At 42.8% G+C, this 284906-nt stretch overlaps 19 protein-coding genes across 32 annotated transcripts in view; 12 read left to right on the top strand and 7 right to left on the bottom strand.

Moving 5' to 3' along the window:
- LOC311128054 (uncharacterized protein) overlaps positions 1–8833 on the top strand; it is a 9380-nt gene extending 547 nt beyond the window's left edge. The window contains exons 1-14 of one of the 2 annotated variants that reach the window (XM_084160004.1): positions 122–152; positions 528–631; positions 796–925; positions 1838–1994; positions 2490–2583; positions 2703–2842; positions 5307–5373; positions 5473–5624; positions 5855–7012; positions 7225–7566; positions 7638–7737; positions 7848–8015; positions 8255–8359; positions 8469–8833. In XM_084160004.1, coding sequence (XP_084016130.1) covers positions 543–631; positions 796–925; positions 1838–1994; positions 2490–2583; positions 2703–2842; positions 5307–5373; positions 5473–5624; positions 5855–7012; positions 7225–7566; positions 7638–7737; positions 7848–8015; positions 8255–8359; positions 8469–8601 — 2835 coding nt within the window. In that variant the 5' untranslated portion in view covers positions 122–152; positions 528–542 and the 3' untranslated portion in view covers positions 8602–8833. Of the gene's footprint in view, positions 1–121; positions 153–527; positions 632–795; positions 926–1837; positions 1995–2489; positions 2584–2702; positions 2843–5306; positions 5374–5472; positions 5625–5854; positions 7013–7224; positions 7567–7637; positions 7738–7847; positions 8016–8254; positions 8360–8468 lie in introns of those variants that run through there. The other variant, XM_084160005.1, reaches the window with a different exon arrangement.
- A 3774-nt stretch (positions 8834–12607) lies between these two features.
- On the top strand, positions 12608–18806 carry LOC311128614 (glucose-fructose oxidoreductase domain-containing protein 2-like). Of its 2 annotated transcripts, none has more exons than XM_084160793.1 (3): positions 12608–12932; positions 15453–15825; positions 16694–18806. In XM_084160793.1, exons 2-3 carry the CDS (start codon positions 15573–15575, stop codon positions 17614–17616), a joined length of 1176 nt encoding a protein of 391 aa, XP_084016919.1. In that variant the 5' UTR covers positions 12608–12932; positions 15453–15572; the 3' UTR covers positions 17617–18806. The 2 variants fall into 2 exon arrangements, with proteins under 2 accessions (XP_084016919.1, XP_084016920.1); XM_084160794.1 differs by having other exon boundaries at positions 12626–12874.
- Positions 18807–22630: 3824 nt separating this feature from the next.
- LOC311128613 (uncharacterized protein) lies at positions 22631–29976 on the top strand. Its single transcript, XM_084160792.1, has 3 exons — positions 22631–22898; positions 28550–29014; positions 29194–29976. Exons 1-3 carry the CDS (start codon positions 22655–22657, stop codon positions 29625–29627), a joined length of 1143 nt encoding a protein of 380 aa, XP_084016918.1. The 5' UTR covers positions 22631–22654; the 3' UTR covers positions 29628–29976.
- A 19330-nt stretch (positions 29977–49306) lies between these two features.
- Positions 49307–54202, top strand: LOC311128619 (serine/threonine-protein kinase VRK3-like). 2 transcript variants are annotated; one of them, XM_084160801.1, is made up of 15 exons: positions 49307–49471; positions 50053–50282; positions 50466–50609; positions 50763–50897; positions 51026–51166; positions 51445–51500; positions 51607–51673; positions 52090–52174; positions 52284–52386; positions 52484–52576; positions 52668–52800; positions 52910–53030; positions 53150–53208; positions 53309–53445; positions 53774–54202. In XM_084160801.1, the coding sequence occupies exons 2-15, from the start codon at positions 50054–50056 to the stop codon at positions 53795–53797; spliced, it is 1527 nt and encodes a 508-aa protein (XP_084016927.1). In that variant the 5' UTR covers positions 49307–49471; position 50053; the 3' UTR covers positions 53798–54202. The 2 variants fall into 2 exon arrangements, with proteins under 2 accessions (XP_084016927.1, XP_084016928.1); XM_084160802.1 differs by having other exon boundaries at positions 49330–49454.
- A 1415-nt stretch (positions 54203–55617) lies between these two features.
- Positions 55618–65217, top strand: LOC311128411 (rho family-interacting cell polarization regulator 1-like). 3 transcript variants are annotated; one of them, XM_084160535.1, is made up of 17 exons: positions 55618–55839; positions 58668–58752; positions 59102–59223; positions 59356–59434; positions 59617–59640; positions 59770–59823; positions 60063–60212; positions 60475–60538; positions 60708–60751; positions 60853–60978; positions 61259–61407; positions 61702–61810; positions 62831–63523; positions 63598–63797; positions 64150–64249; positions 64346–64484; positions 64624–65217. In XM_084160535.1, exons 3-17 carry the CDS (start codon positions 59132–59134, stop codon positions 64692–64694), a joined length of 2094 nt encoding a protein of 697 aa, XP_084016661.1. In that variant the 5' UTR covers positions 55618–55839; positions 58668–58752; positions 59102–59131; the 3' UTR covers positions 64695–65217. The 3 variants fall into 3 exon arrangements, with proteins under 3 accessions (XP_084016661.1, XP_084016659.1, XP_084016660.1); XM_084160533.1 differs by having other exon boundaries at positions 55647–55859; positions 64147–64249; XM_084160534.1 differs by having other exon boundaries at positions 55656–55839; positions 64147–64249.
- An 885-nt stretch (positions 65218–66102) lies between these two features.
- Positions 66103–80486, top strand: LOC311127147 (transcriptional repressor CTCF-like). Its single transcript, XM_084158923.1, has 13 exons — positions 66103–66267; positions 68035–68316; positions 68435–68626; positions 68785–69136; positions 69507–69677; positions 69793–69926; positions 70047–70167; positions 71336–71485; positions 71602–71762; positions 71982–72164; positions 78767–78902; positions 79022–79189; positions 79396–80486. The coding sequence occupies exons 2-13, from the start codon at positions 68044–68046 to the stop codon at positions 79674–79676; spliced, it is 2322 nt and encodes a 773-aa protein (XP_084015049.1). The 5' UTR covers positions 66103–66267; positions 68035–68043; the 3' UTR covers positions 79677–80486.
- A 7027-nt stretch (positions 80487–87513) lies between these two features.
- Positions 87514–93985, top strand: LOC311127728 (uncharacterized protein). The gene is made up of 14 exons (XM_084159597.1): positions 87514–87617; positions 88325–88452; positions 88641–88765; positions 88976–89066; positions 89186–89265; positions 89850–89894; positions 90012–90058; positions 90152–90327; positions 90418–90496; positions 90590–90751; positions 90897–91010; positions 91141–91685; positions 91804–91880; positions 93552–93985. Exons 2-14 carry the CDS (start codon positions 88336–88338, stop codon positions 93655–93657), a joined length of 1764 nt encoding a protein of 587 aa, XP_084015723.1. The 5' UTR covers positions 87514–87617; positions 88325–88335; the 3' UTR covers positions 93658–93985.
- Positions 93986–95876: 1891 nt separating this feature from the next.
- On the top strand, positions 95877–101042 carry LOC311127639 (cleavage and polyadenylation specificity factor subunit 5-like). Its single transcript, XM_084159465.1, has 7 exons — positions 95877–96161; positions 98709–98909; positions 99033–99096; positions 100024–100113; positions 100227–100302; positions 100388–100502; positions 100639–101042. The coding sequence occupies exons 1-7, from the start codon at positions 96037–96039 to the stop codon at positions 100658–100660; spliced, it is 693 nt and encodes a 230-aa protein (XP_084015591.1). The 5' UTR covers positions 95877–96036; the 3' UTR covers positions 100661–101042.
- Positions 101043–103632: 2590 nt separating this feature from the next.
- Positions 103633–113142, top strand: LOC311127638 (prolyl 3-hydroxylase OGFOD1-like). Its single transcript, XM_084159464.1, has 13 exons — positions 103633–103915; positions 109417–109562; positions 109692–109738; positions 110071–110171; positions 110581–110697; positions 110780–110871; positions 110974–111102; positions 111230–111343; positions 111424–111503; positions 111620–111852; positions 112029–112157; positions 112317–112375; positions 112469–113142. Exons 1-13 carry the CDS (start codon positions 103756–103758, stop codon positions 112628–112630), a joined length of 1569 nt encoding a protein of 522 aa, XP_084015590.1. The 5' UTR covers positions 103633–103755; the 3' UTR covers positions 112631–113142.
- A 1984-nt stretch (positions 113143–115126) lies between these two features.
- Positions 115127–125483, top strand: LOC311128682 (tumor necrosis factor receptor type 1-associated DEATH domain protein-like). Of its 5 annotated transcripts, XM_084160892.1 has the most exons (8): positions 115127–115194; positions 117990–118080; positions 120322–120396; positions 122683–122778; positions 123111–123261; positions 123650–123927; positions 124095–124242; positions 124711–125483. In XM_084160892.1, exons 4-8 carry the CDS (start codon positions 122758–122760, stop codon positions 125007–125009), a joined length of 897 nt encoding a protein of 298 aa, XP_084017018.1. In that variant the 5' UTR covers positions 115127–115194; positions 117990–118080; positions 120322–120396; positions 122683–122757; the 3' UTR covers positions 125010–125483. The 5 variants fall into 5 exon arrangements, with proteins under 5 accessions (XP_084017018.1, XP_084017016.1, XP_084017019.1 ...); XM_084160890.1 differs by lacking the exon at positions 117990–118080; XM_084160893.1 differs by lacking the exon at positions 120322–120396.
- Positions 125484–130387: 4904 nt separating this feature from the next.
- LOC311127951 (guanine nucleotide-binding protein G(o) subunit alpha-like) lies at positions 130388–141580 on the top strand (the record flags this gene model as incomplete). Its single annotated transcript, XM_084159853.1, has 8 exons — positions 130388–130505; positions 130667–130709; positions 136577–136718; positions 137047–137207; positions 137810–137938; positions 140848–140977; positions 141072–141225; positions 141393–141580. The coding sequence occupies 8 exons, from the start codon at positions 130388–130390 to the stop codon at positions 141578–141580; spliced, it is 1065 nt and encodes a 354-aa protein (XP_084015979.1).
- A 4418-nt stretch (positions 141581–145998) lies between these two features.
- On the bottom strand, positions 145999–159633 carry LOC311127882 (conserved oligomeric Golgi complex subunit 4-like). Its single transcript, XM_084159780.1, has 19 exons — positions 159486–159633; positions 158922–159004; positions 158511–158625; positions 153999–154173; positions 151596–151789; positions 151399–151504; positions 151143–151300; positions 150993–151051; positions 150735–150868; positions 150520–150638; positions 150155–150321; positions 149846–150011; positions 149520–149582; positions 149287–149400; positions 148937–149029; positions 148683–148766; positions 148469–148570; positions 147986–148114; positions 145999–146559 (listed from the first exon to the last, which is right to left on the bottom strand). The coding sequence occupies exons 1-19, from the start codon at positions 159618–159620 to the stop codon at positions 146425–146427; spliced, it is 2331 nt and encodes a 776-aa protein (XP_084015906.1). The 5' UTR covers positions 159621–159633; the 3' UTR covers positions 145999–146424.
- A 340-nt stretch (positions 159634–159973) lies between these two features.
- LOC311127299 (putative ribosome biogenesis protein RLP24) lies at positions 159974–162336 on the bottom strand. Its single transcript, XM_084159109.1, has 6 exons — positions 162174–162336; positions 161640–161753; positions 161447–161519; positions 160826–160889; positions 160464–160549; positions 159974–160281 (listed from the first exon to the last, which is right to left on the bottom strand). The coding sequence occupies exons 1-6, from the start codon at positions 162252–162254 to the stop codon at positions 160211–160213; spliced, it is 489 nt and encodes a 162-aa protein (XP_084015235.1). The 5' UTR covers positions 162255–162336; the 3' UTR covers positions 159974–160210.
- Positions 162337–162710: 374 nt separating this feature from the next.
- LOC311127240 (ras-related protein Rab-27A) lies at positions 162711–178158 on the bottom strand. The gene is made up of 6 exons (XM_084159039.1): positions 178009–178158; positions 169114–169286; positions 168380–168465; positions 168129–168232; positions 167865–167988; positions 162711–163596 (listed from the first exon to the last, which is right to left on the bottom strand). Exons 2-6 carry the CDS (start codon positions 169264–169266, stop codon positions 163392–163394), a joined length of 672 nt encoding a protein of 223 aa, XP_084015165.1. The 5' UTR covers positions 169267–169286; positions 178009–178158; the 3' UTR covers positions 162711–163391.
- A 1794-nt stretch (positions 178159–179952) lies between these two features.
- Positions 179953–183429, top strand: LOC311128681 (GPI mannosyltransferase 3-like). 2 transcript variants are annotated; one of them, XM_084160888.1, is made up of 12 exons: positions 179953–180170; positions 180498–180621; positions 180726–180843; positions 180957–181061; positions 181184–181314; positions 181483–181623; positions 181733–181784; positions 181895–181977; positions 182250–182314; positions 182418–182637; positions 182767–182947; positions 183048–183429. In XM_084160888.1, exons 1-12 carry the CDS (start codon positions 180059–180061, stop codon positions 183159–183161), a joined length of 1446 nt encoding a protein of 481 aa, XP_084017014.1. In that variant the 5' UTR covers positions 179953–180058; the 3' UTR covers positions 183162–183429. The 2 variants fall into 2 exon arrangements, with proteins under 2 accessions (XP_084017014.1, XP_084017013.1); XM_084160887.1 differs by having other exon boundaries at positions 181895–182106.
- Positions 183430–183435: 6 nt separating this feature from the next.
- On the bottom strand, positions 183436–198684 carry LOC311128679 (cell cycle progression protein 1-like). 4 transcript variants are annotated; one of them, XM_084160881.1, is made up of 10 exons: positions 198578–198682; positions 196432–196524; positions 195942–196056; positions 195591–195676; positions 195281–195488; positions 192497–192823; positions 189502–189620; positions 186856–186981; positions 184699–186068; positions 183436–184587 (listed from the first exon to the last, which is right to left on the bottom strand). In XM_084160881.1, exons 2-10 carry the CDS (start codon positions 196489–196491, stop codon positions 184398–184400), a joined length of 2601 nt encoding a protein of 866 aa, XP_084017007.1. In that variant the 5' UTR covers positions 196492–196524; positions 198578–198682; the 3' UTR covers positions 183436–184397. The 4 variants fall into 4 exon arrangements, with proteins under 4 accessions (XP_084017007.1, XP_084017008.1, XP_084017010.1 ...); XM_084160882.1 differs by having other exon boundaries at positions 196432–196502; positions 198578–198673; XM_084160884.1 differs by lacking the exon at positions 186856–186981 and having other exon boundaries at positions 196432–196502; positions 198578–198684.
- A 4367-nt stretch (positions 198685–203051) lies between these two features.
- Positions 203052–208978, bottom strand: LOC311127881 (dynein axonemal assembly factor 4-like; the record flags this gene model as incomplete). The annotated part of the gene is made up of 9 exons (XM_084159779.1): positions 203052–203882; positions 204366–204471; positions 204591–204744; positions 204831–204940; positions 207208–207353; positions 207455–207671; positions 207752–207885; positions 208574–208721; positions 208856–208978. 9 exons carry the CDS (start codon positions 208976–208978, stop codon positions 203758–203760), a joined length of 1263 nt encoding a protein of 420 aa, XP_084015905.1. The 3' UTR covers positions 203052–203757.
- Positions 208979–209303: 325 nt separating this feature from the next.
- Positions 209304–216876, bottom strand: LOC311127802 (pygopus homolog 1-like). The gene is made up of 3 exons (XM_084159683.1): positions 216733–216876; positions 213972–214057; positions 209304–213741 (listed from the first exon to the last, which is right to left on the bottom strand). Exons 1-3 carry the CDS (start codon positions 216779–216781, stop codon positions 212539–212541), a joined length of 1338 nt encoding a protein of 445 aa, XP_084015809.1. The 5' UTR covers positions 216782–216876; the 3' UTR covers positions 209304–212538.
- A 28360-nt stretch (positions 216877–245236) lies between these two features.
- Positions 245237–283644, bottom strand: LOC311127907 (protogenin A-like; the record flags this gene model as incomplete). The annotated part of the gene is made up of 19 exons (XM_084159806.1): positions 245237–245778; positions 245917–246030; positions 246161–246302; positions 246430–246553; positions 246856–247032; positions 248269–248439; positions 249265–249392; positions 249610–249796; positions 249975–250070; positions 257340–257528; positions 260158–260463; positions 261394–261558; positions 263184–263431; positions 263897–264056; positions 264159–264455; positions 264610–264743; positions 264941–265085; positions 281531–281833; positions 283578–283644. 19 exons carry the CDS (start codon positions 283642–283644, stop codon positions 245362–245364), a joined length of 3570 nt encoding a protein of 1189 aa, XP_084015932.1. The 3' UTR covers positions 245237–245361.
- Positions 283645–284906: the final 1262 nt, after the last annotated feature.

The raw sequence follows: 284906 nt of genomic DNA, 5'->3' as shown, positions 1-284906 counted from the left end.
TTACTTATTTCCAAGCAAGCGTGAATCAGAACTAAGAACTTAAATAAACTACAAGTCCCAAAATGCATACCCGAATACATTTTCCGCTTCGCAAAAATATCATCTCGCGAGTTTTCACTTCAATTTTAAACGCGGGAGCCAACCGCTAAAAGGTAAACACTAGCTAGCAAGCTTAGGATACTATCATAAAATAGCACATTAAAACATTGTTTTTCCACATAAAAAGGCGACACTAATCTAACGTATCATGACTACCACTCGGTAAAATTGCTTGATTGTGTCAGTCAGTGTATGATATAGCTAACTTTAGCTTAGCTTGGATAGCTTGCTAGGCTAACTCGTTAGCGAAGTTAACTTTACGCGTTAGTCGCCTCGCTTACTTACTTTCAGAAGTAGTAAGCTATGTGTTTATTTGCATTAACGTTAGCTAGTACGTACTAAGCCAGTAGTTAGTTAGCTAGTTAATTGACATGCTGACAGTTTTATTTCCAGAATATCGATGACGTTGACTTCTTCTGTTTCGACAGACTGAACGTTATGCCATGGATTCTGTAGATGATGACGTGTCTGCTCGGATTCTCCTGCAAAATGTAATTCATACGGAGTCCTCCAGGTCCCCAATTACCCGCAGGTAAATCAACACTGTCGAAAAGTGTCACCCACGGTACCTACTACTATATCAACTAAACTTGCTTTGGCTAGCGGTTGTCTACTGTTAGGTTGACAGGCTCTCGCTTGTCGACTGTGATATGTCAATTTTAGTGGTATAAGCCATGTGTGTTCTGTCCTCTCTAGTGCCTCCCAGGCTCAGTTCCAGTCCCCGGGGTCCAGAGTCAGACGTAGTATCAGACTAAGGAGGAGTGATGTTGGGGCCCTTACCCCACAGGAGGCCCTCAAACAGAGCATCAAAAAGAAGCTTCGTGAGGTCAGGTTAAGCCGGGTGTATACTACGTGATTTTGGCCCCAATTTGAGCTGTTCCAGACACGTTTTTGAGATCGGAGACTAAATCCCCATGTCCTTGCCTACTCTGGGCGCGCAGACATTACCTAGGATCGTTTTATGTGAGCGGGTCAGAGACGCAATCTGAGGGCTACCGATCCTGTCTTTGAACAGTCCCAGACGTCCCGATATTTTCAAACATGTTTGATTTTATCTGCACAAAATCTGTGTGTAGTGTGACATATGCAACGACAATATTTGAGAACTGTGATCAGCAATGCGCCAATGAGAGCTCTCCAGAGAAGGAGGCAGCGAGATGATGACGTTGTATTTCATCACCCAGAATGTGTACTCTCGAGCAGGAGCGATGACTACTACTAGTATGCGTTTGTACTTGCTAAAGTGTCAATTTGTTACAGCTCTGACAAGCTCTTTACACACAATGTTATTCAATTAAAAATGTATTGGCTAGATATTTCAACTCTGTATGGCAAGTGTGAATGTCTGACTGAAAATGTTTGAGGCTGCTTTGAGCCACAGCTTGTTCTAGCTATCTAATCACATCACATCCTTGTCAAGACAGTGTGGTATAGAGAATCCTCACATCCAAGTGAAGAATCTTGTGGTGTGTGACCCCCCCCCCCCCCCCTCCTCGTCTGTTCCACATCGTTTAGTTTGTGCACCACTATGTTGGCAAGACAAACAACTACAGGAAAGACGGTAGTTTAATGTGTGAGGCTCAGTGATGTTAGGATTTTAAAAGTAATGTAGTGTCCGCCCGGCATTACTTTGGATGTCAGTCTTTCTGTCCGTTTGTCTGTGTAGGGCAGAGGGACTGTTTTAACCAAGGCTTGTGTTGTGTTGAGTTCATCAGCATTTTTGTATTTTTTCTTACAGAGCACTTCCAGGTCTTCCCTGCCAGTGCCACCCAGTAAGAGGCGGACTATATCAGAGGGAGTCAGGAAGATAAACACGCCTGCACCAGCCACAGCCTCACTTCTCTATGACGATGACATCACACCTAGATACCTACTCAGGGGGATCCTGCAGACAGGTGAGTGTTGTCATGTCACAGTGAGAGAGTGTGGGCAGCGTTTTTATTATTGACTAGGGGTAATATGTATGTTTATTATATGCTCATCACTCCTGAGTGGCGCAGTGGTCTAAGGCACTGCATCGCAGTGCTAACTGTGCCACTAGAGATCCTGGTTCGAATCCAGGCTCTGTCGCAGTCGGCCGCGACCGGGAGACTCATGGGCGGCGCACAATTGGCCCAGCGTCGTCCAGGGTAGGGGAGGGAATGGCCGGCAGGGATGTAGCTCAGTTGATAGAGCATGGCGTTTGCAACGCCAGGGTTGTGGGTTTGATTCCCACGGGGGGCCAGTATAAAAAAATATATATATGTATTCACTAACTGTAAGTCGCTCTGGATAAGAGCGTCTGCTAAATGACTAAAATGTAAATGTAAAATGTCATCATGGGCACATTATGGCCTGTTGTTCAGTGATCTTTGTCTTGTTGCTTTTCTGTCACCTCTCTGATTGGTCAGAGCTGGAGACATCCCTGCTGGTTCAGGACTGGCCAGTCAGGAAGGAGCCAGAGCTGCCCTCCACAAACTCCGGTCTTCACAGCAACCGCCCAAGGTATGCTGACAGAGATGGACGATATCCTCAGAGGTGCACTCAGGACACACAGCCCTCTGCATTATTGGTGTGGTGATGTGTTTGTGCGTTCACACCTTGTTTTTGTGTGTGTCTCCTAGTACAGGGCTGTCTGAGTTGGATCTCCCTGACATGACCACCACAGTAAACCTGTCAAATACGGTGAAGGGACTAAGCAGGAAGCGACCACGTCGGAGTCTCAACATAACAGCATTCAACAGGCAGCTTGAACATGGTGAAGGTAAGGTCAAGGTCGGCACTGTACAGTTTGTGCGCATGGTTAAGTTTGTGTGATATCTGTAACTGGAGCATGTTCTGAACGTGTTAGAGAGGGCGTGATTAAGCATACTGGTTAACTGCTCTATATGAGAAGATATTTTCTGTTCGGCTCATTTTGCCCCACTGACAATCCCACTTTTCATGGTTTCAGGTTTAAATCAAATACAATTTTATTTGTCACATGCGGCAAATACAACGGGTGTAGACTTTACTGTGAAATGTTTGGTTACGAGCCCTTCCCAACGATGCAGAGTTAAAAAATAATAATGCAAATAGTAACACAAGAGGAATAATATACACAACAATGGAATAAAATACACAACAATGGAACTACAGTTGAAGTCTGAAGTTTACATACACTTAGGTTGGAGTCATTAAAACTTGCTTTTCAACCACTCCACAAATTGCTTGTTAACAAACTATAGTTTTGGCAAGTTGGTTAGGACATCTACTTTGTGCATGACACAAGTCATTTTTCCAACAATTGTTTACAGACAGATTATTTCACTTATAATTCACTGTATCACAATTCCAGTTGGTCAGAAGTTTACATACACTAAGTTGACTGTGCCTTTAAACAGCTTAGAAAATTCCAGAAAAGGATGCCATGGCTTTAGAAGCTTCTGATAGGCTAATTGACATCATTTGAGTCAATTGGAGGTGTACCTGTGGATGTATTTCAAGGCCTACCTTCAAACTCAGTGCCTCTTTGCTTGACATCATGGGAAAATCAAAAGAAATCAGCCAAGACCTCAGAATTTTTTTTTTAGACCTCCACAAGTCTGGTCATCCTTGGGAGCAATTTCCAAACGCCTGAAGGTACCACGTTCATCTGTACAAACAATAGTACGCAAGTATAAACACCATGGGACCACGCAGCCGTCATACCTCTCAGGAAGGAGACGCGTTCTGTCTCCTAGAGATGAACGTACTTGGTGCGAAAAATGCAAATCAATCCCAGAACAACAGCAAAGGACCTTGTGAAGATGCTGGAGGAAACAGGTACAAAAGTATCTATATCCACAGTAAAACGAGTCCTATATCGACATAACCTGAAAGGCCGCTCAGCAAGGAAGAAGCCACTGCTCCAAAACCGCCTTAAAAAAGCCAGACTACGGTTTGCAACTGCACATGGGGACAAAGATCGTACTTTTTGGAGAAATGTCCTCTGGTCTGATGAAACAAAAATAGAACTGTTTGGCCACAGTGACCATTGTTATGTTTGGAGGAAAAGGGGGGTAACTTGCAAGCCGAAGAACACCATCCCAACCGTGAAGCACAGGGGTGGCAGCATCATGCTGTGGGGGTGCTTTGCTGCAGGAGGGACTGGTACACTTCACAAAATAGATGGCATCATGAGGAAGGAAAATTATGTGGATATATTGAAGCAACATCTCAAGACATCAGTCAGGAAATTAAAGCTTGGTCGCAAATGGGTCTTCCAAATGGACAATGACCCCAAGCATACTTCCAAAGTTGTGGCAAAATGGCATAAGGACAACAAAGTCAAGGTATTGGAGTGGCCATCACAAAGCCCTGACCTCAATCCTATAGAAAATCTGTGGGCAGAACTGAAAAAGCGTGTGCGAGCAAGGAGGCCTACAAACCTGACTCAGTTACACAAGCTCTGTCAGGAGGAATGGGCCAAAATTCACCCAACTTATTGTGGGAAGCTTGTGGAAGGCTACCCAAAACGTCTGACCCAAGTTAAACAATTTAAAGGCAATGCTACCAAATACTAATTGAGTGTATGTAAACTTCTGACCCACTGGGAATGTGATGAAATAAATAAAAGCTGAAATAAATCACTCTCTACTCTTATTCTGACATTTCACATTCTTAAAATAGTAGTGATCCTAACTGACCTAAGACAGGGAATTTTTACTAGGATTAAATGTCAGGAATTGTGAAAAACTGAGTTTAAATGTATTTGGCTAAGGTGTATGTAAACTTCTCACTTCAACTGTATATACAGGGAGTACCAGTACCAGATCAATGTGCAGGGGTATGAGGTATTTTAGGTATACTGTATGTACATGAAGGCAGGGTAAAGTGACTAGGCATCATAATAGATAATAATAAGAGTAAAATAAAGAACAGAGTAGCAGCAGCATATGATTGTGTGTGTGTGTGTAGTATTGTGAGTGCATATAGTCACTGCAAGAAAGGATCAATGCAGATAATTAATGGTTACACAGACTATCTGCATTGATCCTTTCTTGCAGTGACTATATGCACTCACAATACTACACACACACACACACACAATCATATGCTGCTGCTACTCTGTTCTTTATTCTAATGGCTATTTAGCAGTATTATGGCTTGGGGGTAGAAGCTGTCTTGGAGCATGTTGGTTAAGAGTCTGATTATGGATGTATTCGCTTTCTGATATAATTTTATGTTTGTGGATTCCTTATTTGCAGACGGAGAGGGTGAAGGTGGCAGTGCAACAGAAAAATACCTCTCATCCCAGTCTTCTTCCTCTCCAAGGTAAAGAGCTGCAAATGGGAAACATTTCTGCTCTCTCATTGAATTTCAGTAGTGAATGTCAGAAATGTAACTGAGGGTGTTTTCTCACACATTTTGTAGCTCTATCACCCTCTCTCTGAAAACACCCTTTGTGGACGTTCGGACTGAGAAAAGGGGATTTCAAAGGAAGGTAGCAAATCGTAAAAAAATTAGCATTGAGGAGTTTGACAAGGCCCTACAGAATCGACAGGTGGCGATGGGTGGAAACACTGGTAAGCCCCTTCCTCTGCATCCTCTCATCCTATCCCATTTCTTCCCCCTTATATCTCTGCTTGTCTTTTGTTCTGTGTATTATATTGTTTGATATGTACTTAAATTATCTGGAACAATATGAGATTGAGACTCTTATTTAAGACCACATTTTGTGTGAATAGTAGAACTTAAACCTAGTTTTTCCACCTATTTCTCTTCCCACGCCCACCTCTCTCTCCCTGTTTTTCAGAGCTGAGTGTTAGGGAGGATCAGCAGGGTCTCAGTGAGACTGTTCGGTCCGAGGGGTTCACCTTGGGACTCAGTGACCTCACCGCCCCTGACATCACCCATGACATAATCACCAGCAACACGGCACTCTACGCCCTGCCTGTTGACACAGCGACAACCTTCACTATCGCCACGCAGGACAAAGACACCATCACAGGAACACAGATCCAGCGAGAAATGGGAGGAATGAAGGATGAGGAGGAGAATGATATGGAGGAGGTTGGGGAACAAAAGGAGTATGAGATGGAAGGAGACAACAAAGATGGAGAGGATTTGGCTGGAGATGCTGGGCAGAGAGAGGAGTCCAAATCACAGACAGAAGAAGTAGACGAGGTAGCTGACTCCCGGACAGAAGAAGTAGAAAAGGTAGCTGACTCCTGGACAGAAGAGGAAGCGGTAGCTGAATCTCGGACAGAAGAAGAAGAGGTAGCTGAATCTCAGACAGAAGAGGAGGAGATGGCTGAATCTCAGACAGAAGAGGAGGAGATGGCTGAATCTCAGACAGAAGAAGAAGAGGTAGCTGAATCTCGGACAGAAGAAGAAGAGGTAGCTGAATCTCAGACAGAAGAAGAGGTAGCTGAATCTCAGACAGAAGAGGAGGAGATGGCTGAATCTCAGACAGAAGAAGAGGTAGCTGAATCTCAGACAGAAGAAGAAGAAGAAGAAGAAGAAGAAGAGATGGTTAAATCTCAGACAGAAGAAGAGGTAGTTGAATCTCAGACAGAAGAGGAGGAGATGGCTGAATCTCAGACAGAAGATGTAGCTGAATCTCAGACAGAAGAAGAAGAAATGATTAAATCTCAGACAGAAGAAGAGGTAGCTGCATCTCAGACAGAAGAAGAGATGGCTGAATCTCAGGCCGAAGAAGAGGTATCTGAATCTCAGACAGAAGAAGAAGAAGAGATGGCTGAACCTCAGACAGAAGATGTAGCAGATGATGGGGAGCAGGTATTTGAAGAAGGGCAGGAAAAAGGTTTGACATCACAGAGTTTAGCACACGATGCGATGCACATCAGTCGGAGAGCTTATTGCTCAGAGGGTGGAGTCAAGGTTGCTGGAGTGATGGAAGGAGGGAGGGGCTACAAGAGCATGGGAGCAGAGCTCCATCCTACAGAGACTGGTGAGTCAGGATGGTGATGAGAGCGTGATGTGATAATGAAATATGTGACATTGGCCGACGTGGACAGTATTCCACTTGGCTCAAATACTGCTTGTCAACAAGACTGTTCAGTCTTTTTGAAGTTTGAAAAATAATCTTAGTGGGTCTATTCTATTATTTAATATAGTATTTGTGAGACTGTTTTATTGATGTCTTTGTGTGTGTGTTTGTAGGGTGGGCAGGCAGAAGGTCAGAGGGGGACACTGCTGGTGAGTGGCACAGCGGGCCGGAGGTGGGAGCTAGTGAGAGCGCCAATCCCCGCACAGTAACCCTTAGCAGTGCCCCTCCCTCCCCGTTGCCCCAGGAAGATGAGCTGGAAGGTTTCAGTAGAACAGGCACCAGCCCTGGCAATGAGGAGATGGAGAACTCCATGCCTCCCTTAGAGATTACCTATGAACCTGAGAACAACGCCCCTCACAGCAGCACTTCATCCCTGCACCCCATCACTGCCCAGAGCCCAGCTGACCATGAGGATTGGGATGATGTGGAAGAGGAGGATGGTATCCAGTGTGAAGGTTAGATCCACAAAATCTGTGTTCAGGTGTGTGTGCATATGTTGTGATGACTAACCCTTTCTTTCCTACAGAGCTGTCTATGAAGACACCTGCGTTTGTCAGAGAGAAGAGGAATGCTCTGCCCATTGACCCCCTGGCCACACCCACTGTTCTCAAAAACCTTCAACCAAGGCAAGTCACACACAAAGACATGCAATCATTTTAGTAGTAGTACTGTGTGTTTATACGTGTGCTAGCTTGTGCAAGCTTGTGACCTAATCTGTTGTGTTTTGGGGCCTCAGTGTTTCAGCTGGTGCTGCAGCTGCGTTGAAGCCCAAAGCGGTGAGGGGAAAGCGGGCTGGATCAGCCAAGAAGGACCCTGGTCTCCCTAAGAGCTACATCATGAGCGTGTTCAAACACTTCGCCAAGACCAAGGTGTCTACAGATGTCTACCCTGTCCTAAAGGAGATGTAAGAAACTAGACCCATCTTAGGAAAATGTGCTTATGTTCATTCACTTGCACATTAAGTGATATATACATTTAGTGATGTAACTGTCTGTTTTCAGACAGGAAAACATCAGAATGCAACTGTTATTTTATAATTGATGTTAAATTAATTGACGTACGTATTAGTGACAGAATAGAGGACTTACTTAAAGATAATGTATTGATTGATGAATGCATGTATGTATAAAATGGATTTGCCAGAATGGAGCGCTACTTTGACCGACTAGCTGATGACTTGGAGACGTTTGCTGCTCACGCCAAGAGGAAGACCATTGAGGTGGAGGACGTAGAGCTGCTGATGCGGAGGTTTGTGTATAGCTCTGGTTTCATCAGCTGTTTAAGTGTACAGTATGTACTATAATCTCCTTGTCGTGTGTGTGCATTCGTCTTTCTCTAACTCTGTTTTTCTCTCCAGACAGGGGTTTGTGACTGATAGCATGCCGGTGAATGTGTTGATAGAGAAATATCTCCCAATGGAATCCCGAAAGCTCCTCATTCCTGTGGCAACAAGTGGTAACTACGTCATTCCCAAACCGAGGAGAAAATGATCGGCCTATATTGAGAATGATCAGCCCAAATCATACTGTTGTGGGCTGATGTTGTATATTTGATTGAATATCTATTAACAGCTGTTCATTTATTATTTGTAGACGCTCATTCAAACACATCCAGGACAAGACCATGTAACCTGGTGTAAATGTGTTGTATTTGTTTGAAGATGGCATTGTGTCTTTTGTTTGTCAAATATCACTGCAATAAAATTGATTTGATTTAATCAGTAGTCTGGTCTAGCGTTGCGTTGGCATTTGTAAGGGCCTTTGGATGAGAAAGGAGACTGGAGTTGAAGCCCTGAGGTTAGAAGTGCCTTTGCTTCCATCAGAGAAACCTGAAAGACACAACCAATACAAGCACTATAGTTTGTAGACACTAATCTAATGCCCTCTGTCCTCATGCTGCCCCCAGTTTTCACAATCGACCCAGCTAATCACATTACAGACTGAATAAAAAAAACAATCATTCAAACGGTCGCATTCGATACTCTGTGGTGTAATCATTACGCCGATTCTGTTGCAAAACGTTTTGCAACAAACCCTTTACTCCAAACGGAAAATGCAAACGGTCGTTTCTATTGGAAAAATGCAGGTAGGCCCGTTTCGTTCGTTTTGTTTGGTTCTTGGTAAACGGTCAGCTTTCGGGCAGTAGCTCAGTAATCCGTTTGTAGCCCCCCTCCGCAGTAAACATAAATATTATTTCGGGGAAGCTCCCAAGCCATCAAGACTCACGCCGTTCGATAGGCAATGGGCTCTCAGCAACACTTCCACCGCCGCGTCTGATGAGAAGCAGTCTGCCTTGTCCAAAGCGGGAAAGTAGCTAGCTAGCTACCGTCGGAGTCTTACAGTGAGCTAAATACCATGCTATATGTAAATTGAGCAAATTTGCTAACGAATCAGATAGGATTACGAGTAGAATCAGGTTTTTAGATACAGAAACTACAGTTATGCTGATAGACTGCCTCTTCTCATTTTGTCTGTATAACGTTAGTTGCATTGTGTCCTGCTACCATGTACCCTAAGGCAAGGAGTCGATAACAATGATGTACATATGTCTATGTTTAATAAAGCTGAATTGCTGATTGTCAGTTGATAAAAATAAAAATAAACTTGAGTTGTCTCTTACCACTAAACTTCCTGGTTTTGAATATATGAAAACATTATCAGCCAATCAGTTGTCCCCTTTGTCTTCCTCTCAGAAGGGCACTTGTTAGACTTGTGTGAGAAACTTATTGGAGAGGGGAGGTGAAGGCTCAGTGATTTATGAAAATATTTAGAAAATGATTGTCTAGGATTTATGACTCATCATTACAATTGACTTGTATATAATGTAAAATATTACAATAGCTTTTGGTTGATAGACAAGTCTGAGAGCACTCACTTGTACATCACCTCAGAGGTACAGTGGGGGAAAAAAGTATTTAGTCAGCCACCAATTGTGCAAGTTCTCCCACTTAAAAAGATGAGAGAGGCCTGTCATTTTCATCATAGGTACACGTCAACTATGACAGACAAATTGAGAAAAAAAATTCCAGAAAATCACATTGTAGGATTTTTAATGACTTTATTTGCAAATTATGGTGGAAAATAAGTATTTGGTCACCTACAAACAAGCAAGATTTCTGGCTCTCACAGACCTGTAACTTCTTCTTTAAGAGTCTCCTCTGTCCTCCACTCGTTACCTGTATTAATGGCACCTGTTTGAACTTGTTATCAGTATAAAAGACACCTGTCCACAACCTCAAACAGTCACACTCCAAACTCCACTATGGTCAAGACCAAAGAGCTGTCAAAGGACACCAGAAACAAAATTGTAGACCTGCACCAGGCTGGGAAGACTGAATCTGCAATAGGTAAGCAGCTTGGTTTGAAGAAATCAACTGTGGGAGCAATTATTAGGAAATGGAAGACATACAAGACCACTGATAATCTCCCTCGATCTGGGGCTCCACGCAAGATCTCACCCTGTGGGGTCAAAATGATCACAAGAACGGTGAGCAAAAATCCCAGAACCACACGGGGGGACCTAGTGAATGACCTGCAGAGAGCTGGGACCAAAGTAACAAAGCCTACCATCAGTAACACACTACTCCGCCAGGGACTCAAATCCTGCATTGCCAGACGTGTCCCCCTGCTTAAGCCAGTACATGTCCAGGCCCGTCTGAAGTTTGGGAGAATGTCATATGGTCAGATGAAACCAAAATAGAACTTTTTGGTAAAAACTCAACTCATCGTGTTTGGAGGACAAAGAATGCTGAGTTGCATCCAAAGAACACCATACCTACTGTGAAGCATGGGGGTGGAAACTTCATGCTTTGGGGCTGTTTTTCTGCAAAGGGACCAGGAAGACTGATCCGTGTAAAGGAAAGAATTAATGGGGCCATGTATCGTGAGATTTTGAGTGAAAACCTCCTTCCATCAGCAAGTGCATTGAAGATGAAACGTGGCTGGATCTTTTAGCAACAATGATCCCAAACACACCTCCCGGGCAACAAAGGAGTGGCTTCGTAAGAAGCATTTCAAGGTCCTGGAGTGGCCTAGCCAGTCTCCAGATCTCAACCCCATAGAAAATCTTTGGAGGGAGTTGAAAGTCCGTGTTGCCCAGCGACAGCCCCAAAACATCACTGCTCTAGAGGAGATCTGCATGGAGGAATGGGCCAAAATACTAGCAACAGTGTGTGAAAACATTGTGAAGACTTACAGAAAACGTTTGACATGTGTCATTGCCAACAAGGGGTATATAACAAAGTATTGAGAAACTTTTGTTATTGACCAAATACTTATTTTCCACCATAATTTGCAAATAAATTCATAAAAAATCCTACAATGTGATTTTCTGGATTTTTTTTCCTCATTTTGTCTGTCATAGTTGACATGTACCTATGATGAAAATTACAGGCCTCTCTCATCTTTTTAAGTGGGAGAACTTGCACAATTGGTGGCTGACTAAATACTTTTTTTCCCCACTGTAATTCACCTCCGAGAGAGTGCTCTCAATAGGCCTACTTGCAGGGGACTTAGCGAATTGGGGGCCCGTTTAAAAAATGCTGTTGAGGGGCCCCACTAACCCCAAATTGGAGAAGAAAAAAAATGATTGTGGGGGGTAGAGGCAGTTTATAAGGTAAAGGTAGAGGAGTGAAAGTATTTGCTGTATTTGTTATTTTCTTCCAGAATGGCAATTTAGCTAGCTAGCTTACTGTTCCTAACTAATTTGTCCTGGGATATAAACATTGGGTTGTTGTTTTACCTGAAATGCACAAGGTCCTCTACTCCGACAATTAATCCACAGATAAAAGTGTAAATTGATCTCGTTTCTAGTAATCGCTCCTCCTTCAGGCTTCTTCTTCTTCTTTGGATTTTATATTTCGGTTGGCAACCAACTTTAAGGTGCATTACCACCACCAACTGGACTGGAGTGTGGACCTCAGTTCAACTTTCAATCACCCACGTGGGTACATGCTCCTAAAAACCAATGAGGAGATGGGAGAGGCGGGACCTGCAAAGCGTTAAGCGTCACAAATTGAACCAAGTTCTATTTTAGCGCCTGGCTACAATGATTGAATAACATGAATGTGTACATTTACTTTGCAACGCGGGCGGTGTGGTCAGCATGAAGGTTACTGCTCAGTCTGTCAAAGTCGACAGTTTTTTCTTGATTTCATGAAGTGCAATGCGGCATACCAATGAGGCAACTTTAGCTCTATTTTTGTATCTGAAAACAAGCAATTCTACTCGTAAACCATATCTAATTCGTTAGCTACCTTGCTTAATTTACATGTAGCGTGGCATTTAACTCGCTGCCAGTCAATCGTGCTAGCTGGTTGGACGCGGCACTGCTGTAGGCAGACTGCTTCTCCTCAAACGCGGCGGTGAACGCATTGCTGAGAGCCCATTGGCTATCGAACGGCCAATGGCGTGGGTCTTGATGGCTTGGGAGTTTCGGCTCCTCCTCGAAACCAGTCCGGGCGTTGCTCAGATGGGCGTGACTGGAATTTTGTCTCTCGGACAACACTGCGCAGACGCATCAGGAAACTTCGTGTAGAAAGACGGATGCTGGGCGAACGCGAATACCTAATTTGAAACCTCGAAAAGTATACTGAAGACAGAATACAGAAGTATGAATAAATTGAGAATACAGAAGTGTGAAAAATTGAGAGTCTTGCTCTGATACCATGAAGTTTTGACCTGAATGTGAATGGTGAGTCTCGCTGCCACGGATTAAACGGCACCGGCAGTCCGACGGAGGCGGGGGACGTCATCACATCAGCAGGTACACGGACATCTCCTCCTAGCACTCGGCGGATCAAAAGTCATCGAGCTAAGCGAAGGTACTGTAGCTGACCACCAAAATATATCCTAGTCACAATAGTGGTTATAAAGAGCTCATCGATTTTCAAAATCCTTATCCAGGACCCCTGGGCTTCTGCCTCCCCAGCCACTGGTTAGTTCATGTTAGCTAACTCTCCAGCTAACGTTAGCTAACAAGCTAACATATCTATACTGAACAAAAATAAACGCTACGATTTCACCGAGTTACAGTTAATATAAGGAAATCAGTCAATTAAAATAAATGAGGACCTAATCTATGAATTTCACATGACTGGGAATACAGATATGCATCTGTTGGTCACAGATACTTCAAAGAAAAAGGTAACGGTGTGGATCAGAAAACCAGTCAGTATCTGGTGTGACCACCATTTCCCTCATGCAGCACGACACATCTCCTTCACATAGAGTTGATAAGGCTGGTGATTGTGGCCTGTGGAATGTTGTCCCACTCCTCTTCAATGGCTGTGCGAAGTTGCTGGATATTGGCGGGAACTGGAATACGCTGTCTTACACATCGTTCCAGAGCATCCCAAACATGCTCAATGGGTGACATGTCTGGTGAGTATGTAGGCCATAGAAGAACTGGGACATTTTCAGCTTCCAGGAATTGTGTACAGTTCCTTGCCATTATCATGCTGAAACATGAGGTGATGTCGGCGGATGAATGGCACGACAATGGGCCTCAGGATCTCGTCACGATATCTCTGTGCATTCAAATTGCCATAGATAAAATGCTATTGCGTTTGTTGTCCGTAGTCTATGCCTGCCCATACCATAACCCCATCGCCACCATGGGGCACTCTGTTCACAACGTTGATATCACCAACCCGCTTGCCCACACAACGCCTTACACGTACGGCCAAATTCTCTAAAATGACTTTGGAGGCGGCTTATGGTAGAGAAATAAACATTACATTTTCTGGCAACAGCTCTGGTGGACATTCCTGCAGTCACCATGCCAATTGCATGCTCCCTCAACTTGAGACAACTGTGGCATTGTTGTGACAAAACAGAACATTTTTAAGTGGCCTTTTATTGTCCCCAGCACAAGGTGCACCTGTGTAATGATCGTGCTGTTTGATCAGCTTCTTGATATGCCACACCTGTCAGGTGGATGGATTATCTTGGAAAATGATAAATCCTCACTAACAGGAATTTAAACAAATTTGTTCCCAGAATTTGAGAGAAATATGCTTTTTGTGCGTATGAAAGATTTCTGGGATCTTCTATTTCAGCTCATGAAACATGGGACCAATACTTACAAGTTGCGTTTATATTTTTGTTCAGTGTATATATTGTTCTGCCTAGCCCTTGATCATGACTCTCAGTTCCATTACACATAATAAGAGTCATTGGACGAAGGCGTCTTCTGTAGGGGGGAGTTTTGTTAAGATCCCCGTCGCTCGGTCTGAACATTAACATGCATCGCTTGCGGTAAGGTTTTGGAAGCATATGAACCTTATCTTTCATATCAGCGAGAAATAATTTTCAGAAAACAAAAGGCTACATTTATACACACCTTGATAGGGTTAGTGTTCCCACACTGCCATATCTCCATGTTACAGCGCTTGTTTACGGAAAACAAACTGAAGACAAAATGCGACCACCTGTGCTAATTAACAATCTAGCATGCTCCGGACACCTGTGTGTAAGCATAACTTGAATTGTAGTGGAAGTGTAGGATGGAAGCACCCATAGCTGTATGGAACTGTGCAAAACTGCTACAGTAAGTGTATCTTCTTTATTTGAAGGATTGTTTCTCGCTGATGAGAGATAAGGGCCATATCGCAAGTGATGATTTGACGTTTCTAAATGGTAAAACACAGCGTCGGGGTTGTAGTTCATACGAAGCAGTCATGGGGGAAGCTAATTGCTGAGAACTGTAGGGAGTTTGAGAGCTATGGTTCTGCTTATCTCACACATGTCTTTGCTGTTCTGTTGTGTAAACTACTCGGCTATCAGCCATAAAACCATAGGTATGAATATCGTATTGTTTTCGAGAATACGTTTAAACTAACCTGATATTGGCGACACTATCTTCGTTCTGGATTCGGCCAAACGTATCTTTTAAAATGTCCAGTTGCAGGTGGTGCGTTTTGAAGTAATCCAACAATGTGTATGCCGCCATCTTGTCTATTTCAAATCTTCTCTCATTGATCGAAACATGAGTGTCATTATGACATGCGACACTTTGGGGTGGACCCATCTGTCTCAATCATAACCAGGTTCGTTGAAAAATCTCTGGCAACGTTTTGTATAGGCAAACCTGTAACTCCCAGTAATGGATACCAAAAATCTTTGGTTAAATCACATCTGGTGTAACAACCTGTAGCTAATGTGTAGATAGTTGGACAGAGGAGCAGCTAGTTGTGGACGTTACTGGTTATATAACAAGTTCATAATCGTGCAATACATGTAAAATTAAAACAACGCTTAGTCTCTTCAATGTATATAATAATAATAATAATAATAATAATAATAATAATAATAATTCTAAAACATTTTCTCTGTGTTGCCAGGCAACAGCATACAGCAGACGCTCCCACTGTGAGAGAAGAGTGGTGGGAGTAGGACGACGTTGGGATGCTTGCGTGTCTGTGTGGTGCAGACCAGACATACAGTGGAGAGGAGTGGCAGCAATGTTGCCTGGTGTTGGTGTGTTTGGCACAGGGAGTACGGCACGGGTGCTAGTTCCATTGCTGCGGGGGGAAGGGTTTGAGGTACGCGCGCTCTGGGGGAGGAGCGAGGAGGAGGCATGCGCCCTGGCGCAGGAGCTGGGCATTCCGTTTCACACCAGCCAATCGGACGATGTCTTATTGCACCCTGATGTTGACCTTGTCTGCATCTACATCTCACCCCCACTCACACGGCAGATTGCAGTCAAAGCCCTGGGTAAGACAACACAAATACATGCATGCACGCTTGTACACACACACAGTTGGGTTTTCCTGCCCTGTGGGAGAGCGTGGGTAATCAATCCCAGTGTTTACACCACAAACGTTGGCACAATGCCTACACAACACTCAGGCAACATACAGAATACTCATAGCACACAAACACTTGACGAGGCCATAGGGAAGCAATGCTTCCACAAACTTACATAAACAGTACAGTCTCTGATGAACACTGATAATCGGTGCATTCCTCTTCTAATCTGTCTGGACTCATACCTCCCATACATCCCTCCCCCCATCTCTCTCTCTCCATGGCTGAGGCTCTCTCTTTTCCTCTTTCTCACTACCTCCCTTCTCTTAGTCTCTATTGAGCCCTCTCTGTCTTTCACTGTATTCTGATTGATTTACAATAGTTGGCTATACGCTTTAACTGAATCGTGAGTTTTGAGGTACTGGTAGGTTATGATGTCAGAGGAGGTGAATTGACCGTCTTATCTGGGTGAATTCCTGAGCGTTGACCTCATCTTCCTGCTTTAGTTCCTGCTTCCTGAGAGTGTCTCCACCAACCGGCAGGTCCCTCCCTGCTCTGGGAGAGGGACGTGCTGTTTGCGTGTGTGTGTGCGTGCGGCAGAGGGGTCTGGACATTATGTACTTCCTCCTGTGTCGGTCGAATAGTGGACTCCCTGTGTTGAGTGGGGCTTTAAGGTCAGGGCTGAGGTTATATTTGCATAGAGACACACACACACACACACACAGTTAATAGATAGTGCCACAACCTACATACACACATGGTGGTTGTTGAAGCATAGAGGCATTTTCAGGAACACCTCTTTCTCTCTCTCTCTCTCTCTCTCTCTCTCTCGTAGGGATAGGTAAGAATGTGGTATGTGAGAAGGCTGCTACCGCTGTGGACGCGTTCAAGATGGTGACTGCGGCGCGGTACTACCCCCAGTTGCTGAGCATTGTGGGTAATGCTCTGCGCTTCCTCCCAGCGTTCGTAGCAATGCGGCAGCTGCTGGCGGAGGGATATGTGGGTGAGCTGCAGGTGTGTGACGCCCGTGTCTATGGCCCCAGTCTGCTCGACCAATCATACGGCTGGACCTGCGAGGAGCTAATGGGGGGTGGCGGGCTCCACACGGTTGGCTCTACCCTCGTGGACCTGCTGAGTCACCTGACGGGAGCACGGGCGATGCGGGTGCACGGCCTTCTCCGGACGTTCGTGCGGCAGAATGGAGCGATCCGCGGGATCCGCCGCGTCACCAGCGATGACTTCTGTTTCTTCCAGATGCTGATGGGAGGGTCTCATTCTGGTAGCGGGGCGGGGACTGGAACTGGGTCAGGAGTGTGCTGCACTGTGACTCTGAACTTCAACATGCCGGGGGCCTTCGTCCACGAGGTGATGGTCGTTGGTTCAGCAGGGAGGCTGATTGCCAGGGGGACAGAGCTGTACGGGCAGCGCAATGGAGGGAACGGGGAGGAGCTGCTGCTAGGGGACAGCGGAGGGATGGGACAAGAGGTCAAGGATGTCCCCCTGCCACACCTGCGGGGGCTAGGCTCCATGGTTACAGCTCTAAAATATGCTTTCCAGGCACAGGAGGAGCGTCGGTCATGGGCGCGGGGGCCGGTTGCCATGGCGTCAACGTTTGAGGATGGGCTGTACGTGCAGACGGTGGTGGAGGCGGTGAAACGGTCAAGCCGCAGCGGAGAGTGGGAAAGTGTGGAGGTCATGACTCAGGAACCAGATCCCAACCAAAACCTGTGTGAGGCGCTGCAGAGAAACAAGAACTGAGTACTCATATTTATATACACACACACCTACACATACTAATATAAATGACCTACAGACAGCCTCTATGGCCTGTCCTGAGGAGACTGTCCCCTATCAACCACTACCCTGCCCTGCAAGAACCCACAGCCAGGCAGACTGGTGGGCACACCTTCTACTGGAACAGAACTACTTGATGTGAACTCTTCTCAGCAGAGTTGTTGTGTGTGTGCATGCCTGCGTGCGTTTTGAAATCTTCCCAGCCAATCCGGCCCTAGTTCACCACATTCCTGTCAAATCAGTGATCACCTTGAAGGAGGACGTGTTAAGTATTCACACTATAGTTTCTCACTGTGCCTCACTACTTCTGCTGATGTAAGAAATGTTTGTTGGAGTTTACATACATGTCATAGATTAAATGTAGGATTATCTCTTACACAAATGTGTATTATACACATAAACATATATAGTTATTTTTAAAGAGTAACTTACTAACTCAAGAATTTCATTTAAAAAACTAACTTTTTACGAGAAGATGCGTATCATCATCAGACTGCCCTCACAGCAGAGTTACTCATGCTAACCCCCTTGACTTTCAGTTAATTATTATTTGATGTATGTCTTCTTTTTTTTATCAGTAAGATATTGATTGTTGATCCCATTTTCCATATCAGCATTTCCTGCACTGATAAAATGCTACTACACCCGCTGTGTCTGTGGTAACCGGACAGCTTGTGTGCAAGCCTGTGAATAGAATGTGTCTGACTATATGGTGGAAAGACTGTACTGTATTTATTTCATTTTTACTTTTGTGTTTACTAAGAAAAGGCTGTATGTTTTATTTAAGTAGTATGTGTTCAGCAAGTGGAAATGTGTCTGATAAGCTATAAGAGGTTTGTAGATGGATATTTATATTTTGTGTTTTAAGTTATCATTTCAGTTTTACTTGGCGTTATCACTGTTACCCGTGTAGCTCAGTTGGTAGAGCATGGCGCTTGCAATGCCAGGGTTGTGGGTTCGATTCCCACAGGGGACCAGTATGAAAATGTATACACTCACTAACAGTAAGTCGCTCTGGATAAGAGCGTCTGCTAAATGAGTAAAATGTCAAATGTACACACTACCTATGATTTTGTTTTCAGTGGAGGGGACAGAGGCTGTGAAAACGTACCGCACTCATGTTACTTCCCAAGTTAATAAATATCTCACTGTCATATTGCTGCCTCTCCTTGAGTGTGTTTAAATTGACTCAGAATTTAGGCTTTTCAAAAATTACAGGTAAAATGTAAATGTCTTCCAGTTGTGTAAAGTCATCCATACAACATAATGTTAATTGAATGATAGCTCCAATCTTCCCCTAGGAATTGGGGTCTCATTCAAATGTTGGATGTACAATTAAAGATAGCCCAAAAGTGCACTGCATCACTATGTAGCTAATTTAGACGGGATAGGGGTTTCAATCCTCTGCTTCAGCCTTTCGATGAAGACCGCCAATACAATAGGTGGCAGCAAAACGCATGTTAGTGTGTCCTTTTCCAGCAGTCAAGCAACTCGCAACCACTGAGGTATAATGCCAGGCATACGCTACACGATTTTGTCACGAATTCGCCATGTTTTCGCCGTCCCAGACACATTTTCATGATTGGGGTCAAATCGTCTGAACTTCGGCTAGGATTAGTACATCTGGGACTCGCGTAGTTTGAGCGGGTCAAGGACGCACCGATGATAGCTGTTCTGTTCTGTTCTCCAGACCCCTGTCAGATGTCCCGAAAATGTTCTGACATGTCAGAAATGTTGGTTGTGCATCTTGTAGCATAAGCAGTGCTATGACGCGATTGGGCAAGGATTGCTGCCAATACGCATTCAGCATGTGACACCAAAATCAAAGACAAGAGTATGAAGATAGGCTAAAACTGCGTATCCAATAGAAATCCCTGATCACACTTGTAGACGATGTCATGGCGAGGTCGGCTAGCTAAGCGCATGTGCAGAAATACGTCATCGGGTCTATCCGTCGTCTCGCGCCGAACTGCGCATGTCAAATCAAAGGCACTCCTTCGATATAAAGTGTTTTTGACGAAAATGAAAACGTGTCATTTAGTTACTTTCACGAGTTTGGAGTAATAACATGTTCAACTACTTAAGACATTGGCTCGAATCTAGTTTGTGCCTATAGATTTCGAGAAAATTAACAACTAAGGAATAATTTTTCACTTATTTCTTGACTTCTCAAACCCCATACCCGGCCTGGTCTACCTAGTCTGCTTCGCAAGAGTTCCCGGAAGTCTCACGTTGCGTCTCTGGGTTTAGAAACTGTGCCAAAATGATGGCAAAGATGACAGCAACAACAACATGGACCGAGATAAATCGTAGACAAATTGCTGGAGCAGTGGCGTGAATGCAGCTGTCTTTTCAATGGGCGAGTTCGTTTTACATTGCCCTGGTTGTGCGGGTTTTGAATATGTTAGACCTGCCCAACCCTGTTGCTGGAGAGCTACCGTCCTGTAGGTTTTTGCGCCAACCCTAATCTAGCACACCTGATTCTAATAATTAGCAGGTTGATGAGATTAATCAGGTTAGTAACACCTGGGGTTGGAGCGAAAACCTGCAGGAGGGTATCTCTCCAGGAACACGGTTGGGCAACCCTGTGTTAGACCATACCATTGGTCCTTAAGTGAAATCTCCACTCACCCTGGGCACCGGGCCATGCAAAATGAACTCCACCAATATTACATCTGCGTCCTACCATGACACAAACCCAAAATATAATTTCATATTGTCATTATTATTTAATATCAAGTCCATATTCTGCACTTCCGTCTCTTTTTTGATGTTTCTGCACATAATAATGTGCACACTAATAAAGCAGCTGTTTGTGTGTCAGCACAAGCAGGGCAGGATCAACAAGGAAATCATGAAATGTGAGCACATCCAAGTTGTTAAGATTTTAGAAGTGGTGTAGTGTCATAGCCAGGAAGATGTTTGGGGGTGGGAGGTGCTGTGATTTTCTTTGCATTTATACAGTATCAGTCAAAAGTTTGGACACACCTACTAATTCCAGGGTTATTCTTTATTTTTTACTATTTTCTACATTGTAGAATAATAGTGAAGACATCAACTATGAAATAACACATATGGAATCATGTAGTAACCAAAAAAGTTTTAAACAAATCAACATTTATTTTATATTTGAGATTCTTCAAATAGTCACCCTATGCCTTGGCAAGAACAGCTCAAATAAGCAAAGAGAAAGAGAGTCCATCAGTACTTTAAGACATGAAGGTCAGTCAATACGGAAAATGTCAAGAACTTTGAACGTTTCTTCAAGTGCAGTCGCAAAAACCATCAAGCACTATGATGAAACTGGCTTTCATGAGGACCACCACAGGAATGGAAAACCCACAGTTACCTCTGCTGCAGAGGATAAGTTCACTAGAGTTACCAGCCTCAGATATTGCAGCCCAAATAAATGCTTCACAGAGTTCAAGTAACAGACACATCTCAACATCAACTGTTCAGAGGGGACTGTGAATCAGGCCTTCATGGTCGAATTGCTGCAAAGAAACCACTACTAAAGGACACCAATAAGAAGAAGAGACCTGCTTGGGCCAAGAAACACGAGCAATGGACATTAGACCGGTGGAAATGTGTCCTTTGGTCTGGTGCCCAAATTTGAGATTTGAGACTGCCGTGTCTTTGTGAGACGCGGTGTTGGTGAACGGATGATCTCCACATGTGTATTTCCCACCGTAAAGCATGGAGGAGGAGGTGTTATGGTGTGGGGGTGCTTTGCTGATGACACTGTATGTGATTTATTTAGAATTCAAGGCACACTTAACCAGTATGGCTACCATAGCATTCTACAGCGATACGCCATCCCATCTGTTTTGGGCTTAGTGGGACTATCATTTGTTTTTCAACAGGACAATGACCCAACACACCTCCAGGCTGTGTAAGGGCTATTTTACCAAGAAGGAGCGTGATGGAGTGCTGCATCAGATGACCTGGCCTCCACAAAATAAAAAGAAAACCTTGAATGAGTAGGTGTGTCCAAACTTTTGACTGGTAGTGTATATAAATGCCAAGAGTGTGCAAAGCTGTCATCAAGGCAAAGGGTGGCTCCTTTGAAGAATCTCAAATATGAAATATATTTTGATTTGTTTAACACTTTTTTGGTTACTACATGATTCCATATGTGTTATTTCATAGTGTTATTCTACAATGTAGAAAATAGTGAAAATAAAGAAAAACCCTGGAATTAGTAGGTGTGTCCAAACTTTTGACTGGTACTGTATATAGTAGGTGTGAGTAGGTGTGCTGTAGGTGTGCTGTATACAGTACCAGTCAAAAGTTTGGACACACCTATTCATTCTAGGGTTTTTCTTTATTTTCTACTTTGTAGTGAAGACATCAAAACTATGAAACAACACATATGGAATCAGTAGGTGTGTCCAAACTTTTGAGGTGTTGTGTCCAAACTTTTGACTGGTAGTGTATATATACATATATATACAGACATTACTGAATACATTCTACAAACCCTACTGAATATTCCCTACAATAATTTTACTGCGGCACCTAGAATAGTTTTTGCTCTATAAGCCAACATTTATTCAATTCGCATTGGGGGCATTTATTTGACCATAGAACATGTTTTAAAACCCACATTGAATGGAAATGTCACTTAAATATGAACATATGAATCACTTAATGTTTAGACAATTATTTTTCATATATCAATAATAAATACGGGTTATTTAAATGTTTCTACTATAACGTGGGGGACTTTATTTAGAAGAGTTCAGAAATTCCGTGACCCGGAAGTACTTTTTTGGTGTTGCTGACGAGACGTCTATTAGTTACCACAACCACAAAGTCAAAATGGGCTATATCGTAAAAAAAATTGGTCTTCATTTAAGGTTAGGCACAAGGTTAGCAGTGTGCTTACAGTTATGGTTAGGTTTAAAATCACATTTTAATAAGATACATTCTAGAAATAGGCGGCCTTTATTACTTTGTGGCTGTGGTAACTAGTGACGACCGACGAGACGCTTATGGGAAGATGGCTCCTAGAAAGCGAAGTGTCGTTTGGTCTTTTTTCAGAGCCGTAGACGAGAAGAAAGTGACTTGTCTGCTGTGTTTGGAGACCGTCCTTCATTGCGGCCACACCACGAACATGCTAAGGCATTTGCGTAGTAAACACCTGAATGAGTATAGTAGCGCAGCAGCATCAAAAGATAGGCGGTCTGGGGCGGCGGACGACAACAGTCAACCAATGATGATTAGCAATGAAGACTATTGTGATGGTATGATTTGATATTATGGAGACGTTATCATACTCGAATATCAGGTTATGCGAAAGTAACTTGTATCAGACTTTCATTCGTCAACCCACGCTTGATGCACAGACGGTGTTTCGCTATTACGTCAAATGTTTCCATTGTGTTAGGCCAGATGCTAATTTAACTAGCTAGCACACATTTGTACCACATAGCATAGACCGGGCTAGCTATGATAATGTCCCCCATATCCGAGTGTTATGAGTCTCGTGTCACGGCGGAAAGACTGGTTGCAAAGTTTGGTTGACTGCCTAATGTGTAGGTCTTATTGACCCCAGATGCTATTTTTGATCATAGCCTAAAGGCAGTGTTTCCCCTATATTAATTTAGCAGTGGTGGGAAATTGTTGCCACCGCTGCAGAAAATGATGTAATTATTTTATATAAATATATTTCTGCCGAGACGCACTTTTAAATGGATAGTCGTTAGCTCAATGACTGGACGTCTATGAGAAGAGCTAGCATTATAGCTGAATCAGTCACACTTCATATAAATCGCATTGAATGCTGCTTACCAACCAGTTATCTTATGCTGCACACAATGCTGAATGCTTCCACCAAAAACTAGCTAACTTGTAACGTTAGTAACTAACATTATGAGTTTTCTGTTTTCATGAAGCAGCAATGCTGCCTGTTATGCCGCAAGTCTGTGTCCCGAATCAGCTGTTGCTGACCCACCGTTACAATGTAGTGATCGTGGAGAAACATGCTGATCTACGAACTGATTTGTGATAACATTCCCTCTCACTTTTCGGGCAGCATGTCTACAACTTTAGGGTAATTATACAAGCCAAGCAGTGTTGCCAGGTCGAGCTAAAATTTCTAACCTAATGACCTCTGAAAACCTGCCCACAAAATTTTGTTTTGCAGCAACAGAGGAGTTGCCACATTTTCCCATGAAAACCTTTTTCATAACTTTATCGAGCGAATTAAGAAGGAATATCTACGTAATTTTGTAAGAAGTAGGTTAAGAAGCAAAATTCGGTTTTCCATCAAAACAATTATTATTGCAAGTTTAAGAATGTTGCAAGAGAAAAGATAAATCGCCCTTATTAAACTCTCCAGATCATTTTCCATCAATGGATGTCGATTTAAATTGTTTTGACTGCTATGATTAAAACAATAGGGCCTTTATAGCAATTATAGCTGTGAGTCTTTCTGGGTAAGTCTCTACGAGCTTTCCACACCTGGATTGTGCTATGGCCAATATACCACGGCTAAGGGCTGTTCTTTGGACATGGCCCTTAGCAGTGGTATATTGGCCGTATACCACAAACCCCTGAGGAGCCTGATTTGCTATTATAAACTGGTTAACAATGTAAAAAGTAATTTTTTTGTCATTCCCATGGTGCACAGTCTAATATACCATGGCTTTCAACCAATCAGCATTCAGGGCTCAAACCACACAGTTTATAATTGGAAATAAATCCTGTTTGCGCATGTGCATAACTATAGATACATCTGACAGGAGAGTTTGAGTGATGAAGTTGGATAGAGGATCTCAATATTTGTGCAAGAAACACTTGGACAAACGTAAAAAAACGAATGTTAGGCTTTCTGGCAATTGTGCCTTCATTATGTGCCAGATGGTAAGGCTACAAACTGGTATAAATGGCCTATTTGCGAGATTGACTTGTTATTTCAATAGGCATAGGCTACTGACTAAAATCTGGATTTATAATTGCACTTCAACTTTGCCATGGTTTGCTGATCTAGATGCAGGTAGCCTATAGCCCCTGAAAGGCCAACATCTAATTTCAGGGAATAGTCCACAATGAAACTGACTTTATTATAATATAATAATAATATAATATGCCATTTAGCAGACGCTTTTATCCAAAGCGACTTACAGTCGTGCGTGCATACATTTTTGTGTATGGGTGGTCCCGGGGATCGAACCCACTACCTTGGCGTTACAAGCGCCGTGCTCTACCAGCTGAGCTACAGAGGACCACCAATAGTCTGTACTTTACATGTGGAGAATGATACATTTGCTATAGAGCTGTGACCATGATCACAACTGATAACTTCCAATTTAATTAACTAACATGGCCATTAACAATTGCATAATACACAAGGCTACAACAAAAAACGGAGTTATAGGCTATTTATTAAATCTGTTTGCCAACTCCAGGGAGGCTACACAAGTGGCACAAATGTATTTGCCATGACTCCAGTGATATTGTAATTTCAACATATTTATTATATAAAATGCTTGTGGCTTGAATAATAGTGACTTGGTCCCATCTCTGGAGCTAGGTAGCTACAGTCCCTTCAGAAAGTATTCATACACCTTGACTTATTCCACATTTTGTTGCAGCCTGAATTCAAAATGGATTAAATAAAACAAATTCTCACCCATCTACACACAATACCCCATAATGACAATGTGATAACATGTTTCTAGAAATTTTAGCACAGTTATACAAAATGTAATAATGCAATATCTCATTTACATAAGTATTCACACCCCTGATTCACGACTTTGCAGAAGCACTTTTGGCAGCAATTATAGCTGTGAGTCTTTCTGGGTAAATCTCTTAAGAGCTTTCCACACCTGGATTGTGCTATATTTGCCCATTTTATTATTTTCAAAATTCTTCAAGCTCTGTCAAATCGGTTGTTGATCATTGCTAGACAACCAGGTCTTGCCATACAGATTCAAGTAAATTTAAGTCGACTGTAACTCGGCCACTCGAGAACATTCACTGTCTTCTTGGTAAAAAACTCAAGTGTAGATTTAGCCTTGGGTTTTAGGTTATTGTTCTGTTGAAATGTGAATTCATCTCCCAGTGTCTTGTGGAAAGCAGACTGAACCAGGTTTTCCTTTAGGATTTTGCCTGTACCGTTTTCTTTTTTATCCTGAAAAACTCCCCTGTCCTTAACAATTACAAGCATACCCATAACATGATGCAGCCACCACTATACTTGAAAATATTGAGTGGTACTCAGTAATGTATTGGATTTGCCCCAAACATAACACTTTGTATTCAGGACAAAAACATAATAGCTATGCCACATTTTTTGCAGTATTACATTAGTGCCTTGTTGCAAACAGGATGCATGTTTTGTAATAGTTTTATTCTGTACATGCTTCCTTTTTCCCGCTGTCAATTAGGTTAGTATTGTGGAGTAACTACAATGAAAGTTGATCTATCCTCAGTTTTCTCCTATCACAGCCATTAAACTCTGTAACTGTTTTAAAGTCACCATTGGCCTCATGGTGAAATCCCTGAGTAGTTACCTTCCTCCCTGGCAAATGAGTTAGGAAGGACGCCTGTATCTATGTAGTGACTGGGTGTATTGGTACACCACCCAAAGTGAAAGTAATAACCTCACCATGGTCTGCTTTTTATTTTATTTTTACCCATCTACCAATAGGCGCCCTTCTTTGCGAGGCATTGGAAAACCTCCCTGGTCTTTTGTGGTTGAATCTGTTTGAAATTCACTGCTCGACTGATGGACCTATACAATAGTCTGTATGTGTGCGGTACAGAGATGATGTAGTCATTCAAAAATCATGTTAAACACTATTATTGCAACTTTATTATGTGACTTGTTAAGCACATTTTAATTCCTCAACTTATTTAGGCTTGCCATAACAGAGGGTTTGAATACTTATTGACTTAAGACATTTGTAAAAACATAATTTCACTTTGACATTATGGGGTGTTGTGTGTAGGCCAGTGACAAAAAAATCTAAATGTAATATATTTTAAATTCAGGCTGTAACTCAACAACATTTTGAAAAAGTCAATTGGTGTGAATACTTTCTGAAGGCACTGCATGTAAAATACTCTACATGACCAAAAGTATGTGGACACCTACTTGTCGAACATCTCATTCCAAAATCGTGTCCATTAATATGTAGTTGGTCCTCCCTTTGCTGCTATAACAGCCTCCACTCTTCTGGGAAGGCTTTCCACTAGATGTTGGAACATTGCTGCGGGGACTTGCTTCCATTCAGCCATGAGCATTAGTGAGGTCGGGCACTGATGTTGGGCGATTAGGCTTTGCTCGCAGTTGGCGTTCCAATTCATCCCAAAGGTGTTCAATGGGGTTGAGGTCAGGGCTCTGTGCAGGCCAGTCAAGTTCTTCCACACCGATCTCAACAAACCATTTCTGTATGGACCTCGTTTTGTGCATAGGGACATGCTGAAACAAGAAAGGGCCTTCCCCAAACTGTTGCCACAAAGTTGGAAGCACAGAATTGTCTGGAATGTCATTGTATGCTGTTGCGTTAAGATTTCCCTTCACTGGAAGTAAGGGGCCTAGCCCGAACCATGAAAATCAGCCCCAGACCATTATTGCTCCTTTACAGTTGGCACTATGCATTGGGGCAGGTAACATTCTCTTGGCATACACCAAACCCAGATTTGTCCAGACTGCCAGATGGTGAAGTGTGGTTCATCACTCCAGAGAATGCGTTTCCACTGCTCCAGAGTCCGATGGCGGTGAGCTTACACCACTCCAGCTGACGCTTGTGTTGTGGAAATTAATCACTATACTTTAGTTCTTCCAGAGTTTTTGTAGAATCAAGATTTGACTTTAATTCAATTCAAGAAAGCCCGTGCTGGTCTGCAGAGTAGCCCCCTCTTCTCTCTCTCTCTTCCCCAGCTATATAGTCCCATTCACATCTCTTCTAGCTCAAAATCCCTCCCTCTTCAGTTTCCAGCTCTCTATCGCTCCGCCCACTTCCTTTGTCTATGATGGCGGCTAAATTCGACTTTCATTCAGTTCAGAATCAATATTAATACAATCAATCAATCCCTTATCTTGCAAAAACACTCATGTTTAGTTTAAACTCTGTTCAACCCCGGCTCTCCCGGGCTTGACCTGAAGACTGATTGTTGGACATGACAGGTCCATACTTAATCTTTCAAACATACACAAACCCCACCCCATCATGCTGTAATCAATCAAGAAGATAGCCAAGGAGAGACAAAGGTTTAGCCTGAACTCTGTCCAACCCTGGCCGCTATTTCACTTTGTTTGAGGAGAGAGGCAAAAGGCCACAGTCTGGTTTCAGTCTATGATAAAGTAGGACGGCCATGGATTTAAGTAGGAGCGAGCAATTCGACCCTAGGTCAGATTCCCACTTCACCCACACATACACACAGTGAAATTACCCAATTAAGTTATTGTCTAGCAGCAGAGAATTCTAACTATATGTTCGTGATTAACTCAGTTTTATCTCATAGTCCACTAAAACATCTCCCTCACTTGGCATTGCGCATGATGAACTTAGGCCATGGAAACTCATTTCATGAAGCTCCCGATGAACAATTCTTGTGCTGACGTTGCTTCCAGAGGCAGTTTGGAACTCGGTAGTGAGTGTTGCAACCAAGGACAGACAATTTTTATGAGCTACGAGCTTCAGCACTTGGCAGTCCCATTCTGTGAGCTTGTGTTGCCTACCACTTCGTGGCTGAGCCGTTGTTGCACCTAAACGGGTGTGGCTGAAATAGCAGAATCCAATAATTTGAAGGGATGTCCACATACTCTTAGCCATGTAGATAGCTGTAAGATAAGGTAGCTAGCAATACGTTTTAGGTGAATGGTTAAGTCAGACAGTCCTCAGTGGAGTAACTTTTTTTTGCTGGTCTGTTTGTGTTTCAGTGGAGGTAGCACTAGAGGAGCAGCCCCCAGAGCAGGCAGCCTCGGTGAGTGACGCAGACATCGCAAGCGCCATCAACGGCATCCTGAAGGCAGCAGAGGATCATGCTGTGGTCAGAGACAGCGGGGCTGGGATTGTGGGCCAGGGCGGTGCAGGGGCCGCACCATCCGGCCGGAAGTGGAGCTCCGTGTGGACGCACTACGAGCGGTTGGAGGAGCAGAACCGTGCGCTGTGTCTGATCTGCAATGAGAAGATCCAGCACCAGAGCAGCACCAGCAACCTGCTGCGCCACTTGTCCAAGAGACATCCAGAGGCCTTTGCTCGCCTGGAGGGCCACATCAAGAAACAGAAGACCAGCGGCATCCAGAAAACATTGCGCAAAGACGGTGACTCAGGCCCCAAACACACCAACCTGACAAGGAGAATTGGAGGGGTTGCACTGAAACAAAGCCCAAGGAAATTTCCAGGTAAGTCTGATGACTGTATGTATGTGTGCATGTCAGTGTTGCTCAAGTTGATCCCAAAATACTGTATTCTGTATTCGAAGAACTGATCCTCATACATCTGTTCATTTAGGAAAATACATAAGTTAGAGAACCTGAGCTCTTGATTTCATGCGGTCTTTCCTGTCTCTCTCTCTCTGTAGATGCATTTGATGTGATGGGAGCATGTGAGGGGGAGGTGCGTGTGTTGGAGCGTGAGCGTGAGCTGACGGAGGCCTTGAGGAGGGCTCAGCAGCAGGAGGCGCGGGCGCTGGAGCAGCAGAGGGAGCTCCTGGAGACACTACGTCGGGCCAACACCAGAGAGGCATCTGCAGAGAAGGAGGCCCTAGAGACCCTGAGGAGAAGCCAGGAGCAGGAGGCCCGCTCCCTACAGAGGCAGAGGGAAGACCTGCAGAGAGAGAGAGTGGAGCTGCAGATGGAGAAGGAAAGAATGCAAAGGGAGAGGGAGGAGCTGGAGTGCTTACGAAGGGAGTCTGGGCAAGAGAGGAGTCCGGTGCAGACAGTGGACCGAACCACTGGGTTGTTCCAGGGGGACGTGGAACAGGAGGTGACTATGAGGGAAGAGGTTCTTGGTTAGGGGATGTTTCAGTAAGCCAACAGGACGATACTGTGATGTTCAGAAGTTGACCACCTATCCCATCACCATGCATTCAGACTAACTCAAACACCTCTCTCTTAAAGGTGGGAGATGGTGGGTGAATGCACTCAGGAGGGGGTTTAGTGATATAAATACTTTTGTAACTTTTTAAAAATGAAAATAAACCTGTACCATGTCATTAAGTTGTGGAGTTTTTAGTTCAGGAGTATAGTAAGTCCTTGTGCAGAAGACCACCAACCATTAAACCATTGTAATATAGAACAAAGTGACACATTTGAGTAGGAGTGTAACATATTTAGCCTTTAAAAAAAAAAAAAAAAAGTATATTGATTACAGAATTCAAGTGTACAATCATTACAATTCATACTTTATTTTCATCTCTGGGAACAGTCCCAACCCCCGACCCCAATCCAACCCCCCTTTCCATCCCAGGGAAATAATAATAGAAGGCTTTAGGTGAAAGGTGCATACATCATGGCATAGAAAACCGCATCTCATTTTAACAGGAAGAAATTAAACGATAGGAGTACAACGCGTTCTTTCTTAGTGATTATCTGCTTTAAAATTAATTGAACTATTATGTGATGTACTGTATAGGACTGAAGCAAAACATTTCCTTCACAGTACTTCATTTCCAGTAGTAGACTTCCATTCATCTCAGTGAGCTAAAGCGTCGCAAACTAAAGTGAGCTTTTGGTCAGAACTTCGATGTATTTGCAGCAATTGCTCCCTCTGGAGGCACTGACTGCCTCATTCATCCAGACCTCGCTTCCATCGGAGAGAATGTGGGTGCTTAAGCTCTGTCCAGTTGTCATGGCACTCGGCTCTGCCCCCCGCATTCTCTTAACACAGATCCACAGGAACAGGAAGAACCCTGTGGAAAACGGGAAGCAGTGTCATATTAACGAGCAGAGGTGTATCCGGAGAGCTTACTGAATGTTCAGAAAGAAATACTCTGTGTAGAACAGCCATACTTGTCTGTGGAGCTTAAAACCATGTCAGCAGTTCTCAGCAGTACATTATTGCTATCTGCAGTGTTAGAAATGTAAAATTGCAATGTTCCTGAATAAGCATTATTTAGATTGTTCATCTGTATGTACAGGATATCTTTCACCCCTATGTTACTTGCTTGTTTTCTCACTCTTATGAAAATAAAGTATGCCATTGGCTCCCTCCGATAAGGATGATAGGTTACCCTGCAGTGAGTTGAGGATGGTAAAGATGTATAGGATGACGTGGTTGGTGTAGCCCATGGAGAAGAAGCCCAGCCCCCAGGTGAGGCCCAGGGCACAGGTCAGCCCCAGAACGCTGCAGGTGATGTTGCGGCTCCGCCTCTTCTCCTGCGGCAACATCACAGAGCGCAGCTGGAGCGTCGTTGTGATGACGATGATAAAGATGGTGCCGTTGAAGAGCAAGCCCACTATCAGGTAAGCCACAACAGAGCCGTACTGCATATCAGAGTCTTTGATCCAGCACCTGTGTATCAGAGGGAGAAAGTCATTCTGAGGGCTGGTATGCAAAGCACCAATATGATGTGTTTTGTTAATAAACTCACATTCCGTTATTCAGCCCATAGAAATCTGTACTGACAGCGGCGACTATGGATACAACCAAAGCAGGAACACCTGAGAGGAGACCGATTGTTGAGGCTTTTGATTTTCAGTTTACTGCTGGTCTGTACATATGAACTGTTGTTGACTGTTTAACTGTGGCGTTATCTGTTCTGACAGTGCTGTTCTTACCCCAGCCCAGCAGGCTCAGCTTCAGCAGGTAGTGTCTCATGTAGGTGTTGTAGACCAGGACCAGCAGCCTGTACAGATGCAGGGCCTCCAGGCCCATCCAGGTGAAGCAGCAGAGCAGTGAGTAGTGCAGCAGGGCGGCCACGGCAGGACACAGGCCAGGGGCCATAGAGGCAGGGCCCACAAAGGCCAAACCCATACTGCTCATCAGAAGCAGGTTGAGCAACAGCAGAGATGCCACCAACTGGAGATGGATCAGCATGGCATGGTCAGTAGATTTCCGTCTGAAAGAGAGAAAGATTGTGTGCGTCTGTATGTGTGTACGTTTGCTTTAGAGGTGTTACGCATGCTGCAGGCAGTGACTCAGTAAGGTGATGGTGCAGAAGAACACAGAGATGGCTCCACCTATACAGGTGAGCACACTCAGCGTCCTGACATGGTCCTCACTCAGGTTCACAGCAGGGATCTGTGGGAGCAGGGACATCATGTTGCACATAAAATGTATGATGATTTTAGTATCCTAAGACTATCTGCATACCATTTGCATATTACACTGTAAGTGTTTTTTTTTTTTTTTTTTTTTTTTTTTTAGGGGGGATGGATCAGCTTAATATTGCAGATAGATTGTATCTTCTATCAATGTAATTGTCTGCATCACTTCCAATCCCCCATGTTTTTTATATTTTTTTATATATATATTCCCCTTTATTACTTTTCAACCCCACCATCCTTTCCCTACTTGGAGTAAATTAGTGAACAACAACGCCCAGGCCTCTACTTCCGGTCTATACTTACTATCTACACCTTATGGACAGAGTTCATTTTACAATAATTCTATATCTATATATATATATTTATTTATTTTTTTGCTCCTGAACTTCTTCTACTCTCAACCTCTCCGATCATTTTCATGATGTCCATCCGGTTTGCTTCTAAATGCCATATCTTTCTAACTGTGCTCTTTCCCAAAAGCTCCCAACATACAACCTATATACTTATTATGGACACAGTATGCTTACATTATTAGCTATCTTTGTTATTATTTATTGTTATTTGTTATTAGTCCCATCCTTCAACTCTATTCAATACCTCCCATCTATCTCTTAACACCATCCATATAGGATTTCTATTTGCCATATATATTTCAACCGTACTGTGATGTTTTACAAAAGTTCTGAACCTTTCTATTCTCATTGCTTCTACAGATTGTGAATTAAAAATAAACATTTTTGCTAAAAGTATTATTATATTATTGATTGATTGACTATGACTTTTCAGATCACCCAGTAATGCTATCTGCAAGGTTAGTTCCAGGTAAATATTGCAATCCTTTAGCCATTCCTGGACCTGTGTCCAAAAACAAGCTACAAATGGACAGAACCAAAACAAATGATCTAATGATTCTATCTCTTCACAGCAAAATCTGCAGAGCTGGGAAGATTGTATCCCCCATATAAATAACATTCTATTGGTAGCAAGAATTTTATATAATAATTTAAATTGAAAGATTCTAATTTTTGAATCCGGTGTCGTTTTGCGTGTCAGTTCATAAACACTATGCCATGGGATCGGTACGTCAAAGATCTCTTCCCAACTATTTTGCAATCTATATGGGACGGCTGTCAATCCTTTGGTCCTTAAGTGAAACTGATATACTTTTTTATTTATCACAGTTTTCCTTAACCAATTATGTTCTTTAATGCAAGGCCGACAGACAAGTTCCTTACTTTCTCCCCCTTCAACTTTCCTCTTCCACTTTTGCGGTAAGGCTGCAATTATTTGGTTGTAATTCTGGGTAGAGCAGACATTTCCATATGTTTTTGTTAGCTGCATGTGCAACATAACTCCACCAGTCCTACCGATGATATCATTTACGAAGATTATACCTTTTTTAAACATTCTGTCAAAAAATAAAGGTTTTTTGTCAATTAGTATATTTGAATTTAACCACAATATTTGTTGCATTATTTGTTCTGTCGTTTCTGGAGGATTAAATTGAAATTGCAACCAACTTTCTATGGCTTGTTTTAGAAATAGTGACATTTGGGAGATTATTTCCTTTTCAAATAACTGAAAGTGAGAGGTTGTAATCTGAATAAAGGGAAAAAGGCCTTTCTTGAACAGTGGGTGAGACAATCTTACTAATTTGCTTGAGAACCAGTTCGGATTTAAGTATAACTTTTGGATGACTGAAGATTTTAGTGATAGGTCTAATGCTTTAATATTTAATAATTTCTGTCCTCCGAATTCATATTCATTATATAAATATGCTCTTTTAATTTTGTCTGGCTTGCCGTTCCAAATAAAATTGAATATTTTTTTCTCATATAATTTAAAAAACTGTTTGCTAGGCGTAGGCAAGACCATAAGCAAATAGGTAAACTGGGATAATACTAAAGAGTTAATCAGGGTGATTTTTCCACAAATTGACAGGTATTTTCCTTTCCATGGTAGTAAGATCTTATCTATTTTTGCTAACTTTCTATTAAAATGTATTGAAGTGAGATCATTTATTTCCTTTGGGATATGTATTCCGAGTATATCTACATCACCATCAGACCATTTTATTGGTAAACTACATGGTAATGTAAAAATTGTATTTTTTAGTGATCCAATACGTAATATAGTACATTTGTCATAATTTGGTTTTAATCCAGAGAGGTTAGAAAATGTATCTAGATCCTCTATGAGGCTGTGGAGGGATTCTAGTTGTGGATCTAAAAGAAAACATGAATCATCTGCGTACAATGACACCTTTGTTTTTAAGCCCTGTATTTCTAATCCTCTGATATTATTATTGGATCTGATTTTAATAGCTAACATCTCGATGGCCACAATAAATAGATATGCCGATAGTGGACAACCTTGTTTCACTCCTCTTGACAGTTTAAAACTTTCTGAGAAATAGCCATTATTTACTATTTTACACCTAGGGTTACTATACATGATTTTGACCCATTTTATAAGAGATTCTCCAAAATTGAAATGCTCCAGGCATTTATATATAAATTCCAGTCGAACTTTATCAAATGCCTTTTCGAAGTCTGCTATGAATAGCAGGCCTGGTTTCCCATATTTTTCATAGTGTTCTATTGTTTCCAATACTTGCCTTATATTATCTCCAATGTATCTTCCATGTAAAAAACCTGTCTGATTAGAATGAATAATATCCGACAATACCTTTTTAATTCTATGCGCTATACATTTTGCTAGGATCTTTGCATCACAACACTGAAGTGTAAGTGGCCTCCAATTTTGTAAATGGACTGGATCTTTATATTTTCCACTTGTATCCTGTTTCAGTAATAATGAGATCAGACCTTCTTCTTGAGTGTCAGATAATCTACCATTTACATAGGAGTGGTTAAAACATGCTAATAACGGTCCTCTTAGTATATCAAAAAAGGTTTGGTATACCTCGATTGGTATGCCATCCAACCCTGGAGTTTTCCCGGACTTAAAGTCTTTAATTGCATCCAGAAGTTCCTCCTCTGTAATTTCACCTTCACATGAGTCTTTCTGTGTGGCTGTTAATTTGACATTATCAATAGAAAAAAAATCTCTACAATTAGCTTCAGTTAGAGGAGATGGAGGCGACTGAAAAGAAAACATATGCTTAAAATACTTTGTTTCTTCCTTCAAAATATCATTAGGTGAATTATGGGTGACTCCGTCAATTGTAACCAGTTTCATTAAGTTCTTTTTGGTAGCATTCCTATGTTGAAGATTAAAAAAGAATTTTGTGCATTTTTCCCCATATTCCATCCAGTTTGCTTTATTTTTATAATATATTACACTTGATCTTTCTTGAATAAGTTTTTCCATTTCTTTTTGTTTTTCCTCTAATTTATTCTGAGCCTCTATGTTACAGTTTTTATTGCCATCTATCTGTTCTGTTAGACTTTCTATTTCCTTTCTTAGTATAAACTCTTTTGACCTAAATTGCTTTTGTTTTCGAGATGAGTACTGAATTGCATGGCCTCTAAAGGCACATTTAAAGGTGTCCCATACAATAAGGGGATTCGCTGTACCTATGTTATGTTGGAAAAAGTCAGTTATAAATTCCTTTGTTCTAATTATAAATAAATTATCATCTAATAGGCTTTGATTAAATTTCCAATATCCTCGCCCACGTGGAAATTCAGTCAGAGTAATGTATATGCCTATTATATGATGGTCCGACCGCATTCTGTCCCCTATCAACACTTTTTTTACTTTTGGTGCCAACGAGAATGAGATAAGAAAGAAGTCAAGACGACTAGCTTGATTCAGTCTCCGCCATGTATATCTCACTAGATCAGCATATTTAAGCCTCCATATATCTACTAGTTCTAATGTATCCATGACATTCACAATTTCCTTAAGAGCATGTGGGTGATTGTTTGTGGTGTGATTTCCTTTTCGGTCCATTGAGCTATTTAAAACAGTATTATAATCCCCCACCATAATAATATTGTCTTGAGTTGCTTGCAGGCTTGATAATTTATTATATATATTGTCAAAGAATTGTGGATCATCATTATTTGGTCCGTAAAGGTTAATGAGCCATATCTGTTTATGGTCCAATACCATATTTAAAATAATCCATCTACCTTGCGTATCTATTTGGACAATTTGCACATTCGGATCGAAATTACTATTAATTAATATCATCACCCCTTTTGAATTTCTTTGCCCATGGGAGAAGTATATTTCCCCCCCCCATTCTTTTTTCCACGCTACTTCATCTCGAATTGTTGAATGAGTTTCCTGTATACAATAGATATTATATTCCTTCTCTTTGAGCCATGTAAATATTGTTCTTCTTTTGTTATTATCAGCTAAGCCATTACAATTATAACTGGCTATACTTATTTCACCATACACCATAATGAGATACAAGTTTCAAGTCTATTTATCATTATATATGTTTATAAATTTACCAATAAAAAATAGCGTAATGATTGAGTGTCCATATAGCTGTACCGTGATATTTGCATTGCTACGGAGTAACCCTTCAATTGTTCTCCACTAATTCCCCCGCTAAAGCCCCTCCCCATCCCAAGTTGAGCCGTCATCCCAGTGATCAGCATCCCACCCACGTCCCTCCGTATCCCTAAGGCCCCGAGAGGCCAGGACCCATCCATCGAAAACAGCACACAGTGCCACCCACAAAACAGAAGCAGGTTAACCGCCAAAAGCATTTCCAATGCTTTCACCTCTATATATATATATCTATATAATTTTTTTTTTTTTTTTTATTATGCATATCCTATTTTCCATCATTATCAATTAATATGCGTAATAATGTCGGCAGTTCACGCATAGGATTCTAACATATAACCAGGATTGCCATTGTATTACATTTAATTCATTGACAAGCAATTATTATCCTAGCAAATAATTCCCGCGGTCCATCCCATACCCCCCGCCCAACATCCCCCCCCCCCCCCCCCCACAACAGATGCCAGACAAGCACACACGCACATACTCACATACTCCAACACACTCAACCCCCCTCCTCCACAATCCACCATAAAATCCGATACTCAACGGCTGTTATATCCCAGAGCCCAACTCGAGAAATAACTTGATCTACGAGTGCACATACAGTTAAAGCTGATTGAGAAAGCATGCAGATTGAGCAGAAATTGATAACAATGTGAGATTTGATTAATCTACTTAATCTATGTCAAGTCCTAGGTGATGGAGATCAGATCCACCCTCTTCACCTGAGACACAAACACTCTGATCCCCTGTTGTAACCATTTTCCCAAGCATCTCCATGCGGTCAGACCTTTGATTATTTTGTGCCACCTGGGCCACAATGATAAACCCCCTCTCTGATTGTCCGAGTGTGACCCCCTCCCCATGGGTTACTGCAGCCAGTGTTGCCAGCACTGCCACTACCTGGGTGGGCGTACCCCACCGGAATCCCCACCGGCTAGGTAAAAGGTCGTCAAGGTTCTCATTAGCAGCTTTGAGAATTTCCTTGTATATTATGCTCTCCCATCAGGGGGCTCTGGCTTTGTAGGACCAACCCTGCCAGGCAGGCTCAGAATCTTGAGGGGGCGGTGCTGCTCAAGTAGGTCTCTGACCGCATTTATTTCTCTGTTTAGGCTGCATATTCACAGCAGGTCCATAAAATAGATGGGAACTTCTCTTTGGTGTATGGGTCGCTCAGGTGGGTGTCCAGGTTATAGGGTTAGGGATCTTTCCATCATGATAGGACAATGAATAATTAGATTAGATGTATACTATATTTAAAAATGTATATCCCTCATCTACACAAAATTGAAAGCTCTCTCTCTCACTACCCCTGTTCATAGACCCCCGGTCGGCTCTGGGATATGCAACCATTTCCCCTCTCACTCACTTAACGCCGCACCTTTTCAAACACAAAAATGCACACCACATGGTTGACTGCGGAAGAAATGGGCCGAGCGTGCAAACGCACCCGCATCCACATCTGCTGCAAGGGGGAAAGGACGCCAGAGAGAACACAGGACCAACCACAACAACCATCCGCCAAAACAACAACCTCCCGCCAAAAAATCCATGTTCTAATTATTTGTATATAAAGATGTATTATTCTGCTTGTTATATCGTTTTATCCATTTATAAAATACTATACTTACTATAAAATGTTATTTAATATTACAATCCCTATCATTGCTAGTATCAGGTGCTCCAATATTTGACTCCTCTATTACAACTTTTAGAATAGCCATGGAGTAGTCTTTGTGTCTCTGAACATTTGGTTGTCAATATATAATTTATCCACCACTAGTGCAACACGTTTCCCTTTTAATCTGTTTTCCTTGAAGATTGGATACAGAACTTTGCGCCTTTCTACAATCTCCTTCGGGAACTGATCATTCATGCCTATTTTCGTGCCAGCAAGTCTTTGTAAGTGTTGGTCCTATGTTTCATGAGCTGAAATAAAAGGTCCCAGAAATTTTCCATATTCACAAAAAGTGCAGTGGCAATTTTAGCATGTGAATCTTGGTGGGGATTTTGGGGATGCATGCCAGCAAAGCCACTACATAACACAACACTAAGCAATACATTCATTGGACTATAACAGTGACAAACGGTGCTCAGAAACTGTTAGGGCCAGCATGGCTACCACAGCATTCTGCAGCGATACGCCATCCCATCTGGTTTGGGCTTAGTGGGACTATCATTTGTTTTTCAACAGGACAATGACCCAACACACCTCCAGGCTGTGTAAGGGCCATTTGACCAAGAAGGAGAGTGATTGGGTGCTGCATCAGATAACCTGGCCTCCACAATCACCTGACCTCAATCCAATTGAGATGGTTTGGGATGAGTTGGACCGCAGAGTGAAGGAAAAGCAGCCAACAAGTGCTCAGCATATGTGGGAACTGTTGGAAAAGCATTCCAGGTGAAGCTTGTTGAGTGCCAAGAGTGTGCAAAGCTGTCATCAAGGCAAACAGTGGCTACTTTGAAGAATCTCAAATATACAATATATTTGGATTTGTTTAACACCTTTTTGGTTGCTACATGATTCCAAATGTGTTATTTCATAGTTTTGACGTCTTCACTATTATTCTACAATGTAGAAAATAGTACAAATAAAGAAGAACCCTTGAATGAGTAGGTGTGTCCAAACCTTTGACTGGTACTGTATATATTTTTTATTTTTTAATCCCAGCCCCTGTCCCCGCAGGAGGCCTTTTGCCTTTTGGTAGGCCGTCATTGTAAATAAGAATTTGTTCTTAAATGTCTTGCCTAGTTAAATAAAGGTTAAATAAATAAATAAACTTTGGCATCAAAGTCTGGCATTCTCTTGATTTATGGTGCTTTCAAGACAACTGGGAACTTGGAAAAAAAACAAGGTTGAATCATGACGTTAGTGATCTTCAGGTCGGAGCTCTAGAAAGAGGACGGAGTTCCCGACTTGAAATTCCGAGTTGGATGACCGCTCAAAACGTATTTTCCCAGTCGGAGCTCGTTCCCAGTTGTCTTGAACTCACTGAAGTCTGAGATTTCCCAGTTCCGAGTTTCCAGTTGTTTTGAAAGCGGCAGAAGTCATGCTAGATTGACAGCATGGCCAATGTTAAATGTTTATCCTTTTAAGCTTGGAAAATAGACCCTTAAACCCAGACTTGGACGACACATCCACTCCGTGGTGAACACTTGTGACTGTGGACGGCTTGGACGACCTACACAAACAAGTGGCCACTGAAAAAAAGGTAAGCAAAGTTCTTACTTAATAGTATAAAGTTTGTGGTTCGCTCCGGGGCCCGGCCTCAGCTGCAGTACACCAAGTAGGTCTCTCCAAATTTTAAGAATTAGAAAACCAGAAACTATGGAATATGGAATATCCGGCGAGAATTTATCCCAAGTCACTAAAAGGGGGAACACTGGGGGAAACGGAGAATCCAGCTGCCTATCTACACGAACAGATGAAACGATGGAGACTGGAAACAGAACGAGACCCAGAAGGGGATCCACTGATGACAACTTTGTTCCGAAACTCAGTGATAGAGGCCATGCCCCAGCCGGTGAAAAGCAGGCTGGAGGATGTGGTAGGACCAACCTCAAAATCACACAAAGGATTCTGTGACTATGTGATACATGCAGGACGAACAAAGACTCATGGAACAGGGGAGAGACATTCAAAGAAAGCTGACTCAACTCCAGCTGGAAGAACTGACAAACAGAGCAAAATGGTATAATGTTTCTGGTGCTGCCCCACACATTACTTTACTAGTAAACAAGGGAATGGAGGCCAAGGATTTGGGCCCCATGATGAAGCGAGCAAAAACAAGTCAATGGAACCCTCAAGGCTAAATTGAATAAAATCTGTACCAGTGCAAAGCTCAATTGGGTGGATGCACTACCACACATGAGTGTATGAACATGACCCCAATGTATATTTGGATTCAATAGGTCAGCCTAGAGGAATTCCAAATGAATATAAGGCAAGAGATGAAATTAAAGCAGGATTTGAATCAATATTCGTCTGGATATCACCCAACAAAAACCTAGAATGGATCAATTATATTTACTATAAAAACAGAGGTTTATTAATTACACAGACTCTGCTTTAACAGCTCTGGGAGAACAAGTACAGGCTACAAGTAGAATGACATGGCAGAATAGGCAGGCTTTAAACTGGCTGTTGGCAGAAAAAGGTGGAGTTTGTGTTATGTTTGGGGATGAATGTTGTACCTTCATTCCCAATAATACTGCCCCGGATGGTTCATTCACTGAAGCAATGACTAAGCTCAAAGGACTACGAAAGGAAGTGAAGGACAATGCTGGGCATGAGGCTCACACTTGGGATTGGATGGACTTAACTTTGGGAAAGTGGGGAGCAATGTTTACAAAAATAGCAATCATGATAGGCATAGCACTTGTAGTAATGGGAATATTTTTTGCTGTATACTGCCCCTGTTGAAGTCACTTTTGATCCAAACTACAGTAAATGAAATTACTGTACAGACAATTGTTAATAATTCAACCAAAGAAATACACCCTGTTCAGGGAGCTCCAGGACAGTATGTTAATTAGTATGGAAAGCCATGTAATATTAAAGGAGGACCAATGGACTGCCCATTTGGGAATCCTGAATGTCTGTATGGTGTTGTCCCTGGGGGTGGATGGGCCTGTCATGGTTACAAAGCTCAACAGCAACAATTGGAGGTTAGCTTAGAGGGAAACCTTCCGGACTTGTACCCAGTACCTGACTGGGCTCCTCGTCCTCATCGTGATGGGTCAGACAATGAGGAAGATACATTGGTCTGAATATTTTCTTATAAAATGTAACCACAGATGGCAAGGCTAAGAATAAGTATATGCACATGCTTACATTCATTTTATGTTAACTTTTGTTTTATTGGGATTTTGAAAGTCCCAAAGGGGGGTATATAGAGATAATTTTCTAATACAAATGTTGTGAAATGATAAAGGTAAAACATAGTAAACATGATTGATACTTTGTAATCCAGATGCATTCCTGAATAGTGAATATAGTCAATGCAGTGTGTAACTGTTCTTTAATGTGTGTATGTATATTCTTTTTTAAGAAAGTGTCTGAGTCACGCCACCAGTATAATAGGATAAGAGACAGAGGCCCAACCTAGAGAAGCGCACATAGCCCTTGTAAGGAAACATGTGTGGCACTTGGATTTTGGAAGATTGTGGTGGCCTGGCACTGAAATATGTTAATAATGTACATATAAGGTAGTAACTGTGTAGGTTGTATAAACATGACTATGCATTGATTCTGTGTAAAAGGAGAGCTCAGAGTCAGGGCAGGCAGTTGCTCCATGGATCAGCTCGGCTTTGTTGCGCTTTATTAAAGTCTATTCTGAATTCACAAGCTCCGTTTTTTTTTTGAGATACTTTTGAGTTAAATATCTATACCACAATAGGAGGCTGGTGATTGCTTTGCAATGCTTGCAGTTAGCCACTGATTCCTTCCAAACCACTCATTGTTGAATTTGCAATTTCCAACTTGTTGTGTAATGTTTATGTCCAATGGCCGATGAGCACTGATACATTTTATCTATAATTTCTCTTCATATGACAAGGATTGAAAAGGATTTCCCAGTAGATTGTCGACTTGATTCATGATGATGACTGCTAGCTTGCTAGCTAAGATTTTGAAAGTATGATGTTGACATGATCATTCCAATCAAAGCTACTGTAGATATAACGTGATTTGACGTCGTTTTATCTGTGGCCAATGACCTTGAGCCTTCTTGGATGGGCACTTCTAATGTAACTCTGGCAGCACCCAAGAGGCTTGAATTTTCGAGCTCTCCCCATAGATTTTGCGGCGACGTAGTGTCCCCATGAGTGACAGAACACTGAGCAAATCACGGCGCAACTAGAGAACTTTACCAACACCTACGCTCCGTATTTTCCGCTGGCTGCCCCACCACCACAGAAAGCACTGAGCTAGGCTGAAACACCTGCATTTTGGAGCTGCCTTACTCAAGAAAGCAAAAAAAGAGACTGTGTATGGGCGAATGGTTTGCTGATGTCAACGTTGTGAACAGAGTGCCCAATGGTGGCGGTGGGGCTATGGTATGGGCAGGCATAATCTACGGACAACAAACTAATTGCATTTTATCTATGGCAATTTGAATGCACAGAGTTACTGTGACAAGATCCTGAGGCCCATTGTCGTGCCATTGATCCGCCGCCATCACCTCATGTTTCAGCATGATAATTCACGGCCCCATGTCGCAAGGATCTGTACACAATTCCTGGAAGCTGAAATTGTCCCAGTTCTTCCATGGCCTACATACTCACCAGACATGTCACCCTTTGAGCATGTTTGGGATGCTCTGGATCGACATGTACGACAGCGTGTTCCAGTTCCCGCCAATATTCAGCAACTTCACACAGCCATTGAAGAGGGGTGGGACAACATTCCACAGACCACAATCAACAGCTTGATCAACTCTATGCAAAGGGAATGTCACGCTGCATGATGCAAATGGAGGTCACACCAGATAATAACTGGTTTTCTGATAAACTCCCCTACCTTTTTTTTTTAAGGTATCTTTGACCAACAGATGCATATCTGTATTCCCAGTCATGTGAAATCCATAGATTAGGGTCTAATGAATTTATTTCAATTGACTGATTTCCTTAAATGAACTGTAACTCAGTAAAATTGTTGAAATTGTTTCATGTTGTGTTTTATATTCTTGTTCAGTATAATATGGAGAGGAGGAAATTGAGGATAATCTCACCATGAGGGCAAAAAAGGAGAAGTGGTCACAGCTACAGATGGTCTCGTTAATGAACCTCCGGGTGTGGCAGCCATCAGTGACCCATTTACCTCCTTCAACAGTAAGAAACAGACGTTCATATAAAACAGATCAACCTAGCCATTCTTGAAAAGTAGTTCTGCTTTTTATCATGCTATAACAATTGTAAGCTTTAGCCCATATACAGTACTGTATATTGATTTTATGCTAACTATTGTCCATTAGTTGAAAGATATGCAGTCCATATTTACGATTCTGGTTGAGGTAGACACACGTTTACTCCTTCTCCTGAAGAATAGAAAACAGTGATGTAAAAATACTTGAAAATACTACTTAAGTCATTTTTTGGGGGTATCTGTACTTTATTTACTTCACTATTTATATTTTTGACTACTTTTACTTTTACTTCACTACATTCCTAAAGAAAAAATGTACTTTGTACTCCATACATTTTCCCTGACACCCAAAAGTACTCGTTACATTTTGAATGCTTAGCAGGACAGGAAAATGGTCCAATCCACGCACTTATCAAGAGAACATCCCTTGTCATCCCTACTGCCTCTGATCTGGTGGACTCACTAAACACACATGCTTCGTTTGTAAATTGAGTCTGAGTGTTGGAGTGTGCCCCTGGCTATCCGAAAATAAATAAAAAACAAGAAAATAGTGCTGTCTGGTTTGCTTAATGTAAGGAATTTATATTTACTTTTGATACTTAAGTATCTTTAAAACCAAATACTTTTAGACTTTTACTCAAGTAGTATTTTACTGGATGACTTTCACTTTTAATTGAGTCATTTTCTATTAAGATATCTTTACTTTTACTCAAGTATGACAATTGGGGACTTTTTCCACCACTGATGGAAATTGACAATGTAAGCAGCTTGTTTAAATCTTACCACATTGTGCTGGTAAGTTGTTGTTGACGGTAGTTACCTGTAGTTCCAATTTGTGTTTGAAAGTCATGGTGAAAGGTGTTGACAGGTTAGAGATGGTTATGTTCTCAACTTGGATACCAAAGAGAATCTCACCAAGTTGTCCCTCTACAGTCTACACACAGACACACACACAGCCATACATAAACAGGCCAGTATTATTCCTGACAAAAGTTTCAGACTGCTGTATTAGGCATGTGATGTGTGGCATGCAAGTGCATATTAACTCACCCGATTAGTTGGTGGGGTTTTAGACACAGAGAAGATTAACTTCACCCTGTCAGGGGTATATCTAAACTTTAGCCCTGAGAGAAGGTCAGAGGGCAGGTTCACCTGGAGTTCAGGGTTCAACACCTCTGCAATATTGATTGAGATCTAGGGAGTGATGCAAATATATACACATACACTCATTCAAACACACTCATACTAATACATTACATATATACTAATGCACGTACACCGTACCATTGACAACTCCTACTCAGATACATAGGACTGTATACAGTACATTACTCACACCCAGATATGTTGAAATTCTTCATGAACATTTACTATATGTGTTTTGTTTGAGCTGTATAGAACAATGCTGTGTTGAGATGTTATGTTGTTGATTTAGTATACAGTGGGGAAAAAAAGTATTTAGTCAGTCACCAATTGTGCAAGTTCTCCCACTTAAAAAGATGAGAGAGGCTTGTTATTTTCATCATAGGTACACGTCGACTATGACAGACAAAATGAGAATTTTTTTTCCAGAAAATCACATTGTAGGATTTTTAATGAATTTATTTGCAAATTATGGTGGAAAATAAGTATTTGGTCAATAACAAAAGTTTCTCAATACTTTGTTATATACCCTTTGTTGGCAATGACACAGGTCAAACGTTTTCTGTAAGTCTTCACAAGGTTTTCACACACTGTTGCTGGTATTTTGGCCCATTCCTCCATGCAGATCTCCTCTAGAGCAGTGATGTTTTGGGGCTGTCGCTGGGCAACACGGACTTTCAACTCCCTCCAAAGATTTTCTATGGGGTTGAGATCTGGAGACTGGCTAAGCCACTCCAGGACCTTGAAATGCTTCTTACGAAGCCACTCCTTCGTTGCCCGGGCGGTGTGTTTGGGATCATTGTCATGCTGAAAGACCCAGCCACGTTTCATCTTCAATGCCCTTGCTGATGGAAGGAGGTTTTCACTCAAAATCTCACGATACATGGCCCCATTCATTCTTTCCTTTACACGGATCAGTCGTCCTGGTCCCTTTGCAGAAAAACAGCCCCAAAGCATGATGTTTCCACCCCCATGCTTCACAGTAGGTATGGTGTTCTTTGGATGCAACTCAGCATTCTTTGTCCTCCAAACACGACGAGTTGAGTTTTTACCAAAAAGTTCTATTTTGGTTTCATCTGACGTATGACATTCTCCCAATCCTCTTCTGGATCATCCAAATGCACTCTAGCAAACTTCAGACGGGCCTGGACATGTACTGGCTTAAGCAGGGGGACACGTCTGGCACTGCAGGATTTGAGTCCCTGGCGGCGTAGTGTGTTACTGATGGTAGGCTTTGTTACTTTGGTCCCAGCTCTCTGCAGGTCATTCACTAGGTCCCCCCGTGTGGTTCTGGGATTTTTGCTCACCGTTCTTGTGATCATTTTGACCCCACGGGGTCAGATCTTGCATGGAGCCCCAGATCGAGGGAGATTATCAGTGGTCTTGTATGTCTTCCATTTCCTAATAATTGCTCCCACAGTTGATTTCTTCAAACCAAGCTGCTTACCTATTGCAGATTCAGTCTTCCCAGCCTGGTGCAGGTCTACAATTTTGTTTCTGGTGTCCTTTGACAGCTCTTTGGTCTTGGCCATAGTGGAGTTTGGAGTGTGACTGTTTGAGGTTGTGGACAGGTGTCTTTTATACTGATAACTAGTTCAAACAGGTGCCATTAATACAGGTAACGAGTGGAGGACAGAGGAGCCTCTTAAAGAAGAAGTTACAGGTCTGTGAGAGCCAGAAACCTTGCTTGTTTGTAGGTGACCAAATACTTATTTTCCACCATAATTTGCAAATAAATTCATAAAAAATCGTACAATGTGATTTTCAGGATTTTTTTCTCCTCCATTTGTCTGTCATAGTTGATGTGTACCTATGATGAAAATTACAGGCCTCTCTCGTCTTTTTAAGTGGGAGAACTTGCACAATTGGTGGCTGACTAAATACTTTTTCCCCCACTGTATAATCAGGAGGTAGTTTGTATGGTTTATCAGTGAGTCGTTGGATTTGGTTTGAGGTGACGGTCGTTTGGTGCTGATAAGTATTAGAAGGTAGAGGTTGTGTATGTCTATGTGAAGGGCAGAACTGATTATACTCACCTTGGTTGCAGAAATATAGAGTTTAATCTCAGTGTAGTCTGTCAGATTAATCTCCACAACAAGACTAACTCCCTGATCAGGAGAGGTAGCTGAAGGAGGGGCTGAAGTAGTGAGAGTTGTGGTACTGGTGCTAGTGGTAGAAGAGGTTGGGGTAGAGCTGGTTGGGTTATTTGGAGGAGAGATGGTAGTGGTCGAGGGTAGTTGGTGTGTGGTAGTTGAAGAAAAAGTAGTTTGAGGTGGGGTAGTCTTATGGGTAGTTTGAATGGATGTAGGGGTTGTTCTCGTAGTTGTTGCTGTTGTAGTAATGGTAGTGTCACGGGATCTCTCTAGAAATTAACATAAAAATATGTGATGTCGGGATCAGAGCCCCCCTAGTCCTTAACATGTATTTACTGTAACCCAAGACCTCACATAGCAATTTTGTCTCGACAATAGAAGGGTGTGCAGATATTGTTCTACCCCAGCACTAATACATCTGATTTAAGTCATCTATTATATTTGCACCACATTTAGCCTAGTTAATTATTACATTTTAGTCATTTAGCAGACGCTCTTATCCAGAGCGACTTACAGTTAGTGAGTACATTACATTTTTATTTTATTCATACTGGCCCCCCGTGGGAATCGAACCCACAACCCTGGCGTTGCAAACGCCATGCTCTACCAACTGAGCTACATCCCTGCCGGCCATTCCCTCCCCTACCCTGGGCCAATTGTGCGCCACCCCATGGGTCTCCCGGTCGCGGCCGGATACGACAGAGCCTGGATTCGAACCAGGATCTCTAGTGGCACAGCTAGCACTGCGATGCAGTGCCTTAGACCACTGTGCCACTCGGGAGACAATTATGTGTGTTAGAACTGGGCTGGAACAAAAGCCTTCACAACCTGCAACTGAGTTCTCCACCCCAGGTCTCAAAAGCAAGACACCAGAAAATACAAAACCCTCCTACCTTGAATTCACTGGAGGTCATTTGCTCTACTAGGAGCTAAATAATAATAAATTAAGTAAAAGTGTTTTGTGTAGGTGTAATGGTGTGGGTGTAGTTCTCTTCCTACCTACCTGAGGCAGCGCTAAAGCCTCCAATTGTCAGCACAACCCAAGTGAGGGGGAAAACCAGTTTGCAATACAGCCACATTGTCCTTCACGCAACTGCCGTACTACTCCGGTGTTAATCCTCAGGTCTTTCTGTCAATGTTTGTCTCAGCTGCTCCCATATGTCTCTTTTCTGGATATTTCACCACTACCAGCAAGATGGTTCCAGAGAACTAAAATGCAAATTCATGGACACTGTAAATAAAAGAGGTCTGTTTTCCATTGGTGCATCATGCAAATGTATGACACTCATAGCTAGTGTGTGTGTTTAGTTTAAGAGCCTTGCTCAAGGGCACAATGGGATCAGGCACCATCAGTCCCTGGCATATAGGCTATGTATTATGTTTCTCCGGGTAACCGGCAACATCTTGTGGACCATTTGCTATGTTGTGGACTGGTCATCATAAATTCCTAATGTGGGGACACATTTAAATCAGTTGTAATGTTATTGTTTACAAATTATACGGTACCACCACAGATTATACAACTTGATTTGTGATTAACATAATATGTGGATGGTGTGTCTATTTTTTAATTTTTTTAAATTAATATTACAGAGTTTGAAGTGAGGCTATGAGTAACTGGGGATTTAGTCTGAATTTTTAAACGTATTTGTCGTAGGACAAGGTTTGGCACATATCACTCCCTATAGAAAAAATAACAGTTTTACCACGTGATCTTCAGTCCTTGCTGTTCAGAATCCTTGGGACGTCCAACTCTGACGTAATCCCATTGAAGTTGAACTTTAAAATGGTTAAACAAGGTTAGGAAGAATTAGGGATCCCATCTGATTTCTTTAAGAGACGTCTGGAAACTGTGTGTCAGGATTTTGTGGCCATTTACACAGATGGTTCAAAAGATCCAAGGACGGGACGTACTGGGTCAGCATTTGTAGTGCAGGAATGTGGGGTGGAAGTCAGGAAAAGTATTACAGATCATCTGGCTGTATATACGGCGGAGCTGATGGACATACTGTTGGCCGTGCAGTGGGTGGAGGAAGTCAAACAAGACAGAGTAGTTATTTGCTCTGATTCATGTGCAGTGTTAATGAGTCTCCAGTCCTTTAGCTCACGTAGCAGACAATTCCTGCTTTATGAGGTGCTACAAACACATGGCAGGATTAAACAGATGGGTATTCAGATAAGATTTACTTGGGTCCCAGCCCATGTGGGGGTGGAGGGGAACGAGGCAGTAGATGAACAGGCTAAACAAGCACTTAGTAGTGGGGATGTTGATCTTGAAGTTTCAATGAGCAAGGCAGAGGCAAAAAGACTGATATATACAGTGATGGTGCAGAGATGGTAGGAGCAGTGGAATAGAGATAATAAAGGAAGGCATTTATTTCAAGTACAGAGGAAAGTCGGGGAGGGGAGGACGGCAGGAAGGGACAGAAGAGAGGAGGCTATTTTTACAAGATTAAGGGTGGGACACAGCCAGTTGAATAAGACATTAAATGTGATAGGAAAGCATCCAACAGGAAAGTGTGATTATTGTCAGGAAACAGGAGCATGTATTGCTACAGTGTGGGCAGTATCAGAGGGAAAGAGAGAGGATGAGATCTAGTATGAGGGAGAAGGGGATACAGGAAATTAGTTTAAAGAGTATATTGAGTAGAACGTCATTAGATATAGTCTCAAATATTTTGTTATCTTTTTTAAGAGAAACGGGGCTGACGGGTAGGATTTAGTTTCTCCCGGTCTCTGGCTCACACTCCAGTACAGTAGGTGGCGGTAATGCACCATAACGTTGGATGCCAACCGCCGATAAACCCCACTGAAGAAGAAGAAGAAGAAGAAGAATTTCGGTTAGAGTTTAGGGTAGTGACTTCCCGAGCATTCCGGCTAGCACTAACCCTTTGACATTTTCACTTATCACTCGTCTACTAGCTAACAGGAACCTGATCCAGTAACCTCGCATAAGTATTCTTTCTCACTTCACCTCCAGGTCTGCTATATTCTAACGTAAGAGCTAAGAAATGGATTTGTCTTTCTAAAATTAAAAAGTATCTTCCTGGGATAACGAATCAAGTTAGAACCAGAGCAGAACCAGCTAGCTAACTAATAATGGAGCGGGACCGCCAATTTAACTAGATAGCTAACTAGCCATAAAAAAGACGGCAGATTAACTGCTTTTGCTAATAACACAGTTGAGAACTTGTTTTAGCTAGATAATGTTAAGCCTTTGTGATGTAGATTTGAATGGTGGTAATATCAGACAGCTTATGTTCTTCAGCACGATCAGACCGAAGGGGAGAGAAAAGATATCAGACTTTGCAAATGAAAAGGGATTGTTCAGGATGTATATCGTTCTGTAATGTTAGCTATTAACCTTGTGATCATCTTGAAGTTGGAGTTTACCCAGAACAGTCCAATTAAAACAAAATATTGCAATTGTAATGTGAGCTTTTGAAAGTTCACCAGTCATGAACAAGTACACGTTTTGTAGATAGAGGTTCTGGGTTGTATTGTAAGCAGTGTAAATTCCATCTAGTCTGGACGTGATCTAGGACCACCAGGCTAAATTGTGTCCTTTGTGTTTCCAGGATGCTCCTCCACTTCTGCCCCCAGTGTGGCACCAAGCTGCAGCCTGGCTTCCGGTTCTGCCCCTCTTGTGGGGACAAGCTGCCATGTGCTGTGGACACCACTGGACCCCTGGAGGCTGCGTCCTCTGGAGTCCTTCAGCTTAACGTCACTGATGGCATAACCAACATTACAGCCAACACTAGCACTCCAGCTACTGGCACGGCACAGCTGACTAGCGGGGACGCAGGAGGTATGTGGTCAAGTTGTGGGGGGATTTATTGCAGTTGACACAGGGTTAAGGGGTTAATCAAAGTGAGTATTGTGCATTTGTTGTTTGTTCCTCAGTGTGTAAGCATTGCCTGTGAATATTTGATTTTGGTTTGTTTTTCTGGAGATGAAGAGTCCACCTGTTTCATGTCTTGTTTTCCTGCAGGCCTCATCTGCGCCACCACCAGCCCTGTGTCGACCCGCCCCCCACTGCGTAGGACCCGTAACTCTGCCCCCACGGCCCGGAGCGAGGAAACTCCTAGTAGTGTAGCCAGTCCCCCTGTCACTGCCTCCCCAAAACATGCTGCAGGTACGGGGATGGAGGGACAATATGATTATCATCAGTGGTTATGGGGGGTCAAAGGGATTATCGTAGCCATTGACTGGCATTGGAAATGTAGTTGTGGCACATTGATGCTTGGTTTTCTTTAGCAAATGGGAAACGCATCCTCCCTATCGGCAGATCAAAGCCCCAAAACAGTGATGTCTCCACGGAAACGACGTGCTGTCACCCCAAAAGTGGAACAGATTAAAGAGGAACCGTCTGTGAAGCTGGCCTCACCTGTCTCTTCACCTCTCCCCAGGTCCCCCTCCACAGGTGAGTCTTAACTACAGCCACTTACAATTAACAAAACACATGACTCCCAACAGCCTGTCCTCATGAGTATGTCCTTTTTTCCTTCCTTGTATGTGTGTGCGTATATATGTATGTTCCTGTGTGTGTAGTCAAGGGGAAAGCGAAGAAGGCTAAGCGGGCATGTGCTGTGGAGCCACTGCAGGAAGGGGAGGAGCTTTGTGACACAACAGGCAGGAAGTGGAGGCTGGTGAAACTGTTGAGTCAGAGCGAAGCTGAGCTGTTCTATGGAGGTGAGAGGTCACACTGCACTCTTCTTCAATTCTGGTCCATGGGACCCTCGGGGTGTACAGGCTCTTGTTCCAGGCTAGCACAAAGAAACCTTGATGATTAGTTGACTATTCTCTGATTCAGGTGATTTAGTACTGGGCTGGAACAAAAACCTGCAAAAACCTGTGGGCCCCTGAGGGCCAGGATTGAAGAATACTGTCAGACAGGATGGAGTGTCAAATATGGACCATGGTGATTTGATCAGACACTGATTGTTTTCTTGTCTTCAATCTCTCCCCAGTCCAGCAGAACGGGCCAGTTGCCAATTCCAGTGACTACAAACACATGCTCAAACTAGTGAGTGTAACTGCACATACTGTGTTCTCTCATATAGAACGATTATGTTGGCTACAGTGGTGCTTTGCGTATTATGTGGTGAATTCTGATGTGTGTTCTTCTGCAGGGAGCTAAAGATGGGAAGATCTTTAATGAGCAGAACTTCCTACAGAGAGCTGCCAAGCCCTCATCAGGTGAGAGTCAAGCTTTGCCTTCATACACCTGGCCAGCCCTCAGCTTGACTACACCTCTAAACTGACTCTCACCTGACTGGACTACCCATCCACTTGCCTTAGCTATCTACGCATTTTAGTAGATCTGGCTGTACAATAACACATTTGACAGAACTTCTAAAGAATACAAGGCCAAGATTGTTACAAGATCTGCTTGGCAGGAACATCCTTATCTTAATGCAAAGCTGCAAACTGGCATGTGAATGGGCAACTCAGATGGGTCCCTATAGGTGGCATTGTAAGCTGAGAGGGATAGAGTAGGAGGAATTGTTTGGTTTGTGTATGACTGACTTGACTACTAGTGGTAGAGCCCATTGTAGAGGCTCTGTTAGTTACTAATTAACCTTTCTAACTGCTGTGATGCTGTCTCCTCCTAGTTGACAAGTGGATAAAGCACGCCAAGATGGACTTCCTTGGGATTCCTTCTTGTGTAGGATTTGGTCTCCATGCAGACTCCTACAGGTGTGTGTACATTGAGATGTGTGTTTGCTGTGTGCTTGTGCTTATGGGGGATGTGTGTGTTTTCCTTTTGTATGTTTTGAATGTGTACAGTGTTGCGTTTTTGTTTCAGGTTTTTGATTTTCCCCAGCATGGGCCAAACTCTTCAGTCTTTCATGGATGAGGGGGAGGGGATCCTGTCTGAGAAAGTGGTGCTTCAGCTGGCCTGCAGAGTAGTGAGTGCTCTTATAGAGGCCCTGATATGACTTCAAAATAGGATTCCCTATTGGATGTGCTTGCTGTTTAACTCTGCCTTTCTCCCTCTTCTTCCAGTTGGATGTGTTGGTGTTCATCCATGAAAATGAGTATGTTCACGCAGACATCCACGCTGAAAACATCTACATCAGCCCAGCACAACAAACACCGGTCAGAGTGTGTCTGTATAGTTGTGTGTTTGTGTACTTCTGTGTGCTGCCAGACCCCTCTACTATGCTCTTACTCCTGTATACGTGTGTAGGTATACCTTGCAGGGTACTGCCATGCTTTCCGCTACTGTCCTGGTGGCCGGCATGTGGAGTACCGCGAGGGCAGCCGAACACCACATGAAGGAGCCATAGAATTTATAAGCCTAGAGTCTCACAAGGGAGCAGGTGAGTCATCATGCGGCCTGTCAATCACCCGCAGTCCTTCAGATACTGTGGAGGAGGGACAAGTTGCCCCTAACCAACCATAAGTACTTGTGTGTGATCGCACCTCAAGGTCCATCTCGGCGTAGTGACCTGCAGGCTTTGGGCTATTGCATGCTGCGCTGGTACACAGGGGCGCTGCCCTGGACCTCCCTCACACACACACCAGCCAGCGTTGCCACGGAGAAGGAGAGGTGAGAGCCTAGGTCCTCACTATGGCAAGAAAGCCATTATGATAATGTTATTCTGTATTTATAAAATGGTAAAGCCTTGCGTGAGTGTCCAATCTTGACCCTTCACTGTAATGATTCAGGTACATGGAGGACGTTCCAGGTCTCCTAAATCACTGCTTCGGACAAAAGAAAGTCTTGAGTAAGTCCAGTTTTCTAGTTATTTGTTTTTTTATGCAGCGTAATATGTTTTGTGTGTGCGTGAGATATAATGTATCTGTGTGTACTAAATGATGTATCAGGTGCGCTGCAGGTGTACCTGTCTCAGGTGATGGCTCTGCAGTACTCTGACCAGCCGGACTACAAGGCTCTGAGGGCAGGCCTTAGTGCAGCTCTGCAGAAGCTGGGAGGGTCACTGGAGCAACCCCTAGACCTACAGGTCAGAACACCCACACACATACTGTACACACACACACACACACACACACACACACAACCTCCACTCTATCCCCAAGCTGCAGTTGAGAAAACAGTCAGATGACCACAGAAACCTGGAACCTCCCTCACCGCACAAGTGTGGTGTCCAACATCTTTTAGTTGACATTACGCTGATTACTTTCTCTTACTCCCCCTGCCCCCTTAGCAGGGTCTGGTTAGACCACTCATCCTTACACCACTACCTGTCAGGCTATCTACTGAACTAATTTACACCTCTACACCAGTCTATCTCCCGGTCTGAACGTGTGTTTATCTCTATCTCTCTTCAGATTAAAGCGATTGGAGGAAGATGATCCTTTGGGATGAAAATATACTAATGGGATTTTTAGCCAACTGTTTTTAAAATGCTGACTTCATGACTGTATGTGGCGTGAGTCCTGCTGTGTTTTTTATTCTGCTGGAAGTCACTCAAGGAGGAGCTTGTGAAGGTGTGTTTCATTATGTTCAGTGCACACCCCCTCATGGTTATTCCAGGTTATTGTCAGCACTGGTTGGCGATGTGGCAGTGAGTGGGTAGTTAATGTTTAGCCTATACATTTTATAACAAAGACCCTTTGATCAGGGTGGTAATGATTGTAAGTACAAACATTTGCATTGTTCCAGTTACGTTTTATAGATGTTCATGATATGCGTTTTACTTTTTGTATTGTTTTGATCACAGGATAATACTTTGTTATTAAAGCGCTTTTATTAATTCACCTGTTTATCTGTATGTACCTAATTTCTTTGGAGTTTCTGGTGTTGATTATGAAACTCTGTTCTCATGTACCCCTGAGTGCACGGGGTCAGTACACTGATGAGTAGATATCATGTCCCAATTCCAAACCAGTTCCCTGCCCATATCCCTAGATCCTTGTTGACCCCCTTCTCAGATCTGGCAGGACTTGATGTGATCAACATGGTGGAAGACCATAGAGGTCATGTATAGAGGCTAAATGGAGCTATACAACACAGACTAGCCAACATGCTCTTGTCACCTCTAGACTTGTGCGTCACTTACGACCCTCCTCTCTGTGTAACAGAGGGTCCCTCCCTAAGGGAACAGTTTCTAGGTCAGGACACTTCCACAGTGGGGACTCCCTGTGAGGCTGCTCGCTATGAAAGAAAGTTTGGCTGCAGATTCATTATAAGAGGGAGATAACCTTTAAGTCCCAAGAAAGGGGAGAGCAGAGAAATCCTGTTCATTTTCAAAGTTCTGTGGTTATCTTCCTCCTTTTGTAGCCCTGCATATATTCCACCCTCCTACCATAAGTTCTTCTGAGAAAATAAACATTTAGGGATGATGTCGGAAATGGTAGGTGTTACATAAAGATGTTAGGCTACCTCTTTAGCCTCTGTGCTGTTATAGGTTAATTGTTTACATGCCTTTTATTTACCTGCATAAGTAAACTCATGATTATACCTCTACTGCCATTCTTTCCAGTTAGACTGGTTTGGATTTCTCCTTGACCAATATGGCTGCCATGTTAACGCCTTTCTGGAACTTTGAGGGTTTATGATATAGCCCTTCTAGTAATTTAATAGGATCTATGTGTGAACCACCATATTGGTGTAAGAAAAAAAATCTGTGAAACAGTTCTATATTCAGCACCACATAAGAGGCCACATACTGTGTTGTCATGGAAACAGTACAGCACAGAAACTTTGGCGTCCTAGTTTATGCTGTGGCGGGTATATTAATCAGACCTGTTGAATAATTCAGTATAGGAAGAACTATGCCCACGCTCAGAGACTGGCAGACCTCTCACAACCCCTCCCTGCACAAAATGCTTACATAACTCAGGTGGTCGCTGCACTTGAGAAGGAAAGGAGGTAGTGCCTTAACGCGCAGACACACACATTACTATAGCCTACTCACACAACCTTGTAATAAACGTTGTGTGTGAGGGGAAGAAATATGTGCTAAAAGTGGTTTCTATTGCCCCCTAGTGCATATGGGTATGTGCGACGCTTGATGGCTCCAGAACACTGCAAGCAAATTTTGAAACGTCATCGATGTTTATGAAAAACTTATGTTCCCCTCCCCTTCCTATTCCCGGGATATAACGGGATACTTGCAGTCAGAAACAGACGAGCTTTTTCCGTTTAACCCGACCGCCACACCCCTTACTAGGGGAGGGATTTTAGCCCCGTGGCGTCGCCAGGAGAAGAGAGAGGAGATGGGAGAGAGTGACAGTGACAAAGTGAAAAATGAGTTGGGAGTCCGAGTAAGGATAGCAGGACAGCGCCCATGCTGAAATAGGATAGGCCTACCTTTTTATTCTCACATCGAAACATTGGACTCGTGTGCTCCGGTCGGAATAACGGCGAATGAAACATCGGATCATATGGACATGTACGTAACAACAGCAACTTGTAAGAATCGTTTCCCTTTTCTGTTCTATTGAGGGGGGTTGCATCCATAGCTTAATTTACAGTTTACAGTATTATTTACGGCTTTCTCAAACTCTTCCGCTATGTGGCAAAGTGACAGTGTGAGCCAGATTGCGCATAAGAAGATATTCTGGTAGGCTATTAAACGTATTTAACTATGCTTGGTTTAGTTCAAATTGAGAGCGTCAAGTCACTTTCTTTTTTTTCATTCTACCGGACAGTGGGGGGTTGGACATTTTTGCCCGGTTGGGAGTTACGGGGTGTACGGGGATTTGGGGTTGGGGAGAATATGTCATGCTGTGGTTATCATCCATATCGTGACCAACAATGAACCACTGGCGCTAGAGCAGGATCTCTAGTTTACCGGGTGGCAAACTTTGAGGCAATGTTCCAACTCAGTGGAGCATCCTAAACGCTGCGTAAATGCGCTGTTTTGGCGTTGTTCGCCATGGCCTATACCGTCCATGTATGTCTGTGTCTTCGACGATAATCCCGTAATCTCTAATCCGAAGTACTTCAACTACTTTTTTTCACACCACTGGGTGTCTGTCAATCTGTCTATGGGTTTCTCTCCATCTCTCCACATGGTCCTTCCTTTAGAATCTGTGTTAAATAGTTTATTCATGAAGGGGATCAGTCCCCATCACCCCTACCCTGAATTTAACTTTTACCACCATTGTCAAAACAGACAGCATGGCCCTGCTGGTGTAGTGGAAAATAGTTTGAATGAATTTATGACAGAGCTCCACATGCATAACAGTGCAAGGCCACTGTCTCACAATGATGACCTCATGGTATCATTGAATTAATTAATCCCTAACCCTTTTTAGGGAGATTGTTCACAAAAAGGCTAATAGTGTCTTGTAAATCTGTAGTAAGTCTTACAAAGTTATAGTGGAGTAAGTCATGCAGTAGGTTACAGCAGGATGGTCAAGAAATATTGGATGGTTGGCATAAGAACCATAGAGTATGGCTTCGTGTGTGTGTGTGTGTGTATTTGTGTGTGAGAGTGGCCTGCTGCTCATGCGCTAGCCTGCTGAGTGTGTGGGAACAGCTCTATGGAAACTCAGCCTTGTGGGGTAATTCTTACAATCTGTCCTTTGTGTGTGAGTCGCCTGTGGAGAGGATTAATAATAGCTAATGATCCCATCAGCTGCTCACGAACACTGGTGAAGAAAGGGGTACACACACAGAAAAACATAAACATCACAAATATAGATATACTGCAGTCTACACCTGGAGCAAGAGGTGGCACTGGCAGGGATTGAGTTTCGGGGTGTGTGTGTTTGGAGGTTAATGTGTCTGAGATGAGAGGTGTATGTGGGGGGCTGCTATGTTTTGTGTACGTGTGTTTGTGTATGTCTATGTTAGTGAATGTGTTGGCTGGTAAAAAATAAAATCCATAAAATGTAATAAAGACAACCTTCATTTATCAGATTTGTTACTCAAACCACACCTCTATCCAAAACTAAACCTAACCTTGACTAACCCAAGCTAATCCTCTCAGCGTCCGGCTTGGATTAAGGATTCAACTGTACGCTTGGAGTTCATCATGGTCTAAGGATTTCACAATCTTAGACCAGAAAACACTTGGGCAGTTCCATGGTGATGGTAGAGGTTGCATGTGTACATTATATTGTTGTACATTAAATAGGCTTCAAATTAATATTATTTTAGTTTATCTGTCCGTCCTTCACTCCCTCGCTCTCTCTGCCAGCCACTTACTCTCTCACAGAAACACCCAACCGTAAAGATGCAGGGTATAGTAAGGGTAACTAACACTGTTTGGGATAGCAAATGGTAATAAGTGGTTTGAGTGTTCTGTGTAAAAGGTAGACTACTGCTGAGCCGTCATGTCAGTTTCATCTACAGGCGTGTGGAGTTTTAGCCTCGCCTCAGCTCATTTACTGAACCTTTGTGTTAATTTAGGTTTGGCCTTCGCTGGCCTAAGTAAGATCAGGTTTAGCCTTTAATCCTTTTGTGTTACTGTCTTATCATAGCTAAGACACCTACCCTGTGAGGTGGCTGTAATGTATATTACGCTCTGTTCTTGGAGAGGCGCTGTTTATGGTGACTGCATGTGGCTGGTGTCTTGCTTCTTTAGACTGATATTGGATCCTCTTTTCCAGAGTACTTCAACCAGAACATTTTGGAGTGTGTGTAATGCGTATGACACAGTGGACATACATGCAATCTATCAAATGCCTGGAATATATGAGCAGGAGGAAGAGTGGCAGTTTTACACTCTTTTACACACACATACTCATGTGTACACTTGCACACTCAGATGGTTTTATATTCCTGGCCCAAGCTCCTCTGTAGAATTTCCTGTGTAGAGTCGGCCATCAGACTTCCTGTATTCAGGATTGGATGCAGAGGGGGAGGAACCGGGGTAATGGGAAACAGGGAAGGAAAGGAGAGAGAGAGGAAGCCAAAGCACAGAGTGTTTGCTGGAGTCAGTGTTGGTTGTTGTGGTTGTTGAGCTATGTACAATGCAGCCACACAGCATTGGACACGACACATGAGACAAGCTCTGAGGGAAGGAGGGGAGGTAAGTGAGTGGGAGCTAGGCAATGGTCTGTTAAATGGCTCTCCTTCCCCATACGCATTTTGCCTTCTACAATATCACTTATCTAGTCCTTTCTCATCAACGGTCATGAAGGAAAGGTGATTAGGAAAGGATGTTTTTGAAAATAGGCCATGGAGTGAGATGGAGTGTGGTAGAGAGTAAGGGGAGAGAGAGAGTGTGTGTGTGCAACCTGTAATGTCTTCCCTCCTGTTCCTTTACAGGATGTGTCCTCGGATCTGTGTAAGCCACACCGCCGTACTAAGTCCTCCCAGCATGCAGTAGGGGCGGTCCACCTTAACTCCACAGGTAAGACACACAAACACTCAATCACACGCACACACACAGACTCTCCAGACCTGACTGCTGGAACACACTGACGGCTGGCGCGCAGACAAAAGCAAGTCCATCCTGCAGTGTCTGTGAACTGTGACCTTATCTTCCTCATTGAGCCAAATCTACTCATTGGCAGTAGTGAGTCTGTGTATGTCTGGCTGCCTGTGTGTGTATGTACTAGCCACTTATCGTCTTCACCCCGTGTGGAGTATGAAGCCACTACGTGCAAACACCATTGCATGTGTGTGTGTTATTGTCTCTCTCTTAATCTTCAGTACTCCACTATGTCTATTACAAAGTATCTTTCCCTCTCTGTGATTAGTTCACGGTATTGCCCTCTAAAGGAACCAGGATGTTTACAGGTTCTACCAAGAACCCAACCCCTAAAATACCTCAGCCTGAGCGGCTGGATGAGGTGTACTCCGCACTGAGGAGAGGTCTACAGTGAGTACACACACACACAGACACACACACACACACACGACTGGCCTGGCTGTTGTAGTAGACAGGTCAACAGCGAGACAGGAAAGGGTTCAAAGTCAAACAGGAAATGACATCACAATGCTGTGTTCTCAGGTCATACCTGCAGGTCCACCAGCTGGAGCTGGACAGCCTGGGGCAGCAGATCAGAGAGTGCAAGAGAAATGGCCGTCTGGTGAGAACACACACCACCAATCACACCAGTCTGACCAGTACTAACCCATCATCACCACACTGGCCACTGCCACTCGCACCATCCCACTTAGGGGACATTTCATTTCTCAGGACATTCTGTTAGAGTGATACTGTGTGCATGGTGATGTTAACTGTTATATGCCTCCCTTCCTCTCTCTGCAGGGGTCTCTGTATGAGTTGGATAAGGTGGGTTTCAATCACACCAGGGGAGATGACTGTATTAATTCACGACTCTATTAATAAACGAATGAATATGTACATTTTGGGGTGATTTAATTACTGAATAACTTGTCTTTGATCTTTGTGCTTTATCAGCAAGTGAAGGCCATAGAGAGATTTATGCGCCGCTTGGAGTTCCACCTCAGCAAGGTATGACTTTGTGTGTGTGTGTGTGTGTGTGCATCTGCAGTGCAGTAAGATGCCTGTTAGCCATACATTTGTCATAGTGTTGTCATAATGTTGTAACTACAGAGTAAACTCTGTTTTGTTATAGTGTAACCATCTCTAATACTGTATTTGATGGCAGATTAAGGAGCTTTACAGGTCTGCATCACCATAGTGTTTCTGCACAGCTTTAACGTTGCTGTAACATTTGTGTAACGTTCCAGGTAGAGGAGCTGTACGATGCGTACTGTATGCAGCGGCGGCTGCGGGATGGGGCCAGTAAGATGGTGGCAGCCTTTAACTCTGCCTCGGGGAGCAAGGAGGCACGGGAGAGCCTGAATGAGGCCAACAGGGGCTACAGGGAGTACACTGAGGTAAGGGGCAGGGGCTTATGGGTACAATGCGGAGACGTGTTCGAGAACAAGGCTATTCGCTCTTTCATAGAGCCTTTTAACGTTTAAAATAGCCGTTTACAGAATGGAAAATAAAGTCAAATAACTCTTGACATAAGTAATTTATCAGAAATAAGAGTTTGACTGCAATGTCATGTTGCTCTGACCACAAACATCACAGATTATCATTGATATGAATGACTCATTCTCTCTCTCTCGATCTCTCTCGCCTCTCTCTCTGCAGCACATGTGTTCGCTGGAGAGTGAACTGGAGAACCAGATGGGAGAGTTTCACATCAAGATGAAAGGTGAGTCATTTTCTCACCCCCCTCTTCCCCCCCTTTGTTCTGGCCCTCACTCCCATCTGTTCTTACCCCCCCCCCCTCTCTCTCTCTCTCTCTCTTTCTCGCTCTCATTCTGGTGTTCTCCCTGTATGCATATGTTATGTACTGTAACTGTATGTGTCCTGTATTGCAGGTCTGGTTGGCTATGCGCGGTTGTGTGCAGGAGACCAATATGAGGTGAGAATGACTAATGGATACACACTCACCTACACCGACACATACACACATACAGTATGCACACACACACACGAGGCACTGATGGTACCCTTGACCCCCAGGTCCTGATGCGTTATGGGCGTCAGCGCTGGCGGATGAAAGGTCGTGTGGAGGTCAGCAGTAAACAGGTGTGGGACAGTGACGACAACGTCTTCCTGCCTCTCATCACAGAGCTCCTGTCAATCAAGGTGAGAAAGCCCTTTGGATGGAGCATGATAGTGTTTATTATCAGTATTTACTGTAAGTAACTCTGGATAAATGTGTTTGTGTTTATAATAACATATATAATAACATATAGTTATTATAAACATGTTTATAATAACTATGTTATTACTGTATTACCATGTTATTATCATATTATTGTACACAAACAGCAAAAATAGCCAGAACTTAACAATAGTCCTAAAAAACATCACTTACCACCACCATTCACCTGACTGTGGTTGTTTGTCCGGTGTGGTTGCCAAGGTGACTGAGCTGAAGAGCCTGGCCAATCACGTGGTGGTTGGCAGCGTGTCCTGTGAGACACTCGACCTGTTCTGTCCGCTGCCTCAGACGGTTGCCGTGGATATCAACAACTCGGGGACAGTCAAACTGAACCTAGAGGTCACCTGGAGGTCAGTCTCACCTCAATCATCCCTCTTTACCAGTTCATCCCTGTCTCAGCTCCCTCCCCCTCAACCCCTGTTCTACCTTCATCTACCTCCCCATTCTATTGGTGATAGCCAAACCAGGCCATTTGTGAAGAGAAAGAGTACTGTTTGTGTCAAGACTGACTCATACGTTTGTCAGTAGTAATAACACACGATACGGCTGTTTCTATAATGTAGATCTCTAATGTAAATATCTTGCCCACTCTCACTTTCTCTCTCGCTCGCTCGCTCTCTCACTCACTATCCTCTCTCTCTCAGTCCGTTTGATAAAGATGACCAGACCTCGTCCTCCAGTACGGTTTCCAAGCGTTTTCTGTCCAATCAGAGCCCTCCAGACACACCTTCCATGCGCGAGCAGGTGTTTTATGTGAGTCACACCTTGTCCTCCCTGCCTCTCTCCCCAGCTTTAACCTACGCTTAAGTCAGCTGTTCATAATTGGCTGGAAAACCTAAATATTGTTTTATTGTTGTTATTATAACCATTGATTACTACTCGCTATTATTAGTTTAATTTTGTTCTGTTTCAGCTGCTCCCTGGCTGCTGTGTTTGTAGAGCTAGCAGTGGTGTGTGTGATTGTAGTAGAGGAGTGTGTGAGTGTATCAGTGAGCTGTGTAGGGGTAGGAGAGGAGTGTGTGAGGGTACAAGAGCAAGTTGTGTATTGGTGAGCTATGTAAATGTAGGAGAGGAGTTTGTGAGGATAGGAGTGAGTTGTGTGAGGAGTGGAGATCTGGTTGTGGAGCGAATGAGGGTACCAGTGATATGTGTGAGACCAGAAGTGAGTACGAATGTAGGTGTGGTCCTCTTAGCTGTTTAATAGTGGTTGAGTAGCAGTCCAATTTCTCCCTCCTCTTCCTCGCCGAAGAGCGTTTCTCCTCGGAGCAGGGCCAGACTGGGCCAACGCTGGTCAACGTTGGAAGTGTTCCGTGACACCTTGGCGGACAGGCTCTCTCCACCCAGCCGCATCCACTCACAGTTGGTGTGTGGCTGCATACAGTTGAAGAAGTGTGGTTGTCTGTAGTTGAAATATGGTGGTTTGGTTAGTGTGTGGTGGTTTGTAGTCATGTTGTGATTTTCAGTGTTCTGTACTTGGTAAATGTGAACTAGCTATTGAGTGAGTCTTGGTCCATGTAGTTTGATCATTGCAATTTTTGTGTAATGCAGTGCCATCTAGGGAATTTGATTATTTTGTCCTGACATTCAGATATATTGAAAATCATGTTTGTATTTAAAGCTTATATTCAGTGCGCAGTTCTGGTGTAATTGTTCTGTCATTAATGGTATTTTTGTTTTCCATGTTTTGTCAGATGGACTTGCCTATTATTGATGACATCTTTCTCTCTTCCTCTGCCCCCACCCCTTCCCTCTCTCATTTCTTGCTCTCTGTAGTCTCTATTGAGGAGACCAGGGGAGCTGGAGAATGGTACAGTCTGGTCAAACTCCTCTGAATCATCAGACGACTCTTCCAGTCCTGCCATGGGACACACACACAGGATGATGGCCACTCACAGCCTGCAAACCACACCCACTATCCAGATCTCCTTCAACCCCCGCCAAGCAAGCGTCTCTACCCCATCCCTCTCGTCCAATCAGGAGGAAGGGGAGCCAGACGCCACCAAGGGATTTGGCGGAACAGACTCTGTGAAGTGTGCACTGCCAAATGGCCATTTGAAGTGTTCTCGATCTCTCAGCCATATCAGCGAGAGAGCCATAGACTGTGCTTCGACTAACAGGTTGTCTGCTCAATCAGTTGAGTCCTCTGAAACGCCAGAACCCCTTCCCCACTTAGACCTTGAAGTCTCCTGTGTGGCTTCTCAATGCTCTAACCAGGACATGCCTGAAGCCTTGGACTTGCCTGAATCTGGGGGCCAAGAGTCATGTGTTTCAACCCCAGTGGATCAGGGTGATGCTCCTCCAGCCTCAACACTGCAGGCCGAGAAGCCTAGGGCTGGGGTAGAGCCTCTTCCCACAGACCGTGTACTGGGAGAGGGACTGAGGGAGGAAAAGTCCTCCACGGAACACAATCACAGACTCCAATCTACCCAGCCACAAGAGCTAACACTACCAGAAGAGACAGTGACTGTGAGTGTATGTGACAGGTGTGTGGGTAGACATGTAATTGTGTGATGTGTGTACTAAGTCTCTTTCCTCCATAGGGTCGATCTCACAGTCGGTCCTCCAGCTTCACTCAGGAAGTTGAGACTGCCCTGGAGAGCTTTGATTTTCTCAACTTCTCTGACCTTGACGATGAAGAAGAGGAAGAGAAAGAACAAGAAGTGGAAGAAGATGAACAGAAGAGGGATGAGGAGGAGAAGGATCAAGAGAAGGAAGATGAGACAAGGGACTCTGCTGAGAGGTCAGCATTCCCTTCTCTTATGTATCAGGCTCTAACTGAACTCATCCTGCCAACTAGTGTTTGGAAAGCTGAATGGCACGTGAATTTAGTTGAGTCTGGATGGTGGATTTTAAATTAATTTAATTTTAGTTTGTATAATACTGGGTGAAGTTGCATAGTGTTATTTTTGAATGTTCTACTCTCACACTTCTTTGAATGTGCCCAAATCCTTCATATTCATTTCATAAGACAGAACTGTTTGCTCAATATTTTGTATTACACAGTGAGTCAGAGTCTGTGTGTGAGTGTGTATGTCAGATTAAGTTTGTCAGACTGTGGTCTGTAATATTCTCCTTTTTGCTTTCCTAAGCAGTGAAGAGTGTGAGGACGATGTTATAGAAATCATTGTCGAGGCCCCTGAAGGCTTCCGGAATGAGGACTGTCCTCCTCTAGATGCAGACTGCAGCTCTGAGGTAATGATAATGATCATGGGTTTATGCATGTATAAATAGTGCCTTATGTTTGAGTGTTCTAAACTGTAGGCAACTTTGCATGTAACATTTACATAGGAGGAGGAGAGTAGCGAGCAGCTGCAGGCCTCCAGTGAGACAAAGGACGAGCAGAAGGAAGAACAGGAGAAGGAGGAAGTGGAAGAGGAGGAGGAGGAGCAGGTTACAGAGACGGATATCCCTGCCACACAGGAGCATGGTGAGAGGGGAGGGTCAACTGCTAACTTGAGAGTGATTTGAAGTGTGAGTGGTGTTGATCGAGATGTGTGTGTGATTTGTATATATTGATTGTGGAGGTGTCATTGGTGGAGAGTAAGTTGTATTTATGCTTCATGCAGGTGATGAGGCATCCTGTGATGATGAACCCAGCTCCTCCACCCCCAGCAGAATGGCCACCACTCTCCTTTAACATAATTGAGATGCCACTTCCCCAGACCATTATCAGATCCCATCCTAATCCCACCACTCTCCTAAGAGATCCATTCCATTTCACGACTAACAGATCAAAGAGCTCCGCTCCTCTTCTAGATCAGACAAGTGATTTCTGCCATGGAGGTGGAGATTGCGCAAATGAACATACATATATTTGCCTCCCTCTCTCCACTCTTGATTGACAACATTAATGACTATTGTTGTCTTGAAAATCCACTCATCCAAAGGCCACACGTACGCACACAGCCACCTTACAGTGAAGATAGGCATCTTTAGTCTAATGGAGCCTCTTCATTCAGAAAGTGCCTCAAGTTACAGAACGGGGGATTGTCAATTAACGAATACATGAAGAAAATGAACTTTTATTACGAACCAGAGAAGAAAATGAATGGGTATAAAGAAGAGTTTTGATACATTGTTTATTTTCAGGATGACTTACAGATTGTGCACTATAAAAGATACAATTATTTACTGCTTCATATAAATAAATAATGTTGAGCAAATATGTTGCCTGCTTTCAAATGTTTAAACTTTATTATAAAAAATATGTTGGTAAATCTACTGCATTGGATAGTATTTTTATGAGAGTACTTTCAGTGTGCTTCAAAATCAATATTTGAGAATAACAATAATGAAACAAAACCCCTCAAGTGTTCTGGGCTGGCATCCACTACCCAAAAAGCAGCACTTTTACATCCATGACTTACAGACTTCAACATCTTTCTAAATTGTACTGCCCTCTCCTGGGTCATGATGGAGAGGAGGCCATACAATTTTCCACAATATTATTTTCACCATTAATTAACTTATTGATCATTGGAAGGCGGCATATGGGATATACACAGTGCTTGACTTGGACTAAAATAACTGTCAGCACATTGTTGGTGCTGGTACTGTATATTTTTAGGTGCAGGAGCTCCACAATACTTTTGAGCTAATATATTATAAGAGGAATAGGAGCTAAAGCAGTAGAATGCTTGAGGTGCCGGTACTCGGCTCCAGTGAGCTCCTGCCCAAGTCAAGCACTGGATATACACTCTCATAGCCAGCTTCAATTCTTCCCAGCTCCACAATAACATCTGTTATATAATGAAAGTTACAACATCTTGCACAAACTATTCTTACAAGCTTGCATTTGTGCTGTGGTTGCATGGTAGTCTTTAGTCTTTAAATATTTTGATTTTCATAGTGAAATAGCCCTATTAACGCAAACTAAGTATAGAAAAAATACAACTTCTTTGTCATGTGGAAACAACTGTTCACTCAGACACCACGCCCACGAACGCTGGTATTCGAAACTGGCGCCCAGACGTCACTGCCACACAACTGCTGCGGTACCCCCCTCCCACTTCTCCCGTCGGGCCTCTGCCTGCGCATGCACACTCGCCCGCTCCAGGCCACCATTTTGTGAAGAAACAACTCTGCCAAAGCGTGAGAGGATTAATAGCGCTGGGACGTAAGGGCACGCTTCCCTACCGTCGCCAGAGTAAGACCAAACAAGCACTGAGCGCTCAAGCAAATTTACCGGGAAAAGGAAGACGGAGGAGCAGGTAAAACGTTACTTTCTCCGATGAAGGGGGGCATTTTTGTAGGAGCTGTCGTCGGCCTCTAGGTGTCACGATGGGGCTCGCGGTCCAGGCGACTGGCGGGGGGTGTTTGTCTCCCTCTATCGTTATCGAAAATTTACTAAAAACATTTATAACCCAGAAGTTAGAGCTTCTGTTAAACTTATTCGTGTATTTGGACTGCTATTAGTTCGTATTAAGGCACGGATGGCTTTATAAATGCCTTAATGTTTAGGGGATTGTATAGGCCAGGCGTCCATCTTCTCGTGCCCTTTGTTTCCTCTTTTGAGAAGAGAACCCGCGTCTCCGGGTTGTAGAACGAAAGCGCAACATTTCGAGTTTAAACTTTGTATCAATGTCAATGTATACGTATCAATGTAAACTAAATGTTTCCAATCACTCATGGTGCTACACTTTGAAAAAAATAATGAATCAATAAATCTCTCCTGTAGTCTTTCAGATTTACTACCTAGTCCCTGATCTGGGTAGTTATTTTAGTCGATGTTCTAGAACAATCCGTTGGTTCTAATATATCAACACTAATTGTGTATTACTTTGGATTCAAGCTATTTTACGGCTTCTCAAAATGGGGCTCTAGTTAAGTAGGTCGGTAACAAGGTAACGTTTCCACAAAGGTTCCCGAGAGTAAACACGGAAGGAGGGAATGTAGAGTAATCTCTTAAATGTAGCCCAAATAAGTGTGCGAGCACGGAGAGTAGATTTCTTCCTCATCAGAAGCTTGATAAGAGTTGGTTTTCTATCATCAGCACCACGTCCCGTCGCGCTAGCCTAGTCCGCCTACAGCCGCCTTTCGATTTAAAACTTGTCATGAGAGAGAGAGCTCCATCTATAACCTGCACGGTAATGTTACAAAAACATCCGCTATACCGGGGCAAGACACATGAGGGTGAATAGGGTAGGTTCCTTTTACAAGTGAGTTTTTTTATATATAAAAATGATCTGCTTATTTTGTGAGTGTTCTTTTTTTATTGGGACATTGTCAAATGGTCGGTAGATCAGAGAAGTAGGATTAAAGATCAAATAATCATATTATTGCAATTGTCTTGCATACTTTAAAGTCAGCAGAAACTCTACACCTTTGTTTTCTAAACTGGACTCATTTCATGTAACATGACACCACTCAAGCAGCAATAAACAGAGAGAAGTTAGTAATAACAAAGTTGCCAGTCCCACACCAGTCAATGGCTATGGTTCCCAGGAAAATACACTACATGACCAAAAGTATGTGGACACCTCATTCCAAAATCATGGACATTAATATGGAGTTGGTCCCCCTTTGCTGCTTTAACAGCCTCCACTCTTCAGGGAAGGCTTTCCACTAGATGTTGGAATATTGCTGCGGGGACTTAGTGAGGTCGGACACAGATGTTGGGCGATTAGGCCTGGCTCGCAGTTGGTGTTCCAATTCATCCCAAAGGTGTTTGATGGGGTTGAGGTCAGGACTCTGTGCAGGCCAGTCAAGTTCTTCCACACCGATCTCGACAAACCATTTCTGTATCGCTGAAACAGGAAAGGGCCTTCCCCAAACTGTTGCCACAAAGTTGGAAGCACAGAATCGTCTGCTGCCAGTGTTTGTCTATGGAGATTGCATGGCTGTATGCTCGAATTTATACACTTGTCAGGAACGGGTGTGGCTGAAATAGCCGAATCCACTCATTTTAAGGGGTGTCTACATACTTTTGTGTATATATAGTGTATCAAGTTATTTTTTAATTCTTCTGGTCTTATCAGGTCACTTTTATGGAGGATGAAGTCGTTTCCATTGAGACCGCTCAGGTCGAGGGTCTCCAGGACAGTGGAGAAGGAGCAGAGCTGCTCCAGACTGCAGAGGCTGCCCTGATGGAGGGGGGTGTGGCACCCCAAGAGGTGACAGGGAATGTTGAAATGATGGTGATGGACACCCTGGACTCGACCCTTGACCCTGCCCTGCTACAGATGAAGACTGAGGTCCTCGAAGGGGGCGGTGCGGTGACAGTCACCGGGGGAGACGAGGGACAGATCATCACCCTGCAGGTTAGTGTGATTTGTGAGTTTACATTGAGAAAGGTTTGGAAAATGTCCCTTGTAAGCCAAACTTGTAGGCATAAATTATTCAGAGAACTGACTGACCCTGACTGTGTCTTGAATTTAGGTAGTGAACATGGAGGGGAACATGGAACAGACGAGTGCAGCGCTGGGGCTTGGACAGCTGCAGCTGGTGCAGGTCCCTGTCACTACAGCCACCGTGGAAGAGCTCCAGGCCAGCTTCGTTGACGCCTCGGCAGGCAATACTGAGGCAGAGCCAGTGATCTGCCACACCCTCCCTCTGCCCGAGGGCTTCCAGGTCAGACGCTACTCATCTACAAACACACACTTTAAACAAGCACTTTAATATCCTGATTAATGTTTCTATACACACTTTGGCCTGAAGGCTCAGGTGAGATGCACTGACTATAATACAACTCTAACCCCTTCCTGGCAAATTGTTTTTGTCTGGTGAAGGTGGTGAAGGTGGGGGCGAATGGAGAGGTGGAGACAGTTGAACAGGAAGAACTGCAGGCAGCCCAGGATGAGCTCCAGATGACTCATGGGGAGGAGGAGGAGGAGGAAGTTGAGCCCCAGGTAGAGGACCAGACCTGGTCCAAAGACCCAGATTACCAGCCAACTGCTGGCATCCGCAAGGGGAAGAAGGGCAAGAAGAGCCGCCTGCGTTACGGGGAGGGGGAGCGGGACATGGACGTGTCTGTGTATGACTTTGAGGAAGAGCAGCAGGAGGGGATGCTCTCTGAGGTCAACGCCGAGAAGGTTGTGGGCAACATGAAACCGCCCAAACCAACCAAGATAAAAAAGAAAGGTCAGAGTTGTGTGAAAGGTTATGTTTTGTGTGTATGTGGGGGTATGGCAACCTCTCTCTTTTGGGGGTGTTAATGGTAGACTCTGCGATGACGTAGATGCAGAAAGTAGAACGCATAGTGGGTCAATTTCTGCAACAACTACGAGCGTTGAAGCGCAAGGCTCAACTTCTCTGCTGTTTTGGTCCCGTGGCTACCACACTCTTACCAGCGTGAAGCGACCCTGTGCACATGTGCAGATACTGTGTGTGACAGTGAGCGCGACGTCTTGCATTTCGCTCATCTCAATATCTGCGGTGCTGCCCGTGGCAACGTCATTTCGCTGAGTCTACCTTTAATGTGTTTAATAACCCCTTGTGTCTCTCTCCTTAGGTGTGAAGAAGACGTTCCAGTGTGAGCTGTGTAGCTACACCTGCCCCCGGCGCTCTAACCTGGACCGCCACATGAAGAGCCACACAGATGAGAGGCCGCACAAATGCCACCTGTGTGGGAGGGCCTTCAGAACGGTCACACTGCTGAGGAACCACCTCAACACACACACAGGTATCTACAGACTCACATGCTCAGTCACAGGCTGTAAAAAAAAAATTAATCCTTATTGAATGGATAGGGTGAGGGTTACTTATGTTTACTATTGCCCCTTCCCGCTCTCTCTTAGGCACTCGTCCTCATAAATGCCAAGATTGTGACATGGCATTTGTGACTAGTGGAGAGCTGGTGCGTCATCGTCGCTACAAACACACATTCGAGAAACCCTTCAAGTGCTCCATGTGTGACTACGCTAGTGTGGAGGTAAGTACACACGTCTGATCTATGTTTACATGTTATCTAGTAAGAACTCATTTGCAATGTATAACTGAAATGTTTCTGGAATGTCGTTTAACTGTTTGTCTCTCTCTCTCTTTGCCCCAGGTGAGTAAACTGAAGAGACACATCCGCTCCCATACAGGCGAGAGGCCCTTCCAGTGCAGTCTGTGCAGCTATGCCAGCCGAGACACCTACAAACTGAAGAGACACATGAGGACACACTCAGGTAACACATACCCCAATCTCTCAGCCTTACACCTAAATATTCCTGATTTTAGTTTTGTTGATCGATGCTACACTACTTGACCAAAAGTATATGGACACCTGCTCGTCGTACATCTCACTCCATTAATATGGAGTTGGTCCCCCCTTTGTTACTATTACAGCCTCCACTCTTCTAGGAAGGCTTTCCACAAGAGCATTAGTGAGGTCGGGCACTGATGTTGGGCGATTGGGCTTGGCTCGCAGTCGGCGTTACAATTCATCCCAAAGGTGTTCAATGGGGTTGAGGTCAAGGCTCTGTGCTGGCCAGTCAAGTTCTTAACATTTAAGTAATTTAGCAGACACTCTTATCCAGAGTGACTTACAAATTGGTGCGTTCAACTTATGATAGCCAGTGGGACAACCACCCTATATTTATTTTTCTTCTTTTTTTTAGTGGGGGGGGGGGGTAGAAGGATTTGCGTTCTCCTGGCATCCGCCAAACCTATATTCGTCCTTCGGACTGCCAGATGGTGAAGCGTGATTTTTCACTCCAGAGAACGCGTTTCCACTGCTCCAGAGTCCAATGGCGGCGAGCTTTACACCACTCCAGCCGACGCTAGGCATTGCGCATGGTGATCTTAGGCTTGTGTGTGGCTGCTTGGCCATGGAAACTCATTTCATGAAGCTCCCGATGAACAGTTATTGTGCTGACGTTGCTTCCAGAGGCAGTTTGGAACTCGGTAGTGAGTGTTGCAACTGAGGACAGATTATTTTTACACGCTATGCGCTTCAGCACTTGGCGGTCCAGTTCTGTGAGCTTGTGTGGCCTACCACTTGGCGGCTGAGCCGATGCTGCTCCTAGACATTTCCACTTCACAATAACAACACTTACAGTTGACCGGGGCAGCTCTAGCAGGGCAGAAATTTGACGAACTGACTTGTTGGAATGGTGGCGTCCTATGACGGTGCCACGTTGAAAGTCACTGAGCTCTTCAGTAAGGCCATTCTACTGCCAATGTTTGTCTATGGAGATTGCATGGCTGTGTGGTCACTTTTATACACCTGTCAGCAACAGGTGTGGCTTAAATTGCTGAATCCACTAATTTGAAGGGGTGTCCACCTACTTTTGTGTGTATATATAGTGTATCTGCCTCACATACAACCTAATAACCCGTCCCTCTCTCTGGCAGGTGAAAAGCCGTATGAGTGCTACATCTGCCATGCTCGTTTCACACAGAGCGGCACCATGAAGATGCACATCCTGCAGAAGCACACAGAGAATGTGGCCAAATTCCACTGCCCCCACTGTGACACTGTCATCGCCCGCAAGAGCGACCTGGGTAAGCGACTCGCTTGTGCACAGTCATATCTTCTCTGCTGAAATACGGTCTTGTAACTTGAGTGGATCCATCTGTGTTCCTTAAATTTGGATTGGCCCTTCCTTTCTCACTCTCAGGTGTGCACTTGCGGAAGCAGCACTCGTTCATGGAGATGGGCAGGAAGTGTCGTTACTGTGATGCTGTGTTCCACGAGCGTTACGCACTCATCCAGCACCAGAAGTCCCACAAGAATGAGAAGCGCTTCAAGTGCGACCAGTGTGACTATTGCTGCAGACAGGTAAGTGAACGAGACATTCTCTCCTTGTTTCCTGTCTTCACTAATTTGAAACGTTGGATGTCCATCATATATTTGCCATCATCAATCTCAGAGATGAGGAGAAGAGGCCACTAAACTATTGAGATGCATCCCATGGATCTGTTTGGAATTCAGCCGGAGACTGTTCTAGACCTCCGGGTGTGTTCACTGACTGTCCTATGTTTAACCTCTCACCCCTAGGAGCGTCACATGATCATGCACAGACGCACACACACGGGGGAGAAGCCGTACGCCTGCAGCCAATGTGAGAAAACTTTCCGGCAGAAGCAGCTGCTGGACATGCACTTCAAACGCTACCATGACCCCAACTTCATCCCCACTGCCTTCGTCTGCAGCAAGTGTGCCAAGACCTTCACTCGCAGGGTAAGGGGACAACACACATCCAAAGTGCAGGCTAAAGGACTCATTCACATCCAAACACATATCCTCCCGAGCAGGATACGGGACACTCAAAAACACACACCCTCTCACCAGGTTGGGGAGGATTGAAGCCTAGTTTGCTCCACAGTATGAGTATGTTGTGGTCTTACAGTGCCTTCAGAAAGTATTCATACCCCTTGACTTATTCCACATTTTGTTTTACAGCCTGAATTCAAAATGTAAAAAAAATCCAGTGACAATGACAGTGAAAACATGTTTTCAGAAATTTTTCCAAATGTATTGAAAATTAAATACTGATATCTAATTTACGTAAGTATTTACACCCCTGAGTCAATACTTTGTAGAATCAAAACAAATGTTATTTCTCACATGCGCCGAATACAACAGTGAAATGCTTACTTACAGGCCCTTAACCAACAATGCAGTTTTAAGAAAAATAAGTGAGTAAAAAATATATAGATACGTTTTTTTTTTTTTACTATATAACAAACAAATTAAAGAGCAGCAGTAAAATAACAGTAGTGAGGCTATATACAGGGGGTACCGGTACAGTCAATGTGCGGGGGCACAGGTTAGTCAAGGTAATTGAGGTAAAATGTATACTACCGGTCAAAAGGTTTAGAACACCTACTAATTCAAGGGTTTTTCTTTATTTTTACTGTTTTCTACATTGTAGAATAATAGTGAAGACATCAAAACTATGAAATAACACATATGGAATCATGTAGTAACCAAAAAAGTGTTAAACAAATCAAAATATATTTTATATTTGAGATTCTTCAAATAGCCACCCTTTGCCTTGATGACAGCTTAGCACACTCTTGGCATTCTCTCAACCAGCTTCACCTGGAATGCTTTTCCAACAGTCTTGAAGGAGTTCCCACATAAGCTGAGTACTTGTTGGCTGCTTTTCCTTCACTCTGTGGTCCGACTCATCCCAAACCATCTGAATTTGGTTGAGGTCGGGGATTGTGGAGGCCAGGTCATCTGATGCAGCACTCCATCACTCTCCTTCTTGGTAAAATAGCCGTTACACAGCCTGGAGGTGTGTTGGGTCATTGTCCTGTTGAAAAACAAATGATAGTCCCACTAAGCCCAAACCAGATGGGATGGTAGCTGCCGAATTCTGTGGTAGCCATGCTGGTTAAGTGTGCCTTGAATTCTAAATAAATCACAGACAATGTCACCAGCAAAGCACCCCCGCACCTCCACACCATAACACCTCCTCCATGCATTACGTTGGGAAATACACATGCAGAGATCACCCATTCACTCACACAGCGTCTCACAAAGACACAGCGGTTGGAACCAAAAATGTCCACTTTGGACTCTAGACCAAAAGACAAATTTCCACCGGTCTAATGTCTATTGCTCGTGTTTCCTCTTCTTATTGGTGTCCTTTAGTAGTGGTTTCTTTGCAGCAATTCGACCATGAAGGCCTGATTCACGCAGTCTCCTCTGAACAGTTGTAGTTGAGATGTGTCTGTTACTTGAACTCTGAAGCATTTATTTGGGCTGCAATTTCTGGGGCTGGTAACTGCAGCAGAGGTACCTTCTGTGGCGGTCCTCATGAGAGCCAGTTTCATCATAGCGCTTGATGGTTTTGGCGACTGCACTTGAAGAAACTTTCAAAGCTCTCGATGGTGCAGCTGTAGAACCTTTTAGGGATCTGAGGACCCATGCCAAATCTTTTCAGTCTCCTGAGGGGGAATAGGCTTTGTCGTGCCCTCTTCACGACTGTCTTGGTGTGTTTGGACCATGATAGGTTTTTGGTGATGTGGACGCCAAGGAACTTGAAGCTCTCAACCTGCCGTACTACAGCCCCGTCGATGAGAATGGGGGCGTGTTTGGTTCTCCTTTTCCTGTAGTCCACAATCATCTCCTTTGTCTTGGTCACGTTGAGGGAGAGGTTGTTATCCTGGCACCACACGGCCAGGTCTCTGACCTCCCTATAGGCTGTCTCATCGTTGTCGGTGATCAGGCCTACCACTGTTGTGTCGTTGGCAAACTTAATGATGGTGTTGGAGTCGTGCTTTGCCATGCAGTCGTGGGTGAACAGGGAGTACAGGTGGGGACTGAGCACGCACCCCTGAGGGGCCCCCGTGTTGAGGATTAGCGTGGCAGATGTGTTACCTACCCTTACCACCTGGGGGCGGCCTGTCAGGAAGTCCAGGATCCAGTTGCAGAGGGATGTGTTTAGTCCCAGGGTCCTTGGCTTAGTGATGAGCTTTGAGGGCACTATGGTACTCCTGAGTGGCGCAGTGGTCTAAGGCACTGCATCGCAGTGCTAACTGTGCCACTAGAGATCCTGGTCCGAATCCAGGCTCTGTCGCAGCCGGCCGCGACCGGGAGACTCATGGGCGGCGCACAATTGGCCCAGCGTCGTCCAGGGTAGGGGAGGGAATGGCCGGCAGGGATGTAGCTCAGTTGATAGAGCATGGCGTTTGCAACGCCAGGGTTGTGGGTTCGTTTCCCGGGGGGGCCAGTATAAAAAAATATATATGTATTCACTAACTGTAATTCGCTCTGGATAAGAGCGTCTGCTAAAATGACTAAAATGTAAAAATGTGTTGAACGCTGAGCTGTAGTCAATGAATAGCATTCTCCCGTAGGTGTTCCTTTTGTCCAGGTGGGAAAGGGCAGTGTGGAGTGCAATAGAGATTGCATCATCTGTTGGGGCGGTATGCAAATTGGAGTGGGTCTAGGGTTTCTGGGATAATGGTGTTGATGTGAGCCATAACCAGCCTTTCAAAGCACTTCATGGCTACAGACGTGTGCTACGGGTCAGTAGTCTACGGGTCAGTAGTCATTTAGGCAGGTTACCTTAGTGTTCTTGTGCGCAGGGACTATGGTGGTCTGCTTGAAACATGTTGGTATTACACACTCAGTCAGGGACAGGTTGAAAAAGTCAGTGAAGACACTTGCCAGTTGGTCAGCGCATGCTCGGAGTACACGTCCTGGTAATCTGTCTGGCCCTGCGGCCTTGTGAATGCTGACCTGTTTAAAGGTCTTACTCACATCGGCTACGGAGAGCGTGATCACAGTCGTCCGGAACAGCTGATGCTCTCATGCATGCTTCAGTGTTGCTTGCCTCGAAGCGAGCATAGAAGTAATTTAGCTCGTCTGGTAGGCTCGTGTCACTGGGTAGCTCGCGGCTGGGCTTCCCTTTTGTAGTCCGTAATAGTTTGCAAGCCCTGCCACATCCGACGAGCGTCGGAGCCGGTGTAGTACGATTCAATCTTAGTCCTGTATTGATGCTTTGCCTGTTTGATGGTTCGTCGGAGGGCACAGCGGGATTTCTTATAAGCGTCCGGGTTAGAGTCCCGCTCCTTGAAAGCGGCAGGTCTACCCTTTAGCTCAGTGCGATGTTGCCTGTAATCCATGACTTCTGGTTTGGGTATGTACGTATAGTCACTGTGGGGACAACGTCATCAATGCACTTATTGATGAAGCCAGTGACTGATGTGGTGTACTCCTCAATGCCATCGGAAGAATCCTGGAACATATTCCAGTCTGTGCTAGCAAAACAGTCCTGTAGCTTAGCATCTGCTTCATCTGACCACTTCTGTATTGAGCGAGTCACTGGTACTTCCTGCTTTAGTTTTTGCGGATAGAATTATGGTCAGATTTGCCAAATGGAGGGCGAGGGAGAGCTTTGTACGCTTCTCTGTGTGTGGAGTAAAGGTGGTCTAGAGATTTTTTCAAAAAAAAATGTGTTTCTTTCTTTTCTCTGGTTGCACATTTAACATGCTGGTAGCAATTAGGTAAAACAGATGTAAATTTCCCTGCATTAAAGTCCCCAGCCACTAGGAGCGCCGCCTCTGGATGAGCATTTTCTTGTGTGCTTATGGCCTTATACAGCTTGTTGAGTGCAGTCTTAGTGCCAGCATGGGTTTGTGGTGGTAAATAGACAGCTACGAAAAATATAGACTCTCTTGGTAAATAATGTGGTCTACAGCTTATCATGAGATACTCTACCTCAGGTGAGCAAAACCTCGCGATTTCGTGCACCAGCTGTTATTTACAAATATACACAGACTGCCACCCTTTGTCTTACCGGAGGCAGCTGTTCTATCTTGCTGATGCACTGAAAACCCCGCCAGCTGTATTTTATCCATGTCGTCGTTCAGCCACGACTCTGTGAAACATAAGATATTACAGTTTTTAATGCCCGCTGGTAGGATGTTCTTGATCGAAGCTCATCCATTTTATTATCCAATGATTGTACGTTCGTTAATAGGACTGATGGTAGAGGCAGATTACCCACTCGCCGTCGGATCCTTACAAGGCACCCCGACCTATGTCCCCGATATTCACGTCTCTTCTTCATGCGAATGACGGGGATTTGGGCGTTGTTGGTTGTTTGAAGTAAATCCTTCGCGTCCAACTCGTTAAAGAAAAAATCTTCGTCCAGTACGAGTTGAGTAATCGCTGTCCTGATGTCCAGAAGCTCTTTCCGGTCATAAGAGACGGTGGCAGAAACATTATGCAGCGATTACAGCTTCATGAGTCGTCTTGGGTATGTCTGTATCAGCTTCTGGATTTGGGGATTTTCTCCCATTTCTTTAACCTCTGTTAAAGAGCCACTGAACACGCCGATTGGCATGCGTCTTTCTGTTGCTCATTAAAAATGAGATTTCAGTCTTGGAGATGTTTCCTGACCGATTCCGCATTTGGTTAATGATGTTTGTCCCCCATGAGTCACTGAATGAATCTAAGAACTCAATAAATCTGTAAAAAAAATTGTTACGTTTTTGCCGAGGATGTTTTAGCTGCGCAATTTTGGTGCAGTATTTCTCAAGTTAAAAAAAAATGTGCGACGTGTTGTCTTATGTGAACAGTCGGAGCTGCTGAGCAGGTCTGTCGCACTGTCTATGCTATTGGATAGAGAGCAATCACCGCAGCTGTTCATCCCATGTTAGTGGGCAAATGGACATTGTCAAATCAAACCCCAATTTTAATTTATCTGTGTGGTGCATGGATGTTTCAAACTCTGTTTTAGACTGACTTTATATCCCAAATTGTTATATTTACACTTAGTTGATAATTTTGACACTAGTTTCTGACTCATCGATGCCACATAGGTCGTTTTCAAAGGGATTAGTTGATTTTTAAAGGCAGTCGCTCTACAAGTTAGATGGGGAGCGGCGGTGAACAGCAATCTTCAAGTCTTTCCACCGATCTTCAATGTGATTCAAGTCTAGGTTTTTGCTGGGCCACTCAAGGACTCTCACATTCTTGTTCTGAAGCCATTCCAGGGTTCCTTTGGCTGTATGCTTGGGGTCATTTTTCGGTTGGAGCGTAAATCTTCACCCCTGTCTAAGGTCATTTTCACTCTGAAGCAGGTTCTCATCAAGAATTTGCCTGTATTTGCCTCCATTCATTGTTCCCTCTTATCCTTACCAGTCTTACAGGCCCTGCCACTGAAAAACATCCCCATAGCATGATGCTGCCACCACCATGCTTCACGGTAAGGATGGTGTTGGACGGGTGATGAGCTGTGCCTGGTTTTCTTCAAACATAGCGCTTTGCATTCAGGCCAAATAGTTCCATTTTTCTCATCAGACCACATCATATTTTGCCTTATCTGTCTTTCACATGCCTTTTTGCAAACTCCAAGCGTGCTGGCTTCTGTCTGCCCACTCTCCCAAAAAAAACAGATTGGTGAAGTGCTGTACATACTGTTGTCAATCTGGCAGGTTCTCCCATCTCAGCCAAGGAACTCTGTAATTCTGTCAGAGTGGTCATTGGGTTCTTGGTCATCCCCCCCTGACCAAGGTCCTTCTTGCATGGTTGTTCAGTTTGGTCGGACGGCCAGCTCTAGGCGGAGTCTGGGTAGTTCCATATTTTTTCCATTTCACAATGATGGAGACCACTGTGCTCTTTTGAAACTTTGAACACTCTAGAAATTGTTTTATACCCTTCCCCAGATGTCTCATCACAATTCTATCTCGGAGAGCTACGGACAGTTCCTTGGACTGTTTCTTTCTAAATCATGTCCAAACAATTTAATTTGTCACAGGTGGGCTCCAAGTTGGTGTGACATCTCAAGTGTGATCAAAATAAAATTGGATGCACCTGAGCTCAATTTGGAATGTCATAGCAAAGGGGTGTGAATACTTATGTAAATGATATTTCTGTATTTTATCTTCAGTAAATGTGCAAACATTTCTAAACATGTTTTCACATTGTCATTATGGGGTATTGTGTGTAGATGGGTGAGAGAGAATCAATTTAATCCATTTTGAATTCAGGCTGTCACACAACAAAATGTGGAATACGTCAACGGGTATGAATACTTTTAAATGTTTTAGTTTTCTTCCATTTTTCATTATTATTTTGAAACCAGTTAAACATACACATACGAACAACAACTTAGACGCACACAAAATACTACATCTCATCTGCCCAGACCCACATGCTCACACCCCCATCCCTAGTACCTGCGTTTTCCGTTATGTTAATGACTGATTTCTATGTTTTTAGTATACATTTTCTCAAGATGAGTGATGAAGAGAATCGTCCAGCCCATTGGGTATCTCACTATTTTCTGAAGGCACTGTATATGACTGTTTGCTCCTCAGAACACCATGCTGCGTCACGCGGAGAACTGTAACGGAGAGAACACCGGCGACGAGAACGGAACCCCGCCCAAGAAAGGCCGCCGCGGCAGGAAGAGGAAGATGCGCTCCAGACGGGATGACGATGACGACGACACCGGTACGACCAAGTCACATTTCACTTTCTTGTTCTTATACAATGCAATAATAATATTGTGTACTGTGTATCTTAAGGGTACAGCGCTAAAATCAGGACTTTCTTCTTCTTCTCTTCCACAGAGCCTGAGCTGGATGACATTGAGGAGGAGGAGGAGGATGAGGATGAGGAGGAGCTGCTAGCTGAGATTGAGGTGGAGCAGGCACCACCTGTTGTCCCTGTCCCTGCCCCTGTGGGCCCGCCAGCCAAGAGGAAACGTGGAAGACCTCCCAAGCCCAAACCTGCCCCAAGTGAGTCACACTCACTGGTACCCTGTTGGAATACTTAAAAAATACCACCCTCCCTACTTAATTTCTTGAAGGAATCACTTTTCATGCAGACATGCAATAGAGTGAATACTTTGGCATATTTAATCAGGTACAGATCACTGATCAGTACCCCAAAGGACTCAAAAGTCCCAAAACAGCTGAACAGATGTGTTTTCTTCTTCCCTCAGCGGCGGCAATCATCCGTGTGGAGGATGAGACCACAGGCGAGGTGGATGACATCATTGTGAAGAAAGAGATGAAAGCTGAGCAGGCGAGCCAGGAGGAAGAAGCTGTCGCGGATGAGGAGCCGGCAGTAGAGGTGGAGCATGCTGAAGGAGAGCCTGCCAATCAGGTAGAAGAGTCATTCCAGGGGGAGGAGGTGGTGCAGGAAGTGGCACTGTCGGTCACAGAGGCTCCGCCCAACGGTGACCTCACTCCTGAGATGATTCTCAGCATGATGGACCGGTGATGAAGACGGAGCCTCTGTTTGCATCCAGCAATACAAATTGTCCCGTTTGTACACTCACATACACCCCATTGTACCCACTCTCAAACACAACACACATACCTTCCCTCGCATACACCATACACGTATACCACACATATACACCCCAGTTACGTAACCTTAGATCTTTCTCTCTCTGATGTTGATGATAATGCCTGGGACATGTCTAAAGATACCTTTAGCCCATTCTATTTTTTTAAGAGCTTATTTTCCTCTCTCGTGATCTCTATCTACATCCCACTGCGAAACACCTTACACCCTCATGTTGAATTATGTGTGTATACAGAATCTAGATAACATTATGCAGACTGTTGTCACTGGAAAAGATGTAAGGAGAGGGGGTGTGGTTTAGATCATGATAATGTATTATGTCATAAATCATGTGCTCATTCTGCTGTCAATGATGTTCTATAGGCCCTCAGAGCATGCTTTCTCTGTAGCATATTTTGGCCCACATTTGATCTCATGTTGGCCCTCTCCTCGTGCTCTGTTGTCTGTCTAAAAACAATTATGTGCTTTCACCCTGTTAGGGGATCAAAGTTTAGGGATGACCTGAAATATTCTGCTTTTACAAAATGTTATGCTGTTTTCAAATGAAACACAATACCTTGCTCATGTTAAAGCTTTTAGAATTGATTTGTTTTTTGGTTTGATGCTTTTTTCTTTTGTACCATGGAAATGAAATGCTAGGGGGCTTGAATGGCAATGAAATGATTGGAGGGGTGAGAGAATGTTTGACTGTACAGCCAATTAAAAATAAAAATATCAACCTACTGGGGTGTCTTGAGTCAAATTGTTTCAGTTTCAGCCTTGATTAGGCTTATTTAGCATGGCATGTAGTACTGATATGTATAGACACTTTAGGATGTTTCATCATGTTTAGACTAGAGTATTATCTGCTACATTCTTCTGACACCTGAAAGGCTTATGCCCACAAGTCTCTTTTTAGAAACCTGTTCAGAGTAGTAGAGGAACTAGACTATAATGGTTGTTCCTTGAAGTTTCCTCTGATATTGAGTGCTTCATTAAAACACAATTTTAGTCCCCTCCCTGGTTTTCCCTTGCTTGATGTTGTAATCACTTCATGGAGAGACACACCAGAAACCAATTGCCTAGATCACCAGTCATCCCCTGCATTTTCTAACCCATCCATGTAAAATCAATTATTTATTTGTAATTTTAGCACATTTTGTTCCCTTCCTGCATTCTGGTCAGTTCCATGATGAACCTTAATTTATATTATAAATGAATATATACTAGACTGCATTGTGCACCTGCACTGCTCTCCCTCTAACACAAGCTCTATATTCTCCATTCTCTCTGTCTTTCTCACGCTCGCTTTCTCTTAGAGGGAGGGGGGGAGGAGAAAGGCGAGGCCCCTTGTTGTCAGATCTGTCAGTCTAGCCAGCTTGGCCCCTCCTACCTTGTTGGAGGCAGTGGATACTGCTGCTGGTGCTCTTAGCAACGGTGCCTCAGCAACAGAGCCACGGCAACGGAGCACCACGGCAACAGAGTGCCGTGTCTCCCCTTATGGAGCTTCCATTGGGCGGGCCGGCGCTGAGGCACTACACCCGCAGCAGACCTAGACCACACCGACAAAACCAACACCTCCGCCCCAGCAGACCACAGGTACAGAGAGATGGAGAAAAAGGGGTGCTGTGTAGAGGCATAATGGAAAGGAGGGGGAGATAGGGTACAGTGGGGAGAGGCAGGGGGAATGGAGGGAGGGAAGATGCCTGGTGCCTATTTGATTCAAGGTACTTGGATCGCAACAGCAACCAACTGCTTGCGTATTCAAAACCAATAGTGTGTTTGGGGGGATTGCATTTGTGTATAGGATTGTGACTGTATGTGGCTAATTTCTAGGGCTATATAATGCTTCCTCTGAAAGCTGGCGGGCTTTTTCTTGGTAGGTGTGTGTGAATTTTCTCTACCTTAGCCATCATCACCTTATCTATTGTATGCCTCCTGCCATTGGCGCTGTATCAGTCACGATCAGAGTTAGAACATGTGATGCTGGTTTTATTGGATGAACTAAACCAAACCTAATCAATCACATGGGCAGCCTTAGTGCCACAGGACATGACATCATAAGGTCTTACTTGTTTTCTGAGTCAGTCATTGGTAATTGTACATACCAATGGTAGTGTGATAATGTAGATCTAGGGGATACATGTCTGAGGTGTTGTTGATGTGTCTGTGTATATTCTGTGTGTCAGGGAAGTCTGAGCCCATGAAGTAACAATGTTATGTAATAATTACTATGTGCTATATGAAAGAAACTGCTCTCAGTAACCTCCTGATATCCAACATAGCACTCTTTCCACCAATTGGAAACTCTTTCGCTTTCTATTTCTCTGGTAGTCTAACTGCACTCACACACATTCTCACACACAAACACCTAATAATCACAGATACCGTAACACTTATCATCTCTTTCTCTGTGCGTGTGTGCATGGGTTTGACACAGGAATCGGTGGTTGACAATGAAAATGAAGTCCCTGATCACATGGGGCGAGTTGATGAGGGAGTTGAGGAGTTCTTTACTAAGCGAGTCCTTCCTGTCGACGCTCTGTGAGTATCTGACCAAACTCATCCTAGACAATCTCACTCTTCACTATCTCATCCCCAACACATCTTAACCAGCTCCCAGTAAACCTCTTTAAATTTGAGTCATTTATGAGATGCTCATATTCATAAAAACCTACAATAAGTACATTCAAGAAATATAATACGCAACATTTTCCTGACTACGTTACCTGCGTGCAGGCCCTAGCTTGTCCAGGTCAGGCCACATGGCCAGGAAAGACTCAGGGCCCTATGATTGACAAACACACACATGCTGGTCCTGTGCTACTCTGACTCTTCCTCCAGGAAAACACAGAATGAGGCTGAGGAACCTCCCATTACTGAACAGGAAGTGGAAGTAGCACCTGCTAGCGCCGCCCCTTGCCCCGCCCCTTCCAGGACCCTAAGGAGGAAGCTGGGCGAGTTCTTCACCCTTAAAAAGCGGAGAGCTGTGAAGTCAGAGGGAAGCCAAGAGGGGAAGGCCAAGAAGACCTCCATCGCCGACCTGATCCGGCCTCTCAGGGAGGCCGCCAGAGCTGAAAAAGATAAAGTGAAGGAGAATGAAAAAGAGAAGGAGAAAGAGAGTGTGGATGACAGCGTTGTGACAGGAGATTCAGTGGAAGCAGAAACCCCTCCTTCTGATGGTCCCACTCCACTGAGGGGTGAGGCTCCACCCCGTCGTGCGCTAAGAGAGGGGAAGTCACAGTCTCTCATTCTGCTCTCTGGATCCGCAACCCACGCTGGGAACACCAAGAACACTGCACAAGGGAAGGTACGTATTCTAATGTATTCAAAACCGACCCTTGAAAAAATTTGATGAGTTAAAGCAATTTGGTAAAAAAATCCTCATAGCCTATGAGAGGATCGCTCTTATTTTTTTGTTTTATTTTGATTATTCTTTAGTTCGGATTGGTTCTTATCGGTACTGACTGCTTCTCCTTGGTCCTGGTTGGTTTCAGAAACCCTCATCTGACGGCCATCATGGCTTTGAGCAGCGCCTCCAACTCGTGCTACAACGTATTGGTGTGTCCAAAGCTCAGCCAGGAGAGACACAGGTGTGTATGTGCATTTATCTGAGTGTGTATGTGCGAGTCTATATGTATGTGGTTGTGTGTCTATAAGGAAAACATAAACATTCTTATTCCATTCTACAGAGTCAGGAGGGAGAGATGAAAAAAGCTGAATCAGAGGGTAAGTCCCTTTACTCATATAACACTTGCTACAGTATATGTGCGAGTCTGTGTGTGGTGTTGGATGTGTGTGTTCGTTCATTTTCTGTCTTGGTTTCAGGTACTATCATCGATAATAAACCTGAGCCCCCACCCACATTTATGAAGCCCCGGACCATGTCCACCTCATCAGGTAACACACACACACACACACAAACACACACACACAGACAAACACACACACACTATTGCATACAATTTTGTGTATGTTATACTCATCTTCTTTGTCTTTAGATACGAGACGTCCGGTCCGACAGAGTGTGTCCGCACATGAGTCAGCTGGGAAACCTGCTCTGCCTCCTAAGCCAATAATTAAGCGAGGCCCAACCCCACCTCCCACTATCTCCAGTCATCTCACCCCTGAGAATGACCTAGCCAAAATACAGGAAGGAGAAGCATGTTCCCCCACAGACCCCACCCCTAGTATCACTGATACCCCTACCAGTTCTAAACCTATCCCCACTGACGCCACTATTCCCATCACTGTCCCAGATCCCACTAACTCTTCTATTCCCACTGACACCATCATTCCCTCCCCTGTCCCAGACCCCACTAACTCTTCTATTCCCACTGACACCATCATTCCCTACCCTGTTCCAGATCACACTAACTCTTCTGTTCCTACTGACACCATCATTCCCTCCCCTGTCCCAGATCCCACTAACTCTTCTATTCCGACTGACACCATCATTCCCTCCCCTGTGCCAGATCCCACTAACTCTTCTATTCCCACTGACACCATCATTCCCTCCCCTGTCCCAGATCCCACTAACTCTTCTATTATCACTGACACCATCATTCCCTCCCCTGTCCCAGACCCCACTAACTCTTCTATTCCCACTGACACCATCATCCCCTCCCCTGTCCCAGATCACACTAACTCTTCTGTTCCTACTGACACCATCATCCCCTCCCCTGTCCCAGATCACACTAACTCTTCTGTTCCTACTGACACCATCATCCCCTCCACCTCCCCTGTCCCTGAACCCACTAACTCTTCCATCCCAGTTTCTATTACCGCTACTTCCTCTAATACAACCCCCAATGACATTATCACCTCTACGATGTCTGCACCTACCCCTATCAATACTACAGCCCCCACCCCCAACACCACCACCTTTATCCCCAGTACTAACCCTACCACAACCACTACCACTACCTCCATCACAACTACATCGGCCCCTATGAATATTACAACTTCCACCCCCCCTACTGACATTAACACTGTTTTTATCCCCACTATTAACCCCACCCCAACTTCCCCTACCTCCACTGACTCCACCACCCCAACCACCTCTACGTCTGCCATCCCTAATCTAGCCACCATCACCATTACAAGCATTACTGCCCCAACACCTGTTAACACTAATACTGATACCCCTACATCAACAACCCCCACCACTAATGCTTCTACCCCTACCCTTACTGATACTGCTGCCTCAACTTCTACTGACTCGACAACTCCAACACTAAATACTTCTAACTCCATAATTGCTTCTGCTGCCAACAACACTTCTACTCCCACCTCCACTAACTCTCTGTGTCCCACCCCAACTACCCTAACTACTAACTCAGTTACCCCACCTCTATCTCCTGCTACTACTATAACAACCTCTACCCTTAATTCTATGAATGGTGCTTCCACCCCTACCCATATCCCCATAAACTCTACTGACTCCAACGCTACCCAAACCGCAACTAACAATACCAGCGCAACTAACTCTGTCAACTTCACTTCTACCTCAAGCCCCACTAACTCTACTAGTCCTATCCCTACTTGCTCTACCAGCTCAACTTCCACTAACTGTGCTACTCACACTGCTACTATCCCTACCAGTCCGATCCCCATTCTCTCTACTACTCACTCCCCCACTGCCACTTCTATCCCCACTGCCACTCACTCAACTAAATCCACCAATATTTCCTCCCCCACATTCTCTTCTACTCACACCTCTACTAACACTACTAGTCCCATCCCAACTAATTCTACTAGCCTGGCCACTACCCCCACCCCCATTAACTCTATCCCCGTCACCACTATCTCTACAAGCCCTTCTAATATCACCACTGCCACTAACTCTTCTGTCCCCATCAGTACCCTCAACCCCACTACCTCTACTACCAGCACCCCCACTAACTCTTATGTCCCCATCAGTACCCTCAACCCCACTACCTCTACTACCAGCACCCCCACTAACTCTTATGTCCCCATCAGTACCCTCAACCCCACTAACTCTACTACCAGCACCCCCACTAACTCTTATGTCCCCATCAGTACCCTCAACCCCACTAACTCTACTACCAGCACCCCCACTAACTCTTATGTCCCCATCAGTACCCTCAACCCCACTAACTCTACTACCAGCACCTCCACTAACTCTTATGTCCCCATCAGTACCCTCAACCCCACTAACTCTACTACCAGCACCCCCACTAACTCTTCAAATCCCACCAACACCAATAAACCTACTAACTCTACTACACACACCACTATCCCAATCCCCACTAATTCTGCTACTCATTGTCCCACTAACTCTTCTACTCATAGCCCCACTAACTCTTCCAGTCCAACCCCCGCTAACTCTACTAGCCCCACACCAACTAATACTATTCAACCATCACCTGAGGAGAGAATTAGCTCTAATCCTGCAATGGGACTGCTGTCCATGACTAAGGGTACAAGTAAGTGTGTGTGTTCAATAATAATAATAATAATAATATTGCTTGAAATGTGGAAGTAACCTGTTGAAAATAACATAATTTCCCCCTCCCTTTCCTCTCCTACAGACGACCTGAATGCTGAAAGGGTAGAGCGGAACAAGGAGAAAGAGAAGGAGCCAAGTAGCAAGGAAGAAGATGACAGGAGGGCCACAAAGAAAGAAAAAGAACAGAAATCATTGGCGCACTACATAGGAGAAACCATAAAAGAGGAGAGGGAAGAGGGTCTGCAGAAGGTGGATGAGATCATGAGGCAGGGAGTAGAAGGGACCAAATCAAATGAGGGAAGAGAGCTGTGTAAAAAGGATGGGGATAAAAAGAGGGAAGGAGGGACCAATGTGTCAGATGAAAAAGAGTTCAAAACTAAGGAGGCGGTAGAGAGCAAGACAAACAAGGGACCAACTACTGTGATAGAGGCAGGGGAGACCACAGTAAAAGAAACGGGGGGAGAGTCCATGGGACTGAGTACAGGGACCACATCACAGCAGCAAACTGCAGAGGGTGGAACATCGGACCAAAGAACTGAGACCCCCTCTGTGTGACACAAATGGACTGACCCAGCACAGTGTCCTTTTTTTCGACCATGTTTACATTTGCATTGCATGTATTGTATAATTGTGTAATACAACAACTGTGGTGAAATATGTTTACAATAGATGGATATGAGACGTATACTTACTTATGATTATTAAAAGGAATATTCAATATGTCATGATGTCTTTATCATGCTTCAGTCCATCTGTTAGTTCCTGGCTCCCAATCTCTTTGGAATGTCTATAACTAAGCCTAAACCAGAAATGTATGACAAAAGGTGGTGGAAGGAGAGAAGGTCTGAGATAGAAGAGTTTCTTCATAGTAGTACCAGAGTGAATCCTTGCCCTATTCCCATATGACCTTGACGACGCACCTTGAGGGCCAGAAATTATTGGATTGATGAAGGCAATATGTGGTAGAAGAACCATATCTGGCCATCACTTGTCTCCAAGGACAAATTGTCCAGGGCAGAGGGAGGGGAGCAATTACACTAGGGGATGTTGCTCCCAATACTCCTATAGGCATAATTCCCTCATCTCCTTTCCTTATTTGTTAAGGGTAGATGAAGGGACTGGACAGGTGTTCTCATTTACATTACATTTACATTTACGTCCACAAGTGCTTTAATACAGACACTTTAGATAAGGGGTGGACAAGGAAAGGAATATAACGTGTGTGACGGGACGGGACTTGGGTATCGAAGTGGCGTGAACAGTGTTTCCCATGATAGGGGACTGCAGTGGGAACCGATTGCTGTGGAAACGTTCATCAACGGAACGTAAATAAAGTAACATCACTCAGTGGAACCGCTACATTCAACCAGGCTCAAAAGTGGTTGTCGTTGTTTTACTATCAGGTGAGTTGCAATATCTAATAGCCTCTGTAACTAAATGTAATAGTGTAAATCTGAGCGACATGACGACCTAGGGCAGTGGTTCCCAACCAGGGGGGGTACTTGGCCTATCCACAGGGGGTACTTGAGAAGACTCATGAGACCATAGGCCTACTGGTCAAATGCACATAAGGGGGTACTTCAGGGGTACTCCGGGCAAAGCAACATTTAGTTGGTGGTACAGTAACGGAAAAAGGTTATAAACCGCTGACATAGGGGATCTACAGTAGCTAGCTAAGGTTAGGTGTAGGCAGCTAAATTTGCACGAGTAGGAGGAAGACTTCGCCGTACAGTTCACACGAGTAGGAGGAAGACTTTGCCGTACAGTTCACAACAAAGCTAGCTAGCTAAGTAACGTTATAGCTAATATTGATGTTTTCTTGATCTGATCTATTCTATGAGCTAGGCCTAGTTGTAATTTGTCTTAGTTTAGTTTGTAAACTAGTTATGTGTGGAAAAGTTAGTACCATGAGAGCCTTTTTTCACTGCAATGTTTAGCTAGCTAATAAATCCACAATTGTGTATGGATATTATAGTCACCACACCAGTTAATGTAATAACAGATAACTAGTAACTAGCTAGTATACTGAAAATAGTATAATATAAGGGACTAGTGCCATCAACTCTCAACTGTCACATTATTCTGTACATGCCTGTCTGATGTGTTTTAGGGTGTGTGGCCATGCCTCGGTGTAGGAGGACTAAGTTGGAGCCCTGGATAGAGCAGATCATCCTGAGTTACGGCACAGAGCCAAAGGAGGAGAAGAAGAACACTCTGATGAAAGCGCATGTTGTGGGGGTAATGAGGCATCTATTACATACACTTCATGCTAGGCCTGTGTTCCAAGTTTAGAAGCTATCTGACTGTACAGTGGTGTGTGTGTGTGTGTGTGTGTGTGTGTGTGTGTGTGTGTGTGTGTGTGTGTGTGCGTGTGCGCACACAAGAGAGAGCTTATTTTGCTCACACCTTTCTGTCTCTCTCTATAGGTCGGGCGGATGTCAGAGTCCCAGGCCCGGCAGACTGAGGGTTTGACAACGTTACTGTACCTCTCTGATGGAGTGGTGCACATCCCCGCCATACTGACCCAGGACGCCTGGGAGACTCTTCAGGAGTGAGTAAACATTTAGGACAAGCCAAGAGGCCTATGAGATCATATTAAATGACATGTATATCTAAAACCCATCTATAAACCATATCTTGTTAAGACCAGTACAAATCTAACAGCCAACAAAGGAGAAACAAGACGAGACAAAACCTATTAAGAAAATGAAGCCATACAGTAAATGGTGATGCATTTCAATCTATCTGTATCCTCTGGCAGGCAGGAGGACCGTGAGTGCTTCTCCAGTCTCATCAATTGCACAATGTGTGTGTATTCATACACCCTACAGTTCAACATGGCCCCTGAACAGGTGTGTGTGAATGATCCTATGATACTGGTACTAGTAGTCCTTTGGTCTTGGAGAGACAGCTCCTGTTCTTTATTCTTTACCATTCATATTTTACTATAAATGTGGCCTCATCTCCTCAGACAAAGAGCCAGTTTTACTTATCGGTTGGTGAGCTGACCACCACATCAGCTGGGGCTGCTAAAGACAACACCCCTTGCTGGTGAGAGACGCACCTCCTGGCCTCTAGATCCAGACACCAACACATACACACCACAGGAGGTTGGTTGCACCTTAATTGGGGAGAACAGGCTCGTTCTAATGACTGGAGCGGATTGAGTGAAATGGTAACTCCCGAGTGGCGCAGTGGTCTAAGGCACTGCATCGCAGTGCTAGCTGTGCCACTAGAGATCCTGGTTCGAATCCAGGCTCTGTCGTAGCCGGCCGCGACCGGGAGACCCATGGGGCGGCGCGCACAATTGGCCCAGCGTCGTCCAGGGTAGGGGAGGGAATGGCCGGCAGGGGATGTAGCTCAGTTGGTAGAGCATGGCGTTTGCAACACCAGGGTTGTGGGTTCGATAAAAAAATTATGTATGCACTAACTGTAAGTCGCTCTGGATAAGAGCGTCTGCTAAATGACTAAAATGTAACAAATACGTAACAAATACATCAAACACATGGTTTCCAGGTGTTTGATGCCATTCCATTTGCTCCGTTCCGGCCATTATTATGAGCCGTTCTCCCCTCAGCAGCCTCCTGTGATACACACATTAAATCTAGTGACTCTCCAACTGGCTTTTGTTTCAGCACATCGCTCAACTCAGTCAGACAACAGATCTGTACAACATGGAGGTGAGCATGGGGTGTGTGTAAGTGTCTGTGTTTGCAAAAAAAAAATGTGCATATAATGCATGCGTACATTACTTTATAAATTGTATTTGTTGATCATGTGTTTTCTTTTATCCCCAGATCCCTGCTTGCACAGGATTCTGTCCATACTCAGAACACCCAGTCTGGTACAGCACTCTTTACACTCTGCACACCATTGCTGATTTGTATCCTTATTGTTTGCCACACCTGTGTATATGACTGTGTTTCCTGTCTCCTAGAGTTCAGTCTGTCAGAGCTGCTGGGGGAGTGGCAGCATGACTGGCGCCAGTCTCTGTTGGAGGATGTGATGGAACTCCTGAGGACGCCCACAAATCCCCCCTCCCCACAGCCCTCCACCTCCAATGGCCTCACACACACTGGCACCAGATGGGCTATTGAAAGGGTCAGATATAAGGTGTGTGTGTGTGTGTGTGACCAACCTATTAAATGTAAGAAAACAGTAGGAAATCTGCAACTTTATAAGAATGTTGTTGTTTTTTCCTAGAGGGAGGATACTTTCAATGTCCCTGTGTCTCACCTACACATCCCAGACAATCTGAGTCAGAAACTACACACACCCTCAGGTAACACTTGAGGGTGTCTCACCCTCTCTCTCACACCTGAAAATCGCCTACACCTGTTCTGTCTTTCTGAGCTGACCGTTGTGTTTTATTTAGAAGACAACAGTGAAACACAGAGTGGACTGGTCCCTCCATCTGAAGACAGACCGACAGACCCACCAGAGACATATCAACCAATTGTTGCTGCTGACAGCAGTCAGACTGACAGGCCAGTGCCTCTGGAGAGAAGACATCCTGCCCATGAGCCCACACATTCTCGTGAGTTATGTTTGTTAACTGGTCCATGCTGTAAATTAAGTATTTGCTATCAGTTACTGCTACCTGAAGTATGCTGCTAGCATAATAGAGCCCAAGTGTGACAGTGTGTGTACAAATATCTATATTTTTCTCTCCCTCTCTCTAGAGGAGAGTATGGATGGAGAGGTGGTGTCAGGGGTGACTGGAGGAGCAGTGGCGAGCCCATGGGACATGTTTGCTCCAGCAGCTGAGCTGCTCAGGACCTCCTCTGCATCTGACGGTGTGCTCCTTTCATTTTAACTTTTCATCAATCATCTATCAACCTCTACGCACACACCACACCATGCACATTTGTCTTTGCGCCGTAGTACAGATATTCTGACTTCTGTCTCTCATTGGTTCCCTGACAGAATCCATCACCTCAGAGCCCCTCCCACTCCAGAAGAGCCAGTCTCTGCTCGACCCCACTCCACAACCAGTCACCCCTGCACCGTTTCCCCTGGCAACCAGCACCCAGGTGCCATCCTTGACCCCTGGGGCCACCCAAAGGTCAGGTGAACGCTCCCTTCCTCCTTATCAAAAACCAGGCCCCTCCCACAGCCTGCTCCCCTCCAGTGGCTCCTCCTCCACTGTGAGTCTATCTACAAAGCACCAACACTCTGGCATGAAACTCCACCACAGTGGCTCAACCACAATACATCAACTTCCAATCATGGAGCAGCAGGATCAGGTGGAGGAAGAGGAGGCTGTTGTGAAGAGTTGTAGGAAGGCTAAAAGGAAGAGTTCTGTGCGGACCCCCGAGGATAATGATATCACCTGGGAGGAAGAAGATATGCAGAAGAACCGCAGCCCGCCCTCCTGGATGTTTGAAACTCAGGAGATTCCCAGGATTGGGGAGGGAAGCAGCTGCAAACAGAAGGCAGTTGCTGCAATAGCCCCCCAGAGGCCCTCCAATGTAAGGGCGACCAATTTTCAACCAAGAAATAGGATATATATTGACCATTTAGTGGAATTTGGAACCTGTCCATTTTGTTAGATTGGTGTGAAGTAAATTATCTGTCTTGCTCTTTCAGGTTCACAGTGATGGCACTTCGTTCTCATATTCTTATCAGCTGTGTGGCCGCATTTCGAAGGATCTAAGCTATTTAAAGTGAGTAAGCCGTGTGTGTGTGTGTCTGTGTGTGTGTGTGTGCGTATGTACAGTGGGGAAAAAAAGTATTTAGTCAGCCCCCAATTGTGCAAGTTCTCCCACTTAAAAAGATGAGAGAGGCCTGTAATTTTGATCATAGGTACACGTCAACTATGACAGACAAAATGAGAAAAAAAAATCCAGAAAATCACATTGTAGGATTTTTTATGAATTTATTTGCAAATTATGGTGGAAAATAAGTATTTGGTCAATAACAAAAGTTTCTCAATACTTTGTTATATACCCTTAGTTGGCAATGACACAGGTCAAACGTTTTCTGTAAGTCTTCACAAGGTTTTCACACACTGTTGCTGGTATTTTGGCCCATTCCTCCATGCAGATCTCCTCTAGAGCAGTGATGTTTTGGGGCTGTCGCTGGGCAACACAGACTTTCAACAACCAAAGATTTTCTATGGGGTTGAGATCTGGAGACTGGCTAGGCCACTCCAGGACCTTGAAATGCTTCTTACGAAGCCACTCCTTCGTTGCCTGGGCGGTGTGTTTGGGATCATTGTCATGCAGAAAGACCCAGCCACGTTTGATCTTCAATGCCCTTGCTGATGGAAGGAGGTTTTCACTCAAAATCTCACGATACATGGCCCCATTCATTCTTTCCTTTACACGGATCAGTCGTCCTGGTCCCTTTGCAGAAAAACTGCCCCAAAGCATGATGTTTCCACCCCCATGCTTCACAGTAGGTATGGTGTTCTTTGGATGCAACTCAGCATTCTTTGTCCTCCAAACACGACGAGTTGAGTTTTTACCAAAAAGTTATATTTTGGTTTCATCTGACCATATGACATTCTCCCAATCCTCTTCTGGATCATCCAAATGCACTCTAGCAAACTTCAGACGGGCCTGGACATGTACTGTCTTAAGCAGGGGGACACGTCTGGCACTGCAGGATTTGAGTAGTGTGTTACTGATGGTAGGCTTTGTTACTTTGGTCCCAGCTCTCTGCAGGTCATTCACTAGTTCCCCCCGTGTGGTTCTGGGATTTTTGCTCACCGTTCTTGTGATCATTTTGACCCCACGGGGTGAGATCTTGCGTGGAGCCCCAGATCGAGGGAGATTATCAGTGGTCTTCCATTTCCTAATAATTGCTCCCACAGTTGATTTCTTCAAACCAAGCTGCTTACCTATTGCAGATTCAGTCTTCCCAGCCTGGTGCATGTCTACAATTTTGTTTCTGGTGTCCTTTGACAGCTCTTTGGTCTTGGCCATAGTGGAGTTTGGAGTGTGACTGTTTGAGGTTGTGGACAGGTGTCTTTTATACTGATAACAAGTTCAAACAGGTGCCATTAATACAGGTAACGAGTGGAGGACAGAGGAGCCTCTTAAAGAAGAAGTTACAGGTCTGTGAGAGCCAGAGATCTTGCTTGTTTGTAGGTGACCAAATACTTATTTTCCACCATAATTTGCAAATAAATTCATAAAAAATCCTACAATGTGATTTTCTGGAGAAAAAAAATCTCAATTTGTCTGTCATAGTTGACGTGTACCTATGATGAAAATTACAGGCCTCTCTCATCTTTTTAAGTGGGAGAACTTGCACAATTGGTGGCTGACTAAATACTTTTTTTCCCCACTGTATGTGTGTACAATGCTTAACTGTGTGTGTGTATCCTGCAGGATTCCTGATGGCATGTTGCACTGGGCTGTACGGTACCTGGTCCCTTCCATGCAGACGGATGTTGTCAAGGATACACAGCTGCGACCCCAGGCTCACCCCAGCTGACAACCTGAGGTCATCGTCCCCATCTTCCCATTGTGTTGAATTCATAGTGTACAGAGTGTACGTTGTTTTTTATGAATCTCTATTGTTATGTTTATATAACATCCTGAATATTGATAAATAAATATCAATTAGTAATTGAATTGTGTCAACTACTGAGAAGCAGGCAAATGTGAACTTATCAACTTTTCATTTGTCAACAACAAGATCATTTTATTCTGTCAGTTACTCACAGATGTTCTTTCCTTAATTTGACTTTTGAATAACACACATGCACTTATTTCCTTATGCAAACATTCACTGGCTGCTATAATAAAATACAAATCATATCAGATGTCCTCTAGAATAATTTTTACTAAATATAAGCACAACAAAAATAGTCACAGGTACATAATGCTTGTACATTGTGCTTTAAACAATTAATGATATTTACTCAATGGAAGCCAGTGTCACGTGCTGGTGGTGTGGGGGCTTGCCCTGGGGAAACCTGAAGAGGCAAAGGCATAGAGGAAAGGGTTGAGGCAGCTGTTGATGATGGTGAAACTCATGAGGACATTCCAAGCTGAGTCACACACATACTCCACATCCTCGTTCTGCACGGCCAAGTTCACCAGGGCCAGCAGGTTGAACAGGTGCAGCGGAGTCCAGAAGCAGAAGAAGGACACCACTATGCTGGTGACCAGCTTGGTCAGCCTCCGCTGCCTGAACAGGGCTGGTCACCCTCTTGTGGAGGTAGAAGTAGGACGTCACCAGGATGCAGCAGGGAGCTACAAACCCCAGCAGTGTTTGGACAAGTAGGATGGCCATTTCTTGTCCGGGGCTCTGGTAGTGCGTTCTGCAGGATTGGTGGCTTTCGTATGTCTTGACATCACAGAGAAGGTGGGAGAGGCAATTAACCCTGCCAGCCCCCACAGGGACAGGAGGAGTGCCTCTTCCCCCATACGCCCCAGCCGCGCCCAGCTGTGGGGGTACAGCACCTGGACGTAGCGCTGCACACTCAGCAGGGTGATGGTCAGCACACTACCGTTCAGGCTGCAATAGATCAGGAAGAAGAGCAGCTTGCAGGTGGCGCGTCCCAGATCCCAGGCCCTCAGTATGTTATTGATAGCTAGAGGCAGGCACAGCAAGACCATCAGGTCACACAGTGCCAGGTTCAGCATCAGACGCATGTTGAAGTTCCTACTCTCAAATTTACGTCCCACGACAATCAGAACCACCACATTTCCAGGGATTCCCACCATGCAACAGAAGCCCATGATCACGCTGGGCATCACGCGGGTCATGTGCCAGTAAGGAAAGGACTCTGGGTGCTGCATGGGGCCGAACTGTCCAGACTGTTAAAATCCACAGGGAATGCTGGTTAGAAACTCAACAGGGATGTCTCATTACCTCCGTCTGGCTGGGCTGACTGAGACACACTAAGCTCTGAGTCGTTCCCCAGGTTGTCTTAACTACTGGTGGTAGTGATGATATGCTGTGAACAAAGAGTACCTGTGTGTGACTCTGGGCCGGGCCTGTTTTGAATATACAACCTGTGTACAGCTCTGTGTTATTTGCAGGTAACACTCTACCAACATGACACACTCTCTTGTATAGCCTCCTGACCCCTGAGAGTTACAGGAAAACCTCAACAGAGGTTAATGGAGGAAAGTGCTTTTATTGATGAACAATCATGACCTTATCATTTTACATTACATTTACATTTTAGTCATTTAGCAGAAGCTCTTATCCAGAGCGACTTACAGTTAGTCACATTATTATTATACTTTTATTTTATAAATATTTTTTTTCATACCCCCTGTGGGAATCGAACCCACAACCCTGGCGTTGCAAACGCCATGCTCTATCAACTGAGCTACATCCCTGCCGGCCATTCCCTCCCCTACCCTGGACGACGCTGGGCCAATTGCGCGCCGCCCCATGGGTCTCCCGGTCGCGGCCGGCTACGACAGAGCCTGGATTCGAACCAGGATCTCTAGTGGCACAGCTAGCACTGCGATGCAGTGCCTTAGACCACTGCGCCACTCGGGAGCTATGCAGGATTAGAGTTTTTACATTTAACAGAACCTTTGGGGTGTGTTGCAATTGGAGAGTTTAACCACTTCAAAATTCAGTCTCTTAAGTAAGATTTTAATCTACAGGAGCTACTTTAGTATTTACTGGTTATTACACCCCAGCACGATAGGTGGCTGTAATGCCCCAATGGTCGAAGTATACCTACTGCATCAAACACGGAACAGGAAAAGGAGAACGAGAAGAAGAAGACGGTTTGCGCATGGTTACGTCCTTCCATTTTTCTTTGTTATTGTTCTGATATATGTTTTGCATTGCATTTCTACCTGAGGATTTTGGAGCTAGATTTTGTATAGTGGTATTGGAGCAATGTCGAATGTGCCTGCTCCCAATCGCTCATCCGCCGGCTGGCCGCGCGGGGTCAGTCAGTTCGGCGGGAACAAATACATGAGCGCGCCTGCAAAGCCGCTCAGCCTGGAGAGAACCATCAATTTGTGAGTAACAGTATTAATTGGGGGGGGGGGGGGGGACTACGTGGTTTTGCAAAGACTACTAAAATACCCGTCTTTCATTCAATTGTATGGAAAAGTTCCTGGCCTGCAAGCTTCGCAGTAGCCAGAATCCGACTTTATTTACATTAGTCGGAACGCTGCAATGACACGATCAGGACAGCGCAGAGTCGGCGAGAACTATGGCTCGGAAAATGTACCTCAATCCCATTATTCCAACTGACAAATCGAGAAGATTGAAATACTGCTAGTTTTTAATGACTACTAGTTTTTTCGTCAGCATGCTAGGCTAATGCTATAGTAGCCCGTTGGATTCAAAAGATGGTGGATAAATAACATCGTTTACTCAGGCCGTTTACCATTGAAAATGGTTAAGGTTCCTGTCTGTGTAAATGGGCGTTTCATCTCTCGCGTGAGCATGCTTTCCCCGCGTGAACTCATGGTTCCTCCATAATATATATATATTTTTACCTTTATGTAACTAGGCAAGTCAGTTAAGAACAAATTGTTATTTACAATGACGGCCTACAACGGCCAAACCCGGACGACGCTTGGCCAATTGTGCGCCGCCCTACGGGACTCCCAATCACGGTCGGTTGTGATACAGCCTGGAATCAAACCAGGGGGTCTATAGTGACGCCTCAAGCTCTGATACTATATTTATAACTAACCCATGATAGTTAATCTGTGTCGTTTACAGTGGGAGCTAATTAAACATAGTGGGCAGAAGAAACAAGGAGGTGGGATTTTAGTTCTAGTTTTTAACAAATCAAAACGGAATTAAAAAGAAGAAAGCTGGACTCCAAAAAACAAGTTGACCTACAAAAACCTCCATTGACACTATTACATATGTAAATTATGTTAAGTAGCCTCATAATAAACCCATGCATTAATGTGAAAACAGATTTGTATTTATATAAATTAATCTATTGTGTTTGTAAAATGTGAAGGAAAAAAAAGATTATTTTAAACAAAAAAAGCACAAGAATGAGCTAGAGAGATCTTTCTTCTTCTTTAGGATTTGGGTTGTCAGATCGCATCCAACTTTTAGGTGCATACCCCCGCCACCTACTGCACTGGTGTGAGACCATTCATGGCCTACCTTCATTAAATTCTTGATACGGTAGTACAAAATTGGGGAAAAGGAAAATTGCCCCTCCAATTATTAGCCCTCTCAACAACAAAAACACCACCCCATTCCACAATTTAACCCTATCTAATCCTACTCCAGACCACCGGTCTGAGAGGACAGAACACTACCACTCAACACCCCCTAGTGAGATCCTATTGGCGCGTTGTAGCATGTATTTGCATATTTCCGTTAGGGAACGCCTACTCTGAAGTGTGCGTGTGCAATAACTCAATTCGCCCTTGCACTCCTAAACAACAGCATTTTTTGAAACTTTGGTAAAGGCTAAAGTCTACAAAACGCAGTCCACTCTGTTACAGATTATAGTTTTGGAAACAGAAAAATGATTTGATCACCATACAGTTAATCGATGAGAAAATTAGCAGAATGTCTGCCAAAATCCATCTCGCTCCATCTTCTCCCACTGCCAGCCACTGGGCTTCCTCTCATCACCATATTTGGTAGTGAGTGGAAACGCCAACTGGATGTTTCACATTTATACATCAGGTGAAATATCTGGCTCATTCTTCTGGCACATTCTTCTATCTTTGAGCTGGCTCTGGTCTACTTATTGTCTCCTTCCTTTTGCCCCACCCATCCCGCCCATAAAACATTTGCCAGTGAGATGTCTCACCCTGGGGCACCCTTGGGGCGGGGGCAATAAGTAGGCCAGAGTGGCCCCGCCCAATCAGAAACAATTAGGGAGTGGGGTGTCTTGCTTTCTCTACTGTCTCTGGCTTAGCGTTGGGGTGAGTAGCTACCGGAAGTGTTGTCGAATCTAGTGAGCTGCTATAGCATTAGCTAGCCTAGCATGCTAACGAAAAACTAGCAGTCATTAAAGATTAGCAGTATTTCAATCTTCTCGATTTGTCATTTGGGATGATGAGATAATTAGTAGTACACTGCCATCTCCCATCCCTGGATTGAGGTACGTTTTCCAAGCAATATCTCGAGCCAGTTCCGCGCTCTCCTGATCGTTGCATAGCCACGTTCCGACTAGAGAGAGAACGATGTCTAATTGGATTCTGGCTAGCTTTGCAGCTGGCTCTATGTCCAATTTGACAGCCCAGTTTGTGACAAAAAATGTCCTGTAGATGCATCCTCATTCAAAAGCTATACAGTGTGTGTGTTTGTGGGTGGGTGACTGGGTAGCAGTGGAGTCTGCTGAGGGGAGGACGGCTCATAATAATGGCTGGAACAGAGCGATTGGTATGGCATTGAACACATGGAAACCATGTGTTTTGATGTATTTGATACCATTCCGCTCCAGCCATTACCACGAGATCTTCCTCCCCAATTAAGGAGCCACCAACCGCCTGTGCTGGATAGTGTGTGCATGTTAGTAGAGGCATGCTATGGGATGTGCACATTTAAAAAATGGTATTCATGACATTGTGTTACAGATACCCTCTCACCAACTACACATTCGGGACCAAGGAGCCTCTGTATGAGAAGGACAGTTCAGTGGCAGCGCGGTTCCAGAGGATGCGGGAGGAGTTTGACAAGCTGGGCATGCGGAGGGCGGTGGAGGGAGTGCTTATTGTCCATGAGCACAGGTTGCCCCATGTACTGCTGTTGCAGCTGGGAACCACCTTCTTCAAACTGTAAGCACTACCACCAGCCAAGCACAGCCTGCAGGAGTTACACCAACAGTCTGTTTGTTTTTAATGTATGTGCATGCGTGTTTGTATGGTTCTCTTATAGGGTTGTCTATTTCTCTCTTGCAGGCCAGGTGGAGAGCTGAGCCCGGGGGAGGATGAGGTGGATGGGCTGAAACGCCTGATGACAGAGGTACGATACACATGCACTCACATCACACACACAGTCAAAGGAGGCCGGCCAAACAGAGTTGGAATCATAACTTGAGATTACATCCATCCTAGCATTCTCTTAGCTCTCGAAAACCCTTCTTCTCCGTATGTAGTGTTTTCAGCCATTACATTTGCCTACATTTGGCTCTGTGTAAACTACAATTCGGATGCTGTGTTTTAACGTTTAGAAATGTCAATCATCGCTTTCGAGAAAATCTTTCAAATAAAAAAAAACGTACTGGAGCATTTACATTTACATTTTTTTTACATTTTTAGTCATTTAGCAGACGCTCTTATCCAGAGCGACTTACAGGAGCAATTAGGGTTAAGTGCCTTGCTTAAGGGCACATCGACAGATTTTTCACCTAGTCGGCTCGGGGATTAGAACCAGCGACCTTTCGGTTACTGGCACAACGCTCTTACCCACTAAGCTACCTGCCGCCCTAGTTTTGCACAGTTTTGCACAGATCCATACACTGTGTGCCTCCAGTTGATGAACTACACTTCCTCCCCAGTTAGCTTACACAGAGGTGTTCGGAGCACACTAGATAGCTAATTAGCACAGGTGGCGGCCTATGTCTTCCGTCTGTCTTCAGTAAACAAGCGCTGTAACATGGAGATATGGCCGCGTGGGAACACAAACCTAACCCTATAATGGTGTGTAGTAATTTACCTTTTTTTATATATATGAAAGATCCATTCCTTATGTTTCCAAAACAGTACCGCAAGCGATGCGTATTAATGTTTAGAGCAAGCGTCAGGGGCTCTTAACAAAACTCCCCCGATCAAAAGATACTATCGTCAATAGGCGCTAAAGTAGTTAATGTCTATGAATGGGGTAGCATTCTCTAAGATCTTGCAGGATGCGGTGATGCCATAGTGATTGTCTTTACTGTGTCTTTGTCAGATCCTGGGCCGGCAGGACGGGGTGAAGCAGGATTGGGTGATCGATGACTCCATCGGAAACTGGTGGCGCCCCAACTTTGAACCCCCACAGGTGAGCACAAACCAACACACAGCACACCTTACACTGACATTTATCAAGGAGGAGATATTGAGCCTGCAGTAAAAACGTGTGTTAGATATGTGTTTGTGTCTGTTCTGCTGCAGTATCCCTACATTCCAGCCCACATCACTAAACCCAAGGAGCATAAAAAGCTCTTCCTGGTTCAACTGCAGGAAAAAGGTAAGTGCCCCTTAGCTAGTCAAAATCTTCTCTACATACTCTACACACAAATATATTGTGTGATATTTGCTTCTGTGTCTCTCAGCTCTGTTTGCAGTCCCAAAGAACTACAAACTGGTGGCAGCCCCTCTGTTTGAGCTTTATGACAACGCCCCTGGCTATGGGCCAATTATATCCAGCCTACCGCAGCTACTAAGCAGGTAGTGTGTGTGTGTTTTATATTGTGTCTAAAGCATGTTTGTGTTAGAATGAGTGTATAAAGGGGGTGTGTGCGTGTGTGAGAGCTCAGGTATGCTGTAAATTCATACAGTGCTGAAAAATATTTATTTCCTGTAGGTTCAACTTTATCTACAACTAAATGGTGTGAGAATGGGCACAGTGGCTGGCTGTCTCTGTGAGTGCAGCCATATATGGGTGAAATGAAGACATGGAGGGGTAGTAAAACAATGGGGCAATCCAAATAAAGCGACACAAAGCTACTCACCTCTGGCTTCCCGGTAAGGCTGAACAAAAAACCCACCACCTCAGGAGAAGGGACTGTAAATGTGCTGTTTACAATGATGGAAGAAAAAAATACTGTCTGACTTTTTGTTTGGATCTGGAAAATGTGAGTCGTTTAGTACATGATTAAACTGCAACCCAGTGTCTCAAGAATCAGATTGTATGCTCTTGCAGCCGAATACATTTGTTTTGATTAAAGAAACAACAGCATTGCGTTTCCTGTTGTGTTTTAACCTGTATTACGTCATGATTTATTTATTTTTTTCAAAAATAAATTAGGCTTTTCATGAAGACTGTCTTTTATAACAAGTGTGTTGATGACATCTTGGTTTTGGTGTATTGTTTTCACTATATATACTACCTGTTGGTGATGTCATTCAGAAACACAATGTCAACTTTCATTGCTATGCAGACGACACACAGCTGTACATTTCGATGAAACATGGTGAAGCCCCAAAATGGCCTAACCTGGAAGCCTCTGTTTTATACATAAGTGGATGGTGGCAAAAATCCGACGCAATTTACTTTTTAACTCTGACAAAGCAGAGATGCTTGTTCTAGGTCCCAAGAAACAAAGAGATCTGCTGTCGGATCTGAAAATGAATATCGATGGTTGCGCAGTCTCAAATAAAACTAATGGACCTCTGGGTTACTCTGGACCCTGATCTCTTTCGATGAACATATCAACAATATTTCAAGAGCAGCCTTTTTCCATATAAGTAACATTGCGAAAATCTGAAACTTTAGACTACTGCAATGCTCAACTCTCCGGCTATTTTTTATTTTATTTTTTTATTTCACCTTTATTTAACCAGGTAAACCAGTTGAGAACAAGTTCTCATTTACAACTGCGACCTGGCCAAGATAAAGCATAGCAGTGCAATAAAAACAAACACAGAGTTACATATGGGGTAAAACAAAACAAAGTCAAAAATACAACAGAAATACATATAATATACAGTGTGCAAATTTAGCAAGTTATGGAGGTAGGCAATAAAATAGGCTATAGTGCAAAATAATTACAATTAGTATTAACACTGGAATGATAGATGTGCAAGAGATGATGTGCAAATAGATACTGGGGTACAAATGAGCAAAATAGATAACAATATAGGGATGAGGTAGTTGGGCGGGCTAATTTCAGATGGGCTGTGTACAGGTGCAGTGATCGGTAAGGTGCTCTGACAACTGATGCTTAAAGTTAGTGAGGGAGATAAGTGTCTCCAGCTTCAGAGATTTTTGCAATTTGTTCCAGTCATTGGCAGCAGAGAACTGGAAGGAATTGCGGCCAAAGGAGGTGTTGGCTTTGGGGATGACCAGTGAGATATACCCGCTGGAGCGCAGACTACGGGTGGGTGTTGCTATGGTGACCAATGAGCTAAGATAAGGCGGGGATTTGCCTAGCAGTGATTTATAGATGGCCTGGAGCCAGTGGGTTTGGCGACGAATATGTAGTGAGGACCAGCCAACAAGAGCGTACAGGTCACAGTGGTGGGTATTATATGGGGCTTTGGAGACAAAACGGATGGCACTGTGATAGACTACATCCAATTTGCTGAGTAGAGTGTTGGAGGCTATTTTGTAAATGACATCGCCGAAGTCAAGGATCGGTAGGATAGTCAGTTTTACGAGGGCATGTTTGGCAGCATGAGTGAAGGAGGCTTTGTTGCGAAATAGGAAACCGATTCTAGATTTAACTTTGGATTGGAGATTCTTAATGTGAGTCTGGAAGGAGAGTTTACAGTCTAACCAGACACCTAGATATTTGTAGTTGTCCACATACTCTAGGTCAGACCCGTCGAGAGTAGTGATTCTAGTCGGGTGGGCGGGTGCAAGCAGCGTTCGGTTGAAGAGCATGCATTTAGTTTTACTAGTGTTTAAGAGCAGTTGGAGGCTACTGAAGGAGTGTTGTATGGAATTGAAGCTCGTTTGGAGGTTTGTTAACACAGTGTCCAATGAAGGGCCAGATGTATACAAAATGGTGTCGTCTGCGTAGAGGTGGATCTGAGAGTCACCAGCAGCAAGAGCGACGTCATTGATATACACAGAGAAAAGAGTTGGCCCAAGAATTGAACCCTGTGGCACCCCCATAGAGACTGCTACCCGGATAGCACTAAATAAACCAGCTAGTGCTAAATACGGCTGCTAGAATATTGACTAGAACCCAAAAATGTGATCATATTACTCTAGTGCTAGCCTCTCTACACTGGATTCCTGTAAGAGCTGATTTCAAGGTTTTACTGCTAACCTACAAAGCATTACATGGACTTGCTCCTACCTATCTCGCCGATTTGGTCCTGCCTTACATACATACACGTACGCTACGGTCACAAGACGCAGGCCTCCTTTTTGTCCCTTGAATTTCTAAGCAAACCGCTGGAGGCAGGGCTTTCACCTATAGAGCTAAATTGCCGATCTATGTAAGAGACGCAAACTCATCTCTTCAGTAGATCCTATGATTGAGTTTAGTCTGGTCCAGGGGTGCGAAGGTGAACGTCAAGGCACTGGAGAAACGAACCACCCTTGCTGTCTCTGCCTAGCCGGCTCCCCTTTCTCCACTGGGATTCTTTGACTCTATTACGGGGGCTGAGTCACTGGCTTGCTCGCGCTCTCCCATCCTTCCTGACCTCTGGCTCTTGTGGTGGGGAAGATTTTCGTGGGCTATACTCCGCCTTGTCTTAGGTTAGTAAATTAGTGGCCTGTTGGAATCTCTTTAGTGGTGTGGGGGCTGTGCTCTGGCAAAGTGGGTGGGGTTATATCGTGCCTTGTTTGCCCTGTCCGGGTAACTTTGGATGGGGCCACAGTGTCCCCTCGATTTTTAAGCATTTTGAACGAAGTGCCGTTTGGGAGCTTAGTGGGCCTGTTCTTTTAAGTGAAAGGAGCCAAATGAACCACCAACGTCCTGCTGCGTTTTTATGACGCAATTTAACCGCGACTCTTATTTCTACAAAAATGAATTGTAAACGACAGCGAGACGATAGCGACAATACAGAGAAAAGAAAGAAGAGAAAGAAACGTGAAGAGATAGCAGCACTTTCTCCGCTACTCGAGGACGAAGATGTGAAGAGGGGGGTGAAGGAAGCATGGTCGCAGCGAGCACAGTACTCTCATGGTCAGCTACTTGCTAGCTATCTTAGCTACATGTGTACACCAAGCACATGCTTTGGCTAGTCTTGTTTCTCTCTCGTTACATAGATGGTTATTTTATTGATAAGCTATTAGTCTCCCTACATATCAATATTGTCAGTCAAGTGCAAAGCTTTAGTCACAACTTTGCTTTCATGACCACTGATCTGAAAACACTAGAAGATGTGGGTCAAACTATCTACCTCCACAATTATCACTTTTCATGAAGTTTAACGTTTTTATTAGTCGTATCTACGGAATACGCATGGTATACATCATCCAACGAAATGCTTACTTGCAGGTTCCTTCTCGACAATGCAACAACAATAAGGAAACAACATGAAGTAAATGGCTCCGTAGAATAGAAAAACATGTTTTAGCATAAGTATAATTAATGAAGGCACAATTTATAGCCAATATGTACACTTGTATGGGGGGGGGGGGGGGGGGGGGGGGGGTCTGGTAGCAGCAGTTGTGATGTGTGTGTAGCATTCGGAAATTATTCAGACCCCTTGACTTTTTCCACATTTTGTTAGACTTCTTCTAAAATGGATGAAATAGTTATTTTCCCCTTATCAATCTACACACAATACCCCATAATGACGAAGAAAAAATAGGTTCTTATACATTTTTGCAAATCTATAAAAATACAAAAATTAAATATTACATTTACATAAGTATTCAGACCTTTGGCAGCGATTACAGCCTCAAGTCTTCTTGGGTATGACACTACAAGCTTGGCACACCTGTATTTGTGGAGTTTCTCCCATTCTTCTCTGCAGATTCTCTCAAGCTCTGTCAGATTGGATGGAGACTGTCGCTACACAGCTATTTTCAGGTCGCTCCATAGATGTTAGATCGGGTTCAAGTCCGGACTCTGCCTAGGCCACTCAAGGACATTGAGACTTGTCCCGAAGCCACTGCTGCGTTGTCTTGCCTGTGTGCTTTGGGCCGTTGTCCTGTTGGAAGGTGAACCTTCGTCCCAGTCTGAGGTCCTGAGCGCTCTGGAGCAGGTTTTCATCAAGGATCTCTCTGTACTTTGCTCCGTTCATGTTTCCCTCGATCCTGACTTGTCTCCCAGTCCCTGCTGCATAAAAACACCCCCACAGCATGATGCTGCCACCATCATGCTTCATCGTAGGGATGGTGCCAGGTTTCCTCCAGACGTGACGCTTGGCATTCATGGTGGTCCTCTGTAGCTCAGCTGGTAGAGCACGGCGCTTGTAACGCCAAGGTAGTGGGTTCGAACCCCGGGACCACCCATACACAAAAAAAAATGTATGCACGCATGACTGTAAGTCGCTTTGGATAAAAGCGTCTGCTAAATGGCATATTATATTATTATTATATTATTATGCCAAATAGTTCAATCATGGTTTCATCAAACCATGGTCTGAGAGTCCTTTAGGTGCCTTTTGGCAAACTCCAAGTGTGCTGTCATGTGCCTTTTACTGAGGAGTGGCTTCCATCTGGCCACTCTACCATAAAGTAGTGATTGGTGGAGTGCTGCAGAGACGGTTGGCCTTCTGGAAGGTTCTCTCATCTCCACAGAGGAACTCTGGAGCTTTGTCAGAGTGACCATCGGGTTCTTGCTCCCTGACCAAGGCCCTTCTCCCCCGATTGCTCAGGCTCTAGGAAGAGTCTAGGTGGTTCCAAACTGCTTCTATTTAAGAATGATGGAGGCCACTGTTTTCTTGGGGACCTTCAATGCTGCTGAATTTTTTTTGGTACCCATCCTCAGATCTGTGCCTTGACACAATCCTGTCTCGGAGCTCTATGGACAATTCCTTCGACCTCATGGCTTGGTTTTTGCTCTGACATGCACTGTCAACTGTGGGACCTTATATAGACAGGTGTGTGCCTTTCCAAATCATGTCCAATCAATTGAATTTACCACAGGTGGACTCCAATCAAGTTGTAGAAACATCTCAAGGATTCACATTGAGGGTATGTATCACTACTGTTACTCCTATCTATGACTGTAAGTCGCTTTGGATAAAAGCATCTCCTAAATGGCATATTATTATTATATTATGATCAATGGAAACAGGATGCACCTGAGCTCAATTTCAAGTTTCATAGCAAAGGGTCTGAATACTTATGTAAATAAGGCATTTCTGTTTTTTATTTGTAATACATTTGTAAACATTTCTAAAAACCTGTTTTTGCTTTGTCATTATGAGGTATTGTGTGTAGATTGAAGAGGACTGTAACGTAACATAATGTGGAAAAAGTCAAGGGGTCTGAAAACTTTCCGAATGCACTGTATATGTGTGTGGGTGTGTGCATGAGTGAGCGCATGTGTGCTAAGATGCGGAGAATCAGAACAGGTGGTCAGTCCAGTTCAAGTGTTCAGCAGTCAGATGGCTTGTAGATAGAAACTGTCACTGAGCCTGTTGGTATCTGACCTCAAGCTCCGTTACCGTCTCCTCGTGGCTGGGGTGTGTAGGGTCCTTTATGATGCTGCGTGCCTTCCTCAGACACCATTTCGAATAGATGTCCTGGATGGGTGGGAGCACGGTCCCAGTGATGTACTGGGCCATCTTCACCACCTGCTGGAGGGCCTTGCGTTTGTAGATGGAGCAATTCTCATACTAGGCTGTGATGCAACTGGTCAGGACGCTCTTGATGGTGCAGCGGTAGTATTTGAAGAGGACCTGGGGCAGCATGCCGGGTATCTTCAGCTGCCTTAGAAAGTAGAGACGCTGTTGCGCCCTCTTGACAAGAGTGGTGGTGTTATTGGTCCATGACAAGTCCTCGGTGATGTGGACGCCAAGGAACTTAAAACTTGTGACTCTCTTTCTGCTGCAGTCCTATTGATGTGGATCGGGGCGTGTTCCCTCCTCTGCTTCCTGAAGTCAACAATCAACTCCTTTGTTTTGCTGACATTGAGGGAGAGGTTGTTGTCATGAAACCACAATGCCAATTCTCGTACCTCCTCCCTGTAGGCTGACTCGTCATTGTTTGTTATCAGGCCTACAACCGTGGTGTCGTCAGCAAACTTAATGATGGAGTTGGTGTCGCACAAAGCCACGCAGTCGTGGGTGAACAGGGAGTACAGCAGAGGACTGAGGGCACACCCCTGGGGGGCCCCTGTGTTACAAGTCAGTGTGGAAGAAGTGTTGCCAATCGTCACAGCCTATGGTCTGCCCGTCAGGAAGTCCAGGATCCAGTTGCAGAGGGTGGTGTCCAGACCCAGGGCTCTGAGGTTGGTGTCGAGCTTGGAGGGAACAACAGTGTTGAATGCTGAACTGTAATCAATGAACAGCATTCTCACATAGGTGTTCCTCTTGTCCAGATGTGTTACGGCTATGTGCATAGCGATGGAAATGGATCTGGATCTGTTGTAGTGGTAGGCAAATTGGAGTGGGTCCAGTGTGCCTGTCATGCTGGCCTTGATATGGGCCATGACCAGCTTCTCGAAGCACTTCATGATGACCGTGGTGAGTGCGAAGGGGCGATAGTCATTTGGGCATGTCACCTTGTTTTTCTTGGCCACTGGGACGATGGTGGTCTCCTTAAAAGACGTGTGTACTACAGCTTGGGACAGTGACAGGTTGAAGTTGTCCGAGAAGATGCCCGCCAGCTGGTCAGCACACATTCTGAGGACGCGGCCAGGTATGCCATCTGGGCCGGCGGCTTTGTGAGTATTAACTTTTTTGAGAGTTTTCCTCAAGTCAGCCTCGGAGAGCGAAAGCACCTGGTCGTCCAGAGCAGCGAGAGTCTTCCTGGTTGGCTCGGTATTGTCTGCCTCGAAGAAAGCATATCATGTGTTAAGGTCGTCTGGGAAGGAGGCTTCGTGGGCACCGCACAGCTGGATTTGCCTTTGTAGTCTGTGATAGTCAGTAGTCCTTGCCACATGCGACGCGAGTCTGAGTTGTCGAACATCAATTCAAGTTTGAGTCTGTATTGTCTTTTTGCATCCCTAATCGATTTGCGGAGCTCGTAGCTGCTTGACTTGTACGCATTTCGCACCACTGAGTCATCGGGGGTTCGTTCTGCTGACATTGAATGCTTCAGTACGGGCTCTCAGCATTATTATTCTCTCAACCGGCTCACATGAGGACCGCCACAGGAATGGAAGACCCAGAGTTACCTCAGAGGATAAGTCCATTAGAGTTACCAGCCTCAGAAATTGCAGCCCAAATATATGCTTCACAGAGTTCAAGTCACAGACACATCTCAACATCAACTGTTCAGAGGGGACTGTGTGAGTCAGGCCTTCATGGTCGAATTGCTGCAAAGAAACCACTACTAAAGGACACCAATAAGAAGAAGAGACCTGCTTGGGCCAAGAAACACGAGCAATGGACATTAGACCGGTGGAAATGTGTCCTTTGGTCTGGAGTCCAAATTTGAGATTTTTGGTTCCAACCGCCGTGGCTTTGTGAGATGTAGGTGAATGGATGATCTCTGCATGTGTAGTTCTCACCGTAAAGCATGGAGGAGGAGGTGTTATGGTGTGGGGGTGCTTTGCTGGTGACACTGTCTGAGATTTATTTAGAATTCAAAGCACACTTAACCAGCATAGCTACCACAGCATTCTCCAGTGATATGCCATCCCATCTGGTTTGGGCTTAGTGGGACTATCATTTGTTTTTCAACAGGACAATGACCCAACACACCTCGAGGCTGTGTAACGGCTATTTTACCAAGAATGAGAGTGATGGAGTGCTGCATCAAATGACCTGGCCTCCATAATCCCCCGACCTCAACCCAATTGAGATGGTTTGGGATGAGTCGGACGGCATAGTGAAGGAAAAGCAGCCAACAAGTGCTCAGCATATGTGGGAACTCCTTCAAGACTGTTGGAAAAGCATTCCAGGTGAAGCTGGTTGAGAGAATGCCAAGAGTGTGCAAAGCTGTCATCAAGGCAAAGGGTGGCTATTTGAAGAATCTCAAATATATTTTGATTTGTTTAACACTTTTTTGGTTACTACATGATTCCATATGTATTATTTCATAGTTTTGATGTCTTTACTATTATTCTACAATGTAGAAAATAGTAAAAATAAAGAAAAACCCTTGAATGAGTAGGTGTGTCCAAACTTTTGACTGGTACTGTATATCAAATCAAATTTTATTTGTCACATGCGCCGAATACAACATGTGTAGACCTTACCGTGAAATGCTTACTTACAAGCCCTTAACCAACAATGCAGTTCAAGAAATAGTTAAGAAAATATTTACTAAATAAACTAAAGTAAAAAATCAAATGTAAAGTAAAATTAAAAATTAAAAGTAATATATATGGCACCCAAAGGGAAGTCACAAAAGGGTGTCACAAAAAAGTATGTTTTTGGAATATTGAGAAGATTTACCAGCTTCCTATGTGCTGTTAGAACTGGTTATAACCTCAAACGAAAATGAGCCAGAGGCAACAACTAGCTCTATAGTTAATGTTACATTTGTACACATAATTAGTGTTAAAACATTGTTTATATTGCTAGACCACTCGTTGAGTGTTCCTCTGGTGTTCCTCTTAAGGGGGCCTGGAGCTGGACTGCCACCCTTTCCCTCACTGCATCATCAGGAACTTCATCCAGAGTGACAGCTTTACAGAGAACCTACAGAGGGAGCTTCTAGACCTCAACTTCCATGAGAAGTCCAACGACCTGTACAAATTTAATCAGGTGAAAAAGGAAAACAGATAGGAATACAGTTTGGAAACGGGTTACTTCTTGTTCATAATGTTTCTTTACTCTGCCTCTTGGAGTTATGACATTGGGAGTTATGACACTCATTGACAATTTATCTTACAGTCAGATGACCTGAAAAAGAGAAAAGAGCCTCACATCACAGGCTTGAGGTAATTTGTATGTGTGTGTGTGAGAGTGATTTAGGGAGGTAGAGAGAACATGTTTGCTTTGTGTGTGTGTGTAGCAGATGGGGATTTGTGAAACTCATTCCTCAGCCTGAAGTGTCTCCACTTGCGCGTGCCTCCACAAGTGTCTCCATTTGCACGACTGGGTAAGACGCTTCAGGAGGGCGGTCACGTGTTTGCGAGGCAGAGGTCCTGAGTTCGAGCCTCGTTATGCGCTGAATCAGGGGAAAGCGGTACTCACTAAGCAAGCAGCGTGATGTCCTTTACATGTGCATGCTCTCAGTTTGGCTGTTTTTGAGCTTTGTGTGTGTTTTCAGGGCAGCACTATTTGGGCGGTTTCGATCCTGGCTGGGGGAAGTGTTGGGGGTAGAACTGGAGCCCACAGTGGACATTTCCTGTGCCAAGTACCAATACACTGGTGAGCCACATGTTTTTACCTCTACTCTTCAAAAAAGAAATGAGCAAGCCTTAATATTAGCATGTTCCTCCTCCATCTCTAATAAAGCTATAGAAGAAAAGAGCAGAAGCACTTAGCTATCCCCCAAGATATCCTGTTCTGCCCACTGCATATTTAGTCTATATGGACATGCATATTTCTGGAATTAATGATGAAATATGCATGATCTGTCTGTTACAAATCACTCTCTTTATCTATTGTGGTCCTCTGTAGCTCAGCTGGTAGAGCACGGCGCTTGTAACGCCAAGGTAGTGGGTTCGATCCCCGGGACCACCCATACACAAAAAAAAAATGTATGCACGCATGACTGTAAGTCGCTTTGGATAAAAGCGTCTGCTAAATGGCATATTATATATCTCTCTGTCGGTAGATGTTCTGTTGTGTCATGATGATGAGTTGGAGGGGAGGCGTGTTGCCTTCATCCTCTACCTTGTCCCTCCATGGGAGTGCAGCGACGGAGGAACCCTGGATCTCTTCAGCACAGATGGTAAGTATTGGTGTGTGGCTGTGTGTGTGTTGGCGTGAGTGAAATAATTAGTGTTTTAACTTATAATCTAATTTGTGCATAGGTCACTTCCAGCCCCATAGTGTGGTGAAGTCTCTGGTGCCCAGCTGGAACACTCTGGTTCTCTTCGAGGTTTCACCCGTCTCCTTCCACCAGGTAGTTCTTCCTATACCACCAGGTAACAACCACACGCTTCTCACCTGTCCAGGTAGCAGTAGTGCAATCTACGGATGGCTGTCTCTCTGTGTGTTTGTCCAGGTTGCAGAGGTGTTGTCAGAGGATAAGTGTCGTCTCTCTCTGAGTGGCTGGTTTCACGGGCCGTCTTTGGAGCGACCACGTCGTCACATCGAGCCCCCCTTCCCAAGGAGCCCCCACCTTCCCAGAGATGTAAGTGTGTGTTTGTTCTGAAAGAGTGAACTCACAGCCGTAGAGCAAGGATGTAGTCACATGAAATAAATAAATGTGCGTGTGTGTGTGCATTTTACCTGAGTGTGTATTTTGTGTCTGTTCACAGGAGACACTGCTGCTAGAGTGGCTGAATCCACTGTATCTGGACGTTGACTACCAGTCACAGGTTCAGCAAGAGTTCGAGGACAGCTCTGAGATCCAGCTCAAGAATTTCCTCAAAGTAACCCATTACTCTACCTCTTCATTTCTCCATCTCTCTCCTGCTGCCTCTCTCCTGGTTGACAGTGTCTCTCTCTACAGGAGGAGAAGTTTAAGGAGGTGAGTGAAGCACTGCGATCGACTGAGGTCCAGTGGACCAAGCGAGGTCCTCCCAACAGGAGGTGAGCCTGTCCAGTCATTTGTTTGTGTGAGTGAGAGAGATATCCCTAAGGTGTTATGATGCGTGTAAATGTATATGATGTGTGTAAATATTTTTGTGTGTATGTGCATTGTGCAGATGTTATGAAGTGGCTTCGTTAGAGTCCTTCCCCCAGTGTGTGAATGCATGCTGGGAGCTGCTGTGCTCGGAGGCGTTCTTCCTGCTTCTGTCCAACTTCACTGGCCTGAGACTGCACTACCTCAGCCCCAGTGACGAAGACGAGGAGGAAGAGAAGGACCAAGAAGATGAGGAAGAGAGAGAAGCCACAGGGTCATCTGGGGACACACCATCAGCTAATAAGAATAACAAAGGTGTGTTGCTTGTTTGTGTCTGTATGTGTTTTTTTGTGTGTGGGTTTGTGTATGTGTGTTGACCCCTGTGTGTATCCTCAGATCTGTGTGTTTGTGAGCCTTGACCTTTCTGTACCTCCTCAGGACTGAATATGCCTTTGTAAATATGTGTTGACCCCTCTGTGTGTATCCTCAAGAGCCGAGCACGCCGGTGTGTGTTGGAGAGCTGCGGCGCTGGGCTCACGGGGGCTACACACTACTGCACGATGGAGACGCATCAAGAGCGGAGTACGCCCTTGACCTACTGCTGCCCCTGAGCTGTCCTGGTCAGTCACACAAGCTTAATCAGACACTCATGCTTAAGCACAGACACACAATGTAGGTTAGAATCATAGTTTTAGGAACTATTTGCAAAGTTGTAAGTGCAAATGTTTTCATACACAATATCAACTCCAAAGTGTGATAACTGTCTTTTTATTTCTCAGACTGGCAGACTGAGTTTGGGGGCTTCACCTCTTACGTTGCTAATGAAGAGGATGAGGAGGTGAGTGATGTCACTGTTCAAATGGCAACTGATGAACTAGATTCCTATGATTGTCATGGTTGTCATTTCTCATCGGTGTCCTCCTGTCCGCAGCTCCTGACGGTGTATCCAGAGGAGAACTCCCTGGCTCTTGTATACAGGGACAAAGAGACTCTCAAATTTGTCAAACATATCAATCACAGAAGCTCCACCCTACCTATTGGTGATCCTTGTAGGAGAGCAGTTTATGACTTCTCCTTTGTGTATTATGAATGAGTTGTTGTGTGGGTGTTGAGGTGTGTGTGTTTGTAATATAACATCACTGTGATGGGTGGTTGGTCTACTCTAAAGCTCCATGATGTCATGTGTTCTTCATTAAAGAGAACAGGCAGGGATACCCTGTTACCATGGTTACCTGGTTTTAGTCGGTAGCCACAGAGTAACGCAGATAAACAATTGTCTACAGTGACAGCATTTTGTGTTCATTATCGTGTGTCATTATTGTGGCCCTGTATGGCTGAGTTGGTAGAGCATGGCGTTAGCAACGCCAGGGTTGTGGGTTTGTTTCCCGGGGCTACCCAGACATAAATGAATGCACGCATGACTGTAAAACGCGTTGGATAAAAGCATCTGCGAAATGGAATATAATATTATTATTATATATTGCTAGCTTATTTGTATGTGTCTGTAGTATGTATTCAAACTATCTTACAGTATTCATGCTGTCACTGTAAAAATGAATCTGTCTGCAAGGAAAGTAAACTACAGACCAATGATTGAACACCGTCCACTCCCATGTTAAATTCTTCACTTGGATACCAAACTGAATAACAAATTAGTAATAACAGCTAGATGTTTGGCAGATATCTGATTTCACTAATCTTTTTTATTTATTTTTTATTGGCCCGTCCCCTCTTCTTACAGCTTTTGTTGTTGTTACATTTATATATGACTCATATTTTACATACATGGCACTTTTTTTACACAGTAGTTACATAGCAAAATATAGTTATTTGATATACATTGCATAGTACTTAAACACATCGGTATACATTATATAGTTTTCAGTCACCTTAGTGAAAATATTGAAATAATGGTCGCAATCTGACTGTTAAATTTCGACAAAGGATGGAGCTACAGATTGTTATACCAGATAATGTGAGTTAACCAGAGTTTTTTGGTATCCATTAGTGGGAGATACAGGTTAGGTACTGTTTGGTGTAGCACAGATCATTTTTGACCAACCTTAACTTTGCGACACTATCTTTGTTCTCGATTCGGACAAACGTATCTTCTAAAATGTCTGTGTCCAATTGCAAGTGGTACGAAAATGCTCCATTATAAATACATGTTTTGCTCCATTAAGTAATCTAACGATGTGTAAACCGCAATCTTATCTATTTCAAATCTTCTCCCATCGATCGAGATAGGTGTGTCATCATGACAACTAGGAAACTGGGAAATTTTTGACGAATTAGCAAATTGGAAATGTATGAGTTTCCTAGTTCCAACTAGCATGTGAAAGCGGCATAATCTCTCGTGGACAGATGAAATGGCGAGAAACTGTCAAGGTTCACAGAATGTTGTTATTACTAGCAGCAGTAGTTCCTGGTTTTGGGTTTTCATCATTGATTACTTGGACGAATCAAGATTGGGCGAAGGCGGTGCTTAAACTGGTGCTGTTATTTTCAAGCCCGTGTGCGGTTGATAAACGATTTCCACTAGATTCCACAGCCACAAAGTCAAAATTGGCTATATCTGTAGCTAGGATCAACAGTGAAATATAGAGAATGTGTTTGTGATTATTACAATTTTGCAGCTGTGATCAAGGAGGATACTTGAGGATGAACAGTAGTCTAACCCGTTTAATGTGTGTGGGTGTTTGACAATAACACAGCACCACAGCTATATTTCAGCACTAGGGTTTATTCATCGATCCTGATATTTTAGCTTTGCACACTGTGAAGCACTGGCATATCAGATTCTGAGAGAGGAAGAGGAGAGGGCTAAAGTCTGTCTTTTGAGTTCACCTGTCGGAATTTTTCTGGAAGTGGCTCTCTGATTAATAGTGAGGCCATTTCCTGTCAAACCTAGATAAGACCTACAGTTTACTGTCAGACCTTATGTGGGCCTTGCTCACTTCATTTTTTGTTATTGCTCCTTTCTATTCTGTTATAGCCTCCATCTGGCCTGTTTTTGTCCCCAAGCAGTTGCCATAGTTTCAGTCTGTAACAGAGGTTTTCATTTGAAAGAGAACATTTATTTCCTTGTTAAATGTATCCTACCTTCTCTGAAATAATCACTTGTCTGACAATGAATGTGCATGTAAGGCACCCCCCTTAAATTCAAAATGGCGCAGTGATTACTTTGAGGAAGGATTATACATGTCAACAGCATTTAAACCGGGCAAATTAATAACATCACCCATGGACCTGGTTCCAAAAACCCCAAATAACAGTACATATATCTATATAGGCCTAAATAAAATAACCTCTTTCTTATTTTGTATTTTCCTTCTCACTCGATTCCTTTTGCCTTTAGTGATGATATCATTTCAACATTGTAATTAGCTACACAGTTGCAAGCAAATGGCTTCAGCAGTAAAGCATCAGTTCGACAAATATTTCCATCCAATCAACCAACGAAAACAGTAAACGACTTCCTTCCCGTAGAGATACGTGATTCTAACCAATAGGGAAGCGGCATGTTCTTTCTCACCAATCACAGTGCCTCGAGGTTTCCCTGTAGCCAATCGCCTGTCAGGAAATTATTACTGTATCTGTACTTGTTCCTCTGGTCAGGACGCGTTGCCGTCCTTACAAAGTTTTTTTTCTTGTAAGGTAAGTTAACAATACAATTATGATTTTACTTTAAACCCAAAATGAAATTACAGCCTATACAACAGTTAATGCCACAAATGACAGTAAACAAATACATAACAGTACAAGTCAATCATGAAAGAAAATGTTCTCAAGTTGCTATGATTCCTTTCTATTGTTGATTAGGCTACTGTTTTGTAACAACTTTAATGTATGATGATTAAAACTTCACCAGTAGACTTTTGCATTATTGAAGTTCAATAGGCGGTGTTTGGTGGAGCTTAATCTACTATAAAGTAGGCCTACTTTTCTAGTTTCCTAAAAGTCTGAACCGCACTGTGTCCAACGTGGTCTCAGAGCATTTCGTATTATTCTGTACGTAAATACGAGAAGTGCCAACCATTTAGAATGACATGTTACATTTCGTATGGTATTTATTAATTTGTGGAGGCCATCATCAATTTTGTATGATATGTTACTAATGACTATTAATATGATATGTTACGAATTGCAATTTGTAGGATATGTTACGAATTGCAATTCATACAATATGGTCTGAATTTCCAAAATGTATGATATGCTACAAATTTCAATTTGTTGTGACTAAAGTTAGCTAGGTGGCTAATGCTAACATTAGCTAGCATAGGGGTTAGGGTTAGGGGTTAAGGTTGGGAGGTAGGTTAAAGGGTTAGGGAAGAGTTAGGTTAGGGGAAGGTTTCGCTAAAACAGTTATAGTTAGGGGAAGTTACTAATTAGCTAAAATGCTAAAGTTGTCAGTGAGATTCGAACACACTCGCATTATACGCCCACCCATCCACCCCGACCAACCACCCTCCTTTAGTTTTTGCCTTAAGTAACCTATCTTATGTAACCATACCAAATGTAAAACTGAGGCTTGAATGCTAAATATAGATGTTTATTAGAACATTATGATGCCCAAAAAATCTACAAAACACCAAAGTTTCGGCCTTAGGCCATTCTCAGTGTAAATATACCTTTCATTTATTTGGGCACCATGATGTTCTAACATCTTTATTTTGTATTCAAGCCTCAGTTTTGGATTTATTAATTTTTTCGACAGTGTGCGGGTCTCCATCTCTTTCACAATACCAAACGTAACATATCAGAAAATTTTGAGAGCAGTGTGCGGGTCTCCATCTCTTTCACAATACCAAACGTAACATATCAGAAAACTTTGAGAGCTCCTGAGTGGTGCAGTGGTCTAAGGCACTGCATCGCAGTGCTAACTGTGCCACTAGAGATCCTGGTTCGAATCCAGGCTCTGTCGCAGCCGGCCGCGACCGGGAGACTCATGGGCGGCGCACAATTGGCCCAGCGTCGTCCAGGGTAGGGGAGGGAATGGCCGGCAGGGATGTAGCTCAGTTGATAGAGCATGGCGTTTGCAACGCCAGGGTTGTGGGTTCGATTCCCATGGGGGGCCAGTATAAAGAAAAAAAAAGGTATTCACTGGCTGTGAGTCGCTCTGGATAAGAGCGTCTGCTAAATGACTAAAATGTAAATGTAAATATCATACTAATTTGAGTGATACGGATTTACATTTACTATGTTACGTCTAGTCTGAGACCAGTCTGCTGTGTCATACTCTTGTCTCATAGCAATAGAGAATGTAATTAAATTCCTGTCATCATGTACATGTGACTCACGGGACTCGCGTTTTCACAGAACTGCATATCCCATAGTGCTACCTGTCTTGTAGGCCCAGTAGTCTAACCCAATGATGTATATAAACCCGAGATTGCTGATGCAATGTATTGGCCAATTAGAGGTTTTGAAGCCACCGGTTGGCCTTATTGGCACTCTGCAGAAAAGCAGTATTTACATAGGAATTAATGGAATTCTTCAGTATTTCATTTAAATGTTTCAAGGGCAAAATTACATGTATTCAAGTATTTTGTTGTAGTTCTTTCTAAAAATGATACTTTAAGGAAAATGTTTTGATATATTTTCATTTTTTATTGGTATGCTTAGCTCACATAATATGATTCAAAAGTATGCATTAAGGTGTCTGTAATAGAATAAACGTGTCAAAAACAAATAAATGCATTCTAAAATGTTTGTAGATTTAAAACAGCGCCCCCTGTCAGTCATCTAGTGTATAGTCTAGCTCGCTAGTTTGTAGTCTTAAAAAACGGAAATGAGTTAACTCTGTTTCATTCAGCCATTCCTATGGGGAAAATTAATGGGAAAATAATTGGATTTTGGGATAAACACTAAAAATAAAGTCTGAGGTAACACAGGCTTAGGAGAGTTTATACATTTTGTTCTATGAGATAATATTAGTTAGTTAACATGGCTTTTATGAATTATGAAGCATTTATGTGTGTTATGTGTTTATTATACCGTAAATGCTTCAAAATTCACAAAAAGGGACGTTAGCTGATAAATAAAAAATTATCTCATAGAACAAAACATATAAGATCTCCTAAGTCTGTGTTTACCACAGGTCTTATTTTCGGCGTTTATTGAAAAACCCTACAAAAACTCCATTCATTTTCCTGTAAGCTTTGCCCAACTAACCATTAATATTGCTCTCTATAGACTGTACAATATAAATATTCACTATAAAAAAAGAAACCAACCAATTCAACTTGTTTGGCAGTCTGTACCTTGTAGACTGATTCTCGTTTTCATCCAAATCAAAGGAATGGCATTCACTGAATTGACCCAATGTCCAGGCAATCCTTTGGTTGACATATGGCAGGATAATTTTAGTATTTGACGCTGCAGTGGTGGATGTAAAATGTTGTATTATTAAACTCTTGATGATGACATAATCCTCATACACTCTATGGCAGGGTTCTTCAATTCCGGTCCTGGAGGGCCAAAACACCTCTGTTTTTCACCCTCTCCTTCTAATCAGGGGCTAATTCAGACCTGGGACACCAGGTGAGTGCAATTAACTACCAGGTAGAAATAAAAAACAGAAGTGTTTCGGCCCTCCAGGACCGGAATTGAAGAACCCTGCTCTATGGTATGCTAGGCTTTAAATAATGTATGACACTACCGGTGTATGAATGTAATGATGGCTTATGATTACATGTAGGCCAGGGGTCCCCAATTACATTCAGCCATGGGCCGATTTTTCCTTGAGCGGATGGTCGGGGGGCCGGAACATAGTTATAAATAATTTGTACACTGCAAATTGACAGCATGAATCCCAAACATATATAGTATTTGACAAAAAACAGAATAATTTCAAACCTTGATTACATTGGGAAACGATCACATACAGTGCCTTCAGAAAGTATTCACACCCCTTGACTTATTCCACATTTTGTTGTGTTACAGCATTCATTAAAAATTGATTCATTTGGATTTTGTGTCACTGGCCAACACAGTGTACCCCATAATGTCAAAGTGGAATTATGTTTTTAGAATTGTTTACAAATTAATAAAAAATGAAAAGCTGAAATGTCTTGAGTAAATAAGTATTCAACCCCTTTGTTATGGCAAACCTTAATACGTTTAGGAATAAAAATATGCTTAACAAGTCACATAATAAGTTGCATGTGCAATAATAATTCAACATGATTTTTGAATGACTACCTCATCTCTGTACCCCACACATACAGTGCCTTCGGAAAGTATTCAGACTCCTTGACTTTTTCCACATTTTGTTACGTTACAGCCTTATTATAAAATGGATAAAATATTATTTTTCCAGCAATTTACACACAATACCTCATAATGACAAAGTGAAAACAGAAATACCTTATTTACATAAGTTTCAAACCCTTTGTTATGAGACTGGAAATTGGGCTCAGGTGCATCCTGTTTCCATTGATAATCCTTGAGATGTTTCTACAACTTCATTGGAGTCCACCTGTGGTAAATTCAATTGATTGGACATGATTTAGAAAGGCACACATCTGAGTATATAAGGTCCCAAAAACCAAGCCATGAGGTCGAAGGAATTGTCCGTAGAGCTCCGAGACAGGATTGTGTCGAGGCACAGATCTGAGGAAGGGTACCAAAAAATGTCTGCAGCATTGAAGGCCCTCAAGAACACAGTGGCCTCCATTCTTAAATGGAAGAAGTTTGGAACCACCAAGATTCTTCCTAGAGCTGGCCACCCGTCCAAACTGAGCAATTGGGGGAGAAGGGCCTTGGTCAGGGAGGTGACCAAGAACCCGATTGTCTCTCTGACAGAGCTCCAGAGTTCCTCTGTGGAGATGGGAGAACCTTCCAGAAGGACAACCATCTCTGCAGCATTACACCAATCAGACCTTTATGGTAGAGTGGCCAGACGGGAGCCACTCCTCAGTAAAAGGCACATGACAGCCCGCTTGGAGTTTGCCAAAAGGCACCTAAAGACTCTCAGACCATAAGAAACAAGATATTTCACAGTGGGTATGAGGTGCCTCTCCTTGTATGCATCTCTGTTTCGATGCCAAACATGCCGATGCTGTATCTGACCAAAACATTCAATTCTGGTCTCATCTGACCAGAGCACCTTCTTCCAGTCATAATTTAAATGACGTTTGGCAAACTGCAAGTGCTTGCGTCTGTGTCTTGGGGTCAGAAAGGGCTTTCTTCTGGCAACCCTTCCAAAGAGCCTGTGGTTGTGGAGGTGGCGTCTGATGGTGCTTTGTGAAACCTGGTGACCCCAAGACGCCACCAAGGCCTGCAATTCTTTCACAGTGATTCATGGGAATTTTGTTGCTTCTCTCACCATCCTCCTCCCTATCTTGGGGGGCAAAATGCATTTGCCTCCTCTACCCGTTCCTCTACAGGTTTTCAACTGTTCCATAACTTTTTAATTTTTTAATAATTTATTGAGAAAACTAAAAGGTGTGCAACATGAAAATATTGTCTCATTTACGTTGTGTAATTTATTTACTGTCCCTAACTAGCCCCGGAGATAGGCTATCCAAAGTCAAAGTCAGGTCGCGCACCAGCTGGCTGAAGCTAATTGGCAATATAATTTGGCTACCTCTTCCCACCTGTGAACATGCACATGAGACACCCACATCAAACCACACCCCAAAACCAACTCACGTTTCAATTCAGTCATGGCCGCTAGCATTTCTTAATGAACCAAATCTAAAACGAGGCCAAATCAGGAAGTGCAGTCGCCCTTCAAAACTAACTAATGACATGCTGCACCTCTACCTTGCTACCTTTCAGATGAGCCAAGGAGGAGGACAGATGAGAACAGCAGGCCAGTGGAGCAATTAGAACAGCAGCAGCCAGGGGCAAATGGTAGGGAAGAGGATGATTTAGGTAACCCAGACACAGGCCCAAAACAAGTTAAGCTACCCCAGTATCCCCTTGACCGTTTTGGATTGCAAAACTAAAGAAACACACCAAACAAGACACAGAGACAGCAACAGAAAAGTAGATGGTGCAGAGAGAATCAATCATGTACACTCCTACTGACAGTTGTGGCTGCTTTGTGTGATGTATTGTTGTCTCTACCTTCTTGCCCTTTGTGCTGTTGTCTGTGTCCAATAATGTTTGTACCATGTTTTGTGCAGCTACCATGTTGTGCTGCTGCCATGTTGTGTTGCTACCATGTTGTTGTCATGTTGTGTTGCTGCCATGATGTGTTGTTGTCTTAGGTCTCTCTTTATGTAGTGTTGTGGTGTTTCTCTTATCGTGATGTGTTTTGTCCTATATTTTTATTTCATTTGTAATTTTTAATCCCAGCCCCCGTCCCCGCAGGAGACCTTTTGCCTTTTGGTAGGCCGTCATTGTAAATAAGAATTTGTTCTTAACTGACTTGCCTAGTTAAATAAAGGTTTAAAAATATATATATACAAGACACAGAGACAGCAACAGAAGAATAGGATATAATGAAGAGAGACACTAGAAGAACAGAACAGGCCATAACAGAAGAGGATAGACAAAGGAGACGGTAACAGACAAGACATAGACAGCAACAGACAAGACACAGACAGCAACAGACAAGACACAGACAGCAACAGACAAGACACAGACAGCAACAGACAAGACACAGACAGCAACAGACAAGACACAGACAGCAACAGACAAGACACAGCGAAAGTGACAGAAGAGGGCAGGTGGATTGAGCACACATTAGACTGCATCTCTTCAAGCTGCTCTATAGATTCTAATTCGTTTTATTTATTTGCACAAATTATAAGAAGTGAAATACAGACAGTGAAAAATAAAACATGGCTTACAAATAATTTGCAGGTGAGGTGAAAAATCCTATGAAATTACTATTAAAACAATTGTTTACTTTTACACTTTTTACAACCATGACAGGATGAGAGAGGAGAGTAGACAAGAGACAGCAACATAGAATACTAAGAGACAGCAACATAGAATACTAAGAGACAGCAACATAGAATACTAAGAGACAGCAACATAGAATACTAAGAGACAGCAACATAGAATACTAAGAGACAGCAACATAGAATACTAAGAGACAGCAACATAGAATACTAAGAGACAGCAACATAGAATACTAAGAGACAGCAACATAGAATACTAAGAGACAGCAACATAGAATACTAAGAGACAGCAACATAGAATACTAAGAGACAGCAACAGACGACACAGAGAAAGTGATGGAGAGAGTTAGACAAGGGGTGAGCACACAGTAGCCGACTAGGTGAAAAACTGTCGATGTGCCCTTGAGCAAGGCACTTAACCCTAATTGCTCCTGTAAGTCGCTCTGGATAAGAGCGTCTGCTAAATGACTAAAATGTAAAATGTAAATGTAGACTATCACTTAAAGCTTCCCTATGGATTCTAATTACTTCACAGTGTGTGTGTGTGTGAGTGTAATAATATAATATGCCATTTAGCAGACGCTTTTATCCAAAGCGACTTACAGTCATGTGTGCATACATTTTTACGTATGGGTGGTCCCGGGGATCGAACCCACTACCCTGGCGTTACAAGCGCCATGCTCTACCAATTGGGCTACAGAGAGAGAGAGAGGGTGTTTGGGTACTGTGGGACTTTAATCAGTTTTGTCTCAGTGGTTTTTGGCAATACACTGTAGATGTGTGTGTTCCAGAGTAGAGAGACCCACAGTATCAACTGTAATAGAGTACTGGCGGTGTCTGCTGTGGCAGGTGGGAAGGTGCGAGTTACCTGAAAAATATATATTCTCTCAATGTTCTAATCTCTCAATATTAATCTCAAAGTGCACCAAATTAATGTATTTATCTGTTGAAATTCCTTACATTTTTGCTAGGGGAGAATGGCCCTGGACCCCCCTACTGGCTTTGGGCTAAGCCCCTAATGTCTTCAAATCTTAGAAACGCCCCTGGGTACTAAAGGGACATTAAATAGTGAATTAATGTAATGACATATAGGGAAGGTAAGATAGGGTATGGTAAGGATAGTGGAGTGAGATAATATAAAGTGAGGGGTTGTATTGGGTTGCATTGTATTGTGACTGCATCTGGATCCTGACTCTTTTTAATACCAGGATGGATTTGATTGATGTGTATTAGCCTTTGAACTCAGACTGTTGATCGTCTGAGTAATATATCTGTTATATCTCTGCAGGAAGGAAGAGGCTTGAAGAGAACACATAGAAGACGCTTGTGACAGCTGAGGTCAGATGACGGGAATGACCAAACAATGGACATAATGGATGAAACGGTACTGTATGTTTATTTGAGAGGACACGGGAGGAGAGAGGCAGGAGAGAGGAGGTGTGGTATGTATGAGAGGGAAAGAGGAAACGTGGCAGGGACAGAGACAGTTCACATTAACTATTTATAGGAGAACATGCATGTCTGTTTCTGTTATTGCGCATGCGTGTGATAATGTCAAGTGGGGAGTGTGTGTGTACTGTGCATGTAAGAATATAGCTATAAGTACAAGCACCTGTGCTGTACAAAATTCAGCATAATGTCTGAATGGTAGTATACAGAGCAGAGGCATTATGAACTTTAATCTTGTATGGGATGTTGTTCCATGTGATATTTTAGAAAATGGTGGCACTGAGTGTGGAGGATGGCCCGTGGACAGGATGTGCGGTTCTCTTCCTGCACTCCTGTCCCGCAGTGAACCTGCTCTCTCTCTACAAAGACCAGCAGGGCAAGTTCAGCGTCTTCAAAGTCCTCAAGCTGACACTCACAGGTGAGCCACATCAGGCCATCCGGTCTCCAGCTCGCGTGGGGAGCATGCTGAGCATTGGTTGAGGCAGATGTATTATTGATAGAAAGAAAGGCTTAGCTTGGTGGTCATGGGGAGTGAAAAAGGGCTTGTGTTGCAGGGTGACCTGCTTATCGACTGAGGGGATGAATATAGTTAAAAGCTTATGAAAAACTGCTGTCACATAAACGCAGGGAGATCTTTTAGGAAGTCATAACACGGTTGAGCTCAGAGCTCTGCCTGGACCAGAGTAGTGGAGGGAGACACAGTCAGGTTATATTTGTTTTATGGTCACTGTGGAAAACATGACTATTGTGCCAGTGAATTGCTATGGTTACCTCTAACCTTTGACCTTACCTGACCTGTGTCCCAGACTCGGTGGGGGGGCTGGAGGGGTACGAGATCCTGAAGCTGCACGATGCAGATCCTCTGCTGGGTGTGGAGTTGAAGTTTGTGGATGCGGCTGCGTGCCGCAGGTTCCTGCAGAGCTATGGCTCCGGTGCCGTACAACAGTCCCTCACCCAGCACACCTGCCGCCTCCTCGGCCCACAGGAGCTTGCCGTGGAAACCCAGCTCAAAGCCGGGACGCACACTTTGGACTTTTGTCTGGACGATCTGGAGCTTTGTCTGCAGCACATCCACCAGTCACAGGTAATATACTATATACAGGTTATAATCCATATATAATGGTGTTGTTACTGGTAATATATGATAAACAGATCACAATATATAGTGTATACCTGTCAGGTGCTCTGCTGTGCCTTATGTCTTATGACTCACTATGAGGTGTTCTAAATGTTGATGTCACTTCCTGTCAGCCGGGGCGCCTACGGCATGATGAGATTGCTGAGCTGGAGCAGCAGCTGCAGAGCCAGGCCTTGGGTCACGTACCCCAGCCACCCACCCTTACACAGGGAGAGCCCCCCGTGCCCAGCAACTGTTTCCTGTTCCAGAAGAGGGTGTTTGGTGAGTTGGCTCTGACTGCCATGGCTGCTTCTTATCATCAGTGGGGGTTCAGCGGGGAGCTGGGACTCTATGTCCCCTGGGTCCTCTACATTCATACACTGGCATAGAACAGTGTTTCTCACCTCTCGGTCAGTAGACCACCACTGGTCTATGGAAGGTTATTGACCTGTGCCTCAAATAGTTTGATGACACTTTTAGTCAGCTCAAGTGCTGGTTTTAATCTAAGTGGTCCTTTGAGGAAGAGGACCATTATAGCTTGCCCAATCTCTGGTATAGAGGACACTCATTATGGGTAATCTAGTACACCCGGGACAGCAGGGTAGCCTAGAGGTAAGAGAGGAGGGCCAGTATCTGGAAGGTTGCTGTTGTTTTTTACTTACTTACACCACGTCTTACATGCAGGGCCATATATAGACTCTGGATACATGTCTCTAACAGCCCCTCCCACTCTGTCTCCTGACCTATCAGAGGACCGCATGCTGGCGGCAGGGGACCTGCAGCGGTTCTCCAACGGCGTTGGGCGGGACTGGAGGAAAGTGGGGCGGGCCTTGGGCAAGAACTGCCGTGCGCTGAAGGGGCCGGCCATAGACAACCTGGCCTACGAGTACGAGAGGGAGGGGCTGTACGAGCAGGCCTATCAGCTGCTGAGCCGCTTCATCCAGGCGGAGGGGAGGGCAGCACGGCTGGGCCGGCTGGTCAGAGCACTGGAAGAAAGCAAACTCACCAGCCTGGCTGAGAACATTTTGGACATCCAGCCCAGGGAGTGACACTGTCTGTCACACTGTCTGGGGGTGTGTGTTGGCCTATGTGTGTATGTGTGAAAGAGTGGTAACGTGTGGGTGGCATTGCTTGTGTGAGCAGAAACGTGTGTGCACCAACTTACCTAGGTGCTACCATGTGTCTGTTCTGTGTGAGCTTTGGGTCTGTGAGCTTGATTGTATGTTTTTTTTATTTGAGTAAAAATGTTTTACTTCTTACAAAACCAATAGTTCTCATAATTGCTATATCAAGTCATTGTTGTCTCTGGTTGGAGAGCAAACTGAAATCACTGTGGCCTTTTCTTCTTCCGCTTTAAACCCAACCCCCTTTCTCCACCACAGACTGGACCATTCATGGATTTGGTCATTCTACCAATAACCATTAGTTATTACAAAAACTAGATTGATATTGAACAATTTGTAATGGTATTGGGGAATATTTGTTCCGAAATCCAAATAAAGTGTTGGGTTTATAAAAACGAATTGCCCATTGCTTTCATTCACGTCGAGAGTTGTATTTCACTTAGCACAATCCAAGATCCTGATAAAACCTTTTACTATGGATTACGTAGAATCTTTAGGAAACCTGTTGATCCTGCTTTCTGAAATAGCCTACAGTACCCCCCATGTAAAAAAGTTGTCAACTTTGGGAAATGGGCAGGATCTAATCCATGTACACACACACACACACAAGCACCAAATGTTGTACTATCCCTGTGGGGACCTAAAATGTATTTCAACTCAAAATCCTATTTTCCCTAACCCCTAAACCTAACCCCACGAGGGAGAATTTTCCTTGTTTTACTATCCTTGTGGGCATATTTGGGGATTTTCGGTACCCACAAGCATAGTAATACAAAAAAGTGTTAAACAAATCAAAATATATTTTAGATTTTAGATTCTTCAAAGTAGCCACCATTTGCCTTGATGACAGCTTTGCACACTCTTGGCATTCTCTCAACCAGCTTCATGAGGAATGCTTTTCCAACATATGCTGAGCACTTGTTGGCTGCTTTTCCTTCACTCTGCGGTCCAACTCATCCCAAACCATCTCATTTGGGTTGAGGTCGAGTGATTGTGGAGGCCAGGTCATCAGATGCAGCACTCCATCACTCTCCTTCTTGGTCAAATAGCCCTTACACAGCCTTCAATCAATCAATCAATTTTATTTTATATAGCCCTTCTTACATCAGCTAATATCTCGAAGTGCTGTACAGAAACCCAGCCTAAAACCCCAAACAGCTAGTAATGCAGGTGTAGAAGCACGGTGGCTAGGAAAAACTCCCTAGAAAGGCCAAAACCTAGGAAGAAACCTAGAGAGGAACCAGGCTATGAGGGGTGGCCAGTCCTCTTCTGGCTGTGCCGGGTGGAGATTATAACAGAACCATGCCAAGATGTTCAAAAATGTTCATAAGTGACAAGCATGGTCAAATAATAATCAGGAATAAATCTCAGTTGGCTTTTCATAGCCGATCATTAAGAGTTGAAAACAGCAGGTCTGGGACAGGTAGGGGTTCCATAACCGCAGGCAGAACAGTTGAAACTGGAATAGCAGCAAGGCCAGGCGGACTGGGGACAGCAAGGAGTCACCACGGCCGGTAGTCCCGACGTATGGTCCTAGGGCTCAGGTCTCTCAGTTGGCTTTTCATAGCCGATCATTAAGAGTTGAAAACAGCAGGTCTGGGACAGGTAGGGGTTTCGTAACCGCAGGCAGAACAGTTGAAACTGGAATAGCAGCAAGGCCAGGCGGACTGGGGACAGCAAGGTGTCAGCATGCCCGGTAGTCCTGACGTATGGTCCTAGGGCTCAGGTTCTCAGAGAGAAAGAGAGAACGAGAGAATTAGAGAGAGCATACTTAAATTCACACAGGACACTGGATAAGACAGGAGAAGTACTCCAGGTATAACCAACTAACCCCAGCCCCCCGACACATAAACTACTGCAGCATAAATACTGGAGGCTGAGACAGGAGCGGTCCGGAGACACTGTGGCCCCATCCGAAGAAACCCCCGGACAGGGCCAAACAGGAAGGATATAACCCCACCCACTCTGCCAAAGCACAGCCCCCGCACCACCAGAGGGATATCCTCAACCACCAACTTACAATCCTGAGACAAGGCCGAGTATAGCCCACAGAGGTCTCCACCACAGCACAAACCAAGGGGGGGCGCCAACCCAGACAGGAAGATCACGTCAGTAACTCAACCCACTCAAGTGACGCACCCCTCCTAGGGACGGCATGAAAGAGCACCAGCAAGCCATGTGTGTGTATGTGTGTGTGTAACCTTGAGGTGTGTTGGGTCATTGTCCTGTTGAAAAACAAATGATAGTCCCACTAAGCCCAAACCAGATGGGATGCCATATCACTGGAGAATGCTGTGGTAGCTATGCTGGTTAAGAGTGCTTTGAATTCTAAATAAATCACTGACAGTGTCACCAGCAAAGCCCCATCACACCTCCTCCTCCATGCTACACGGTGGGAACCACACATGCGGAGATCACCCGTTCACCTACTCTGCATCTCACATAGACATGGCAGTTGGAACCAAAAATCTCAAATTTGGACTCATCAGACCAAAGGACAGATTTCCACCGGTCTAATGTCCATTGCTCGTGCTTCTTGGCCCAAGCAAGTCTCTTCTTCTTATTGGTGTCTTTTAGTAGTGGATTCTTTGCAGCAATTCGACCATGAAGGCCTGATTCATGCAGTCTCCTCTGAACAGTTGATGTTGAGGTGTGTCTGTTACTTGAAATCTGTGAAGCATTTATTTGGGTAGCAAACTGAGATGCAGTTAACTCTAATGAACTTATCCTCTACAGCAGAGGTAACTCTGGGTCTTCCTTTCCTGTTGTGGTCCTCATGAGGGCCAGTTTCATCATAGCGCTTGATGGTTTTTGCGACTGCACTTGAAGAAACTTTCAAAGTTCTTTAAATGTTCCGTATTGACTGACCTTCATGTCTTAAAGTAATGATGGATTGTCGTTTCTCTTTGCATATTTGAGCTGTTCTTCCATAATATGGACTTGGTCTTTTACCAAATAGGGCTATCTTCTGTATACCACCCCTACCTTGTCATAACACAACTGATTGGCTCAAACACATTAAGAAGGAAATAAATCACAAATTAACTTTTAACAAGGCACACCTGTTAATTGAAATGCATTCCAGGTGACTACCTCATGAAGCTGGTTGAGAGAATGCCAAGAGTGTGCAAAGCTGTCATCAAGGCAAAGGGTGGCTTCTTTGAAGAATCTAAAATATAAAATATATTATGATTTGTTAAACCCTTTTTTGGTTTCTACATGATTCCATATGTTATTTCATATTTTTGATGTCTTCACTATTATTCTATAATGTAGAAAATAGTAAAAATTGAGAAAAACCCTTGAATGAGTAGGTGTGTCCAAACTTTTGACTGGTACTGTATGCATTGGTGAGTGTGTGTGTGTGTGTTTATGTCTGCAGTGCAGTATATGTAAAAGTGAATGTGTGTCTGTGTGTCTCTCTGCGTGTGTGTGTAACTATGTGTGTATGTGTGTGTGTAACTCTGTTTGTATGTGTGCATACACACATAGAGTGAGTAAGGAATATGTTTCTAAACACTTCTACATTAATGTGGATGCTACCATGATTACGGATAGGCCTGAATAAATCGTGAATAATGATAACTGAGAAAGTTACAGACGCACAAATATCATACCCCAAGACATGCCAACCTCTCACCATTTCAATAACAGGGGAGGTTAGCATTTTAGGGGGGGGTATGATATTTGTGTGTCTGTAACTTTCTCAGTCATCATTATTCCCGATTTATTCAGGACTATCCGTAATCGTGGTAGCATCCACATTAATGTAGAAGTGTTTAGAAACATATTCTATTCTTATTTACAATGAAAGTGACTCCAAAATGACACAATACATTATTTACCATTCATTTCTATTGGGCACAAAATAATCTGAAACACAACCAAAACAAACAGCAAATGCATCCAACAAATGTGTAGAGTCACAAGCTTGATGTAATCATTACGTGCTAGGAATATGGGATTATTTCTCAACATAACGGTTCACCCGATATGGATAAAAATACCCTCAAATTAAAGCTGACAGTCTGCACTTTAACCTCATAGTCATTGTATCATTCCAAAGTGCTTGAGTACAGAGCCAAAACAACAAAACGTGTCACTGTCCCAATACTTTTGGAGCTCACTGTATGTCCTGTTGCATTAGGGTAAGAGCAGGAGAGTTGAGTTGAATTGTTGGGGCTTAGTTTATGAAGGCTATAGGTTCAACCGAGGAAGGTTGTTGCGGAATTTACTTGTAAGGCTGTAGGTTTAACTGATAATTCAGGCTTTTGGTGTCAGTATAGTCCATTGTAAAAACCCTCCCACCTTACCACTCCACTCTTTGCACATGTGGATTAGAAGCTTTTAATGTGTACACACATACACACATAGAGTTACACACACATGCACAGAGAGACACCGACACAGAGACACACACAGATACACACACATTCACTTTTACACATACTGCACTGCAGACATAAACACACGCACATACACTCACCAATGCATACATGCAAGCAACATAACACACACACACACACACACACACACAGGATAAAAGCAATTGCTAGATTCATAATTAATACAATTGAAATGTAATGATATTGTGCTGGACTACCTTGTGTAGCCTATTGCTTCTGTTGACATTACATGAGCAAGGCCCTTAACCCCAATTGCTCCTGTAAATCGCTCTGGATAAGAGTGTCTTCTAAGTGACTAAAATGTCAAATGTAATAAAGTCTAATGTTTACCCACTCCTCGTTGATCATACACAGCCTATTTATAAGGACACGGAAGACAAGAATAGCCCGCTTCCAGTATCGTGCGAGACCACGCCTTTTATGTAATAAAAAGGCCTATTATACATTGTAGATTTAGCGAAATTATTCCACGAAAGCAAAATGTGTCTATAAAATCCCCCTTTGAATGTGGTCGCATCGGACGATTAGCGCCTGCCTTGGCTCTGACGTCAACGAGATTGTCTGCACTAGGTGAGTCTCGCGCTCACTGCCTTCCCTTCGCCTCCTCTCTCGGTCGGTTATTGTGAATAGATTGAACGATGAGATCGCTCGCGTTCGCTTTCATCAGTGCCGCCCTATAGAGACCCCCCAGCCCCGAGGCTCGAACACAACGACCCCACCCCCAGCTCCAAGAGGGACGGAGAAAAAACCCTGCTCGGACCCGGCTTCATTTGCCCTCAATCCGGGCCTCATGCTGTAGCAGACTGAACGAGCGAGAGAGAGAGACAAACACACAGATTGAGTCGGCGAGGGACAGGGCGGAATAGAGGAGAAGGGATTGTTCATTCGGCTCTAGACATGGGATGTACACTCAGCGCCGAGGAGCGCGCTGCTCTGGACAGGAGCAAAGCCATCGAGAAAAACCTGAAGGATGATGGAGTCACTGCCGCAAAGGAGGTGAAACTGCTACTGCTTGGTAAGACACCGTTTATAACGGGGCTTCCCGTTCTGCACGGTTCGGTTGATGTTGATGTAGATTGCATAGAGCCGGGCCGGGGCGGCAGGCGCTCTCCGTGGTCCTGATGTCATGTCACCCTAAAGACAACCGACTCTCACTCTGCTCTCTATTCCCTTTAGGGGGAGGAGAATCGGGCAAAAGCACCATCGTCAAACAGATGAAGTAAGTGCTTTTTTTTTCTGATATAGGCGTCTTTGACGAGGCCTGAGATTGCGCCTCCCCTGCCCATAGTGAGGCTGAGCTGCTAGCTCCGCCATGTTTCCTCAGAGGCCGTACCTCTGCTGGTGATTCGAACACCTCTTGTAGACGGTAATCGGAGGCGGTGCTCACGGTCAGTTGCAGGCCACCGGGGTGCTGTCCACTGATATGGTGCTGAAATTTACCCAGAGGTTTTTCATGTGTCTATCGAAAAAGAGGGAGGGCGAATACATGGGTGTTTGTGACTGTGTGTGTGTGTCTGTGTTTGTGTGCAGCCTGTATGTGTGTATTAGTGATGTCACTACAGCACCATTAGCAAATATCTCTGGTTTAATCTTAATGGCTTTAAGTGCCTGATATCGCCCAGTGTACTTTGCCTATAAAGCGGATTTACTCAGAAAATATGGCATCTAAAACCTCATCTAAACCTTTCCCTTTCTCATCTAAACCACTCTCTTATCTAAATCACTGTTCTTTTTCTAAACCCTGTTGCTAGATTTCTTCTTTAAAGAAGAACTCTGTATCCAGGGCCCAACCAGAAAAGCATATTATATAATATTTTCATGCACATAATAAAACATGGCTGTTGCTATGCAGACATCCTCTCAAAAATCCACAATATCAATTTTTTTGGGTTCTGTGCACTCACTGTACCTCAGCACACACTCATCTGCCCCACACACACCCTGCTTTTTCCATCACACACACTGCTCCCTCCACTCCACTCTGTTTCCATCCATTCTAGCACTCTCTCCATATTTAATTATCCTGGGGGTTCTCCCTAGCGGTACAGACAGTTACCCAAAGGCATCTCTCAGGAGCCGCTTCTGTTGTGAACTACATATGTTACATTGGTTATATTATATAATGCCAGGATCGGGACAGGGAAAACTGATCCTGGAGCTGAGCTAGTATTTTTCCTTGTGTGTGTACACATGTGTGTGCATTTGTGTAGTTTTGTATGTATATTGATAATGGTGTGTGTGTGTGGATGTGCTTACATCCGTACGTTTATTTGCTCAAATTTTATTGACACGATAAACCCCTTGAGATACCCCATCATGTTTTACAAAGGAGTCTTGTTTTCCAAAGGAGTGTAATAATAATAATAATAATAATAATAATAATAATAATAATAATAATAAATATACACTACATGGCCAAAAGTACGTGGACACCTGCTTGTCGAACATCTCATTCCAAAATCATGGGCATTAACATGGAGTTGGTCCACCCTTTGCTGCTATAACAGCCTCCACTCTTCTGGGAAGGCTTTCCACTAGATGTTGGAACATTGCTGTGGGGACTTGCTTCCAGTCAGCCACAAGAGCATTAGTGAGGTCAGGCACTGATGTTGGGCGATTAGGCCTGGCTCGCAGTCGGCGTTCCAATTCATCCCAAAGGTGTTCGATGGGGTTGAAGTCAGGGCTCTGTGAAGGCCAGTCATGTTCTTCCACACCGATCTTGACAAACCATTTCTGTATGGACCTAGCTTTGTGCACAGGGGCATTGCCATGTTGAAACAGGAAAGGGCCTTCCCCAAACTGTTGCCACAAAGTTGGATGGACAGATTCGTATAGAATGTCATTGTATGCTGTAGTGTTAAGATTTCCCTTCACTGGAAGTAAGGGGCCTAGCCCGAACCATGAAAAACAGCCCCAAACCATTATTCATCCTCCACCAAACTTTACAGTGGGCACTATGCATTGGGTTAGGTAGCGTTCTCCTGGAATCCGCCAAACCCAGATTCGTCCTTCAGACTGCCAGATGGTGAAGCCTGATTCGTCTCTCCAGAGAATGCGTTTCCACTGCTCCAGAGTCCAATAGCAGTGAGCTTTACACCACTCCAGCCGATGCTTGGCATTGCGCATGGTGATCTTAGGCTTGTGGGCGGCTGCTCGGCCATGGAAACCCATTTCATTAAGCTCCTGACGAACAGTTATTGTGCTGACGTTGCTTCCAGAGGCAGTTTGGAACTCATTAGTGAGTGTTGCAACCAAGGACAGACGATTCTTACGCATTACGTGCTTCAGCATTTGGCGGTCCCATTCTGTGAGCTTGTGGGGCCTACCACTTCGCGGCTGAGCTGTTGCTGCTCCTAGACGTTTCCACTTCACAATAACGCCACTTACAATAACAGCACTTACAGTTGACCAGGACAGCTTTAGCAGGGCAGAGGAAATTTGAAGAAAACTGACTTGTTGGAAAGGTGGCATCCTATGACGGTGCCATGTTGAAAGTCATTGAGCTCTTCAGTACGGGCCATTCTACTGCCAATGTTTGTCTATGGAGATTGCATGGCGGTGTGCTCGATTTTATACACCTGTCAGCAACGGGTGTGGCTGAAATAGCAGAATCCACTCATTTGAAGGGGTGTCCACATACTTGTAGTGTAGCTGTGAGCAGCAATGAACGGGGTTCTCAGGATGACAGGAAGGACACAAGATCAAAGTGGATTTACAGTGGTTTAAATATACACATAAAAACTGATTTTCATTTGTCAATAACTCAGCCATCTTTTGACCTTTTCTCAAAGTACCATGGGCCTACATTCCAAATTTGGTGTCATTTGGTCCTATGGTTCATGAGTAGAAGATGTTTGAAGTATTTTTAGCATATTTTAGCATATTAGCGTTTGAGCTAATATGCATCTACTGGTATAGTGTGGCCATCTTTTGAATGCATCAATGTTATTTTCTCAAACTCGTTAGAGACTATTGTGATGAGTCCAAAGACCACATTTGGAGTGAATCTGACGTTTAGTCCATGAGAAGAAGATTTTTTATGATTATTTTAAGCATTAGCGTTACATAGTCAAAGAAAAGTGAATTGTTAATAGTTTCCTTATTTTTTTTAAGACATCAATGCCAAACTTAACATGGTTCATCATGGTAATGTATTTGATGACCACAAAAAGTTTCAAGCTGATAGGCCATTGTGAAGTGGATGTATCAATAACTCAGCCGTCTCTTAACCAATCCCTTAGCTTTTCTCAAACTAAGTTGTTATTTGGACTTATGGTTCATGAGAATATCTTTTTTAAAGGTTTTCCCAAATTTCCAAGATGGAGGAAAATCTATCCCGACGGACCTAATGGGTCCTTGCGGCAAATTTGTTCAGCTTGCGGAAAGACACCTACATGCAAAGTTTCACGTCACTAGGTCAAATGGGGCGGATATGAGGGTTTAAGTGAGACTGCTTATAACAGCACCACCTATAGGCCAATCGGTGCCTTCTTTTGACCAAGTTAATCATGGCGTCTAGTTTCTCTGTGCCAAATTAGAAAACGTATGTGTGTGTGTGTGTGTGTGTGTGTGTGTGTTTGTATGTAGCAAGGTACAGTGGGGAAAAAAAGTATTTAGTCAGCCACCAATTGTGCAAGTTCTCCCACTTAAAAAGATGAGAGAGGCCTGTAATTTTCATCATAGGTACACGTCAACTATGACAGACAAAATGAGAAAAAAAAATCCAGAAAATCACATTGTAGGATTTTTAATGAATTTATTTGCAAATTTGGTGGGAAATATGTATTTGGTCAATAACAAAGTTTCTCAATACTTTGTTATATACCCTTTGTTGGCAATGACACAGGTCAAACGTTTTCTGTAAGTCTTCACAAGGTTTTCACACACTGTTGCTGGTATTTTGGCCCATTCCTCCATGCAGATCTCCTCTAGAGCAGTGATGTTTTGGGGCTGTCGCTGGGCAACACGGACTTTCAACTCCCTCCAAAGATTTTCTATGGGGTTGAGATCTGGAGACTGGCTAGGCCACTCCAGGACCTTGAAATGCTTCTTACGAAGCCACTCCTTCGTTGCCCGGGCGGTGTGTTTGGGATCATTGTCATGCTGAAAGACCCAGCCACGTTTCATCTTCAATGCCCTTGCTGATGGAAGGAGGTTTTCACTCAAAATCTCACGATACATGGCCCCATTCATTCTTTCCTTTACACGGATCAGTCGTCCTGGTCCCTTTGCAGAAAAACAGCCCCAAAGCATGATGTTTCCACCCCCATGCTTCACAGTAGGTATGGTGTTCTTTGGATGCAACTCAGCATTCTTTGTCCTCCAAACACGACGAGTTGAGTTTTTACCAAAAAGTTATATTTTGGTTTCATCTGACCATATGACATTCTCCCAATCCTCTTCTGGATCATCCAAATGCACTCTAGCAAACTTCAGACGGGCCTGGACATGTACTGGCTTAAGCAGGGGGACACGTCTGGCACTGCAGGATTTGAGTCCCTGGCGGCGTAGTGTGTTACTGATGGTAGGCTTTGTTACTTTGGTCCCAGCTCTCTGCAGGTCATTCACTAGGTCCCCCCGTGTGGTTCTGCGATTTTTGCTCACCGTTCTTGTGATCATTTTGACCCCACGGGGTGAGATCTTGCGTGGAGCCCCAGATCGAGGGAGATTATCAGTGGTCTTGTATGTCTTCCATTTCCTAATAATTGCTCCCACAGTTGATTTCTTAAAACCAAGCTGCTTACCTATTGCAGATTCAGTCTTCCCAGCCTGGTGCAGGTCTACAATTTTGTTTCTGGTGTCCTTTGACAGCTCTTTGGTCTTGGCCATAGTGGAGTTTGGAGTGTGACTGTTTGAGGTTGTGGACAGGTGTCTTTTATACTGATAACAAGTTCAAACAGGTGCCATTAATACAGGTAACGAGTGGAGGTAACGAATACAGGTAACGAGTGGAGCCTCTTAAAGAAGAAGTTACAGGTCTGTGAGAGCCAGAAATCTTGCTTGTTTGTAGGTGACCAAATACTTATTTTCCACCATAATTTGCAAATAAATTCATTACAAATCCTACAATGTGATTTTCTGGATTATTTTTCTCTCAATTTGTCTGTCATAGTTGACGTGTACCTATGATGAAAATTACAGGCCTCTCTCATCTTTTTAAGTGGGAGAACTTGCACAATTGGTGGCTGACTAAATACTTTTTTTCCCCACTGTATATTGATAATGGTATACAGCAATCTGTATTATTAAAAAGCAAGGCCCTCCTCTGAATGTTTTAATAGAACTTGATTATAGTGTACTAGTACAGACTAGCAAAGTGGTACACACACATTTAAGAAAGGCACATACTGAGGAAGGATATACAGCTTGAACATCTGTGAAAATATAAGAAAAGGTAATTGAACATTTTACAAGAATTTGTTACATAATGTGTGAACCACCTTACTTTGCTACGTAATGTGTGAACCACCTTACTTTGTAAGAATAAGATCTTCATACATATGGGTTATGCACCTTTTTAAGTCGATGGTATATTTCTGAAGTGTATTCCAGACTAGGCTGCAGAGTTGAGTACAGGCTCAAGTTGTGTGTTCTCAGCGATGATGTGGTTGTTACTGGTGTAATGGATTTATAATCCGATCCTCAATATCAGAGCATTTCACGTCAATGTTGTTAAGAGTGGTTTAAATGTACAGACCACCTTTGACATTACAAATGTCAAACCTAGAGTGGCTATATTGGCTGCTGCTGATGCTGCTGCTTATGTGTGAGTGTTTGTGTGTGAAAGGGAGAAGAAAAGAGAAGAGGAGTGGTACCCAGTGATGCGCTGCGTGTATTTGGGTGTGTGCTAAGGAGCAGGCGCTGCTTGACACTCAGAGCTCAGAGACAACCCTGTTCTTGGTCACATGCACACGCGTACTCTAGAGACACCAGCACACAGGCACATACACTAAAGCGTCTGCTGCAATGTGGGTTCACTGAATTGTGAATGTTTGTGTGTGTGCACTCATGCATGCACACTTAGCCTACGTACAGTACGTGTGTGTTATTTTGTATGTGTACTGATGTGTGTGTGTGTGTGTGCAGGATTATCCATGAGGATGGTTTTTCTGGGGATGATGTGAAGCAGTATAAGCCTGTGGTCTACAGCAACACCATCCAGAGCTTGGCTGCCGTCCTCCGAGCTATGGACTCTCTGGGCATCGAGTATGCTGACAAGGACAGAAAGGTGGGTACATGCTCCCTGCACAGGGTAGGGTTCATCCATAGTGTACAACCAATGGCAATTTCAAAACCTTACTTCAAAGTGTACTGTAAAGCAGACCTCAATGAGGATTCCAGTGGAGTATGGTGGTACACATCCAGGAATTCAGCTATACAGTCTTCAGCTCATATGTGTCTTAATAAATCTATGCATGTTTTTTTGTTTGTGTATGTGTGCTTGTGTACGTGTGTGCTCATGGGTTTGTTTGTGTGTGTGTGTGTGTATGTGTTCATGTGTGGTGATGCATGGTCATATCTTTTGTACATAATATCCAATGTATGTGTGTGTCCAGGCGGATGCTAAGCTGGTGTGTGATGTGGTCACTCGTATGGAGGACACAGAGCCCTACTCTGCAGAGCTGCTGACAGCTATGAAGCGTCTGTGGGCCGATGCCGGGACCCAGGAGTGTTTCAACAGGGCCAGGGAGTACCAGCTCAATGACTCCGCTGCCTAGTGAGTACACACTAAGGGACCAAACATATCGGAATGCATGAAACTTGAAATTAAGCATAATTCATGCACTGACGTCAATGGGAGATTTGTGAGAAAGTTCCAGTTTCATAACACACTCACATAAACAGAAAATTGGAATTTGACTCCATTAGCTGTCTGTTCTTGAACAGTAACACAGTGCAAAGGTTAGTCTTTGCAGTGACTGCGTTGGTTAGTCTTTACAGTGCAAAGGTTAGTCTTCGCACTGTATTTTTGTAGCTACACTCTAAGAAAAAAGAGATCCAAAAGGGATCTTTGGCTGTCCCCATAAGAGAACCCTCTTTGGTTCTAGGTACAACCCTTTTTGGTTCCCTCTGTGGAAAGGGTTCTACAAGGAACCCAAAAGGGTTCTACTTGGAACCGAAAGGGTTTTTACCTGGAACCAAAAAGGGTTATTGAAAGGGTTCTCCTATGAGGACAGCCGAAGAACCCTTTTAGGTTCTAGATGGCACCTTTTTTTCTAAGAGTGTATTACTGAAGCTCTATTTCTTCCTTTCTCTATCCCTTCCCCCTCCTCCCTCCTGTTTCCATTTCCCCCTCTCCTTCCTTCTTTCTCTCATTAGCTACCTGGACAGTTTAGACCGTATTGGTGCTGGTGACTACCAGCCCACTGAGCAGGACATCCTGAGAACCCGAGTCAAGACCACTGGAATCGTGGAGACCCATTTCACCTTCAAAAACCTGCACTTTAGGTTAGACCCACCACACACATAGATTTACACATACAGTACACAACCAGTCCAGTATATTTGTTTGTAGCATATTTGTAGTGTATGAATAAATGACTGAATGAATGAATGAATGCAATTTTATTTTCGTATCAAATCGACAATTGGCAACCCATCCCTTATGGGATTAATTGACACATAAACAAACATTACAATAATTCACTGTGGTAATTAAATGATAATTCTTCTGGTGTTCTCTGCATTGTGCATCGCATAAAGAGTGAAAAAATGTAAGGTAAAATTCAATACATAATAGTAAATAAGGTTATCCAAACAATAATTATATCCCTAGAGCAGTAAAATAATATACATACATACATACATACATACATACCCACTGTATATATACACATACATACATAACATATACAGATAAATAAATACAGAAAACTAAAGAAACAGAAGGCATTTGAACCCAGTCTGGGAGAAAGAGAAGATTCATATGGGAGACAAGCCTATACACAATGTATATACACACACGTGCCATTTACCACATAGAAGCTAAATATTTGTACAATTTAATTATAGGTAGCCCTTTTTCTTTTATTCCAAGCTTTATCTAAATATTCCGCAAACGGAAATACACAATGGACAAAAAACCATTTTAGTTTCTCCTCATCGCTCAGCCACATAATGCCAGGGTATATCTGGTGTGCTTTCTGGAATAAGAGCAAGCCTATATCGTGGTAGAAAGGGCAATAGAGGATACAATTAGTTTCATTCTCTATTTCTTCGAGGTCACAATAGTTACATAGTCTTTCCTCTTCCATTTCACCACAATACCGACTTATTTCAATACGCAGAGGCAATATCCCTGATCTTACCTGTGCACATAGCGATCTCTTGCTTTTAGGTAAGTTATACATAATATATCTCTCACACACGAATTCACCCTTAATCAAACAAAAGGTTCTCAATTTAGGTTTATGATTAATCTCCTCCACCCATTTTTTTTGATATTGCATCAACAGTTGTATTTTAATCATATCTACAGTTGAAGTCGGAAGTTTAGACATACACCTTAGCCAAATACATTTAAACTCAGTTTTTCACAATTCCTGACATTTAATCCTTGTAAAAATTCCCCGTCTTAGGTCAGTTAGGATCACCACTTTATTTTAAGAATGTGAAATGTCAGAATAATTGTAGAGAGAATGATTTATTTCAGCTTTTATTTCTTTCATCACATTCCCAGTGGGTCAGAAGTTTACATACACTCAATTAGTATTTGGTAGCATTGCCTTTAAATTGTTTAACTTGGGTCAAACGTTATGGGTAGCCTTCCACAAGCTTCTCACAATAAGTTGGGTGAATTTTGGCCCATTCCTCCTGACAGAGCTGGTGTAACTGAGTCAGGTTTGTAGGCCTCCTTGCTCGCACACACTTTTTCAGTTCTGCCCACACATTTTCTATAGGATTGAGGTCAGGGCCTTGTGATGGCCACTCCAATACCTTGACTTTGTTGTCCTTAAGCCATTTTGCCACAACTTTGCAAGTATGCTTGGGGTCATTGTCCATTTGGAAGACCCATTTGCAACCAAGCTTTAACTTCCTAACTGATGTCTTCAGATGTTGCTTCAATATATCCACATAATTTTCCTTCCTCATGATGCCATCTATTTTGTGAAGTGCACCAGTCCCTCCTGCAGCAAAGCACCCCCACAGCATGATGCTGCCACCCCCGTGCTTCACAGTTGGGACGGTGTTCTTCGGCTTGCAAGCTCCCCCTTTTCCTCCAAACATAACGATGGTCATTATGGGCAAACGGTTCTATTTTTGTTTCATCAGACCAGAGGACATTTCTCCAAAATGTACGATCTTTGTCCCCATGTGCAGTTGCAAACCGTAGTCTTGCTTTTTTATACAGCAGTGGATTCTTCCTTGCTGAGCGGCCTTTCAGGTTATGTCGATATAGGACTCGTTTTACTGTGGATATAGATACTTTTGTACCTGTTTCCTCCAGCATCTTCATAAGGTCATTTGTGTTGTTCTGGGATTGATTTGCACTTTTCGCACCAAAGTACGTTCATCTCTAGGAGACAGAACGCATCTCCTTCCTGAGCGGTATGACGGCTGTGTGGTCCCATGGTGTTTATACTTGCGTACTATTGTTTGTACAGATTAACTTGGTACCTTCAGGCATTTGGAAATTGCTCCCAAGGATGAACCAGACTTGTGGAGGTCTACAATTTGTTTTCTGAGGTCTTGGCTGATTTCTTTTGATTTTCCCATGATGTCAAGCAAAGAGGCACTGAGTTTGAAGGTAGGCCTTGAAATACATCCACAGGTACACCTCCAATTGACTCAAATGATGTCAATTAGCCTATCAGAAGCTTCTAAAGCCATGACATCATTTTCTGTAATTTTCCAAGCTGTTTAAAGGCACAGTCAACTTCGTGTATGTAAACTTCTGACCCACTGGAATTGTGATACAGTGAATTATAAGTGAAATAATCTGTCTGTAAACAATTGTTGGAAAGATTACTTGTGTCATGCACAAAGTAGATGTCCTAACCGACATGCCAAAACCATAGTTTGTTAACAAGAAATGTGTGGAGTGGTTGAAAAACAAGTTTTAATGACTCCAACCTAAGTGTATGTCTCCCTTAATTTGGTTTTCATACAGATGTTCACAGTCAGACTGTTGAAAAAGGTCAGACATTTCAGTTGCCCAGGCTCCCCCTATGGCAGTTGGCATATCCAACAGTCTATTCCATTCTCACCATAATGCTTTCCATCTCATCTCACAGGGTTCCCAGCCCATGTCCCCAGTTATTGCAAGTATAGGTGGAAACCTGTGGACACCTAAAAAGTAACGTACTTTGTGTAACATGTATGTTATGGCACGTTTATAACTCTCACGTTTCTTTCAGGCTGTTTGATGTTGGAGGTCAGAGGTCAGAGAGAAAGAAGTGGATCCACTGCTTTGAGGATGTGACGGCCATTATCTTCTGTGTGGCGCTAAGTGGCTATGATCAGGTTTTGCATGAGGATGAAACAACTGTAAGTACTTCACACACACTTCATACTACTCACAAACACGCCACACATATTCTCAAACATACATCTCATCTGTCTTATTTGGTATTTTCTGCAGAATCGCATGCACGAGTCCCTCATGCTCTTCGACTCTATCTGTAACAACAAGTTCTTCATCGACACCTCCATCATCCTCTTCCTCAACAAGAAGGATCTGTTCGAGGAGAAGATCAAGAAGTCACCACTAAGTATCTGTTTCCCTGAATATACAGGTAAGACTTCCCTCCAGTCCGCATACACACAAACTCAGACAGACACACATGCAGAACAGATGGTAGTAAGTCTCTCTCACTCTCTGGCGCTGTATCTCTCTTCCTCCCCCACTCTTCTTTCTCCTCTCTCTCGCCCTCACCCACCTTTCCTCCCAATCTCCCCATAGGTGCTAACACTTATGATGATGCTACCGCATACATTCAGGTGCAATTTGAGAGTAAGAGCCGTTCGCCCAACAAGGAGATCTACTGTCACCTGACCTGTGCCACTGACACAGGAAACATCCAGGTAGTGTTTGACGCAGTCACTGACATCATCATCGCCAACAACCTGAGGGGGTGTGGCTTATACTGAGGCCCAGCCCTGCACAGAGGTTGCATTGGAGGGTGTGAGGTGGTTAATAATAATAATAATTTTGATGATATTAAAAGGCATAATTATGTAAATCTACATGTCCAAAGGGACCCAAAGAGCTGCCGCCAGACACCACGACGGATTCTTTGCCATGTTCTGTTCCTCTATTCCTTTTTTTTTTTTTTTCAGAATTCCACCACCCCTCTTTTGTTTATTTGTTATCAACATGTTTCCTACTGAATGTCTTTCATGTTTTGTTGTTGATTGTATGAACAACTGTAAGCTGTAAATCAGAAAAGGGGAGGTCCAAGGGGTATATTCAGTTTTCGTGCCATGTTTCGCAACAAATTAGATAGAAATGTTATGCATAGAGCAGAGAAGGTCTTATTTTCCTTGTGATAGAGATTTGTGTCCGTTCTATACATAACATCTCTATCTGCAACATCCAGAACATTGAGCCCCACTGAATGTACCCCTTGGTGCTCCATTTGCAGAGGTGATGTTGTGCTCTAGGTGAGGATGTAATAGGGGAGGTGTTGTACTGGTGGCTGGGGCTCGTAGTTGGGGTTCTGTCCAGCGTTGGATAGAACACCCCTCTCTTTTGGACTCACACAGGGCTGCTCTACATGAGCTCCTTCTGCTCGGTTTTATTCCTCTCTCTTTCAAACATCCAGAAGGGTGGGCGGTTCTGTTTGTGTGGCAGGCTTTGCCATTGGCCTCCTGCAGTGTGATGAAATGCCTGTCAGCCAATGATATATCTGTGTCGGGAAAGTGTGATATCAGTGCCAACCTTCTGAGCATGACAGATAGGGGAATATAATTAGAGATCATTGATCACTTTCACACTATCTTTACAATATAACGTAATTGAAGGGACGCGTACGCTTTATTATCATCAAATTATTTATGGATTTTATTTCAACCTCATGCCCTCCTTGCTTCCTCCTACCTCCTAGAATCCCGTGCCACATATTTATTTCCTGTCCTGTCAGACCGGTGGAACACCACTTCCTGTCTCAGTCTCAGAGGGTTTAGAGCTGCTCTGATGGACCGTCTCAAATGTCACCTCCCATGTAGTGTACTATTTCTTCAAAAGTAGTACATAATATGGGGAATAGGTTATCATTTTAGACTTGCACACTCAAGTCCACTGGTCAGTGATGTATCATATGCTTGTCTCCTGGTCTCCTCTCACTTATCACTTATCACTGAGATGAAAGGACTGGATAGGTTTCCACCATGTTGTTTTCACTCACTAGTCCTTACAGATTTGTAGTTTTAGGAGAGGACAGCCACAGACCACTGACCAGTCGCTCTGCTTGTTCAAAAGGGTCTTCCTAGGTGCTCTTTATGTAATAAAACATTAATATGTGAATGCTCAGTTATTTGGAAGTTGAGGTAATTTGTAGATTAGATAAGCCACACAGTGCTTAGCTCAGGATGACCCTTGTGAGCAAGCATGCTAAATTCCAAATCCATCCATACTCCCCCCTCTAGGCATTCCTGTAGATTTGAAAGGATTTGATTGGTTTAACCTTTTCATATCCATAACGGAAATGTATAATTTCCTTTAGTATACATGTTCTCTGAGTTTACTGATGGACAAATCTGAAGATTTATTTTACATCGGCCAAAGCGTTTGTCTTCAATGTGAGTTTTTGATATTGTACTATATTTAGTCTTTGGACACATGGGGTTACTGTTTTTACACATTTCATGAATCAAGTCCTGTGAATACATGTTAAAATGATCAGATCTTTTACATTTTTGGTATATAGATTGTCCGGACCAATATATATATATATAACAATATCTAAAGAAATCCACACACACACCCCTAGAGTGCATGCAGTATAAGCAAATCAAATACAAGTCAATAGAGTCTGCAGAGTGAGTGATTTTACAGCATTCTCCCTCTTTCTCAGATCTTAAACATGTTCACATCTTAATCATTTTTGGTATATAGATTGTCTGGACCAATATATAAATATAAAAACTATATCTAAATAAATCCACACCCTCTATCTCACAAGCAAATTCAATGGAGTCATTTTATGAGATTTTTATCTGATTCTCAGATCTAAAACATGTTCAAATCTTAATAATTGTCTCGACCAATATATATAAAAACAATATCCAAAGAAATCTACAGACACTCCTAGAGTATATTATACAGCATAAGCAAAGCCAATGTAAGTCAATGGCGAGTGAGGCCTGCTACAGCATTCTTTCTCTCCCTCACAAGCACACGCGTGTACACACACCACAGACGTCAATGCACACCTGTGTGTGTGTGTATGTCTGTGGTATGTGTGTGTACACGTGTGCTTGGGAGAAAGATACGAATACGCTGATAAAATGACTCCATTGAATTTGCTTATACTGCATATACTCTAGGGTTGTCTGTGTGAGAGTTTGTGGATTTATTTAGATATTGTTTTTATATCTATATATCAAACATTATTATGATCTGAACATGTTTCAGATCTGAGAAAGAGAGAAAATGTTGTAAAATGTTTCTCTCTGCAGTCTCCATTGGATTTGCAAGTACTGCATGTACTCTTGGGGTGTGTGTGTGAGAGAGTGAGTGTGGATTTCTTTCGATATTGTTTTCATATTTATATTGGTCCGGACAATCTATATACCAAAAATTATTAAGATCTGATTATTTGAACATGTATTCACATGACATGATTTGTGTCATGTGTAAAATACAGTAACCCCATGTGTCCAAAGACTAAGTATAGTACAATACAGAAACGGCTGTAGTTCACAAACAACAATGAGTTGAATCATCTATTTGGCGTATTTTGGCTTAAACAGGTCAAATAACAATACTATATGTTTTTAAACAATTTAATTCTGAAATGTATTTCAAAATACATATGCTGAAGTCATTTGAATGATTTTTATTGTCTCAAAATCCCAACTTTGGAAGTATGATAGATAATGACAATCTTAAAATGTCAATGTGGCCTGTCTATACACTTGTACTAATTATGTTGACACCAAATGTAATGCATTAACACCAAATAGAATGTGTTCAGTGGCACAGTTTGATATTGTACTTAATATAGTACAAGGACATGAATGGGTTAGGCAATATGGTAATTGCGTCACCTTCTCTTCTGATAGAGTGGGTGGTATTTTTGCCACATTGCTTATATATATATCCAATAGTTTTAGATCTACAGGCGTGCCAAAGCGGCAGGGGCTGGGGTAGAGTTGGAATTTAGCAGCAGTCTCTCTGTGGGGAGTTTGGGTTAACCATAACCCCTACCCCCTGACCTCTTAACCCTGAGCAGGCCACAGTCAAACCCCGGCTGTCACGTTCTCTCTTTTCACAGAGGAAAAGTACTGCTCTCCACTCATTCACCTGAAGATCCTATCCCCCCATTCCTCTATACTCCCTCTATCACGTGTCGTTCCTCATTTCTCTCAATCCCCCTTTCCATTTTCATCTTAAACACCGTACTGTATATATATGATTATACCAGATTTCTTTTTTTTTTACTGTGAATGTTTTTGTTCTGCACTCCTTCCTCCTCCGTAGTTTATTGGTTGCTCTCTCATGTGGAATGTTTGTGCTGAGCCAATCGAATGTTGTGTTTACATTAAAGCCACACTTTTCCTAACTATTCCCACGGCCATATTGAGAATCTTTTTCATGTCTGTCTTTTTCCCAGTGCTTAGTTTGAAATCAACCCCCAAGCTCTTCTCATATTCTCATTGATCTGAAATGATCAGATGGGTGCAATATGGTAATAGCTCCATTGACTCTTATGGTTGAATCGGTGGACTTTCCTCCATACTGCCTACATGTCTAATCCTCTCAGATCTACCAGAAGTGTCCAGGGGTAGATTTCAGACTGAAAATAGGTCTTATATGCTTCATGAGAGCATAAGGCCTAGATTCAATCCAATCTGCGTTATAGCGCCATTGACATTTAAAGATAATTTCCGATTGAGCCGACATATGCAGCGTTTACCGTGAATGCGGTCTCCACGAAAACGGAAACATTACCTTTAAAAGGTGCATGGCCAAAAAGGGCAGATCGGATTGAATCTAGCCCTAAGACTTTTCCATCTACATATGTATGGAACACCATGTCAGGAAATATTGGAAAGTAGCAGATAAACAGAATTCCATTTTCTAAGACAGTCTAATCTAGAAGATAGTGGTCTTTGTCATCAGTTAAAATGTGTTATTTATATATTGAATGATGAGTCTTGATCAGCCGTCTGACCTGGTTCTGTCAGTTTAATGGATTCTATGTTCATTACTGGGTCATTTCAGTGTCAGAAAACATAGGCACACTGCTCTCCGCCAGAGAGTATAGCGCTCGTCTGTCCGTTTCAATATGATGGATTCCGTTAAAAGGCTGGGCTTTCAATATAAATTAATGACAACAAAAACACATCTTTGAGAGAACACTTTAATATTTTACATTTAATATGTTACATAATATTTATTAATCCAAGCCAAAAGGCTAAAATCCATAATCCCACTGTTCCACAATCCCATAGTTCCATTACTGCTGTTACTCCTGGCTCTGATTGGCTGGATGAGGCCGCTAGAGGTAGAAGTAGCATTAACTACAGATCTAGGATCAGAACGCCCTACCCTCAAACCTAACTAACCATTTGGGGGTTGAACAAATATATATCCCTGTATCTGTAGTTAGGGGCAACCTCTTCCTGTTATGAGGCCAGCAGACATCAGAAGCAGCAGGGACTTCCTCTCAGGGGATCCACCTGCACACTCTTCTTTTTCCTTAAAGACCAATCAGCATGAGTCTAGTCCCATGTAACATGTGCACCAGCACAGTCTCTGGGTAGCAGGGTTAGAGGCGGAGCCTCTTGATGTCCTCACTGCGGAAATCGATGCGGAGCGCCAGAACCTGCCGGACCTCCGCTGGGGTCAGACGCCACGTTAGAGGACCAGAGTTCGGGCCCCAGTAATCCAGGATCTCTGTTACCTAGAAACACAAAAACATACACACAGTTCTGAGAACAGGCCTGTGTATACAGAGACATTAAAGTCTACAAAGTGAGAGGTCAGTGGTAAATAGATAGTGCATTCAGAAAGTATTCAGACCCCTTGACTTTTGTTATGTTACAGCCTTATTTTAAAATTGATTTAAAACACATTTTTCCTAATCAATCTACACACGATACCCCATAATGACAAAGCAAAAACAGGTTTTTTGTTTTTTTTTGCAAATGTATTACAAATTAAAAACGGAAATATTACATTTACATAAGTATTCAGACCCTTTACTCAGTACTTTGTTGAAGCAACTTTGGCAGCGGTTACAGCCTCGAGTCTTCTTGGGTATGGCGCTACAAGCTTGGCACACCTGTATTTGGGGAGTTTCTCCCATTCTTCTCTGCAGATCCTCTCAAGCTCTGTCAGGTTGGATGGGGAGCGTCGCTACACAGCAATTTTCAGGTCTCTCCAGAGATGTTCGATCGAGTTTAAGTACGGGCTCTGGCTGGGCCACTCAAGGACATTCAGAGACTTGTCCAAGTGGGCTGTCCTGCCTTTTACTGAGGAGTGGCTTCTGTCTCGCCACTCTACCATAAAGGCCTGATTGGTGGAGTGCTGCAGAGATGGTTGTCCTTCTGGAAGGTTCTCCCATCTCCACAGAGGAACTCTGGAGCTCTGTCAAAGTGACCATCGGGTTCTTGGTCACCTCCCTGACCAAGGCCCTTCTCCCCCGATTGCTCAGTTTTTTCCAGGCGGCCAGCTTGAGGAAGAGTCTTGGTGGTTTCAAACTTCTTCCATTTAAGAATGATGGAGGCCACTGTGTTCTTGGGGACCTTCAATGCTGCAGACATTTTTTGGTACCCTTCCCCAGATCTGTGCCATGACACAATCCTGTCTCAGAGCTCTACGGACGATTCCTTTGACCTCATGGCTTGGTTTTTACTCTGACGTCAACTGTGGGACCTTATATAGACAGATGTGTGCCTTTCCAAATCATGTCCAATCAATTGAATTTACCACAGGTGGACTCCAATCAAGTTGTAGAGTAGAAACATCTCAAGGATGATCAATGGAAACAGGATGCACCTGAGCTCAAGTTCTAGTCTCATAGCAAAGGGTCTGAATACTTGTGTAAATAAGGTAATTCTGTTTTTTATTTTTAATACATTTGCAAACATTTCTAAAAACCTGTTTTCGCTTTGTCATTATGGGGTATTGTGTGTAGATTAATGAGGATTCTTAAAAAAACATTTTAGAATAAGGCTGTAACGTAACAAAATGTGGAAAAAGTCAATGGGTTTGAATACTTTCCGAATGCACAGTATGTGACCCCATCTATGTGATTGTGTGTGGGTTGAGGATTGCTTGTGGGTTGAGAAATGTGTGTGTGTGTGTGTGTGTGTACTGCAGATTACCCGCTCCAGGTTGAGGATGGTGGCCATCTGAGTGAGCCGAGCAAACTTGTCCCTAATAGTCCAGGTGGTGACAGTAGTGAGGTAGGCCACCAGAGAACGCAGCTCCTTATCAAACTGAAGCCCTCCCAGCTAAGAGACAGGTGCAATACGGGGTTCAAATCAAGAGCATGAAACAGAAAAAAGGAATCCAGACAAGCAATTAAATATTTAAACATAGACCACATCAAAAAGGATCAAACGGAGAACATCCCAGAAAAAGAAAGCGCTGATACATGGCCTGCAATAAAATGATTTAGTAGTTGCACTAAATTACAGCACACACACACACCGCTTAAAGAGGCAGATGCCAAGGGGAAAAAAGCTTAATCTACCATCCTTCTGGAATCATAAATAAAACATTAAAAGAGGGCCTCTTTCATTATGTCACAGATGTGCATGCGGTAGGTGTGATGCCACCCTGTGGTCAGGCCTGGGATATCTCACCCTGCTGAAGGTGCACTTCAGGACCGTCTTCTCCATCTCCATGGAGACCAAACTGGTCATGAGGCTGGTCAGTGTGTCGTAGATAACTGAAGAGAGCCCCGCCTGATAGAACAAGAGAGAGAGATTATAGAGAGGGGGAGAAGAGGAAAAGAAAGAGTTTGTAAAATGCTAATGTAAGAGATGTATTCCTGAGGCTAAGCAGAAGTATGGTTACCTTGAACTCTGCCATGAGCTGCTGGAGGTTGACGATGAGCTGCTGGACCCAGGGGTCGTTGGCCTCGTACTCATTAAACTCCTCCTGCACAACAAAACAGCACAGTCACACACTGCGGTGAAAGGGTGTGGCCTAGTATGTGTGTGTGTGAAAAAAATAAAATAAAATGTATGCACTCACTAACTGTAAGTCGCTCTGGATAAGAGCGTCTGCTAAATGACTAAAATGTAAAATGTGTGTGTGTGTGTTTGTACCTCCTCTATGTTGTGTGATATGGACAGGAAGCTGCTGATCCAGGGTTTGACCTGAGGCTTGATGGCTGTGGTGTTCAGCTCCGTCAGGCCCTCCTGAGGGTCACAACTGAGTTAGTTCTACTCCATACAGATTAGACACACTGGTGAGGTTTTGTAGTTGTATATTGTCTATGCATGTAAATTGGTACACAATTCAGTTTATCACTGTGACTTACAAATAAATGCTGCTGCTAGTACTACTACTGTTACTATTATTTATTGTACAATGAGGTCAAAGACCCCCTTAACACAACTGCACAGATACAGATCATGTGTCTCTCTGATCTGAGTTTATTTGTGTATCCTCCAACCTGCAAGAGATCCTTGAACTTGCTGGATGTGTTGACGAGGTCTGACAGACAGCTGTCAATCTTAGCTTGCTCTCCTGATCCCGCCCCCTGAGTGAACAACTTGGAGCAATCACTCTGAGAAAGAGAGAGAGGGGAAAACTTCATTATCTGTGGTATACTATACATAGTGTGTCTTATTGAAATGTTATTCATCAGAAAACTAAAGAGATGCTATAAACAGTCACCTAACTCACCTCCAGGTTCCTCTTCAGAGTGGTGATGTTCTCACTACACACCTCCACGTTATTCAGAGTCACCTGGGATAGAAAGAAAGATGGGTGTGAGTGAATGTATCTGTCTGTCTGTTGCCTGTTCCGTGTTGATCATCAGGAATGCTGCCTTAGTGTGCTCTCTGTGACCAGCTTGTGTTTTAGAGTGTGCGTGTTTCTTACCAGGGACGATGCCTTGGCATGTTCTGTGCATTCAATGCTCAGTGTGTCGGTAAGTGTTTGTGTGTGTTGGTAAGTGTTTGTGTGTGTGTGTTTGTGTTTGTGTGTGTGTGTGTACACAAGTCCCTCACCAGGAAGGCAGCCTTGGCGACCTCTGCGCTGTCAATGCCCAGGTTGTTGAACTTGCCCTGCTGCAGGCTGCTCTGCATCAGACTCACTGCACTGCTCACCCCACGCTGGATGTCCTGCAGCGTGGTCGCAGGGAAGCCCTGCCTCAGCTTATTATACAACACCTCCCTGAGAGAGACGGAGAGAAAGGGAGGGGGGGGGGAGAAGCATGGATTGGTGGAAGACGGAGAGAAAAAGGAAGGTGTGAGAGCTAGAAGGAGTTTCAAATGAGTGTTCAAATAGTTGATGCAGTGTGTGTGTCTACAGTCTACCTAAAGTCAGACTCTAGCACTGAGGTTGAGTGGTTGATCATTGCACACAGGCAGTCAATGCTGGAGCTGGACAGGGCTCTGCTGATGCACTTCTTCACAATGTAGAAACAGTCATCCACCATGCTGGACGTCAGCTGACCCTTCTCATATGTATCCATAGCCACAGCCTGAGAAGAGAGGGGCAAAGGGAATGAATATAATCATTATTACTATTATGTGGTTACATATGTATACTGTGTATCAAGGGTATTCAAATCCGGGGTTGAGGTCGACAGCATTGCTGGTTTTCATTAATTTCCTTCTAATGAGGGGCTGATTCATGGCTAAATGTAACCCCTGCTGTATAGTTAGATGTGCTGGCTAACCTTGCTGACGGTCTCCCTCATGTAGTACTCCTCCATTGGAATGTAGTAGCCAATCAGCTCCTGCATGAGCTGGCCCAGCATGCAGTGTTTCAGCAGTTTCTCCACATTATGCTTGTGCTCTGTAGCAAGAAACAAAGACAACCAAATGTACTAACACAGTCAACAACGTGTGTACAGGGGTTTATAAGTGTGTGTGTGTGTGTTGGGTGTCTTACCTTGGACGATGCCAGGTGTTGCCGTAGCATCCCCAACCTCGAAGTCGGCCATCATGCGACGGCGCAGGAACCGTAAGTAAAGCTCCGACCTGGCATTCATCAGAGTGACTTCCAGTAACACAGGATCCAGCTCCCTACACACACAGGTTAAACACAGGTGAAATGCAACATAAATACGCATAGTACACATGCATTGTCCTCTACACCAAAAAAGAACATTGAGTAATGCTGCTAAGTAGGCTGAACTCTCCCACTGACCTGGGTTCAATCCTCTCAGTGGGCACACTCTTCATCATGCTGCTCTGGACGATCTGAAACTGCAAGCAGAGACATTCCATTTAATAACACATTCTTAATATAGTCTGTAATAGAAAGATCTCATTAATTGAATGCAATTTACACACAGACCTTGTTGTGGTAGTCTCTCTGTTGGATGAACTTGTCAACTACTTTCTGGGCCTGTCGGTCACACTCCTGCTGCAGGTGAGTGATGAGAGTATACAGGTAGCCTGGACCGTAGTACGTCTCTACGATGGGCTGGTGGGTCTCCACAACACGAGCTATGCCTGAAACACACAAAATATTTCTCAACCAATTCTATACAAACCAACACGTTTACAGACGCGTCTAAAATGACACACAATCATCATGGTCAGTCTCTCACCCTCCAGCAGCAGAGTCAGGGTGTCAGCAAAGACCAGAGCAGCTCTCCTCTCTCCCAGCTCTCCTCCCACAGCCAAGAGCAGGTTCTCATCTGCTTTAGAGGCCAGCTGAGGGAGAGAAATAAACAACTGTGAAGATAAACAAATGCACAAGCATAAATGCTCACACATACACTACTGCATGGACAACCCCACTCACCTGGCTGCAGAGGTACTGGCCAAAGCGAGCCAGACCTTGCTCGTGGAGGCCAAGCAGAGGGAAGATTTTAAAGAATCTTTCCACCTGCGCCAGATCACCCCTGGTAACAGCCTCATCCAGTCTCTCAGCAACCAGGACTTTCAATCGCTGCTCTGCCTCTTGAAGCATGGCCAGGCTAGCGTCCACAGCACTGCCTGAGCAGAAGATAGTATCACAAACCGCACAGAACACGTTAGAAGGGACTGTGACAAAAACGCAATTGAAAGTAATGCAGGTCTTACTTTCTGCACATTACCTGATGAGCTTCCCTGATTTCCTGAACTTTCCAATACCTTTCTGATGCATTTCAGTAACTTTGTTCAAAGGTTTTACACCTTTCCCATATTCAAGTCATTTGACATATTTTCTTATTACCCTTATGAACATCAAAACTTAGTTGCAGTTTGTATCTGTGCTAGAATGGTTAGAAAGGCCATCAAATGAACAAATCCCACATCGGTGCATCCCTACAAAATATTATTTTTGATTAAAAAACTACTCCAGGCTACATTGAACGTCTAAAACCAGATAAAAGTACAGTCGTGGTCAAAAGTTTTGAGAATGACACAAGTATTGGTCTCCACAAAGTTTGCTGCTTCAGTGTTCTTAGATCTTTATGTCAGTAGTTACTATGGTACACTGAAGTATAATTACAAGTATTCCATAAGTGTCAAAGGCTTTCATTGACAATGACATTCAGTTTATGCAGAGTGTCAATATTTGCAGTATTGACCCTTCTTTTTCAAGACCTCTGCAATCCGCCCTGGCATGCTGTCAATTAACTTCTGGGCCACATCCTGACTGATGGCAGCCCATTCTTGCATAATCAATGCTTGGAGTTTGTCAGAAATTGTAGGTTGTTTGTTTGTCCACCCGCCTCTTGAGGATCGACCACAAGTTCTCAATGGGATTAAGGTCTGGGGAGTTTCCTGGCCATGGACCCAAAATGTTGATGTTTTGTTCCCCGAGCGACTTAGTTAACACTTTTGCCTTATGGCAAGGTGCTCCATCATGCTGGAAAAGGCATTGGTCGTCACCAAACTGTTCTTGGATGGTTGGGAGAAGTTGCTCTCAGAGGATGTGTTGGTACCATTCTTTATTCAATGATGTATTCTTAGGCAAAATTGTGAGTGAGCCCACTCCCTTGGCTGAGAAGCAACCCCACACATGAATGGTCTCAGGATGCTTTACTGTTGGCATGACACAGGACTGATGGTAGCGCTCACCTTGTCTTCTCCGGACAAGGTGTTTTCCGGATGGCCCAAACAATCGGAAAGGGGGTTTCATCAGAGAAAATGACTCTACCCCAGTCCTCAGCAGTCCAATCCCTGTACCTTTTGCAGAGTATCAGTCTGTCCCTGATGTTTTTCCTGGAGAGAAGTGGCTTCTTTGCTGCCCTTCTTGAAACCAGGCCATCCTCCAAAAGTCTTCGCCTCACTGTGCGTGCAGATGCACTCACACGTGCCTGCTGCCATTCCTGAGCAAGCTCTGCACTGGTGGTGCTCCGATCCCGCAGCTGAATCAACTTTAGGAGATGGTCCTGGCGCTTGCTGGACTTTCTTGGGTGCCCTGATGCCTTCTTCACAACAATTGAACCTCTCTCCTTGAAGTTCTTGATGATCCGATAAATGGTTGATTTAGGTGCAATTTTACTAGCAGCAATATCCTTGCCTGAGAAGCACTTTTTGTGCAAAGCAATGATGACGGCACGTGTTTCCTTGCAGGTAACCATGGTTGACAGAGGAAGAACAATGATTTCAAGCACCACCCTCCTTTTAAAGCTTCCAGTCTGTTATTCTGACTCAATCAGCATGACAGAGTGATCTCCAGCCTTGTCCTCGTCAACACTCTCACCTGTGTTAACGAGACAATCACTGACACGATGGCAGCTGGTCCTTTTGTGGCAGGGCTGAAATGTTTTTTGGGATTAAGTTAATTTTCATTGCAATTAATTGCAATTAATCTGATCACTCTTCATGACATTCTGGAGTATATGCAAATTGCCATCATCAACACTGAGGCAGAAAACTTAGTGGAGATCAATACTTTTGACCCCGACTGTATGTAGAAATGATAATGGACCGTTCTATTTTTAAATAACTACTAATTATTTATCTTGACAAAACAAAATCGATCCCAAAAAGAAATCTCAATGCGGCCCTCGAGACAAAATGATTACCCACCTCTGCGCTATCAGGAAGTGTGTTGTGAGTAAGGTTGCAAAATTACGGGAACTTTCAATAAATTCCCTGGTTTTCCAGAAATCCTGGTTGGAGGATTCCGGATTTTCTGCTTATTATTGAAAGTTCCTGGAATTTTACAACCCTAGTTGTGAGGTGTGGTGGAACATAGGGGCACCCTTACTTTCTTCTCCCTGGCGGCTTAGTTCAATGACTGATTGGTCGAGAGAGAGATAGCGGTGGATGTGGGCGGCAGCCTGTTCATAGTCCTCATTGTGTAGCGCCGTCTGAACGCCATCTGTGCAGAACTTCAGGTCCAGGATGTCATCAGCCCGCTGGATAACCTTATAAAGCCGGGTCTGTAAACACACGTACAAACAGCGCGTCATTACATCACTCATTGGAGCTGATAGGAACACCATTTTATATCCTAATCCCTCTCTTAACGGCCTATAATGCTGATTTGTTTACATACATACAGTAAGTGTGTGATTAGCTAGGTTTCCATCCAATTGCGAATATTCAAAAATCTGCATAAAGAAGATATATACAGTTGAAGTCAGAGGTTTACATACACCTTAGCCAAATACATTTAAACTCAGTTTTTCCACAATTCCTGACATTTAATCCTTGTAATAATTGCCTGTCTTAGGTCAGTTAGGATCACCACTTTATTTTAAGAATGTGAAATGTCAGAATAATAGTAGAGAGAATGATTTATTTCAGCTTTTATTTATTTCATCACATTCCAAGTGGGTCAGAAGGTTACATACACTCAATTAGTATTTGGTAGCATTGCCTTTAAATTGTTTAACTTGGGTCAAACGTTTCGGGTAGCCTTCCACAAGCTTCCCACAATAAGTTGGGTGAATTTTGAGCCATTCCTCCTGACAGAGATGGTGTAACTGAGTCAGGTTTGTAGGCCTCCTTGCTCGCACACACTTTTTCAGTTCTGCCCACACATTTTCTATAGGATTGAGGTCAGGGCTTTGTGATGGCCACTCCAATACCTTGACTTTGTTGTTCTTAAGCCATTTTGCCATAACTTTGGAAGTATGCTTGGGGTCATTGTCCATTTGGAAGACCCATTTACGACCAAGCTTTAACTTCCTGACTGATGTCTTGAGATGTTGCTTCAATATAGCCACATAATTTTCCTTCCTCATGATGCCATCTATTTTGTGAAGTGCACCAGTCCCTCCTGCAGCAAAGCCCCCCCACAGCATGATGCTGCCACCCCCGTGCTTCACGGTTGGGACGGTGTTCTTCGGCTTGCAAGCATACCCCTTTTTCCTCCAAACATAACTATGGTCATTATGGCCAAACAGTTCTATCAGACCAGAGAACATTTCTTCAAAAAGTATGATATTTGTCCCCATGTGCAGTTGCAAACCGTAGTCTGGCTTTTTTATGGCGGTTTTGGAGCAGTGGCTTCTTCCTTGCTGAGTGGCCTTTCAGGTATTGTCGATATAGGACTTGTTTACTGTGGATATAGATACTTTTGTACCTGTTTCCTCCAGCATCTTCACAAGGTCCTTTGCTGTTGTTCTGGGATTGATTTGCACTTTTCGCACCAAAGTACGTTCATCACTAGGAGACAGAATGTGTCTCCTTCCTGAGCGGTATGACGGCTGCGTGGTCCCATGGTGTTTATACTTGCGTACTATTGTTTGTACAGATGAATGTGGTACCTTCAGGCATTTGGAAATTGCTCCCAAGGATGAACCAGACTTGTGGAGGTCTACAATTTGTTTTCTGAGGTCTTGGCTGATTTCTTTTGATTTTCCCATGATGTCAAGCAAAGAGGCACTGAGTTTGAAGGTAGGCCTTGAAATACATCCACAGGTACACCTCCAATTGACTCAAATGATGTCAATTAGCCTATCAGAAGCTTCTAAAGCAATAACCTCATTTTCTGGAATTGTCCAAGCTGTTTAAAGGCACAGTCAACTTCGTGTATGTAAACTTCTGACCCACTGGAATTGTGATACAGTGAATTATAAGTCAAATAGTCTGTCTGTAAACTTCAAACTGTAACTAGTGCCTGCAACCTGGTTCAGGTTATCAGTCAACCTACCAGGGTAGTTACAAACAGCACAGGAATGTAATTGTCAACATGTATTGATCACATCTTTACTAATGCTGCAGAAATGTGCTTTAAAGCCGTATCCAAATCCATCAGATGTTGTGATCAAAATATAGTAGCCATATCTGGGAAAACCAAAGTTCCAAAGAGTGGGCCTAATATAGTGTGTAAGAGGTCATACAACACGTTTTGTAGTGATTCCTATGTTGTTGATGTAAATAATATTTGTTGGTCCGTGGTGTGTAATGAGCAACCAGATGCGGCACTTGACACATTTATGAAATTGCTTATCCCGGTTACTAATAAGCATGCACCATTTAGAAAATGACTGTAAAAACTATTACATCTCTGTGGATTGATGAGGAATTGAAAAATGGTATGGTTGAGAGGGATGGGGCAAAAGGAATGGCAAATAAGTCTGGCTGCACAACCGATTGGCAAACATACTGCAAATTGAGAAATCATGTGACTAAACTGAATAAAAAAGAAGAAGAAACTACACTATGAAACAAAGATAAATTACAAAGAATGATAGTAAAATGCTTTGGAGCACCTTAAATGAAATGTGGGGCAAAAAGGCAAACTCAGCTCCATCATTCATTGAATCAGATGGCTCATTCATCTCAAAACCCACTGATATTGCCAACTACTTTAATGATTTTTTAATTGGCAAGATTAGCAAACTAAGGCATGACATGCCAGCAACAAACACTGACACTACACATCCAAGTATATCTGACCAAATTAATAAAGACAAGCATTGTAATTTTGAATTCCGTAAAGTGTGTGTGGAAGAGGTGAAAAAAGTATTGTTGTCTATAAACATTGACAAGCCACCGGCATCTGACAACTTCGATGGAAAATTACTGAGGATAATAGTGGACGATATTGCCACTCCTATTTGCCAGATCTTCAGTTTAAGCCTACTAGAAAGTATGTGCCCTCAGGCCTGGAGGGAAGCAAAAGTCATTCCGCTACCTAAGAATAGTAAAGCCCCCTTTATTGGCACAAATAGCCTACCAATCAGCCTTTTACCAACCCTTAGTAAACTTTTGGAAAAATGTGTGTTTGACCAGATACAATGCTATTTTACAGTAAACAAATTGGCAACAGACTTTCAGCACGCTTATAGGAAAGAACATTCTACAAGCACAGTACTTACACAAATGACTGATGATTGGCTGAGAGAAATTGATGATAAAAAGATTGAGGCTTTTGACATTATCAATCATAGTCTGCTGCTGGAAAAAACGTATGTGTTATGGCTTTACACCCCCTGCTATATTGTGGATAAAGAGTTACCTGTCTAACAGAACACAGAGGGTGTTCTTTAATGGAAGCCTCTCCAACATAATCCAGGTAGAATCAGGAATTCCCCAGGGCAGCTAAATATTTCAAAAACTAAAAGCATTGTATTTGGGACAAATAATTTGCCAAACCCTAAACCTCAACTAAATAATGTGGAAATTGAGCAAGTTGAGGCGACAAAACTGCTTGGAGTAACCCTGGATTGTAAACTGTCATGGTCAAAACATATTGATACAACAGTAGCTAAGAAGGGGAGAAGTCGATCCATAAGAAAGTGTTTCTCTGCCTTCTTAACAGCACTATCAACAAGGCAGGTCCTACAGGCCCTAGTTTGTCGCACATGGACTACTGTTCAGTCGTGTGGTCAGGTGCACAAAGAGGGACTTAGGATAATTGCAATTGGCTCAGAACAGGGTAGCACGGCTGGCCCTTGGATGTATACAGAGAGCTAACATTAATAATATGCATGTCAATCTCTCCTGGCTCAGAGTGGAGGAGAGATTGACTTCATCACTACTTGTATTTGTGAGAGGTATTGACAAGTTGGATGCACTGAGCTGTCTGTTTGAACTACTGGCATACAGCTCGGGCACCCTTGCATACCCCACAAGACATGCCACCAGAGGTCTCTTCACAGTCCCCAAGTCCAGAACAGACTATGGGAAGTGCACAGTACTACATAGCGCCATGACTACATTGAACTCTATCAAGTAACTCATGCAAGCAGTACAATTTTATTTAAAAAACAAATAAAAACACACCTTACGTAACAGCGGGGACTGTGAAGAGACAAACACAGGCACAGACACATGCATACACACACACTATAACATACGCACTATACACACACGTACACATGGATTTTGTGTTGTAGATATGTGGTAGTGGCCAGTGGGCACACAGGCCACAGCAGCAGCTAATATCAATATTTGCACATTTTCATCGCCATTTCTACAGGTCCCCTGTAGCTCAGTTGGTAGAGCATGGCGCTTGCAACGCCAGGGTTGTGGGTTCATTTCCCACGGGGGGCCAGTATGAAAAATGTATGCACTTACTAACTGTAAGTCGCTCTGGATAAGAGCGTCTGCTAAATGACGTAAATGTAAAATGTAAATGTATAATTATTTTTACCGACACAAAAAGATCCACCATGTCGAAATTGTACTGAAACTTCCTGTTTCCATCACAGCTGTCATAAACAATTTTTACACGGTATGACTTTACTCCCATAAAAACTGTGGATGGAAACGTGCTTTCTTTGAGTGAGTCTGTGTGTGTAAAGAGCGTGTCTGTAGACAGTACCTTTGCCAGGTCTAGCTGGCGGACTTTGCTGCTGACATTCTCTGCCAGGCTGCAGGTGAAGGTAATCATGCCAGACAGCTGACTGGCATCTCCTCCTATCAGCTGCAGGTTGGGCCTGGGGGACAACGTGACAGGAGAATTTATATTGGATTAGACATGGTATTTATCTCAATAGTCTACAGTAGCTTCCACAACTAATCTCCTTTCCTTCATCTATATTGATTTGAAATTGTTGAAAGCACAGTGGTGAATGTCTACCAGATATCGCTTTCCCCAGAGTCCATCTCTTCCACGCCAGTGCAAATGAAGGAAAGGAGATAAGGAAAGGAAACCTCTCTAGATTATTGGGATGTAGGGTATGTACTCAGACAGTGAAACTTCTCTCTGCCTCTCTAAAGTACACACACTTACCCCATCCTTTGAAGAGCGAGCATCTTGGTGTCAATGTTCCCCTGCTGCCCAACCAGCTTCTCCAGCTCAGTCTCCACCTCTTTCTGTAGTAGACGAACACACAAAGACCGTCAGTCTCTCTCTCACACACAGCGCTCTGTGGTTTCAGGCATTATAGCTTTAATGGGTCATTCCTCTTCAATATATAAAGGCAATGGATAATTGAGCAATAAGGTCCGAGGAGATTTGATATATAACCAATATACCACGGCTAAGGGCTGTTCTTCAACGCAACGCAGAGTGCCTGGACACAGTCCTTAGCCGTGGTATATTGGACATATACCACAGACCCCCAAGGTGCCTTATCATAAACTGGTTACCAACGTAATTAGAACAGTAAACCAGTATTTTTTGTCATACCCGTGGTATACGGCCCATCAGCATTCAGGGCTTGAACCACACAGTTTCTAAGGCAGATAGAGTATAACGACAGAGAAGGATGCTTCTGGTTTAGCTAGCTATGCTAACACAGCCTAGGGGTACATCTTTGCATCCCTACAGCTTTCCCGCTGGGTGAATTCTCACCTCCTCGGTGCAGAGCTGCTGGTAGACACGCTCCAGATCATCCAGCTCCGTCAGAGCTGAGATAGCCTCCATGCTAACGGCAGATACACATGCAGAATCGCATCGCTTCGCAGCTATGTGGCTGCTCTCTGCCATCTTTACCTCACATAAACAGAAAACGTGTCACTTCCGCGGTCGCTCGCTCCGTACGTGCATGGGCGCATTTCCTAGAACAACCGCTAAGCGTCACTATTTTAGCAGGACTTAGCATAGCATAGGGGATTTCTGTTTGGTGATTATTTTTTTAATGCATTGCTTTCTCATAATTCATTTTTAAACAAATATCTTGCCATTCAATTCCCTCTGTGCCATGTCTGTTCTTGAAGTACTGGAATTCAGTATGTCTCCACCAAAACTCCAATAAATGCAATTCACTTCAAATACATTTGACAATGTGCCACTTCAAAGTTCACGAGGATGAACAATATCAGGATGAATAACAAAACAAGTCAGGACACAAGACTTTATTAAATCCACCATTTGACAACACTCTCCGAAATGATTTGTAAAGTGTTTAATATTGTGTTAGCACTCCACAACTGCATTGGGTCGCAGTGCTATAACGCCTTGTTTCTTCCCAGACTGTGTTGTCCAGAGTTTGGTAAAGGAAAGTCTATGGATGTTATTAATAGAGCCAGCGGTTGTTTTGTGGGTCTCTATTTCAGCAGAGCCCCAATAAGGACTTGCTAATTGTCACCCATGTCCACGTCTTCTTGTAACTTCTGCACCATCTTCTCCTCCATAACCTTGGCTTTGCCTACACATGGAAAACAAACTGATTAGCAAAGTTCTATATTTCATTATACAAACTCAAAGTGGACTGAATGCCATCACCTAATTTCTCAAATTAATTATATATATATATATATATATATATATATATATATATATATATATATATATATAAACAATGTAAAATCCTAACAGCAGTGAACTCACCTGCATGTGGGGCTTTGATGAGGTGAATGTTCTTCTTCACTTCGCTGATTGCTTCCTCCTTTTCCAACTGCTTGCCCTTCTTCAGTCTGATCGAGAAAGGGAGAGGAAATATGGCTAAATCAATCTGAAAACAGTGCTTAAAGGCATGTCAGACTCCAATACTTGGCAAAACTGGCCTTCTGTTAGCCTAGTTATTTTCCTACGACTCATAGTAATGTTATGAAGCAGGGACTGTGTAATTAAAGTTTAACTCACTCAACCAGATTTTACAGAATACAAATATTACCATTATAAAGTTGGAAAGCCCATGCTTTCCTAGTGTGAGCAACAATTTAATCTGTGGGGAAAAAGCTTGGGCTCACCTGTTGAAGATGAACTGTGCCTGCCGTTTCCGTTTTATTCCTTCCACCTTCCTCATCGCCTCCACTGAAAATAAGAAAATGAGTTGGATTTAACAGATCAACAAGGCTATTAACAAAATCCTAGCAGTTAGCTACAGCTGTCTTGATGTTATGCTGTAGTAGTAACATACACACCAACATGGAACATACAGTAACATGTATCATTTAAATGTGCAGAGGGCATGATCTCAATCTGTCATGTGAGAATTGACTTGAATAGAGTATGAAAACAATTGAAAGATGAAAGTGAGGGCAGGGGTGTAATTAGTAAGGCCCAAACGGGCCAAAACAGAAGCACCCATCAGGGGTGTATTCATTACACCGATTCTGTTGCAAAACGTTTTGTAACAGAAACGGTTTACTCCAAGTGGGAAACGATGTGCAACGAAAACTAGAATTTCTATTGGACAAATTCAGGTAGGTCCCTCCCCGTTTCGTTCGTTTTGTTTGGTTCTTAAAATGGTAAACAGTTTCCGTTACAAGACGTACTGAATACAACCCTGACAATAGTTTTCATTGCAAAACGTTTTGCTACGGTTTGAACAAATAAATACACCCCTGGACTTTAGCCATAACAAGTACCTGTCTTGCTCCACAATTCCCTCTGGTATTTGACGGCCACATTTCTGCGCTTCTCGAACTCCAGGCAGTTATCCTGTGTTGGAAATAAATCAGTAAGAGACTCAAGGGCAAATCGTTTATGATTGTTTATCAATCATATCACATTCTATTTCACATCATTCTACAACTTGCATGGGTGGACGTGGGAACTCACCACTGTCAATTCTTTGCCAGTCGCTTTCCTGAAAGCCTTGGTCCATCTGGTCTTTCTTGGGTTACGCTTCTTCTTGAAGTTTTTGAGACATTTTGATTTACAAAACCTGAACGTCTGAGAATAGATATTAGTCATTACCTCATTTATACACAAGGTAGCAGCAACAAGAACTTGCCTATGGCTGGGCATGGAGAGACCCCCTCAATGTACAGGAAACACCACTACAGCTTTAGCAAAGTCAATGTCTCCTTCACTGCTGAGCGTGAAACAGACTTCACTCGGCAACAATAACAAGCCTGCATGGCTATGAAACTGCACTGAAACGTTGAAAGATAGCTAAGAGGTGAAAAACAAAAAGGTTATCTGGCATAGTTGGGCACCAACTTCTTTATGTTAGCTACGGACGTTTTTAAAAAAACATCCCAGCTGACAAAACAAGCTGGCTACAGTAGGAAGTTAGCAAAACAGCTAGCATATTAGCATGGAAGCCATCAAATCAGAAAGTAGGACATCAACAAACAAAAAAACTCATACCTTGCAATCGTTTCGCACAAACATCGTACCGTGCCCAGGATACACAGGTCCCGAGCAAAAGTAACATTTTTCAATTCGCATTGTTAGATGTCTTGATTATTTCTTGCCCATGTGTTATCCGTGGTGGAACGCAAGTGGCAGGATTTTAAAAGGAAGTTACGATATACTATTTCCGGTAAAGATATATTTTCATGTGTTTTTACTCGTTACAAACTGCCCCCTAGTGTGTAACTAGAGAAGTTTCTAAACCTTAGCGCTTGGAAAAGCACATTTTGTTTGTACAAATATTTGCATTATGTTACATATTGACTAGAACAAGATGTTACATATTGACTAGAACAAGATTGACACTAAATAATAAAATTGTTTCAGAGGTAGCCAAGGTGACAACTGAGACACAGCTTTAATAAATAATAAAATATATTTATTTTCTGGAATAAAGGATATGGTTTACATATTTGGCATAAAGAGTGTTTGGCATGAAAACAGTGTTTGAAAGAATACAGCAGATTTAAGGCACATTGTATGATACGAATTAACAAAATCAGCATTTATTTAACTGTAACCTCAAACATTTCTGATAATACACCCAAGATCCCGACATTGTGATAAAAATAAAGACACCAAACTATTCTGCTACGCGGATACCACAGAGCAGGCCTATACAATAAATCATCAGTCTATTCACTACAGATTGCATGTGCTCAGGACTTTTACATTGTACAAGAATAAATGGAAGTGCATTGTGACAAAAATATCCTGTGTCAAAATGTTCAATGTAATAAGGATGGGTTTCCTTTTAATACACAGGGCAGTGTTTTCAACTAATACAATTTCCAGTGGCTTCTCACTTTTCTACTGAATCTCAGAAAAGTTACAATACACTTATGTTTTACAATCTAAAATACATACAATATTCTCTGAAATGAAAACATAAAAAAGGCACTTAATTGACTGTGTATGGACAAGTGTATGGAGAGGCACCACACCAAATGGCATAATCAAATGAACAAAACATAATAATGCTTTGGTACATTTGGCAGGGGTTAGTTACATTCAGCTTTGCACGTCATACCCCCCCCCCCATCTTGCCCAAACTTCCTATGACACCATTGATTTACAAATATTACATGCCTTTCATCACTTGCCATACAGCCCAGTCCTACCAAAACATCACTGAGGGGAACTGAAGGTGTAACCATTATCTGTATGTGGACTCTAACAAGCACATTTGCCCTTCTCCTGGGTCTTGGGCTCTGTGATGTCTGTGTGACCACTGTGTCCGTTAGATCGCACGGTTCCGTCAGGGATCCAGGACTTGTCCACGCAGCGCTCCATCCTCTTCATGATGAGGTCCAGCAGGACATCCACAGCCTGGCTAACAAACTGCCCGTTAGCTGCACTTGTTTCAAAGTAAGGGATTCTGCACGGGAAGGAGAGCAACACATTATAAGGTCAACATTGACTGATATTTATCTTAATGAGGCATACTATCTACCTACAACCTGAATATGTTTGGATCTAATTGAAAGCTTTACTTTAAGACAGAATATAGTTCTCAGCAGTTGAAAAGAAATCAAGGTTGAAAAAACAAAACTGTTTGGGTGTCCTTTGTTTTTCGTCATGAAACATGCATTAGTGCTACAGCAGTGGAAGATAAATCTTTAAAATAGTAGAGGAGCATGGCTCTCTAAAAACCACAATGGCTTTCAGACTGGTGGAGCCATGGGTTCAAATAACGTTAAAAAAAATATGAACACTGTAACCAAATCTGACATATGAGTCATATCTAGTCAACCATGACAACTCAATATGATGTGTGACCTTTCCAGGGTAAGAATGCTGTTAATTAACTATAGCTCAGCATTCAACACCATAGTACCCTCCAAGCTCATCATTAAGCTCGAGGCCCTGGGTCTGAACCCCGCCCTGTGCAACTGGGTCCTGGACTTCCTGACGGGCCGCCCCCAGGTGGTGAAGGTAGGAAACAACATCTCCACTTCGCTGATCCTCAACACTGAGGCCCCACAAGGGTGCGTGCTCAGCCCCCTCCTGTACACCCTGTTCACCCATGACATGGCCAAGCACGCCTCCAACTCAATCATCAAGTTTGCAGACGACACAAGTATTAGGCTTGATTACCAACAATGGCGAGACCGCCTACAGGGAGGAGGTGAGGGCTCTGGGAGTGTGGTGCCAGGAAAATAACCTCTCACTCAATGTCAACAAAACAAAGGAGATGATCGTGGACTTCAGGAAACAGCAGAGGGTGCACCCCCGTATCCACATCGACGGGACCGCAGTGGAGAAGGTGGAAAGCTTCAAGTTCCTTGGCGTACACATCACCGACAAACTGAAATGGTCTACCCACGCAGACAGTATGGTGAAGGCGGCGCAACAGAGCCTCTTCAACCTCAGGAGGCTGAAGAAATTCGGCTTGGCACCTAAAACCCTCACAAACTTTTACAGATGCACAATTGAGAGCATCCTGTCGGGCTGTATCACCGCCTGGTATGGCAACTGCACCGCCCGCAACCGCAGGGCTCTCCAGAGGGTGGTGCGGTCTGCCGAACACATTACCGGGGGCAAACTACCCGCCCTCCAAGACACATACAGCACCCGATGTCACAGGAAGGCCAACAAGATCATCAAGGACATCAACCACCCGAGCCACTGCCTGTTCACCCCGCTATCATCCAGAAGGCGAGGTCAGTACAGGTGCATCAAAGCTGGGACAGAGAGAATTAAAAACAGCTTCTATCTCAAGGCCATCAGACTGTTAAATAGCCATCGCTAGCACATTAGAGGCTGCTGCTGCCTATTGAAATCACTGGCCACTTTAAGAAATGGAACACTAGTCACTTTAATAATGTTTACATATCTTGCACTACTCATCTCATATGTATATACTGCATTCTATTCTATAATATTCTACTGTATTTTAGTCCATGCCGTTCTGTCATTGCTTGTTCATATATGTATATATTCTTAAATTCCATTCCTTACTAGTTTTGTGTGTATTGGGTATATGTTGTGAAATGGTTAGATATTACTTGTTAGATATTACTGCACTGTCGGAGCTAGAAGCACAAGTATTTCGCTACACCCGCTATAACATCTGCTAAACACGTGTATGTGACAAATAAAATTTGATTTGATTTAAACAAAACTGTCTGGAAGAGAGACTTCAGACTCCTCTGTTTAGTAAGGAGATTGATGGCTGGCTACCTGTATGATATTCGGCAATAACACTATGACTAGGCCATGTAAATCAGATTATCCCTCCTAAAACTTTGTTGTCACTTAGATATTTTCCTGGCACAAAATAAACTTTTATGATGAGCTGAATGGTTTTGACACAACATGATCATAACTTTACTAGACACTGAGGGCTCAATTTTCGGCTGGCCTTAAGCAGAACGGCTCATAATAATGACCGGAAAGGAACAAATGGAACGGCATCAAACACCTGGAGCCCGCGTGTGTGATACCATTCCACTAATTCTGCTCCAGTCATTACCACGAGCCCGTTCTCCCCAATTAAGGTGGGGATATTTAAGACCAACCGAAAGCTGGTCGTTATGGCATGGATTTTGACAACGGAAGCCAGCCTATCCAGCCGAGACGCACAGTGCCCATTCAAACATGGAATAAGATAAATGCTTTTTGTGCCCATGAACCTCGTATTTAGAAACATAAAAAACGGTGTTTCCCCCCCAATTTCGTTTAATTAAAACCCAAGCAAAGCCTCCCGTCCTCTCAATTAAGTCTTTTTTTTGTCCTGCCAATTCATTCGCCAAGTAGTCAAGACTATCGATAAAGGGTTATATAATATTATATTATTTTAGCCAGGTCCGGTTATTATTTTGGATGTAGGCTATATGCCCATCATGGAACGAGAGATTAGATAATCCGTTGACACTCGTATTTAGAAACATTTAAATTATTTCCGTGTAACAATTGCTTGTTTTCCCTTTCGTTTGATTAAAAAACAAGCTACCCTTACCCTACTATAACGAAAGCTGGTTCAACAGCAATACATCTGATGAAGTCTTTCTTATCCTGGCCATGCATTCGCCAAGTCGCCTATACATAAAACGTTTCTAAATGGTCTACTAATGAGGCTTTTGCATTCATTATTCACAATTCAGATAGGCCTACCTGCAGTGCATGCTCCATTCGACTTGTATCCATCCCAATTTCCAAAGAGCGCCTCTTGTCCAGTTACCAAAGACACGCTCCTTCAAACTTATTAAAATGTTTCTGTCCTATAATGCAGGATCAACGGTAGGCCTAGGCTATATTTTGCTTATTGAGAATGTGCCTCACACAAACAATACAATTTAAGGGAGCCTTGTATTTTTTATTTTATAAGTGCGATACCTAAAGGCCTATACTCATTGAAGCCAATTATAACAATGTTGACTTAACACGCCAAACATATTGAGCAAACACTGGATGTTTTTTTTTCTCCTGTTGCTATCACTCCCTATTTATGCTATTGAATAAACTGTAGTATTAATCTACAATGGCCTAGGACAGAATATTCCGTGCCACCAGCCGAATTGATGAGTTGAGTTGATGACAATGCAAAGACCTTCAATAACCTACAGAATTGAGAAACAAATGCAGTCTTGATTGGCCAGTGAGTGGCCAAGTTATCCTCACACCTACAACTTGTTTATTCATCAAAACCCAGCCATTTCCTGCCACCGCCAGCTATTGCACTCATAATAAGCTGTGAAAATAGCAAAAATATTTCTGACACACCCCTCAACCTACAGTATAGAGCTATCGCCAGCGCTTACATTTACCATTGCATTACATGCTGACCACACTGCCCGCGTTGCGTGCGTCAATGAGCGCCTGCATACCCAGGTGCTAAAATAGAATTTGGTTCTATTTTGATGCTTGAGGCGCTGCAAATCCCGCCTCTCCCATCTCCTCATTGTTTTTTTAGGTGCTTATTCCCACGTGGGTGATTGAAAGATGAACTCCAGTCAAAGTTGGTTGCCAAACCCCATATAAGATTACTAGAAACTAACTAGGTTTCCCCTTTTATCTGTGGATTAATTGTTGGAGTAACACACGATTTTGTGTGACTCAAAATGGGTCAAAATTCTACAAAGATCTACAAAAAAGGACCTTATGGATTGTGCAATGTTTATATCCCAGGGCAAATTAGCTAGCAACAGCAAGCTACCTAGCTAAATGTCCATGAATGTTTCATGTGTTTCGACCAGTCCCCAAATTAATATAGTTGGTTCAGAGTTCGTTTTGATATTTCAACATGCGTGTCCTGATCTTGTCTGGTGTGGATGGACAAAATCAACATGCGTGCGATGCCACTCGTGTATGCCAGGTCTAGTCAGCATGTTAGGTTTGTTAAAATAAAGGCCATAGTCTCTTACAACATGGCTTTTGACCCCAAATATGGTGCATTTGTTAGTTTTAGCAAAACATAGGAGGTCCATATATAATCCCTTTGTATTCACTAAATGTGTATCTTCAGGTCACAAGCAGGATACTTTACATGGGTGTGTAAATATTTGCCTTTCCAGAAGGACCAACCTAGCCTAACATTTAGTATCGTTCGAGATTGCCCTGCACAGTCTTGTGTAAACACACATCAGCCACTGCCTTCTTGGCAAATGTTTCAGCGAGGGTTAGGCACAGGTAAGGGACACATACCCATACTTCTCTGCCAGCTCACGGGCCTCATCTTCACGGACTGCCCTCTGCTCCTGCAGGTCACACTTGTTGCCACAGAGTACAATGTCTGGATTCTCGCAGTAAGCATGCATCTGTAATTGGCCTGAAAAAGAGAATAAGCCAGTCATCAGCCCACCAGTTGCGATTTAAAGATAGTGGTTAAGACACTGCACACACCTTTAGAAGTCAATAGGAGACTCAAGAGATTGTACATGTAGATTCTGACAACCACAGAGGACTTACTCATCCAATTTCTGACATTGAGGAAACTCTGCTCATTGGTGAGGTCAAACAGGAGGAGGAAGCCCATCGCATCTCGGAAGAAAGCTGTTGTCAAACTCCGAAACCTGACACCACACAAGAAAAAACACCTTGTAAAGAGCTTCATTCAGCTTGGAGAAAGTAAGCATTTGAAAGCTGCCAACAAATACCTGAGAGCCAGTGAGGGCTTGAGCAAGAGTGTCAGTGGGAGATGAGTTTTTGAATTGGCTTACCTCTCCTGTCCTGCCGTGTCCCACAGCTGAACATGAATCCTCTGTCCTCTGCCTGCTGCCCCGTCTGGACCATTTGATTTGTATACCTGTCAGACAGAGAGAGAGTTATTATACCCATATAAAGCAGTGGGAGGTCATCTGGCTATGAGGCCCTAAAAATATATTTTCCCATTAGTCATCCTACATATACTATCTTGCAACCCAAAGAGAACCTAAACATTTAGATGGAAAATGTTTGCCCTGATAATCTCTACAATATACATGGCATGAGTGATTATGCCTAAATTACCCTGGTGTTTGGTTATGTGGTGTGAAGTGTTTATTTTCTAGGAGGGTGCTGCTGAACTAAAGTGATATTAGTCATCCTTTCCTGGTCTGGGAGTTCCTCAGATTCCTGCAACACCCACACATAATACTACATCTGCAGGTTCATATGTTTCAGACCTGCCCCCCCCAAAAAATATATATATACCGCTCTATCTTTTGCACTATGAGGAGTAATGTTTTGAAGCTGCTACTTACTTTCCATGGTTAATAGTAAACCTGCACTACAAAACATTTCACATGGAATGGAATAATTGGCCATTTCAAATGTTAACTCTTTCAACCAAGCAGCATACTAATTGGTCATTATGGGTGGCAGGGGAGCACCTGTATGTGAATAATTAAATTAATGATCAGACACACGCAAATGTTTTTAATGACAAATTGTATGACTAGGGCAATCAACTTACCACTCGTTTTTCTCTGAAATCGATGCCCACTGTAGTGATGAATTTAGAGTTAAACTTTTTGTCTGTGTACTGGTAGAGAAAGCTGGTTTTCCCCACTCCAGAATCACCAAGGGCTAGGAATTTGATGAGGTAATCATAGTCCCCATCAGACATAGTGAGTGCTTATTTCAGACCTGAAAACCAGACAAAGAAACCAAACAATGAAGGAAGCAATTTACAAACTGTGCACATATCCTGATGCAAATTTAAAACAGAGACTGTAGATAATAATTTGTAAACTACACTATATATACAGAAAAGTATGTGGACACCACTTCAAATTAGTGGATTCAGCCATTTCAGCCACACCCGTTGCTGACAGGTGTATAAAATCGAACACACAGCCATGCAATCTCCATAGACAAACATTGGCAGTAGAATGGCCTTACTGAAGAGCTCAGTGACTTTCAACGTGGCACCGTCATAGGATGCCACCTTTCCAACAAGTCAGTTCGTCAAATTTCTGCCATGCTAGAGCTGCCCCGGCCAACTGTAAGTGCTGTTATTGTGAAGTGGAAACGTCTACGAGCAACAATGGCTCAGCTGCAAAGTGGTAGGCCACACAAGCTCAGAGAACGGGACCATAAAAATCATCTGTCCTCGGTTGCAACACTCATTACTGAGTTCCAAACTGCCTCTGGAAGCAACGTCAGCACATGAACTGTTCGTCGGGAGCTTCATGAAATGGGTTTCCATGGCCGAGCAGCCGCACACAAGCCTAAGATCACCATGAGCAATGCCAAGCGTCAGCTGGAGTGGTGTACAACTTGCCGCCATTGGACTCTGGAGCAGTGGAAACACGTTCTCTAGAGTGATGAATCAAGCTTCACCATCTGGCAGTCTGACGGACGAATCTGGGTTTGGCGGATGCCAGGAGAACGCTACCTGCCCCAATGCATAGTGCCAACTGTAAAGTTTGTGGAGGAGGAATAATGGTCTGGGGCTGTTTGTCATGATTCGGACTATGTCCCTTAGTTCCACAGTGAAGGGAAATCTTAACGCTACAGACGATTCTGTGCTTCAACTTTGTGGCAACAGTTTGGGGAAGGCCCTTTCCTGTTTCAGCATGGCAATGCCCCTGTGCACAAAGCGAGGTCCATACAGAAATGGTTTGTCGAGATCGGTGTGGAAGAACTTGACTGGCCTGCACAGAGCCCTGACCTAAACCCCATCTTACACCTTTGGGATGAATTGGAATGCCGACTGTGAGCCAGGCCTAATCGCCCAACATCAGTGCCTGACCTCACTAATGCTCGTGGCTGAATGGAAGCAAGTCCCCGCAGCAATGTTCCAACATCTAGTGGAAAGCCTTTTTAATTTTTTTATTTAACCTTTATTTAACCAGGTAAGCCAGTTGAGAACAAGTTCTCATTTACAACTGCGACCTGGCCAAGATAAAGCAAAGCAGTGCGATAAAAACAACAACACAGAGTTACATATGGGGTAAAACAAAACATAAAGTCAAAAATACAACAGAAAATATATATACAGTGTGTGCAAATGTAGCAAGTTATGGAGGTAAGGCAATAAATAGGCCATAGTGCAAAATAATTACAATTAGTATTAACACTGCAATGATAGATGTGCAAGAGATGATGTGCAAATAGAAATACTGGGGTACAAATGAGCAAAATAAATAACAATTTAGGGATGAGGTAGTTGGGCGGGCTAATTTCAGATGGGCTGTGTACAGGTGCAGTGATCGGTAAGGTGCTCTGACAACTGATGCTTAAAGTTAGTGAGGGACATAAGAGTCTCAAGCTTCAGAGATTTTTGCAATTCGTTCCAGTCATTGGCAGCAGAGAACTGGAAGGAATGGCAGCCAAAGGAGGTGTTGGCTTTGGGGATGACCAGTGAGATATACCTGCTGGAGCGCATACTACGGATGGGTGTTGCTATGGTGACCAATGAGCTAATATAAGGCGGGGATTTGCCTAGCAGTGATTTATAGATGGCCTGGAGCCAGTGGGTTTGGTGACGAATATGTAGTGAGGACCAGCCAACAAGAGCGTACAGGTCACAGTGGTGGGTAGTATATGGGGCTTTGGTGACAAAACGGATGGCACTGTGATAGACTACATCCAATTTGCTGAGTAGAGTGTTGGGGGCTATTTTGTAAATGACATCGCCGAAGTCAAGGATCGGTAGGATAGTCAGTTTTACGAGGGCATGTTTGGCAGCATAAGTGAAGGAGGCTTTGTTGCGAAATAGGAAGCCGATTCTAGATTTAACTTTGGATTGGAGACCAAGGCTATTTAGTCTGCCAATAAGAATGCGGTGGTTGACAGAGTCGAAAGCCTTGGCCAGGTCGATGAAGACGGCTGCACAGTACTGTCTATTATCGATCGCGGTTATAATATCGTTTAGGACCTTGAGCATGGCTGAGGTGCACCCATAACCAGCTCGGAAACCGGATTGCATAGCGGAGAAGTTATGTTGGGATTCGAAATGGTCGGTGATCTGTTTGTTAACTTGGCTTTCAAATACTTTCGAAAGGCAGGGCAGGATGGATATAGGTCTGTAACAGTTTGGATCTAGAGTGTCACCCCCTTTGAAGAGGGGGATGACCGCAGCAGGTTTCCAATCTCTGGGGATCTCAGACGTTACGAAAGAGAGGTTGAACAGGCTAGTAATAGGGGTTGCGACAATTTCGGCAGCTAATTTTAGAAAGAAAGGGTCCAGATTGTCTAGCCCAGATGATTTGTAGGGGTCCAGATTTTGCAGCTCTTTCAGAACATCAGCTGTCTGAATTTGTGTGAAGGAGAAGCGGGGGGGGGGGGGCATGGGCAAGTTGCAGCGGAGGGTGCAGAGCGCAGAGCTGGTGGCCGGGGTAGTGGTAGCCAGGTGGAAAGCATGGCCAGCCGTAGCAAAATGATTGTTGAAATTCTCGATTATTGTAGATTTATCGGTGGTGATAGTGTTTCCTAGCCTCAGTGCAGTGGGCAGCTGGGAGGAGGTGCTCTTATTCTCCATGGACTTTACAGTGTCCCAAAACCTTTTGGAGTTAGTGCTACAGGATGCACATTTCTGTTTGAAAAAGCTAGCCTTTGCTTTCCTAACTGCTTGTGTATATTGGTTCCTAACTTCCCTGAAAAGTTGCATATCGCTGGGGCTATTCGATGCTAATGCAGTACACCACAGGATGTTTTTGTGCTGGTCAAGGGCAGTCAAGTCTGAGGAGAACCAGGGGCTATATCTGTTCTTAGTTCTGTATTTTTTGAATGGGGCATGCTTATTTAAGATTGAGAGGAAATTACTTTTAAAGAACAACCAGGCATCCTCTACTGACGGAATGAGATCGATATCCATCCAGGATACCTGGGCCAGGTCAATTAGGAAGGCCTGCTCGCTAAAGTGTTTTAGGGAGTGTTTGACAGTGATGAGGGGTGGTCGTTTGACCGCGGACCCGTTACGGACGCAGGCAATAAGGCAGTGATCGCTGAGATCCTGGTTGAAGACAGCAGAGGTGTATTTAGAGGGTAAGTTAGTCAGGATGATATCTATGAGGGTGCCCATGTTTACGGATTTAGGGTTGTACCTGGTAGGTTTGTTGATAATTTGTGTGAGATTGAGGGCATCTAGTTTGGATTGTGGCTTTAAGAACTGGTCTTCTAGTGCGTTGGGTACAGAGAATAAAGGGGGCAGATTTCCGGGCGTTGTAGAATAGATTCAGGGCATTATGTACAGACAAGGATATGGAAGGATATGAGTACAGTGGAGGTAAACCTAAGTGTTGGGTAACAATGAAAGAGATAGCATCACTGGAGGCACCGATTGAGCTGGTCTCGGCGTGTATGGGGGGTGGAACAAAGGAACTATTTGAGGCAGTTTGAGAGGGACTTGGGGTTCTACAGTGAAATTGTATAATAAGAACTAACTGGAACAGCAATAGGCAAGGCATATTGACATAGGAGAGGCATAAAGCAATCACAGGTGTTATTAGAGAGAGCTAAGACAACAACTGGTAATGGCGATAAAGTTTGGGCCGAGGCTAAACAGATAAACAGGACAGGGTACCGTGTAAAGGAACAGTCCAGCAGGCATCAGCTGTGCAGCTGAGTGATCATAAGGTCCAGTGAACAGCAATATGTGAGTCCGAGAGCAGTTCGAATTTGTGCCACAGCACAGGCGAGCAGGAAGAAGAAGGCTTCCCAGAAGAGTGGAGGCTGTTATAGCAGCAAAGGGGGGGACCAACTCCATATTAATGCCCATGATTTTGGAATGAGATGTTGGACGAGCACGTGTCCACATACTTTTGGTCATGTAGTGTATTTCAAATTCAGAAAAATTTAATTAAATCATGAGCACATTTTCTGAAGGGTTTCTATTACATAATCACAACATAAAAAAACGGTTCCCATTGCTTTAAAAAGTGTTGATTTTTCCGCTAGCAGGATACATTTTAGAACTATGTTGGAGACAGACACCCCTCTGTCTGTCTTGAGAGTCTAGCCTGCAGCTCTTTTGTCATGGTCATGTTGTAAGTATTCTGACACAGTAACAGGAAACACACATTTTTTATCTGAAAGAAAACTAAATTTGCCTCCAAGCATGTTCAATAAGGAAACAGAAAATAAATACTCAAACTCAGATCCTGCTATAGCCCCATCCGCAGTAAACTTTCACCTGCTTGCTTGGTAAAAGTGGATAGTCTCCTATTTGGGGCAACTGTTACAGATTGAAACTCTACATGAGAGGATTAATTGGCGGTAATTAGGCAAATAAGACCAAGAATTACGCAATTGATCAACGGACTGTAAAAATTCACAAGAAAAACTAGTTCTTCCATAGAGTTGTCAAAATTGAGTTCAAATTGTATTGAGCGTTGTCTGGGCATCTGGAGTTTTCACTGGCATGATTGGTCATGGTCCATAAATAGTTTGTGTAAATAAATCAGAATGAATCAATGTGTTTTTGATAGATACAAAATGTATTACACAAAGCTATAGTGCCATGCATTACTACAGAGTTATTATATCATAGCTAGAAAGTTGAGGCCTGTGAATGAGAAAGAATATCGTGGACACAAGATGAGCTGAACACAGACATCCATCAAATTATATTCAAGGGAACAAGCTGGGTGTGATTCCCACTGAAAGCAGAGTCCATCATATGACCACAGCATGAAAAGGCATTCAGACACGTCCCACATTCTTTCACTCTGTCCAGCGCTAAAACCCTCATCCTGAGCAATAAGCTGCTTAAAGTCTGGAGCAAAATCAAGTTCTGTGATGAACACACTGTGACTGGACTAGCGGCACCCCATCTCCAGCCTCTCTGAGCTGTTCACCAGTGGGAAATGGAATAGCCAGGCTTACATTCTAAAAGGCTTGTATATGGACAGACTTACTAGGCTTCACCGCACAACTGCACAGTACTACCTGCACACACTAATCGATTGACCTCGTCAAGCAAAAAGGACAGTCAACTGTGTTATTGTACAAGTAAATGATATGTCTCAAATCTCTTGGTCGCCAGGCAGTTCATGCTGCTATAAGTGTACACCATCTGGCCAGCAGGGACACATTCACAGAGGCTTTCCCCAGAGAAACAGGCACCCAGGCTTGCGGGCAGCCCTGCTTTTTCGAAGGTTAGGATCACTGAGGCGGCACCAGTCGCCGCCAATGGTAATCAGATTAACTGCAAAGGTTCATGTGAAAGCAGGCTGCTACAGAGGATGCTAATCATGTAGGCCAAAGGCTTACAGTCTCTAGTGAAAGTCTACAGACCCCTTGCACATTTAGCAGCCTTAAAATTGTATCTAAAAAGGGATAAAACAATTTTTTTTTAAACATCTTACTGATCTACACAACCAGTGCCTGCAACCTGGTTCAGGTTATCAGTCAACCTACCAGAGTAGTTACAAACAGCACAGGAATGAAATCATCAACATGTGAAGACTGTGCAAGGGATGTGTAGACTTTCACTAGGCACTGTATCATCAAACTGCCTATCCTTCCCTAAGCTACAGTCTGTAGACAATAAACAAAAGCCTAAATTACATATTTGTATCTAATTATGCAAAATGAGTGTGGTTTAGTTTGTTTTTACTGAAATCATTTTTTTTGAAGTGTGGGGTAACAAGTAGTAGGCTTGTTTAAATAGGTAGGATAGGACAAAGAAAGTTAAAAATAAATAAAACAACTAATTTCTAGAAAAGTCATGTCATGAGACTAATCTTATCACAGCTTCTATAAGGAAACCTGAACGACTGTGATGAAATGTGTTGCTGATGAGCAGCAAAAGAAAGTTGTTGGAGGAAGCCTACTACAGTGACTGCAGTATGAAATATTTTAACAAGGTGTGAAATACAACCTTGCAAGTTAGACATTACAGCATCTTGAGTAGGCGTTCTGCACTTGTTTTTGAGTGAAATCACAGCTATACACTGACTGACTAGTTCTACCTCACTGCCTGTCACTGATATCAGGTAAACATTAATTCAGATTCCCTACACTTATGTTCATGAATTTGTTCCCACATCAAGGAAGTTGTTTACGGTCTGACTCTGTATAAAAAAGGCTGTTCAGTAGCAAGGAGAGGCTGGTCACCTGCCTGGCATGTAATGTTCCTACATGAATTACATGCTTCACAAATGATTTGATTCACATCGCTGCCCCTGCCTGGTTCTAAAACAGAAGACCCTATTGCCTTTTTTGTGCTATTACACAAACAAGGATCAGCCTTAGTCCTCTTCCCAATAGGTGTTTCAAAGTTGTTATTGTATGTTTACTTTCAAACCTAAACTTCAAGTGAAAGTGATTAAAAGAGAAGGCTTTAGGCAAAGCCTTGTTCTCTGGTGGTGCTGATTTCACACTAGTTAGAGGAAGGGCCACCCAGATTATGAGCCAGCAAGTAGAACAAAGCCTTTCATCAGACATTCTCAGAACAGTAGAGCTGAAGTACCCACCCTGGGCAGTTGTCCAACTCTAATGGTGAACTCATCGAAGGAGGAGTCGGATATGCAGATGACATGAATTTAAGCAAACTGCACAAGATGAAGGGTGTTGCAGCACCACAATGCTACAGCACTCATCTCAGATATGTTTTGACAGAATGACTTGCCAACATGCATTTGAAATATTATCAGGCTTCATCATGTTCAGGGCTGGAGGCACTATTTTGTAACATAATTTTGATGATGAGAAACGGTTTACAGATTATGATGGGCGGCGGGTAGCCTAGCGGTTAGAGGATTGGGCTAGTAACTGGAAGGTCGCTAGCTCCAAGACGCAACCCTAATTACTCCAGGGGTGCTGAACAATAGTGACTCGGGCCATGACCCCACTCTCCGAGGGCGTCTCAGGTGGAGTTTGGATATGCAAAACACACATTTCCAATTCACACATGCATATTAATACACACTTGTACATGTGTGCAATTCGACAAATATAAACACCAACCAAATTATTATTTGATTATGGTTGCGGTTATCAGTAGAAACATTTCAGACAACACATGTCCCTGGGCACACACACAAAGAAAATTGATTAACTGACACAAAACCTACTTGAAACATAATACAACATCTAATAACCCTCAGCTCAGTTTGTCATCATGTGGTTGTCTTGACTGATAATGTTTTACTCTACCATTGACACTGTTTAATAAGCATAATTCAAGCTCAATTGCGCAAATCTCAGACAAGACAGAAGTCGCTGCATCTTTGAATAGCTGACAGCTGGAAAGTAAACTAAAGACAACCCAATTTATTCCAAATGAAGTATTGGATAATCATGTCCAGAATGTGTTTAAACCTTGAGAAAATAAAAATAGATGAACAGAGACCTACAACTACTTAAAAACGTTTTCATTCTTGGTTTGGTCTGAGCTGTTTTTTCCTGCATGGCATATCTCCAACTAAAATGCACACCAAGTTAGGGAGGTAGACACCTGGTGATGTTTCACCAGCCAAATGGATACAGGTTTATGGATAGATAAATGTAGCCAATACAAGGGTAGTAATTATGATGTCCCATTACACGTCTACAGTTCCCCTCTTCATTGTTCCTTCAACTGGAACAAGGTGTGAGGGAAAACTATTAAATAATACTGTAAGTTGTGCTCTATTCAACACTATTCTAATGTGAAAACCTATTTGCCAGTGTTAGTTGGCACAGACCTGTGTAGCCTTTATTAGCGTACTACATTAAGTTGACTGCACTCAAACAGTGCCCTTACAAAAAAGATTGCAGTTAGAGTGCAGTATAACTGCATTGCAGTTATTCTGCAATTACTGCGTCCAAAAACACCAGTCGACTGCAGTTAATGCACTTTTACTGCAGTTTCAAAACTGCAATCTTTTTTTGTAAGGGTCATCAAGTAAATGTTTTGAAGGGGAGGATTACATTGATACACAAGACAACGTAGCGAAAGCAATGTGCACCACCAGGAGATAAATCTTACCTTTCTAACTGATGAGGAAGGCTTAAAACGAATGTGATCAGGAAATGTTGACATCAATTCCCAATGGAAGTGTAGTATTGTTACCATATCAAGTACAGGCTGCAAGAAGCCTATCCTGTGTTACAATGTAGGCCTATCTAATTTAAGAGTTCACCTCCGAGTTCGGATTCACTATAAAAATGGCATACATCGCATGTTGTAAAAACACAAGAACTCTCATTGCACTTTCAGTAGTCTTGGCTTCAAGTAGGCCTAGTAAATGTGAGCAGGAAATAACTTCGTTTCACTGCAGCCTCAGTGAAAATATATGTGGTCGTTATACGATAATGTAACCCCATCCTGAGAAAAATTTAACATGTTGCAGTTACAGCTGTCGAGAGAAACAAATCCGCTAAACAGCTCCATATGGAGACACATTTATTACGGTAACTTTCGAAAAATTCAACTTACCAGTGTCTGCGCTTCACTTTATTCCTTGGTGTTTCGTGTAGAAGCGCCCTATCAAAAGCGATGACAATTGGTTGATTTCTTAAAAGCACTCACTAAATTGAGTTGACTAAACCTGTTTGATCCATTTGTTGCATTAACACTCTTCACAATGTAACATCACTTCCCGTTCAGTTGAAGTAAGCCAGCCCCTCCCTCTCTCGCCAACGCATAAAAGACCTCCGTGGGAGTTCGGAACGGAAAAATACCTTTCCTGCGCAGGAGTATTATTTTGGAACTAAAATGTGAACGTTGTGGCTTGAGAAAAAGATCTGTCCACCCTTTAAAATGCTGGTGTTAAAAACAAGTTAGAAAGTTAGGAAGGATGTTATAAGGTACATGTGTAGTGGATTGTAAAGAACTTGCAGTCGGATAATTTTCCTCCGTTATTTGATTGCAGAGGGTGGTACATATAATATAATTCCCTGCCTGATCGCCTGGTTGGTCCACAGATGCTTTACTTCTAACAGTAATAAGGGCACAATGAGGACACCAAGTGGTTCCTTGAGCAAAGTTCAACCTGTGGTGGCGGTGATAAGATATTCTTGCTGACAATACTGCAGGCTTGAAATTTACAAACCTACCCTGCCATATAGTAGAACAAGGGATTTTATTTGACATTCAATTCACATGATCTGTAATTTACACACAAAACCACAAATCAACTGAAATTATTCCTTGACAAACACTTCTGCTAAGGCCACTGACTGTCCCACATTCTCCTACACAGTTCTATTGACTTCAGACTGTCCAGGACTCTCAGGCACATTGTTGCTGTCTCCAGACTGTCCTTGGCTCTCGGGCCTCCAATTGTCCTCCGGTTGACTCAAAGTCTCTGGAAGATAGTTATTGTGCTGGGGCTCAAACATGGGTCTATATATATAAACACCCCCAGCAACTCCTAGCACAGTGGCCAAGGCTATCTGTGCAAAAGGTATCCTTCGTCGAAACATGTTCTCTCTGGATCAGGAGTCCCACCTACACTTGCATCGTTGATCCTGGAAGAATAGAAGAGATTACCCAAAAGCTTTGCCTTGCATTGTCACTGATGTTGTACATTACGTTTTTGCAGGAAGCACACATAAAGCCTTCATCATAGGGCACAATTGTGCAGTAGAATGTCCTATCATGACATACACGATATGCCACATTTTAAATCACGTGACATTACCAAGCTGCTACATATACAGAGGAGGAAATGTAAGCATTTGTAAAACATTGTGTGCATGATACAGTATTAGTAATGTAAACTCGAACCTCAGCTAGATACAGCATATGCCATAATAATTACATGAATCCTGTATGTCCCTGTGGTGGTATGTCAGATTCTTTGTAACATGTGACATTGCAAATCTCCCCACTCACACACAACCAGATCATGCGCTACTATACTTTTACACGAATGCTAATTGGTTATCCTAACCTGCTGCGTAAATTCTAACCTGTTACAAAAAGTAAATTTTTACCAAAAGCTATAACGTTATGCCTTCTATACAAAACCGTGGGTTGTTAGCCACAGCTAGCTAACTAGCTAGTGAGACACAAATATTATATTGGTTTCATAATTGTTATTGCTTTAACATAACTCACCACGATCTTTTATGAAGTGTGTGGAGACCAAAACGTCTAGCAATTCCAACAATTAAACAACTGACGTTGGCTAGCAAGCGACATTTGGTTTAAGTGTAAAGGTCAAACATGCATCTACGGCGAATGAAAGGGGACAAGATGAACGACAACAATAAACTGAAATGCGATTCCCAATAAAATGCATATCATAATTGATTAAATAAATTGTATGTTCTATAAGTGGTACAGATAACATTCTAAGCTGTATAACTTTACATCACCGATATGTAACACACGAATGTTATCTTGACAATCGCATTTCCTTTGCAAGGAAACGTCTGACGTCATCTACCTACGAGCACAAACACGGAACTAATGTGGATTTTGGTGCTGCTCGAATTAGCTACATTCTCTAATATGTAGTTAGTTTTAGTTTATCTAAGTGATGGAAAAGATTCGTGCACGCTTAAATATCGGAAGCAAAGCAGAGCCTGTTAAACTGAGGAAACGAAAATCCCAACTATATAGTAAAGAAGATACATGTCCTCTTGATAATGGTATATGCCCTGTTTGGTATAGCAGCTATCATATTTCTAGCAGACTGAGCAAATGTCAAACTGATGTTGATGATAAAAGTATGAATGGAAGCGAAGTTTACATTGCTTATTTTGAAAGAGAAACGCTAGCTTAGCTAGCTACATCAACTTAAATTGAAGTAGGCAACAGGTGATCCAGGAGCATGCAATTGTACTTGCAGTTTCAGAATGCTTCAGTCTTTCAAATGACTGGTTGATAATGCATTTAATTACCAATGCACATCTAACACAGGCAGCCTAACTGGTGGAGAGATATCTGACATGTTTTTATTTTCTTCTTCTCCTTAGGTGTGTTGGGGGTCAGTGTCTTCACTGTGGCATTTCGTCTCATTAACTGCTTCCTGGTCCAGACCAGCTTTGTCCCAGATGAATACTGGCAGTCCCTCGAAGTCGCTCACCTTATGGTTTTTGAATATCCTTGTAACAAAAATCATTTGAAACTTTAAGTAGTAACCTTCTAATAACTGTCTTGTGGACAATAGTATGTGTATTCTGCTAAATCCTTAATAACTTCACCTATGGCTATTTGACGTGGGAGTGGACAGCAGGTATAAGAGGGTTCTCCTACCCTCTCTTCTTTGGAGCTATATATAAGATATTGCACTTCTTCACCTATGATGCAGTTCAACTCTTGGTAAGAACATATTTGTACATCATCTTTTGCAGCAACTTATAGTGCTGATGCAAAATGCATTGGATGTGACCCCATTGTAAAAATCTATACGGTATATATTGTGGATTCTGCAGGTATGGCTACCTCGAGTTGTGCAGGCTCTGCTTGCTGCATTGGCTGATATTAAACTCTACTGTCTTATCCAATCACTGGAGCATTCTGACGTTGCCAAATGGACGGTAAAAACAACATGCACTTCTTTGTGTCTCATATCCTTTTGACTTATTGTAATTCTGGGTTTGTGGGCTGAAACCTTGTTACAAAGCCTCTTTCTCTTTTTTGTTGTTGTTGTTGTCACTAGTACCTCTGCCAGCTCTGTTCTTGGTTCACATGGTACTGCTGCACCAGGACCCTGACCAACACCATGGAGACCACACTCACAACTCTGGCTCTCTATTACTATCCTCTGCCTGGCTCTAAAACACACAACAGGTAGGACCTACACAACTCCAACATAAAACCATTTCACATAGTGTGCATCTGTAAGTATTTCCCACTACACGGCAAGTTACAAAATGCCTTTACAAAAAGTATTCCTTTTAGTAACACTCCGTTAATAACATTCTGTTTAAAACTGATTTTGCTTGTTTTCTTTCGCAGTACAAAATATTTGATCCTGGTTGCCTTGGCAGTCATTGTTCGTCCGACAGCCTTGATTGTGTGGCTTCCTCTGTTGGTGTACCACTTCTGGCAGGAAGATAACAAGCTGAAACTCATAACTCACCATTGCCTTCCCATTGGGTGAGTGCTATGATTTGATAAAGACCATTGTGCCTTAGCTGCAGAGTGAGGTTTTCACGACATACATAATGTATTCTTCAATTATTGGATGAGCCTCTCCTTCATATAGGGCTTTAACTCTTGGGATTTCAACTCTGATTGACTGCATGTTTTATGGAAAGGTAGGAAAAGCATTGTTTAAAAATAAATTTTTAAAATAGGTAATTATAAATCAGAAGATGTAATGTCTGTGTTAATTAACACAAGTGCCTTAAACCATTTTCTCTCGTAGTGGACCCTGGTGCAGTACAACTTCCTGATGTTTAATGTTTTTCACAACGTGGCTGAGTTCTATGGCTCTCATCCATGGCACTGGTACTTTACTCAGGGCTTTGTGGTCGTCATTGGCCCTCATCTTCCTTTCTTCCTATATGGATGCACACTTGCTTCAAAAAGATACAGAATCATGTTAATAACAGTAGTCTGGACATTAATGGTTTACAGGTATGGTCTTTTTCTTTTGTCTTTCTATGTTGTGTAACATGTAAAATGCACTTACTGTAATTTATGGGCCAAAAACATCTGTACATTAGACTGTTCATATCATAAGGAATTTCAGAATTTGCATGTTTTTCTTCTCCATGCAGTTGTCTTGCGCACAAGGAGTTCAGATTCATCTACCCTGTTTTGCCTTTCTGCATGGTATTTTGTGGTGAGTGCTACAATTTCCAGAAAGATTCCAATGACTGCAAGTAACCAAACTGCTAACGTACAGTCATACCCTATGCACGACATGGGGTCCTCGTTTATTGCAGGGATAGCTTTGGTGAATCTGAGAACCTGGAGACGGCCTGCCGCATGTGCCTTATTGGTCTCCAACCTAGTCCCAGCCCTGTACACAGGTCTGCTTCACCAGCGAGGCACACTGGATGTCATGGGTCACCTCCAGACCCTGTGTGACGACAGCGATCCCTCAACCCCTCCACTGCCTGAAGTCCTCTTTCTAATGCCCTGTCACTCTACACCTTTCTACAGGTAGGCAGTCCATTTTTTTCATGTTGTTTTTGCCTTATTTACTGATGGACCTTTTGCATGAGTAAGTGCTGTGACAAGCTTAGCTACAGAGGCAGTGCAGTAAATAATCAATATACATTGTTTTTGTAGTCACATCCACTGTCCAATGAAGATGCGTTTCCTAGAATGTCCACCAGATCTCACAGGAGACAAGAGCTATGTAGATGAAGCTGAGAGATTCTTTGCTGATCCTCATCATTGGTTGAGGACCTCATTCCCTTATAAGTCAATGCTGCCAACCCACCTCGTGTTCTTTGATGTTCTGGAGAAGGTTAGATACTCTGCATTTTGTAATTCAAGACTAATAATGACTAATGGAAAGCTCCTTCACTGTTACAATAATTTGTATTATTTGCTTTTTCTGTCCTCAGGAGATCTCTGCATTCTTGGACGGGAGTAGATTTATGAGAAGTACAGAAATATTCCACACTCATGTTCCTGAAGGACGAGTTGGAAAAAGCATCCTAGTTTATCAAAGGCACTGAACACAAAACACTGAAGAGAATACATTTGTAAGAAGCACAATGATTTTCCTTGCTCATGTATCTTAAGGACGAGTTTGAAGAAGTATCCTAGTTTACAAAATGCACTGAACAGAACCATCTTAACCATTGGTACGAGCCATTGGGAAGTTAATCAAAATGGATCTGTATTGTAAAGGAATAAATTATCAAATGGAATAACGGATTGATCTTTTAAACGCTGAAAATAATGCAACACCTAGCCAGACAGTTCACTATATTTGGGGGGAAAAAGCAGTCAATATTCACTTTTTTTTATTGGGAAGCTGCAATTCATTTTCAACAGCACATCTGTAAATGAAAGGAAATAATCAGCCTTAGTAAAACAAGCCATAGTTGGAATGTTACTGAACAATAACTACTTCACTTGGGAAGCAAACTACAACACAGTTGCACCTTATCTCACCATTTTAAACATATGTAACGTAGTTGCAAATTATAGAAATTGACTGTGGAACCGGCTTCTTGCATTATTCAACACCATGTGAAAAAATTAAGTATTTCTCAGTGATTTTGCTACTTTTAAAGTTTTACTGCACACAACAGTATCAATGTCAGCAATTGTTTTTGCCATTATCAACTTGTCACCTTTGACAATTTGGAACTGAAATTAAAGTGTATTTGTCAGTGCATAACTTCTCAATGCCACTGACAAAAATACTATTTATTTCCATTGTTGGATCCATCCAATGAATCATTATTAATTCACAATAGGCCTACATTTAGACAATTAAAATGGTAAACAGATTTTTTTAAAACAAGGCCCAAAGAGAAGACATTTTGTGCAAATTACATAGTCAGTGATGGCTCTTAAAAATAACATGTAACAGCTGACCTGATTACAATGAATGTGTACTACAGAGTTAGCTACTGTAACATTTACTTACTGTATTCCCATGTTTAATTGCTCTAGTTAGTCATATTTAAAGACAATTTATGGATAAATCATTGTAGCAATAATTTTCTTTGTGCGCATGAGATTAGATGCATTCAGATACACCACCATTGCCACTAACCTAAGGATTGCTTACACAACACAGGAAGCAAGGGAACATTCAGGCAGCATTAAAAGAACATTGTGCAAAATCACAAAAACAGAAGAATAAGAAGTAAAAGGCTTTCCATCAAACACATCCTAAATAGACTTTGCAACTACAATATCAGCCATTATAAAAACGGATTCATTAGGTAAGAATATTCTCAATATTTGGGATCAAAGGGCATAGGACCCAACTCTATTTTTACATCAGCCATGTGTCTGTCTGTGTTCCGCCCTGCTCTGCTCCACTTCCTCTCTCTTTGTGGCCGGGGCCGGGCCCTCTGTTGATTGCGCTGCTGCTGCTTGGCCAGTCTCTCTTTAGTATCCGTATCTGGCCCCTCAAAGGGTCTACTGTGAGTTGACAAACAGAAATGTCAGAATATGTTAAAGTTTTACCCCCTCAAAATGATATGTTAACACAACTTCCTTTTGAAAAAACAGTTATGAAAACTATAAACTTACCTTGACCCATAACGTTTTGAGTAGGTATCTCCAAAGAAGTGCCTGTAGACATACTCGTCAAGATCTTCAAAGACGTCATCGTTGTGGCCATGGTATTCATCCATGTCCTCCAGGTAGTCTTCCACACCACTGACAAAGTCTGTGAACAGCATCTGATCGTGGATGAAGATGCCGTTGTGAAAGAAATTGTTAGTAAAGCTCTCCAGCTCAGTCCAGTGGTGGAAGTGGTCAACCTCCTGCTGGAGGTAGCTGTGAAGCAGCTGGTTGAACTCATCTGCTCTTATGGGGTCCATGGCTTTGTTGAAGAGGCTCATGGATTCTTGGTAGGCACAGTCGAAAACCCCAGAGCAACCTTTGGGCACTCCTCTTTGTTGGTTCTCAGCGTCTGGGTCCTCCTCAACTTTACCCCCTGACTTACGGGTGTTACGGTGTGCCTGGAAAGAGTCGTCAGTGGATTTACGAGGGTGACGATGCAGGGGCTTGTGGGTTCTGGGCTGCCATGGTTCCTCGTCTGAGTGCTTGTTTCCATGGTCTCTATGATGCTCCTGCTGCTCACGGTGCTCAGTCTTGGCATCCTTCCTCTCGTGAAACCTCCGATCGTGAGGCCGGTAAGTCTTGTCCATCATACGTGAAGCAGAGTCCTTGAAGTTGCGGAAGGTGGATTTCACAGAATCAGAGAACTTCCTCAGATTCTCCTTCACAGCCTCTTTGGCTTTCGTTATCTGCTCTTTGTGATGGTGCACAAACTCCTTGGTGGAGTTCTTCACTGCATCAAAAGTGTCTTTCACCTTCCCTATCACGCTGTCCTTGGGCTTCTTGACTTTGGCCTGCTTGTCTCCCTTGGCCCTCTCCTCTTTGGTTTCCACATAGAGCCTCTCCCAAAGGTCGGAGCGCTGCTGCTCAAAGCTCAGCTTCTTCTCCAACTCCATGAGCCGTGACTGCAGCTCCTCTGTCTCCGGGTCGGCCTCTCCTCCGACCCTGGTGTTGCGGCTGCTCAGCTGCTCCCTCAGCTGGTTGGTCACCCTCCGCTCATTATCCAGCTCCCTCCTCAGCGTCTGGGCCTCAGCCATCAGGGCCTCCCTCTGGCTCAGGAAGCTGCGGAGGCGCTGCTTCTCCTCCTCCAGGTGGTCCTTCAGCCTCTGGTTCTCAGACAGTATGGAGTCGGCCCCAGCCCCCGTGTCCTCCAGGTCTCGGATCTGGGAGCGCAGGTTCCTCAGCTCCTCCTGAAGGGTGGACAGGGACTCCTCCTCACGCTCCAGGGAGCTCTTCAGCAGCTGGTTCTCCACCATCAGGTGATTCTGCTGAGACTCAATCTTAACCCTCTCCTCGCCAGTCTGCTTCAGTTTCACGACCAAGTCTTCTTTCTGGGCCTTGTTTCAAAACAAAAATACATAATTTGTTATGTACCTACAAAAGGAGTATTAGCAAAACGCTTAACATACACTACCGTTCAAAAGTTTGGGGTGACGAGTTTCAGAAGAAAGTTATTTGTTTCTGGCCATTTTGAGCCTGTAATTGAACCCACAATTGCTGATGCTCCAGATACTCAACTACATTTTACTTCTTTTTTTTTTGTCTCAAGAAGCCCAGTTTTATTGCTTCTTTAATCAATCAGCACAACAATTTTCAGCTGTGATAACATAATTGCAAAAGGGCTTTCTAATGATCAATTAGCCTTTTAAAATGATAAATTTGGATTAGCAAACATAACGTGCCATTGGAACACAGGACTGATGGTTGCTGATAATGGGCCTCTGTACGCCTATGTAGATATTCCATAAAAAATCTGCCGTTTCCAGCTACAATAGCCATTTACATTAACAATGTCTACACTGCATTTCTGAATAATTTGACGTTATTTTAATGGACAAAAAAATATATTTATTTCGAAAACAAGGACATTTCTAAGTGACCCCAAACTTTTGAACGGTAGTGTATGAACAACAAGGGGAACCGTAAGGCTTAAATTAATAATGAAGATGGTTAAAAGTGAAACAAAATTAAATTTCTTCACATTCAGACAAATAAACGACAAATCAATTAATGGTGAATTTTGTTGCAGTATTTTAATCTTTAGAAATTAGTCCACATTCAATTTATATTGAAAGATCCACCACTAGTGTTACATTTGAACCGTAACTTGTACTTGCATGTTACCTGTAGCTGGGCCTGTTTGGATCTGAGATCCTGGTTCTCTTTAGTAAGCTTGTCCATAATCCCTGTGAGAGACAGCACCATGTCACTCTTGTCCTTTAGGTCTTCTCTCAGACTCTTAACCACGTCCTAAACGTGTGGAAACAGCATCACCAAAGTGAGCAAAAGCATTGCTATAAAATGAGAACCCTCTTAAACCTAATCTCACTCTACAGTTAAGTGGAGTGGCAAAAATGGTTAAAGGGGGCAAGAAGCCATCAAAAACAAAATCGTAGAGAATCCTTGCATATAAAAATATTTATTGAAGATGAATAGTCACGTAACATGGAGAGTTTAAATGCGAGATCACAAAAATATAGCTGCGAGCAGCAATGAACGGGGTTCACAGGATGAAAGGACAAAATATCAGTTGAAGGGGCCTCCAGAGTGGCGCAGTGGTCTAAGGCACTGCATCACAGTGCTAGCTGTGCCACTAGAGATCCTGGTTCGAGTCCAGAATCTGTTGCAGCCGGAGACCCATGGGGCGGCGCACAATTGGCCCAGCGTCGTCCAGGTTAGGGGAGGGTTTGGCCGGCAGGGATGTTATTGCCCCATCGTGCACTAGCGACTCCTGTGGCGGGCCGGGCGCAGTGCACGCTGACACAGTCGCCAGGTGTACAGTATTTCCTCCGACACATTGGTGCGGCTGGCTTCCGGGTTAAGCATGCATTGTGTCAAGAAGCAGTGCGGCTCGGTTGGGTTGTGTTTCGGAGGACACACAGCTCTCGACCTTCGCCTCTCTCGTGTCCGTACGGGAGTTGCAGCGATGGGACAAGACTGTAACTACCAATTGGATACCACGAAATTGGGGAGAAAAACGGGTTAAAAAATATATATATATCAGTTGAATAACAAAGGAAGCACTATCTTCCTTTATGTGCAATCAGTGAAAGCATTGAGAAGAAGATTATGAAAGTATTTTTAACATTAGCATATGTGCTAACATGCACCTATAGGTACAGTGCGGACATATTTGAATGCAGCAACAAAAAAAAAGTTAACTATTAAAGCCTTATGTAATGAGTCTAAATACAACATCTGGAGTGAATCTGATGTATGGTTCATGAGGAAAATATGACTGCAGATGATTTTGAGCATTAGCATTACATATGCAAAGAATGAGTTGTTAATAGTTTCCTGGTTTTTGAGATATTTTAGCATATTAGCGTATACGCATCTACTAGTGTGGCCATCTTTGAATGCATCAACGTTATTAATAATAATAATAATTTGCCATTTAGCAGACGCTTTTATCCAAAGCGACTTACAGTCATTATTCACTCTTTAGGGACTATTTTGATGAGTCCAAAGACCACATTTGGAGTGAATCTGACTTTTAATCCATGAGAAGATGTTTTAATTATTATTTTAAGCATTAGCATTAGTCAAAAGTGAAATTGTTAAGTTTCCTTATTCTTAAAGATATCAATGCTAAACTTAACATGGTTCATCATGGTAATGTCTTTGATGACCCTAAAAAGTTGATAGGCGATTGTGAAGTGGATTTACAAAGGATTTAAAATGGACACATAAAATCTGATTTCCTGATTATTAATAACTCAGCCATCTTTTAACCAATCCCTTAGCTTTTCTCAAACGAAGTTGGCCCTTCTGGTTTAAAAGTTTTCCAAAATGTTCAAGATGGAGCTAAATCTATCCTGATGGACTTTATGGGTCCTTGAGGCAAATTGGTTCAGCATAAGTAAAGACACCTACATACAAAGTTAAGTCTCTAGGTCAAACAGGGCGGCGGATATGAGGGTTTAAGTGAGACTGCTTATAACACTGCCACCTTTAGGCCAATCGGTGCCATTATTTTTGTCCAAGTTACTCATGACCTCTAGTTTCTGTGTGCCAAATTAGGAAAAAAGTGACCAATCAATGCTTAAGTTATTTGACCATGTCAAGAAAAGAAATATCTAAGCATAACAATAGGTTTCACAAAAACAAGAATAGGCTGCAATGTATTTCGATACAATGACCTCATTGCCTAAAGAAACATTTTGCTACTGTGTGTCATACTATTTGAGATCAGAGGAAAATGTAACCACGTTAGATAGTGTTTGACCACTTCCTTTGAGACATAATAAAAAATTAAAATAACATCCTTCTGTGTGGTTGGTGGTGAAGAAGATACATTATTTTGCGAGCAATTTGCTCACTGGAAGGAGCAATAGTGTGCTTTAGTTGAGGCATAAGCATACTTATCATAGAAGTTCGCTTTTCTTGAGATAGAATAGTGAAATGAGTGTACTGACTGAGCATTGCTGTAAAAGTTGTGGATACGTCTATTTAATATTTCTAAAATTGAAACGCTTAAAGTACTTCCTTAAATACGATACTGATAGGACTAGGACTACTGGCACTTTAATGGCTGAAATCAGAATGTGTTCAGTCAAAAAAGAATGAGAGAATTCTATAGCTGAAACAAAGTTCACCAAAGATATATAAAAAACACAAAAAGAAACAGAAAAGTTAGGAAGAAATCAGTTTCTAAGACAGGGAAAGAACATGTATTTTGTTTAATTATGCTAATTTATTTGTGAAGGATAATGAGGAGGGAGGTGGCTTATGATACCTAACCGTATGTATCAAGAACTCTTTGCAGACCTTGTTGATGACATTTGGTCCTTTATGACACTGATGCTGCAGATCTCTCGAATCACCAAGCTCGTTCACTCCACAGATCTTCTCCACAATCTTCTGCCTCTCCTGAAACTGTACTGTGCCTGTGTTAGAATGAAATATTAGACACTCCCTTCATTTTCCATAAGCATAGGCATGATTCACCAGATGATAACACACATTCAAGAATAGTAACGCAGAAGCAGAAAAAGTTGTGGGAAATGTCCACATGTTAGGTGCAATAAAAAGTGTTCCCATTCTTGGACAAACAAACATTTCAAGACTTTTCCATGCAGACCAATTCGAATTTCCTAGATTCAAAACTATTTGGTGACATTGATCAGCAGTGGCAAAATGTACACAATAACAGCAATTTGTTATTGTGTGTATTGTTATTGACTTTTTATGACCACACTCGCTGGCAAATTAGAAAACCCCAGACTTTCCATGTGTGGGATGCAGGTGTTGGAAGTCCCTGAAATTCCCTGACACTTGGGAAAATGGGAACCCATTGTTACCTCACCTTACCAAAGACGGCACAAGAAAGTAATATACAACCACACACAAAAACAGAAAATAAATTGACTTACATTTGTCAAGTGACCCATCATGAGTATCGGGTTTGTAGTCAACTCACAAAATGTGCCACACCTCTATGATTAAGTTTATCAGTCATATTCAGAATTTCAACTTTCAGCCAGCTCTGAGCTGCCAATAACATTGGAAAACTGATTGCTTATTGACTACAACCCAGATACTGTATTACATGTTTACATTTTAGCCATTTAGCAGACACTCATCCAGAGTGACTTACAGGAGCGATTAGGGTTAAGTGCCTTGCTCAAAGGCACAGACAGATTTTTGACCTAGTCGGCTCGGGGATACGAATCAGCGTCCTTTCGGTTACTGGCCCAACCCTCTTAACCACTAGGCTACCTGCCGCCCTATGACTGAATGATTTGTTTCTGCACATAACAAACATTCTGATGAGGATGGATTCAAGAGGTCAACAGAAGCACTGTAATTCTCTTTTCACTATCTTAATAGGATGTGTATCCTTTCAATATGATCACATCTATCTACATGTAGGCACTTGACATGCTTTGCATAATCCCACTAAACACACATAGGTTTAGTTTGTGCTATTCAAAACTACTATGCGGTGATGACACATGACATTCACATGACATTATCATGACTTATGCACCTAAGCAAGTTGAGTTAGACAATTACCCTCAAACCATCCACTCCATACTGTACCTTCAAATGTTCCTAGAACACAAAACCAACACAAGTTAAAACAGCTAAAACAGCCCTCCTTGTGAATTCCTTTTACCAATGATTCCATACTCATAATGAGCAACATTGAAATTCTTCATCACATACAGTACCAGTCAAAAGTTTGGAAACACCTACTCACTCATTCAAGGGTTTTTCCTTAATTTTTTTTTACTATTTTCTACATTGTAGAATAATAGTGAAGACATCAAAACTATGAAATAACACATATAGAATCATGTAGTAACCAAAAAAAGTCTTCAACAAATCAAAATATATTTTACATTTTAGATTCATCAAAGTAGCCACCCTTTGCCTTTGACAGCTTGGCATTCTCTCAACCAGCTTCACCTGGAATGCTTTTCCAACAGTCTTGAAGGAGTTCCCACAAACTGAGCACTTGTTGGCTGCTTTTCCTTCACTCTGCGGTCCGACTCATCCCAAACCATCTCAATTGGGTTGCAGTCGGGTGATTGGAGGCCAGGTCACCTGATGCAGCACTCCATCACTCTCCTTCTTGGTCAAATAGCCCTTACACAGCCTGGAGGTGTGTTGGGTCATTGTCCTGTTGAAAAACAAATGATAGTCCCACTAAGTGCAAACCAGATGGGATGGCGTATCACTGCAGAATGCTGTGGTAGTCATGCTGGTTAAGTGTGCCTTGAATTCTAAGTAAATCACTGACAGAGTCACCAGCAAAGCACCCCCACACCATCACACCTCCTCCTCCATGCTAACACGGTGGGAACCAGACATGTGGAGATCATCCGTTCACCTACTCTGCGTCTCACAAAGACACGGCGGTTGGAACCAAAAATCTCAAATTTGGACTCATCAGACCAAAGGACAGATTTCCACCGGTCTAATGTCCATTGCTTGTGTTTCTTGGCCCAAGCAAGTCTCTTCTTCTTATTGGTGTCCTTTAGTAGTGGTTTCTTTGCAGCAATTCGACCATGAAGGCCTGATTCACGCAGTCTCCTCTGAACAGTTGATGTTGAGATGTGTCTGTTACTTGAACTCAGTGAAGCATTTATTTGGGCTGCAATTTCTGAGGATGGTAACTCTAATGTACTTATCCTCTGCAGCAGAGGTAACTCTGGGTCTTCCTTTCCTGTGGCGGTCCTCATGAGAGCCAGTTTCATCATAGCACTTGATGGTTTTTGCGACTGCACTTGAAGAAACTTTCAAAGTTCTTGAAATGTTCCGTATTGACGTTTCGCTTTGCTTATTTGAGCTGTTCTTGCCACAATATGGACTTTGTCTTTTAACAAATAGGGCTATCTTCTGTATACCAACCCTATTTTTTTCTTCTATCTTGTCACAACACAACTGATTGGCTCAAACGCATTAAGGAAAGAAATTCCACAAATTAACTTTTAACAAGGCACACCTGTTAATTGAAATGCATTCCAGGTGACTACCTCATGAAGCTGGTTGAGAGAATGCCAAGAGTGTGCAAAGCTGTCATCAAGGCAAAGGGTGGCTACTTTGAAGAATCTCAAATATAACATATATTTTGATTTGTTTAACACTTTTTTTGGTTACTACATGATTCCATATGTGTTATTTCATAGTTTTGATGTTTTCACTATTATTCTACAATGTAGAAAATAATAAAAATAAAGAAAAACCCTGGAATGAGTAAGTGTGTCCAAACTTTTGACTGGTACTGTATGTACCAATACTTTCCCATGATGCTTACCATAGAAGTGACCAAAGCCCATGCTGATGGCAATGAGGAGGGCTACTAGGATACATTTGTTGAGGGTGCCGCTGACATGGCCTTGAGGTGGGGGAGCAACGCGAGGTTCTTGCTGCACCTCCTCCTCCTGTACCTCCTTCTGCTCCTCCTCTAGAGTCTCCTCTCGGTCACTGTGGTCAGACTCCTGCACCTCCTCTCCAGGCTCAGCCACAGAGCTAGTGGTGCTCTTCCTCACCCTGCGCCTCCGCACTACTGGGGTGACCTGCTGTTCTCCCTCATCCTCACTGCTGCTGGAGTCTGCAACCACAGGCTGCTCCACAGGGAAAACTGCAACATACACACACCCACACAAACAATCATTAGTGCACTGAACCATAATTACAAGGTAGATATGTAGTAGGTTGACATGCTTGTAAACCATGCGTATGCTGCTAAAATCATTAAGCACATTGCTGCTTGAAATATTGTTTTAATTGCCCTCATTGATCTAGTAGCAAAGTGCGGTCCATGGCAATATATCAAGTCTCCATTCAATTCTAATTAAAGAGCAACTGCCCCTAAAAAGCAACTTCTCGTTTTGAAAACAGCCTATGTGGCATCGATATGAGTCAGAAACAGTTATTCTACTGTCAAAATTGACTACAAAGTGTAAATGGGATAATTTTGGTCAACAAAGATTTGTGAGATGATAGGAAAAAATAGAATGTCACAGAATGAAGGGTACCGTAACAGTTTTCCTTGGGTTGGGTTAATTCCATCCTGCCCACAGCTGGCAGCACCCAAGTAATCATCAATTCAGCGCTCAGCTGCAGGCGCCCCGATCGTAATGCCCATGGTCAATTTGGTATGACATTCGATTTCCCTATGGGGCTATTTAGTGACCTTCAGTAAATTACACAATGTACATGGGACAATATTTTAAAAATGTCAATAGCTCAAAATTTACTTAAACTTAAAAACCTCAAACCAGCTATAAATTGTGGAAATTCAAATATTGAAAGAATTGAATGAGACAACTAAAAGATGTGCAACATGAAAATATTGTCCCATTTACATTGTGTAATTTATTGACGGTCCCTAACTAGCCCTAGCTATAGGTTATCCAATGTCAAACCAACTTTGCCACAGCGGCACACCAGGGCACACCAGCGGCTGAAGCTAATTGGCTAAATAAGTTGGCTAGCACAAACTAGCCTAGGCGACATCAAGACAAGACCTGGCTAGCCTTTCAAGTTATCTAGAAGGGTGAGTGCTTGTGTACTGTGTTGGCAGAGTGATTGTACAAACACTTGCCATGTGCAAACACACACAAGAGACATCCACATTAAACCACACCCCCCCAAGACAACTCTTATTTGGCTTCGGTCATGGCTGCTGCATTTCTCAACGACACGCTCAAAACCTAGGCCAAAACAGGAAGTTCAGCCCCCTTTAAAGCCTATACATTGTTGTTTGTAAAGCAGGGCTCTCCAACCCTGTTCCTGGAGAGCTACCGTCCTGTAGGTTCACTCCAACCCTAGTTTAGCACACCTGATTCTAATAATTAGCTGGTTGAAAAGCCGAACATTTACATTTTAGTCATTTAGCAGACGCTCTTATCCAGAGCGACTTATAGTTAGTGAGTGCATACATTTTCATACTGCCCCCCGTGTGAAACGAACCCACAACCCTGGCGTTGCAAGCGCCATGCTCTACCAACTCAGCTACAGGGGACCCATGTGAGTTACAACGGAGGTTGGCGCAAAAACCTACAGGACGGTAGCTCTCCAGGAACAGGGTTGGAGACCCCTGTTGTAAAGCTAGGCTTCGTGACATTGGTGCACATTAAACTGGGGAAACAAAAATAATGCTTTAGTCTTCCAGAGGAAATGCCAAACCTGAAGAACTGGCCCACATTGCTGTGAAAATTATTGTGCTTATGTTTTGCTTAACAACCAATAACCATTGATTGCAAAATCTGATTAAGACATCCCTCTGGTAATGGGAGCAACATGTAAACAACATGCCTCAGTATCAAGTTTCATCTAGGTTACATGATCACAGAGGTGACCCCTAGCCTAAAATTAAAAGAGAAATACAGGAGACACAGACTAACAACTAATCAAATATTCTGATGATTATATTTGAGAATGTTTGTATATAGGCTAGGCTAATTATACATCAGGTATATCAGTCAAACCAATGACATTCTGCCAAATCATCACTGGGACAACTTCCAGTTGTTAAGCCGAAAAAAACACACACCATGCTGAAATACCACGCAAGTGTTTTGTTTCACACATTTAGTGGCGGTTGCAACACCCTTCAAAAGAAGCAGAACTTGTTTACATCGTCGGACAGCATTTGCACTGACAACAGCTTACCAGGGTAGGCCTGCTACATTGTGTTGAGCAAGACAAGCAGCACACTATCATATTCACACCAGTCCAGTTTATACCACCTGAGAGAGAACAGCTGCCAGATATCTGCCCTTTCAGATGACAGCCCAAGTCCCACAGACTTTGTGGAAGCTTCCAGTGGCCCATCATCAGCCTGGCTTTAGGACAAGGGGAAGGGAAAGGGATAGGAAGGAGTGCTTTGTTGGTTTCTTCTGTTTGTCGTCATGCCCTATCTGTTCTCTAATCCACTTACGCTGCTTGATCATCACCAGACCATCAAACCTTGCATGGAAACATCTCTAACTTTGAACTGTGAAGATAGATACAAATGTATCTCAATTCTCCAATTTACCTCATACTGGAATTCATTTAAACATCCCCTAAAGGGTGTGTTGGGTTGCCCTACCAGTCTCTGCAGCACTGAAGGTGTATTGGCTGCTGGAGGAGGTGCCCAGGTAGAGCTCCTCACTGGCTGCTCCCTCTTCCTCCTCCACTGTCTGCTCATCCCATGGCCCGAGCTCAGACTCCCTCGTGTCCCCCAGAGTCACAATGTCAGAGTGGTCGCTGGAGGAGCACAGAGTCACATGCTCGTCCCCTGCCACCTCACCTCCAGCCTGCAGAGGATATTCCACATGGTTGGCATAGGGACTGGAAACATAGCGACATCGGAATCATACAAATATACAGCTGAAGAATGTTTTGTTTTTATCCCTCACCTCAGAAGCAGACAATGTCTCGTCTAAGGTTTCTTCTTTTAGAGTGGCATCAAGAGATGACTCACCCCTCTCCTCAGTGCACTCAGCTGAAACATATTTAGAGGACATTTAAAATTTGAAGACAAGTTGAATACACACCATCTACTGTGAGCATATAACATCTCAATACCGCTATAAAATGTGTTTCATTACAGATGGTTAAACCTAATTATGTAGTGTTTTTCTGATAAATGTATATTACAATGTTGTAACAGTTTTAACCCAGTTGTCAAGAGATTTTTTTTGTAATATGCCTAGATTTTTCAAAGTGGCTTAATTTGTCACAACAGGGCATATGGTAACTCCTCCTACCAGAGAGAGAGGCGGGTTGGTTCTGCAGCAGCTCTGGCTCCAGCACTGCACTCTCTGGAAGATCAGGCCCACATTCCAGGCCGTTCTCTGGCCCCAGGGCCTCAATATCTGAACCCTTAGAAACAAGCCTACCATATTAGCCTACCACATTTTAGACAACCCTACATGAAGATATACCGTACTATGGTCTCCAGTTCACTGCATTAACCATCAGACTTTCAAATTAATCTAGACAGTCGGCATAATGGCAATGACTGGCAAAAAGGCACTCAAGAAGTAACTAAGATGACATGAAACTTTGAAAGAGTAAGTCACTGTAACAGTAATATCCATAGGCCAGTCCCATTAGAGTGCACTGAGGAATTTCAAGGGCTCTGGTTCCTAGTACTGGACTATTGGTCCTACAAGGGTTACCTGAGAGGGACTCAGGTGCTCAGGCTGATGGGGAATCAAATAAGGACCCAGGTAGGGTCAGGAAGACTTGACTTACCTCATTACTAATGATAGTCCACCCACAGGAGGACTCTGTGTCACTTGAGCTCTCTGACATGGCTCCACCAGCTGGTAAAAACAATGGAGCACACTGTAAAAAAAACGCATGGGGATTTTTTTTTTTTTGCACAAGAGGAACATTTGAATACTCAAATGCAAAATGTATCATTCTGCATAAAACCACGGTTCACTGATATGACATTGAGATAAGAGAGTTCACAACAACAGTACACAGACATTGCAGCATAATGCATGCCTTGCTGACAGGGGAATGTCTAGCTCTCGAAAACCCTTCTTCTCCATATGTAGGGTTTTCAGCCATTACATTCGACTACATTTGGCTCCATGTAAACTACAATTCCGACATTGTGTTTTAACATTTAGAAAAGTCAATCATCGCTTTCAAAACGGTTTTCGAAACATATGCTGATATGCCATGTCAGCAAGAAATACTCTTCAAATAAAAAAGAGACACTTACTGTAGCAGTTTTGCACAGATTCATACACTGTGTGTGCCTCCAGTTGACGAACTACACTTCCTCCCCAGTTAGCTTACACCAAAGATTATGGATATACTGACAAGATACGTGTCTCCCTAACAATGGGAGTCGTTGTCCACAAAGCGGCATGGCGGGCTGTCTAGCTCCTGTCTATCCATTCTTTGGGTTGGTGGATACATCTCATTATTGTAATCCTTTTTTCAATATTCGATGAGGGTTGTTGACGTCAACCACCTGTATTCAATGGAGAGAGATGCTATGCTACTAGCCTCATGCCATGAATATGCATAGCCATCTCGAGACAACTCTGATATAAAGTGTTTTTTCTCAAAGTTGCCGGGATATCACGTGTCCTACTTATATCAGTACACTTGTAACAACTTATGCATCACAAAACTTATATTCGAGCAAATAAGCCATTCATTTTTTTGTTGACCAAATTCAACACTCTCATTGACCTCCATACAAAAACTCCTTGCTCAGTAGGCGAAAAAACGCCACCTAAAGGAGGGAGACAGATTTTCTGCCGAGTTGGGCCTCGATCTTCCTCTCTGCTTACACACAGGTGTTCTGAACACACTAGATACCTCATTAGCACAGGTGGCGAACTATGTCTTCCATAAACAAGCGCTGTAATGTGGCCGTGTGGGAACACTAACCCTATAAAAGGTGTGTAGTAATAACCTTTTGTTTTTTGACAAATATGTTTTACTGATATGAAAGATACATTACTTATGTTTCCAAAACAGTACCGCAAGCGATGCGTGTTAATGTTTAGAGCAAGCGTCGGGGCACTTAACACAACCCCCCGTCAGAAGATACTATCGTCAATAGGTGCTAAAGTAGTTTGCGTCTATGAATGGGGTAGGGAATGTCATGCTGACCCCCTTTGCTGGTGAACGATTGCACCCATGCCCCATTTTTTGGGGAGATCGAAAACTACTTGTATGTTTCTCTGTATAGGCCTAATCTTTCAGCAGCAGAACATGATAAAGAGTTGATATAGCTTTCAGAGTACCCAGTAGTGGTTGTGTAGAACGTGGGTTGTAGGTGGCAAATGTCAATCCCACCACAACAACAACATTTTAGTATACTGTTACTTTACCACATAACTAGTTTACTGGTGAACGAAAACGAAGCATAGTGAGTATTGTTGATATTATTTCTCTACAAACCCAGTTTGGTGTGCATGGTTCAATACATGGGGGCCTGCGTAGCTACACTGTGCAGGATTGCAAAGCTGCTGTCGGCCCCTGCGATGCCGCCAGCTAGTTGGCAAATGAGGAGTCCAATCCGCAATCGATTATTCAACAAATGGATGCCTGAATATATAGCTAGCTACATATGTAGCTATGTAACGTTATTATATGCACATAACTAACAATTATCATGATAAGAAATGACAATCAGGTGAAAATGCGAACGGAAGGGTGTTTTCTGCAAACAGCTGCTGGATAGACTGACATTTAAACAGCTTCTTGCTAGCTACCTACCAGTAATAGCTAGCCGCTAGCACAGTTAGATAAACTAGCTAGCTAACACGTCCTAGTAGCTAAGTTATCCTACTCTGTAACGTCAAGAAACAAGAAGTATGACTTACAAACCACTCTAACCTGACAAAACATCAGACAGTAATATCATTACCCAGTAAGTTTCCAACGTAGAAAGTATGAATTTCTGCAAACGATTCTCGATATTGCAGTCACAATTGCGCACTCATTGCTTCATCAATTTCAATTCAACAACAACACAATCAGCGTCTCGTCGGCAGCACTAAAAAGAGTACTTCCGGATCTAGGAATTTCGAAAACGTTCTAAATAAAAGTCTCCCACGTAATTGTAGAAAAGTGTCAATAACTTGTATTTATTCATGATATATGAAAAGTAACTTTAAACATGAACAATGAAGGGGGCAGGCAGCAGGGTAAGGTCAGGGGGAGAAGGGGGCAGGCAGCAAGGTAAGGTCAGGGGGAGAAGGGGGCAGGCAGCTGGGTAAGGTCAGGGGGGAGAAGGGGGCAGCAGGGTAAGGTCAGGGGGAGAAGGGGGCAGGCAGCTGGGTAAGGTCAGGGGGGGAGAAGGGGGCAGCAGGGTAAGGTCAGGGGGAGAAGGGGACAGGCAGCAGGGTAAATTCAGGGCTTGCTCAGACACTGAAAGAGAGGACACAAAGACCTCTGGATTATTCTGCTATTTTAATTGCAATTAATTCTGTTATGCAGCACAATGAAGAGATTGATAATGCATTTTGGAAGGAAGTTGCCCAAATTCTGCAATGGTCAACTGCTACAAAAAACACAGAAAGGATTCATGTCGGGTGGCTTAAGTGGAAAGATGAGAATGTTGATATAGACCTATGTGCTTGTGTTATGCAGCTAAAGGAAGGAGTAGGCAGGGATAGTAAAGTGGTGGAGTCTGTGCCGGACACTGGTGTTATAATAATAATAATATGCCATTTAGCAGACGCTTTTATCCAAAGCGACTTAAAGTTATGTGTGCATAAATTTTTACGTATGGGTGGTCCCGGGGATCGAACCCACTACCCTGGCGTTACAAGCGCCATGCTCTACCAATTGAGCTACGTGTTAATCAGGTGCTTGAATTAATTGAATCACAGGAAGGAGTAGTAAAGGGTGGACCTAGTGCTATAGTAGGAGTTGACTGTACTGATAGTGACTCTGTTGTGATAAAGTTAACTGCGGAGTTGACCGTACTGATAAAGGCATAGATCAGTATGAAAAAATAAAAATAAAAATGTATGCTCTCACTAACTGTAAGTCGCTCTGGATAAATGACTAAAATGTAAATGTGAATCAGAATAATTTGACACAACAGATTATAACCCCCAAATTTGACACAGAAATTGTATGGGGTGGTCATGATGTTGGGGAGCACCAGAAAGTTAAGACTTGCCAAAAAAAGAAAGAAAAACAAAGTTAAGATGATCATGCTATTTCAATGGCAGTACATGCCATCATGCAGCATAATGACACATTTGATTTCCAATTTTGGGAGGAAGTCGTCAAAACTTTGCAATGGCCAACTGGAACAACCATTGTCACTAATCGTAGTATCAACATTTTTAGGAATATGTGGAACAAGAATAGAAGTAAAGTTCAAAGTCTTGTTAATCAGATTGAGGAACAGGTTGAGTTGACCAACCCTTTGAGCCTGTCACCCATATGTAATGACATAGGAGATAAGGGTGACAGCACAAACTTAAATCAGTGCAACAGCACAAACTTAAATCAGTGCAACACAGTCAAAGACATTACACTAATTGATACAAAAACACCAATCAAACACAAGAGTGGGAAGGAGAAATGCAGTGAAATGTAAATATGGTGAGGAATGGGTCACACAGCAAAAGAAACCCAAAACACTATTTTGTTTCTGAAAATTACCAAATAACAGTAAATGAGCAATGCTAGCATGTGCAAATTGGTATCAATTTGATTGCACTGGCCTATCTCCAGATAGTCAAAAGGATGTAGAATTTGTTACTTTTCTATGCAACTCAGAATCATGTCGAGTTCATGTACAGCCATTGCAAAATGGATTTAGTCTTAAAGCGGACTGTGACACTTTTATACATTCTATTGCTAGTGACAACAAGGTGAAATTAAACAAAATGGTACAAACAGAGAATGTAAATGAGGCTCAGGTTCAAAACCTATTGTCCTGTGGAGAGTTTAAATGAGGGAATGTCAACTGCTCAGAGAAGACCCTCAGACTGCCAACTTAATAAGCAAAATGTACACACTTTTGAGGATAAAGAACCTGCTTCTGATTTACATCCTTATGTAGCCAATAATTCGTATAACGAAGTGTCAGTGGTGCAGCTCAAATCAAATCTCAGACACCCAAGATATTGGGAATTAATACTACCACTTAAAGACAGAAAGTTGTGGTACAAGTTGTCATACAGGTTTATCAGATGAGGAAATCATAAGCTCTATGACAACTGACTCAGATGTACAGCATGTTACTGGAGAGGTTGATGTCTAAATAAGCGAAGATAAACTGAAATGTGTTTTGTCAGATGAGGCTAATTTTGGATGGTTCAGGCATACCACTCCAAATAATGGTATGTTTACATTGACTCGGAATGAATGGGAGAGGGTCCATTTGGAGAGAAGTGGTAGGTACAGTATTTTGTTAGTAGAGAACCTACAGTCTTTTGCACCTCATTTTAGCTGAGACAGTAAACTTTTTCCTCTACAGTGATACAATCCAAAATGTATTCCATATACAGTGAACTGCATTGCTGGCTATGTTCTGTTGCATGGGTAAATAGTCACATTTACATTTGAGCCATTTAGCAGACGCTCTTATCCAGAGCGACTTACAGTTAGTGAGTGCCCCCGTGGGAAACGAACCCACAACCCTGGCGTTGCACGCGCCATGCTCTACCAACTGAGCTACAAACTCTGAATTACCAAATAATTCGTATTTATTAGCAAAAGATAATAAGACAACTGCTGGGCACAGCACATATCATTATGGTTCCACCGAACTAGGATAAGACACGAGGCTTTAAGCCACTAGACTAGGCTATATAATCATCCAGGAATACAGCTCAAGCAAACTGGAAATAAATTAAAACCGTGACAGGATCTGTAAGAACCAAGAAAAACGTTTAAGCATAGCACCAGTCATATACATAATATACAATGACATAAAAAAAATATATAGAGTAGTAATTCTCTTTAGTTTAGATTTTCCCTGATGTAGTTACAATTTTATAACAATTGTAACATTATGCACGATGACTCATTCAGATAGCGCTTCACCGCAGACTTTTGTTTTGAAGGAAAAATCGGAAATCCGGAAGTCTTAATGTTGCCACTGGGTCGCGAATGTTGCTGCCATGACGCTAATAACAACACAGAGCTTTTGCGAAGCTGAACAGCGTGGTCACACGTGATGAGAGAGAAGTGTAGTTTTAAGTTTGAGTTTGCATGAATTGAGCACATATCGTTTGCCAAAGTTGGAAACTACTGCTCCCAGTATACTATGGTCTCTGGATCACGTGATTGATCAGCTGAGAAATACATGTGTAGATGTAAACAAAATACTAAACTCGTGATTTTAGTCTACTGCAATGAATATGTCAGTGGGTTGGCTTTATTCAATACGCCTAACTTTTTATGTAAGGTTTTTATAAAAATACACACAAGGCTTAGAATGAAGAGCTATGAAGGAAGGAGGATGATCCTTCCGGTCTAGTACATCTACATCTATGTAAACTGTCGAGTCAAAACCGTTGCTAAGGAGGGTAGCTAGGGTAACCAAAATCCTGAATCCATGACGGAGGTCTGTCCCTTTATACACAATCTATGGTCTGTCCTCCCCAACCAATTATCAAGGTAAGTCTTACTTTAGGAGTTTACAAAGTTTGTCTGAACCTTGTATTGTTTCATAAAGCAGGGTTTCCCAAACTCGGTCCTGGGGCCCCACTGGGTGTTTTGGGTTTTGCCCTAGCGCTACACAGCTGATTAAAATAACCAACTCATCATCAAGCATTGATTATTTGAATCAGCTGTGTGTTAGGGCGTGTGTGTTAGGGCAATAACCAAAACGTGCACCAGGGGGGAGGGCCCAGGATCGAGTTTAGGAAACCCAGCCATAACGTATGCTGATATTCAGAGAGGCAAGAGGTAAAGAAAGGCCCAAACTCGAATTTGGTCAACAAAAAATGAATGGCTTATTTGCTATGTTTATTTGATTGAATAGACGTTTCGTAATGCTTAGGTTGTTACAGTGTACTGATAGAAGTAGGACACGTGACATCCCCGCAACTTTGACAAAAAACACTTTATATCGGAGTTGTCTCGAGATGGCTATGCATATTCATGGTATGAGGCTAGTAGCATAGCATCTCTCCATTAAATACAGGCGGTTGACATCAACAACCCTCATCGACTATTTTAAAAAGTATTACAATTATGAGATGTATCCACCAATCCAAAGAAAGGATAGGCGTGCTGCTTTTTGGACAACGACTCCCATTGTTAGGGCAGAGAGACCAGTAGCTTGTCAGTATCCATAATCTTTGTTATATTTTGGGAAACCCTGGACTATTTGATATTTATGTTTTATTTGTCATCACCTGACCTTCTAGGTAGACTGTTGCGTAGGCCTACCAATGTCGGCTCCTCAACAGCAGGAACAAAGCAGAGCCCTGTGTGCAAACCCTGGGAATCCTGTTTTCTCATGTATGATGACCCCAGTTGTTAAAGACACTTCTTCTGTGCCATGGGCGAAGCCTCAAAGCCCCTTCTACAAGACCACCTCAAGTGACTATGGTGTTAGTCCTCCAACATTTGAATCATCACCCTGTACCTACCACCCACTTTCACAAAGATTCACAGAAGACCTTGGGAACTGTGGGATGTTCCGTGACAACTCCTTCAATACAAGTCTTGATCGAAGCAGGGTATATGACTGCCCTAACTTGCAAAACACTATCTGATTTGATTGACATGGTATAACATTGTCTTGGTGTTGATTAAACTACCTGTTGGACCTTCACTCCATGGACAATGATTGGTGTCCCGAAAACGCATAAAAGCTGTACATTTAAGTTCTACAATATACTTGTTGTATCATTCTACATACACACAAAGTAAATAATATTTTTACTTGCACTTATGTTATTTGTGACATTATACAGAAACACACTAATAGCGGGAGCAAATTACAATGTTTGTCTTGAAAAAAAAATATTGTATCACTATAAACACATTAGGCTACATTGAACAAGTGGGCTATCAGCATTCATTGTAAAGTGTTCCTCATTGCAAAAATTTATACAAATGTCTTTTAAATTATTGTTTTATTAATTCAGGACAGGGTGCACTCCCTTGGAGGATTTGTCTGATTTTGTGTGTGTCGGCTTGTAGAGTTTCATTTTGAGGATCAATCTTCAAAGCAGCCTGGTAATCTTGAAGACCTATGAAAATATTTCCAAATGAGAAAAAAAGTTTAACTGACTGCATAGGCCATGGTAGGCATAGTCTGCTAAACCAGCTGTCCCTACTCCCTAGCCTAGGATATCCACAGCAGCATTATTTCAGTCACAAGGCGAAAGTAGGCTTTTCATTCTGGGCAGAACAAACAAAATATAATCTACTTTTTAGCCAGCAGAGGTCGGTGTTACACAGGGTAAAGCACAAAACACCCATCTCTGGGGCTACAGTACTTAAATACATTAGCTCCTTTTCTTTACACGTGGAACTTTTTGTTTAAATCTGTAGAAAAAAGTCAAAGGTGCTATAACTATACTAATTTGTTAAATTCAGTTGTCTTTTCTCTTTTTTGCATTTCACTTGTCCAAGTATGAATGACAATGAGGTCTAAAACTAAAATAGAAGTGCCAAGGGGAGCCATGTAGCATTGAGGCTTGAGAAATGCCCTTGTTAAACGTTGCACAGACCTTCAGTATAGAGCTCCAGTTCACAAAAAGCTGTGCCTCGTCTTACATGGGCTCTTGTTCTGGCACCTGCATTGCCAGCCACGGGTGGCGTCAACAGATCAAGTGCCTGCAATGAAAGATTGTGGGTATGAGGAAACATTGTAATGTCATATTCTATACAACCAGCTCTTTTACCAACGCTGTTGAGTAAAAGGAAACATTTACACAAGGAAGATGAATACTGACCCAAGAGGAATCCTCAATGGCTTTATGAAGATTCCTTAGTTTCAAGTGACAAGCAGCACGGTTTGAATATATGGCAGGAATCGCTCTGTTAAGCTTTATGCCAAGGCTGTAAGCATTGATTGCAGCCAAGTAGTTACCAGTTGCAAACAATTTGCTGAAAAACATGGAGGGAAGACATTTAATATTAAAACTGCTTCATTGTTTGATGATCACTGATTTTGACAATATTAGCCTACTTACTCGCCTTTCTCCTTTAACCAGTCAGGGTTCCTCTCTTCTTCTGTCAGGTCCTTCAGCTCTGCCAGGTCTGCATTTATTGCCCTTCTGGCCTCGGCCTGCTTCTGAAGCCACTGTTCCAACAGAACACATTCATATGATTGGGTTGGCTTGATAAAATGTAAAAAATAAAACACAACAACATGACGCTACCTCCCAATAGGGAACCGAGAATGGACAAACGCAACTCTTACATATCCCGTGTCCATAGCTTAAAGTAAAGACAAAGCAGTCAATACCCATATTTAAGGGCAATTCCACCACTTTTCAACTTCCTTTTCCTTATCTTCAGCATAATACCAGTGTCTACATACAGTGGGGAGAACAAGTATTTGATACACTGCAGATTTTGAAGGTTTTCCTACTTACAAAGCATGTAGAGGTCTGTAATTTTTATCATAGGTACACTTCAACTGTGAGAGACGGAATCTAAAACAAAAATCCAGAAAATCACATTGTATGATTTTTAAGTAATTAATTTGCATTTTATTGCATGACATAAGTATTTGATACATCAGAAAAGCAGAACTTAATATTTGGTACAGAAACCTTTGTTTGCAATTACAGACATCATATGTTTCCTCTAGGTCTTGAACAGGTTTGCACACACTGCAGCAGGGATTTTGGCCCACTCCTCCATAGAGACCTTCTCCAGATCCTTCAGGTTTCGGGGTTGTCGCTGGGCAATACGGACTTTCAGCTCCCTCCAAAGATGTTCTATTGGGTTCAGGTCTGGAGACTGGCTAGGCCACTCCAGGACCTTGAGATGCTTCTTACGGAGCCACTCCTTAGTTGCCCTGGCTGTGTGTTTCGGGTCGTTGTCATGCTGGAAGACCCAGCCACGACCCATCTTCAATGCTCTTACTGAGGGAAGGAGGTTGTTGGCCAAGATCTCGCGATACAATGCCCCATCCATCCTCCCCTCAATACGGTGCAGTCGTCCTGTCCCCTTTGCAGAAAAGCATCCCCAAAGAATGATGTTTCCACCTCCTTGCTTCACGGTTGGGATGGTGTTCTTGGGGTTGTACTCATCCTTCTTCCTCCAAACACGGCGAGTGGAGTTTAGACCAAAAAGCTCTATTTTTGTCTCATCAAACCACATGACCTTCTCCCATTCCTCCTCTGGATCATCCAGATGGTCATTGGCAAACTTCAGACGGGCCTGGACATGCGCTGGCTTGAGCAGAGGGACCTTGCGTGCGCTGCAGGATTTCAGGATTTTAGTAGTGTGTTACTAATGGTTTTCTTTGAGACTGTGGTCCCAGCTCTCTTCAGGTCATTGACCAGGTCCTGCCGTGTAGTTCTGGGCTGATCCCTCACCTTCCTCATGATCATTGATGCCCCATGAGGTGAGATCTTGCTTGGAGCCCCAGACCGAGGGTGATTGACCGTCATCTTGAACTTCTTCCATTTTCGAATAATTGCGCCAACAGTTGTTGCCTTCTCACCAAGCTGCTTGCCTATTGTCCTGTAGCCCATCCCAGCCTTGTGCAGGTCTACAATTTTATCCCTGATGTCCTTACACAGCTCTCTGGTCTTGGCCATTGTGGAGAGGTTGGAGTCTGTTTGATTGAGTGTGTGGACAGGTGTATTTTATACAGGTAACAAGTTCAAACAGGTGCAGTTAATACAGGTAATGAGTGGAGAACAGGAGGGCTTCTTAAAGAAAAACTAACAGGTCTGTGAGAGACGGAATTCTTACTGGTTGGTAGGTGATCAAATACGTATGTCATGCAATAAAATGCAAATTAATTACTTAAAAATCATACAATGTGATTTTCTGGATTTTTGTTTTAGATTCCGTCTCTCACAGTTGAAGTGTACCTATGATACAAATTACAGACCTCTACATGCTTTGTAAGTAGGAAAACCTGCAAAATTGGCAGTGTATCAAATACTTGCTCTCCCCACTGTATGTGAAAACGGCGCATTTCTACGTTTCTAAGTTAAAATGTTCTACCCGATGACATAATCAAAAGTTAAAACATTTTAAAAACTGTGATTTTCAAACACTGAGATTCACAGTGACGTGGGGAGCAAGAATATACCTTCCCTCTGGCAAGAAACTCGTTGCAGGTTTTGAAAATCACAGTTTTTCTGACTTTTAATCCTACCCTGTGATGTCACAGAGAATCATTTTTTAGGACTGTTCTTATCTTTTTAACCACGGATCATAGAAACGTGCCGTTTTCACATACAGTATGTAGACACTGGTATGGTGCTGCAGATAATGAATATGAGGTTGAAAAGTGGCGGAATTGCCCTTTAATAAACCAAAGATTCACTGATGAAAAAACCTGGTTAATACTTGAAAGTGGAAAGGTAAAGGATGAGTTTACACCTCTTCCTCCTCTGGTACTCTTGATTCTCGTAGGGCCGTGGGAAACACTCGCGGTGTGAACTTGATTTGAATGTTGCCTGTGGATCTTGGAGCTGGCAAATCCACCTGTTTTTTCTTGCTGATTGATTGAACACTGGTTTTCTGATCTATGTAAGAAACAAGCAGATGATATTCATTACGGAATACTCAACCAATCAAACATATGATTGCAGAATGTACAATTCGATTGTACCAGAGTTTTATTTACCATGCTTGACCTTGCATCTGTCTGATGTTCTGGGTACATGTATCTTTTCCGATCTGCTTTGTTTGTCAACCTTGATTCTCTGACTTTGTAGCTTTAGTTGGGCCTCCTCCTCTGCTATTTGCCTCTGCTTCAGTTTCCATGCCTCCAACTCTGCTGTTGCTTTCTCACGTTCATCATCCTTCATTTTCTGGATCCTGGCTCTCTCTTCTTCTTCAAGCTGAAAATATCAAATAACTGAAAATGAAGATGTATTCTTAACACAAATTACACAGAATATATTTTACAAGTGTATCTCACCTTCATCATGGTCTCAAGTGCATATTTCCTTTCTTCTTGTGTCTTTGTAGCTTTGGCTTTCGACTCAGCAGCAAGCTTTTCCTGGGCTTTCAGGAGTTCTCTTTCCCTGATCTCTCTCAATTTGTCTTTGTCATCTAAAACAGATACACACAAGATCATTATAATATCTTCTTTGTGGAATAATACCAATCAGGGTCAAATGTAATACATATAATTAAGTTGTAAAAACACTGTGACTACTTTGCATAATGTATAGCAGCTGCTATACCATGGCATTGTTGAATACTTGTTTCTGATTGGCTTGAAGGGCATTCTAGAGCGTGCATTAATTACCTATAAGGCACGGTCTATCAGCAGGGTAGAATTCAATGGCTTTAGTTCATTCTTACATGTTCTATGTTTGAGCTGCTTTTGAAAGCAAAAGTCGAATTGAAAACATTATTGGCATTGCTGAATTCGATTTCAATAATAGCAAGCTAGGACTGATGGTTTGGTTAGCTAAACTAGCAAGTCTGTTTGTTTGGTTACCAAGGCAACTACTGTAGCTAGCCTATCTAGTAAACTTGCTAGCTACGTCAGTGGATGTTGAACACATTTCCAGCAGCAAATGTGTTAAATTATAGCCATGGTATGTAAGGGTTATAATCAACTCGGGGCTCTATGCGTTCTCTGGAAAATAATGCAACTCCATGGAAGGTTTGTTCCACTCTGCCAGCGCATCTTCAATGTCATTCATTATTTTCCAATGCAAAGACCCTCGTTGATTATCCCTTACTTAGCTAACTAGACTAATATCTATATTGATGTTAGCTAATGACTTACTGTTATTAATCACAAGGTGCTCCCACAGTCTCTCCTTCTTTTTCTGCAATGTGAAAACTGCAACTCCATTTCCAATTTTTGCTGTGCTTTTGTCATCATCTATTGGCTCAGACAGGAAGGCTTCAAATAAAAATGGGGGGAAATGTACCTAAATGAAGGAGGCAAGCCAAAGCAAACTGATTACCAAAGCAATTGCCCATTTACTACTGTTGACAACATTTAGATAGGTAGCTAGCTAACGTTAGCTAGCTAGCTTTAGGGTGTTTCCAAAAAAACGTTTACCTTCAGATATTCGTCTGTGGAAAAGATGTCTACTTTCCCAACCTTTACTCCTTTTAATGGTACATTTATGTAAACAATCGATTCTGTCTGTGTCCATGTGTAATCTTTGACAATCAAAGGCATTTCAAACCAATTTATAGTTAACTTTCGGTTGCTAAATTTCTGCGAGTGTGTGGTGGTAGCTACAACATTGGCGGTTGCCAAGGAAAAAGTAAAGTTGTTACAGCGAACGATTGATGTACTTCCTGTCTCAAAGTTTGGCGCTAGTTAAAGGGCCACTGCCAGGCCAGCCTACATTCAGATCCTAGAGCCCAGCTGGACTTGAAGGGTTGAAGCAAAGAATATCTAAGGGGCTATTTTTGAAGGTGTAAATCTGATAGCCCAACATTTTCACACATAAAAGCGATGACACGATTTCAAAGTTGTATTTATTAAAATACGTTTTGCAATAAAATCTTTCAATTTAGAAAAAATAGTTTGTGGCATCAGTAATATTATTGCATACATTCATTATAAAGAACAGAATACAAAACAAATGATTCTGATAGTTTAATTACTGAAAGTTAGCTTGGTCTTTCAGTAACAGATAAGCTTTAGGTAATTGAAGAAATTAAACCATATTGTTCATACTACAGAGGCTCATATATCTAATCTATTACCAGACCTCACAACTGAGTCTTGTTTGCCTTTAATTTTATTTATTTTTACCTCTGCACAATTTTCATAAAACCACAATCACATTGTTGTAACTATGAGTGAAATTAACATTTGAGATCATGTACCGGTACATTCAATATCCTACAGGCAATATAATCAGGTGCTCATCTGAAAATTATAGCATTTTTGGTGGCCAATCGATGTGGGAAAAGTATGTACAATGTGCATGTACAATGAGAATCCAGATTATTAATACATTACATTTACTAATAAACAACATTTTCAACTGTCAAGAAAATAAGGCATCTGGTGTCAACAGTCATCTAGTATGACATTTTTTACTTGAAAATCAAGCTAACTGCACTTTGCAAACAATGAGATATGTAAGTGGAGTTGTTATTCTGTAAGGAATGTACTTATGAAATTAAATAACATTTTTGTACATGACCATTTTTGTGTTAAATCGAATAAAACCGGATTCAAAACCATTATCAATTAATTAGGAATGGGGTAATAATATATTATTCCTATTAACTTTATCAATATTTTGATCACACAATATTCAGCTACATCACAAATAGCTAATAAATTAACAGTCAACAACATACAAATGCAGTTTTTTCACTTGATATATTAAGCAAAATATCTGGAGGTGATGATGTATCAAAACACTTGTAAGGCTGTTGATCCTGATGTTAACACTGAATCAATAGTAAATATTAACTGCTTGTTCATACCAATTCAAAAAGGAAGCAAACATTGATACAATGACATTATACAAAATTGAGCACAGTACTGTATACATTCACAATGCCACATTGAGTAGTTTTAAAAGTTGAGTAGTTTTGATCAGTAGTTTTGATTTGTTTTATAGCAGACTTTGGACAATTTTTTAAATGACTGACAATATGAAAACTAATTTCTGAGCAATATCAACTACCAATATTTATGTCTGATGGGCCGAAGCCTAACTTGAGAAATGTCTTCCCATCGAAAGTAGGTGTGATAGATTTATTTGAAATTGTGAAAATAGTTGAATCACCAAAATATTGCAGTATCGAACTTAATGAAAAATAAGTTATCCAAACAATAAGATAAATCTACATGAGAAAAGCAAATTATTTGAAAATATATTTAGTTTACTTTAAGCTACTTCTAAAACTGCCTTCCCTAGTAGCAAAAATGGAAGCCATGCATGAAACTATAAATTGAAAAAAAAGTTTACTTTGAACCAAGGTTATTTTACCTTTATGCAGTAAGCATGTCTCTTAGTACTAATTATCATATTATTTTAACTTTCCAAAATGAAAACACTTGTTTCAAAATATAAAGAAATGTTGATTTTAAATGCATCATGTTTGCGCAAAAACAGGAAAGGCACAATAATCAAATGAGAGCAAAGCAAAGTGCACACATACTAAAAACATATTTAGAGCATAACATGTCTTTTATATAATAGGTTCATTTAAATGAGGTTAATCTGTATAATGTTTTATAAAGTAACTTCATTAAGGCTCAAAATACATTCAATATCAACAGTTTGAAAAACACACATGGATCGTTCCACGAAATTAGTGCCCTTTGATATTCTACGTAGAAATTGTGCACCAATATTGAATTTTAAAAGCCTGTTATATTCAATGATGTGCCCTTTTAATATAGACCACATGGAAAATTCAACAAATCAGATTTATTTATATTAATATACTCGCTAAAGTGCCAAAATTCTGCATTTTGACATGTTCCTCCGTGCACTCTCTGACTTCCTGGAAGATTTTAACCCACTTAACCCTAACATTTCTCTAAGTTTTCACCATCATTGTAAAGCCCTAGTTATTTTGATTATTTGACAAAGTCATTTCTGAAGATTATTATTTATTTAATGTGATTAGTGATTCATTTCAAGGTTTAAAAAAACCTGTCCCTCATTTTAAGGTCAACCCTGTTACGTGAACTGAACTTTTGTTTTAATATGGTTAAACGATTCCTTTTAAAATAATTTTTACAAAAGAAACATTTAACATCTAATAGTCAAATTATTTTTGGCCATTTTCTGGTGTTTTGTGGTGGAAAACTGAGTGGGTTGAGCATAACATTTGCTTTATCTTGGCCAGGTCGCAGTTGTAAATGAGAACTTGTTCTCAACTGGCTTACCTGGTTAAATAAAGGTTAAAAAACAAAAAATAAAAAAAATAACATGTCAACCCTGTTACCCATAGATAAATTAGACAGGCTAAAAATTTTTGAACATTTATATATTTTTTTGTTAAGCTTGCATTCAATTGCCCCTCCCTGTTGCACACACAATGCTTTCATTTCCCCTGTCACGAGGGGATTTATGGCTGATTTAAGATAATCTTCAACCCTGTTACTTTCAAAAACAAAATCATTCACCAAGTTACACATCTCAAAAGGCATCGAATTGGTGGAACGACCCACGTGTATCGAATCATTTTTTTTTTTTTTTTTTATAAGATCCAATTCTGGTTGTATAGCATACAGTACAGGTGTATGGCTTTGGAGCACCACTCCAGCTGAGACTCAACTTTTTGGGAAAAAATCATACTGCTCAAAAACTATAACAGCAGTTGCAAAAAATATCTGATTAAAACGTTGAATACGTTTGCATCCGTCAATCAGTTAACCTTTCCGGAGAGAGCTTACTCATACTGATGTTGTAATAAGTTATATAAACTAGGCCAGGAAGGTTGGGAGGAACAGTAAGGACCTCGTTAAGAGAATGACATTATTGTGGTCAACATGGCCAATGGTACCTGCCCAAAAATAGGGAATACATATGACATTAAAGATAACTTCAGTCTAGCTTTTGCATTGGCCTAAGCACGGGACAAACTGCTATTCCAATTTATACCAAATGTCAAATAAAACAACAATGGTAAAAATGTAACCCTTCGTAAACCCTACGTAAAAACGTAAGGAAAATTAACCTACAAAGGAAGCATACCAAAGAAAATGACCAGTATAAGATAGAATAATGTTACCGATGGCCCATATTCATGACCATATCACTCGCTGTTAACTGTTGGCTGCTGCCCTGCTGGCTGCCCTGTTAGCTCCTTTGTTCTAAGGAGTTGTGCCCCCTTCTCCTCCATGCAGACGTCACAGCCCCACACTGCCGACACCTCTGCTGTCAACAGGTTATAAGCTGTCTCAGTCATTCCAGTACAAACCCTGTGGAACCATTTTTGACATGAGGCCTCACACAGGATAGCTTCCTGGTCATCATTCACTTCATTCAGGCATATTCCACATGGAAACACAGGCTCCGTGGAGGAGTGGCTAGGCCTGTTGGGATGCATCAGTGTCTTATTGCTGGCCACACCACCACCTCCACTGCTTCTACTCCGCTCCAGGGGGGTTGCCTCCATGTGCCTGCCTGACTGTGGTGACTTCTTCAGGGAATCATTATTGGGGAGGATGATTCCGTTGATTTTCTCTGTGGTGTTAGGCTGACTTGCACCCTGACAAACCAGGGCGCCTCTATTCTTTGATTTCAGGTCAACAGAGTTTTTCTGACCCATGATCTCCTCTGAGCCATGGCTTCGTTTCCGTGGAGATGTGTTCTGGGATGTACTTTTGCTTGAATCCACCTCACTCAAGTCCTGTTTAGGTGTGGGTGTCTTGGACTGGGTAAAGCTGTTGTTTTGCTGCTGCCGGGTAAAACCAGGACTAGAGTCCATGCCGGGTCGGAGAGGTGGATTCCCAATTGGGTTGACTGCTGATCTAAAGCTCGGGCCCATGTCAGGAGAAGTGCTTTGGGTCACATTATGCAGATGCACCTGATTCAAGTTGTCACGGAGACCTGGTCTAAAAGGCTGATTGGGTGGAAGTGGCATGTTACTGTTGTTGTTGCTTAATGGTGGATGGTTACCGTAATTGGGATTTTCATGGTACCCATAGTTAAAATCGGGGGGTCGACTGAACCCCATGCCCATTTGAGTCTGGGCAAAAGGGTGGAGCTGGTTTCGTATCTGGTAGAGACCCCTGTAAGAAGAGGGCATCCTATTGGGCATGAGGGGGTCCATCCTGGGAGGGCCATAGCCACTGAAGCCAGGGTAGTGCGGGTGGCCAAAATATGGGTTCCCAGAGGACAGAGGCTTGAAAGATGGTGTGTTGTAGTCGTCATCAAAAGGATTGGCAGCCACTAGGTGGTCGGCACTTCGGTTTGGTGGTGGAGCATACTCAGATAGGGGAGCGAAGGAGGGAGCCTGGGGACACACATGAAAAGGCAATGATAAAGGTAGTTGATACAGAACTATGCAAGCAGCGTCAAACACTTGACTTCTCAAAAGTTTGTTGAATAAGTGAGCAGCATATTAGTTTTGAAATAGCATTGTTTGACTAAATGAGGTTGGTCAATATTGGAAACCACAAGATTTTCGACCTATAACAAATAAAGGGAATCTCAGAAAGTCAGATTACTGTGCTGGTATTTTACCTGTGTGTTCGACTTGCACTTTTTCTTGTCTGGGCTACCCAGCAGAACACCCGGCCCTCCTAGATCATCAAGCCCACCATCTCCACCTGAAAAAGAAAACCACACAAAATGTTATAGGGTCACATTAGTAGCTCAGCTTGTAGAGCACGGCGCTTGTAACGCCAAGTTAGTGGGTTCGATACCCGGGACCACCCATACACAAAAATGTATGCACGCACGACTGTAAGTCGCTTTGGATAAAAGCGTCTGCTAAATGGCATATTATTATTATTATTATTATTATCCAGCCACATAAAATGCAAATTCCCCATTAAATTACAAGGCACACTTTTCACTCGGACAAACATTGTATAGAAAACGTACTTGCGGCATGTCAATCTGTTGAACAACACAGAACTTGTTGACTTTTCTCATTCTTGAATGGCTTATTGCATATACCTTCGTGAAGTCCACGTGCAAGCAGTGTCAGGATTACATTTTAAGAAAGGCTGGCTGCACACTGTTTTCTTGTTGTTTAAGCCAATTTCAATGGTCCAGTCACTGAAATATTCTCCATTGAGAAGAATCTAAAATGTTTGGCAGCTTGCTGCCCCTATCACATTGTCCAAGTTGCCCCTATGATAAGCTGTAAATTCATGTAACCTAAGTATGGTATAGTTAGTATACTTGGTAACCAGAATCAAATTACCAGAACTCAGCAGTAACCTCCTCTCCTCTCCTCTCCTCTCCTCTCCTCTCCTCTCCTCTCCTCTCCTCTCCTCTCCTCTCCTCTCCTCTCCTCTCCTCTCCAGGGTCTATTACCACAATAGATCAATATAGTGGAACTCTGGACCTAACCCCTTTAAAGTAGTGCACTAAATAGGCAATAGGATGCCATTTGGGGCCTAACCCTGGTCTATAGACTGGACGCCTGCCTGAAGCTCCTGACAGGACGCCTGCCTGGAGCTCCTGACAGCCTCCCAGTCTTCATACACGGTCGATAACCAACATCCTTCTAAAGGCTCCTCAAGGATGCAAAGGTACATTAAAGGCTCAATCACAAAGAAGTGTTGGATTGTTATGCCACTACGATGGCTGGTATTTATCATCTACTGGGTCTGTGGGTCATACTGGCCTGGTATCTATTATCTACTGGGTCTGGGGGTCATACTGGCTGGTATCTATTATCTCCTTGGTCTGGGGTGTCATACTGACCTGGTATTTATTATCTACTGGGTCTGGGGGGGGGGATCATACTGGCCTGGTATCTATTATCTACTGGGTCTATGGGTCAAACTGGCCTGGTATCTATTATCTACTGGGTTTGGCGGTCATACTGGCCTGGTATCTTATCTACTGGGTCTGGGGATGATACTGGCCTGGTATCTATTATCTACTGGGTCTGGGGGTCATACTGGCTGGTATCTATTATCTCCTTGGTCTGGGGTGTCATACTGGCCTGGTATCTATTATCTACTGGGTCTGGGGGTCATACTGGCTGATATCTATTATCTACTGGGTCTGGGGGTCATACTGGCTGGTATCTATTATCTACTGGGTCTGGGGGTCATACTGGCCTGGTATCTATTATCTCCTTGGTCTGGGGTGTCATACTGACCTGGTATGTATTATCTACTGGGTCTGGGGGGGGGATCATACTGGCCTGGTATCTATTATCTACTGGGTCTATGGGTCAAACTGGCCTGGTATCTATTATCTACTGGGTTTGGCGGTCATACTGGCCTGGTATCTTATCTACTGGGTCTGGGGATGATACTGGCCTGGTATCTATTATCTACTGGGTCTGGGGGTCATACTGGCTGGTATCTATTATCTCCTTGGTCTGGGGTGTCATACTGGCCTGGTATCTATTATCTATTGGGTCTGGGGGTCATACTGGCTGATATCTATTATCTACTGGGTCTGGGGGTCATACTGGCTGGTATCTATTATCTACTGGGTCTGGGGGTCATACTGGCCTGGTATCTATTATTTACTGGATCCGGGGGGGTGATACTGGTCTGGTATCTATTACCAACTGGGTCTGGGGGGGGGGTCATACTGGCCTGATATCTATTAGCCTTTACACACAGCTCTGTAAATAAGTCAAACATGTAACAGTTGTTCAATGCTATTAAAACCACCCAAATCTTCTCCATTGGTGGGCTAGTTTGTGTAATTGTTATAAAAAATAAATACATTGCAAAACAGTAGGCTAGTTCTTGTATGATAGCCTACAGTAGGCTACTGGCGCATGTGATGAATGCTCATCAATGTTTTTCCTTTCTGTAGCCTATATCTTGTTATAAATAAATGGGGCCTACAGTTTATGCAACATAATTTGTCCTACAGAAGTAAAACTCAAGTCTCAGACAGTCGGTTAACTAAATTAAAAGACTGGTCAGATTTTGACTGCTGAGCTGTCACCTAAATGCACTTTCTATTAGTTCACATCAATAAGAAAACGTCAGCTGGCTACATTTAAAAAAAGTTCGTGGCAGTTCCAAATTTGCGAACACATTCCTACAGTGAAAGTTTATGAACTTTCCACGTCAGCAAGGTAAATTAGATTTGAATAGTTTACGCAATTTTTTTTTAAACTGAAAATGCCAGCGCTGTCTATTTATTTTGAGTTTCATTCAACACTTCAAAGGCCTTGAGGTAGGCCGATAAGCTCCTTCAAAGTCGTAATTATGGTCGAGACTTGTGTGCAGCGTATCGTGCCCCCACACACAGCAACATATCACGCGCAGAAGGGAAAAATATCGAAAACGCGCATTACCTCGGTTTCTTTTGAGCGAGAAGGTATCTTTATCCTGTTCTTTTGACATTACAGAGCTCCTTACATGACTTAAACGTGCAAAATTGTGCTGAAAAGGTAACAGTAGCCGACCGCTCTCTCCCCTCCAGCAGCAATCACAGCTATCTGTGTGACGAGGAAAGCTGCAATCGTTTGAAAAGTTTGGGAGGAGCAGACAAATTCAACTTCATTATATCCTGTGTCACGCGGGGAAATTATTGTTAACGTTGTATCATTGTCACTTATTTCTCCACGTGGCACATGACTGGCACTTGTAAAGCACGGTTAATATTAGATTTTGACAAACGGAACCTTTGTGTGACAGCACAGAAACCCCTCCACATTGGCATGTTGAGTGTGTCTGCACTGCAGCTCGATCAGAAGTGTCGCGGTGTCCTGCGATGAACCGCTGATGTAATGATGCGACTGGGGCGGAAGCTAATAAATCCAGTCTAGATATTTAGAGGCAATATCTGTCTGTAAAATAATTGTTTGAGGTTTATTACATACAGTTGAAGTCGGAAGTTTACATACACCTTAGCCAAATACATTTAAACTCAGTTTTTCACAATTCCTGACATTTAATCCTAGTAAAAATACCCTGTTTTAGGTCAGTTTATTTAATTTATTTATTTCACCTTTATTTAACCAGGTAAGCCAGTTGAGAACAAGTTCTCATTTACAACTGCGACCTGGCCAAGATAAAGCAAAGCAGTGCGATAAAAACAACAACACAGAGTTACATATGGGGTAAAACAAAACAAAGTCAAAAATACAACAGAAAATATATATACAGTGTGTGCAAATGTAGCAAGTTATGGAGGTAAGGCAATAAATAGGCTATAGTGAATACTAATTGTAATTATTTTGAACACTGGAATGATAGATGTGCAAGAGATGATGTGCAAATAGAGATACTGGGGTACAAATGAGCAAAATAAATAACAATATAGGGATGAGGTAGTTGGGCGGGCTAATTTCAGATGGGCTGTGTACAGGTGCAGTGATCGGTAAGGTGCTCTGACAACTGATGCTTAAAGTTAGTGAGGGAGATAAGTGTCTCCAGCTTCAGAGATTTTTGCAATTTGTTCCAGTCATTGGCAGCAGAGAACTGGAAGGAATGGCGGCCAAAGGAGGTGTTGGCTTTGGGGATGACCAGTGAGATATACCTGCTGGAGCGCATACTACGGGTGGGTGTTGCTATGGTGACCAATGAGCTAAGATAAGGCGGGGATTTGCCTAGCAGTGATTTATAGATGGCCTGGAGCCAGTGGGTTTGGCGACGAATATGTAGTGAGGACCAGCCAACAAGAGCGTACAGGTCACAGTGGTGGGTAGTATATAGTCAGTTAGGATCACCACTTTATTTTAAGAATGTGAAATGTCAGAATAATAGTAGCGAGAATTATTTATTTCAGCTTTTATTCCTTTCATCACATTCCCAGTGGGTCAGAAGTTTACATACACTCAATTAGTATTTGGTAGCATTGCCTTAAACAATTTAAACTTGGGTCAAACGTTTCGGGTAGCCTTCCACAAGCTTCCCACAATAAGTTGGGTGAATTTTGGCCAATTCCTCCTGACAGAGCTAGTGTAACTGAGTCAGGTTTGTAGGCCTCCTTGCTCGCACACGCTTTTTCAGTTCTGCCGACAAATTTTCTATAGGATTGAGGTCAGGGCTTTGTGATGGCCACTCCAATACCTTGACTTTGTTGTCCTTAAGCCATTTTGCCACAACTTTGGAAGTATACTTAGGGTCATTGTCCATTTGGAAGACCCATTTGCGACCAAGCTTTAACTTCTTTGAGATGTTGCTTCAATATATCCACATCATTTTCCTTCCTCATGATGCCATCTATTTTGTGAAGTGCACCAGTCCCTCCTGCAGCAAAGCACCCCCACAACATGATGCTGCCACCCCCGTGCTTCACGTTTGGGATAGTGTTCTTCGGCTAGCAAGCAACCCCACTTTTCCTCCAAACATAACAATGGTCATTATGGCCAAACAGTTCTATTTTTGTTTCATCAGACCAGAGGACATTTCTCCAAAAAGTACGATCTTTGTCCCCATGTGCAGTTGCAAACCGTAGTCTGGATTTTTTATGGCGGTTTTGGAGCAGTGGCTTCTTGCTTGCTGAGCGGCCTTTCAGGTTATGTCGATATAGGACTCGTTTTACTGTGGATATAGATACTTTTGTACCTGTTTCCTCCAGCATCTTCACAAGGTCCTTTGCTGTTGTTCTGGGATTGATTTGCACTTTTCACACCAAAGTACACTTCATCTCTAGGAGACAGAACGCGTCTCCTTCCTGAGCGGTATGATGGCTGCGTGGTCCCATGGTGTTTATACTTGCACACTATTGTTTGTACAGATGAACGTGGTACCTTCAGGCGTTTGGAAATTGCTCCCAAGGATGAACCAGACTTGTGGAGGTCTACAATTTTCTTTCTGAGGTCTTGGCTGATTTCTTTTGATTTTCCCATGATGTCAAGCAAAGAGGCGCTGAGTTTGAAGGTAGCCTATCAGAAGCTTCTAAAGCCATGACATCATTTTCCGGAATTTTCCAAGCTGTTTAAAGGCACAGTCAACTTAGTCAACTTCTGACCCACTGGAATTGTGATACAGTAAATTATAAGTGAAATAATCTGTCTGTAAACAATTGTTGGAAAAATTACTTGTGTCATGCACAAGGTAGATGTCCTAACCGACTTGCCAAAACTATAGTTTGTTAACAAGAAATTTGTGGAGTGGTTGAAAAAACTAGTTTTAATGACTCCAGCCTAAGTGTATGTAAACTTCCGAATTCAACTATACTTACCACTCTCTTTTGGATGGGTTTTGCGCTATTCATATTCATTTCTGCTTAGTCATGATAAGGAGTTGCAGCCTAATAGGCCTAGCTACTACACTACACACTTCAAAAGTTGTTTTTACTGTAGGAATAGGCTACAGTATTTGAAAAAAGCAAAATATTGTACTAAACTAAAATAATAAAGTTGTTGTATAGGCTACACTATACCTTTTTTTGTTTCTTATTCACAGCCATCTGTGGATACCACACCATTTTTTTGTAGGTTACAGATCTCTCCAAACATGGGGTTAAAAAATCTATATTGACTTCTCTCATCCATTAACAGTAACTAATTGCTGCTTTTTCAGATAGGGGAAGACCAATGATTGGGTGGACTGTAATAACTGAAGATAATGCCACAGGGGCCTTTACTGACTACAAGAGGAAGCCTTCAATCTTTGGCCCCAAATGTTCAGTGGGGAAGACAACCATTGTCACAACATGGACCAAAGGACATGACCTCACAAGTGCACTCAAGGGTCCGTGTACGTTTCATTATTTTGATTTCCGAGTGAAAATGGAGAGTGGGAAAACAGAAAATCGACTTGTTTTCTCATTTATTGTGTCAAAATTGGACATGGAATAACAGAAAACAAATAACAACAAAATGTATTCCATTTTGGGATTTTTGTTTTTATTTTCTTCATACCGGAAGTACACACCCCCTCATAGAATATTCATGGTCTTAGGGGGGGTGTTTACAGCCTAGGTTGGTAGCACAAAGAAAGTGTTGTGGTTAAACTCAAATATACTAATTCATAAAAAAACAGTATTTTTCGATAAAATGTTTTAAAAAGTATCATCTTTGTAAATGATATCATAAATAGGACTGGGGGAGTTATGTCACACATGCAGCTAACAAAAATATATGGAAATGTCTGCTCTACCCAAAATTACAACCAACTAATTGCAGCATTACCGCAAAAATGGAAGTGGCAAGTGGAAGGGGGAAAAAGTAAGGAACTTGTGGGTCGGCCCTGCATTAAAGACCAAAATTGGTTAAAGAAAATTCTGATGAATCAAAAAATATACCAGTTTCATTTAAGGACAAAAAAATTTAAGCTGTGCCATATAGATTGCAAAATAGTTGGTACAGAGATGTACCGATTCCATGGCACATGGATTATGAACTGATATACGCAAAACGACGCCGGATTCAAAACGTACAATTGTTTCTATTAAAATTATTATACAACATTCTTGCAACCAATAGAATGTTATATACAGTGAGGGAAAAAAGTATTTGATCCCCTGCTTATTTTGTACGTTTGCCCACTGACAAAGACATGATCAGTCTATAATTTTAATGGTAGGTTTATTTGAACAGTGAAAGACAGAGTAACAACAAAAAAATCCAGAGAAACGCATGTCAAAAATGTTATAAATTGATTTGCATTTTAATGAGTGAAATAAGTATTTGACTCCTCTGCAAAACATGACTTAGTACTTGGTGGTAAACCCCTTGTTGGCAATCACAGAGGTCAGACGTTTCTTGTAGTTGGCCACCAGGTTTGCACACATCTCAAGAGGGATTTTGTTCCACTCCTCTTTGCATATCTTCTCCAAGTCATTAAGGTTTCGAGGCTGACGTTTGGCAATTCGAACCTTCAGCTCCCTCCACAGATTGTCTAAGGGATTAAGGTCTGGAGACTGGCTAGGCCACTCCAGGACCTTAATGTGCTTCTTCTTGAGCCACTCCTTTGTTGCCTTGGCCGTGTGTTTTGGGTCATTGTCATGCTGGAATACCCATCCACGACCCATTTTCAATGCCCTGGCTGAGGGAAGGAGGTTCTCACCCAAGATTTGACGGTACATGGCCCCGTCCATCGTCCCTTTGATGCGGTGAAGTTGTCCTGTCCCCTTAGCAGAAAAACACCCCCAAAGCATAATGTTTCCACCTCCATGTTTGACGGTGGGGAGGGTGTTCTTGGGGTCATAGGCATCATTCCTCCTCCTCCAAACACGGCGAGTTGAGTTGATGCCAAAGAGCTCGATTTTGGTCTCATCTGACCACAACACTTTCACCCAGTTCTCCTCTGAATCATTCAGATGTTCATTGGCAAACTTCAGACGGCCCTGTATATGTGCTTTCTTGAGCAGGGGGACCTTGCGGGCGCTGCAGGATTTCAGTTCTTCACGGCGTAGTGTGTTACCAATTGTTTTCTTGGTGACTATGGTCCCAGCTGCCTTGAGATCATTGACAATATCCTCCCGTGTAGTTCTGGGCTGATTCCTCACCGTTCTCATGATCATTGCAACTCCACGAGGTGAGATCTTGCATGGAGCCCCAGGCCGACGGAGATTGACAGTTATTTTGTGTTTCTTCCATTTGCGAATAATCGCACCAACTGTTGTCACCTTCTCACCAAGCTGCTTGGCGATGGTTTTGTAGCCCATTCCAGCCTTGTGTAGGTCTACAATCTTGTCCCTGACATCCTTGGAGAGCTCTTTGGTCTTGGCCATGGTGGAGAGTGTGGTGTCGAGAAAACGTTGCTAATTATGCTGTGAGAACAAGAATTCCGCTGACACTGTACTTTGATTATAAAGGTTTATTTATATCAAAGGGTTACAGCTTCAATTTACAGATATCTGCAGAATATCTGGAGAACAACGACCCCAATCTGTAATATGTTGTTCTGTCCTCCTTTGTTTTAACCAAGTATTTATATCCTATGCCCTATGTAACATAATATGGGTGTTTTCCCTACAGACCAATCCCAGGAGGCCACCTAACAGACTTCCTCGGCTTTAGGGTGCCCCTATAGAACTACTCCCCAGATGCTCCCTTTAAGCTGAGTCAACATCCTCTAAAACCATTTGAAACCATTAGCAAAGTCATAAATTCCTCAGATACCACAAGAGTTTGGAATCTGATTGATTGATTGCTTCTGTGGACAGGTGTCTTTTATACAGGTAACAAGCTGAGATTAGGAGCACTCCCTTTAAGAGTGTGCTCCTAATCTCAGCTCGTTACCTGTATAAAAGACACCTGGGAGCCAGAAATCTTTCTGATTGAGAGGGGGTCAAATACTTATTTCCCTCATTAAAATGCAAATCAATTTATAACATTTTTGACATGCGTTTTTCTGGATTTTGTTGTTGTTATTCTGTCTCTCACTGTTCAAATAAACCTACCATTAAAATTATAGACTGATCATTTCTTTGTCAGTGGACAAACGTACAAAATCAGCAGGGGATCAAATACTTTTTTCCCTCACTGTATATGGGGGATACAACCTTCCCAGCTCTGCAGATTTTGTCATTAGTCATTAGATCATTTATTTTGGTACTGTCCATATATACAGTGGGGGGAAAAAGTATTTAGTCAGCCACCAATTGTGCAAGTTCTCCCACTTAAAAAGATGAGAGAGGCCTGTAATTTTCATCATAGGTACACGTCAACTATGACAGACAAATTGAGAAAAGAAAATCCAGAAAATCACATTGTAGGATTTGTAATGAATTTATTTGCAAATTATGGTGGAAAATAAGTATTTGGTCACCTACAAACAAGCAAGATTTCTGGCTCTCACAGACCTGTAACTTCTTCTTTAAGAGGCTCCTCTGTCCTCCACTCGTTACCTGTATTAATGGCACCTGTTTGAACTTGTTATCAGTATAAAAGACACCTGTCCACAACCTCAAACAGTCACACTCCAAACTCCACAATGGCCAAGACCAAAGAGCTGTCAAAGGACACCAGAAACAAAATTGTAGACCTGCACCAGGCTGGGAAGACTGAATCTGCAATAGGTAAGCAGCTTGGTTTGAAGAAATCAACTGTGGGAGCAATTATTAGGAAATGGAAGACATACAAGACCACTGATAATCTCCCTCGATCTGGGGCTCCACGCAAGATCTCACCCCGTGGGGTCAAAATGATCACAAGAACGGTGAGCAAAAATCCCAGAACCACACGGGGGGACCTAGTGAATGACCTGCAGAGAGCTGGGACCAAAGTAACAAAGCCTACCATCAGTAACACACTACGCCGCCAGGGACTCAAATCCTGCAGTGCCAGACGTGTCCCCCTGCTTAAGCCAGTACATGTCCAGGCCCATCTGAAGTTTGCTAGAGTGCATTTGGATGATCCAGAAGAGGATTGGGAGAATGTCATATGGTCAGATGAAACCAAAATAGAACTTTTTGGTAAAAACTCAACTCGTCGTGTTTGGAGGACAAAGAATGCTGAGTTGCATCCAAAGAACACCATACCTACTGTGAAGCATGGGGGTGGAAACATCATGCTTTGGGGCTGTTTTTCTGCAAAGGGACCAGGACGACTGATCCGTGTAAAGGAAAGAATGAATGGGGCCATGTATCGTGAGATTTTGAGTGAAAACCTCCTTCCATCAGCAAGGGCATTGAAGATGAAACGTGGCTGGGTCTTTCAGCATGACAATGATCCCAAACACACCGCCCGGGCAACGAAGGAGTGGCTTCGTAAGAAGCATTTCAAGATCCTGGAGTGGCTTAGCCAGTCTCCAGATCTCAACCCCATAGAAAATCTTTGGAGGGAGTTGAAAGTCCGTGTTGCCCAGCGACAGCCCCAAAACATCACTGCTCTAGAGGAGATCTGCATGGAGGAATGGGCCAAAATACCAGCAACAGTGTGTGAAAACCTTGTGAAGACTTACAGAAAACGTTTGACCTGTGTCATTGCCAACAAAGGGTATATAACAAAGTATTGAGAAACTTTTGTTATTGACCAAATACTTATTTTCCACCATAATTTGCAAATAAATTCATTAAAAATCCTACAATGTCATTTTCTGGATTTTTTTTCTCATTTTGTCTGTCATAGTTGACGTGTACCTATGATGAAAATTACAGGCCTCTCTCATCTTTTTAAGTGGGAGAACTTGCACAATTGGTGGCTGACTAAATACTTTTTTCCCCCACTGTAGCTTGTTTTTGGTCACAGGTCCAGGAATGGCTGAAGAATTTCAACATTTACCTGGAGCTAATGCTGCAGATAGCATATACTGGGTGATTTGAAAAGTCATAGTCAATCGATCAATAATATAATAATACTTTTAGCAAAAAATGTTATCTTTAATTTACAATCTGTAGAAACTATGGGAATAGAAAGGTTCATAACTTTTGTGAAGCATCACAGCACAGTTGAAAAATATATGGCAAATAGAAATCCAATATGGATGGTGTTAAGAGATATATGGGAGGAGTTGAATGGCGCTGAAGGGTGGGACTAATAACAACAAGATAACAAATGTAAAATATACTGTGTCTGTAAAATGTATATAGGTTCAGAACTTTTGTGAAACAGCACAGTTAAAAAAAAATTGCAAATAGAAATCAAACTGGATGGACATCAGAAATAGATGGGAGAGATTGAGGGTAGAGGAAGGACAGGACTAAAAACAAACAGAATATAACTATTGTAAAATAGATTGTGTCCGTAAAATGTATATAGTAAGTATAAGCTGGAAGTAGAAGCCTAAATGTTGTTGTTCATTAGTTTACTCCAATTAGGGGAGGGGTGGTAGGGTTAGCAGAAAATAATAAAGGAAAATATATTTAAAAAAGATATGTGTGTACAGTGGGGAGAACAAGTATTTGATACACTGCCGATTTTGCAGGTTTTCCTACTTACAAAGCATGTAGAGGTCTGTCATTTTTATCATAGGTACACTTCAACTGTGAGAGACGGAATCTAAAACAAAAATCCAGAAAATCACATTGTATGATTTTTAAGTAATTAATTTGCATTTTATTGCATGACATAAGTATTTGATCACCTACCAACCAGTAAGAATTCCGGCCTTCACAGACCTGTTAGTTTTTCTTTAAGAAGCCCTCCTGTTCTCCACTCATTACCTGTATTAACTGCACCTGTTTGAACTTGTTGCCTGTATAAAAACACCTGTCCACACACTCAATCAAACAGACTCCAACCTCTCCACAATGGCCAAGACCAGAGAGCTGTGTAAGGACATCAGGGATAAAATTGTAGACCTGCACAAGGCTGGGATGGGCTACAGGACAATAGGCAAGCAGCTTGGTGAGAAGGCAACAACTGTTGGCGCAATTATTAGAAAATGGAAGAAGTTCAAGATGACGGTCAATCACCCTCGGTCTGGGGCTCCATGCAAGATCTCACCTCGTGGAGCATCAATGATCATGAGGAAGGTGAGGGATCAGCCCAGAACTACACGGCAGGACCTGGTCAATGACCTGAAGAGAGCTGGGACCACAGTCTCAAAGAAAACCATTAGTAACACACTACGCCGTCATGGATTAAAATCCTGCAGCGCAAGCAAGGTCCCCCTGCTCAAGCCAGTGCATGTCCAGGCCCGTCTGAAGTTTGCCAATGACCATCTGGATGATCCAGAGGAGGAATGGGAGAAGGTCATGTGGTCTGATGAGACAAAAATAGAGCTTTTTGGTCTAAACTCCACTCGCCGTGTTTGGAGGAAGAAGAAGGATGAGTACAACCCCAAGAACACCATCCCAACCGTGAAGCATGGAGGTGGAAACATCATTCTTTGGGGATGCTTTTCTGCAAAGGGGACAGGACGACTGCACCATATTGAGGGGAGGATGGATGGGGCCATGTATTGCGAGATCTTGGCCAACAACCTCCTTCCCTCAGTAAGAGCATTGAAGATGGGTCGTGGCTGGGTCTTCCAGCATGACAACGACCCGAAACACACAGCCAGGGCAACTAAGGAGTGGCTCCGTAAGAAGCATCTCAAGGTCCTGGAGTGGCCTAGCAAGTCTCCAGACCTGAACCCAATAGAAAATCTTTGGAGGGAGCTGAAAGTCCGTATTGCCCAGCGACAGCCCCGAAACCTGAAGGATCTGGAGAAGGTCTGTATGGAGGAGTGGGCCAAAATCCCTGCTGCAGTGTGTGCAAACCTGGTCAAGACCTACAGGAAACGTATGATCTCTGTAATTGCAAACAAAGGTTTCTGTACCAAATATTAAGTTCTGCTTTTCTGATGTATCAAATACTTATGTCATGCAATAAAATACAAATTAATTACTTAAAAGTCATACAATGTTAAAGTGTACCTATGATAACAATTACAGACCTCTACATGCTTTGTAAGTAGGAAAACCTGCAAAATCGGCAGTGTATCAAATACTTGTTCTCCCCACTGTATATATATATATATATATATATATACAGTACCAGTCAAAAGTTTGGACACACCTACTCATTCAAGGGTTTTTCTTTATTGGTACTATTTTCTACATTGTAGAATAATAGTGAAGACATCAAAACTATGAAATAACACATATGGAATCATGTAGTAACCAAAAAAGTGTTAAACAAATCAAAATATATTTCAAATAGCCACCGTTTGCCTTGATGACAGCTTTGCACACTTTTGGCATTCTCTCAACCAGCTTCACCTGGAATGCTTTTCCAACAGTCTTGAAGGAGCATAGAGGAGGAGGTGTTATGGTGTGGGGGTGCTTTGCTGGTGACACTGTCTGTGATTTATTTAGAATTCAAGGCACACTTAACCAGCATGACTACCACAGCATTCTGCAGCGATATGCCATCCCATCTGGCTTAGTTCCAAGAAGGAGAGTGATGGAGTGCTGCATCAGATGACCTGGCCTCCACAATCCCCCGACCTCAACCCAATTGAGATAGTTTGGGATGAGTCGGACAGCAGAGTGAAGGAAAAGCAGCCAACAAGTGCTAAGCATATGTGGGAACTCCTTCAAGACTGTTGGAAAAGCATTCCAGGTGAAGCTGGTTGATAGAATGCTAAGAGTGTGCGAAGCGGTCATCAAGTCAAAGGGTGGCAATTTGAAGAATCTCCAAAATAACATATATTTTGATCTGTTTAACACTTTTTTGGTTACTACATGATTCCATATGTGTTATTTCATAGTTTTGATGTCTTTCCTATTATTCTACAATGTAGAAAATAGTAAAAATAAAGAAAAATTAGTAGGTGTGTCCAAACGTTTGACTGGTACTGTATATATTTACAAAAAATGATGCAGACAAGTACATTGATGGAAGCTACAGTGGCTTGCGAAAGTATTCACCCCCCCTTGGCATTTTTCCTATTTTGTTGCCTTACAACCTGGAATTAAAATTGATCATTTCATTTACACAACATGCCTACCACTTTGAAGATGCAAAATATTTTTTATTGTGAAACAAACAAGAAATAAGACAAAAAAACTGAAAACTTGAGCGTGCATAACTATTCACCCCCCCAAAGTCAATACATTGTAGAGCCACCTTTTACAGCAATTACAGCTGCAAGTCTCTTGGGGTATGTCTCTATAAGCTTGGCACATCTAGCCACTGGGATTTTTGCCCATTCTTCAAGGCAAAACTGCTCCAGCTCCTTCAAGTTGGATGGGTTCCGCTGGTGTACAGCAATCTTTAAGTCATACCACAGATTCTCAATTGGATTGAGGTCTGGGCTTTGACTAGGCCATTCCAAGACATTTCAATGTTTCCCCTTAAACCACTCGAGTGTTGCTTTAGCAGTATGCTTAGGGTCATTGTTCTGCTGGAAGGTGAACCTCCATCCTAGTCTGAAATCTCTGGAAGACTGAAACAGGTTTCCCTCAAGAATTTCCCAGTATTTAGCGCCATCCATCATTCCTTCAATTCTGACCAGTTTTCCAGTCTCTGCCGATGAAAAACATCCCCACAGCATGATGCTGCCACCACCATGCTTCACTGTGGGGATGGTGTTCTCGGGGTGATGAGAGGTGTTGAAAAAGAAATACAAAAATGTATGCACTCACTAACTGTAAGTCGCTCTGGATAAGAGCGTCTGCTAAATGACAAAAATGTGTTGGGTTTGTGCCAGACATAGCGTTTTCCTTGATGGCCAAAAAGCTCAATTTTACTCTCATCTGACCAGAGTACCTTCTTCCATATGTTTGGGGAGTCTCCCACATGCCTTTTGGCGAACACCAAACGTGTTTGCTTATTTTTTTTCTTTAAGCAATGGCTTTTTTCTGGCCACTCTTCCGTAAAGCCCAGCTCTGTGGATTGTACGGCTTAAAGTGGTCCTATGGACAGATACTCCAATCTCCGCTGTGGAGCTTTGCAGCTCCTTCAGGGTTATCTTTGGTCTCTTTGTTGCCTCTCTGATTAATGCCCTCCTTGCCTGGTCTGTGAGTTTTGGTGGGCGGCCCTCTCTTGGCAGGTTTGTTGTGGTGCCATATTCTTTCCATTTAAAAAAAAATGGATTTAATGGTGCTCCGTGGGACGTTTCTGATATTTTTTTGTAACCCAACCCTGATCTGTACTTCTCCACAACTTTGTCCCTGACCTGTTTGGAGAGCTCCTTGGTCTTCATGGTGCTGCTTGCTTGGTGGTGCCCCTTGCTTAGTGGTGTTGCAGACTCTGGGGCCTTTCAGAACAGGTGGATATAAACTGAGATCATGTGACACTTAGATTGCACACAGGTGGACTTTATTTAACTAATTATGTGACTTCTGAAGGTAATTGGTTGCACCAGATCTTATTTAGGGGTGTAGTGTATTACGATTATGACTTTGTTAATGGTTTTAAGTGGAACCTGAGAGGATGTTTATTTTAGTGTCAAGAGGGAATGTTTTAGTGTGACGCCACATACAACAGACAGGAAGTGTGTGTTGTAGACAGGGGATTGGACAGTAGAGGGAGCCACCCATATCTTGGGAAGATTATATATACTGGGTAAAAACGAAGAAGAGGTTAGAGCGGCCATTGCAATCTGGGACGCCGCTCTCCGGGTGGTCATGACATCCGTAACCTTATGCTGGAATCTTGTGATATGAATAAAACTTATGATCAAAGGTTCAGTATGAGCGGACTCCTTTGTTACAGCATAATTAGCAACATTGACTCGACACTACAAATTTGGCGACGAGTGATGAGGCGGGTCTGCGTCTCTTCAGTGTTATATTCATGAGCAACGACGTGACTCTCGCTCAAGACGCCGGCTTAAGGTGAGATTTCTCACGGTCTTGTGTGTGTTTCCTTCGTCAGCTTTTGGGTGTGCGCTCAGGAGATGTACCGTAAGGGACCGGTGTGTGCTTGTGTTGCTTTTATTGCTGTGGACTAGGGGTCTGGCCTAACCATTCTAAATTTCTTTGCACTGGTAAACAGCGCAAAAGGGGGGAGTGTCTATAGAGTGTCTATAGAGATATTTTGCTTGAATAAGAATTCAAGAACAATCGATTGAGAGGAATAAGAAAGGCCTAGGCATATGTATGTAACTTAGAACCGTCGTGAATCAACGGAAGCCCTTTTATAAAGACCTCTAAGGTGGGCCAAAAATCCTAATAACGCGTTAGGTGTAGTTAGGTGAGTCCTGGGGACTGGAGGCCGTGGTATATTGATATTGTATGTTACCTCTCAGCTGACAGTTGACGAATTGTTTGATTGATGTAACCACTCGTTTCAATTCCACAGGGATCTCGTGGTAGCACAAATTTAGCAAACAAAGAAATTTTACGGCACGGCGGAGGGAGAAATGCTAAACGTGGCCTGCTAATTATGCTTCATGCTAATGCTAATGCTAAATGCTAAATGCTAATTCTTGCTACATGCCAATTTTGATGCGGGTTATGTTTAATATTTTTTCCTTGGTGGTCCATTGGAATGGGACGAGCCACCAAAAGGTGTGTTTAGATAGTTTGGGTTTGGTGCCCTATGTTTTGTGAGCTCTGTTAAGTGTTATTGTTTGTCTATAAGGGGAAAAGAGAGGAGGTATAGCAGAATGCTAACATTCTGTTGTCTGGAGTGAAGAGAGCTGAGAGAGAGCTACTTCCACTGTGAAATCGTAGTGATGAATGTACTGCGCATGCGTGTGATTTTACGACACTAGAGTGACGTAGGGGTACATAGGTCACTCCTCTGCTACACTGTGCAAGGGGGGAGGCGTAGATGAACGAAGGAACAAAATACATAGAGATTTAGAGTCTAATGGTGTATTCTGGTTGTTACATCGGCTGTTGTTTGAAGATGAAACTGTTTTCTTGAGACCTATTGAATTGATAAATGAGAGAGAGATGTTGACGGATTAAAAATAAAAATAATTAAATAAATAAATAAAAAATGTTATTGAGTTAATTCTTAGAGCGAATGTGACTGGAGGAATATTGAATGGTTGAAGTAGCTCAGTGATTGCATAAACTACTAAATTCTTGTCTGTTTCTTTGTTCTTCTGTCATATGAGAGACGGTAAGAGGAAGAGAGCGGAAGTGCTGACGTGTACATCATGTGACAGGGTGTGACGCGACAAGAGGCTGCTGCGACAGGATCAAGTCAAAAGAGAATCAGGCTAGTGCTGTTCTGTTTACAAAGTCTTCCCCTACAGGATATTTGATGTTATGACAATTTGGCAGGGACTTGGCAACAGACTGATCAATTGATGAAAATAAAAATTGCATTTTGGAGTTTCTGTGCATGAGTGGGTTTGATTAGAGTTGTGTTGGGAATCGAGTACTGACATTATTCTGTAAAATTAAGATAATTGGATGCTTATTAAATAATTGGTTTATGAGTACTGTAGTGTTGCTGGATTATAGGTATTTTCTTTTTGGATTGCTCTGAAGTTGTCTACTTTCCTGTACTTTTCCTGATTGGAGGTGGTAAGATAGCCACTAATTGATAAATTAGTAAAATAAAATAAAAAATTATTTTTGAATATTCATATTTTTATTGATTAATTTTTATTATTTAGAAGAAAATAAAATAATTTAAAAAATAAAATAAATAAACATTTTTTTAGTTTATATTAATAATTAAAGGGAGGACACTATAAGCTATATATTCTAAAATAATAAAATAATTCACAATAAAGGAATATAAAAGAGTTGTTACAATGGGGAAAAAGGACATAAGGACTATGAAGGTAATTACACCTGTTGATATAGTACAAAATAGTAATCCTTTAGTTAATGGTATTGCTAGGTTATCCGGCAAATGGAACAAACGTTGGCCTGACATTGAACAACCATGGCCAGTGGAAGGGACTCTTAACCCTGATGTAATCAACATAATGAAAGTGCTTCTGTCAATTCATAAAGCAGATCAAAAGAAAGGGAAAAAAAGGGAACAACGTAAAGAAAATAGACAAAGAGAGCTGGGTGTTCTTAAGCTGTTTGAGAATGAAGGACAAAAACTGATAAAAGATGCCAGCGATAAAATAAACAAAGGTATAGAGAAAATGGTAAAACAAGGAAAGGCGACAGAAAAACTAATGGCAGAAGTCAGTACACCTTTCTCACATACGGATTCAGCAAAAAGACCCCCACCTTATGAGGAAGAAGTAGAGCTTAAGGACGTCTATCCTCAGCTTCCAGTGATCGTTCAGGAGGGTGATTATTGCATCAGAGATGAAGATGAACGAATAATAGAGAGAGGACAAGCAGAAACGACCATAAAAATGACTCCAAACTCCAGAAGTAAGAAAAAACCGAGATGTCTGGAAACTAAGGGTAGAATGAGGTTCAGGAGAATGGAACCTGATGATGATGATGATGATCAGAGTGATTCAGAAGAGATCATGGGTGGATATGACCCTGTGATCAGACGGAGGTTGGCAAGAGAGGAAAAAAGGGGTGATGGATGTTTGAAGAAGAAGAATACAAGAGATTCGAGTTCTGATAAAAGTAAAGATGAAGACAGCAATAAAGAGTGGGAGAGTAAAGGTGCTTCATATTCAAGAGGATTTTATCCAGCAATGACTAGCACAGAAGAAATAGAAAGAGATATAGACCGATGCGTATCATGCCTGGATAAAGCGAATAGTTTAGGAGAAGTAAAAGAACTGGAGGAACAACTCAATAAGCTGAAGATACAGAAGAAGAAACTGCTGAGAAAAGAATCCCAAGAATCTGAGAAAAAATATACATTGAGGCCAATGAAAGAGGGCACTAGTAAGAAAATTATGCCGGTGATCATTCGAGGTCAAAACTTAGAATATAAGCCTTTGCAAAGTATCGATATGTCATATATACTTGAGAAGTTGCCTACTCTTCAAGATGGAGCCTATCCTTGGATTTCAAAATTGGAAGAAATTACGGTGGGAACACAGTCTGCTATAGGAGACATTAAGAGACTTTTGGCTAATCTCCTGGGGATTCCAGGAATGGAAGACATTTTTCAGAGAGCGGGACTGAATAGATATGTGAGGACTGCAGTGAACGACCCTGAATTGTTGGCTGCAAGTAGGAATCGTCTGTGGAGAGCATTGAAAGATACATTTCCAACAAATGTGCATCCTGATAACATTCTGATTGACCCACTAGGACAACAAGAAAATCCGAGAGCCTATGTGTCAAGAGTTCATCAAGTGTGGAGAAATATTACTGGAAATGATCCAGATGTGAGTCAAATTGAGCAGTCAATTTTGAGAGCAAAATTGCAGATGGGACTGCCCTCACCAGTAAGGAGTAAACTGGCAGAGGTGGTTGGACTTGGAAGCATGACAAAAGGTGTCAATACAGATCATATAACCCATCAAGTGGATTTGTACAGAAAAAAGGAACACAACCAGAAAGAACAGGACCAAGAAACTCTCAGAAAACTCAATCAAATACAGCTGGGGGAGAAGAAGAAGGAGAAGAGAAGCTTTGGTTATGAAGAATCAGAGTGAATCAAATCAACAATCACTGCTACAGCTTCAACTGAACAAGGTCAAATGCAATTGTATCAGCCACAACTAGAGGTAAAAGTTGTTATCATATCCATAGATAGTTTCTGGAAAGAGGGAATTTCTGAGGAAGATAAAGGAGCAAGTGAAGATCATCTGGAGGACAGGTGAACCCTTAAAGGAGCAAGGATTCTAGAGTGCCTAGAAGATCCGAAGGGGGGTGTCAGCTGATAGCACCGATTAGAGAAGAAAAATATCCAACAATCGAAGTGAAAATAAAAAGGACTAGGAGAAGTGATAGTGGAAAAGCTTTTATCTGTGTTGAGCCTAAAGAGGTTAAACATCTCACTATGTAAAATTAACTAATTAGGATAGGGATTTGAGAAGGTAAAACAGCTGATCACTCTTAAGGAACCAATTGAGATCTGCTATAAAAAATCAAAGAGAAATTAAAATACACATACTGGTATCAGAACATATACCTATTGCATTGTTGGGAAGAGATGCATTGTGTAAATTGAACTGTACAATAAGATGTACACTAGACGGCTGTCTGGTAGAAGATTTTAAAAGAGTAGGGTTTTTGGGAATCATATTTGCTTAAAAAGATAATGTCCTCCTTCCTATGACAATCTATTGGACTGCCTATTAGACAATCTGTCTGAAAAATAAAGTTAAAAGGGGTGACTGTTATTCTTGGTTACATTCCTACACCAAGAGGGGAAAGAGATTTCAAACTAGGCTAAAAGATGTTTGATCGTTTGCCAAGTCTGTGTGTAAAGAAGTCAGAAGCAGGTGGGGATTACCCAATCACATATTCTAAAAAATTTGGTGGTAAAGGATTTTGTGAATAAATCAGTGGAAGAAGTTTTTTAAAAGTTAGGAGAAAAGATTAGATAAAAAAGTTAAGAAAACTAAGATTGAAGGAACTCTAGGACAGTAAGCTAAGTTTCAAAGTTAGTAGTAAGAGAGAGAGAACAGTGGTGAAGGACATTTTAGAGTTTAGTGGGAAGATAGATATGGTAGGAGTTTAGATCTGTTAGGAGCAGATGCATTGAGAAAGTATGCGTTGCTGAATGATAAGAGAAGATTGAGGCTGATTGAGTATCTATATTTACAATTCCCAGCAGGAAGATCAAGGTAATTGTAGGTGTATTTTTTATAATCAAAAGTTTGAAAGTGAGGGTTTAGAGTAGGAAGAGAGAGTGAATGTAGTGACACTAGTGGTGATAGATGGAAGTACAAGTAAAGAGTTCAAAGCTTTGGGGAAACTAGATGAAACAACGCCAATGACATCAACACTTCAGTCTATTATAACAACAGTGGGAAGCAATTTAACTCTTTCAACATTGATAGTTATTAAAGCCATAAATATATCGCATTTGATTACAAGGGAACCAATAGCTCCAGCACCAATTTTAGAGAAAAAGACTGTTATTAGGGTTAGGATGGGTGATACAGCTCATCTTCCTTGTAGCTGTGAGAGATGGAGTGGGGGAGGGGACGTTCCTCCCACATGGAGAGATAATTATGGAGAAGAAGTATTGTTATCAGGACCAGATGTAGAAGCTGTGCCCCCTAGTCAAAGGAAGTATATTTTGTACAACGATATGACGTGGAAGAGGGTTATGAGTGATTGTTCACTTATTTTGCGTAATGTTACAGAGAAAGATCAGGGAGAATATATGTGTACTTATCTAGTGCAAGCATTAAAATTTGTTCCGGTTAAGAATTATTGGTTAAAAGGCTATGTAATTCGTAAAGTGACGCTTATAATGGAAGAGTTAAAGTCTGTTGAAGCTTCCACAGTCACCGAAGGAGTTCAGGAGAAGTATATTACAGTAGCCACTCCAACAGTAAATAATACACAGAGGATATCGGTAGCTTTCCCACTAGAAGTAGTTAAGGGTGTTAATACATCAACTAAATCAACTACTTTAAGGGTAACTTTGAAAGGGATTAATGGTACGACGGCGATAACAAATGTAGGAAGTATGACACAGACACCAACAACAACTTTTCTGAAATTAAAGGATGTAGCAAGAGTGACTCAGGAGTTTATGGTACGGATGGAGAGTGCTGTCAATGGTAGTAAGGATAGGGGTAAAATAGGAGAGCAGATGGTGGTAGAGAAGAATATAGATTCATCTGAAATAGTACAAGATACTATCATGGAGGTACAGGATGAGTTCTTTGATTTCAACATAACATCAGAAGATACATCTGATCAATACCGCTCGTTAGGGAAAAGAGAAACTAAATGGAAGGCATATGGATTTGATTCTTCTGTTTTGAAGATTAAAGATGAATGGGCAGGTAGGAATCTTTGGTTCCAACAGTTAACTCATTCTGTAAGATCAGTGAGGAATCTTGAGGGTCCATGTCTGTTGAGAATTCCAGCACCAGGCACGTGGGGTTCCATTTTAGAGACGGTCGCTCAACCTCTATCAAGTACGTGTCAATCTTATGCTTTGTCATGGCTGTTGTATCAGCAACAATCATTAACAGATAAAATAATGTCGTGGTCAAAACATTTGTTTAAGCCTAGGTTTAGGTGTTCTTGGTTAAATGAATTACCCTATGTGAATTTGTTAGATGGGAAGGAAAATCAGTTAACAGTGAACCCTGAAGCATTGGAGGTGAAACCAGTGAGGGCTAAAAGTTGTTTTTGTTCTAATAAAACATATGATGGAAAGGGTATGTTCATGGGAATATCAGATTGTGATGATTATATGATGACTTTGGGTAAGCATGAACATAAGGTTAGAGATGAGAAATATAATGTTACTTTTTATGTTCCCGTTAGTAAGAACAGCAGGACTTTGATGGTGGAAGATCAGATTTTGCCTGGCAATGTGACTATTGGGAATTTTAGAGATATTTGGTGGGTTTGTGGTGATAAAGCATATATATTCTTACCCTATGGATGGACAGGATGTTGTTACATGTCAACGTTGAAGCTTCCATATGAGGTTTTAACCATTAAAAGAGGGGTAGCACCGGACACAGATAAATCTGAATCTAGGTTTGGAAATAGGGTGAAAAGAGACATGGCGACATTTCATAGTCTGGGAAGCCTACCATTGGAGGATAAGTCTAGGAGAGAAGTGGGGACTGGGATTTTTCCATGGTATGGTGTAAAATTTGGGAAGATCATATTGATAATATTAGTTATACTTTGAGTCCAGATAGTTCAGATAATATCACTAGGGTTATAGATGCATTGAAGAATATAAGGGATGCATTTGGTAGATCTGAAGGAGCTGGATGGTCAGTGAAGTCTTGGTTGCAAGATCAGTTAGGCCCAGTGGGAGCAGTGATGGTTCAGATTTTAATAGCAGTTTTGATAACACTGTGTGTGATATTTTGCTTTTGTAATTTGTTACTGACCTTTGAGAAAGCTATGATATTGAGATAGGTTGGAGTTGTGATGCCTGGAGACAACACTCAGATGCCGTTGTTGACGGTTCCTGATCTGGATGAAGAGGGACAAGTGGGACTGGATGGAGTATTGATGGATAAATATCCTTTTGGATTATTTGATCATTTTTCATTTTTTTTTTCAATATTAGTGTGATTTTAGTATGATGTTATGAATCAAAGGGGGGAAATATGATAATGTGATTCATATATCATTTTATATCATTTTTTATATTCTTAGTTGATATTGATGTTTTAATTTGAAAGTGTTGTTTTGCAAAATATATTGTTTGGTCTTTTCTTTTCTTCCAGAAGCATTTGGGGGAATATGTAGAGATTGAAATACTCAAACAAGGACAATATGAAGGGACAATATGAAAGGAGAATGACTGGAGGAGATGGAACAAGGAAGGTGTGGAAAGGTTCCGATTCCATCATCAACGATGCATTGGATCGACACTGCTGAGGAGATGAAGTGTAGTGGACTACATTCCAGTGTCTGCAATGAAATATAGACATATTTGCATGTGTAATACATAATTTGTGTCATATTCTTAGGTATTACTTTTTGTAGAATGATATTTGATGTTATTGAATACATGTGGGGATCTTAGATGTTTTTGTTTATTTCGTGAATGCTTAGGGACAGGGAGTCTAGGCAGGGATAGAGATCCACTGTAGGGTCCGATGGGTCGACCAGACTTAGTGTGGATATTTTTTGGATAGTATTTTGTTTGCAGGGGCTTACATGTGTATTTAATGGCATCATAGTTTCAAATGCATTGATAAAGATTTATGAATTTATCTGGAGTACCTAGGTGGTTGCCTGGGGCAGAGGGACCGTGAGAGAATATTACTGTCTTGATTGATGGATGGATATTTGGAAAGAAGGCTGCCAGACAGGTTTTTCGCTCTCACACTCCATAAAGATTTGTTCATATTTCATAGTAATGTAGTCACACTTCATAAAGATTTGTTCATATTTCATAGAAAGGTATTTACACTCCAGAGGGAAATGGTTTTGGTTTATTGGTAAAGATACTCAATAAGATAAATTGTTACTTGTCATAATCCTATTCTTTTTGTTTTCGAGACTTTTAGTTAGTCTCGAAGGGGGGAATATGTAGTGTATTAAGATTATGATTTTGTTAATGGTTTTAAGTGGAACCTGAGAGGATGTTTATTTTAGTGTCAAGAGGGAATGTTTTAGTGTGACGCCACATACAACAGACAGGAAGTGTGTGTTGTAGACAGGGGATTGGACAGTAGAGGGAGCCACCCATATCTTGGGAAGATTATATATACTGGGTAAAAACGAAGAAGAGGTTAGAGCGGCCATTGCAATCTGGGACGCCGCTCTCCGGGTGGTCATGACATCCGTAACCTTATGCTGGAATCTTGTGATATGAATAAAACTTATGATCAAAGGTTCAGTATGAGCGGACTCCTTTGTTACAGCAATAATTACCAGCATTGACTCGACACTACAGGGGCTTCATAGCAAAGGGGGTGAATACATATGCACGCACCACTTTTCCATTATACATTTTTTAGAATTTTTTGAAACAAGTTATTTTTTTAATTTAACTTCACCAATTTGGACTATTTTGTGTATGTCCATTACATGAAATCCAAATAAAAATCCATTTAAATTACAGGTTGTAATGCAACAAAATAGGTAAAACGCCAAGGGGGATGAATACATTTGCAAGGCACTGTACAATCTATCTGCAATATTAAAGCTGATCTACCCCCCCAACAAAAATAAGAAAGAAATTGATTGTGTGACTGTGACAGGAAGATAAAAAATACTAATGTTAGCTAAGATGCAGCACTTATTATGAAGTTTGCATGCCAATAGAACAAACTCAACAACAACTGAACAAAGTTGGCTAGCTGGCTAGCTAGCGCTAGTAGGCTAGCTAGCACTAGCAGGCTAGCTAGCTCTCACTAGCAGGCTGGCTAGCAAGCCTACCTGGTTACTGGCTATAGTCATACTAGCTTGTAGTAGTTAGTGGAAGTAAGTTAGTTCCTAAACCTGCTACAAGATGAAGCTGCCTGGCCAGAGCTACCTGCTGCAGAAAGGTCAGATTTTTCGATTACTTTCTGTAGCAAATGTTGCTAGATCTTTTGTCGACTGATGGTGTTTATTGACTAAATACAAATTAACAGCAGTTACTGTAAATGGTTACCTATCTGGAACTTTGCATAGCTAACATAGCTATTGCATACACCTACAACAATATCCAATTAAGCTATAGTCAGTGCTGATGTGTGTGTGTGTGAGTTCTGAATGTTCCCACAGGAGAAAAGCACAGTATGGCATCTCAGCTGATCATCATGAACTTCATGTAGTTACATCAGCCAATAAAGTAAGTTAAAATAAGCCTTTTTATTGGTATGGGTATACTTCAACAACATCCTTTCCTGCTGACTGAAAGGCAGACGGATGCTATACTCTTCAGTTGTGAACACGACGATTGCTGCGACAATTGGCTTACTTCTCTAAATGTATACAGGTGTAGGATCTTAATTTGATCACCATGTTGTTGCAGGAAATGCAAATGTCTAGTGTTTAAGGTTTAAAAAGGCTTCTTTGTCATTTCCACTTTAAAATGCCAGACTTGATTTGCCCTAACAAAAAATGTATCAACCCTAGCAAAAATGTCAATTAATCATAATTCACATTTCCTGTTGCTGCAGGATTATTTTCCTGCTGTGATAAAATGATCAAATTAAGATCCTGCATCTGTACATACCCCCCGCCACACACACGCTCTCTCCCTTTTCTCTCTTGTCTTCTCTCCCTCACTCACACACACAAACACTAACACACACAGACACACACACACACACATGCTCTCCTCTCTCCCTTTCCTCTCACTCACTCACTCACACACACACACACACACACACACACACACACACACACACACACACACACACACACATACACACACACACACACACACACACACACACACACACACACACACACACACACACACACACACACACACACACACACACACACACACACACACACACACACACACACACACACCCCAACAGGCCCATTCACACAGTTCAGTCACTCAACCCTATACAGTGGACATGATGCTCTCAAGGTCCTGCACTACCTCCTCCTACAACAACCTGTTGAGAATAAATAATCCTGTCCCCATCACTGTAATTCAGCATATCTCTCTAAACCTGCTGTACCCTACTGTGCTGAGACAATATGACTCTAGAACAGTTTTACACTATTTTAAATGGAATGCTCAACAGTGATTATCTCTCTCAATTCAGTTACATTCAAAGGGGCTTTATTGGCATGGGAAACATATGTTAACATTGCCAAAGCGAGTGAAATAAACAATCACTAATGAACAGTTCTCTCTCAACAATCCTCACAGTTCACTCACAGATGGTATGTAGGCTGGTTGATGACACCTGCAGGCCTGTTTCAGGGACAACTGGACAGAAAGTGTCAGCATTATTGTACTTCAGCTGAGACCCTCCTCTACTTCCTGTTAGGCATGATGCTCTCAAGGGGTGTCTCTCCATTTCTCTTATGTCGTATGGTATTACCTATAGATGATCCCTAGACACTTTCAAATTGTTTGCCTGTGAATGGTTGTCCACATCATCAGGCTACCTGTGTGTTGAAATACTGCGTCCCTCTCACAGAATGTAAATGATTCCTCAACTGCCCAGTACTTTCTGTTTCTGTCTGTCTCTCTCTCTCTCTCTAGGATACATTAGGGGAAGTTGTTTTGCTGTTGGCACCAATCCCATGTTGCCAGACCAACTACTTTATCTCCCTTATACTAAACTTTGCTCACTCTTGTTCAACTTCCCTTTGATTCAATGTTTAAATTTGCTTCAAGTGTGGTTTTTACTGAAAGTTGATAGATGGCACTTGTGGGTGGAGGGATGTGGGTGTGGGGGGAGAGAGTGGATAGATGGGTATAAATGGGTTTGGTTGAAGAAAATCCCTCTCCCCCTACCTCCCTTCAATCTCTTGATAAGTAATACACCTGTGATCAAAAATTAAATCAAATTGAATATTTTATAAGTTACAAGCGAAGTTTGTTTATGAAAAAGGCCTATTTAATTAAGTTAATGTATGTACAGATGTAGGACCTTAATTTGATCAATTTCTCAGTAGGAAAATAATCCTGCAGCCACAGGAAATGTGAATTATTGTGTGGATTATAATTAACTGACAGTTTTGTAAGGGTTGATAAATGTTTTGTTAGGGCAAATCAAGTCTGACATTTTAATGTAGAAATTACAAACTTTAGAAGCCTTTTTAAACCTTGAATACATTGCAAGATTGCATTTCCTGCTCTGCAGGAAATTTCCTGCAACAACAGCGTGATAAATTTTTAAGATCCTACACCTGTATACATTTAGATAAGTAGGCCAATTGTCGCAGCAATCGTCGTGTTCACAACTGAAGAGTATAGCATCCGTCTGCCTTTCAGTCAGCAGGAAAGGATGTTGGTGAAGTATACCCATACCAATAAAAAGGCTTATTTTAACTTACTTTATTGGCTGATGTAACTACATGAAGTTCATGATGATCAGCTGAGATGCCATACTGTGCTTTTCTCCTGTGGGAACATTCAGAACTCACACACACACACATCAGCACTGACTATAGCTTAATTGGATATTGTTGTAGGTGTATGCAATAGCTATGTTAGCTACGCAAAGTTCCAGATAGGTAACCATTTACAGTAACTGCTGTTAATTTGTACTTAGTCAATAAACACCATAAGTCGACAGAAGATCTAGGTAAGTTTGCTACAGAAATAATGGAAATCTGATTATTATTTTTATTTTTTTGTGATTTGTTTTCCGTTATTCCATGTCAAATTCAAAAACAAAAAACGTTTTTTCCACTCTCTGTTTTGACTCAGAAATCAAAATGACGAAACGTACATGGACCGTCCAGGTAAGCCTGATGTGTCCCTTCCATGCCCCACACTCCGTGATACAATAAGTTCACCTTCAAGAATTAATAGCAAACACAAATTCATGGAAATATGGATTGTGTGATCAAATATGGCAAATGTGTGAGTTACAAAGAAGGTTATTATAAGAAACTGCTAATACAAACAAATATTAGAGTATTATTATAAAACTATTAGAGACTGTATTAGAGTAACGATAAGAACAGACATACCAATACATGCAAGAAAGTGTATATATATATATATTTTATATATATATAACTCAGGATCAGTAATTTTCCGAAATTATTTATTGTTTAAATCATTTTTAACTTTAATTGGACAAGTAGGCTATAACATTTTTGTCATGAAGAAAGTTGTAGTAAGGACCAAGGCTTCCCTGAATACCTTGAAGAAAAGCAGTTGGTGTTGTGATCAAAGACAAAGAGCCAACAGAAAAAAGGAAAACAAAACATTAACACAAAATAATGACAAAAGGTACATTCAATTTCAAGGCCTGTGCCTGCTCTCACTATAACTTTGGAACACAACAACGAGAGTCTGTGTATTGGTTACACAGACTCCCAATGTTGTGTCCCAAAGTGACTCTCACTACAACTGTGGAGCAGCTGTGGGTTCCCCTGAGTTTAACTGTAAATGACCCACAGCGCTCCACCATTGCAGCTAAAGCCAGCAGCACAGCCTTTACAGAAAAACGTGACTGCAGAAGAAAAGAGGACTCAGAGCACCAGAGAATGATGATTCAAACCAAGTCCTCCACTTCATCCCTTTATATTCACATGTTCAGAAAAAAACAAAACATTTCAACAAAGAGAGAACACAACTCTTCAAATTTAAGAGACACAGGACTCGTTCTTCCATCTCTTGCATAACACTGACCCCCTCTGACTATAGCATTCATCACATCTCTGTCAAAAGCTGGAAGAGGAACCTGAGGTAGACAACGGTATATCACTTATTGGACATTCACAACCAATACGAGAAGGCAGAACCCTCTCAAACATTCTGATTCTGAAAACATATATAAGAATGAGAACCCTATGGTTACTCCATCACAATTGAAAATACAAAAACAATACTGTTACTGCACCTGCTCAATAATAACTTGACTATTCCAGCTTTTAGTTGTTATCAGAGAGTTGGATTGCAGTCACCGGGCATTATAACAATACAGAGGATTACACATGTAAATAAAAAGAAAAAACAACTAAAATATTCCATATACAATATGAACTTGACATTTTAACACAGCTTTTCAGACTAATGCTCATCAACAACAGTTTAAAGGGGTATTCACATTCGTATCAAAGATTAATACATTTTAGGCATCTAGGAAAAACTAAATTCAGTTGGTACTTTCTCAAAACTGGGGTATACGAAACCCCATTGAAATAACGATAATATATAATATCTCCTCCAGTGAGAAAAAGTAAAAAAGAATGTAGAAAAATCTGTCTATTTTTTGCTTCAATTACAAATAACAACGAATGTTTAAAAGCACTAACGGTGTACCACTTTCATCTTGGTTTGTGGTCTAATAGACACCCATTTATTATGTAGTAATCAAAACCTAAATGGGGATAAAGCTTTTGGAACCATATCAAATAACAAAATATCATGCAAAGATATGTGTCTAAAATGGATCTCTTGCCAATGCGCAACAGTGACCTGAATTCTTTGGTATACATTGTTTGCCATTCAAAAGAAAGTAAAACTGATTGTGTCACACTTCATGCAAACTGTCATCCTATTAGTCAGAAAACTGTTGATTGAAAATACTGTTGCAATGTAGGATGAGAATCAATATAATATACTGTATATAGCTCTGCATATAATTTCCCCGTACAATGTACACATATCTAGTTGCAACAGTAAAGCTCTAAAGAAAACCAATAATAGGATGATTTGGTTAGTGTGCATGACATTGATTATAATTGTCACTTTAACCATTATCAAGGGCCCAAAATCCTGGGGGCACTTTCTGAGAGAGAACCCGCATCTCAACTCAGTTGGTCACAGAACGGGGGCACACATGTGCAAGGCTTTGTCTTAGAAGCAGCATCTCAGCTGATCTGCATTTGATTTTTGGTCTAATACATGAGAAAAACCTCATCATTGTAATTTTCCCAGGGACCCGCTGAGAGATCAAAAACAAACTTGAGGGAGCAAACAATTATTTTGTATGATAGCATCAGTCACCGCTGCACATTGGCTGTGATCAACAAATCAAACTAATCTGACAAGTGCTAAATTTATTTTTCTACTCTATGAAAATGTATCAACTACTTAAAGAACAAAAGTAACTAGAATCTGTACTCAGTAGTACATAACAGGCGACAAAAATATAGATATCTTTAGAGATAAAAGTTTTTTTTGGTGTTCATTCCATTCACTTCCATCGCACTGATTTAACGCTTTTGGTTTTCAACAATCATTCTTCACACTTCTCCCATCCCCATGTGTCAAAGAGTTGGACCTCAGATGGATCGGACTTTGGTATAGGAGCCTTTCTGTTTATCTCCGACATCTGAGGGACTCTTTCCCCATTAAGGCCATTTATAAAGCTTTTAAGGTCTGCTGTATTGATACAGGTCGACACAAGCATTTTTGGTATGTTCTTTCCCAAAATAACCAAAAAGATAGAAATCAACCAACAAAGGATAGCCTGCCATACCACAGACACATAATTCCAACTGAATTAAAACTGAGAAGGTTTTTCCACCTGTGAGTAGGGCATCACAAGGCTCTGAACCGTAACTGACCTTGTTCTAGAGATACATTCATAACAGATCTATGGCAACTACCCTCTACAATGAGCAGTTCAGCACTAAGAAGATACCCTGTCAGTCAACCATGGTACATTACACAATGCATGGCTTTTCAAATGTACTAAACCTTGTTCCCTGAGTTTAGGAGAATAATAACACAGCAAAATAATGCTTAAAAAGAGGTAGTATAAAACAGGAATTGCAAGGGCAACTGCACATTGACAAAGAAAACAAAAAATTATAATTTGTTAACCATTATTACTATGGATAACCTGAAAAGTACATTGTGTCATACTGGCTTTTTATTGAATTTCAGCATCTTATGTAGTAAATTGTACTGGCCTTCAATCTACCATAGCCAAACACTCAAAGCTTATTGTAAAGTAACCTGAGAAATAGTCCAATTAACCTGTGATTTAAAAAATAAATAACAAAGCTTTAAGTGAGATCTGCAGTACCCTTACAATCCCGTACTTCATTACAAACAAGGAAGAAAATGAATACAGGACGAATCTTACCTAGCAAAAACAAATTATTGCCATCAGGAAGTATCAGTTGTTACATAAAGGAAGAGACCCCTTACATAACTCAGGTATAAGTCGTTATTATTAAATATATAGTTGGAGTTTACCGAGAGGTAAACTGAGGTAGATAATCAGCAAAAGAAGGGCTCACTCTACACTTTGCTCCAGTGATAAACTCTTAAATAATGTCAGAAATGTAACAGTCACATTTCACATTTTTTACAATCTCTTGAAACATTCATGGTGGGTGAGATTTTTCTTTCAAACACATACAATCAAACATTTAGAATAAAAATAAAATGAAAAAAGGTACACATTCACTAGAAGAAGATTCTTTGATAGAAATCCCCAGAGCCCAAACCAGAGCCTAGTTCTTCCAAAGACCTGGATTTTTGGATTTCTGCTCATTGTCTTTTAGAACAGTGGAGTGGGTTTAGGGTTGGGGGATTGATGGGAGGTCACACACACTGCTAGAGAGAAAGTGCAGGCTGGGAATTGTCTGGGGCCTGATAGTAGTGATGGTGGCACGGTTTCTCCATGGAGTCTCCAATCTCCAGGTCGAGGTGAGACTGCTCCCCCAGCTCCCCCTCACTCTCCTGGGCAGGGCTGCAGCCTGACCCCCCGCTCTCCTCCTCTCTCAGAGACGCAGGGTTGCTGCTGGGACCAGAGGACAGGTTGGTCATTTCTGTCTCGTCGTGAGAGTAACGGCCCGAGTCGCCTGTCTCGTGGCTGCCCTCGCTGTTGGAGGAGCCCTCTGTGTCAACAGGTGGGCCAAACAGGACCTGCAGGGAGGTGGGCTGGTTGGGTGACGACAGAGACTCATCCTCGTAGCACAGCACTGTTACTCCTGGCTGGTACGAGCAGATTCCATGGCTCTTCCTCTGGGTCTGAGTAAGTAGGAAAGGGTGAACAAAGAAGGTTATTAATATGGATAAAGGGAGGAATATCTGCTGGTCTCACCTCTATTATGTTCTATTGAAGTAATGTTATATTACTTGAACACTTTTGTTTGTTATCTTTCTTACCTGGCTTTTCTTAACATTCAGTTTTTTCTGATTACTGAAGGGAAACCACTTATTTTTCTTCTCAGTGATTGGGTAAACTGGTCCGAGGCTATTGATGATCAGATTTGTTCCACCCTGGAAATTAAATGAAATTCGCAATGCTCTGAATCTGTCTACATTGGTTATTTTCCATGTGCTTTGAAGACATAATGCAATAGGAAATGTTAGAGGAAAGGAAGGGCGTAACTGAGCCATATCCCCTTACCTTGGCATCAATGAAGTGGTCTGCCCTCATCATTGGCTCCGTGACATCAGCATTCTCAGCCTGGCCCTCAGAACCCAGGTGGACTGCAGCAGAGGGGACCTGACCAGCCCCCTGCCTGATGGCTTTAGTAGCTGACGATTTCCTGTCAAACAATCATACAATATTAATATAGAAATATTCTATCCAAACCAACTGGGCTGTCAGAAAAGTAATCTCATATCAAGTTACAACAACTATTACAAAAACAAAAAGCACACTGAATCTGTTACCTGTTTTTGCCTCTGCAGACAATGATGAAGGCACAGATGATGATGCAGATCAGTGCAATGCAAACCCCCACGATGATCCCTGTCATCGACTTCTGGTCCAGGTGGTAGAAGCCACCAGAGAACACTGCAAGACAGTTGTCACAAGTGATGAGACAGCCACTGGAGACAAGTCATACACTTCTATATAGGCTCTGTGTGGGTACTACATCTCCACACTGTGTATCAAAATCAATAAAGCTGACAATCACCTCCCCTGACATTCACAGAGATGTATTACAGTGTAAATAATTTAGCAGGAGACCAAGGCTGCAGGCAAAGCTATTGAATTTGAAGTACATCTAGTAGGTCAAGTGATGACAACAAGAGGAATCCTGTCATGAAAGTCAATGAAAGAAAGACCAAGTACACACAACATTAGTCACTAACCTGTAGCTGAGCCATGGGAGCGCCTGGGGATGTGACCGGAGGTGGAGCCATCGTTCTGCACGGCCAGTTCCACGGTGTGTGAAAACGGCCCGTCTCCCATATCGTTGGACGCAGACACCTTGACCAGGTAGATGTTCCCCGGCTGTAGGTTCTCTAGGAGAGCCATGGTGATGCTCCCTATCACAGAGAAATAAGTGATTAGTGACCTATGTCAACCCATTTGAGCCTCAGCAATAAAAGGAAATGTAAATGGGAATATTGTTTCAACACGCTGCGGTGTTGTCATTCTCCATGTGTTCCTAAACATAGCTGTTCAAATTAATCTCTAAATAAATTAACTGTGGAACTGGAGGAAATATGTCAGGCCTGACTTTTTTTGCTCCTCTCTCCCATTTTTAACTGACCCATGAAGAACAGGGGTTTACAACTCAGTGGAAAAAAACACACATAAAAAACCTGAGGCATATGAAGGGCTATTTGTGACCAGATTGTCAGGCAAAGGACGGAGGGTCAGGGATCAGGGGGATCTAACACCCCCCCCAGTACCACCCAGCTCCACTGAGGTCCCAGCAGTAACGGTTGGGGTGACAGGGTTGATTTACAGTGGTGGGGGGCTGGGGCAGGGTAGGATGGCTTTGTGAACAGCCTCACCTTTGACCCCCTCACCTGTGGCTTAGAAGGAAAGATCAGATGCCTCACATTTCCTGGAGTCATCTGCTCTCAATTATGCCTATGCTACCCAGAATCTGTGTTCTTTACCCAGGAGCTGGACAGTATTACTTACTGCCACACGTGAGGCCTTTGGGTACAGAAAACATGTATGTGTGTTGCTATGGCCACATTAACTGTATGGCAGTAGTCCATAGTAACTACAGCGCTCTTGACCAGTGTGTTTCAGGTTTAATGATTACAATATTGAGTGATTGAAGTCCTTCACTTCACTCACTTAGAAGAGGAGAATGATAATATTGGACCTAAAGCCACAAAGACAGATCATACTCTCCCCCCCCAGTGTTAAATCAAAGCTCCCAGTATAGAATCCATCCTTTGATTGGTAAGACAACAGGAGGGGGTTATCTAGGAACAACCAGAGATCACAATGATTAGTGACAAATACAGAAATGGATCGGAGGATGAAATGAATTGATTTCCAATGGCCTTTATGGTGTGGAGCTGGGGCAGGGCTCTCTGTCTCTTCAGCCCAGTTTAGCCTGCGGCTCCCCTCTCTCTCTCTCTCTCTCTCTCTCTCTCTCTCTCTCTCTCTCTCTCTCTCTCTCTCTCTCTCTCTCTCTCTCTCTCTCTCTCTCTCTCTCTCTCTCTCTCTCTCTCTCTCTCTCTCTCTCTCTCTCTCTCTCTCTCTCTCTCTCTCTCTCTTACTCTCTCTTACTCTCTCTTACTCTCTCTTCAGCTCACCTTCTCTCTGCAGCACCTTCCACTCTCCAGCTACCCAGGCCTTCCTGGAAGCGTAGAGGATGGTATAACGTGTCACCGCCAAGTTGGGTTCATCTGGAAGTTTCCATGACACCAGCGCTGTGTCGTCCTCGATCAGAGTCACTTTCACACTTGACGGTGGCAGAGTAGGTGCTGGGGAAGAAAAAATGACAGTTTTACCCCTGAGGCTAAATCGCTGACAAAGATGTACAACTGTCATAAAAAAATATTTGCTCTTCGTAACTGGTAATGAGTTTTGAGGAATACTGAAAATTAAAGTCTGAACCAGGGCCTAGACCAAAGCAACATTTCAATCAGAGTAGCTTCTTTGATGTCACTAAAAAGGATAACTACATCTCACAAGCTGTGGCCCTTGATTATTACATTTACATTTTAGTAGACGCTCTTATCCAGAGCGACTTACAGTTAGTGAGTGCATACATTATTTTTCAGTTTTCATACTGGCCCCCCGTGTGAATCGAACCCACAACCCTGGCGTTGCAAACGCCATGCTCTACCAACTGAGCTACATCCCTGCCGGCCATTCCCTCCCCTACCCTGGACAACACTGGGCCAATTGTGCGCCGCCCCATGGGTCTCCCGGTCGCGGCCGGCTACGACAGAGATGTGTAGATATGTGTAATAATGCAGTGGGAGACTGAGCATATAGAGTACTGTGCAGTTCAATGAATTTGCTCCTGTGTGTATTTTTCTAATCCTTTCAAAAGCAAATCCCCATTAGAGGGAAAATGAGAGCTCATTGTCAAGGCTCTGTCAAGTGGTTGCACTCTAGTTGTGATTTGTTTGCAGAATGCGAGAGTCCTGGGCAAATAAGCAGTCTTAAGACAGGCACAATAATTTCAGTAAGTATTCTATTTCAGTAGGCTAGGAAATACCATCGGAGCCCAAAAAGGTTGAGAGTATATTCTACTCATCTATACAGCATGTGCTGCTGTATGAAGCCATGTTGGTGCTCACCTTCAGGCAGAGTGCTCTGGTAGACCACAGGGCTCCAGGGGCTGGACAGCTGGTCAAGGTGCAGGCGGACAGCAAACTCATACCTGGTGTTGGGCTCTAAGTCCGGGACCAGGATGTTCTTCTCAGTACTGTAGAGGAGAACCACAATGATAAAAATGTATTTAGAACATATACTGTATATGGAGATTATTAATCAGATCCAATACTTTGGCCATTGACCTGCAAATGCTTAAACCCGTACTAAGTGCTACCCTGAGTCATATGGCCATACTAAGCACCCTCTATCCAGTTATATGACTATGTGCTATGGGGTATGAAGAGGAAAGTATTATATAGGACCCTCACGTCTGCAGGTAGAGCACCAGGGAGGCGTTCTGAAGTCCCACAGGGTTATAGCGGATGGTGTAGTTGACGGTCTGGCTGGAGGTGAAGGCTGGACGCCCCCAGTGGAGGAACACGGCAGACGAGCTGTTGGCCTTGGCATACACGTGGTGAGGGGGTGGCGGAGGGGGCACCATACGATCACGAACCGCTGACACGCACAGAAAAAACAAAAAACAATGTTAGAGGTACTCATGCATCGAAGGATTGATAACTATCATCTATCAGAACTATCATCTATCAGAACTATCATCTATCAGAACGATCATTATCATAGCTTTCATCTATCATTATAGACAATGGTTGCTTGCATTATGTGAAGAACTTACAGACACATCCAGGGGTGCTGATAGTCTGGTCTGCCTGGTAGCCATCTCCTATGAAACTGAACGCCAGGAGCTTCACATGGTACTTCTTCCTTGGGTCTAAAAAAATTACAACATTTACATATCTTTCACTGTAGGCCAATGGGTATAGTATCCTTTTTTGCAATGTGATCTAAAGTGGAAGTGAGTGTGTCTGTCCACTAGGGGGCATTACACTGAACCAGAGGCTGTGTGATTTCTCCAACCAGTGGGCTGTGAGGGTGCTGGAACAGAAAGAGCATGGCTGAGAGGTCAGTGAGGGTTGGCGTTTGGCTGTGTGGGGGAGAGAGTGCTGGGAGCAGGGCACACAATAGAGGTGCTCCTCTATCCATCACTCTGTCACTGGGCCTTTTCAGGGAGAATAGGGGAGCCCTTCCCCCACCCAGGGCTGCTGGCCAGTGGTCAGTCCTATTCAGCTCCAGGACAGGGGGGTTAAACCACAGGACAATGCCCCCCCCCCCCCCCCCCCCCTAGGAAAGACAGAGCGGTCAGTCACATGGCCAGATTCAGTGGCCTTACATACCCCAGGTAGAACAAACGCTGCTAAGTCAAATGTCCTCTCTGTACCCAAAAGGCCACTGATAAAGAGTTCAGGCCAAACACTATCCAAATGTTTCACTTCATATCTGCTTTGATTGCCTCATTTGTCTCCTAGACTATGATCTCTTGTCATCCTGGAATAACCAGGTTACTGTGCATGACATATTCAGAAGAGGAGGATGGGGTTGGAAAGGTAATACTTTAATCATATTAATGTGTTATTACCCTGTCTTGTTCGTAACAATAGTATAACTCATTCCAGAAAAATTGTCTGAGCTAGAGTATGACTGTATTGGGTGAACCGGCTGCAGTGTATTAAAATATCATTACACAGGCAATTACAGGAAGCTCCTGCTGCAACCTTGAGGACCTGGCTGAAATAGCTGAGGATCTATCAAACTAATGACTTACTGCCTCCTAGGAATTCCAAGGCTCTTCAATATTTCAAAGTATGTCACCCATCATTACCCACAGAGTATGCAGAGGAATCTGAGCAAATGATCTTCAATCTGTGAGTGTTAATTCAATACGTTTATTTTGAAAAACACTGTGGGACATATTGATTTGCATTTCAGTCGTCAGTTGTTGAAACAGCACTGAAATACAGTATACTCTAGTCTAGAGGAAACTGAACTGCTGCACAGCCTTACATGAGATCTTACAGCACATCATAGGCCTACGTAAGAGGCTGTGGGATGAGACATCATTATCCAACTGGAGCAGATTTTGAAGAGGGTGGGTAAGTGCAGGTGGCTGTATAGAAAGTAATCTATGCTTTACAGAATTATATAGTTAGACTGCAGTACTTCACAAGAAGATGTACAGAGTACAGGTACTAATAACAAAACTATAGTCAGTGGAATAGTGAGCACCAGTAACCGAAAGGTTGCTGCATCGAATCCCCGAGCTGACAAGGTAAAAATCTGTCGTTCTGCCCCTGAGCAAAGCAGTTAACCCACTGTTCCCCGGGTGCCGAAGATGTGGATGTCGATTAAGGCAGCCCCCCGCACCTCTGATTCAGAGGGGTTGGGTTAAATGCGGAAGACACATTTCAGTTCAATGCATTCAGTTGTACAACTGACTAGGTATCCCCCTTTCCCTTTCACCATGGAACAGTAATGCAGTGTATAACATTACCACTAGGTTGTGCTCCAGGACACAGATGTTGAGAGGAGCACAGGAGTGTGGATTCAAACTGAGGTCACGTCTATAATAAATAATAAATAAATAATAATATGCCATTTAGCAGACACTTTCATCCAAAGCGACTTACAGTCATGTGTGCATAAATTTTTACGTATCCTCAGTTCCAGTCACAGAAGCAGTCATTTATGAGTTCTATGTTACTAACAGCTTCTGTGGTCATGTCTCAACAGAGATGAATAAAAGTCCTGCCCCCTGTTTAGATTTTTGCCCTAGCACTACACAGCTGATTCCAAATTATCATCAAGCTTTGATTATTTGAATCAGCTGTGTAGTGCTACGGCAAAAAAACAAAACGTGCACCCAGGAGGGGCCCCAGGACCGAGTTTGGAAACCTTAAATTAGATGATCTAAACCCCAGGGTAACCCATGTTGATCATCTGACAAACTGCTAGAGGGACATATTCACTGCATGTATGTGAAAATATATGTTGTAATGGTGAGCAGGTTCTATATCTTCAAAAGAGTTGAACATATCAAAAAAGCAATTACAGTCATTGTGAAAAATCCAACCACTTTGTTGAACAACCGTCTCATCATGTTTACTATGCTCCAAGAGCTAAAACAACGGTGTTTTTTCTAGGATCGATCTGAGGGCCTTGAGGCTACGGGAGGTTCCAGGGGGTGGAGTCAGGGCCATGGGAGGCAGGGGGATGGGGAGGAGGAGAGTCTGTGGTTTGAGCCACTAAGACCCCTAGCCCTGAGGAGTCTCAATGGAGCCAGCAGGTCAGGCCTAGATACAACTCAGAAGGAATCTGAGGTCATGGGTGTGGAATACGAGTTGAGCCTCTTTTTTTTTCTCCCTCAGAATCCTTCCCCTTTCTCTGTGCCCTAAGCCTTAATGGGGAAAGATAAAGAAGTGACTTGCAGGAGGGGAGAAAAACGACTTAAAAGTGTATTTGAAGCTATGTAGTATCCTCTAAAGAGTAGATCAACGGAAATATTACTGATTGCATAAAAATACGAAGCTTCTCTATTTATATTTCTACATTATAGATGGGTCAATTACTAGGCTATTGAAGTCATTTATTACAGAAAACATGTAGTTATGCTAATGAGTTGTTGTTTGTTGGAAAATAACAGGAAAATAACTGCACATATTTTTGAGGTTCCTATATCTTTACTTTCTCTAGTAAAAGACAATAAATTAGTGTACACTAGCATAGCTTCCTCCTGTCCCATGTCCACTGTGGTGTCCACAGTCAGGCTGGCTTTGGACAGACCCAGGGGCTTTTGTTCGGCCTCAGTGTCCATCTCTGAAAAGGAGCAGTCAGGGTCCCACAGTCCCACCCCTGCCCAGGTCCACAGCACAATGAGCCCGCCGTAATTATGCAGGAGAGGGGCTGGGAGAGGGGGCAGGCTGTGACATCTGGGCCATGAACTTTGACATGGAATCTGGGCAAGCTAAATCCTGCCAAAGGAGGGGTTATGGACACCGCTCTTAGCGGGGGAGGGTCAAGCAGGGAAACTGAGCAGAAAAGAGGGAAAAACACCAAGAGACAAAAATAAAAAGCCACTTAATAAATGATGATAAATAGTGCCAATAGGAGGAAATGGTGAAGAGAGAGAGCAGAACTCTTCAATGGGCAATTTCATAGCCGATATAATGAAAGCATGATTAGATATGGCAAGCTCAATTGTTCAGCTTAACTGCTCTTTGTAACCTAGGAGTGTCCTAAGGTTATACTTTGTTACAAATATTGTTTTTCTGACCTAGAATAAATTAAAAACTTGCAAAAGTTTTCTGTAAGCAATTTAGGAGAAAATATGGAATTTTACTTCATGGAAATTTATTGAAGTGTTCATTTTCCACATGGTTTGGGTAAGGTTATCAAGGATCTCCATGGTTGAAGATAAAAGGTGTCCACACAAACCTTCCCCTCTGTATGGAGTCACCCATGCTCGCACTAACCGCCACTCACAATAAACCCTGGTCAAAAGGAAATGTGTATTAGCCCTGGCTCATTCAACAACACCAAATCCCTCACAAACATAAGATATGCTTCAGTTGCCACATAATAATGGGCAATAATCACCCTGTGTGTGGCTTCAAGTCCAAATGTTTCTTCTTTGATATCACAAAAACTAATATCACTCAATCACAAAAACTAACATCACTCAAACTTGTTGTGCCTTACTCACTTTGCTTGAGAAAAGTTAAAAACTAATTTCCTCAGAATAATACACAATCTGCCTAACCCTTACTGCCATTGCGTAAAGACACACCAAAGTGAAGCTGGTTCATTTTCCCATCATTCCCATTGGGTTAATCATTCCCGTTGGGTTAATCTTGCAAGGCTTTGCTCTCCCCATAAATTATGATGCCAGTTTGTATTTGAGTGGACATTCTTGAGCTGTTTGTGGTCACCTGATTTTTTACAGCCGTTTTGCAGATCCTGCAGGCTCCTAAGGCTTTGTTCTGCCCTGAGAATGGCCCCCCAGGCCACAGCAAGCAGGGTCTGAGCCAGGGCCATAAATGTCAACTCCCACACTGATCCACACAACAGCATATATCATAGGGGGAGTGTATATCTCCCTCTGACACACACACACACACACACACACACACACACACACACACACACACACACACACACACACACACAGTTTATTGATGTAGTGGGCCCACTAATACCCATCTATCTTTTATCTGACACCAGGCATGCAATAATGAACGTTTTCCCAGAGAAAAGACCACTCCACGATGGGCATGGTGGCCCCAAGCTATGAGATAAATCTACTACAGACCATACAGTCCTGGTGCCAACAGGTATGGGAGGTATTTCAACCCTGACTGTGTCACAAGAAGAATAAACATGAATGGGAGGACCTCAGTATTTCAACACCATGTCCATTTATACACTGAGCTACAACCTCTCACATTCCTCACTTAGAGAGCCCTTTCAGTCATGTGGAATGGTCTTAAGAGATAATTTAGTAATCGCCAGAGCAGAGCTGGTCTGTTTCTATTACAGATTTATAACCCAACCATGTTAATGTTTTTTTTCTGTTAGACTCGATAATACAGTAACGGTTGGCTTGTTGTCTTTACCACATCAAAGCTAAGTGAATTTAGATCCCAGAGATCTGAAATACTTATCAAGTCACTCAGTGAGATTGGTGTTATTCGTAATCCCTGACTGATCGAACACATTCTCTAGGCTGTGTGTGGTTGTGGTTTCCAAACCCGTGTGACTGTCACAAGTGTCCTTGGGTGAAGTAAAGAGTTAAAGTTAAAGCCTCTGTTAATTGCATTACTATCAGAGACATTACAGCGTAATCCCTTATCCTGGATAAAATCCAATTAACATTTTAATTGAAGCTCCATTTTGCTCTGTACTTCAGACATGCCATGGAGGGTAAATAATCTTGTTATGAGAAGTATCCAGAGTGTTTTCTAATGGGTAAAACACTTCATCAATGCAATAGTAAGTAGACTGATTAAAAGTGAGAGTGAGAAAACAATGTCATATTGGGCACAATATGTATCCCACCGCTTATGCTTGTTTTGTGACTGTCTGCTCAGATTGGTTGCAGAGCAAATTGAAGGGCCATCCACCTCTTCTCATCAGGATAGTTTATTAAGGGACATAAGTAATAGTTTGCCACTCAAACAACAGTGAACAATATCAATAGGGAAATGCCCTTTCCACTGTTGTTCTGTCCGTGGGAGGTCAAATCGAGACAGGGAATACTCAATTATGGGCAAACATGGACATTAAAGCAGACCCAAATTGATGAGAATACCCAGTTTTAATTAAAATACCCCGTTTTGAGATGTGGGTCACATCCACAAAAAGAAAAAATGACTTAATGTTACACTTCTCATGTTTTATTATCTATGTCACACCAAACTGACCAAAGCATATCTGAAGTGAAAACTGAGTCAAGTCAGTATTTCTATCTGAAGCTGTTTCTCTGTTTAACTCTCCACTAACTGAAATCAACGTTGTTAAAATGTGGTGCCATGGACAGGCACTGAAATCATACCTAAAACCTATCTGACACTGACAGTAATATGTGACAAATTAAACTGCTGTGTCTCCTCTCCAACAGGAAGTCTCTCCCCTGAGGGGGGAAACCTTTGGGAAGATAAATGTGATGCATCCTCCTCTTCAACATGTCATACTACATGTCACATTCCATGGATATGTATTTACAGAAACTAGCAGAAAGCCTTTAAAAGCTTGGTTACCAGTAGTGAGGGGCTGAATTTGGTTGACTCTTGGTCAATGAAGTCTCTTTTGTGGCCCTCAAAGCCTAACACAATGAAAGCCTTTGATGTGAATGCTCCTCCAATAGCTCTGCTCACAGCAGTCATAAAACACACCATAAAACTGCTCCACAATAACAGCTTCCCCCTCCTCTAAAGACAGCCCTGGAATACACCTCTGCCAGCTCTTCTATCAAACAAGCACAATTGAGGTCATTAAACCGTTTCAATGAGAAACTAATGAAAAACCAAGGCATAGTAAGTGTGTTTTGGTGATATCTATCTATATCACATTACTACAACTTGTTTGTCAACCATGTTCATTATTCCAGGACGGAAATGTGGTTCATGAGGAAAAGGAGAATGTACACACAAAGCCAGACTTCATATGTTCTTTCTCTTATCTTTCCAATAGGTTTAACCTCAAGCTTTATAAAAATACTCTATATTGAAAAATTATTATCCATTCAAAACAACAAATATATTCATAAAGTACAGCACTTTAAAACCTACTCACTACTGTAGCCTTGTGTCATTCTAAACAACAGCTGGTGCCAAAATGGAGGAAGTTTCAGCAGTCATATTTATCGCCCCCCTCACAGTAAGACCACTCCATGACAAAACAGAACACATACTGTAGCAAGAAAACTAAAAGGTACAATGGGACACATACCCCCCCCCCTTTATGCTTTATAATCCTGGTTTAGTGCCAGAGCTTCGCTTCCTGATTCAAAATTCAGCTGCTGGCCACCTGGCTGACCTCCTCTGGCCACAGATGGTCAGTTGTCCACTGCAGTGGTGTGGGACTCCCTTTCCTTCCACACTCTCCAACGTGGCAAAATGAATTTGACCCAGAGGCCAGAGAACCAGCATATGCCCAACACCCCTTCCTCAGTCCCAGCTAGCAGCTATTTCTAAAGCTGTTGGGGGGACATACATTGGAACCCAGGCTGGGGCCGTTAGGTCATTGGGGGGGTTGGCTCCTTTCTGGACCTCTGGACATGAGCCCCCACAACTCACATGAAAATACTTTGTCCTTCCCAAACTAATGGGCTTTTCTGATCCTAAAAATACCTTAAACATGCCTGCTGAGGACACAGAATATGTTTTTAAGATCTTACCGGGACTGGTCTTGATTTATGTCTACTAATATGGAAGTCTAGTGGCAGATGATAGCGACCAGACATTTTAGTCAATAAACCAAAGAGCATCTTTGATCCGAATCCAGTTTAAGGAGGACTTGCACTTTCAATGTGTAAGCATGCATTGACTAGAACATATTCTTAATCTTACAATTGAAATCCAAAATCAAGACAAATGTCATCAGCAACAATTGCATCATAGGAAGGGTGTACTAGGTGTGGTCTACTCACCCAGGCCTCCAATTGTGTGCCTGTTGTCCTGGGCACGCAGCTGGATGGGGGAACTCTCAGCCTGGCTCTCCTCGTGGTAGAACAGCCTGTAGCCCTGGACGCTGACAGAGTTTCCTGGTGCCAGCTGCCAGCGCACTATGATGGTGGTGCAATTCAGAGGCTCCAACTGTAGCTCAGGGGCCAGAGGCACTGTGGGGAGACACGAAGAAGAGAGAGATCTGTGGTTAGAGTCACTGTGGGGAGACACGAAGAAGAGAGAGATCTGTGGTTAGAGTCACTGTGGGGAGACACGAAGAAGAGAGAGATCTGTGGTTAGAGTCACTGTGGGGAGACACGAAGAAGAGAGAGATCTGTGGTTAGAGTCACTGTGGGGAGACACGAAGAAGAGAGAGATCTGTGGTTAGAGTCACTGTGGGGAGACACGAAGAGAGAGAGATCTGTGGTTACAGTCACTGTGGGGAGACAAAAAGAGAGAGAGATCTGTGGTTAGAGTCATTGTGGGGAGACAAAAAGATAGAGAGATCTGTGGTTAGAGTCACTGTGGGGAGACAATAAGAGAGAGAGATCTGTGGTTAGAGTCACTGTGGGGAGACAAAAAGAGAGAGAGATCTGTGGTTAGGTCACTGTGGGGAGACAAGAAGAGAGAGAGATCTGTGGTTAGAATCACTGTGGGGAGACAAAAGGAGAGAGATCTGTGGTTAGAGTCACTGTGGGGAGACAAAAAGAGAGAGAGATCTGTGGTTAGGTCACTGTGGGGAGACAAGAAGAGAGAGATCTGTGGTTAGAGTCACTGTGGGGAGACAAAAAGAGAGAGAGATCTGTGGTTAGAGTCACTGTGGGGAGACAAAAAGAGAGAGAGATCTGTGGTTAGAGTCACTGTGGGGAGACAAGAAGAGAGAGATCTGTGATTAGAGTCACTGTGGGGAGACAAGAAGAGAGAGAGATCTGTGGTTAGAGTCACTGTGGGGAGACAAGAAGAGAGAGAGATCTGTGGTTAGAGTCACTGTGGGGAGACAAGAAGAGAGAGAGATCTGTGGTTAGGTCACTGTGGGGAGACAAGAAGAGAGAGAGATCTGTGGTTAGAGTCACAGTAAACATCAGAGTATTTTGTTATATATTTTTGTGAAGATTGCGCCGACAGACATGGCAGCTCTGCTTCTAGCTCCTAAGCAACTTTGTAGTATTTAGTTTTTTTTGTGTGTTATTTCTTATTACAAGCATTGCGCTACACCCGCAATAACATCTGCTAAATATGTGTATGTGACCAATAACATTTTATTTTATTTATTGAGTACAGGTCTGAGGTAAGGTTCAAACAGAATCTGTCTTTTTATTTTTATTTTTTTTAGTCATTTAGCAGAGCCATGTGTACTACTTATTTACAGAGCTCAACCTGCATGAATATTAATTTTTATTCAGATGTCTTTATTTTAACCAGCTCATCTGAAATAGTTCCAAGTCAAGGGGGAATATGAAACCCACCCACACCCAAACCCTGCTACCCTATCAGGCCTTCTTTGTCTTAAGCCCAATGGCCATACCATTGTGTTCAAGAAGCTCAATTTGCTTCATATTCAGATACCATTCAGAGCCTTGCTACTATTGACAGTCTAAAACTATTTATAAAGAAAGGTTAGCTAGTCCTGAACAAATTAAGGACTTGTTCAGGAACAAATTTGTTTGGGACACCCAAATTATTAGGAGTAAACCACTTAACATGGCAGAAACATGCTAATTTAGATTTCCCAGAAATAATTTGCTGGACAAATAGGGGCAAAGTCACCAAAAAGTATTATATTGTAAGAGATGCAGGGTGGCAGGCTGGGAGCAAGTTGACTCTGTAGCTTGTCTTCTTCCTTGAAAACAGGAATGCTCTCTACCCAGCTGCTCACTGGCTTTATCTGATGGAAATAACAGGCTCCCAGCCTGCAGCCCCCAACCAGAGGCCCATCCATACCATGCCCCAGCCTGACACACAGATACACAGCCAGGCACAAACACACACTAGCAGAGATGAGCCAGGTCCTCAGTTCTACTGACAGAATACCTATTCAGCCGACATGATCCTGGGAGAATCCTAGAAAAGATCCTGTTTGTTTCCAAAGGACAGAGAGAGAGAGAGAGGGGGCAGCAGTCCCCTCCCCCACCCCTAAGGCTTAGATGGAGCCCTAAACAGCACTACTCTTCCTCCCACCCGGAGGCCTGGGTCCCTCTCTTTTATGACCCATGACTGAAGCCATTCCGATGTTACTGACAGAGAGGGCCAAAGGTCATGGAGTAACAAACGCAATGCCTTAACAGGATTATTAGAGCAAGCTCTTCTCATGGCTCTCTCTCACACACTAGGCAGAGGACTGGGAAGAAGAAAGGTTTAGAGATAATCCAGCCTCTTTGCTCCTATATTGACTATGTGCAGAGGGAAGTGTGCTCTCACTGTGCGCCTGCAAGGCATGATGGTTTTAGTGTGCATGATAAGTCAGTAGAGGAAGTAAGGACTTACATGTTTATTTTGGTGATGTGGCTGGCTGGTAGCTTTACAAATCTAAGGTTGAAATTCCGGTTCATCAAAGATGTTTTGGCTTACTTATCTTGTTCTTGTTTACATGTCTTTTGACTTTGATTGATTAGAAGTCATACAGTTGTACTCATATCTGTACAAACATCATATGTGCACGCAGAAACCTAGTCATAAGACTGGGACACACAGAGCACATGTTTAACTTCAGAAAAATAATTGATCATGTGCATGCCTGAAGCATCGGACCATCAGGGAGCAGCCAATAACTTATCGCTACTACTGAGGAGCACGTGTAAGTACCTTTGGCGCTGGACGCCTTAGGGGTGCGGTGGGAGGTCCAGGCTGTCTGTTCCCCCCAGCCCACACTAGTGGCTGCAGCGATACGGAGGAGGTAGATGGTGTCGGGCTGCAGGCCCTCCAGGAGATACTGGGTCTTCTCCCCAGGAAGCTCCAGCTGGGTGACGGTCTGGTCGGCGCTGGTACGATAGGACAGGCGGTAGGCCGACACCCGGCCGCGGCTTAGCTTGGCTGCAAGGGGCTGCCAGGACACCTGGATGTCTGTGGGGCTGCGGCTGGTAAGGCTGAGCTCTGGGGCACGCAGGGGCACTGTGGAGAGGGAGACAGAGCCGTCATGTAGAGGCTTATACAGTCACCAACTTGTTCATTACTGTGTTACTGTCTCTGTATTGTGGTTTCTGTCTTTATTTATGGTTGTTTTGTATCATGTTTTGGTGGGGAACAAAGGAAGAGTTGTGGTTGCTAAAGTAACAGAGCTAGTTACTGAGATTATAATGAATAAACCCAGAGACACAAATCAGCTCACTGTGCATCACACTCAGTCATACTGGAAAATCTATTCAGTTAGTCTGAAAGTGTACACAATAAATAGATGTGATCTGATTTAGACTGGTATCAATCATGTGACAGATGTTCCCTTAGTCAAGGACAATAGAGCAGTTATTTTCTGTGGAATATGTAAGAAATGTAATTTTCCTTGATCATAAGTGGTGGTCACGGTTGCACAGTGCAGAAACATTTCATGGGGTGGTGTGAACTGTGAAGGGCCCTTGTGGGGAGTTAGATTATAGAAGAGAGGGTCATTCCTGATCTCTAAATATCAGCCTGACTAATGTTTAACCAGCCGAGTGGTCCCCCATCTAATCCTTCCTTATTAGACTCCCCTATTCCTCTGGCGGCCCTCTTAGAGACGACCCCAATTAGACAGCCAGGGGTCAGCCCCACTAGATTCATTACAGGACCTACAATACTGCCCACTCTCTACAGCCTATTCATTACAGTTTAAACACACTGGAAAACATCCTCTGAGTCCTCCATTAGAGTGATAGAAGACCTTACAGAAGCAGTACAGGATCAATATGAAGCATTCTCTTTACTATTCATCTGGGGGTGTTTTTATCCATCATGGGGTGACAGTTATGGCTGCACATGACCTCTGGTTCCCTTGGGTTACAGCCTGATAAAAGGCCAGGGTGGACTGTATGTTTGTGTATGTGGGAGCTAACGACGAGGCCTCACCATCCTCCAGGGTGTGCTGGAACACATGGTCCGACATGCGGCTGGCTCCCATGGGCATGTAGGCCACGATGTAGAAGGTGTAGTTCCGCGCTGACTCCAGGTCATCAATAATGTACCGGGTTGTGTCGTTGCCAATGACAACCTGATATTCCTCGTTGTTCAAGCCTGGTTTGAGGGAAGAAAAGGGCACACATTTAATCAATTACCACCCACAGAGTTCTAGTTGTTGTAAGCTGCATGTACAGGCAAGGAGTTCAGAGGGGATCTGGTCCTTCAATGCAAACTATTTAGGGCGCTAAAGGGGGAAAGGGGCCTAAAAGGGCCTATGGAGATTTGCATACATTCTGAGTACAAAGACAACTTTTGATAACTTCCCATAATCATCATTCAATGATTTCTCTCAGTATGCAGAGCAATTAGAACATAATCACTTTGGCTTTAGGAACCTCCTTGTCTGAGGCGCCTGATTCTTACAAAGATATGCTGTACACCTGTCTCTAACAGTGGGCTTCTGGTCCATTCAGTATGGACAATATAAAAAAAAGTGTCAACTCAATCAAACTGGTTCCTTCCCCTTTTATAGACAATTTCATCAACATTGCTCAAGCCAAATTCCAGCATTCAATTTTCCCACATTGCTGGCTACGCCTAATAGCAGTTTAATTAGCACAGATTAGGAAGGTCCCACAAAAGACTCCCTTGTAGCCAGGACGTATTGAATCGTTCGGCCTGATTTCTGACCTGGAAAACAAGATCCTTGAGAGTAAACAGAAAAGGCCTTGTCCAGGGGCCTGAATGGCCCAGCAAACCTCCCTGAAAAGACACACAAAGCCTCCCTCCCAGTCCAGCTCACACTGTCCCAGTGCCTTGACAGAATCTCCTCTGTTGGATTAGCACACTCCAACACACAGACTAATTAGTTCCTCCTTTCATTAGAACCTCCATTTAGTGCCAATGCTCTGTGTCTGAAACCTCAGGTGCAGAATGCTCCGGTGCTACCACTCCTGTCAATCTCAATGGCCAGTCATTCTCTGGGACCGGACAGAATGTGTCACGTAATCTTAATCAAGTGCACCAAATCCTTGACAGACGGCAGTTATTTAAGGAGAAAGGAGCAGATTTTCTAACTTGCTTCCGTTAATGTCCTTATCCTTACATAGCCTAGCAGGTGTTTCTTTTGCTGCATGGATTTTGTACATTTGGCCTATACAATGGAATTCCATAGCCGGCAATGAACAACAGTGCCTGAATGAACTGGATAACATTTGTGCTGAACTGTTACATTGTTTGAATGTGACTCTTGGTGCCTCTTCATCAACAATACAGGTTCCCAGGAAAGATAAAGGTCCAGCAGTCAATGACTGGGATTTAGTGACTACAGTGCAGCCCTTGTATTCTCGTGAACGGTTCCTGTCTATCCTGCATCTCATCTAGTGTAGGGGGTGCTGCACCTTTAAAACTCATGCACAGGGCTAGAGATCGCCAATGGAAGGCCAGTCCTGTTTGTACAGAGTAAGCTGCAGTAATCATTATTTTCCTTGACCTCTGCCCAGCAACCAACTATTAACAACAGATGGTCAATCTCCCACATTCCGTTCTGGGGGCAAGGAGGAAGCGGGAGCATTCAGGACTCTAAACAGTGTTAACTGTTAACTCCTGGGGCTACCAAGGCCATTCATATGGAATGCCCCAATACATTAACTATTTCCTGCCAACATCAAAAAGAGTTTCTGTTTGAAAAGGTACAAGACATAGAAGAGGCTCCCCCTGAGCTGGCCATCATATCTCACCTTCAGCCTTCATGTAGTGCACAGAGTAGGCGATGACTTTGTCTGAGTTGTACAGCGGCCTCTCCCAGGCCAGCAAGATGGCGGAGCTAGATACAGTGTTAGCCCGGATGTCCCTGGGCGCGCTGGGCCGGTCCTCTGACATCACCACTATGAGCCGGGCCATGGACAGCACAGAGCCCTGCTCATTCTCCACCTGGCACTGGTAGATGGCATCATCCTCAGGGATGATTTGGTTGATCACCAGTTTACTGTGGGACAAAACACACAGATGGCCATATTAGACTTCTGTCCCTCCTCCAGCTTCCCCTACCAATACTTAACCCGTCGCTTACCAGCTCTATCATTCCCTTTCAAATCAGAAACCGTTAACAAGCCAAGGCAGTGGTAAGAGCAGAGGCAGCAAATTAGTGGGAAATCCACTGAAATGCCATTAGCACGTTTGTAAATTATTCAGTTTCCTTTCTACTGTGGGGAAGGGCTGATTAATTTTTCATTGGGACTGAGTTTCCAGTCAACCAAGACAACTATCTGTAGGGTAAAGGAATTAGCGATTCTGTTTCAATTAGCATACAGCAGAACATACAATATGGTTGGTGGTTAGGAGGCAGGGATTTCTAAAACAATGGGATGATCATATAAATAAACAACAGCGAGGGAGACAAACAGGAGCAGAGAGATATTAGCTAGAGTAGATCTGGTGTTAGAGCTCAGACCTGTTGTACATCTTGATGCGTCCGTTGGAGTGGACCTTCTCTCCATTCTTCAGCCAGGTGATGTGGGGCAGGGGAACTCCCTCAGCCTGGCACACAAAGCGGGCCGTGCCCGCACGTGGACGGGTCAGGCTCTCCGGCCACTCCACCAAGGACGGAGGCGCTGGATAAGGGAAACGTCTTAGATGTAACAAACACCAACAATGATGTCTGTAATAACAACTGACACTTTTAGCAGCTCTACACAGACGACTAACGTGTTTACCTAGCACAGTGATGTTGGCTGTGGCGATTGTATAGTTGCGCGTGCCAGGGGTAGTGGCTCTGCACATGTACACTCCTCCGTGTTGGGGTTTGATGTCAGAGATGATGAGGTTGCCATTGCCCAGCACCTTGGTGTTGAACACATCGATGGACTTGCTGTCGGCTCGGCTCCAGGATATGAGAGGTCGGGGGTTCCCTGTAGCCATGCATTCCAGGATGGCACTTTGGTGCAGGGACACAGTGGCATTCTGGGGCCCGGCGATGATACGAGGCCTCTGAGGCAGTTTGGGGCTTGGAGCTGTGGAGGGGAGACAGGATTTACCAGGGTGCCCACTTCACTACTCAACATAAATATAACTTGGCTTTTATTAGGCTTATAATGTTTGATGCAATGCTTGTGAATATATTATGTTTAAATCTGAAAAGAGTGCTAATTCTCCACTATCGCCCACCTGGAGTGACAGTGAGGGTTGCCTCTGTACTCCGGCGACGGTTGGCAATGTTGGTTGCCACACAACGATAGTTCCCAGCATCCCCTTTTTCCACCCCGTGGATCTGCAAAACGCCGCTGGGCAAGACTGTGATTCTGGGAGAGACAAGAACACAAAGACAATCAATACAATTGACATCATAGATATTAGTGGATGAGCACACAGCTCTGATATTTCTATCCCTCTGACATGTACAGTTTAAAATCGTAATACACTTCTACAATACTCTCAAACACCCTCTAAAGATAAAGTTAATGACTTGGCATGATAATTAAATAATGAGAATGCATACCTTTTAGTTGCCAGGGGTAATGTGACCCGATTGAACTCCCAGGTGATGATGGGAGGAGGGCTTGCAGTGACTTTGCAGGTGAAACGGGCGACTGATCCTTCTGTCACCACAATGGATGTTGGCTGATTTATAAAGGGGGAGATACCTACAGAACAAAACAAGGAACGGTGAGACACTGTGTACTACAAGAGTAGACACATTCTCTAATGTACAGTACATGTTTCCAAAGAGATGATTACTAGCAATGCAGCCATTAGAAAGCAAGAACTGTGAAATTATGTGTTTCTAATATTGTATTTTCCCTCATTTAGATCTATAAGACCAATCATCACAAAAATGTATGTTCATGGCCCACTATCCTCTCTTGCTCGGCAGCTCATCTTGGTGGATAAGGTTAAATGTATTTCTATCAGTCAAACTAAGCCTCTGTATCTTAGGACTTAAGGGCACTATTCAGTTAAAATGGAAATCAATGACATTTATGGAAATAAGGGAATATATTGAGCTACCAGGCATATCTTATAAATATAAATTACTTCACTTTCAGGTTACCATCTCACTAAAGCCTATCCTCAGCAAAGGCCATCCCACTTCAGTCTCTGTCTGATAGTGAGAATGCAGTGCTGTGAAGCTGAACCTCATTCTTTGAATTTTCATTGAAAATAGGGAAATCTATGTGCACAATAATACCGAAATGATCACTACCCCAACTGCCATCCCCTTCATTCATATAATTGTCCATGAAACTACTTGCCAAGGAGCTGCCATGTCCCAACAAGAAAGCTCTATCCTATTCAAATCAACCTAAATGCTGTACATTAGCACTGAGATTGAACATTTGCCAAGAATAATCATAAGGGCTGTTGACAGCAAGATCTGAAGAGCCCCACAATCCATCCAACCCTACCCCTCCAAGACAAATTATCTCCCTGACCTCCTCTCCTTACAGCCTAGACAGAGTTCATGTGTTGATGCATTGCCATCAGTATGGAGAAAAAAAAATAAAAAAAATGTATGCAATCACTAACTGTAAGTCGCTCTGGATAAGAGCGTCTGCTAAATGACTAAAATGTAAATGTAATCAAGACAAAGTAACAGGAAGCCCCTTTGCCCTGAGATGTAGGTTAGTCCACTATTGAAATCAGCTGTTGTTTTTTCCCCCTTACAAAACCTTGCCCTGTCTCTCACCTTTTCTTTGAAAATGCATAAGCTCCAGTTCTCCCTCAGATGAGGTGTTATACAAGCACCAGACATCGGATATCAGACAGGGTTCCCGAGGCCCTAACTAACCTAAACAAACCAGCATGTTACATGTACCTGTCAGCTCATCCTGGCTGGAGCACAATAAACCCCGAGGAGATCAGAGAGCAGAGGAAATCTCCGCTAGGCCCATCTTATTAATTAGCTCCTCTACAATGCACATCTACGCACATGAGCAGAGGTCAATCAGTCAAATGTGTGCCGTGCACACAAACTTTTAGTGGCCCACCTAATGACTACTTAAATACTTCAACTTAAATAAAATACTTCATACGCTTGCTGTAAAACTCTTTATATTTGAACAATCAAATCAAATCAAATAAATCAAATCAAATTTTATTGGTCACATTCACGTGTTTAGCAGATGTTATTGCGGGTGTAGCGAAATGCTTGTGCTTCTAGCTCCAACAGTGCAGTAATATCTAACAAGTAATATCTAACAATTAATAATTAAGCCCACAGATGGTGATGAGGCCATGTGGAGGAGGAGGGGAAGCTTGATCCATTTTGTTTGAGATCATTGATTAATTTCCCCCTCATGGAGCAGCAGAGTTAGGGAAGATCCGTCAGTGAAAGATGATACTGTAAGTGAGGCCTTTGACAGGCCAGATGAATGGCCAGCCAGTGGGAACCTAAACGGACTGCTCTATGCTAACAGTAGCATTAAAGGACAACATCACATGTAACCAACCCTCACAGACACACAGTCCTTTTGGGAATCGTGCTACCTCTTCACAGCATCTAATTCCTAATTAGGCCTACCTGTAGGTCTATTCCTAGAGAGACAATATATATTATAAGGCTCATATGCTTATAGCAATTAATCCATCATTATAACTGTTGCCTTTAAGTCAAGTGTTACCAACAAATTATTTGCCACTGATTCCATACTTTAATCCCCCTGAGATAAAGAGGACCCCTGATGACAGATATATCTAAAAGTGTTGCCCTGCTGAGTGCAGCTGGACGGTGATGATTGGTGGAGAGGTCCGGCAACATCCTGCTTGGATTGGGTTTCCCTGAAACTGATTGGTTGTCAGACACCACCTGAACTGTATGGAAACTAAACTCCATGAGAAACCTAATGTACACAGTGTGTGTCCCATTACTGATTTCACCTAAACCTTATCCACCGTTAAGAATGATGTTGCAAGTAGTTCAATGTCTAGAATAGATTGTTAATCGTTTCAAAAGATTAATAAAAAATTATCTAGAACATTATGTTTCCCCCCCTTTTCAGTCACTAAGCAATAAAAAACCCAAAAGTCATTAAAGTCATCCACTGCTATCCACTCCCATCCCCCGTCTCAACTAATGAAGCCTCAGGTCAATAGTTTGTTAAAGTTACTGTCCAGTGAAAATATCACTTTTAAAAGTTAATATTATGTTAACTCATAACCGAATAATGGTGTTGACTCACAATCCTATACTCGTATTTGTGGCCCAAGCATAAATTGGAGAAAAAACACTTAAAAAACCCCACATCAAATTTGTATCTCAAACAGACCGTTTCAAAAATGCTTTCTATTTCCTCATGGCTCTGATCAGTCCCTACACCCAAACGAGGGCATTGCGTTCATCCACCTCTGGCCTGCTGGCTCCCCTACCTCTGCGGAAGTATAGTTCCCGCTCAGCCCAGTCAAAACTGTTCGCTGCTCTGGCACCCCAATGGTGGAACAAGCTCCCTCACGACGCCAGGACAGCGGAGTCACTCACCACCTTCCGGAGACATTTGAAACCCCACCTCTTTAAGGAATACCTGGGATAGGATAAAGTAATCCTTCTACCCCCCCCTTACCCCAACCCAAACCCCAACCCCAAAAAAAAATAAATAAATAAATAAATAAATAAATAAAACATTGTCAAGTGGTGATCCCACTGGCTATAAGGTGAATGTACCTATTTGTAAGTCGCTCTGGATAAGAGCGTCTGCTAAATGACGTAAATGTAAATGTAATGATGAGATGGCCAATCAGCAGTCTACTCTGTTGTTGGGGTACGCCCACACGGGAAACACTCTTTTCATGCCACTTCGATACCGAAGTGACTTTTTCATAGCAGTTTAGGAGCATTTACGCAGCAGATTAGGATAATTAACGTAGCAGATAAGGAGACTGAGGTTAAGGTTAGGAAAAGGGTTAAGGTTAGGGTTTGCAAAAATGCTCTCCAAACCTGCTACGAAAATCATTTTGTATCGAAGTGGCGTGAAAAGAGTGTGTCCCACGCCCACACCATTCCAACACAGAAAAGCTGCTTTTTAACACACTTAATCACCATTTTTTGAAAGGAAAACTATTTAACTCATATTGTAATTAATAATACGTCATATTTCATAGAAATCTGGAAACACTGGACAGTTACTTTACAATAAATGATGGTGCTGCTGCTCTTGATACAGACCTCAATTTAAATCAAATTTTTGGAAGGACTGAGATAAATAAAATCTTTACCAAAAAGCCCCAGGGCTGGATAACATCAACTTAATTATCATAAACAAATCAAACCACTCCTGGCACAGCTGGGACCCAGTGCAACCAACGGACTAGGCTACATCAGTGAATGACTATATAAAGAAGACTACATCAGAAATACCCAAAACAAGTACCACAAAACCCTCTTCACTCATTTATTACTCAGAGAAAAAGGAATCACATAATTCAAAGATACACGTGACATGTGTTTTCAGATTAAAAACAGCTGCATGTTTTCAGAATGCAATGCACACCACTTAAGAAATGGGTAAACAAACAGACTGCAGTGCTCTTTGACCTCTCTGCACACATCCAATGCTGTTTGTGCTGTAGGGGCGAGGAGCCATCAGCACTCACAGATGAAGAGGCAGTCTGAGGGGAGGGGAGAGGGGCATCAGAGTATCTCTCCTGGGCTCTCTCTCTCAATTAAATTTCAATTTAAGGGCTCTCTCTCTCTCTATCCAACTCCCCCCCCCCCCTCGGCTCAGTTACAGTGAGGGAAAAAAGTATTTGATCCCCTGCTGATTTTGTACGTTTGCCCACTGACAAAGAAATGATCAGTCTATAATTTTAATGGTAGGTTTATTTGAACTGTGAGGGACAGAATAACAACAAAAAAATCCAGAAAAACGCATGTCAAAAATGTTATAAATTGATTTGCATTTTAATGAGGGAAATAAGTATTTGACCCCTCTGCAAGACATGACTTAGTACTTGGTGGCAAAACCCTTGTTGGCAATCACAGAGGTCCGACGTTTCTTGTAGTTGGCCACCAGGTTTGCACACATCTCAGGAGGGATTTTGTCCCACTCCTCTTTGCAGATCTTCTCCAAGTCATTAAGGTTTCGAGGCTGACGTTTGGCAAATCGAACCTTCAGCTCCCTCCACAGATTTTCTATGGGATTAAGGTCTGGAGACTGGCTAGGCCACTCCAGGACCTTAATGTGCTTCTTCTTGAGCCACTCCTTTGTTGCCTTGATCGTGTGTTTTGGGTCATTGTCATGCTGGAATACCCATCCATGACCCATTTTCAATGCCCTGGCTGAGGGAAGGAGGTTCTCACCCAAGATTTGACGGTACATGGCCCCATCCATCGTCCCTTTGATGCGGTGAAGTTGTCCTGTCCCCTTAGCAGAAAAACACCCCCAAAGCATAATGTTTCCACCTCCATGTTTGACGGTGGGGATGGTGTTCTTGGGGTCATAGGCAGCATTCCTCCTCCTCCAAACACGGCGAGTTGAGTTGATGCCAAAGAGCTCCATTTTGGTCACATCTGACCACAACACTTTCACGCAGTTCTCCTCTGAATCATTCAGATGTTCATTGGCAAACTTCAGATGGCCCTGTATATGTGCTTTCTTGAGCAGGGGGACCTTGCGGCCGCTGCAGGATTTCAGTCCTTCACAGCGTAGTGTGTTACCAATTGTTATCGTGGTGACTATGGACCCAGCTGCCTTGAGATCATTGACAAGATCCTCCCGTGTAGTTCTGGGCTGATTCCTCACCGTTCTCATGATCATTGCAACTCCACGAGGTGAGATCTTGTATGGAGCCCCAGGCCGAGGGAGATTGACAGTTCTTTTGTGTTTCTTCCATTTGCGAATAATCGCACCAACTGTTGTCACCTTCTCACCAAGCTGCTTGGCGATGGTCTTGTAGCCCATTCCAGTCTTGTGTAGGTCTACAATCTTGTCCCTGACATCCTTGGAGAGCTCTTTGGTCTTGGCCATGGTGGAGAGTTTGGAATCTGATTGATTGATTGCTTCTGTGGACAGGTGTCTTTTATACAGGTAACAAACTGAGATTAGGAGTACTCCCTTTAACGGTGTGCTCCTAATCTCAGCTTGTTACCTGTATAAAAGACACCTGGGAGCCAGAAATCTTTCTGATTGAGAGGGGGTCAAATACTTATTTCCCTCATTAAAATGCAAATCAATTTCTAACATTTTTTACATGCATTTTTCTGGATTGTTTTGTTGTTATTCTGTCTCTCACTGTTCAAATAAACCTACCATTAATATTATAGACTAATCATTTCTTTGTCAGTGGGCAAACGTACAAAATCAGCAGGGGATCAAATACTTTTTTCCCTCACTGTATCTCGCTAGCCCAGAGTAACAGTGAGATGCTCTCCTCAGTGTTTCCCTTTGGAGGCTCCCCCACTAACTTTATCACAGAAATGACCCCTCTTCTCTACATTCTGCACACAAAAAACCCTGAACGCACATCAAACACAGCAGGCTTGCCAGGGGAGAAGAGAGAGTGGGAAGAGCCAACAGATGAAGAAAACATAAGAGGAGCCATGCAAAGATTACAAGGAGCTCAGATTTAAAGCGAGGCAAATCCTCACTAGGTGCAAGGTTCATAGTTTCTGATTGAACAGCTGTTGCCACTGACATCAGAGAGGACCCCAATCTTGCACCTTTAGTCATTGTCTGAATAATTGAACATGAACTATTACCACTCAACAAATTTAACTGACAATCAGCACACAGCACAGGTGGTGTGCTTCTAGCTGTATCCTTAGCAAACCTTTCTCAGAGTACTACTTAAAAGCAACGTAAATCTCAAGCACTGTTCTCGAGAAACCTTGCCTAAAGGTAAACTCCACCCCGTCATAAAAACACTGGATTGTGTCCTGGCCTCTATAACGGCCATGATGGATAGCTGGACGTAACCTGGGTTTCCAGGTGTTGTGGTGCTGAACAGCGGGAAAGCCCTAACTGCCAGACTGGGCTCTCTGTGAATCCTGATCAGCGCACTGCACTCTGACAGCCACTCTGTGTCGTCTTTAGGAAGGCGGCAAGGGGAATTCTGTCCCTCCTAAACGCAGCTGACCCTCTGACATGTCAAGGTAAAGACCTCCTCGTTTTTTTCACTGGCCAGGGGCAGGGCATGCACCGTTCATGGGCAAAGCCAAAAGGAACCCAATTAATGTGGGATCCATAACCTACATTCTCTACCCTGACCAGTTTTAGAGAGTTGCGCCACTTTGCCTTGAACTTTTATTTGCAGAGCACTTTACTTCTAGTATTAGACTTCCAAATGGAAGGCTAACTTCTCTAATGGGTTGTGTGCAACCAGTTGCTGTAGAGTCCCATTTCTTTGTGTAAAGTTATCCTTTCACTGAGCCCCTTGCCACTTTGCTTTGGGCATTTTTAATTGAATGAGTTGTGAGCTGTAAGGCCTCTTGTGCATCAGGGCCAGTGCAGTCCTCTGCAGAGGAATATTTGCTGTGGAGAGAAGTGCAGGCAGGCATTGGATTGGGAGCGTCATTGAACGGATACAGGGGCCCATCCCTCAGCAACACGCTCCCACGGAGCAACAAAATGTGGAACCTCTAATCAACATCAAACACATTCCTAAGTGTTGCACAACAGCAGCAATGCAACATGGAGGCATCCGTCCCAGTAGCCCGGGGCCTGGGGCCATGAGAGGATGAGCTTCCCAGATACTCTGTCTCTCTGAATAGTCAAAAAATGCTGGATTGACAAACAGAGAGATCTTTATTGATTATTGATTAACTACTAAGTCTCGGTCTAAAATCAATTCTGCTAGGGCTTGTCGAGCTGTGGTCACTGCCGTGGCTGCTCAAAATACGCGATTGACCGTCTCCTTTGAGTGATGATGGTTGCCAGAGGCGGCACCTAATGCTCCTAAATGAAATATTAAAGCAGATGAGCTGAGGCTCACACTACAAGGACTAGATTATACCTTCAACTACCTCTGTCTGCCCATTTACCTCTTCCAGTCACCTTCCAGATGACCTTTGAAACACATTAAGAATCAAATGCTCTGCATTGCCAGCAAATGCTCATCATATGCACCTCCCCCCTGGAGCTTTGGGTGTCCAGTTATTGAGCAAGGCCTCCATGAATGAAAAGGTGACTTGACTATTCTCCCCCTTTCACAATTTGTTTCTGTTACTTAATGATTTCATTCAACCACATAGAGAATATATAACTATCAAACCCACCTAGCTTAAAATGTAAAAGCAGAATCGATCGGTTGAATAATGTATTGTTTACCCGGCTGTTTTGCCCAGCTTGTTTCTAATGAGGGGGTGAATGCCTGCTCCAAGAAGCACAAAAAGAGGATCTGGCCATCTGCCCCTTGCAGTGACCCCACCTCTGACCTCCAACCTCCACAAATCCTGGCTGGCACACCGCCCATCCAGGCAGAGCCCTGCAAGGCCACCCCAGCACTGCTGCAACGCTAATGCTCCCCTGCTGGCTCTCTGCAAACTGCCAATCAATTACTCAGAGCCTCCTAAAACTGGGAGGGGACTCTGCCTTCCTACAGATACGAAATGCCCCCACTAACATCCTCTTTCTCTTCAACCCTGTCCACTGCCATTCCATACTGGCACAGTAGAACAATGCTTTGCATAATGCTTTTCTTCATTTAGTTACTGTGCAGATGGGAGATGTTGGGGCTGGTGCGGAGTTGCAAAAACAAATCTGTTACTATTGATCATGAACAAAGTGGTGATTCACAATAAATCACATCTCTAACACAAAACATAATGAAGGGCGTTCCATTATTAGTAATGACCATTTAAAACCTTGTCTAAGGTTTTGCGGCATGCAGACTTTGCACCCTTATCCTAAGAAACAGAAACAAGTTTGACAGCAACAAAAAAATCAGTGAGTGACCACTGAAAACACTTTCACCAATGTCCGAACTAAACTATAGAATTATTCAGTGCCCTGCCTCCCAGCTGGCCAATCTCTTTGTCTTCCAGTGGCAGACGGGCCTGCTGAAGCCAAAAGCTCAGCAAACATCAGGTCAGTGGACGGGTCAAGCCCGGACAAAGGTTCCCTTAGAAACTTCAGGGGCCAGCTCTGTCCCCCTTCCCCCTGGTCACTCCAGCTAAACGTCCTGCCAAAGTGCAGGGTTATCAACCCAAACCCCCCCTTCCCACCCCACCCTGAGGACATGCTCTTTAACATATGGGAATCCAATATTCAGAGTAGTTGTATGCTCTCTTCTAATTACTATAGCTTGAACGATCACACTGCAGGCACAAATTCTACCTCACTACTATGTTGGTTAAAACAATTCTCAAAATGTGGTGGAAAGAATGTGTTCTATACGTGCTGTATGGAGAGGTATTGTTATGGAAATGTTCAACACAGCCACTGAGCATGCCCAATGAGCATTAATAATCCACTAATAATAAAAAGCAAAGAATATACATATGGGTGGTCCTCTGTAGCTCAATTGGTAGAGCATGGCGCTTGTAACGCCAGGGTAGTGGGTTCGATCCCCGGGACCACCCATACGTAAAAATGTATGCACACATGACTGTAAGTCGCTTTGGATAAAAGCGTCTGCTAAATGGCATATTATTATTAATATCTTCATAGTAAAGCAAATGTTTATAGTGTGCAGAGTCAGTATATGTGTGCGTTCAGATATATCCCTCTGTGGTCAGGGGTTGACTTTGTTGTTCTCTAAGCTGTAACTCAGAAACATTCCATGTTTTTTTGTTTTGTTTTTTAGGGGCAGAGGAGCTCAGAGTTTAGCCAGGGCGTCTGTCAACAGGTCAATGGCTGCTGCTGCGCTCTGCTCTGCAGCACTAATTTCCTCCAGGCCTCTTGGTTCCCAGTGGTAGACAAACGCAGTAAGTGGTCAAGCAGGAGACAGCGCTGAAGCTTTTCTATCCACTTCAAGGCCCTGGCTACGTGTGTGGCTTCTCCTCGCTCCTGATTGGAACAAGGTGGATGAGCACTGAGGCCAGATCCAGAGTGGCTGGTCAGGGATCTGCTCTGGCAGCTTTGTCTAAGGCGATCTGCAGAGCAATTGAGTGGAAACACTGGCCCTAATCCTGCAGATGACCTGGGCCAGGCCTGCAGCTTCACTACGCATGAATGGGTAGGGACTGGAGTTGGTCCTGGTCAGGTCATGTGGTCAGGAAACACTCTTGACCCTACTCATAACACTAGCAGGCAGTATGTCCACAAGGAGATCTACAGTTATCAATTAAAGTATAGGGGAGTATTTAAAACCCTTATGAGTCATAAGTGACAGGACAAATAACATTACTGCAAGTGTTAAACAGTAGGACTGAAGGATGCTTTCTTTGAATAGCATTGCAAGAGAGAGTAAGAAGGAGACATCTATTTATGACTTCAACAAAAATCCTTGGCCTCGACCTCAAGGTCCTAATACTGACAGTTCTGAACAGTTCCGTACTGAACCCAACAGAACATTTAACCACTTAAGCGTTCAACGTCATCAGACCTGTCAGAGGGCTCATCAAGAGTCATAACATTTCATTTCAACCAATTTCCAGAAACATTTCATTCAGTGATAATTACTATGATGTGACAAATGTTTGGTATAGTGATATTGATTCATGCTATTATTTCAAATGAGGGACAGCAGATCTGTGTCGTGGGCTGTGGACAGAGTGGGCAGTGAAGGGTTCAGCATGGGAGGGAAAGTGGGTGGGGAGGACTGCTCCTTTCATGACTTCTTATGCAAATGAACCATGAATGGCCTAATGCTGGGAATGAGGAAACAGTTTAGGAAGCAAGCAATAAATATCAAACTGTTGAGGTTTCATGTAAATGGTCACTGCCTTGGGTTGCTGCCCACATTTTATGAAAGGTCAAAAGTAGGATCCCAGAAAATACCAGAAACTATCCATTAAGATAAGAGGAACACCCAGGTCTGTCTCTATTTTAAGTCATGTAGTGCTTGGGTCTTTTTCTGTACATTGGAATGCATCACACATCAGAATGAGTTCTATGTATTTAACACAATGTAACAAGAATAGCTCAGGCTAGTCTCTCTCCCTCGTAACCTTAACTCTGAGTGGAAACAAAAGGAGCTTGTTGTCAAATCGATCATTTGCTTTGTTTCCTTGTATTTCTTTAAAGGAGGCTATTTCTTGAGTTTCAAATTGAATGCCTCCAATGGAACAGAACCCAAGAAACTCTTGAGTGATGAGCTCCTTCATAATGTTCAATGACCCAACACCATTTTGTCTTCTCCCCCTTTAATAAATAATAAGGGCTCCTGAAAAAGAATGCTCAGCCTGGCAACTGAGGGGAAGAATGCAATGCTGAAAAGCCCCACAAATCAATCATTGGCCGGGCGAGTTGGGCTGGGCTGGGCCAGGCAGCAGGCTGCTGGAGGGCCCAGTGGTCATTGGCCCAGGCCAAACAAAGCACATACCCCATGAGCACTGTGACCTCGAAGTCCCCTGGGCAGTGGGGGCGTGGGGTTAGGAGAGGGACACTTGCCCCCTCCTCCCATCTCTTATCTGGTGTCAAAGTTCTCCAATCATTCAACATCAGCCCTTCACCCACCAGAGACAGTGCTTTCATTGTGTCTGATCTCTTCATCAGAGTGCTGGTTTTAAACAGTCCATTTTCAAATCAGTACAGTCTTCTACTTAATTATCGTGTCATGCTTTGTTTCTCTAAAATGAAAACAAGTCACCACAAAATAAGGCTTTGTGCTCAAAATCCAATAGGAGATGGTGCCAATGGAGTAAATCTTGAAAGCATAACAAATGTTTTGGCTAGACATAGATTGGGTGGACACTGATAGGGGACTGTTGAAGTAATTGATAAATGAGAAGGAATGTCTAGCATTATTGCAGGGAGGATTTAAATTGTGAGTACTCTCAGTACCTAACATCTATTGGGCAATCTAAAGAAACCTTGGACCTCTGGAACTTCGGTCCAAGGAAACCATGGAAACCATTAATCTCCCACAGATGCAGATGAGGGAAAAAATGAGCCATGCTCAGAGACTTATTCCTCTTAAAGAATTATTTCAAACATTCACGTCAATCCATTACTGTGCCTTTAGGTTTGCTTTTCCTTTATTGTGACCCTAATGCTGCAGAGCCTCTGTAGGTCTAATACATTCCTTAGCAACCAAAATAAACACTGGGGTTGTGGTCACACAAGGAGAGAGCTGGTGGGGTCAAACAACCATTTTGTTGGAGTCACAAAGTATGCTGTGGAATAGTCATTTGGGTGCTCTATTGTGGACCACAATATGAAGTTAGTAAACTGTTCAGCATTAGGAATCTTTTCAACCATGTACTCAGTTTTTTTAAACCTGTATTCTGTATGCTTACTCCAGAGGCAAAGTGTCTTTGCACTACATGCTTGTCATTTATTGGGGTAGTCAAAAATGGTCCCAAATCCCTGTTGGAAAAAAATGGCATATTTGCTGGTCCATGCTGGTCTATGCTGGTCAGATGTTGGTCAAGCTGGTTTGACCAGCATGGTCTAGCTGGTTATGCTGGTTGGCCAGCATGGTCTAGCTGGTTATGCTGGTTGGCCAGCATGGTATAGCTGGTTTTGCTGGTGATCAGCCTTCGCTGTGTTTTGGACACTGGTGACCAGTCTTCACTGTGTTTTGGACACATACCAGCTTATGCTGGTGTTGCTGGTATATTGGTGACTAAGCTGGTTTTAGCTGGTCAAGCTGATATGTGTGTCCAAAACACAGCAAAGACTGGTCACCAGCAAAAACACAGCGAAGGCTGGTCACCAGTAAAATTACAGGTAAAGCTGGTCACCAGCAAAAACATTTATCTATCCTTATCTATCCTCTCTTATGACATCAATGAGCGAGATATATTCTCTCCACTGGTTTTGTAACCTCGAAAAAACATAACTGGGAGCTGATTTTCGAATCAACTAAAAACATCCCAGCACTCTCACGGTAAGACCTTGCATCGGAACCGATGGATAAGGATATGGGCAAGGACATGGATATGGTTTTACAATGTATGTGTATTGCATAACACCCTGTGAACCTCTGGAAACATGGTATAGGAGGCCTGGAGGGATCATACACATGAGACCAAGTCTCTACGGAGAACCCCATCATTTTGAGGAGGCCTATTGACAGCACTCATGTGGTTAGCTACCAAGTCACATGGCCGTTGATCAAGACACAATCCCCTCTCATCGTTTCCCTCAGGGCAACTGACATTGAATGTTTCTCAAACCCTCCATTTCCTGCCTGTAATGGTCGACTTAAATCATTCTCTCTGACTCAACACTGTAACATTTACTTGTTCAGAAAAATACCAGGTAAAAAAGGAAGTCCTGGCTTCAAAGTGGGAGCATCTGCTCCGAGGACAAAGGGATTTTCAAATTGTAGAAACCAGATCTTAAAACAGAACTAGCCTAAGATGGTGTTAGGGATGGTCTTCCCACATTTATAACATAAAACAATAAACTCAATTTGTTGTTATTTTTTGTTAAATAATGCCACTGTCTTTCTAAAGGCCAGAGTCAGAAAGGACTTGGCAGCATGACTGATAATGAGGGATATCTTTTAAGGCCAGAGGTGAGAAGAGCCTCTGGGCAGAAGGTGCAAAAGGTCCCCACATGTTGCACTATCAATCTTCCTGGTGAAGGATGCACATGAAAAGCTCCCTGAGCCATAGTAACGCTCACTCTGAAATCTTTTCACAGCATTCAATGAGGAGTGTTTTTTCAATGCAAACAGGGGCGTCATAAACCCCACCTAGGGCACAGTAACATAAATAAAAAGCATCTTAAGACCTAAGGATACACTGTATGTTAAAACAAATAGGCCATGTCGGAAAGTGATATCATTTACAAAAAGTCACTTTCTCAACTTTAAAAAGAGTTGATTGAAAAAGCATAATTGAAGTTAGGATAATCAAATTAGATTTTGATTTCCAAAAACAAAATCTAAATTAAAAAAGTTTAATCAAACTCTGCAGTGCCATTCTCATAATTACCCTTCCAGCGGTGAATAGGCCCAGCTGTCCTAACCATTGATCTCTGGACATACAAATGCCCCCCAAATAACTCATTTTAGTCAGGGGGCAGTTTGGGGCAAGGCGGACAAAGAAGGCCAGAGTGAAAAGCTTTTCATGAATTCTTCAGAGTAGCAGAGCAGAAAATCATAGTGAGGAGACCACTAGCCTCTGCCTCACTGGCTGGCCATGCAATAAAGTTAGGCCATTTAGACAGTCAAGGAAAGGCTGTGGTATGAGGGAACGGCAAATTCACATTTGTGTGTGTGTGTGTGTGTGTGTGTGTGTGTGTGTGTGTGTGTGTGTGTGTGTGTGTGTGTGTGATTCTCGACAACCCCCGCTGCCACCTTTGTTTTCTACCACTGAGCATTTCTCAGGTACGTGCAAATTTTATGAGCTTCCAGATAGACCGTCAAGCAGGTCTAAGTGTCCCTTTAAAACAAGCCTGTAAACTCCGCTGGCAGCCTTTATCACCTCTTAAGTTCATAATATAAAACAGAAAACCCTCTCAATTAATAAAACTACAAACATAGCATCCTGTAAAAATCACAGTAAGGACACAGGCCACTGTAATACCGGGCTGAAACTGGCTGTATAGCATGTGAGAGGGTCAGAGTAGTTTTAGTGGCTTTAAGGCAGTCACTGTTTTCATGGACCTCATGCAAATCTAGGCTCATTAACTCTGTATTTTATTGGTATAGCATCTACAAGTCTGTGTGGCATCTTCCAAAACAAAAAAAGATTGATGTTGTATTGCACTCAATTGTCTTGATAGTAATCTCGGTTAACCCAGAACTAAAGTAATTGGTCAGCTGCTCGATTAAGTTTTGGGTCCATACATGTTAAGAGAAGGGATCAAGAGATGCTAGAACGAGGAGCGGAACCGGAATGATTCCCATTCCTTCCCCACAGATTCTACGGTATCGGTTATGTTTACGTAGATCTGTCCACAAGAGATTACCCTGATAGTAATTTCAAAAGTGCTTGTAAAGGCCCAAAAATAAAAAAAATTGTAACTTTTTATCTTTTACATATAAATCTAGGCCTATCTGGAAAGCAAAAATGTTATCAATGGTGTCTGTTTGTTTTAGAGGTCTTCAGTAGAATTCAGCTTAGGGAACTGAACCAGGACAGACACATTGTTGTCTCTCAACATCTACTTGTCAGTGGATTGTCAGGATCATATCAGACAGGAGATGTGCTCCTAAAGAATAGTATTCCAACCGGTGGGCTCTTCAGGAACCTCACAGTGGTAAATTTGAACAATTTCACAACTAAATCATTTCACAACAATCCTGCCCAATTTGACATGTATCAGGACTTAACTTTTCCATGTACAATTCGAATTAGAGACAATCACAATATTCTTGGACGAGTGCATGGAGGGGCCATTTTCTGTCTTAAGTGCCACATAAAACCTCAGGTTTCCCTGTGAAAGGGAATGCAAGGGAGGGAAAAAAAGACACATTCTTTTGTGCAAAAGAAGCACAGCAAAAAATATGGCCTGGGGGGTGGTGTCACCCGGGAACAGGGTCCCTAAAGAGCAGCTCCACTGGCCCTTTAAAAGAATAGGCAGCAGGCTCATATACGTGCCACTGGGAGAAAAAAAAGCATTCCAAAAGAACAATTCCCCAGTGATCATGGAGCAACGACATGAAAGCCCAGTCCAGTGAATAAGGGTCATCTGCTCTTTAGCACTGGTGTAACCGGCATCCTGGACAGCTCCTAACCTTTCAAACCTGCATCTCCCTCATTTACACACCAATGGACATATTCTCCTCCACTCAGAGTATCTTTTTGGCTTCAGGCCTCGAACTTTGAAGGCTGTACCCCCCTCCCCCCAATGCCACCACTGAAGCATCCAATGCCTTCCCTTCCTCAGCTATTAGGTGGATTAGAGAACCGGAATGCCCAAAACGCAACATTGGGCATTACACTGGCGAAGAAAGAAGAGAGATTAGACGCACCAGACTACATAGAAAATGATAGCACCCTGCTGGTGATGAGAGAAATACCCTTTTCCCCTTGATTTCAGAGGTGGGAAAGGCCTATTTTATGCCTGTTAAGAGTGTAAAGTCTCTATCTACTCCCCAATGACTATGTCAGCTTCAAACATTTTAGCAGATAACTACAAGTAAGATCTCTCACTTTGTTTAATTATCATTTCAACACAGAGATTGTGGCTCTACACTCTTAGAAAAAAAGGTGCCCATAGGAGAACCCTTTGAAGAACCCATTTGGGTTCCATGTAGAACCCTTTCCAGTGAGGGTTCTACATGGAACCCAAAAGGGTTCTACCTGGAGCCAAAATGGGTTCTACCTGGAACCAAAAAGGGTTCTCCTATGGGGACAGCCGAAGAACCTTTTTGGAACCCTTTTTTCTAAGAGTGTACATCAAACCTTTTGTCCAGTTGTATACCTGCTAAGAAGTTAAGAACTTGTGCTGATAGTGCGGGGCTTGTACTAAGCTCACCTCTAAAGTGGATATCATTACCATGCTTTCAAGATGAAAACACAGGAGTTCCTCTGTTCATCAAGTAAATGTTATTTCGAGGGGCATAGTATCTGTTGTCCTGTCATGTGGATCACTTCATTGTGGTCCTCTGTAGCTCAATTGGTAGAGCATGGCGCTTGTAATGCCAGGGTAGTGGGTTCGATCCCCGGGACCACCCATACATAAAAATGTATGCACACATGACTGTAAGTCGCTTTGGATAAAAGCGTCTGCTAAATGGCATATTATTATTATTATTGCTATGACATAACATCCTCAGTGTAGGGCACACAGATCCCATGCAGTTACATTAAATTGTAATTATATGTAACTACACAGTAACTAAGAGATTCGAAAGAGAACGTGGATGGTTTATGTTACTTATCTTAAGTCACCATGTACACGTACCATGTACATCCAATGTTGTCTACTTTTCTACTGTGTTTAGGATGTTCCCATGACCAGGTACAAACATGACCAATTATGTACAATGAGACATATTAGGAGGTCCATCTTCTGTGGCCCAAAGGTTGGAAGCCCTGCATAAACTATCCATTATTCCATGTGATGCCTATACACAACTCCAGTATGATACTTACTTGCGATTGTAAGACAGACTTTCTGGCTCAGGATGGCTCCATACTTGTTCTGAGCGAGGCACTGGTAAAACCCTTCATCTGATTTGTCTCCTCTCCTGCTCTCCACCTCCGAAATATAAAGGGAGCCGTTGGAGAGAATGTAGACGCGGTCGTTCTCTGCAACTTTTACTCCATTTTTAAGCCACCTGATGGCAATAGGCGACTCTCCGTGCGCTTGACAGTCCAATATAACGGCATCCTTCCGCATGACAGTAACATCGTGGGGCTCCTTGATAAAAAATAACTCACTAAAACATAAAACACCTGTGGGGAAGAGAAGAGAACAGAGTCAGTGCCTGGCTGGAGTGGGAGAAGAAGCAATGTGATGAAATTAGCGACAATACTAGGCAAGGGCTTACAACTATTCTACGTTTTCCATAGGCATATTGCATTGGTAGGATCTAAACTTGAAAGCATGTTAACATCATAGTGCCTACAGAGAGGGGCTTGGATCCCATCCAACAGCAGCTCTCATTGTACTGAGGTATAGTACTCCTATTTGATTTCTTTCTGCTCCAATTTAATCCTGTTACTCATGTCTCACAAAGCTGTGACGTCACTGATTCCATGGCTCCATTCAGTCACAAATGTTTTATTGCACCACCAGCATGAAATTCATAAGTAGCTCCCCTTTCAATGATAAGACTCCCAGCTGTAAAAAAGTTACAATCCAGACAGGAAGCAAAAGCCTTTATAATTTTCCAAATCAAATGTGATGGCTATACACGTCTAATGTCCTAATGGAAATGTTAATGGCTCTGTTGGCTACTAATCGTTTCATGTTAAACAATTCCTCATTTATTGTGAAACTATGGGATTCACACTACCTTCACACAATCATTTTACGTGCCTTTTGTATGCAAATAGCTTATTACCATTTCATTTAACACTTTAGACTGCAAACCTTGTAGCCTTCCTTTGGTTTATCAGAATTCACATGTTTTGAGCCATGTTCAGCAGTATAAGACTTCACATAACACGTTCTATATTCTCAAATAAACAAACACTATACTTGATCTGGCCAAGTTCCATCTGAGCTCTAGGACCCTCTATGCTCGCTTAAGATGAGGTAAATGAATAGATGAAAGCATGTCCTATTTAAATTATAGGAGAGTATAGCCTACTATATATATTTCTGAAATACCACATGCACTTTGATAATCAAATTGGCCTACACATTTGCTTAAGGGGAAAAATACAAGCTGTCAAAAAGGTTTGATGTAGGCTACTAGAATAAAAAAATCACTAATTAAATTGTTGGAAATCAATTTAAATGTAGATTATATATATATTTTTAAACATTGAGCTGATCACCATGTTCAGAGTAGCTACTTCAAACAGCAATTTACACAACATTATATTAATTGTTAATTGCCTATGTTAACTGTCAAAGTGGATTATTTATGGAAAGAAAATCAGTAGCCAGTTTTTCTATTGATATAATAATTCATTTTTATGTACTGAATGAAGCGAACATGAGTAGGGAATAGCTAACCTATATGTTTTCGCGTTTATCAATATCTCAAAGCAGGGCTGGCAATATTGTACAATCCACGTGTATCTGATTGCTGTGTTGTGCTGCACGTATACAAATTCATGCAGAAACCCGGGTTATCGTGTAACTCGAGACAAAAGCAAAAATCAAACATAAACTTGTATAGGTTCTGTGCTTATCTAAATGTATAGCCTACATCGGGCAATAGTCGAAGCAGTCAGTGGTCATCGTGGCCATTTCGTTGCCCCCTAAACTCCGGGCACTGGCAGTGCGTCCACTCAGCTATAGAAGTCGCAACATAGGCTATTGGCTAAACACTTCAATATTGAATATTCGTTAGTACAGAACACTTCAACTAACTTACTATTTTTCAGTGTAAATAGCAAACCCTATTAGTATAGGAGCATGAGTATGGTCACACATCCGATGTCCAGTTCGGTATTCCCCCCCCACTAAACCAGTCACTATAATTTCAATTTTACATAAACTCAAACAAAATATTACCTTTCTTACCTGAGATTGGAAGAAAAAACGCAAAAAACAGCAAGCGCTGATATAATTTCCTTTTAAAATACTCCATCTATTCAAATTGTTCTCGCATACTAACTCTCTCAGCCCCTACCTCCAGTCGAACTACGTGCTAATCTAAGAGGAAAGTGACTGCGCTCCTGATCACAGCAGGGATTACTTTTTTTCTCGGAGCAGATGGACATCACCCCACCCATTGCTGCGTTCTACGGTTGAGTAATTCATGGGGGAAATGTATGGGAGAGTTCCTCCGCCACCATCAGTCGGCTAATTAATACACAGGCCAACATCTGATCAATTCTATTTTTTTATGAGTGCCATAGCAGGTAAAATTTGGTCAGGTGTTACTGGTATTAGTGCAAAGTTAATACACGAAAGTTAATGCATACAACACATCTGTGTGATTAATGCATATAGTTTTATTCATTTCCCTTATGCCTTTTGGAAACATGGAGCAGACCTTTCCTTTGATGACTCATCAGGATCAATGATAATTCAATGATAACTAAGAGGCGTGGGAATTAGAATGATAATGCACATGGACATAGACACATGTATAAAGAAGGATATAGAGTTTCAACCAAGGAACATGATTGAGTATCATTAAATATGATCCACATGCCCTCATAGGTCTGGGGAGCATTATGCACAGCTATCATGGCCTGAGTGCAGTGCTGAATGATGACTAGAGGAAACCCACCATGAAACTCACAGTTGTTCATGTGCAAGGTGTGACTAGGGTCTACTGCTTACTCAGAATGTAATTCCTGGGAAGCATCAGTTCCTCAGGAAAAGTTTGTGTGGAAATGGCTTTGGAGTTGTAGTTCATGTGAATAGTTTGGATTTGCAAGAAATCATTTCTCATGCTGTCTGTAAAAAGAACCAGGGCAATGTGTTATATTGTTGGCTTAGTGTGTGTTTATTATATTAGGGATCCCTAGGCTGTTCCAACAATTGTCTATTCAAAAGTCCATTCACATACTCAGAAACATCGTCTACCAGCTAGCTGGACTATAGATCAAATTCCCACTCCATCCAAGGTATTGCATTTAATTTCAGATACTGTATAACCAAAAGGTTATTGGTCCAACAAATCATGATGATTATAAGCAAGATAACATATTTTACACCTGACAAGGTGAGTTATCATGTTGTCTTCCAAGCATGCATTTATCTTTAATGCCCCTCAATGACGAGGCTGTATTCTAACACAAATGAGCTGCAGTTTAGACTGCTAATAGCCGCAGTTAGAGAACAAACTGACAGAAGAAGATGAACAGTGGAAGAGGAAAAGAGGATACTTACCTATCATAA

Source organism: Coregonus lavaretus (genome assembly GCF_964263955.1).
Source record: "Coregonus lavaretus genome assembly, chromosome: 4".
Taxonomy (NCBI): Eukaryota; Metazoa; Chordata; class Actinopteri; order Salmoniformes; family Salmonidae; genus Coregonus; species Coregonus lavaretus.
The sequence above is the reverse complement of the archived record's forward strand: the minus strand, read 5'-3'. Positions and strand labels throughout refer to the sequence as shown.

Bases quoted from the DNA above. Each gene is read 5' to 3' on its own strand.
- LOC311128613 (XM_084160792.1), top strand. From the start codon at position 22,655: ATGGCTCCTAGAAAGCGAAGTGTCGTTTGGTCTTTTTTCAGAGCCGTA. The intron at 22,899-28,549 runs GTATGATTTGAT...TTTGTGTTTCAG, and splicing joins CAATGAAGACTATTGTGATG to TGGAGGTAGCACTAGAGGAG. The intron at 29,015-29,193 runs GTAAGTCTGATG...CTCTCTCTGTAG, and splicing joins AAGCCCAAGGAAATTTCCAG to ATGCATTTGATGTGATGGGA.
- LOC311128411 (XM_084160533.1), top strand. From the start codon at position 59,132: ATGTTTACAGGTTCTACCAAGAACCCAACCCCTAAAATACCTCAGCCT. The intron at 59,435-59,616 runs GTGAGAACACAC...CTCTCTCTGCAG, and splicing joins GCAAGAGAAATGGCCGTCTG to GGGTCTCTGTATGAGTTGGA. The intron at 59,641-59,769 runs GTGGGTTTCAAT...GTGCTTTATCAG, and splicing joins CTCTGTATGAGTTGGATAAG to CAAGTGAAGGCCATAGAGAG.
- LOC311127638 (XM_084159464.1), top strand. From the start codon at position 103,756: ATGAATTGTAAACGACAGCGAGACGATAGCGACAATACAGAGAAAAGA. The intron at 109,563-109,691 runs GTGAAAAAGGAA...TTTATCTTACAG, and splicing joins ACCTGTACAAATTTAATCAG to TCAGATGACCTGAAAAAGAG. The intron at 112,376-112,468 runs GTGAGTGATGTC...TCCTGTCCGCAG, and splicing joins CTAATGAAGAGGATGAGGAG to CTCCTGACGGTGTATCCAGA.
- LOC311127639 (XM_084159465.1), top strand. From the start codon at position 96,037: ATGTCGAATGTGCCTGCTCCCAATCGCTCATCCGCCGGCTGGCCGCGC. The intron at 96,162-98,708 runs GTGAGTAACAGT...ATTGTGTTACAG, and splicing joins CTGGAGAGAACCATCAATTT to ATACCCTCTCACCAACTACA. The intron at 99,097-100,023 runs GTACGATACACA...TGTCTTTGTCAG, and splicing joins TGAAACGCCTGATGACAGAG to ATCCTGGGCCGGCAGGACGG.
- LOC311127882 (XM_084159780.1), bottom strand. From the start codon at position 159,620: ATGGCAGAGAGCAGCCACATAGCTGCGAAGCGATGCGATTCTGCATGT. The intron at 149,401-149,519 runs GTGAGTTAGGTG...TCTCTTTCTCAG, and splicing joins CTCTGAAGAGGAACCTGGAG to AGTGATTGCTCCAAGTTGTT. The intron at 149,030-149,286 runs GTTGGAGGATAC...TGTGACCCTCAG, and splicing joins AGTTCAAGGATCTCTTGCAG to GAGGGCCTGACGGAGCTGAA.
- LOC311128614 (XM_084160793.1), top strand. From the start codon at position 15,573: ATGTTGCCTGGTGTTGGTGTGTTTGGCACAGGGAGTACGGCACGGGTG. The intron at 15,826-16,693 runs GTAAGACAACAC...TCTCTCTCGTAG, and splicing joins GATTGCAGTCAAAGCCCTGG to GGATAGGTAAGAATGTGGTA.
- LOC311128681 (XM_084160887.1), top strand. From the start codon at position 180,059: ATGGAAAAGATTCGTGCACGCTTAAATATCGGAAGCAAAGCAGAGCCT. The intron at 180,622-180,725 runs ATATCCTTGTAA...TAATAACTTCAC, and splicing joins GCTCACCTTATGGTTTTTGA to CTATGGCTATTTGACGTGGG. The intron at 181,624-181,732 runs GTGAGTGCTATG...TCCTTCATATAG, and splicing joins CACCATTGCCTTCCCATTGG to GGCTTTAACTCTTGGGATTT.
- LOC311128619 (XM_084160801.1), top strand. From the start codon at position 50,054: ATGCTCCTCCACTTCTGCCCCCAGTGTGGCACCAAGCTGCAGCCTGGC. The intron at 52,387-52,483 runs GTGAGTGCTCTT...CTCTTCTTCCAG, and splicing joins TTCAGCTGGCCTGCAGAGTA to TTGGATGTGTTGGTGTTCAT. The intron at 53,446-53,773 runs GTCAGAACACCC...ATCTCTCTTCAG, and splicing joins AGCAACCCCTAGACCTACAG to ATTAAAGCGATTGGAGGAAG.
- LOC311127728 (XM_084159597.1), top strand. From the start codon at position 88,336: ATGCCTCGGTGTAGGAGGACTAAGTTGGAGCCCTGGATAGAGCAGATC. The intron at 90,059-90,151 runs GTACAGCACTCT...CCTGTCTCCTAG, and splicing joins TACTCAGAACACCCAGTCTG to AGTTCAGTCTGTCAGAGCTG. The intron at 90,497-90,589 runs GTAACACTTGAG...TGTTTTATTTAG, and splicing joins GAAACTACACACACCCTCAG to AAGACAACAGTGAAACACAG.
- LOC311127802 (XM_084159683.1), bottom strand. From the start codon at position 216,781: ATGTCAAAAGAACAGGATAAAGATACCTTCTCGCTCAAAAGAAACCGA. The intron at 214,058-216,732 runs GTAATGCGCGTT...TTTCTTTTTCAG, and splicing joins CTCGCTCAAAAGAAACCGAG to GTGGAGATGGTGGGCTTGAT. The intron at 213,742-213,971 runs GTAAAATACCAG...GTGTGTCCCCAG, and splicing joins AGTGCAAGTCGAACACACAG to GCTCCCTCCTTCGCTCCCCT.
- LOC311127240 (XM_084159039.1), bottom strand. From the start codon at position 169,266: ATGTCTGATGGGGACTATGATTACCTCATCAAATTCCTAGCCCTTGGT. The intron at 168,233-168,379 runs GTAAGCCAATTC...GTGTGGTGTCAG, and splicing joins GACACGGCAGGACAGGAGAG to GTTTCGGAGTTTGACAACAG. The intron at 167,989-168,128 runs GTAAGTCCTCTG...TCTCTTTTTCAG, and splicing joins CAATGTCAGAAATTGGATGA to GCCAATTACAGATGCATGCT.
- LOC311127147 (XM_084158923.1), top strand. From the start codon at position 68,044: ATGGAGGATGAAGTCGTTTCCATTGAGACCGCTCAGGTCGAGGGTCTC. The intron at 70,168-71,335 runs GTAACACATACC...TCTCTCTGGCAG, and splicing joins ACACATGAGGACACACTCAG to GTGAAAAGCCGTATGAGTGC. The intron at 78,903-79,021 runs GTACGACCAAGT...TCTCTTCCACAG, and splicing joins TGACGATGACGACGACACCG to AGCCTGAGCTGGATGACATT.
- LOC311127299 (XM_084159109.1), bottom strand. From the start codon at position 162,254: ATGCGAATTGAAAAATGTTACTTTTGCTCGGGACCTGTGTATCCTGGG. The intron at 161,520-161,639 runs GTGAGTTCCCAC...TTTCCAACACAG, and splicing joins CTGGCAAAGAATTGACAGTG to GATAACTGCCTGGAGTTCGA. The intron at 160,890-161,446 runs GTACTTGTTATG...TCTTATTTTCAG, and splicing joins GGAATTGTGGAGCAAGACAG to TGGAGGCGATGAGGAAGGTG.
- LOC311128679 (XM_084160881.1), bottom strand. From the start codon at position 196,491: ATGTCAGAGAGCTCAAGTGACACAGAGTCCTCCTGTGGGTGGACTATC. The intron at 186,982-189,501 runs GTCTGCAAAGAG...CCACACGTTTAG, and splicing joins GACCAAATGTCATCAACAAG to GACGTGGTTAAGAGTCTGAG. The intron at 184,588-184,698 runs GTAAGTTTATAG...GTCAACTCACAG, and splicing joins TCAAAACGTTATGGGTCAAG to TAGACCCTTTGAGGGGCCAG.
- LOC311128682 (XM_084160889.1), top strand. From the start codon at position 122,758: ATGGACATAATGGATGAAACG. The intron at 123,262-123,649 runs GTGAGCCACATC...CCTGTGTCCCAG, and splicing joins CCTCAAGCTGACACTCACAG to ACTCGGTGGGGGGGCTGGAG. The intron at 124,243-124,710 runs GTGAGTTGGCTC...CTGACCTATCAG, and splicing joins GTTCCAGAAGAGGGTGTTTG to AGGACCGCATGCTGGCGGCA.